General features: G+C 43.6%; 6 protein-coding genes and 1 long non-coding RNA gene across 38 annotated transcripts in view; 4 read left to right on the forward strand and 3 right to left on the reverse strand.

The window, feature by feature from the left end:
• The window catches only part of LOC124432547, a 57571-nt gene extending 35845 nt beyond the window's left edge, over positions 1–21726 (reverse strand). Inside the window, exon 1 of the long non-coding RNA XR_006944295.1 lies at positions 21531–21726. This is a non-coding gene — a long non-coding RNA (uncharacterized LOC124432547). The remainder of the gene's footprint in view (positions 1–21530) is intronic.
• A 55009-nt stretch (positions 21727–76735) lies between these two features.
• LOC124432490 (dual specificity protein phosphatase 8-like) lies at positions 76736–166704 on the forward strand. Its single transcript, XM_046981473.1, has 3 exons — positions 76736–76830; positions 81960–82202; positions 164189–166704. Exons 1-3 carry the CDS (start codon positions 76736–76738, stop codon positions 164394–164396), a joined length of 546 nt encoding a protein of 181 aa, XP_046837429.1. The 3' UTR covers positions 164397–166704.
• LOC124432542 (ubiquitin carboxyl-terminal hydrolase 10) lies at positions 145206–184802 on the forward strand. Of its 2 annotated transcripts, XM_046981590.1 has the most exons (11): positions 145206–145414; positions 150289–150525; positions 150620–150743; positions 181079–181265; positions 181356–182885; positions 182981–183185; positions 183270–183519; positions 183601–183687; positions 183759–183923; positions 184068–184296; positions 184381–184802. In XM_046981590.1, the coding sequence occupies exons 4-11, from the start codon at positions 181136–181138 to the stop codon at positions 184665–184667; spliced, it is 2883 nt and encodes a 960-aa protein (XP_046837546.1). In that variant the 5' UTR covers positions 145206–145414; positions 150289–150525; positions 150620–150743; positions 181079–181135; the 3' UTR covers positions 184668–184802. The 2 variants fall into 2 exon arrangements, with proteins under 2 accessions (XP_046837546.1, XP_046837545.1); XM_046981589.1 differs by lacking the exons at positions 145206–145414; positions 150289–150525; positions 150620–150743 and adding an exon at positions 180130–180451.
• Positions 184803–185634: 832 nt separating this feature from the next.
• LOC124432546 (uncharacterized protein C16orf52 homolog A) lies at positions 185635–188972 on the reverse strand. 3 transcript variants are annotated; one of them, XM_046981617.1, is made up of 4 exons: positions 188171–188972; positions 187923–188051; positions 187579–187791; positions 185635–187364 (listed from the first exon to the last, which is right to left on the reverse strand). In XM_046981617.1, exons 2-4 carry the CDS (start codon positions 188023–188025, stop codon positions 187177–187179), a joined length of 504 nt encoding a protein of 167 aa, XP_046837573.1. In that variant the 5' UTR covers positions 188026–188051; positions 188171–188972; the 3' UTR covers positions 185635–187176. The 3 variants fall into 3 exon arrangements, with proteins under 3 accessions (XP_046837573.1, XP_046837572.1, XP_046837574.1); XM_046981616.1 differs by having other exon boundaries at positions 187923–188088; positions 188171–188594; XM_046981618.1 differs by lacking the exon at positions 187923–188051 and having other exon boundaries at positions 188171–188595.
• Positions 188973–190233: 1261 nt separating this feature from the next.
• LOC124432545 (myosin heavy chain, muscle) lies at positions 190234–208517 on the forward strand. 21 transcript variants are annotated; one of them, XM_046981599.1, is made up of 9 exons: positions 190234–190694; positions 190778–191881; positions 191985–192077; positions 192225–192519; positions 199199–199329; positions 204722–204935; positions 205053–205363; positions 205945–206281; positions 206410–208517. In XM_046981599.1, the coding sequence occupies exons 5-9, from the start codon at positions 199226–199228 to the stop codon at positions 206584–206586; spliced, it is 1143 nt and encodes a 380-aa protein (XP_046837555.1). In that variant the 5' UTR covers positions 190234–190694; positions 190778–191881; positions 191985–192077; positions 192225–192519; positions 199199–199225; the 3' UTR covers positions 206587–208517. The 21 variants fall into 21 exon arrangements, with proteins under 21 accessions (XP_046837555.1, XP_046837552.1, XP_046837551.1 ...); XM_046981596.1 differs by having other exon boundaries at positions 190778–192077; XM_046981595.1 differs by having other exon boundaries at positions 191985–192519.
• A 145-nt stretch (positions 208518–208662) lies between these two features.
• Positions 208663–212579, forward strand: LOC124432541 (dentin sialophosphoprotein). 2 transcript variants are annotated; one of them, XM_046981588.1, is made up of 6 exons: positions 208663–209107; positions 209276–209523; positions 209608–209790; positions 209859–211009; positions 211079–212113; positions 212184–212579. In XM_046981588.1, the coding sequence occupies exons 1-6, from the start codon at positions 208853–208855 to the stop codon at positions 212348–212350; spliced, it is 3039 nt and encodes a 1012-aa protein (XP_046837544.1). In that variant the 5' UTR covers positions 208663–208852; the 3' UTR covers positions 212351–212579. The 2 variants fall into 2 exon arrangements, with proteins under 2 accessions (XP_046837544.1, XP_046837543.1); XM_046981587.1 differs by having other exon boundaries at positions 209859–212113.
• A 132-nt stretch (positions 212580–212711) lies between these two features.
• Positions 212712–224041, reverse strand: LOC124432540 (rab GTPase-activating protein 1-like). 8 transcript variants are annotated; one of them, XM_046981581.1, is made up of 18 exons: positions 223849–224041; positions 222947–223125; positions 222697–222862; positions 222399–222612; positions 222055–222238; positions 221612–221977; positions 221196–221468; positions 220937–221105; positions 220596–220837; positions 220185–220373; positions 219932–220057; positions 219661–219846; positions 219386–219560; positions 217410–217600; positions 217287–217346; positions 217018–217209; positions 216670–216910; positions 212712–212839 (listed from the first exon to the last, which is right to left on the reverse strand). In XM_046981581.1, the coding sequence occupies exons 1-17, from the start codon at positions 223874–223876 to the stop codon at positions 216674–216676; spliced, it is 3177 nt and encodes a 1058-aa protein (XP_046837537.1). In that variant the 5' UTR covers positions 223877–224041; the 3' UTR covers positions 212712–212839; positions 216670–216673. The 8 variants fall into 8 exon arrangements, with proteins under 8 accessions (XP_046837537.1, XP_046837536.1, XP_046837538.1 ...); XM_046981580.1 differs by lacking the exon at positions 212712–212839 and adding an exon at positions 213644–216564; XM_046981582.1 differs by lacking the exon at positions 212712–212839 and having other exon boundaries at positions 213644–216910; positions 222399–222597.
• Between the last annotated feature and the right edge of the window lie 29469 nt (positions 224042–253510).

Below are 253510 nucleotides of genomic sequence, written 5' to 3' on the forward strand. Positions count from 1 at the left end.
GTTTCTCTTACGAAGTTTGTTGCAAGAGCGAGCAGAAAGGCTCGCCAAGCCGACTACCGGAATGTCCTTTCCACTCTCGTTATCTGCTGAACGTTTCACGCCCTGTCGACTACGAGAACGACGACGTCCTCGCGTCCTTCTGTCAACGTGCGAGAATATCGAGAAAGAAAGAGAGAGAGAGAGAGAGCTCGTAGAATGGATAGAAAGAGAGAGAGAGAGAGAGAGAGAGAGAGTGAGAGAGGGGAGAGTACGGATTAATTCCTTCGTGATTTCTTCGGCACAGAGGAGGATAAGTACTTACGTCGACGGTGCACTTAGGAACGACAGATTCAACGTTAGCCGTGTATAATGTATCTGCTTTAATACGTACGTACGTAAGTAAGAATTTATGTATGTATGTATACATATGTGTGTAAGGTAGATAGGTAGATATATATTCAACGAGGAAGAGGATCGACGAAGAGAACGAGGATAAGGATGATGATGACGATGATGATGACGATGACGAGAACGATGATGATGATGATGATGCTGGTTCACGATGGACTTCGAATTAGACGCGCGAGAGTCTTAGTTTACGACGCAAATACGACGGGTACAAAGTTTCGGGCCACGTCGACGACAAGCTTCGACGTTCTTTGCTTGTCTTTCGACGAGCGAGAGAATTCTTCCGACCGGTTCTATCTCTCTCTCTCTCTCTTTCGAAGCAACGGAGAGATAGAATGAAGAGAAAGAGAAAGAGAGAGAAAGAGAGGTAGTTTCTAAACGAGAAATCACATAGAAAACTCTGGCCTTCGCTTCCATCCATCCATCCATCCATCCATCCATCCATCTATCCGTCCGTCCGTCCGTCTGTCCATCCATCCATCCATCCGTCCATCCATCCATCCGTCCATCCGTTCGTTTGTTCGTTCGTTTCTACTCGAGCGAATGAAATTTCGCTGAACCGATACAATCGCATATTCGGTTTTCAATAACCGAGTGGTCCTTAAATAATCCATCGGAGGCAGTCGCGCGTACACGCTTGCGGTATATGATATTAAAATTGCAAGAGTACCGGCGGCTTTCGATTAAAATTTCGGATACGCAGATCGCGACGAATAAAATGGATATCCCTGGTATAAAGTGGAGTCACGCGTATGCATAGCTACATAGTTAGGTATACACCTTTTCGGTGAGGTGACTCTCTTCTATATGTTAAACTTGCTCCGTTCTTTTTTTACCTCTTTTTTGTTTTGCTTTTTCTATTTTTTTTCTTTGTTTCTTTTTTTTTTATTGTCTTCGTTTTTTCTTTTTTTCTTTTTTCTTTTTTTGCTTCCCTTCCATTTTTATTTTATTTCCGAACTCGGCCCAGGAGTATCGATTCCTACAATCGTGTACGAGAATTCGTTTCGAACTCGCCGAGGACACGTTAGAGCGCCAAGAATTATCCGCGAATCGCGTAAACACGCTCTCGGTGAATGAGCAAGAAAAAAAAACAGATATATATATATATATATGTATGTAGAGGAGAGATAGAAAATGAGAGAGAAAAAGAGAGAGCAAGACGAGGCGTATCCCCCAAGACAGCATCGGCATCGTGGTAGGCCTTGTCTGCTTTCCTCTTGGCGAGTGTATCTTTCTCTCTCTCTCTTTCTCTCTCTTTCTCTCTTTTTCTCTCTTTCTTTTTTTCTCTGGAACCAAAGAGAACGAGGAGGAGAGAAAAAGAGATGCGCGTTTTGGGCCCCGGGCTACAGACGATCCTCGTACACGCACTCACTCACGCACGTTATATACTGAGAAAGAGAGAGAGAGAGAGAGAGAGAGAGAATGGTTTGCGCCCACGCGACGCACTCGCGCTGAGACGACTGGTTTTGGCGGATATAACGGATCGCGTGCGAGCCATCTTCTTGCGTTTTCCCAACTTCATCCTACTCGGAGATCTTCTATCTTTTAGACTTAGACTAGAGAGAGCGAGAGAGACTTCAAAGCAATTTTAGAGACGTACTATCTTTCCCTTTGAATTTGACTACCGTTCGAGGTAAATCTTTTCTATTCGTAAAGTTAATTCGCATTTAAACATTATACGTAGGTATTTTGACCGATCTGTTTAGGGAATAACAGTAGTGAACGACAAGAGAACATCGACGTCGTCATCGTCGTCCTAACCATTAATCCTTCACCACACGCGGCATCATTAATCACGACGCTTTTATCGTTTCCATATCGTTTTTAATACAATATTTTCTCTCCTCATGACCTCGCGAGTCACCCGTTATTCACTCACTCTCTCTCTCTCTCTCTCTCTCTCTTTCTCTTGACTCGATCTATAGACTATCGCTTAATATTACGCTGCATCTGATTAATAAATAAAAAAGAAGAAATCTTGGAGGAAAAAAGAAGAAGAAATATTTGGCCTGAGTGGTGGACGGTAGACGTTATTATCGTCGTGCCGTTGCTATTAATAACACGATCACTATCGCATTCATTTACCAAGTGAGCGGTTTCTTACCCAAGTAAGAAAGAAAGAGAGAGAGAGAGAGAGAGGAGTACTGGCACTAGCTCGCTTTCACGATCAAGGATCCTCCTATAGAATGGTTTTTTTCTTTAAAGAAAAAAGAAAGGGACAGAGAGAAAGAGAGAGGTGATTCGATGTGGGTCATCGAGCTAAAAGGCACCTTGTCCGAAACGTCTTCTCTCGTTCGTTCGTTCGTTCATTTGATCGAGTTTACGGAAAGGTGGAAAAAGTGTCGGGGTCCGTTCATTCGGTCTTTTGCGAAGGAATGCACCGCACGTGCATATGCACACACGAACGGTGCATACGCGGCATACATTAGCATAGCTTTTGCTCGGCACGGGCTGTTTCATAGGTGGTTAGTTGGCACGCGACCGTCAGAGGTCGACGGGATTGCTGCCGAGGCCGAAAGAGGACCCTCTCCGTGACCGTTGAGAAAAAAACAAGGAAGACAAAGAGGAGAGAGAGACAGAGATAGTAGGGAGATAGATTTGGAGCACGCAACGTTTTTTTCTCAACGAAACCAGCTTGTACGTCGAACGGGTGCTCGTTACACGGCCCTGGCCGAGGAAAACGGAAGAGAAGAGAAGAGAAGAGAAGAATCGTCTCTAATGTTATGCGAACTTCTCTCCCCACGTTGTTGAAGGGAGAAAGGGCTGAAGGTTGTTTCACTTTCTCTCTCTCTCTCTCTCTCTCTCTCTCTCTCTCTCGTAGGAAGCCGTTAGCCCACTTGTTCCTTCGTGTATTAATGAGGATGAAAATGAGATGACTACGTTCATTTTAATTTCATCAGGTGCAAGGACGTAGCCCTGTTTACACCTGTCATGTACGCTACAGACACACTTATATTCTCTTCCCTTTTTCTCTCTCTCTCTCTCTCTCTCTCTCTCTCTCTCTCTCTGTCTATCTGTCTATCGAATTTTATTTTCCCATTAGATAAGAAACTCGTAAAGTTTCATAGGAATTCTAAGACGTTCTATTGGAACATTCTAATCGCAGGAAAAAAAAAAATGGAGAAAATTTTCTATGAACCGTTGACATCGTTAAATCAACGAAAAAGAAACGGCTAAAGGAAGGTAGAAGAAACAGTTGCTAGGAGTAACACAGCAGTTGGTTTCTTTGGTTAACAATGTGAGATCTTTCGATCTTTTCTATCGGTCTTTTCATTACGTTTGTTCGAGACATGAGAACGTTCGAGATAGACGAAGAGGAATAAAACTCTTTACGTATGCACGATCATCTCGTGTCTGCGGAAAGAAAATTGAAAGGAAAGGGAAGGAAGGAAGGAAGGAAGGAAGGATAAGGGTGGGGGATGGATGCAGGAAAAAGGGTTAGCCCTAAGGATTGGATCTCGCGAAGCAAAGACGAAGCATCCATCTCTCAGGGGTGTGATCTTTTCTCTCCCTTCTCTTGGACTTTGGGCGAGGGGAGGGGAGGGGGTCACAATGGCTTGCATATATTTTCCCATAGGGATGACACCATACGGATCTATACCTGGTCCTTTAAACGCGCCAAAAAAAAAGAAGAAGATATATATATATATATATAACATATGGAGATGTATGCAAAATCGCACTTACCTGAGGAAGGATATATCCGTCCGAAGCTACCGGAGAGCTACAGGGAGGTTAGCTCTCACCCTTCCTTCTCTTACATAGTGGAGGCATTTATTGTTCCAGATAGGAAGAGAGAAGAAGGGTTGCGTGCACGCTAGCCCACTCTCTCCCACCCCAGTCACCCTTGAATTTGAAATTATGCAACGACCAGGCCAGAAAGAGAGAGAGAGAGAGAGATGAGAGACACGCTCGTACCAGGTATATTCAAATGGGCATATTACCTGAGCTCTTCCTATTCAAACAGCAAAAGTTACCCCTACGAAGGCCCCCTTCCTATCTCCTCCCTGCTGTCTCTCCTCCTTCTTAGTCCTCTCGCTCGCTGATCATTCGAGATTTATAATAAAGCCGCGTTAACCTCTCCTCTCCTCTCTCTCTTTCTTTCTAGTCTCTGGTTGCCACCAGCGAAGAAGAAGAACACTTTGAGAAAGATTCTCACGGTATATCTATCTAGCCTTCTAGTCTCGTAGCTTCCCCTTATTTTACCAACCTGGCTGTTTTGCCTATCGAACGAGTGCCCTTATAGTGCCCGATACGCTCGATGTTAGCGATCATCCTTCGCGATGCTCCCGAAGAGGGTTCAATCGCATCTTCCTCCTAGTCATCATCGAGTATCCCACGATAGAAACCGTTGCTACTAACGGATTTTTCATTCTCGCGAGGACGACCTCGTATCGGACCATTTAAAATCGACGTGTCGCGTTCCTTCCTTCCTTCTTCCGTACATTCGTTAAAATAAGTCAGACTCGTGTTTACCGATCGCACCTGAATTAAACAGAGAGAGAGAGAGAGAAAACTTCCGATCCTACGGTTGGGTCCTACGGTGGGTTAAGGTCATCGTCGTGGAATCAGGAATTAATGCGAAGCGTCGCGGGGATCGGCTACCTAAAGTCACCAGCCGTAATATGCAAATGCTTCAGCAGAAAGAGAGAGAGAGAGAGAGAGAGAGAGCGAGAGAGAGAGAGGGAAAGGAAAGCGAAGGAGGAAGGATCTTTACAACCTTTCTTCTTCTTCTTCTCCTCTTCTGGTTTTTTGCACTCTCTCTCTCTCTCTCTCTCTTTCTCTCTCTTCCTCATTCTCCTTACTAGCCCCGCTTCTTCTTCCGACAGATAAATAATTCATCGAGGCCTGCATGCTTTATGACGATTATGCTAATTCACATGAACCTGTTAGCACTCCCGAATGGATGGGATACGTCGACGGACTAGCAGACGATGATCTGACCACGTCCACCCCCGAGAAATGACCAAGGGCGGACAGGTGCCTTAGATGAATCGGATCGTGCGACCTCCCGAAAAATATGAGAAACCAATGGGACATAATATTTAAATTACCGGACCCACCTTTCGATGGACCTGTACTCGACCTTGGCATAATAACCTTAACAGGTTGTTGCGTTATACTCGTAAAAAGAAGAAGAAGAAAAAAAAAAGGAAAAAAGAAGAAATAAAATGTCATGCTAATACGAAGGGTCCTTTTCGTTTCTTAATTTTTAAAGATGCTTGAATTCCAAATGATGCGTGTCATTGGACGGACAGGAAGTTAGGTTAGGTAAGGTAGGAATATAAGAGAAGAAACATTTCGTTTGGTTCGATTAGAATCGTCATCGTAAACCAGGATCAAGAGATTCGATATTTTTCTACTTCAAACTACCAACCGTTCCGCGTAGGAGGATTCCTCTAAACTCCAGGAATACCAAGAGATATCCCGGAAATGTTCGGTGTGACGTTCGTGCCTCCGACCGCGCGCAGTCTCTTATCGCTTCTTCTTCTTCTTCTTCTTTTACTTTTCTTCCTCCTCCCTCAACCGGACTCTGCGTTATTAGCATTGCCAGTTATCCGGGACTATCTAATAAATTGTTTACGAAAGGGCGTGAGTGCGTACCACTGTGCACGCGTCTTTCTCTGTGTGCATGTGTGTGCGCTCGCATGTGTATAAGCATTTACTGTTAGAGACACCTCGTCTATTCGAACGAGAAAGTATTCGCGCGTGGCAGCTTCCGTACAAGTTTGTACATTTCGAAATTTGCATCCAAAGATCTTTTCTTAGGATAAAGAAATCCATGGTGGCATTTAATCGATTAAAACACAAAGGTTAGGACACCCTAGTTTCTGATCTCTTTCAATTTTCTTGAACATTTACTAACAATTGTAAAATAGAATCGATCTATACGACGTGGATACACACGCTCTTACGTAGGTAAAAACTATGTATGTACATACAGAAAGAAAGAGAGAGAGAGAGAGAGAGAGGAATAAAAGGACATGGATGAAGAGGACAACGATGTCGCGTCAATGGCACTTCCTCCAGGTGCGGGTGACAGGCTTGGTGCAGACCTGTTCCTACCAGGAGGTGTCTCCTTCCAACTATTACCAAGTATTTTACAATACCTCGATACTCGAGTCCTGAAAGCGTGCTACCCGATCGCGTTCCTACACACACACACACACACACACGTATATATATACAGTATATTTTCACCTCTCGAAATCTGTCCCTCCCGTCTTACTCAATCGAGTAACCCCCAAAGCAAGGAAAATCTCCGCGCATTGCTCTTGGGAGAGTGAGGCGCGAAATCGATATAACAGGTAGAGCAGGTAGTTGCCTTGGGAGGGAGGGTGCCTCAACGTGCAACTAGACGGTTCGCACCGTGCATTTCCTGTCGCCTCGGCTTTTTCCTAAGAGACCCTAAGGAAGACTTAGCAGCACATCAGCACGTGGTTAGAGCGAGCCACCGACACTCCCGAAAAAGATCTTACGAGAAGCATCCAGCGAATGCGGACCGAGTTAATGTGTTTCTTTTATTATGCGAGGCAATTCGAGCCGAGTTTTGAACGCTGCTACCATGCTACATCCCTCTCCCTCTCTCTCCCTCTCTCTCTCTCTCTTTCGCGTACGCACATATACACATACATTCACTCACTCTTTCTCTGCCGGCCCGGAACCGTTTAGGGAAATTTTCTTCCACTGTTATTCAAACGAGGCACCAACCGAAAAACCGTGCCCTGTCTCTCTCTCTCTTTTTCTCTTTTACGCTTAACCGTATGCATATCGATCATTCTTCGATCGAATGAATGCTAGAACAACCCCCTGCTCTTTTTCTTCGACGACCATCGCTCGACCTGCGTCAACGGTTTTTTTCCTTATCCTCAACGGCTCCTGCAAGTAACGGAGGTATTGAGAGAGAGAGAGAGAGAGAGAGAGAAAGAGTCCATTCTTTCCTAAAAATATTAACTCGAAAATTTCGTTCTCTTTGTTCTTATACAAAAGTCAAGGGAACTTCATTAAAGATAGTGAGTTTTGCCGATGGCGTCAAACGAACGATATTCATCGGCGTTCGTTTCTGTTCGCGTGCAAACACAAGGAGTTTATCGTCTATGAGCGCGTGGGCGAGGAGAGTTCACCGCCAGACTTTCCTACTATTTGTGTTTGCCAAGTAAATTACAATAATCGAATAAACCGCTAATTCACCCTCTCTCGTTTCACCCTCGGCAACCTTAACCTTTAACCTCCTTTCCTTTCTCTCTCTCTCTCTCTCTCTCTCTCTCTGCTTCGTTGCAAAACTTTCCCGCAGAAATTCGTGTAGTCACGTTGCCTGGAAAATAATGTTGCGTAAGGAAGAGGAATAAGGAAAGAAGAAGAAGAAGAAGAAGAAGAAAAAACCAAAGAAAAGAGGAAAAAGTAGAGAAAAGCATGTCACCTCTGCCCAAGAGTCAGTCGGATAGATCGTGCTCATTAGTGGTTCGTAACTTATGAAGAACTGGTATGAGATTATGAGGCCGCGAGTCCATGTAATATTGCGCGATATCCATGTGCGTTTAATCGCGCGTTCCGTCCGCGTAATCCGATATTAGATATACGATCGAACGGCTTAAGTAGCTATCCGGAAAGAAAAAAAAGCTTCGTTCTAGTGGAATGTCACCTGTTTCAACGTATTAACGCGTTGGCATTATATATCCCGGCCGCTTTCGTTGCCAAGAATCGAGGATAAAATTTTAACTATCAGGCTCTGTGTGTCAGGCTCGAATAGGGATATAAGGTGCAAAAGAGAAAGAAAAAAGACATAGTAATGAAGAAAGATTCGTCGTGGAAAAGTCGATTATCTGGATTCACTTAAGATGGATAACTATACGGTGCTAATAATTTCTTTCGATTACGAAAGCCGATCGATAGAAGAGAGAAAAATATCGGTAGTGTCGGTAGGCCTACGACATTCTTCCTCGCGATCCATGTCCCGCAGCATCCGCGAGCGGATCGTCGTTGGCGATCGCAAAGAAAACATTCTTCGGCTGCCTCTTACGCGGCTCGTTCTTCGATTCGAAAGGAGTGGGACTCAGACAGGGAGACTGGTTTTCTACTGTCGAGTTACAAAACCCAGTCTACGGATATCTAAAAGTCTAGCTACGAGACAACCGTTTCGATCTTCTTGGTAAGCGTTAAATCGATCGAGTCTATCTCTTGCTGGCAAGAAAGAAAGAGAGAGAGAGAGAGAGAGACCCGTAATATTTCAAGGATCAGTTTTTCGAGGACCGACTCTTATTTTGCCTCTTCGAGGTTTTAAAGAAAAGAAGACATGTTTGTAGAACGTAGAAGAAACTTAGAAGAACTCTTACGTTTAGGCAAGACGAATAGAGGAGGTGAAAGAAGAGAGGAGAAAGCCTGGAAGGAAGAAGGTCGGGGACCAGACGAAGATCGGAGTCGGCAACGAGGATACTCGAGGCACAAAAGCCCGACGAACAGCCGCCATTACCTCAGAGATTCGTTTCAACTTCCAAGTATTCCTTATTTGTTTGCCCTTTCCCGCGGACTAACGCTTACGTCGATCGTCTATTTTCTTTCACGTTCTTCTCGCGTGCATTCCTTTTTAACATGGACGTAGAAATTTCGAAGAGAGGGAGAGAGAGGGAAGGATGAGGGGAGTGAGGCCGGACAGCCAAGTACCAGGAACCTCGAACGTTATTATCTAGCTAACGGACACGAGTCAAGGATGTTTGCTAACGAGACTACATAAAAGGGATGGACTTTTGCATTAGACTTTTGGAAAGTGGATCGTGGTAAACCTTTATGATATTTTTCTCCCTTCTTGGGATCTAACGTCGTGTAAGAGATAGAGACAGATTGAGGATGAGTTTTCGAGGAGCTGCTGCGAAATAGCGTCGTGGAATGCCCGCGGCTAGAGGCGAGAGAGTCGGGTCCCGGTCCCGGTTCCCGGAGTACTGGCGACTGGCGATTATAAAGAGGAGTAAAAAAAGGAAGAAGAAGGTACGAAGGGAACGAGAAGGACGGAGTTATCGGCTGGGACAGGAGAAGACGTAGAAAGCGCACGCGAGAGAGAGAAAGAGAGATAGAGAGAGAGAGAGAGAGAGAGAGCTACGGGTATAGGCATCGTCGTTGGCTGCGTTTAAAAAACCAGTTGTACGAGAGAGCCGACAGCGACGGCGCGTTCGGACCGAAGAACACACCAGCTCCAACTAAGAAGAAGTAAGAAGGAGTGTATATGTGTGTGTGTGTGTGTGTGTGTGAGAGAGAGGGAGAGAGAGAGAGAGAGATGCGCGTGGGCCGCACGAGTCCTCTCGCGGGGCCTCTTTCGGAGCCCTTTCTCGAGCCTCCAGCTCGATTCCACGAATTTTTTCGAAGCAACGCGACGCTGACGGAAGATCCAATGCCGTGTAAATTTTCAAACGTCGCGTCTATTCCAGAGAGAGAGAGAGAGAGAGAGAGAGAGAGAGAGATCCGGTGGAACGTCCGAAATACTACGACAAAGAGAGAAAAAGAATAAGAAGAAAGACGCAGTGATGGTGGTGGTAGTGGTGCTGTGGTGACGGTGTTGCAAAGATGCAACCAAAATTATGCAAATACGATGCAAATCTCAGAGTGCCGTGACGCTAATCCGCGTCACAATATTGGAGGTAATTGGCCGAGAGAGGTGGTAGCGGCTTTCTTTCTTTCGACCTCTATGAAATAGGTCCCTCAACCTCCATCTCGAACCCGATTGAAGTAGATACGCCGAACCCCGGAAGTCACTAACCTCTTTTTGTTTTCTTTCCTTCTCGCGGAATAGATTTCACGGTGTTAAGAACCGAACGTAGAGGTTTTACGTACCTCCTTATTTCCGTTTTTCTTCCATAAAAGAGAGAGAGAGAGAGAAAAAAATTAGCTATTTGAATAATCGTTATAGGAATTGATGGGGACACTCTTAGTTTTGAACGCGACGAATTATTTCCTTGCATATTATCTTCGTCTTATTCCAACAAGTGGATGATACAAGTCGACGATTAACAAGTCGGTCTATATCTCATAAGGATCGTCGCGTTCTTATCGATCCTTGCACGTTCGGTAGAAGCCAGCCACCCGTACTCCCGTGTTCGCTCGGCAAGGGCACAAAGAAAGGGCGAAAGCGAAGGCGAGCAAGAGAGCGGGTTCATTCATGCGACTTCTCGCAACGTGCCCGAGGAAGAATTATCTTGGCCCGTTCGTTATCTGTTCTTACTCTCTATCGTACATACATACATATACGTGCGCGTGCGTATCCAAGGTTTAAGGTAGTCACGAAGCCGAAAGAGAGCTTTTTCCGCGCGTGTCCGCCCTAAGGAGAATTTCGAGCGAGTTGTCCGAGGAAGGGTTGGTTGATGAATGACGCTAGCTCGTACACGGCCACGGGTAAAGTTATCTGGGTAATCTAAGGAGGCGAGCTCCCACTGTCTTACGGCGGCTTTTATTATGGTGTGTTCCTCTCTACTTGGCAAGGGCGAGGTCAGCGCGCCAGCGTGTTGCGCCGTGGCATGGAAACGAGACTGGGTCAGACCCGGTTGCATCAGAGATAGAGAGGAGATCCTCCGAGAGGGCCTCCTCCACCTCGTCCTCATCCTCCTGCTTCTACTCCTACTCCCGACTAACTCCTCCTTCGGCTCTGACGTGTCCGCGAGAGGGGGATACCTTTACTGCCCAACATTCCGAGTCCTTGACCCACTACTAGGCGCGTGTATTAGCGTATGTCTCTCCTCCGAACACCTGCCGGCAACTCTGACTCGATAATCACACTTTACTTTTACGACCTTTACGTCTCTATACTCGACTCGATTTAATTTTTTCCTCTATGATTCGATCTATCAGCGACATCTCCTCGTAACAAACCGAAAGATCCTTCCAGGTGGTGACAGAATAGGTATTCGCACGCGCGATCCACGAACCTGGATCATCCATCCTCATCCTCTTTTTATCCCCCTTTCGAAACTCTGCCGGTAAGTTCTAGAAGGAACCTCGCGAAAAAAGGGGCCCCCTTCTTCGACCCTTTCTTCTTTCTCTTACCTTCTCTCCTCTTCACGTACCTGCTTACCGACGGTGAATTTTTACTCGATTAGTATCCCCGACAAGAATCTTCTTTGCATGTGATTCCGCTTGTCAAACGACTTTTCGAAAGGTCAGACGGCTTTTTCGCCACCCGTTAATCCATCGCTACGACGACGACGGCGACGGCGACGACGACGACGACGACGACGACGACGACGATCAAAAAGTATGATACTCGAATCGAGATTTTAAGACGATTATACGAGCTCGATGTTTCGACCTACTCGACCGGTTCATTAGAGACGCTTTTCGAAGGACTAGAGAGAGAGAGAGAGAGAAAGGGAATAAAGGGACATGAAAGAAACAAAAATAATAATTGAGAAGGAGGATTCGCAATTTCGAATCCTTTTGTAGGACGGAAGGAAAATGGGCAAGGGGAAAATGAAAAGAAGAGGGATTTGTCCTCTTCGGGCACGTGCCCGGACGCTAGATAAAGATCTTACTTTTTCCTTGGAAATTTTCCTCCTTTTCAAGTATCTACGATTTTAGAGAATCTTTCTGCGGAGTATTCTGTCACCACCTTTATTCCTGTTACATAAGAGAAAGACAGAGAGAGAGAGAGAGAGAGAGAGAGAGAGAGAGAGAGAAAGGGAAAGAGTGGTTTGTTGGGACAAAATGTTCTGGGTCGAAGAACGACGACTAGTAGAGAGATATAAAATTTCCATAACTGCAGTTAGACGAAAAAAGAATGTGGGAGAAAAGGAATGATAGTGGGAGAGAAGTTGGAGTGGTGGGAGAGAGCAAGAGAATCATCGATGAAGTAGACCGGTCGAGCGATTTGGTTTTGGGTCCTTTTGGAACGGCCTTGTTGACGATGACATCATACGCAAAGGGAAAGAGGGGGAACGTAAAGAGGCAGATAGATAGATAGAAAGGAAAGAAAAAGAGAGAACGATATCGAGCTCTTTCGGTTATTCGCATGGTTCTCGTTTTCTCGAGGAGTTCTCGAGGATGCGAAGGCGGACAAAAAAGGTGCTGCGTAACGGGTGGAGTTACACGGATACGTGCGCTTACATACAAGGAGCTCTCTCGCTCGACGAGGAAAAAAGAAAAAAAAAAGAAAAGGAAAAGAAAAAAAAAAGAAAAAGGTAACTTGAAGAAAAAGAAGACGAGGAAAATCCCTCGAGGACTTCTCCCTCTCTCTCTCTCTCTCTCTCTCGTTGAATCGCTCGAGTCAGCGGAATCATCTGGAAAAAGGGTTATTATAATTTCGACTTGTAAGCGTTCGTGCGTGAAAACGAAGAGGAATAATAAGAATGAGTATCTCGCTCGATAACTCTCTCAACAGAGAAAGAGAGATAAACGATGTACACTCTCTCTCTCTCTCTCTCTCTTTCTTTCGTGTATAGTATACGTTTACTATACGGTGTTCTCGACGCGCCATTCACCGGACCACTATGAATGAACAACCACGGACGAACGCACGATGGCAACTTTATACGCGGCCCGGAGAACGGCCCGACTCTCCTCCGACGGCGGTGAGAAGAAAGAGACGAAGGAGGAGGAGGAGGTGGAGGAGGAGGTGGAGAAGAAGAAGGAGAAGAAGAAGAAGGAGGAGGAGAAGGAGAGAAAGGCGAGACGGTGCCACGAGAGTACCTACGCCTAAACGTATGCACGTCGAGCGGTTTCGCATTGTATTATTATTATTCAATAGCGATAGAGTAATTGATCTTGGAACACACACGCGCATTTTATAAGAGGGTTGCTCAAACGCGTTAGTTCTCTCTCTCTCTCTCTCTCTCTCTTTCTCTCACGCTCTTTCGATCTTCTCTTTCTCATGGGATATCTTACGAGAATCTGGAAAGAAAGGTAGAGAGAAAAGAAAAAAAAAAAAAAGAAAGAATATATATATTTGTGTGTGCGCGGATTCATTTTTCTTTTTTTTTTAAAGCGTTGAACGATTGTAAATCGAAGATGTCGCGATAAGGAACGGAAAGACTTTGTCGTCCCTTGCGGAATCGCGAATACTCTCTATGAAATAGAAGAAAAAGAGAGAGAGAGGGGGGTTGTGGTAGGATATAGTAAAAAACTCGTTCCCGCAGAGAAATCGCAAAATCGCGACAAATATTTCCGGCGCGTGAAACAAAGTCTTTGCGATAGAATTTCGAAGGGAGGAAAGAGGAGGGATCGAAGTCGCGTATATTATGGCGCATTTGTCAGGGCGCGCCAGCCAACTCTTCCTCCTCCTCCTCCTCCTCCACGTTTCTACTCCTTCTCCTCTCTCTTTCTCGTGCATCCTTCCCCGTAAGTATAATTCTCGACGCCCTGTTTGTATGCACATGTAAATGCAGGGGTATTGTGTTTGCCGATGCCACGGTGGCTCTCTCTCTCTCTCTCTCTCTTTCTCTCTTAACCCCTTTCGCGCCTCTCTACCTCTTTCTATTCCTCCATTCGAAGACAACTCGAATCGGCAACTAGCCGAGGAGTGGTTACCGTCTTACGGCATTACTACTCCCTTACAAGCAGTCTCTCGTCCTCGCGAATTAACGTCGTTATATCGGTTGGAATAGAGATTTCCATCGTGTCGGACTAGGGAAAGGAAATCGAAGAGAAAATTTCAAGAGAGAGAGAGAGAGAGAAACTTCTCGAAATTTTGCCGAGCACCGAAGGTGATCGCGTTTCCCTCGAGGCGTAAACCATTACGATCACGAAAGCGATTCCTCTCATGGAATGAGTTTTCGAATGTGGTACGTTTACCGTAGCACACTATTACTACTACTATTACTACTACGTAAGACATATGTTAAGTATGTAACTATATGACGATGTCTCTTTAAAGTAAAACTCGTTCGATTCTCTTTTATCGATTGACGTATCGAAATGGATTAGCATTTACGTAAAAGATTATGCATTACCTTAGGAAAGTTTTACCGAACGATCGATTGTAAATCACACTCATATCTTTCTAGCGGGAGGAGTTACGACGATAAGGATATATATATATATATATATATATATATATATTATCGTCAGTTCGCCGGTTTTCTACGAGAAAGATAAGCGAATCGATGGAAACAACAACAGAAAAACAAAGTAAAATAAAATAATAAATAAAATAAGGAAAAAAAAGAGGCACCCAAGACGTAAGGGGGGAAAAGAAGAAAAATCGTATCGCTGAGATAAAGATTGAAACGTGCGGAGAGGATATATACCTACTTGAAGGAGGAGGCAAGTATTTGGTAGCGCGTGTAAATATCAAGATGGATCGAATTCTTCGTAACGACATTGCCGTGCCGGCACGAAGGAGTATTTCTCTCTTTCTCTCTCTCTCTCAATCTTTCTCTTCTCTTGCTCCTCGCGAAGCAAAGTTAACGCCGGTCGGCGAACGATCTCGTCGGGGGCCCCCGACGCAGGAAGAATGCCGTGCGTTAAAATGCCTACGCGCTCGTGTGCTTCGAATCGTGTGTGCCAGGGCCCTTTCTCTCTCTCTCTCTCTCTCTCTCTCTCTCTTGCTCTTCTCTGAACGCTCGTGTGCCTCGGGCCCTCCTCGGGCATCACCTGTCTTCCCTCCCTTTCCTCTCGCATCCCCTAGCCCTCTCCTATCCTTCCCAAATTCTTCCTCCTCTACACCCCTTTCACCCGTCGAGAGTCTTTCTCAAAAAAGACAGTCAAGTAGCCGTTGTACCAGCCACGGTCTCTCTCTTCTCTTCTAGCGGATCGTACAACTCCGATTGACGATTCGACTTTCATCCTCGACGAATTCTCTCTCTCTCTCTCTCTCTTTACTTTGACATTTTATGTTCGTTTAAACGTCGAAACAGATCGTTAACCGTGCCAAGAAATATCGAAACTTACGGGAGTAAAAAATTTTTACGGAGAAATATTTATAAACGAGCGGTTACGCGTTGCTCGATATTCAATGATCTAAGTAAATTACTTAGGTAAGTATATTTTAGTAACCGGTATACATCTATCCTTAAGTATCTATTCGTTTAATGGATTTACCGAAACGACGACGTTCGGTAGATACGCGAAAAGGAAAATTAACCGTTGCGGATTGATTTCGATTGGAGGAATACGCGCGGGTGGCCCTTCGAGCGTTCTACCGTTAAATCTCTTCGCGCACGCCGTCATCATCGTTTTTCCTCGGTAAGATTCACTCGAGGCGGCCTCGCGGAAACGCTCGGCGATTTTGAGTTCGCGGAAAAGGCGTGTTCTCCTCGCGTGAGGACGGCAAATGGCAACCCGACGAAATTGCAACGTTAAACTTGCCTCTACTCTTTATCCCTCTCTCTCTCTCGATCATTTTCTCGCTCTTCGTCTCCATTGGCCCTTTGCATGCTCTTGACAATTGTCGGCAGACGCAACTCAGACGCAGTCAGTCGAGTGAAAGAGAGAAAGAGAGATATATACATACATATATATATATATATATACATATATATATATGTATATATATATACGTATCTCTTGGAATTTCTTTGAAATTTCTATGATTTCGTGTTTAAACGTGCTAAAAGGGAGAGAAAGGGATGGATAAATGGATTCTCTATTTCGTCGTCTCAAACTATCGCGTGCCTACCGTGTTGTACGTAAAAGGTCGGACGACCGCGGGACGGGAGCGGACGCGTGCTTGCGTTTACGGGCGGTTGCGGTTTCGTGGTTTCTGTGGGCAGCTCGATCGTTTCCACGGCTCGTTCTTAAGAAAGACAGAGAGAGAGAGGGAGAGAGAAACGATCCAAAACGCTTATTGCTTTATGCGAAAGGATGCGTGTACGTTCGGCGACGCGTACGAGCATGATTAGCGGTTCATCGTTGTCGCCGTGAAAAGAGAAGCCACGGAAATCATTTCGCACGGGGAACGATATTTGCGGTTTGCCAAACTCTTTGCTAGGCTCTCCTGCTTTTTTATGTGTCTTACTCACGTTTAAAGGGGCGGGGGGAGGGGAAGAGAGAGAGAGAGAGAGAGAGAGAGAGAGAGAGAGAGCATCGACGCATTCGCGTTTTCGAGAGCGTGCTCGTCGTTGTCAAAAGAGAGCTCACTTAATTTGTTTCCTTCGACTATGCACGCGATCCTAATATCCTTCCACTTTCCGCATCTCCTTCTGAAACTGCAGTTAGTTCACTTAAAAAGGTAAACGTGGCCCACAGGGCACTCTTTCCCTTCGTCTCCCTGTCTAGCCGAAACTAGTTGATTGGCTATCCGCAAATTCCCAAATGTTTTTTCTTTCTTTTCTTTTCTTTTTTTCGTTTCTCTCTTCGAGGCAATATGATTTACAAAAAGCCAAAGGAAGAAAGAAGAAAAGAGTAAAGATTTTATTTTCTTGTTCTTTTTTCTTTTTTTTTTATGTTTTTTCTTTTCCTTTTTATTTATATGCAAGAGGAAAGACACTGGGAAAACTTTAGAAGGACGTATTTCGAGAAGAGTATCGCGAAAGAGGTAAAAGAGAAGAAGCAAAGAGACTCCCCATCGCGAACAGTGGCGCGAGTTATCCCTCTAGGACGTAATTCACGTCCGATCGTTCGCATTGTCCTCCGCGAGAGGACTCCTTCCTCTTCTTTCGGAGGAGAACTAAGGAGCCTGCCCAGCGAGAGAGAAGTCTCCTATCTCTCTCTTTCTCTCTTTCTCTTCCTCTCTTTCTCGGCGAACCTTTGAGCTCCCGCATTCTGCGTAGCGTCACTTTATAATATTTACAGCCCTCCACCAAATTCCTTCCGCCGCCGTTTTATCTTGGCTGGCCCGTTGAGGGGCCGGCTTTTGCTCTCTCTCTCTCTCTCTCTCTCCCTCTCTCTCCTTTTCTTCTGGCAGAGTTAGAGGGCTCGAGAGTGGAGCAAAAAATAAAGGGAAAAAGAAGGGAAAAGGGCAAGAAAAGGAAAAGAAAGGAGAAGAGAGAAGACTATAGAAGAGGGCCAGTCCGATGGTGTGCACGCGTGTCTTCTATTTGTTAGGAAGATGCCCTCCTCTGGCATCCTTTGCCTCCTAGCCGCGATCCTCTCTCCTCTCTTATAAGTCCTCGATGGGGGCCCCCCAATCGGACACATGAAAGGCAAAAAACCGAAAGTTGTCGTTGATCTAGTGCTCGGTCGGCCATTTAACTAGGGCCCGATACCTTCGGATAAGGGCTCCTGCAAGCCCATCGACGTTTTCGACTCGACGAAACCGCCGTCATCTATTATATCCAGTGTGTAGCAGAGTCCAAGACCACTAAAACCCGTTCTCTTTATTCCTTCTCCGCCTTTCCACGATTCCTACATTTTTTTCGTTAGACTTTCTTTCTCCTCGCACATCTTTTTCTCTTTATCCCATCCCCGTGGGGTGTGGGTAGCAACGAAAGTGGTGAGCCTCCCCCTCTCTCTTTGTGGCCCAAGAATCGAATTCTTTTTCGGCTATGAGAGAACGAACGATCGACATAGAGAGAGAGAGAGAGAGAGAGAGAGAGGAGAGAAAAAGAAAAAGTAATCTTTTTCGCAAAATCTTTCTTTCAGTGGAAAAACGTGCGTGTACGGTAGTAGATGCGCCTACATCGTATTCTCCGGTGAAGTCTTTGAAATGGGTTGGCAGTCAGCCGAGATTCAAAAGGCTCGTGTTGCAACGTTCTTCCGTCCAAGGTTTTTCGCGGTCCGCAAAGAGCAGTGTGTTCTCGACGACAACGGCATATAGGAGGCGTCCCGTAGGCGTCGAGCGTTAAACGCATTCCACCTTAGAGGTTACACGTTGTGAAATCATTTAGCGAGAAACTCATGCCGCGTCTCGTTAGCCGCGATTTTATCGTCCTTGCGTCAAGTTCACTAGCGAATAAGTAATAACTCGTCGTTGATGCATCTATCACCGTTTTATTTCATACAAATTGAGGAAATCGTGGACATTTCCGGAAAACTTTACCAAAACTAAAGAGCAAAAGACGATTCTCGAGAAGAATGAAACGTCGTACACGTGCACCAAGGCTGATTCTATACTTGGAATGTCAGTCAAATGAAAGAGAGAGAGAGAGAGAGAGAGAGAAAAGTGATGTCTCGCAAATATTTTTGCAAGACAGCGACGAAGAAGACTAAAAGACTCAGACGAGGAGGCACGTCGGACCGAACGAGGTCGACCGTACGAGAGCTCCGGGGGAAAGTTCAATTTATGGCTCGGTTTAGGAAGAACGACCTGTTTCTAAATTCAAGCGAGTCGCGATAATCGCTATTAACATGGACGAAAGGTCGCTTGAGCGCTGGCGAGAATTTTAGGCCTACTTGCATCGGTGGTATCGTTCTCCTTTATTCTCTTGGAAATCTTTTACAATTTTTCTCTCCCTCTTTCTTTCTATCTGTCTCTACATTGTCTTTTCTTCTTCTTTTTTTTTTTTTCTTTATTTGCCATTCAGTTAAAAGAAAGAGACTTTTCGCGACAACTCGTATAAACAGCAGTACGCCGGATTCGAGCCGATTCCTGTCCCACTAAGCCATTTTCTTTTCCACTTTCGAGACCGATCGCGAGCAGCGTACAATCTATACGTTACGGTGTCGTTTCTATCCGCTCGTTTAACAGGCTCCGTGGAAACGTCTAAGGAGCAACGTCGAAGCCAACCAAACGACTTCTACTTATTGCGTAATTTTCTTGCGACGAAGGCGAGCAAGATCGCCAGCTAGACCATTTATATATATATATATTTATATATATATAAATATATATATATATATATATATATATATATATGTTTTGTACATGCGTCCAACGTAAAACGTACGCACGCAGTTACGTACGCAACTATTTTTTTTCTTTTCGCTTGCGAGTCTACATTTTTTTCTCTTATTTTTTTTCCTTTTTTTTTTTTTCCTTTTGCAAGCTTTCGCGAGAATATCGCAGATTTCGCTGATGTATGGAATTTTCCTACGATTCCTCCTACAATTTCCCCTCCATCTTCTTCTTCTTTACTTCTTCCTCTTATACTTCAGTCTCGTCGAAGAGAGAAAAAGAGACTCCCATGTTTGCGACTACGCCGAAAGCGGCGTTATTTGCGGCTTATTTACGGACACGCTCGACCCGGCAAACACGTTCGACCGCGAGAACGAGGAATAGTTGTCTGACATTTAGAGAAACGCCAGGGCCGAGATATGATCTCTCTCTCTCTCTCTCTCTCATTCGTTTTCCCTCTTTCTCCTATTCTCAACGAGGCTGCCAAGTCGACAGGATGAATTCTTAGGAGTCTCTTCTTCTTCTTCATCATCGTCTTCATCTTCTTCTCGAGAACGTACGCGTTGAACTCGCTGAAACGCATCGGACGAAGAAGCAGCAACAACGTTTCATGTTAAAAGCGCTCGTATATGTATGCAGGCATGCTCTCTCTCTCTCTCTCTCTCTCTCTCTTTCTCGCGTGCGTTCTCTCGTCGTAAAACTTACTACCGATAGACAAGGTTAAGTCTAAGGCTACGACATGCGCATACGAGCGCGAGCACTAACATGCTGCAATTTATATTACCTCCATCGTTTTTCCCGACTTTCTGGCGTATCATTCTAACAACGCCGAACCGACCGGCGTAAATTATCGCACGAGGTGAACGAGAGTAGGCAGCGGCTACTCGGTTGCCGATCGAGATAACGGGATTACTCGACAATCCTTTCCTTCTTACTACTCAAAAGGCCACGCCAAAGTGGTCCTCAAGGACGAATCATCTATTCGCGTTCATTCAACGGGGGTTGAAGAAAGCGCATTACAACACCCTCGACGCTTTACATTTTATCTCTTCTTTCTTTCCCTTTATCTCTCTCTCTCTCTCTCTCTCGCTCTGTTTAACGTTCAGCTCGCATTATCGTCATAGATTAAAACAAACGATCATTAAAATTCGTGTTCGACCTTTTCGATCGTCCGATCGAAATCGCAAACCTTTTAACAACTTGGGAGCGGCTCTGTAACCAAGAAAACTGGTCTCCGGAGATAGAGTTCATCCTTAACGAGATACATCGTTCAGTTTCATATTCGGATGCTACCGAAACTCAAAATCGAATTACGTGTGAATACATGTGTGTGTATATATATATATATATACATATGTATGTATATATACACGTGTATCTTTAGAACGGTTCGCTTAGCGAAACTGGAGAAACAGTTAGCGGACCTTTAAACGCGATCGCCTCGTTAACGCTCGCCTCATATTATCTCCGATGGCCATCGACGATCGTTTTAATTATAGCGTGATCGAACGTTCCTTTAACGGAGACCGTATCTAGCGAGATACTTTCAAAATTCCTAGAGACATGCCTACAGAAAGAAAGAGAGAAAGAGAACAAATTCTATTATGTATATATATATATATGTATATATATAGAAAGAGAGAGAGAGCTAGTCGGCATGATGTCAGCTCGCATTAATAAAACAAACATAATGTTAGCGTTAATATTCGATTCTTTTCCTTACCTGTACACACATATATATATATATATATATATATATATATATATATATATATATACATATGTATGTATGTATGTATGCATTTATGAAATAATTTAAAGACTTGTCTCATGTTTTATATATCGTTTGCAATACTCTACGATCTTTTTGAAAGAGAGAGAAAGAGAGAGAAAACGGTGGCCGTTCGAATACGATTTTCCCCAGGTGTTGTAGATATCTAAGTCGATCTGGTTCTATCGATGATGTAACGACGACAGCTACAAAATGTCGTCGGCCTTCCCGGCATTCGTTCCCTCTAATCTCTCGTGGAATCCGAGGATCGAGTCTCTCTCCTCCTTTCCCTCTTTCGTCCTCTCTCCGCGATCCACGTTTCCTCCTTGTTTCGTAAACTCTCTCTCTCTCTATCTATCTTTTTCTTTTTCTTTCTTTACCATCGGCCCAGCGAAATTTTACAATTCTTCGATGTTTCGTAAATGAAAGGAATGCTAATGTAACGGTAGTGTCGCGCGATAAGATTAAACTGATCGAAACGGATGCTAGACTTCTTAATGGGTTCGAGAGCTCGAACGAACGAACGATCGAACGAACGAACGAACGAACGAACGAACGAACGAACGAACGAACGAACGAACGAACGAACGAACGAACGAACGAACGTGGGTTACGAGCTGCGTTAAGATGACGTCGTTTCTTTCTCTCATTTCTTTTCTTTTATTTAGCTTTGTTTCAACTTACGAGAGAACGAAGAAGCTCCCTCGTAGACGTGTGTTCCGTACGGCTTCTCGAAACGTTCTAACGTAGTATATCATTGACGAGCGGTGTCAACACTGTGACTGAATCATTCCTTGCAAAACAAACACACCTTTCGTTCGACCTTTCTCGTCGAACGTTGATGAAAATAAATCAAGGAGAAAGAAAAGAAAAACAATGAATGAATACGCGTCAAATTCGCAAATCTTAAAGCGACCTTGATCCTGGCTTGATCGTTCAATGAAAAATACGAGAGCGTATTTGGACGATTTAAAGGGGGGAAAAATAAATAAATAAATATATAAGAGTACGCGGAGATGAGTCAGGATTACGAAGGACAATTCTTGGTAATTCGTCGATGACGTTTTCTAGGTAGCACGAGCCTTCTTCTTCCTTCTACTCCTCCGATGAGTAGAGGGCCCTGAACGTCGCGTGCTCGTCGTTTAAAGGTATTCTCGCGTGCATATCTACTTTCCTACTTAACTCGCTACACACGACGATGAATCTCTCCTCTTCTCTCGAGGAGAGAGAAAGAGAGAGGTATTCCTGAGCGTGGACGAGACCGGCGATTAGGCGCGCTTAAACGGGTACAATGTCATTGGTCGAGCCGCGGACTGCTTGCCTGTCGATGGATCGGCGTTTGTAACTCTGTTATTACGATAATTCTCCCTCCAGCTGACTGACTTTCTTTCGTGTAAACTCGCTTAACGTGACTGTTATCCGTCATGGAATTACGTATCCCTTATATGTATTTATCTTCTCAACTCGAAACTATGAAATCCGTCTCTATCGTGCTTATTTACCTTCGAAATAAACAAACCATTTCTTAGACGATCTTGTTGTACGTCGTTGTTCTGTTTAATACACGTGCGACAAAAGTCAAGGACAAGGATAATTGAAAAGAAAAATGAACGAACAAGGAGAGAAAAATACGTATGGATTGTAAAATTTGTTTTTCTTTTCTTAATTGTTTCTTTTTTTATTTTCACTACGTCGTACGATATTACACGTTCGATGTTTAGATCTATCTTTTATCTTTTATGTTTATTTTTCTTCCTCCTTTAAGAGGAAAGCCATCTATCAATGATTATCATGGCATCGAGTTTACGCGTTATTGCACTTCGTGTCTGCTTTAAGACTTTTATCATAAGAATATACTTAATGGATACGAGAGAGAGAGAGAGAGAGAGAGAGAGAAAGACGCCCAGAAGTCACGCCTTAATAGACGAACGAATGAAAGACGCGAGAGTGGAAGCTGGCGAAATACGAGAAGGTATATCGAGTGTATATCTCTGCTCTCTATCTCTCTCTCTCTCCAAGTATCGATCGCTTGTATTTAGAAAGAAATACGCGAGCCTGGATTGGATAAAATTCGAGCGAGAGTGACAGAGAGAGAGAGAGAGAGAAAGAGAGAAAAGAAATAAACAAGAGTGTTACGATTTCGATCGGTATAAACGCAAAGGTTCGCAGACGATTTTCTCGCGCGTTTGTTGCGAGTCGAAGTAACCGAGGCCTCGGTGACAAAGTGAGCGTTGGGTGCGCCGCGTACGCAATCGGTGTTCATGCACATGCATACCCACACATTAACGTCAACTACCATGTGGATACACCTGTGTTTCTTGCGCGTAATTCGCATATCGCTCACGCACGTAAGTAAGTAAGTAAGTAAGTAAGTAAGTAAGTAAGCACGCACACGGCTCTACCTTCTACGTTAGAGACAGACAGAGAGAGAGAGAGAGAGAGGGATAGAAAAACGATGACGAAATCGATGTCCGTCCAAGATAGAGCCCGTCGTCGTCGTCGTCGTCGTCGTCGTCGTCGTCGTCGTCGTCGTCGTCGTTCTCTTAAGAATCGCTTCTCCAAACGACTTATTGCGTCTCGCTTTTCTCCTTGCTTCTACGCATAAAATATTAGTCGATCAAAAGTAGTTACAAGCGTTAAACTTTGCTCGTATTATTTTATCCCCCCACCCCACCCTCCTCCTCCCCCTCTAGAAATGTATTTATTTACGTCGACAAGGTTAATTCGATATGCATAAATATCCTTATGGTATATGACGAATGGAATATATTTCGTTAATAAAAACTGATTTCGATTTCGTTTGAAACTTTTCATTTGGTTAATAAAACTATGAGCGACCATGTGTTCGTGAACCCTTTAGCCTCACGCGCGAGTAAATCGAAGGACTCGAACGTGTTGTACACTTTCATATTGTGTCACATCGATGATTTGGCCTTGGCGCGCGTAGGAAAATGTTAGGAAATAACATTCGCCAACTCCGTAAAGTCTTTATGCTGCTATTTTTACTACCCACATTACCTAAGTACGTATGGATGGACGGATCTTCGTCGCGTTCGACGTGTTAAAAGAGAGATATTAAAACTGACGATAAAATAAAATCGACGGAAAAGTAAAAAGGAGAAGAGATGAAAGTGAAAAATAAAAGGAAAAGAAAAGCTTTGAATTTTTTGGTTCTTCTTTCTGGGTTTTCTTTTTTTTTTTGTTTTTTTTCTTTCAAATTATCCCATTCCATCTCTCCGATTATCCCCAAACAATAATTTTAATAATCGACTCGGAAATGGGCATTTATAATCGTCGAACTAAACGCGTTTTTCTCTCTCGCGTTCGGGCGACTACGTCCAGGAAAGATATAATACCTACCATATGCAGATGTTATGGTAATTCTCGCGAAGGAGAGATAGGCGCGACTCGCGTCGTCTCATTCGCGAGACTACAAGAGGAGGGATGGGGAAAGGAGGGAGGGACAGAGGGAAAAGGAGATCGAAAGGAACGATCGCGAATCGACGACGGAAACTTTCGAGAGACCGAGAATGGACTCTCGTATGTTTGTACCTTACGTACGTGAGTACATACCTACATACATACATGCATACGTACATACATACATATATATATATATATTTATATATACTAACACGTATAAGAGCCGTCCGACATAGTGACAATGAAGGATGGAGCGAGCAAGCATAGGTGGCTACCGCTGCTGTTCTTTCACGCGGAGAGACCAACTTCGACGGGAAAGACGCATTTGTCGTCGGTGCTTCGCTCTCTGTCTCTCTTTCTACCTCTTCTTATATGTGTGTATATATATATATATATATTTTTTACCTTCTTCCGAATTACGTACTCGCTCGTCTTAATCCTTTCTTCGTGGAAGAGAAGGCAACGAGCCGCGTACTCGTCTCGTGTCTCGACGTTTACGTCGCGTCGTCAAACTGGTTTATTTTACGTTGCTTGTGCGTACGTGCGAGAGCCGTAGGAGAAGAACCCCAAAAAAAAGGCATTTTGCGAAGGAAACAACGGCTTGCTCGCCGTCCACGTAATTTCTACGGAGAGAAACAAAGAGAGAGAGAGAGAGGATAGAGATAGAGATAAAGATAGAGAAGTGTAATCGGTATAGCGCATGGTCGTTCTCAATGGTCAGGGCTTAATCGACGGATTAATTATTTATAAGGCGTGTTTCATTCATTCATTAAAACTCTACGCTTCTCTAAGATCATTATGACGTGATAATGTCTTAATTAATGGCGGTTAACGAATCCCTATCGGCGAGATCATTTTGTTTTATAATGCGAGAGAACGGGCGAATTAAGTCGCGGTTAATAAACTAAACGGAGGAAGCGCCGCGCACGTGCTGCCGCTGATGCTCCTATAGCTGCTGTAGCTGATGTTGTTGTTGTTGCTGCTGCTGCTGCTGCTGCATCGAAGAAGAAGGAGGAGAAGAAGAAATAGCAGCAAGTAACGTTCGCGTTAACGTTCGGAGTAAAGGACGAGGAGATCCGCGTTCCGACCTTCGATCGTGGCACGTAAACGATAGCCAAGTGTGTACACTCTAAGGACCGCGACTCGTTAACCATTTCTTCCTATTACGTCTCCCGTATTAATTATGTTGACGCGATGAATACGCGCGTACACATTGTAACTTCCTTCCTTGGGATAATTAATAGCGCCGGCTAAACGCGAATGGAATCATCGTAATGCGCCGTGACGGATCTTTAGCTCTCTGAATCGTAAAACAGGTATTAATAATGCTCGAAGAAGTACGAATGCTCTCGATCTTGACACCTTTCTAATAAGGAGTCTCTTTCTCTCTCTCTCTCTCTCTCTCTCTCTCTCTCTCTGTCCCTTACTTTCTTACTCTTTACCTTACCTATATAATCTCTCGCGATCGTAGATCTCCGTCAAGATCATTAAGATCTTTTCTCGCCGATTTACCACTTGGGATTGCACCTTAAACAGATCAACAAAGTGGGTACAGATCATTCAGGAGTAAGCTCGTGAAATCGACCGATGAAGTTTCAGTCTTCCTTTCTGTATCTACCTGGGCTGCTTCCCTCTCTCTCTCTCTCTCTTTCTCCCTATTGGCCGATAATTCTATTATGTACGGTTTAATGTACAATTAACCGATCACTTAGGTCCTGACGTTGCGCCGAGTCACGATGTCTTATTAAGTCTCTACCGAGCGGCAGCCGAGAATCTCTCTCTCTCTCTCTCTCTCTCTCTCTGTCTCTCTTTCTTCGTTGGCCACGATTCGCCGGTACGGTGGCTGCTTGGACCAACAACTCGGGAGGCTAGCGTGCTTCTCTCGAGATCGCCACTACCGACCTCGCCTTAGCTCTGATTTGCGATTATTTAGCCGCGCACGAACGTTGGCCCTTAATGTAAATTACATAATCGACGATATCTTCGAGAAAGAAGACGCTCTCTCTCTCGAGAGAGAGAGAAAGAGTTGCGATCGAGAGCGATCTTGCTTGTTCTCCAGAGAGAAATAGGGAGACTAAAAGAACCAAAGGGGGAGAGAGAGAGAGGGAAGGAGGAGAGAATCTTTGGCGCGAATCAAGGATCGGCCAATTTAGAAGTCCATAAAGTTGGCCGGTCCTTTGGTCCCTTGTCTCACGATCCGATCCCACTCCTCTAGTAGGAGAACAAGGAAAGCTCCGCAGCTGAGAGAGGCGCTACGTGTGTGCCGGTCTCTACCCTAACGGACCCACACCGATGATATTTCAGTGTTAATTGCGCTCGGTATCTACCGTTCGAACCAGGGACGACTTCTAATCTTGGGTTCATTAGGGAGTTGGACGAGCACCGAACTATTTTCAGATCGAGAGGTGCGAGAGCTCAGAGCCGCTCAAGAGCAACCCTACTTGATCCTTCGTAAAGGAGGAAAACACAGACGGTCCAGAAAGGCAGGAGAAAGAAAAAGGGGGAGGGGAGAGTCTGGGTTACATCTATACTCGCGAATTCTGCGAGTAGGAGGAAGAGAGACTAATCGAGACCGTCGACGAGCAAAAGTGAGAGAGAGAGAGAGAGAGAGAGAAAGAGACAGAAAAAGAGATAGAGAGAGAGAGAGAGAGAGAGAGAGAAAGTCATCCCCGATTTCCATTTTAATTGAACTCAACGCAACATCATACTTAATGCCAGAAACGCGTCAGAAAGTCCAATTAAACGGCGACGCCATTTCACTTTATCTCCCGGTACATTCGTCCTGATTGCTGGGTCCGATCGTCCTCGGGCATCCATCGATTACCTTCCTTCGATCCTCCTCTCGAAGGATCTTTCTTCTTCTTCTTCTTCTTCTTCTTCTTCTTCTCTCTGCGCTATCTCTGTCTCTCTCTCTCTCTGTGGTCAGAAGAAGGCGCCTCGTCGCGATCGCGTGCGTGCTTACCTCTTTCTTCCTTTCTCTCCAAGAGCGATTTACCAAAGTGCAAAGTCTCGCGAGAAAGATACTCACGCAGGTGTCAAATTATTGCCTCGAGAGGAACAACTTGAAATTCCAGAAGGAGGAAAGATAAGAGAAACATCGGTCCATTTTGCTATTTAGGAGTCAAGGTTTCTCGTTAATTCCCTTCAACTTTTCCCAATGCGTAGGAAAGAGATGAGAAGGGAAGGGAAGAGGAGGGAGAGATAGGAGAGGAGGGGAGTTTACTCGTTTCTCACGCGGACGTTTTTCTCAAAGTCGGATGCGACGACCGTCGTCGACTAGCATGAATAAGGAATCGGCAAGAAGGAGAACGATAGACGAGTGGCCGGTAGCAAACCAAGAGGAGAAGACGAGTATGTCGTCGGCGATGTCGTCGAGACGATGCTAGAAATACCGAAGCCGACCCGCGTGGACCAACTTGATTTATTGACAGGAAAATCTAGTCGTCGTCGTCGTCGTCGTCGTCGTCGTCGTTGTTGTCGTCGACGTTGTTGTCGTCGTCTTGCTCGTTTTATCTGGCGTCACTACTACCACCATCTACTACTACTATCTCATCTCAGGAGATTTTTACAAAAATTCGATTGAAATCGACCTTTCGCTTCTTCTTAAAATGAAGCTCTTTATTAACGGATCAAAGTTCAGGGACGCGTTCGTGTAGAACGGCGCGTGTCGAGGGTCAAAGGTGGCGGAAAGTCATCAGACCGGTGTCATCTCGCGTTTAAAGTAAGGAACGAGAGAGATAGATGGATAGATAGGTAGATAGATAGAGAGAGAGGGGGAGAGGGAGAGGGAGGGAGGGGGCGGGGAAAGGAGTAGGGACACGACGAGAAGGAGAGAGTCGATCGAAGCGATCGTGCTCATTAGCCGGACTTGTCGCTGCTTCGGATGTATCGTCCTGAAGTAAGAGAACGAAACCAAAGCGAGATAGCTTCGTAGTAGAAATTGACCGAGTAAAGGACGATCTCTTATCTTATAGAAGGCAGTCGAGAAAATAAGATGAAGTAAAAAAAAAAAAAAAAAAAAAAAAAAAGATAAAAGAAAGAAAAAAAAAAGGAAAAATGAAAGAAATCGAAAAGGAGTAAGAAAAGATGAGAGAAAGAAAGATAACGAAAGCGTTTCGAGAAAGCAAGGGTTTTCCTATGGGCGGACGACTCGATGTTCGCGGGAAACGAGCTGGGACTACGTCGAAATAAATATAAGTTCCTTAATTTAATTCCTCATAATCCGATTAAGCCGACCATTAGCGGCGTCCGCATATAGCCGCGACACCGTAGAGGCGCTATCGTTTCCCTCCCTTTGGTTAACCACCGCGTGCCACCGCTCCTCCATGGCTACCGGTGGACTAATGGATTTTTCAGATTGAGACACACTCGGTCGCATGCCGTGCTTCGATAATGCCCGCCTCCTTTGAAACAAAAAAAAAGAAAAAAGAAAAAAAAAAAGAAAAAAAAAGAAAAAGGAAGAAAAAGCAGAGAAAAAAATAAAAACTAAACTAAACTAAAACAGGGAGGGAAAAAAAAAAGAGAGAGAAAAGAAATAAAACGAAACAAGTCTCCTCCCGCGTGGCACCGCTAGAAACGAATTATAAGCTCGCACCGCTTCGATATTTCGTCTTAATTAGGATGCTTCCTGAGTAACACAACCTCTCGGTGTGCACTCTTCTTTCTTCCTAAAAGAGATAGACAGAGCCATTGAGCAAGAGAGAGAGAAAGAGAGAGAGAGAACGATGGCGAGAGATAAAAATTTGCTCCTCGCGAGAGGTCTTTCCGCCGGTCGTCGTAGACGTATCTTGGGCGATTAATCGCGATTCGCGTCCTCGGAGTTCTCTCTTAGGAGAGCCGAAAATCGGGCTTGGTCGATCGGTCGTGTCGGCTAGGAACGAGAAGCAGCATTGAGATGCAGAGAGCGTCGGTGCTACCGTGCGATGCTCCCGATACCGCCTAATGGACCGTCCCCGCCTCCTTGCCTCCTTGCCCCTTTGCCATCCTTCCCTTCTCCTTTTCTCTGCCAACCTCCTCCGCCTCCAACGGCATCGACTCCGACGAAGAAGCCCTTCTTCTTCCTCTTCCTCTTTTTTCTTTTCTTTTTCTTCTTCTCTCTCTCTCTCTCTCTCTCTCTCTCTCTCTCTCTCTCTCTCTCTCTCTCTCTCTCTCTTTGGAGTAGCAGCGATAAGAACGACGAACCGAGACTCGCGACTTCCATCACCGGCAACCACCCACGAGATATCCTCTCACGCTGCTTTTACGTCTACCCCGTGCGTTTTCTATCGTATTTTTCTTCAGCCTTTCCATTGTCGCGAGAATGTTTTTAGACGCGCAAGAAAACCTATCGAGAGAGAGAGAGGGAAAGAGAGACTCTCGATGATCTTACGTAGACGTACGTTGAATGAGAAACAGAGAGAGAGAGAGAGAGAGAGAGAGAGAGAGAGAGAGAGAATCCGCACACGGTAGCGCGACTATAACCGCGTCGCGGCATCATTTATATTTACGAGACACCGCGTAGCCAAGCCCAGGCCGCATTGTTACTGCCCAAGGGCCTTATAGCCGCCGTCTGGCCCTTATAGGGCCGCTTCACGATCTCTTCTCTTCCTTCCTCCTTTTTCTCTTTCTTCTTCTTCTTCTTCTTCGTCTTCTTTATCTTGTTTCTTTTCTCTCTCGGTAGCCGCAAGGCGGCACCGGACGGAGAGAGATCGTGCCCATCCGACCGCCTCGATCTCGATCGATCGAATTTACCGTGCCGAGATCGGCCCTGCCCTTTTCTCTCTCTCTCTCTCTCTCTCTCTCTCTCTCTCTCTCTGAACGCGCCACATAATTGGGTCGAAACGTTCGTTGATCGTCGGCGTGCCTTTCGAACGAGTAGTCTTCATGCTCTTTCATTACGTTTCTTCTTTATTCTACTTGAGCTTTTAGTTTGTTAATAAATGGTAGAAAAAGAAATGCGTGAAATAGGAGAAAAGAAAGAATCGGGAGGTAGACGAGGATATTTCACGGTTATGGCCCGGATAAACCACGACCTTAGCGCCGGATGTAGCATCGTTCGGGGAATAGACCGCATCAATGATGCAACGTTCGACCGTGTGTGCCGTCGAACTCGGGCGTTTGTCTTCCTTACGGAAGTTTATAGTCGCGCCTATCGCCTACAAGATCCTCTGTAAATTATATTCTTCTCTTCGTCTCTCTCTCTCTCCCTCTCTTTCTCTTTCACCTCTGTTTTTCCCGACGGATTTCCCATGTTGAGAATGAAAGTGCAAAATATCGATATACTAAGAAAGAATTAGTACCCAATACCGATTGATTATATACCAAATACCGATCGAACTTGTTCGTTATGCAAGTTTCGAAGAACTAAGAGAAGTAAGAAAGAAATCGAAGGAAATTTCCTATCGAAACGTTTCCATTTCTTCGTGGAAACGAAAGATCATGGTATAAAAGGGCAAAGTGCAATCTAGAAGGACCGAATGATCAAACCCTCAGGTACATTTGCTCGGACGAGTGTGCAAGCAAAGCTATCGATATATAGCTGCACACTTTTCTGCTGATCAGCTTGCTGAATCCCCGAGTTTCCCTGATGAGGGTTCGTTGCCAAGCTGTTTCCTCGACGAAGGGAGGAAGAATATACTTACTCGTCGTCGTCGTCGTCGTCGTCGTCGTCGTCGTCGTCGTAGCGAATCGAAAACTGACGACGAGAACGACGACGTGTTTTAAACCACAATTCGATATTTCCGTGGTTCTGGACCGTAAGAAAGCCCCTTTTTTACTTATCGTCCTTCTTTAACTCGAGTCTACTTATCCCACCATCCCCACCCCAAGGGATTTCGTTCGTGGAAACGATAGGGGTGGCGCACCCAGGGATGATGCGTGCCGTTCCCTGGTAGAAAAATTGGAAAAGCAAAGTGGCTTGCTTGCGTAGACGTTTTCCTAAGTCGTTGTACGCCGATACTTGAAGGGTGTCGATCGAGTTTACTAGATTTTTTTACGCATTTACGAAGCTATCTCTACCGTCGCTATCGATAACATTGCGAAACAAGAAACCACATAGCCATTTCATCGTAAACGCGGTGATCCAAGTTCGAAGCCGGTAAAATCTAAACCGTGTCGATGTTTCGTATCATAAATCGATCGGGGTTTTCTCCGGATGCGAGCACGAACGTGACAGTCCGTGGAAACGGGGATAAGAAATCACGCTAGAAAAATCTAAAATTCCATCAATTCGCGCGGTGGATCGTGCTACCGAACTCGGTGATACATATATATATATATATATTTTTTTTTCTCATCGATGTTTTCGTGCGGGAAAAAGAGAAAAAGAAAGTTATACTTCGGCTTACGTATTTGGGGTTTCAGACCTTATTAATGATTGATCGGGGGGATATCGACGTCTCCCCTCTGACTCGACCAATGCTTCTGTGTAGATTCGTCTATATATATATATATATATATATATATATATATATATTATATGCTATATGGGGTGGCCTACTATGCCTTTGCACGTGACACAATAAAGCGAGTACCGTCGCGTTCCGTATCGATGGCTTATTGCGAGACTTTTTATCGATCTCGATAACACCATTCTTTTCCTCTCTCTCCCACCCTCTCTTTCTTTCTTTCAGCAGCCTAGGGCTACGCCCGATCGATCGGAACTTTGTATAAATCGCACGTGTTTCTTTTATCGGCGAGCCGAACTTTGTTTTGCCAACAGATTAGCCCGAGAAAGGAAAGCGGGGCCTCGTCCCCCACCCCCTCCCGTCCGAGAGGATTTCCGTAGCCAAATCGAGTGCGTATCACTTCGAGATTGATTTATTTATCTCAAAGAAAAGAAGAGAAGTGATCGATAACGAAACTCGCCGTCATAAAAGAAAGAAAGAGAGAAAGAGCGTTCGATCAACGCGACATTATCGTCAATCCAGATCCGATTTTCGTATACTCTCTTTGAACGGACGCGACGTTACTCCATCTTTTATCTATTCCGAAGCATTTGCAAGAGCGAGAGCGAGAGAGAGAGAGAGAGAGTGGGAGGATACATATATCTTGGAGATATTTCTTCGGAAACGTAGCTACTTTCCGAAATTCCGAGATAATTTCCGAGGAAACGTCTGTAGACGTTCTCTCTATTTCTCTCTCTCTCTCTCTCTCTCTCTCTCTTTCTCTCGATAGAGGGGATGTAAAAGAAAGACGATAGGTAAGTCGAGAAGAGCAAAGGTAGAAGGGAAAGGAAGCACGTGGATCCCCGAGGGTGGCATTAATCCCAAGTTCTACCTTCTTCTCCAAGCAGAACACCTTGGTGTGGTATGCTCGGCCAACTAGACAGCGAAGACGAAGCAATCATATTTTCTGCCCCAGAGGCACGATACGCGTCAATGCGAATCAGTCTCAACCGATCTAACGCGGATTCCTTCGCTCTGCTTTCCGATTTACTTCTTCTCCTTCTTCTTCCTCATCTTGGCCTTCCTCTTTTTCTTCCTCTTCTTAAAATATCGACAATCTTGCTTCGCGTCTTTTCGAGATTTACCAAAGCCCGCAGCGTCGACGTTACGTTTATTTTCCAAGTACTATTTACCATCATTTAATACATGTATATATATATATATATATATATATATATATACATGTTAGGTACGTACGTACCTACGTATTCGCGCATGCAACGTGCGGTATCCGAATTGAATATTAAAAGGTACAATGATTTATAAAAGATCTTCCGCGAAATAATCTTCGAAAGAGGGACGGAAAAAAATACGATACCTTTACGACAGATGTTACTTCGTCGAGAAACAATGAATTTTTACGGAATATATAGTAGAATGCGACGACAAAGGAAAAACAAAAGAAAGCTAGAAAGAACAAAAGTAAAAGAGAAGAAGAAAACAAAAGAAAGGAAAGAACAAAAAGAGGATCGTAAAAATCGTTTGGAGGCAAGGCCATCGAGCAACGTCGTCCGTTGTTAGAGGCTGTCCGGAAATTCGCGACAGTCTTTTCTCCTCGATTTTCTCTTTCTTTCTCTCTCTCTCACATACGCACACACACACACACACCCACAGAGAGTGTCTGTCTCTCCTATTTCCCTCTTCTATCGCGCCCTGCCTATTCCTTTCTCCTCTTCTTTCCATGCTCGTCACGTCTGTAGCGAGAAAAATTGCAGTCGAGCGCTTTAGCCGGTTCGCGTTCTGCACGCTCGACCCTCCCTCTCCTCTTTCCAACCTCCCTTCTCCATCTTCCTTCCACTTTCTTTCTCTAGCAGATCGCGCTTTCGTTTCCGATCCATCCTCGCGATGGATCGAACCAACGATCCAACGATTTTTCATCAAAAATCTTTCTATTATTTTACTCTAGTCTAGTAATAGTAATCGCTTTCGACGTTAACGGAGAAGGTGGTCCCGACAAATCGTGCGTAACTTTCGATCTGTATTACCTCTTTCATAATAAGAGAGAGAGAGAGAGAGAGAGATAGAATGATGATCTAACGAGTCCGTGGTCAGGAATGGATTACGAGTGATTATGTGAAAACGCGTTTTAGCAGAGATACGTACTCGTATCGATAACTATACGAGTGTTTTCTTTTGGTTTATGTTTTTTTCCCCTTTTCTCTCTCTCTCTCTTCTTTGTCTTTTTTTTTCCTTTATGTTACATCGAAGGACGCAAGAAGATGCATGCCGCCTCACGTCGCCATCTTCTCGCGATCTCTTGACGATAATGCAATTACCGCCTCCATTCCCGCTCTAATTAAGCCCAACCGGGGTACTCGACCCGCTGACACGCTCCCCTCTCCTTTTTCTTTCTTTCTCTCGCTCGGCAAGGCTCAGAATTTCCCGACAGAAAGAGAGAGGAGAGAGAGAGAGAGAGAGAGAGAGAGAGAGAGGCAAAAGGAAACGATTCTTTATCGAGCGATCTCTTCCACGATCCTCACGATCCTCCTCCTCTAGCTCGCTAAGCGGAAGCGGCCGCGCAGGTCGCACCAACTTTTATGTAACCGACGCTACGTGTTCCTTTCTTGAACGCTCTCTCGAGCGAAGAGAGAAAAAAAAAGAGAGAGAGAGAGAGAGAACTAAGCCGCTAAGGGAAGACACGCGCATCCTGCGTTAGCCGTGACGACTCGCGCGTCCGCTTCCCCCTGCCCCTCCGAACAACTTTTTATGGGATCGCTAACTCTATCGCGTTTCCAAGTAAAAAAGAATATCCTTCCTTCGAAATCTTTTTCCTTCTTCCTCGGGCTTATTTCTCTCTCTCTCTCTCTCTCTCTCTCTCTCTCTCTCACACTCCAGTTGTTTCAGAGAGCGCGTGCAACGTCGAGTATGCAAATGGCCATTGCCTCTCGTCCATCAGTCGAAGACGAGCCGTGTGCCTTCGCTCATGTGCCTGTTTATTCGCGCCACGTGACACGTCTTAAGGATAACAGTAGCAGGTTCCAATATCGCGAAGAGAGGAAATAACGAGAGAAAAGAGAGGGGTACGGGGAGGAAGTTTGAATATCGTTGTCGAAAACGGCGCGACAAAAGGGTCGACGACGAGGGAAGAATTGAAATGCGTAGGAGCGTGGTACGTTAAGCACTTGCACTCTCACTTTGGCTTAGATACCTACCAAGCTACTAGAGTCCACAGACACCAGCTTGATTAGCATCGGCTAGTAGAGCGAGTAAGCGAGTACAAGGTCGGCATACCTAGCTAGGCAACGAGTAGAACGCGGATGGGGTTGCTTCGCGGTGCTACCGTTGTCGAGGGAGGAGGAGGAGGGTTTGTGCCATTGCTGGTGGCGGTGGAAGCAGCGGGTGTTGCGCGTAGAACGCGGCATAAATATGTAAGAGCTACCCCCTTTTCAGGCCGTTGGCCCCCTCCTTGTATGCCCAGACCTTGCTCAACCCCCGCACGCCAGCAACAGAGAGAGAGAGAGAGAGAGAGAGAGAGAAAGAGAGAGAGAGATGCTACGTCACTGCGAATGCAACGTCCAGTGATCGAAGCCAGCTGTCCGATTCCAAAGCGATTTGCATCTTCGTCGGTCGTTACGACGTCGGTCAACGATAGTGCGTGCGAAGAGAGAAGAAGACGATCCTTTCGTGCCATCCGCTTGAATACCGGTAGGAGAAGAGAAAGGAGGAGGAGGAGAAGGAGGTGGATAGGAGGTGCTCATTGTGATGAAGCATGAGTCTGACCTAGTGGGGTAGTGGAGCAGGTCGCAGCGGATGATACATACATATTTATGTCGCGCACCGCGTACCACCCTCTCTCTTTCTCTCTCTCTCTCTCGCTCGCTCACAGGAGTCAACCCCCTCTCGGTTGTGTGTGCGCGCGCGTGAGCGCGCCTTCTCTCTACCTACTACCAACTCTACTACTACTTCTACTACTACTACTACGACCACTACCATTACTACTACTACCCCTCGTGATTCGCGCGAAAGAGCGCCTAGGCAGGAAAACGAGGAAGCAGGCAAGCAAGCAGACAGTCGGTCGAGAGCTCCAACTAGCTTGCCTGCTTCTACTACCTCTGTCAGGCCTCTACCGCCTGCCATTGGCCTTCGCTCGCTCCGGATTGCTAATCAGGCCGCGAAGGTGCGCATCCTGAGCACGCGCCGTTTCCACGTTGCCGTTGAAAAGCGCCACGAGGATGCCACGTGAGACGAAAGCGTGAGGATCCGACGTGAAAGTGGAACGCTTCCGGGACGCACACATCCCAACCGACCCCAAAACTTTTCTTACGCGACCGAGAGAATTCCTAAATTCTACACACACAATTCTCTCTCTCTCTCTCTACCTCTCTCTATGTGTGTATATATATATATATATATATATATATATATTATATATATTTCTTTCTCTTTCTCTGTTTTATTTATTTCAAGTAGAACCAATCCGAGTAAACCCAAAGCATTTATTATTTATAAAAGATATGATTTGGCAAAGTTTCGTCGTACGGCAACCTGGCGATCGATGATATACGAACTGGACGGCGATTATTAATCGATCGACGATAGTCGCACGCTCTTATTAATCGTCCTTGCCTAATGGCGAACGGAATCTCTTGGGTTCTTGAAGGGGCTACCGTCATACGGGTCTTCCTTTCGATGGTCACGCGATCCCGATCGCCTTTCAAGCATCACGACGTGCAATTATAACGAGAATGCGCCGCGAGCACGCACTTTCAGAGCGCGGACTTTGCTCGTGTCTCGTGCTTCATAATCCCCATCCTCCTGTCCCACCCCGACTATCTTTCGATTTCGCTGGACCATTTCATTCGACATAGGTATGCGAAGATCGGTTCTCGATCGATCTTACCACGCGAAGGGAATCCCATCAACGAGTACCACCTATAACTACCTGTTTTATATCCAAGCAATCCAACCAATATCTATATTATTATTCATTATTTTCATTCTTTAAGGTAATCTAATGTTTCTTCAAAAGATCCTTTTAAGGATCCTTTTGAAATTCCTTCCTTTTTTTTTCTTCTTTTTTTTTTGCTAAATCGAAGAAAATGCGAGAAGAAGATAGGGTACGGAAGAAGAAGAAGAAGAAGAAGAAAGAGAAGGCACGGAGGCGGTGTTGATCGAGTACGCTTATATACTCGAGACGCTAGTGTGATGATCGACGATACGCCGGTGGAAGATAACATGGGATAGGAGAGGACAGGGAGTGTAGGTTCCGATTTATCGATCGATTATATCCTTACGTAAAGTGTTTATGCCGCGGACGGACCATTAATAAAACCGTTTACCGTATCTTTTCGGAAGGTACAGCCCTCCTCCTTCTTTGATAACCGCGCCACGAGTCATTCTCCATTTTCCATCCCTGTTTCTCGGTTTAACGTTCATTGCCTTTTTATTTAAAGAAGTACGACCACTTGTTTCCCGTTGCATTCGATCTTAGATGGATAGGAAACCAACTTTTTGTATCTCTTTTTTTTCCTTTTCTTTTTTTTTTGTTCTTTTTTTTTTTTTTTAAATAAAACCTGCCATAAAAATAATTTTCGAATAAACGACGATTTGAAACAGACAGGAATGCCGTACAATATCTATCTCGAAATGTATCTCGAGAGATCTTTAGGGTGGTTGGAATGGATAGAGGGTAGAAGGGAGAGAGAGAGAGAGTGTTCGTTCGATTGGCGGCCGATGCAAATGAGTTTCCGTTTGCTTTCGCGTGGGAGTAAAGGCGCACGCTCGCGTGCAAAATCTTTCGAGGAGGATAACGATGTTCCGTAATCCTTGGGTTAGCGCCTTGACAGAGCTAGCGCTATCGTGTTCCCACAGGAAGTTATTGCCGATAGGAAGACATCATCACGGTGGCTTTGGCCTTTGGCAAATTCGCTAACAGAAGTTTCTGTTCTACCTGAAATTGTCTTTTTTACATGGTCTATCGCGAGAAGGCACGATCGATAATACGAGACGATTAAATTGGTAATCTTTACATTTTCGCATATCTTTCAGTCGATAGTTACGTCAATACGTATCTTTATTTCGTAACACGTGCAAATATTCCGGAGAATCCTCTTTACGATCTTAGTAAAAAAATATCACGGTTAGTAGCGTTTATAAGCTACGAATAGCTAAGAGAAAAACGGTAATACGTTTATTCCTCGCTCTTTATAATAGCAATTAACGAGATTATGTCGATCGATCTTTAATCATTAATAACTTTGATCGTGGGTAATTACGGGCGACGATTTATTGCTAGTAATGGCGCGTAATGAGCGCACGGTGGCTCGCACGCTCTCGTACTCCTTCTCTATCTAGTTATCTCTCTCTCTCTCTCTCTCTCTCTCTCTCTTTCCACCTCTTTATCCCTCGTCTCTTCATCTAGAAGTCGAGACTCGATTACGTCGACGAGGACACATCTTGGCACTTTGCGAGCGGACTGCAAAGGCAGGACTCGACTAGATGTCCTTGCGCTTTAAATAAATGCGAAAACAGTGCCGCCTCGGCGCTCCTCCGTCTTAACTACGTTCACGTATGTGCGTTAGTACGTGCGTGCCTGCGTGTGTGTGTCTGTGTATGAGAGAGAGAGAGAGAGAGAGAGAATCAAGTTTTCTACGCCTACGCGATTACACGCCTATGCGCCTTCTCTTCTTCTTATTCCTGCTTTTCGTCCTTTTACCAACACGTCCTATATTCGTAATCCACACTAGAAATGCAATGAATTTGCAAGAAAGATATCGGAGTTTGTGTCGAGAAACGAAACGGAAAGCGAGAATGGATGAGGGGAAAAGAAAAGAAAAGAAAAAAAAAAGAAAAAAGGAGAGAGAGATAGAAAAAGTCTCCCGAAGGAGAAGGGATAAAAACGATCGGTTCATCCCTTCCACCACACCCCAATTTTAATCAGGAGTCGAAGTATGCAAGCAGGATGAATGCCTCGAAGCTCTCCCAACTCGTCCTACTATCTACTACCAAGCGTTACGATGCATGTAATTTATTTTTATTGCCGCCAATTTTTTTTTCAGCCCCCTCGATCGACTCCTACTAATTTCAAAGCGGCGCCGGTCGTTTGCTTCCTTTCCGTTTTGCTTGCGAAAGAGGAAGCGACGGAGTGAATGGAAAAAAAGCAAAAAAAAAAGAAAAAAGAAAAGAAGAAGAGAAAAGAAAAGAAAAGAAAAGAAAAGCAAGGGAAAGAAAAAATAAATAAACTAAAGTAAAAAAATGATTTTCTCGAAAAGCCCCCAGTTGTTTCCTTGATCCTCTCTCTTTCTTTCTTCGCTCGAATAAGCGCTGAGCTTTCTCTTACCGCAAGAAAATGTCTAAAGCGATCCTCCCCCAATCCGTTCTCTCGCTTTTCGTCAAGTATCGACTTTATACCGTGAGGCAGGGAGGAAAGGTAAGAGGAAGAGAGATGGAAAAAAAATATAGAGAGTGTCGAGAAAAAAATTTCTCACGACACTTTTTTCGGATTCAAAAGGAGGATACGCGCGTGCCTCGGCTCGTTCCCGTTTTAAAGGTGGGTAAGATTTATAGCGAGCCTGGGACGTGTAGGAGTTTGAGTTCGCGAGGAAGAAGAGAGGAGGAGGGTGGTGAAGAGTGGTGGGGAGAGGGAGTACGAGAGGGAGACTTGCGAGGAGATACATAGAGTGAACGCTCGGTTTTGAGTTTGAGCCGCGGGGGTTATTGCAGTAAGCCTTCTCTTGGGGGTTCAAGAATATTACTATCCCCGTGAAGCCTACCCTACGCTTTCTCCTTCTCTTTCTCTCCTACATTTAACCGCGTTCCGTTTTCCTTTCCTCCCGCGACCCTCGAGAAGAGCGAGAGAAACGACTCCCTCTCGGAAACCGAGCGATCATACGTGCCTAGGCGATCTTTTTAAAGGCGCCCCACTTAAAAGAACACGGTTTACGTTTATGGCCACTCATTCGCCCGGAGAGAAAGACGAGAGAGAGAGAGAGAGAGAGAGAGAGAGAGAGAAAACGAACAATTCCACGCAATTCCGGACGAAGGGCGAAAAAGGTCCCTATCGGTGGGGACTCCTCTCCTTCTCTCTGATAAGCAATAACGAGCAAACGTGGGGAAACTAGACCGTATGTTTTTTTCACTCTTTTGCGATGAAAAAAAGAGAGAGAGAGAGGTATCTGCGTTAATCGGATGATAACTCGATGGGATCAAAGATTTCTTTGGAAAAAAAATTTACAGAAGATAGTTTCACTTTGCTCGAAAACAATTCGATCGGTAGGGGAACGCGGTCGAATCGTTCCAAATCAAGGGAAAAAAAAAAAAAAAAAAGAAAAAGGAAAATAGAAAAGAAAAAAAATTGAATGAAAAGTGTAATCCGCTCGCTGATTGAGTGGGACCACGTGCCGTATAACGGAGGATATTTTCCAAGATGGAGAGTAGCTCGGTCTCGGCTCGTGATTCTTTTCGCTCTCTTGGGGATGTCCTCGGAAAAAAGAAGCTGTCTAATTAAACGCAGGGTCGATCTGGCACGAACGAGCCACTTTCTGACAGAAAAAGAATTCTTTCCTCTGTGCGGAGAAAAAGTTCATTTCCTCGTCGTCGTCGGCGCCGGTGCGAGATGCCTTATTAGCGAAAGAAAAGAAAGGAAAAGGAAAAAAGAAAAAAAAAAAAAAGAAAAGAAAAATGGATAAGAGACAGAACGAGTAATGAACGCTCTTGGCCAATAATTTTTCCCGATACATAATCCGTTTTTCTTCTCTCTCGTTTAAGGATCGCAACGAAGATAATTCGTAGAACTTATCTACGATTTAAGAGGTAAGATTGTAAGGTGTCCCTTTCGTTTTCTTTCGATGGTACGAGGAGCATTACGTCTTCGACGAAATCCCTTTGGAACTGGGGGAAAAAGGGAAGCGGGGGAATCCTCCTCCTTCTCTTTCTTAGATCCTCTTCGGTCCACGGTAGGCTTCGCCGCTTTTAAGGACATTTACGTTTCTAAACCGCAGCTCGATATTAGGGTCGGCTTAGTCTCGTTTTATTTAACGCGTGTTTAAAACTAATAAAACCGAGCGTAGAGGGGCAAAAGGGAGATCGTAGGGAGGACAGGGATTCGCTCGGTCGTTTCGAAAGATCCGCAATCAAAGCTGAAACTCCATGGCGGACAAGAGTATTAGCTGCTCTCCTCTCTTTCTACTCTAATTGTAAGACGAGGAAGAAAACTAGGAGGATGAGAAGGAAGCTGACGAGAAAGGATAATTCCTGATTAGCCTCCAAGTTTCGCTCGGGAAAACTTCAGCTATACAAGCTAAAAACAATTATCGCTTAATCTTTTGGTAGAAAGTTCAGTGGGTGTAGTGTAGGTATCGCTGCAATAATCAGTAAGCAGGGTCAGAGAGAACATCGGTTACGTTTCACTTAAAGCCAAGATTATTTCGTCGATCTGTCTGTCTGTGAGAGAATTGCAAAGAATAAGAACGTTCGCGTTTCTTGATTTATACGAGCCAAGAAGAAAGGAACGAACAAACGAACGAACGCGAGAGAGACAGAGAGAGAGAGAGAGAGAGAGAGGGAGAGACAAAGAGAGAAATCGCTAGTCAGTGAACGAGCAATGAGCGGAGTTGTGCAGGCAAGTTAGGGAATTGCCTGCCGTTTCGACTGGTGGCCGTATTTACACGGGTGACGGGGATCGGCGGGTGGTCGAGACCCGTTTACATGGTAACCATTTACAAGCGACGCTCCGTACGTGTCTCGAGGCTCGCGTCGGCACTCTCCTCTCTTTGCTGACGAGGTCGCTGACGACGCGACTCCTCCTAAGCCGTTATGGACGTTAACGTTACTCGCTTTTACTCGTCCGTACCTGTAAAATCGTCTAGACTCGTTTTTTTTTTTTTTCTAGTTATTCTCTCTCTCTCTCTCTCTCTCTCTCTCTTGCGCGCGCGCGCGCGCGGTTTCCTTGAACCTATTAAAAATCCATCGTTACCTGTCAAAACTTTGTACCTTGCGGTCCAGCTATTTCCTCGCGATTCTCGCTTCTTTTCTTTAACCATCTACGGAGAAAAGTTTGCCGTCTCCGGAGAATAGAATCGTCTCTCAGAGGTACGACAAAGATAGAGCTTGTCTATGGAATCTTGACTTCGGTCTTCGAAGGAACCTGACGATGTCAATAAAACGTTTTAAGCCAGATGCGAGTATGGATCTTCACTTAGACTTTCCCACGTTCCGTTCGAGAAGCTGGTTTAATGGTGCGTCGCAGGGAACATTGGTGGTCGATAATACGAAACACGTGTTTTTGAAACACCTGAGAGATCTCGGAAGAGGAACGAAAGATGCCGGGGGGTACTAGTTCATAGGAATGCAATACCGACGATTACGTTTAAATGAATGGAAAAGGAAAATTTCTCGGCAATGGACCAAAAGAAAAATTCACGTGTCAAACAGATGTGAAGTTTTCGTCTTGGAAGGTGCCATAAAACGACAGGTACTTTACCTGCTCCGTTATACCTACGAGAGATCTTACTTTTTAGTTTATTGCTTCTCTGTTTTTTGTTTTTTCCTTTTTCTTCTTCTTGCTTTCTGCGCTTACCACCAAACGTTTCTCATGACTCACCAAAACGTTTATCTTGCGACGTAACTCGTCGTACCTTACACGTCTTTTAAAGATCGCGATAATCTGAACGCAACAACAAAAAATAAAAAGAAAAAGAAGAAGCAGAAAAAGCGAGAACGTCAGCTCGGTTCGATAAACGTGTGCTCGTATCTTATACCTTTTTATTCTGTTTTTTCTTTCTCTTTTCTTTTCTTTCCTTTCTTTTTTTTTTTTTCTTTTCTATAAAAGAACGCAGGCGTGAGTATGATTTGGAAGGAGTAAAATAATTTTTGGCGCTTTTAAAGAAGCGCGAGTCTAATGGTGCTGCTCGTTCGAGGTTCCGTGACCAGCTAATTTCCTCTTGGCCGGCACCGTTCAAATACGGATCGGACCTGTCCACGCCTCGGAATCATTAAAACCAAGTTAAACGCCCCCGAAGGACGGCTTTACGAGTTGGCCACATTCACGTGGCTAAATTATTACGTTATAACGCGGGCCAAGATCTGAGATTGGAGTGGTCTCGCTAGTGAGAAAAGACTCCTGGCTGTTTTTCTCCTCGACGGCACGTGAAAGAAACAGTCTCGTACCTGAGCATTCTTTCGCCCGTCTTCAACCTGAGAAAAATTCAAAGAGCGGAGACAATTTTTTCTTCTTCTCCTTTATACCATCGAAAAGAAGAATACGAGAGAGCGAGAGAGACGCTTAATAAAAATCTTGGCCGGAGAGAAAAGCTTTCTCTAGCTTGTAGAAAATTACGAGTTAAACGGAGTTTCATCGTGCGATCATAATTGTGAAACACGTTCGCGGCTAATTATAACGAAACCAAGGGAAGCCAAGTCGCACGCCGCAGGCTAATCCTCTTTTCGCGAGAAGTTTCTCGTACGAAAAGGAGTGAGAAGGAAGAAGCGCGAGGAAAAGAGGAACGACTTGCTCTCGTCCGTAGAAAAAGAGAAAAGGCGCAAAGAAAATAAAGAAAAAAAAAAGAGAAAACATAAAAAGAAAAAGAGAAAAAAAAGCAAGAGGAGAGAACGAAGGAGAACGAGAAAGAGGCCACAAAAAGAAGGATAAGAGTATTTGCGTGCGTGCGTGCGTGCGTGCGTGCGTGCCTGCCTGCGTACGTGCGCGCCTGTGTCTATGTTTTTCCTTAAAAGCAATCGGCTGTACGACTGTTTTGAACATTTCGTCGCGGTTCAGCCCTGAGATATAACCACCTGCGATGAAATTATAGCCAGCTAGGCGAAGCCAAGGTAAGGAAGAGAGGGTCTTCTCTCTAACTTATGCGACGAGCGAGCCGCTAAATTATGTAACGCTCCGCGTAAATACTCGTCTCTCGTCTTCTCTTTCGTTCTAACTTTAAAACGTTCGAACTCTCGTCGTCGTCGTCGTCGTCGTCGTCGTCGTCCTCTATTTTACGTCGACGTTAAAATCGCCGCTCGTTCGTTTATCTCCACCTCCACCTTCCTCTGCTCTTTGACCCCTTTGAAAATTTTCAGATTCGATCCCGCGCACAAAGGGCACGCACGCACGTACGTAACCTACGCAGCTACGACGCGTCTGACCGATTCGTTTTCCAGATAGCGATGAAGAATTCTTTTTATTCTTTTTGTTTTTTTTTCTTTTTTTTTTTTTTTTGTCGAGAATACAATCGCTTTTTAAAGAGATAGTCTCTATCTCTCGTTCTCTCTCTTGTCTGGAGATAGAGATAGAGAATCAAAGAGAAAGACAGAGAGAGAGAGAGAGAGAGAGAGAGAGATACGGGTACTCGTCCCTTTCTGTGTCACATCCGCCGTGTTTCTTTTTCTCTTTCTATACGTATGTAAGTGTATAACATTTCTCTCTCTCTCTTTTTCTTCTTCTTCTGTGCGACAAGAAAAATGAAAAGAGCCGGGCCAAGAAACGAAAGAAAGGATTGAGTAGTTCGGGCCTCGAATGTAAGTGACAAAAAGGGTGTCGAGCGGGGCAACGATTCTTCTACAATGCTGTCCTGATAAACGAGGCGACATTGTCCGCCCGTCCATCCCCGTCTTTCTTTTCTACTCTTTTTACAAATTGAAAATATCCGAACGAATCGCGCTTCTGTCGTCCACGAAATAATCCATCCATCTCTCTCTCTCTCTCTGATTCTTTTCTTTTATTCGCCTTGGAATAGAGAGCGAATGGATTTAAGGCGAGAAAGCGAGTCTGAGTGCATCGCGAGCGATCAGAATACGCCATAAGATTGCTACAAAGAGAAAAAGAGAGAGTGTGTGTGTGTGTGTGAGAGAGAGAGAGAGAGAGAGTCGGTTCAAAGCTGCAATTTATGTTTAACTGCCCTGGCAGTTCGTTAACGAGGCCCCGCTACGGTCTTTATAAGCGCGACGTGTATCTACGATCGCCCGGCTCGAATTGGGTGGACACACCGTTCTCTCTCGCGGCTTTCCTCTTCCATTTTTTTCTTCTTCTTCTTCTCTCTTTCTCTTTTTTCATCTTTTTTTTTTGCCTTCATATTTTCACTCGTTTAATATGCCCGGCAGCGCATAAATAAATTCCTAATTGGGCCGAGGCCTATTTGTTTCTTCGCCGTTTCGTCCGTCGACGCTCTCCGCTCGGCTCTTTCTCTTACACCCTCCCCCACCATTCCGACGAGATTTGCCTCATCCTTTGCCCTCAGCGCAAGTAACGTTATCTTAGATAACGGCCCAATTTCCTTGATTAATGCGCTCCCCTTTTAATTCGCCCCTCCTTTCGAGATCGCATTTATAGTCGGTTTTTTTTTTAACCACCTGGATAACTCGAAAATATATGAGGATGAAAAGAGTACGTACGTAGACATAAGTGCCTACGCAAATAATATTTAATATTAATATCTTTGGAGCTCGTAAGAGAAGGTCGACCTCGAATCGGTCCGATCACGATTTAGATTTCGACCGGGTGAGAGAGAGAGAGAGAGAGAGAGAGAGAAAGAGGTCAATGCATTATTCATGGGCGTCGAATATACAAAGTTTCGCCATAAAAATTCGCGACGAAGGAACGTATTAGCCTTGAAAGATCGATCGCTCGATTCGAGATAAGACGATACTTCTCGAGCTGAGAGATAACCGCGAGTCCTTCGCGAAAAGTAATTAGAGTGCGTGCGAAGGGTCGCCTCGAGAGGAAGAGAGAAAGAAAAAGAGAGAGAGAGAGTTAACGATTTTCTGCATCGTCTAGAAGACGAACTCGAAGTCGTAATCTCTAGGGCTCGCGAACGAAGCCGGTAGACAGGGTGTTACCGCTTGTTTTTGCCACCGAGCATTGTCGTCGGAATTCTCGTAAAATAATTAAGAGAGCCCGGTAGCTACCGCGACGATGGTATTTTAAAGGGTCGTAAAAGGGACGTTAAAACCTCGCAGTCTCGCTCCTTTCCATCCTCCCGAAGACGTCCGCCATCTGGAGGATCGCGGGACTTTGACTCTCCTCTCTCTCTCTCTCTCTCTCTCTTCTTCTTTTTCTTCCTCCTCTTCTTCTTCTTCTTCTTCTTCTTCTTCTTCTTCTTCTTCTTCTTATTCTCTTTCGCGCCATGCACAAACTCTTAATGCGCGGTTTACGTAAGTGCGTCCGGATAAAAGTCAACCTACTTAAAGGGCTTTGAAAAAAGAGCCATTTCAAACACTTGGTATGTTTATATACGGGTAGACAAATGACTCCTGTTTTCCTACTTACTCTCTCGATCGATAAGAAGAACTTTTGTAGAAATATCGAGCGTGGAAAAATATGAGGAAAGGCGAGCACGAGGTCGATTACACGGTTGATTAACATAAATTAAATCTGTTGGTGTTACGCTCAATGTCCTACTTTTTCAATGCAATTAAGATTAAGGGAATTTGATATCTAACGAAAAAAATCGTTCAACCACCTTGAATATACTTTTAAACACGGGACATCGTCCGTAGCCTTGCCATCGATTATATGATAATTTAATATTTCTCTTTTAAAAACTGCGAGGGGTCTTATGATAATGTACCAATTAAGTAATAAGATGCGATTAACGAGAATTACGAACGATGAAAATAACGATTTCATATAAGACTTACACACGTCGATCTTATCTTAATTCTTTAATTATTACGCGATCATCGTCACGTTTAAAACGAGCTATCTTGTAAATTCTATATACAAATCATCGATCGATAATCATAATGTTCATATCAGGTATAATGCGAGAAAAGGATATAGTTTAGGAGGAAGGAAGGAAGAAAGGGGAGGGGGGAGGGAAACGAAGAGGAAGAAAAAAAGAAGTAAGAAGGACAAGTACGAAGGTAGAAAAGGTCGAAGACGTAAGAACCTTTTCCAAAAATGGTGTCGAACGTCGTTCGCTCTTGGTACTCTTGCAGCTTACAAGGGCAACACGGGACGGTTAATCGAAACGTTCGATTCTAAGGAGATAGGGAAGGTGGCAAAGGTGGAAGAAAAAAATCAGTCGGGGGAGAAGGAGGAGGGCAAACGAGCGCGGCGTAGAGGGTCCCCTTGCTCGACATAGCGACTCGAACGTAGAGAGGTAAGTGAGAACGTATGTAAATATCCCGGGCGGAAGGGAGGACGAGAGCGAGAGCGCCGCAATTAATTATGTATACGCGCGCGGTTTAAAGGAAGGCTCGCGCTTTCGAGTCCATAAAAATCGAAAGGGTGCTCTCTCTCTCTCTCTCTCTCTCTCATATGTGAATGTGGAAGAAGAGAATCGCAGAGATTGCTCCTTCCTTATTACGTGACACTTTTGCGAACCTAATTACAATTATATGTATTTCCAAATCACTATACGTTCAAAAACTTTTTATTCCGTTTTGCTCTATGCGATAGTTTATTCGTTAAATAAATTTAAACCGGTCGTTAATGCCCGTTAAAACTTCGACGAGAAAAGGAAATAAGAACCGTGCCGCGTGATATTATTAGAAGAACCGTTTCTTCGTTGAAATTCGTCGAAGTAAAACGAAAAGTGGGCCGACCGGGCACGATCCGGACGGAGGAGAACGAGTTTGGTGACACCGGTGGTGGGCCGCGTCGGGGCCAGCTCTCCGTTCGCTTTTCGACTCGTTCTCCTATCCGTTTCGGCTTCGATTTTGACTTCGGAGAAGAGAGAGAGAGGGAGAGAGAGAGAGAGAGAGAGACGGGGCTCGGCCTAGACCCTAGAGAAAGCGCGTGCACGTTTCTACCTAAGCGCCTACTTCTTCGTTCGAAAAATCCGAGGCCTTTGCCCGGCTCGCTTATAAGATAGTTTACATACGTGTAGGTATACTCACTTACGTACACGTATATCTACGATTTTCTCTCGGTTGGTTGGTTGTTGGTAGTTTAGTTGGTTGGTTCGTTGAATCTTTCAGCATAAACCTTTTTCGGACAAAACGATATTTGTTGAATGTTAGACGTTGAAAATAAAAGTGACTAAGAGACAACACGTGGAGCGTATCCCAAGAAAGTAGATCTCTTGGATCTCTTTGCCGAGTGTACGCGACGTAGAAAACCATGGTAGAGGCTATGTAGGTACGGGTAACTCGAGGTGGTACGTATCTCGAAGCCCTCGTCCCTTAAGGTTTCGCTTTATCTCGCATCGGGTATTGTCGCTCGCGCCGGCTGACAGTGCCGTTGCTGCTGTTGCTGCTGGTGCTTGCCGCGAGGCCCTATCGGAGACAGAGAGAGAGAGAGAGAGAGAGAGAGAGAGAGAGAGAGAGACAGAGAGAGACAGAGAGAGGGGGGAAGAGAGAAGAGAAAGAAAGCACGGAGGCTAGCATGTAAGAGCGTAGAGTGCCAGCACGGCACTCTCCGCGAGGAGAGGAGATCCCTGAGAGATCGAGAGATGCGAGAGGACCGCCGGCCCCCGAGAAACCAACGGACTCGTCGAGATCGAACGTCGAGACTTCTCTCTTTCTTTCTCTCTCTCTCTCTCTCTCTCTCTCTCTCTCTCTCTCTCTCTGTATCTCCGTCTCTCTTTCTCTCGTGCTATATTCACTACTCGAAGGAAGGAGACTGTGATCGGTCCAAGATCGAACCACGACGAACGCGACACTCGCCTGTCACTCGTCCCTCTTACTCTTTCACTCTTTCCTTTCTCTCTCTCTCTCTCTCTCTTTCTTCTTCTTCTTCTTGAAGACAAGTTGCGTCTTGCGAGATTCTACAATTACTCGAGCTACCTCTGCTAACTTACTTTTCGTACAAAGTTAACGTCCGAAACGAAGGAAAGCTTCGTTGCGTAAACTTCCGTCGTTTTATCTTACGCAACCACATCCTCCGTGTGTACGACGAGTGGTTAGGTATAGAACGAATAGAGAGAAAAGCGGGGGTTAGTAGTGGTGCCTTACCGTCGATAACAGCGTAAATGAATGCTCGATGCAGTGTGTACGTGTATATATACCTTATGTATAAATGTATATATACCTATATATCTATAGAAAGAGAGAGAAAAAGAGAGAGAGGCTAGGAGGTAAGAGAGGAGAGGAAAGAGGTTCGAGACTGAGACGAGGGATCTAGGCTCGGGGACATCCAATCCATGATTTCCGGTTTACCCGTCGTCACATAAATTCTCCGAGTGAATGGGAATCGGTTGCTTCGGATGCCACACGGCCGTTCGCGATACGACCGTGCGGGCGTTCGGCTCGTCGCGTCCCTTCTTCTTCTTCTTCTTCTACCTCCTCTCCTCCTCTTTCTCCTTCTCTACCATTTGCCGGTGGTTCTCTTTCGAGAAGAGGATCGTGCGCGTATCCTCGACGAAAGGTGCTGGACGCATCCTCGAAATTTAAATAACTTACCCGATGAATCCTTCTTGGCGAACTCGAAGACTTTCTCGAAGGCTTGCCTTCTCTTGCTTCCCCTCCCACCCCCTCTCTTTCTCTCTTCTCACGTTCGAACTACCTCGAGCAATCAAAATCTCGTTTTCGAAGTCGAACGTTGCGCGTATCGGCGGCAGCATCTCGATTCCTTTAAAACGTGTAGGTACCTCTACCTTCCTCCCTCCCCTTCTCTCTCTCTCTCTCTCTCTCTCTCTCTCTCTCTCTCTCTCTCTCTCCGGTTTCCTTTCTCTTTCCGTCGTTGGTTTTTGTTGCCCTTCGGACTTGAGACTCGATCGTATCGTTACGGAAGGTACCTCCCCGCGACGTCTTCGCGAAAGCCGCTTCGTTTTGCTTTTCCCGGGGATCGTATATTGCGAATTTAGTGGGAAGCAGAGACCCTCGGAACGATCGGTTCGATCGTAGCTGGATCGCTGCCCGATGCCTCCTCCTTCTATTCTTTTTTTTTTTTTCTTTTTCCTTTTTTCCCCACCCGTATTTCTTTAGACGAACGCACACGTACGTATTCCCCGGAGCTTGTTTTTATCGGCAAGAATGGGACTTTATGACGTCCCGTCACACTTTTGCCCGATTCTGCGTTTTCCTCTTTCTTTTCTCTCCCTTTCGAAAATACCTGCCTTGTATCCCCCTCTCTCTCTCTCTCTCTCTCTCTCTCTCTTTATCTCTTTCTCGGCGACTTTATACGCGCGAGCGATCGCAAGGATCGATCTGAAATCTCTTGTCTCTCTCTCTCTATCTATCGGGTTTCGGTTTCCTTCGGCTCTCGGAAACGCGTGTTCTACCCGTGTTTCGCTTCTATGCCCTCGTACACCCACGCGCTTAGGAATGCGCACCTTTATCCGCGAGTCGATACCCACTCTCCAGCGAAATCGACAAAGATCTTGTATCCTTTTCCGTTAAACTCGTAAAATTTTTCCGGGAAAAGTATAGATATATCGGTGAGACATCGAGTTTACCGATAGAAAAGAAAGAATTGTACGATCTATAATTGTCAGATTCTTGGACATGTACAAGACGTGTTCTCGCTTCCAGTATTAAACGATACCTGACTGATCCAAATACCAGATAGATAGATCTACGGTGACAGTGGACAGATAGATCTACGGTGATTTTTCGAGCGGTTGTATAAGACGAAAAGAGTTTCGGAAGCCGATCGGTTCGACGGGGAACAACAATGTCGTGACTCGGCGAATCGAACTTTGAGAATTCGAGGCGCGTCCTTTCAGCGGTCGGGCTAATCGGGAGCCCCGATCGGAATTTTCTGACCGCGAGAGCTCCTCGTGCAGACCACGATGAAGTAATATCGACGGTATGTCGTTCGTTAAGGAGCTTCGAGAGATCAGCTCGCAAGACTTCGAATCGGCACCGATTCCTTCCTCGCTGTCGCTTCCGCTCAGCGGGTGGCACATCTGCCACCTGACGTTCATTGAGATTTATGTCTTTTCAGCTCGACAACGTAAGCCCTCCTCGCGAGAAAGGGGATTCGTCTTAATTGGCCGAAGCGAGCGGATCGTGCGATCCTTGACGCGCCACGATCGTAGGATGTACTCGATAGCTTCGAGCTTTCCCGAACGTAGGACGATGAAAAAGATTACAACTTGCTCTTCGACTAATGACTGTGATGAAGATATAGATTTTTTTCCTCTCGATCCTCTGCCGACACGTAATTCGTCTATAAACTGATCTGTACGTTATATTTTAAATTGTCCATATAATTATGTTTTTTCTCTCGAAATTGACCAACAAATAAACGAATAAATCTATGAGAAACATTAAGAATGATAATTCATTCGAGTTATGATACGCGCTCGTTAAAAGGCGACAAAAGGTTAATCGGTTCTATTAAAACGATTTCTCGTAGAGTTAAATATCCAATGCTCATTCTGATCGCCGGTGTAAATTGCATTGCAATTATGATCGATTATTTTGTCTCTCTCTCTCTCTCTCTCTCTCTTGGTATATCTTCTTTCGTTCGATTGATGCGCGATCTTGCCGGAGCGAGACGATTACGCGAGTTTCTGCGAATTTTCGCAGTTGGTTCGTAGAGAAAAGATTCTTTGAGATCGAAGGAATCTCTCGGTGCCCGCCCGAAGGCGCGCATCCTCGCAATAAAAATAGACGCAAGCAACAGGTTCTCTCTCTCTCTCTCTCTCTCTCGTATCTCTCTCGTCGCTGTTCGTGGTCGTAATTGGCGCTAATTGCCGATAGACGATGATTCTCAGAAAACGATAAGTCATAGATGTGTAATGCCTTTCAATCGTGACGACGTAATTAGTCGAGATTATGCGGCTAGGATGAATACGTTCCGTGATTTCGATTGGATCGACGGCCTTTTCAAAATTTATCAGAGAAAGTCTTGAATCGATACATCGATCGATGCGATTTGCTCGTGACATCCGCAACGCAAGCAGGTAAGTAGCTTGGAAGCGATGCCGCTGACGACGACGGCGACGGCGACGACGGTACGTCTTTTTCTGGTCTCGTCGGCGCTGTGTCGCGTCTCGTAGCTTCTCAGTCTCGTCACGCGAGATCGTGCCGGCTCGAGATTTTCTTTTTTACGGCGCACCTTCTCCCTCTCTCTCTCTCTCTCTCTCTCTCTCTCTCTGTCTCTCTTTGACAGTCGGTAACGAAGGACGCCTGGGAATTTTCCGCGCGAGACGGTCGCACCTTCGAGGAAAAGCCGCGCGTCAAGCGTAGACCGCCGAGCAAAGTATATTTTTCTCGTGTGCGGAGCGTCGCGCCGATCGCGACGTCCGCGATCGCACGTCCGCAATAACAAAATGCCTTCGGGGTGATCTATCGGTCCGTGAGCAAGCAAGCGCGCAGCATCTCTCGAGAGCTAGTCTGGAATTATCGCGATGTCCCTTGATCGATGTGATTCTCGTTAGACGCGCTATCTTGGTAGAGAGGGAACCGGTATTTCGCACGATTACTACCGACTCCTCTCTCTCTCTCTCTCTCTCTCTCTCTCTCTCTATCTATCTGAGATCGAGCACGATACCGACCAGCGACATTCTTAAGTTTCATTTTATATTCCTTTTATCTCGAATCGCTTTTCTTAAACTCTGATCTGGAGCTTCGATTTATCGTTAGAATTTTCCTTCCTTCCATCCTTCCTTCGAAAATCGACGATGTATCGTCGCCAACTTGGCGAGTTCGAACTGGATAACACGAGTTTTCTGCGAGCGACTCGATCGAGAGCGGACTTTGAGCGGTCGCGCTGTCGCTCGTGTCCTTCGCTGCTTATAATACCGGTCGCCTCGATTGCGTAAGCGATCGATCGCCCGGTAAACGGGTACAGCTACGCGTTTATACTCGCGGACTTACGCTCTAACAACGATGACGACGACGACGACGACGGCGACGACGGCGACGAGCATTCCACCTTCCAATCGATCTATCCCGGAAACTGTTGGAAAAATCAAGCGATTTAAACGATCGAATTGACGAAGAAATAAAGAAAGAAAAATAAAACTGGCTATTGGATCTACTAGGATCGATCGGAGTCTCGTCGTAGACGATTACTTTTCACGGCACGATCTGACCTAAAACCGAGTAACGTTAGGTTTGCTCTTGTCTAGCTTGCGAGCTATCGGTTGCCCTCTTTTAACGACTACCAAAGGATCGTCGACTCCTCGCAATGCCGGTTTTCTTCTGGTTGCGTTTAGAAAAACGTTGATTTCACTCCGTTGGAATGGTGACACCAAGCGCCAACTGCTCTCTTCTCGAGTACTATCTGATCTTTTTCTTTTTCTTTCCTTTTCGATATCGAGCATTAGGAGAATATAATCGATTAGATAGAAACGATATCGATATCGATAAGAAAGAGGAGAATAAATTGAAGAGAGCCAATGCATATATACATGTGTATATATATATATATATATGCACACACACATGTATATAGCGAAAGGTATATCGTCTGGCGACGCGCGACCGGCAGATGTTGTCACTCGGTCCCACCTGCGCGTACAGCATTCCGTTGTCGCGAGGAACACGATGCACCGTCTAGCTGCACACCTCCGCGAGAAAGCGAATTCTCGCCCACGAATATAAGCCTCGATGAAAGAGAGAGAACCAACTTCTCGCGTTTCTTCGATCCATCCTTTTGAAATAATACTACCAACGTACGATCTCTCTCTCTCTCTCTCTCTCTCTCTCTCTATCTCCTATGTACGTCTTGATCTCGGTTACTCAAAGTTCAAAGAAGGAGAGGTAAGTAGAAAAGCTCGGGAAAGACGGAGGAATATATCTTTGAGAGTAAAGACGATCGATAAAACAAAAGTAAAGAAATATCGTCTTACGATGTAAGGACTCGAAGAAGATACGCGAGTGTGTAAGTATACCTATACATATATAATATATATGTATATATATATATATATATACTGGTTACTTGTCCCAGCATCCCGATGCCCTTACGATCTCGCACACGAGAATGCGGTTATGATAATGCACTGACCACCGTGCTACGCGTGGAAAGAGAATCAACGTGCGAGAGAGAGAGATGCTTCTGTATTCTTGCGCATCGCACGATCGTGGCCTCTTCCGCGCGCGACCATTTATCCATACGCCGATAACCGATTTTGGCAAGCCCCTAGTCATCCTCCTTACGTCCTTCCCTCCGAGATCCTCTTAGTTTCTTTGCAGGCCCATTGTTCCGAACGTTCCTTGCGCCATCCTTCGACGAGATTTCTTTTCTCTCTCTCTCTCTCTCTTTCTCTGTTTTTCTTTCTTTTTTCCGTCCATCATTTTACGACTTGGAAGGTGTCGCCAGAATATTTCAGAAAAAGTAAAAGAAAAGAAGATACTAAAGGATGAAAATCTTTCTTGCACCGTTTCGATGATACGAAAATGTCTACGTCTTTCGTCGTCCGCGAAAAGACGAAGAGACTTTGGTAGGGCGAGCTAAACGGATAAATTGTTTCCAGTCCATTAACCGTTAACCGTGCCGGGGATTTGGATTCGAGGTTTTCTCCTGTATCACGAGGATTCGAGACGAGGAAAACGACTCGAAGGGACTGGCGTTAAGATGTAAAAAGAACCGTAGCCGAAACGGCTAGACGAGGAAGGCTAGAAAGAGAGAGAGAGAGAGAGAGAGAGAGTGGTCCACGGGCATACTCTCGCGCTTCTTGGGTGGTACTACCGGTAAGGGTGGTTTTTAAATAATTCCACTATTTCCATGCATATTGCAGGAAACAATTACAACTGTAATTGCTAATAGAAGATTCCAGACGAGGCCAGGTTTATCTCGAGGACCAAACCCTGTACCCCTTTGCCTCCTCCTTATTCTACCTTTTACGAACCTTTCTTGTTCTCTTACGCTTGTAGTCGTTCTTATCCCTTACGAGGAAGAATCTTCTTCGTACTTATCGATTCCTTCTTTTCATACGCGTTACGGATATTAAGATCGTTGAATTCTAAGCCACCTTTACCTAACGCTATTTCACGATTTCGAATCAAGATTTTTCACAACATCGATGGAACGTAAAATACAAGTACAAAGTTGCTTCGCCTTCTGATCGAAAAGAAACGAAGATGATATACTAAGAAGCTTGTAAGGAGAGAGTAAGAGAGAGAGAGAGAGAGAGAGAGAAAGAAAAATAAGAAGAAAAGAAAAAGGAAAGATGCAAGACTGGAAGGGAAAAAATCAAGCAAATTGGTATGCAGCACAACAAGCGTCGGGGTGGTAGGAAGGAAAGGGGGGAGGGAGTTAGGCCAGCTAGGGGTTGCTAGAGGGTGAGATCAATACTCTCTCTTTCTCTCGTCTTCTCTTCACGAAGCTGAACGCGTATACAAAGGCAGCCACATAGAAACGAAGGCACCTTTCTTATTTTCCTTCGTTTCTTCGCGTGCCCTCTTCCCCATTCCCCATTTTATTCCTTTTCCCTTTCAACCTTCCTTCTGCTTCGAGAGATCTCCCCACCAACGTTCGTTCCTCCATGGATTGGCAAATCCCAAAACAGTCGAAAGATATCGTAACTCTTTGCGACGTGCCGATGGATCATCCAAACTGGTATTCTCTCTTTTCTGTGAGATCTGAAATTAGCGCGTGGTATAGAAATAATTAGATTCTATTCCTAGCTACTTTTCATTTTCTTCTTTTCTTTTTTTTCCGATTTTTTTTTTTTCTTTTTATCGGCAGAAAGAGAGAGAGAGAGAACCGCGAAAGTGCGATCTTCAAAGCGAATCTCGTTGGTTTCGCGCTCGAAAGCACCGAGACTGGGCGAGGACGAGTTTGAAATGAAAGAGAAGTGGAAAGAGACTTTGCACGGAATTTCGCGGGAAAATTTCAACGGAACCGTGCGCTAATATAATTACGATATTCCGAAAGAGAGAGAGAGATAGAAAGAGCGAATACACCGAAGGATTAACGAAGCGTATCCGAGCGGAATAGCACTAGCCGAGAAGAAACTCGCCCTAACCAGAAACGTGCCTTTTCTCTCTCTCTTTCTCTCTCTCTCTCTCTCTCTCTCTCTTTCTTTCTCTTTCTCCCTTTCACCCTCGACGAAAGGGGTGAAAAATTCATGGAGTTCCTCGCCCAAGTCGTGCCGTTAACGAGGTCACTCTCTTTTCATACAATTAAGTTCTCCCCGCGTAAGATGCCGAGGATCGAGTAAATAGAGCAGGAAAACGATCGACCGACCGGGATGTGGTTGAGGATCTTCTTAGTCAATGAATTATCGAAAACTAAAGTTAGACGTTTCTCAGGGACTCTTTGAAGAATTAGAAGGAACGCGCACGTACGCTAATTATTCGCCGAGTGCTACGGACTCGTGCGAAACTTTTAATAAGATCTGCATTTCAAAAGACGAGTATATATATGTATGTATATATATATATATGTATCTCTCTCTCTCTCGTTCGCTCTCTATGAAGAGGCCTCTCTCCAAAAGAATTTTGCGGATCGAGTTTGGCTCGAATTTCTTCTCTCTCTCTCTCTCTCTCTCTCTCTGTCAGTCCTTCTCCCTCTCCCGAAGATGGGAAGTTCGAAAGGAAGAAAGAAGAAAAAGGAAGAAAGAGAGAAAATCGTGGAACGGATAAGAAGGAGACAAACGGGCGCGCGGTCACGTCCTGGGTTAATGCCGCATGGAGCAAAGTCACCGGCTTTATTTAACAACCGAGAAGAAGGAAGAACGACGAGGAGCTATCGGGCAAGTTTGAAGCCGCATACCGAATTAATGACCCTACTGAAAAGGAAAGTATCTCCATCTTCTCATTCTCCTTTCGTCTTCTTCTTCTTCCTCTTTTCCTTCTTATTTTTCTTCTCTTTCTTTTTCTTCTACTAGTCGTCTACTAGTCTTTTCTCCATTTGGAAAGAAAATGATTGTAGAAATAGGTCAATCGAGTGAAAGAGGAGTTCACGAATAGCCCGTTCGTGACATCGACGTTCCAAGTCGATATTCACGATCGTACCTAGCTCGATATCGTTGTTTTTTATTTTTCCTCGAAATAAAAGGAAAAGGAAAGGAAGAGGTAAAAAAGAAAAAAAGAGTCCAGCGTCGTAGAAAAGAATAAAATAAAATGCTGATGTTAGGGCAACGTCATCGGTCGATCGCTTGTAAAATTCCACGTCTACTTCGATTAGCATAGGAAACAATCACTGGGAAACAACATTCGGGTGGCGATTTCCTGTTGGCTGACCTCCTCAACGGAAGTCGCCTCATGGAAAGGCGATGACATCGAATAAATACGCCTCGAGAAACAATGCTAAAGTCTTCGCGCTTGGTATCGTGTGGCCAAAAGTTCATGGTTGTCATTGGGGTTAAAGGTCGAAATTTCCGACTCGCTATTTTTTGCGTGCCAAGGTCGACCACCTCGCATCGTTTCTACGTTTCATCGTTCGATTAATTTCTATTTCGATCGATCGATCAAAAAACACCATATTATTTTATTACTATTTTAATAAACAGAATCATCAATGGAGAACACGCTTTTAAGAGATAGATATCAATCTACCTTCCTTCCTTTTACCTCTAACGCTGACGACATAAATTTTCTTTCCAAGGATAAATCGTTATTTATTAACGGAGCAGCTTTATCGGCTATAACGGCTTCGCGTTAGCGACTCCGAGCGACAGTTGGTCGACGATGGGGATGGGTGCCATTGGTGAAAAAGAGAAAAATAGGAAAAGGGAGAAAGAGGAGAGCGAAAAGAAGGAGAAAAGTCGGTGGTTGTGGTCGAAACGCGTAATAAATAATAATAATTGCCGCTACGTGTTTGCACAATACAGGCCGCCGCTTAAGCCTCCGCTACGGAGGAAGACGCGATTCGTGCAAAGCGAAACGACGTGCTTGCGTCCGAAAGAGAGACCAGAAACGTCTCTCTCTCTCTCTCTCTCTTTTTTCTATGGAGAGATTAAAAAGCCCGTGTGCGAGCCCGCTGCCGGAAGTCACGACATATCTCCGACGAGGAGACATCTCCGACATCGATATTTTTCTTTTCTTCTTTTCTCTTCCTCTTCTTTTTGTTTTTTCATCGGAGAACAATCTTTGCAAAAAAACAAAAAAGAAGAGAGAGAGAGAGAGAGAGAGAGATAAAAGAAGGAAACGACTGGTTAACATAAATTACGATTATCATGTAAATCTCCGCTGTAAGAAAACATTTAACCGGTCCTGTAATCTATGCTCCTTTCTAGTTTAATTAAAATCCTTGCGGTGCGATTCCGATGCGAGAGCGAGATTACGTGGCTCAATCAAAATTCTTCGTCGTCTCTTCATCAACGCTCAGAGTCCACGTTACAGAAGCACCAGCAGCATCGTGTCGTCGTCGTCGTCGTCGTCGTCGTCGTCGTCGTCGTCGATTCGACCGGATATGCCATAACCTAGAGAAAAAGATCTAAACGGCGCCGTTTATAAAATATTTCAGCGGGTTTCCACGTTCCGCGGAGGCCAGCTAAAATCTCTCGACGCATGGCTGTAGCGAGAGAGGGGAGAATCCCCTGTGGTCACAATGGGCTCCGCGGATATGAATTCTTATTTCACCGATGAGCTAAAATATTAAAGGACCGACCCAACAACCGCTATCGCCCCCATAAATAAGATTTCATCGCTGTAATACGTAATATCGCGTGGTCTCCATCCTTGGTCGCGCACACGGCCTGTATTTTTATTATCCCTCCTCGTCGTTTTACATAGTTTTTACGAGCAACGTCCACCCTCTCTATATCGTCGTCCAACTTATTCTTACTCATTTTCAAACTCTTAGACGATCGTCTACATTTATTATATTTTCTCCTCACCTGGTGTCCTACTACTCCATTTCTATTTCTCTATTCTTATTTATTTTGTCGATGCACGTGCGTGCCGGCGCATAACTTTCAGGTGTCGCCTAGGCTCTCTATCGTCCGAACACCTGTCCCACTTAGCTCGCTCGTTATTATCGCGGCTCTCCTTATCTCTCGGGCTTTCGCGAAGCTCCTTAAAGCGCGATATTAGGTCACGGTATTATCTCCGAGAGAAAAGAAAAAGAAAATGAAAGGGGACGATAAAGGAACGCCGGGAGTTGGCGCGCGTACAACGGCTCATTATTTCGAGGGCCTCGTATTTGGCGCGTTTCGCGGTTGTAAAATAAATAAAGGAAAGCCGAATGGGAGTAAGAGAAAATATGGAATTAAAATCATGGAACGTTTGTTCTTCGATCGTTCCTTCGATCGTTGAGGGCGAAAGAGAGACAGAGAGACAGAGAGAGAGAGAGAGACGAGCGCATACGCGTACATATAAAGCAGCATTTAGTTAGGGCCAGTTATAGGATCTCGCGAGATTAGGGGTTATTAGGTGTCGGTGTCCCTGTGTTTCGAGTTCGGCCCCTCATAGACCGCTCTTTAGCTCGAACGTGCGCGCAGTTTTGGTTTCGACGTTTTTGGGCCCGAGGTCCCTGGTAACGTATCATTACGTGTCTGGCCGTCGAGTAAAGCGAAAGATAGAGAGGGAACCGAGAGGAAGATTAAAAGGACGACCGAGAGAGGAATAGCGAGAGCATCAACCCTCTGGACTGTGGACCCATCTCGACAGTGTCTCTCAATAACTCCTCCTCGCGATACGTCCTTTCCATCGATAACGACACCTTCTTAGTCTCATTGCTCCCCGTTCTTCGATGTCCAAGTCTTAAGAAGAAAAAGGAAGAAAAAGAAAAAAAAGAAAAGAAGATATGACGAATCTAAGACGTCCCTCTGGGCTAATCTTTGTTATGCGGGAACGGGGTTGTGCCGGTCGTTATATATTATTCAATAGTTAGCCCCTAAAGAGAGGAAGATCTTTTCTGAGAAAAAGCCGACGTAGTTTCGGATAATGGACCGACGAATTGGAATATAACGTGTCTTAAATTGTCTAATGAGCGAGCGAAGGATAGGAAAGTTCCGACTATCGCTTAACTTTCATCTTTTTTTTTCTCTCAACAAAAAAGAAAAAAAAAAGAAAATCTCATCCGAAAGTTTGCCTCGGAGGTGTACGCAACTCAGACGCACATCTACGAACATTTCTTCTTTCTTCGTCAATGTTTTTACGCTGGGGATTTTTCCGGAAGAAAAAAGCAGAGAGAGAGAGAGAGAGAGAGAGAGAGAAAAGAACGGCAGGGAGTGTACGAAGCAAAGGGACCGATCGATTTTTAAAGCAACCGCAATATTTGACAGGAACAGAGAGAAAGAAGAGAGATGGATAGACAGAGATAGAGATAGAGAGTGAGAGAAAGAGAGAGGAACGTGGTTTTGGCGCCACCTGTTTCCCGACCCTCCGGCCTCCACCCACGTTATCCTACGCACTAACACGGGAGCACGCAGGCACGCAGGAGAAAGAGGGAAGTAGAATCCGTCGGTGTTCGGGTCCACAGAGTTGCTCCGCAGAGCCCGTAACTGCACCATGCCGGCAGACACGCCGCCAATAAGTGAACATCGGTTGCGTTCAACACCCTCACTTTGTTTCACCCTCCCTTCTGTTATCCGTAAAACGTCCCGAAATCCATCGGCGAACGACAAGCCGCAACGATCCCGATTTCATCGCTCTTCAATTCCATCCTCTCCGCGTCCTGTCGATTCCAACAAAAGCTAACGTCCCGTTTTGCCTGTTTGCGTCAGAATGCAAACGGTACTTTTGCGTTCGCGTGTCTATCGAACAGAACAAACTTTTACATTAGATATATGTCTATATATATACATATATATATATATATATATATATATATATATATGTATGTATGTATGAATGTATGTATGTATGTATGTATGTATAAATGTACAAATCGATCCTGATCTCGTGCACCTTCTCAGTTGGAAAGTAAATTGCGATCGTCACGGTCGAGCGACGACCGAGTCCACCTGACTTCTCTTCTCGCGAGAAGAAAAAAAACAAACGAAAAAAAAGAAAAGAAAGGAAAAAGAGAGCAAAAAACGAGAGAAAAAGTAGAATGTAGTGCGTGAGAAGGAGGACCGGCGATATAGGCAAGACAGTGCGGTGATGTATGTCCGCGTACGACCCTCTTCGCGAATATATCGAGGCCTTTGGACGACATTACGGTTCTATATGCGTGCCTCGTCACGAGGAGACGTTGATTTATAAGCGAGCGTCAAGAGTCAACGCTTTCCACCAACAGTTTCTTCGATCTTGACCCTCGTAATCCACTCTACGATTAAACAAAAGGAAAAAAAAAGAACCGCACGCGTTTTGTAATTTTTATCTAACGCGAGGCTCGTATCAAAGAAAATTATTGACGATTAAAAAACATTTTTAATCTTCCGATGGAAACTGAAGATGAGAGAAAACGAATTGAGTTTCAAAGTCAAACAAGGAAGAGAACGGACGAGCATTGATCGATCGTAGCGAAGAAGAAGAAGAAGAAGAAGAAGAAGAAGAAAAAGTATAAATAACTGTGCGCTGTGAAGGGTGGCTTCCTCTTCCTTGGCGTAGGAATTCGCGTGTCTACTCGATTTTGACGGAGCATGGACATTATTTATTTTAACCCCGGCCGATCGGTGCGGACTGTAACGGGGTTGAGATGGTAGGACCAGACTTCTTGGTCCACGATGCATTCTTACGAGACGTCACGTATCGCGAAGGTAGCCGAAGGGTGTCGATGGAAGGCGATATATTGGCATACCTAAACCAAAAAGAATTTCCAACGGTGTCGTACCTTCCTCCCTTTTCTTCGCTAGCTGGTCAGATCGCGTGTCATCGGAGTGTATACGTGTGTGCGTGTGCGTGTGTGTGTGTGTGTGTTTGTGAGAGAGAGAAAGAGATAGAGAGAGGAGCTTGTGATGGATGTCCTTCTAACGCTGGAATGCGAAGGACTCCTTCGCATACGACTCGGTTGTTCCAGAACCGATTACTTCTTCGATGATTACTTTGTAACCGCAAAACGAATAGCAAATTATCGATTAGAATGCATACGTATGATATTACTAAACTCGTATTTTAAGGTACGGTAGCTTTGGGCGAACGTAGGCCTCGTTCTATAGGGTAACACATAAAACGGCGTTCATCACGCACAATAGACAACCATGAAAGCAAAACGCCGCGGCCGTAAACTGGAAATATGTCAAAGATAATAAAACAATTAGCCATAAAACATAACGACTCCCCTATGTACCGTATACTCGGAACGGTACCGCGGTCAGACACAAACGTCGGAAGAAGAGGAAAGACATAGGAGAGAGGGAGAGAGAGAAGAGAAAGGGGAGGACGAGCACGGTCGATCGTAAGCGAATGAAAAGAAAAGAAAAGAAAAAAGAAATGAAAAAAGAAAATATATAAATGAAAGTTTAATCGCAATTGTTTCTTTCCGTCAGCAAGGGACTAGCTTTAGTTATCTCTTTGTTAAATCGTTGAACGTAAGGCGTAGACGCAGGTCACTCTTCCAAAGAAAAGAAATGAATTTCTGGACCGTTTGTCTCGTCGCTCCCCTGGCTCAAAGTGGATTCCTTAGGAAAAGAAAGCGCGATGCTCAGGAGGCATCCAACGAAAGGGAGAGCGGATTCGTTTCTTCGAGCTTGTATTTATGTATTACGCTCGTAGACCCATTGCACGCACACACAAATTTAGGCATTCCGTTAACGCTAGATGTAGCGTAACGCAGGGCGAGATGTGTCTCATCGGCTAGGCGGTAATGAATTCGGAGATAAATGGATGTAGATATCGTTCAATATGTAGAACCTCGGTCGTACCTCCTTTTCCGCTTCTCCAAATCTTCATCATCGAAAGAAATGGATCGTATAGAATATAAGGGATGACGAATTCGTTCGAAGAATTTTTAGTCGCGCAAAATGTTATACCTGTTTTAAATAATACATCAATTTATCGATTCCCATGTTAATAAAAATATATACAGATCGTATTAATATCTTTCTAGATTTCTATATTAGAAATTTTTTGCTTTTTTTCTTTTTTCAAATTGAAAAAGTGCGAACGACAGCTATGACGACGACGACAATGACGACGATGTAAAGGTGGAGCGAAGAATATAACTAAATATAAGTCCGGGGTTAAGTGCATTTGCTTTTGCGGCCGGAACACGCAATGGAGGAATCTTCTTTTATATACTCGACGGCATCGACAACAAAGCTACGTAATAATAGCGCGGAACACAATGCACGATGCGTGGAGCGAGCGCTTTCGCAAAGAGGAAAGAAATGGAAGGCGGAGAAGGAGGAAGGAGGATGGAAGGAGTACCTTTTGCCACTTGCTTCGTTTCCGGGGTCGTGCCTCGAAATAGAAGTTGCAAACCACGACGCATCATTCTCCTTTTAGCTCAGTTTTACGGCCTGCCTACGAGCTATCGGTTCGTTTGACGGCTATGAATCTTGTCGACGCCATCGACGTGGCTTTGACCGGTATCGGTGGCGAGGTGACGGGAACCTTGCAAACGAAAGATATTATCCGCATAGTATATACATCCTAATATTGTTACCTCGTATAATAATTAAAAAAGGGATAACTCATATGAAAATCAATACTAGATATCTCTTACCTTTAATTTTATAATAATATAAGAAAGACCGTACGTAACATTCATTACGTTCTTCTCTACAGTTTCGCTCTGCCCGATTCATTAAGTTTTTCTTACTTTATCGATCGTTAAAGTTCACGAGAAAGGGGTGTACTAAAAATTCGACGGAAAAAGTTTCATTCTTCTTGTTACATATATATATATATATATACATATACGAAATGGTTCAAACGCAAACATACTCACGTACGCACGAAGAAAGTTAAAGCAACATCTTCGGTTTCTTCTTTCTTATCGGGATTCTCGCGGCTGTGAGCTTTTCAGGGTAAAATAGCTCGTGACAAATCTTAGTCGGGGCCATTCGAGCGACATAAAGTTCTCTCTTATCCCGAAAGGCAAGGACAGTAGTAGTAAGCTAGCGCGTGCCATCCACCCGCCGAAGGGAAGGGGTCTAAGGGAGCTATATTTTCCATTCTTCTTTCGCCCATATCCAACCGCGGTGGCACCCCTTTGCCCTTTTAGATCTCTTCGTGACTCGAGTGAACTCCCCGGCTCGTAATATCGCTACGTGGCTTTCTCGAAAGGAAGAACGAAAAGAAATAAGAGAGAGAGAGAGAGAGAGAGAGAGAGAGAGAGAGAGAGAGATTCGACAAAATGATTCTATTAATTTTTCCATTGGGAACGGCACTCGTGCATGCCGCCCTACGATTTTGAGCTCCCGAATTGCTCTTCGTCATTCGTCTTACGAAGAGGAGGGGGAGAGAGAGAGACAGATAAAGAGATGGCGTGCTAGAGACCAAACACGATTTTGCATCTTGTAATTTCTAAATTCTCGAAATATCACGAGAAGCTCGCGGCGACGAGTTCGGATCTTCGAGAGAAAAGAAGGGGTCCGTCCAGGTAAAACTAGCGATCTCGTGTTTGCGTTTCCCTTACGAACGAAATACAAACTTAAGATCGAGGAGAGCTCGTGAGGAAAAAGAGAAAAAGGTATAGAGGTATGAGAAGACTGAACCGGAGGTAAACCAAGAGTTAGGAGGGATCGGAGAGGCGCCACCGTGACCTCCTCCGACCTCGAACCATCCGTCACTCCGTGGAATCAATGTGCCAGTTACGAAAAGGGCCGGGTCACGAGTCCGATCTCTCTTGCGGTCGGTAAAGAACTTCTTGTCCCTCCTCCAAGCCCTTCCCCTTTTGTTCGAAAGAGAATTGTGCTACGTCTCCGAACACCATTAAGTCACTCGACTGAATTACGGTTAACAAGAATCCATCTCAATCTCTGTATATTGGAATGCATTTTGTTTAAAGGACGTTTGAAAAATTCTCAAGGATCGTAAGGAGCAAGGCGTCTGGGCTACCTGGGATGTATGCAACGTATGTACGTACACATATACCTGCGTTTTCGTCGTAAATTATTTAAGTCCCACCACCATGCCCGGAACTTTCCCATTGTTTAACGACAAAGCACGATGAGAACAAAAGCAGACTTTTTCTTTCTTCCTTTTTTTCTTTCTGTTCTTTTTTTTTTTTCTTTTTTTTTTTTAAGCGTAGGCACGGATCGAGAGAGAGAAAGATATAAACGTAACGTCGCACCTAACGTCGTACGCATGACTTCTCCCGCGATGCTGTTGTCACTCTACTCGAGAATTTAACGGCGAGAAAATTCCGGAAGAAGGAAAAATGAAAGGGATTCTTTTATCCTCCTTCTAGTGGGATTACAACGCTCTTCACTGGGATCATTCTTGTACGGAGGCGTGGCGATACCGTAGAACGAAGGGTACCAATGTGCGTAATTGTACGTCAGTATCGATAGGGATAAAGCAATGGTGACGCGTCCTACACGCTTTTGCTCGAACGTTGTGTATTGCCCAGAACCGGCTTGATCTGACCCTTGCACGATCGTAGTCATCGTCTTCTCCTCCTCCTGCCCATCCTCTCTCTCTCTCTCTCTCTCTCTCTCTCTCTCTCTGTCTCTCTCCCCCTCCTCCGCCCTTTACTTATAATCACAATCTCGATTCCACGACGTCATCGTAGCACGGACAACGCGAACGAAAGACTACATGAATGGAAAGACTGAATGGATGCGCCGGGGTGAATGCATTCGAATTACAAGACGAGTTTCTCCGTGCAGGACAGAGAAGAGGTGCGGCAAGAAGGGAGAACGAGGCGGGGAAAGACAAGTTCAGAGACGGGTCAACGATGGTATTGTGCTGGTACACCCACGAACGCCTTGCTTACAAATCGTCTAATCTCCTCGACAAAATCGTCCTCGTAGTCGTAGTCCTCGGTCCTATTTCGGTGAAGACATCGAGAGAGTGAGATGTGATGCATCCGTGAATGATCTCGGAGGAGTACGTCTTAGGCAAGAGAGCAGAGATACTTGCCTATCTATCCTCTCTTTTCTCCTCGGATATGAACGGACGAACGCGACGAAACCGCAAATTAAATTAGCGAGTCGCAGAACGAGCGGAGGTTGGCAAGAAAGCGTTGGCTGCCCGCTGTTTAACCCGGCTTAATTACCAATTAGCCAATAAAAAGCCACTGTACCCGGTCGCGCATTATGGCCGTCCTTAAGAACCCGCGGCGCGTAACCGAACGCTGTGCCCACACGATCGTCCTGAGAAAAACGAGCTTGTATAATTATAACTGGCAAAACAGCGGCTACGCCGCTAAGAGAGCGCTTCTCCTCCCAGGGCCTATCTCTTCTTACGGCCAGTCGATACTCTGACCGAGGGGGAGAGACAGAAAGAGAGAGAGAGAGAGAGAGAGAGAGAGAGAGAAAGAAGGATCGAAAAGAAAGAAATAAAGAAGGAAAGATCGGGAGAAGACGAGTTCGTTCGAAGCCCCGTCCTACGCGGTTGCCCCTTACCTTTCGTTATTCGGACTAGCAACGGCTACCTATTCATTTGCGGATGCATCAATGGACGAGCACTGAAAGATAGCCAATAACGATTTTCTTCGAACGAACGAAGACAGAGACGGAGAAAGAGTGAAATCTCTAGCTTTCGAAAAGTTAAGATCGAGTTAAGGCACCCACCCACATCGTTTTCCCGCCACGACGATCATTCGGTACACGTTAGGAAAAGGTATCTTGCGTGGAGGAGTAGGTGAAGGAGGAGACAAAAGAAGAGAAAGAGAGAGAGAGAGAGAAAAAGAACGTATCGCTCCTCAGGGGTCCTGATAATTGCCATGCTTTCCGACTGTTATTATTAAGCCGATATTTTACCGAGGGGACACACGTCCGCGCATATAATTTGCGAAAGCCTCTAATTATGGGTTAGTGGGTAGACTCGCGTTTGCTCGCGCGTTCTCGAACCTCTTATACGACGAGGACTAAGGCCGCGGAAAGGGCGAGGCCCATCGGGCCCTCGATTCGCCTACGCGTCATCCAGAGAGAAAGAGAGAGAGAGAGAGAGAGAGAGAGAGAGAGAGAGAGAGAGAGAGAGAGAGACAGAGAGAGACGACTTTCCCTTTCGCACCTTATCATTAGTCAACTCTATATATCGCACGCTCTGGAATACGATACCTATATATCCTTGGCGAATTTTGTTTCGCCTCGTGGGTTTTTAATACACTTAACCGAGAATAAACGTGCTCGGTCTTATTCGAAGAATCGAGGGAAAGTTTAGGTGAAGGATGATCGACGAGGAACGAACGAATCGATCTAGGAGGGCCGTCTTAAAGATTACGCTCAGAAAGAAAACGAGATAAGAAAGACGTCACCGGAAGAGGCTCCTTTGAGATTGGGCCCCCGTTTATAAAGGAGACCCGAAATGTTGCCCTTGAACGTTATCCATTCTCATATTATTATAATCGCTCTCGTCTACGAGAGTGTCTCCTTGCTCTATCTGTCGGCTCTATCGAAACTCGCGCTTTTTGTCCTCGGACACGTTGCACGAATTATCGCGCCTGGGTTATAAATGATGCTTCGAAGTCTGAAGTTTGTCGGGGGGAGGGTCGGGAGGCCAGGGGAATGGAGAGACCGGTGGTTAGCTCGCGGCTTGCGTTTCTCATAACTTTGGACGCGACGGTAGGGTAGGCGAGGAGGAGGAGGAGGAGGAGAAGGAGGAGAGAAAAAGAGCTTTTGAGTGACGTGAGCATAATGACGCGCCGCGCTGCACCGAGCGCGCCGTATATATGGCCGAGCGTGGAATCCGTGTTGCGTCTTTCTCGGTGCACGCCTTCGGGGCTCTTCCCGCCCAGGGAGTAGGGTAAACCGTGAGCCGAGATAAGGAATCTGCGATTTAATCGCTCCTTTACCGATCCCACCATTAGGCAACGCTTCGAAGCTCGAACGATCGCTAACAATCCTCCTCCGATCGTTCAGGATACCACACGAGAGCATACGGCTTGAGATCGATCGAATCGCTCGGTCCTGCCGAGCCGGTCATCGATCTGTTGTCGTTCTCCTCTTCCAAGTAAGAGGAAAACGCAAGAGACTCGAGACGTCGAGAACGTATAGGATAGGAGAGAGCTACCACGCTTGTTTCTCTTTCGATTCAGGAGTGTTTATCCGGAGGGACAAAGAGGAGGAGGAGGAGGATGAACGAGGATCCTACGGAGTTAAACCGTAGGAAGATGCCAGCCAAAAATTGCCGGCGCACGACCGCCATCGACGACATCATCGGGAAACGCTTTTGCCTCGACTTTGCTTGGTGGTTGGCTCCGACTACGATATTTGTTTTCTCGTGGGCGGACCCGGGGCCCAATCCCGGGGCCCCGGTCTCTCTTGGATAAGACCCGAGTTGCAAGTCACGAGCCAACAATAGTACAAATAATAACAGACCAGAACCAGCAGAGGTCCTCCTCGAAGAGGCATCCTCTCGGCCGACTCGCACGGCTACTACTACGTTACCCCCCTAAAGTCTTCCTCACAACGCGAATTCTCCTTTCGATCTCGATCGAAGAGCGTTTTATCGATATCTACGTTTATATTCGATCGACGTACGACTTTGAGAACGGTAATGTTCGAGTTTCTCGATCGAATCGACGGACTATACGCGTAAGCCTAAAGACTCCAGGGAAAAAGTTCACGGAGATCGGCCGGTGTGCGTGCGTCTTTATTTGGCGTATTGCATTCCCATAGAGGGCAACGCGCAGCCCGCTAGCCATAGCTCCGTGAAAGCGAAGCGTTCATGCCGCGGCTACTACTATCTTTTCTCTCTTCGAGTTCTTTCTCGAGGCCCACCCACAATGCACGATCTCCGTCGAGCCTCTCTCGCTACCGGTATTGAATCCGGTGCATTGTTTTTCTCCGGTCATGAGAGGAAGAAGATTATTTGCATCGGGAGGTAAGCGAGCGGCCATGAAGAAGAAGAAGAAGAAGAAGAAAAAAGAGAGAGAAAGGAAAAATAAATAATAAGAAGTAGAAGGAAAAGGACGTTGTAGATGGTACGTCGGGTCTGTGATTCGTTGTACCACCCCTTGCGCTACCGTATATCGCTTTTTTCTTTTTCTTTTTTCTCTCTTTTTTATTTCTTTCCACCGAAAGGCCGGAAGAGACTAGAGAGAAGAAACGAAAAGTGGAAGAGAAGTAAGAGGAGGCGGTCTCCCGCGCTGCCGCGTAATAGCACCTAATACGGGCACGTATGTAGGTATGGGGAAAGGCCCCTGCAAGAAGAAGGTATAGTTTATAGTGATTACATGGGGTCAGGTCCTGGCAATAAACCATCTCATGGTGGCCATGGCTATAAGGCCGGAGCTATGTCTGTGACCGTTCTCTTCGCTTCCTCTTACTCCTCCTCCTCCTCCTCCTCCTCCTCCTCCTCCCTCTCTCTCTCTCTCTCTCTCTCCCTCTCTCTCTCTCTCTCTCTCTCTCTCTCTCTCTCTAGTCCCGGGGGACGCGGAGAATCGCGCCTACGCGCGACCGGAGCAAAGCGAATTCAAAAAGCAAAAGGATCGGGACGAGGGGCGACTGGTATACGAGAGCAAAAAGCGCACGACTGCGCGTCCATACGAGAAGGGGATATATCTGGAGTGAGCAAAAGAGAGAGAGAGAGAGGGTGAAGAGGAGAGCCTCAACACCGGGAGCCATCCTACTGGAATTTAAATAATAATTATAGTGTTTAATATCATACGCGCGTTGGGCCCAGCAGTCTCGAGAGAAGCAGCCCTCTTTCCTCGTCTCGTCTCGTCTCGTTTCGTCCCGTCTCGTCTCTTCTTCTTCCTCCTCCTCCCTCACCAGCAACCGTTCTTACAGCGCGACGACCAGAAGCTCGCCGGCGGCTGCCGTTGCTACTCGCGCTGCTACGTGGATGTACCCGGTAAGGTTCTTCTTCTTCTTCTTCTTCTTCTTCTTCTTCTTCTTCTCCTCCTTTCCTTCCATGCGCACAGACACGTGCATCCGCATGGTGTACGAGCTGACCAAGCCAGTCTGTAATAAGCCGTCCGCCAGATTGGAAAGCGATCATGGATCCTCGGTGGAACGCTATGGACGACCGGGGGCCCGAACTTGATATTTAAATGGTCCCTCGTTAGACAAAGATTATCGGCCCTGCCCTTCGCTCTCTCTTCCCAGAAAGATAAAAGGAATAAAAATCTTGGCCCGTCTCTCTCTCTCTCTCTCTCAGAAACAAAAAAAAAGGAAAGAGAGAGACAGATCAAAGTCGGTTTGGTTGGATCGACCAAGCGATATATAACCTGGAGGAAAGATTTTCGATGACAAATCGGAAATCCGCGTTCCTACTTTAGGTAGGGTCGGATCCCGGAAGAGGGATCGACCGAGCGCAGTCCCTGGTAGCCGCAAAACCAATGCATTATCGCTACAACACCGTAGAGAAGAGTTTACAACACGGGTCGAGACGTTCGAGTAAGCGCGTTCAAGCGCGCACAATACCTCTGCCCGTCGTTATATTGCCCTGCCACGAATGTATTAATAAAATTTATTGACCGACGTAAGTGCGCTTCGCGAAACGTTAATGGATTTCGAGCCACCGCTGGCCTCACCGTCGGTAGCAAACGACAGCAACGACAGCAAATGAGCCACTCGAGACGAGTCTCGGTCCGAGACGGTAACTCCTTACACGCTTTAACGCGCTAAAACTTGACTGGAATGATATTGCCGGACGATCCGCGGGAGAACCACCGACCACCAACGTCCTCGTTCCATGCCGAACGTACGAACGAACGAACGAACGAACGAACGAACGAACGAACGAACGAACGAACAACCAAAGGAAAACGATATCCGACTCATGCTGGATACTCGAAGAATCATTGTAATTTCTAATTGGACAATAACCTTAGCTGGCTTAGAAACGACATTTACGGTACCTATCTAATCTCCCCGAGTGTCATTAAACTCACCGATAAATCGATCAAAGACTCGATTTTAATAGTTCATTATACGTCCAATGTACGAGAAACTCTTGCTTCGACTCTTAACTTCTTGATGACCCTTCGTAGAATTCGACTCTAACGGTCGAAGAATTTTCGTACGACGAGAGAGAGTCGATCGATCGATAAATTTCCAATGGAAGTGAGAGCGACGTAATCGCAAGATCGATCGTTCGTAGGAACGAGCTAGTTAGACGTTCGCTTCTGGTACAAATAACTTACACGACGCGAGTTATTCGAGCAAAGTAGAAAGAGGAGTTCCTCGTGTTACTCGCGAACTAGTCGCAAGATGGAAGAGAAAAAGAGGAGGCCCGACGACGTTGCGCGTCAGTCTATACGCTGGCATACGTCGACTATTAATCAACGAACCCTCCTAATCGCTCGACGAACCGATCGATAAATCAATAACTTTCATCCTCGGGTAGGTCGCAAGGATAAACCGATGCCATAGGAAAGTAAAAAAGTTGTTCTACCGACTTAAAGATATTCACCAATGAGATAAAGAGAAATAAACGAGCAGTCAGTCGTTCTGTCCTAGGGATGACAAATTTGCAAAAGAACGTGCGATATCAAATTAACTCGATCGTATCCGAAAGTACCAACTTGTCTATGAGAGATAGAGAGAGAGAGAGAGGTGGCTATAAAGACGTGGAAAGATCGCCGTGCACTCGTTATCCTTATTGGGAAAAGGTTCGGACGAAGGGAGAAGTAAGGTCGAAGGTGGAAGGAGGAAGAAACACAGGAGGAGAGATAATCCGGCTATTAGAGGTGTCCCCAGGAGACTCTCCCGGAGGTCATGGAAGCCGATAGATCGGTTCTCGGGGTCGTCGATGGACCAACGTTAGACATCGTATAGGTGAGGTCGCTCGAGAATATCTCTCGGCTTTTGCCACGAGCAGGATGGTCCACCAGCCAATTTGTCCTAACGGCCGAGCAACACGCTTTTTTTCCAACTCCTTATCCTTCTTCGACCGAGTACCATAGTATCGCACGATTCGGTTCTCCCTAACTGGACAAACTGAATCACATTGATTGACCCCGTCTGTTGTTAGGCAAAAAAAAAAGAAGAAAAAACGAAGCCACGCGGAAGATCGTTTTCGCTGAGACGGATGAGAATTTCTAAAAAAGATATACACACGTGTATATATATATACATATATATAAATATAGCTTGCAAAAGATATCAATTCCTCGGATACGTGCAAGTTGCGCAAGGAGAATTGAGTAACTGCCGAAGGACAGACGTCATCGGTGTGGATGATCAAATTTTGCGAGTGGCTTTGCCGAATTATCGACCCGCGAGATCTCGAATAAATTAATTACCCAACAGGTTAATCGAGTTAGTCCACCACGGCGATCATAACTCTGCTTTATTACGCCAGACTATGCCATTCGCGGAGTCCGATCGGATTAAGGTCTGAGGAGCAATAAAAAGATTGGATAAAGCGCCAAACTTTCTCATTTTGTTGATCTTTGGTTCAGGATATTTTCTATCGAGAAACGAGGAAAATACTCGGCGGAAAAGCGAGAGCGAGAGGGGGAGTGAGAGAGAGAAACAGCAGCACGTACACCCCGGTGAGTTCGATTCCACAAGTTTAGTTGCAGGACGGGACAGGGCTGCCGCGCGGTCACCAGTGATTAATGATCCAGCCAATCAGATATAGTCGCTCGGCGTGGAGAGACGAAGACGGAGAAAACGAGACGAGAGGAGGAGAAAGTTGGGAGAGGAAGAGAGAGGGAACAAAACGGCACGATCCGGGAGGCAAAAAAAGAGAAGGATAGAGAGAAAAAGCGAGTCGAACGGAAGAGCGAGAGAGCAACGAGCTTGATATGTTGCGCTGTCACTGCGTTGTACCTGCGCTCGGTGGGACCTTGCTGTTGCCTGGATTGTAATATTGTATTGTACTGTTTGTTGGCCGGTGTTCCATGATCGTCCGAACGCTCGACAGCCTGTCCAAATACCGCCACTGTTTCGACTTAAATGCGCGTATGGACCTGCGATACGCCCGCATTCCAGGTTTTCACGCGGACTAAATAGACCACCGTGAACAGCATCCTTTATAGAAGAACAAATGACATTCCATAGAAATGAGCGAATAGTCGCGCTCGGTTGGAAATTGCCGAACGATATTAAAGAATGGTCTGGCTCGCTCGAGGCGCGTTTATCTTTCTTTCGAACGTAGCACGTTGTTTCGGACGGTGCACCGGCAGTCCGGCAGCGTATAATCTCGGTGGTTATTAATGGCGACGGTTTGGGAAACTGCTACCGGGCAGCCCTCCGCTTTGCCTCCCTACCTCGATCGGCCTCTTCGTCTTTCTCTCCGTTGGCGCTTCAATTTCTCCTCCTACCTACTTCTCCGTTCTTCTCTCGGGGCGAAAACTGCATTCCACGCATTATTATACCTCCCCACGCACCCGCCGAAACTTTGCGGTACGCGGCCTCTTTTAATTACCTGTCTATGTTCGAGCACGGTGATGCGGCCCGGAGGAAAGTGAACGGGGTTGGGGGCCGGAGAGGGGGAACTGCCGCTGGAAGACGACGTACCTAATGGAAATGACGGAAGCGAGAAAAGTTTGTTCGTTCGTCGTTCGTTGAGCACGCTTGGAGGATGAGAGCGCAAAGATGGAAATCGCCTTTCCCACGACGAAATCCGTGGGCCCGCTCGTAAATCGACTTTGCCACCGAGATATATACTCTCTCGGATGGCCTACCTCGACGATATAAAAGAGTGCTAGAAGTTCATTTAACGGGCCATAAAGGGAAAGGAAAGAGGAGGAGAGGAGGAGGGCTGTGGTATTAGAAGTTGGCGTTTGTCGCTCGCTTGCCTTTACCATTCCTAAGCGAAGGGGACATTCAGAGAGAGAGAGAGAGAGAGAGAGAAAGAGAGAGAGTGTCGAGCGAGTAAGTTAGGACAACGGGGCTATCGGTGATCAACCTCAGGGGTCGAATCCAAAGGCTTATCTCGACGAGAGAAAAGCTTACCAGGGTGAACGCCGAGAGGATCGCCGATAGGCTCCTACCTCTTTGCTTCTTCTTCTTCTTCTTCTTCTTCTTCTTACCTTCTTTCGCGGCATCGATCGCGATATCGGCCTATCTTAATCCACTCCTCTACCTACTTCCTTCTCAAACACGATCATTAACCGTTACGAACTAACCTCCGACTTTTTGTCGTTGGCTCAACGACAGTAAAAAAAGAAGAGAAAAAGAAAAAAATCTTGCCGAGAGATTTCTTCTATCCAAAGGTGAAAGATATTTTTCGAAACGTTTATCCGCCAACGCGATACTTTTTTTTTTTTTGACGCAGTAGCTGTTGTGGTTATCGAAGGCATTCCTTATTAGTTTCTATTTCTCGAAAGGAAGAAGATAAAGAAGAAGAAGAAGAAGAAGAATAAGGAGAGAGATGCTCTTTGAAATAGTCTTAGTCGCGTTCTGCGTAATTTAAGAAGAACTCGGGCTCGGCGATGGTTTCTCGAAGAGTCCTTGCTAGGCAGGGATGAAAACGAGCTCCCACCGAAGTAGTAGCGAAGCTAATGGGGTACTTTGTTACCTCCGGGGATGTAGCCCAAGGGATCGCTCGGGATTAATACTTCCGTATTCGAATATTCTCACCGCTCTAGGAGAATGCTCTCCTACAAAGTCGTAAAGTTCCGACCCGATGAAAGCGCTCACCTTTGAAAACGGCGCATTCCGCGTTACGCTCGCGGGCCACGAGGCATTTGAACGTTTACAGTTTCGTCTTTCACTTCCTCTTCTTCGCGTTCGATTTGAGCCCTCTCCAGTAAATAGATACAAGTCTTAAAATTCTAAAGAGATCATCCTCCTTTCGAGTCTCGGAGTAAAAGAACCAAACCATTTTCCGCTCGCTACGCTCACTGATAGAACGGCGCGTCGATTTTCCGGACTGGCAGCTTTCTTCTCAAAGTGAGAACTTCCTTTTTTCCGTCACTCTTCGGTGCTCCGCAAATTTTGCGAGGAACGTTTACCGAGCGGTCTAACCGAAGATACGGTTAGGCAGTACACTCTTCGATCTTTGCTTTCCAAGGAGGGGAGAGAGAGACGCGGTAAAAAATATCCTCCCCCCTCTCCCCTCAGAAAACAACGTGGCGCGATCCAGGTGCGACGGTATTTGCGTTAGCAAGCCGTTTCCCGAACGGACAGGCTTCGTTGTGGCCGGCCGACACTGATTGCCAATCAATATGCCCATCTCGCAGGAGTCTAATTCGGCAACAATGTTGATCAATCAGTACGCACACAGGCTGACTGGGAAGCTGCCGTTCCATTTCGCGTTCTATCGTGTTCCGCCAGCAATCGCGCATCCACAACGAACCACCGAACGAACGAACGAACGAACGAACGAACGAACGAACGAACGAACGAACAGAGACGACGATGAACCGATGAACGCGCTAGAGCGAGAGAACGAGTATATCTCCCTCTTCCTCTTTCTCTCTCTCTCTCTCTCTCTCTCTCTCTCTCTCTCTCTCTCTCTCTCCCTCTCGTGATCACTTTCGTATCCATTTGTACAGCACGAATAATTTCATCTTAAGAAGAAAAGATAAAAATATATAGGAGAGATATTTGCATTTCTAATTCGTCAATCAGAGGGATGATAATTCGTCGCGAAATCTCTCTGACTTAACATCGATCGAAAGTTAGAGAGAATCCCAAGCGTGGACGGACGCAGACAAATGTCTTTCTTCCGGCATTGGTGGTAGCAAAAGCAAGGGGTCACTACCTTACTCGATATACATATACTAAGCGCATATCCGCGAATAACCCGTGGAAGATGTATGCTGACCGGAAGGCACCGTACCCGGAAACCATTACTGCCCCTCTAATTTCTTTACGATCGCGTTGCCATTGGTCACGCTCCCGCTACGCCATGGTTTACGGCTTCGACCTCTTCGCGCCAGTTTCGATGCTTTTTCCAACCCTAAAAGAAATAGACTTTTCCTTTGATCGAAATACGAATATCCCCGAGAATGAGAACATAAGTCGAATATAAAAACTCGTCGTTAAAGGTCGATAGAAAAATTGGGAGGGCGGATAAAACCGAAAGGAGATAAGCCGTCGTGCGTGGAGGGAACTCGAGCAAAGAGAACGAACCATGCGGAGGACAAAAGGAGGTAGAGAGGAAGGTAGAGAAGGAAGAGGAGGGAAAAGAAGAGAGAGAGAGAGAGAGCGAAAAGGAAGGTAACTGGTGAGATTCGTCGGTGGTAGTGGCAGATAGAAGCGAGTGGCTCGAGGCACAATGAGCCTATCAGATTATATTTCTATTTTCGACACGCCGCCTATCGTGCAATCCCATCTCCCTGGTTACCGCGCAGCTACCGCGACGTTCAGCCAACACACAGTGGCCACGTCGATACACACCTACAAACTCATATCCCGAAGTCAAAACCAGACTAAAGACTATAAGAGAGAGAGAGAGAGAGAGAGAGAGAGAGAGAGAGAGAGAATACGAACGTGCACGTACGCCACAGTGTAACCGCAGATACCGCTCTACCGGGAGGACCGTCTTACAGACTCCAATACGAAACAATGCATACATCCAAAGACACTCCATAGTAGCTCCGATTTCTCGTTCAGACTTGCTTCTAATTTGTTTTCTCGTAGTAGGTGCTGCTGCTTCTCCTGCTGCTATTCCTGATGATGGTGGTAAAAGAAAAAAAGACAAAAAGAAAATTAAAGAAAAAAGAAATGATCATCGAAAATGACAAGCCCAATGGTTTATCCAAAGAGCGAAGGATCGAAAGAAAGAGAGAAGAAGAAGAAGCCAAGCAGGAGATACTTTGGTCCGGTATGCAGTCTCCGAAGGCTCCTTGGTAGCTCCCGGCTACTAGTTCGCGTTCTCTCTTCTCTCTCTCGACGGCAGTCCTCCGTCGCGTTTGCCGTCGCGAGTTGCCCGCCAAGTGTAGTGGCAGATCCAGCTCCATCGCTCCCTTCGTTTCCTCTTCGTTCTCCCTACGCGTTCTCTCCCTGCAAAAGACGTCCCGGGATCGCGAGGATGATGGCCGTGAGCCCGTGTGCGCCCACACGTACATACCTTAGACGGCAACCTGCGTATACGAGCAAGAAGGAGAGATAGAGAGATGGAACTCGAACTGCTTTCCTTCCTTCGGGCGGTGCAGCTTCTCCCTCTTCCCTCTCTAACCGCTGCTACATCTTCTTTTTCTTATCCGTTCTCCTCTCTCTCTCTCTCTCTCTCTCTCTCTTACTCACTCTCTTCCATCTTTCTCTTTCGTTTTCGCAGATACGCAGACTAACTCTGACCACCCCGAAGTCCAAGGGGAAGAGAATGTGCCATTCCGCGGCACTTGCTTCGATTTATCCTTAATTAATGTTACGATTTTGCGATAGACAAGACAAGTTTACGAGGAAATAACGACAAAGTAAAATTTTCCCCTTTGGCGAGGCTCGAGAATTATCACGAGAAAGTGGAAGACACGCGAAAGACATGGAAGAGGAGAGGAAAGGAGAGATAGACCTCGGGGTGTTCCTGGTCGACGCGATGGAAAGGACGTGCGACTTGGCAGATGGCTCCCGAGCATGGTGAGGCTGTCGTTCTCTTTCCTCTCATGGAAACGACGGCGAAAAAAGATTAAGTAGAAGAAATGCGTTGCCTCCTGACTGCTCGCTCAGAAAAGCAAAAGAGAAAGAAAGAGAAAGAAAAGCATGGCAGTTATCACGACACTTCGGCCACGATGTGCTACGCGGTCACAGGACGGACGTGTACGTGCACGCACGACACTGTAAAATTACCGCGTCAAAAACAATTACGTTACAGGCCAACAGTTCGCACGACCCGTCCTCGAGACAATGAAAGTAACCGGACTATACTACCGCCGACATCGTTGCTCCTCTGATCCTATCCTCGAGCGTTTCACCATCTTTCTTTACAAAATTCTATGAAAAAAATGTTACGTTTCCACTGATATAGAGGGAAGGGAAAGTCGATATAGGGGAAACGAGTCGATCGTCTCCAAGCGTATTACTATGCTTATTAAACCGGATCTCAAGCTATCCAAACGCAATAATGCAAACGTAAACTAGGTGCAAATTTAGATCGATCGAACGACGAGCCTCCCTCACTCCCTCCCCCCCTCTCTCTCTCTCTCTCTCTCTCTGACATGAGCGAGGACTGGAGCATAGTGCAATTATCAATCTCTTGTGAGCGACGATGGAACACGCCGAAATTCGCGAGTACCGTGATGCCAGCAGAGTGCTTGATAATATCAACGATGTTGGCTCACTCGTGGGGCGGAATTGAGAGAGAGAGAGAGAGAGAGAGAGGGTGGCTAGAGCAGGAGAGCAGAGAGAGAGAGAGAGAGAGATCGGTATAGGCAGCGGGGATGGTGCACCGTTGTCGAGTGGAAAGGGGTCCAATCAATCAGCCGCAAATCAGTATGCACGGCACGTTCGCCTAATGCCGCCACTCTTTCATTATATTCATTTGATCGCGACCCCCTCAGCCTGTGCACGCAATCGTTAATGGCGCTGTTTAAAGATCGCTACCGATCGATGTCGAAGCGCGCTTCTCGATAGATGGAAGAGAAGAAAAAGTAAGGGAAAGAGATAGATGAATATCTCTCAACGAAGAAAATAATTTCGCGGCTACGATCTAATCGGTTGAACACCGAGATCCAAAGCAAAGAGAGATCTCCCGAATACTTTTTCTTCTTCTTCTTCGTCGTAGTCGTCGTCGTCGTCTTCTTCTTCTGCTTCTGCTTCTTCGAAGCGACCGTCTGTTACTTGTAAAGTGTTAAACAGATTACGGACAGCAGACGGTACGTTGCCAGGAGGCAAATACGTCTTTGGCTCCGACTGGCACGAGATCGAGATGGCAGGAGGCAGAGAACCGGGCAAATACGTAATCCGGATTATCGTGGATCCGCTTAGCTTACCGGACACTTGCGCCATGGAACGATACGGCGCCGATACCGGTGTCCCGTTTTACTTCCCCTCCCCCCCCCCCAACCTACCCTCTACCCGCCCACTTGCTTCTCCCCCCCCCCCACTGGCCTCCTCTTCTCGACCCTGCCCTCGAGCACTTTTTAAGAGGATTCGTCTTTAAGCCTTCATATTTTTAACGAGCCATTTTCCTTGGCCGCGTGCGTTCGCGTTAAAATATTGCCGTGAACCACCGTGAGATCCGTTATCTATTTATCGAAAAGGGGATATCGAAGAATCGAGTAACCGATCGGCGTAGCACCCGACGTTTTCTCTTTCGACGAAATCATCGAAGCATAAGTCCCAGGAAGCAAATAGAAGAGATCGAGAAGAAGAGTAAAGGGAGAGGGTGGAGAGACAGGCGAGAGGAGGCGAAAGGGAAGGAGGAAGATCCAATTTAAGCCGAGCCCACAGCGCAAAAATGCTACGGAAGGTTCCGGCTCGGTTCATTAAATGAAACCCAATAGCGGTTGTTTGCGTTGCCAGACAGCGAATCTTCCGCAAATTGAATGCCATATTGCATACGTTCTGTCTACGTTTTCTATACTCGCAGGAGAGCCGCTCTCTTAACGAACACGACGCTCTCGTACTGGAATACCTGTTATTTTCGACGATTCTTTCTTTCTTTCTTCTTTATTCCTCCTCTCTTCTCCTTTTTTACCCTGTTTTTTTTCGCCCCATTTTTCATTTCAAAGAAAACGTCCAAGCATTGTTAAAACGCTTACTATTAGACGGGAACTCTACCCTATTCCGCGAAAGAACCCCCCAACGACAGACCGCGAGCGTACCACCGCCGCCGTCGTCGTTGTCGTCGTCGTCGCGTTGGCAGCGTTACGTGCCGTCGAAATAGATAACGTTTGGGATAAGTCACCCCGAGTGGTTAAAATTCATCCCTGCGTCGAACGGCATATAAGGTCCATTCGTTTTGAGTTAACGTCGACAAAAGGGGCGACCAGAAGGAGCGACCAGAAGGGCTGCACGACTGTACGATCACGGGCTTGATAATAGCGCTACTACTGGATCTGAGGAAGGCTCTCCCAATGACGTCAGCAACGATTAACATAAACGATTCGAGGCAATTCCATCGAGTAAATTTCATTTTTCTCGAGAGCTTCTCCTTCGAAGACGAAGCGAGAAGAAATATGGATTTTGTTTTTTAATCGTTCGGCGACGGCGTTCAATCCTCTTTCGATTGCACGAGTTTCGGGCAAAGGGTGGCCTTTATGCTCGAAGGGAGTACACTCGCATGCGTCAACCCTTTTATTATGGAACCGGATGACTGTAACTATCTGACGTGACGACATTAGCGGAACCTATTTGGCTCTGGTATTATTGTTATATAAACGAATGCGCGAGCGGAAGGGAAGACGCGGATTACGAGACACGAGTTGCATACGTATTACGTTCGCTTTCGCGAGAAACTCACAACGTCCGTTTACTGCGACGACTTTTTACGATACGTAATGAAAACTAAATGTTAACGCTCTATTGAAAAAAGGAAGGGAAAAATAGAGTGCGAAGGAGTCGTCTGTTTACAGATATTTGCAATAACTGAAGCGAAGGTAAGCGGTAACGACGACTATTAAAGCGATGCCATCGTTACACCAACGTTATTCTCACCATTATTACAAACAATGAAGTTTTATTACTACTACCTTACAAGATCTTAACGATACTTTGGAGAAACAGATGAACTATACAGGTTTGCTTTATTACCTGGGCGTCTAGAGCTTGCTCGATCTCAATTTACAAGGCATACCACGGACTATTCAAAGTGGGAAGCCAGGCCGCTCATAATCTTTCCTCGCTCACGACAACAAACGTTGCCCCGAGAGTCTGCGGGTTGCGTCGGGCACGAGCCGGTAAAGGATACGCGTTCGGCAAATAAGTTCCCACGTGCCGTACAAGGAGAGGATCGCCATTAAATGGAACGACGCGAGATCGCGATATATCTCGAAGCACGTCGTAAACTTTGCTCCTCGCTAACGTTTGACGCGATCAAGAACGAAGGTACGAAAATGAAGGGACGCGTCGTAGTCTTGTTCGACTAACGAATGGGAACGAGGACGAACTTGAGTTTTTCACGGACGAAAGTGGAAGAGGAAAGCGAGAGGAGCTAACGGCGCAAATCTCGCTTCGAGATGTTCTCCTAGAATCGGGAATCGTGTTAGGAGGAACACGCGTTCCTTATCGAGACATCGCGAGGATCCCATGCATTCCGCGATCTTGCATTACAATTGCTAATAAACGATCCTCCCTCCCTCTCTCTCTCTCTCTCTCTCTCTCTCTCTCTCTCGGTCTCTGTAGTCCTTCTCGTCCTACCGGTTCCTCGAGCAAGCAAGTCTCTCACCGGGACTTGGAACGTTTCGTCGTCCCTTATCGCCGTGTTTCTCTCGTTCCTATTTTCCGCCACCCTCTTGCCAACCAACGTCTTCACCCTTGCACCCCTCTAACCTATGTAATCCTATTCCTCTGTGGGACTAAAACAAAATACCAAGAGTAAGCGTTACTGTCCAAATTACCGAGAGAAAAGGAGAGAGAAAGTTGCGTGCGCGTGTCTCTGTGTGTGAAAGAGAATCTGATGGAAAAAGAGGACGACGATCAACGAGGAAACTTTATCTCATTCATACTTTTGCATTTGAAAGCAGTAATTTATGCACGCGCCGAAGCGAGACGGAATGCACCGAAGGAACCTCTCTCTCTTTCTCTCTCGCGCGCGCGCGAAGGAGAAAGACGAAGAGAAACAAACGTCAACATTATAATAGATATGTTAGCATGCAAACGTTGTCTTTTATGCGTTTGCTGGTGCTCGGCAAGTCAGTGCCGGACTTCTATCTCGGAAACGTGGATCTTTCGACGTAGAAACGGACGCATCTACGGTCTATTTCCTTTTCCTGATCGACGATTCATCTCGCTTATGACTCGAAACGATCGTAAATCATAATTCGTATCGACTTTAATACATTCTTGAAACGTTTCGTTTCTCTTAACCGATACGATACTCGGCTCGATCTCCCACGATTAATACGCTCCTGGCTAGCCACGAGCGTAGCGAGTCGGAGGCGGCGGTGAGAGATGGAGGAGGGGAAGAGCAACGGCGAGAAGAGAGGTCGGGGGTGGAGGCATACTAGTGGTACCGGTGGTGGTGGCGGCGGTGCTTCGCTTTGCGTCGCGATACTTTGGAGGGGAAGAGAGGAGAAATACGAGGAGCTTCGCCGTGGGAGAGGAGGAGAGCCGGGGAGGGGGCGGTGGTAGCAGGGGTGTACCTACTTACCATACTCCCAGTATACCAAAGTCCCGCAACGCGGTCGCCGCTCTCCGTCCGTGCAACTGCTTCAATGGTAGTCGCTTGCCGCGCTCCCGTGCCTTCCACGTTTTCTTCAACGAGAGAGAGAGAGAGAGAGAGAGAGAGGAGAACGACTGAGAAAAAGAGACAAAGAGGGAAAGAGGGAGGGGGGAGAGGAAACACGCGCTACTTTCTTGAGAAAAGACAAAAAGCCGTTGTCAAAGGCTCGTAAGAATTGCGATAGAGCAAAGAAAATCTCGTCAAATTCGAGCAAGATGCTCTAAGAAAAATTGAGAGAACGGAAAAGTGCGTAAAAGAGCGCGTGAGTGTATCCACACGTTTCCGTATTTCCTGTGTTTCCGGTCACGTGGATCACGTGGTCGAACGAAACCCCTCCTCCTCTTTTGTGGCGATGCTCTCGAGAGGAGGGAGCACCGGCTTGAAGGCAGGGGTGGCAGTTGGTCGTAGTGGTGGTGGTGGTGGGTGCTACTGCTGCTGCTGCTGCTGCTGCTGCTGCTGCTGATGTTGGTGGTGGTGGTGGCGGTGGTGGTGGTGGTGGTGGTGGTGGTGGTGGTGGTGGTGGTGGTGGTGGTAGTAGTGCTGATGCTGGAGGTTCAAGAGCGAAAAGAAAGATAACGAAGAGGAGACGAAAGAGGATGCTGTGCCCTCGGGATCTGGAACCACGTGGGTACGTGCGTTCGTTCTGCTTCTTCTTTTAACGCGAATTTGTCTTGGACAAAAAATTTCAATTTTTTTTTCGCTCCTTTTTATCGCGAGTATAGTAATATAATTTTGTTTCTTAAATAAAATCTACAGGATCGATCGGACACAATTGTTAACATCAATATGCTAACTTAATTCGAAATAAAAGATCTTTTCTTTCTTTCTTTCTTTCTTTCTGTTTTTTGGGTGCCAATCTCCAACGTAGATAATTCACGATCTTTCTCGGTGGCACGCGGGGGATAACTTTATCCTCGCTTAATCGCCTTTTCGATAGGTACTAGCCGATCCCTTTGTTCAGACAATATCTCCACACTGTTCCCGCTAATGTATGCACCGAGCCTCTTTCTCTTTCTCCGTCCCCTCTCTTTTGCGCTCTCTTCGGGACGACTACGGCACTCCTAACTCGCAGTAGTAGACAACGCACCCCATACGAAAAGCTATGGAGGCGAGGGAGACCTTGTACTCGTTGGCCTTTATTGAATTTTGGAACGTTCCATTCGGAAGTGAGAGAGAGAGAGAGAGAGAGAGAGAGAAAGAGAGAAAAGTCGAACACGGAGGAAGATTCGTTCTGTGTGTACTCGCTGAAAGAACAGAGAGAACTACAAAGAGAAAGAGAGAGAGAGAGAGAGGTTGAGAGAGAGATGAAAGGTGGAGGTGGAAGCACGGCGCAAGCCAGAATTAATTCACATCCCGCCGCTGCATTGCTTTTTACGATATAACTGCGGTTTGTTAGTCGTTATTCACGGTACGAATTGAATTTCGTGTCCGGCGCGAGCGAGAGGAAACTCGTATTCGCTGGTACGTCCCTTTCTCTCCCTTTCTCTTTCCCTCTCACTCTCTCTCTCTCTCTCTCTCTCTCTCTCTCTCTCTCTCTCTCTCTCTCTCGCTTCTTTCTCTTCGAACGATCGGCAAAGTATTTTTCGTTTACGCGTTGCGAACGAAGCAACGAGAAAGAGAGAGAGAGAAAGAGTTCAATGGCCTTTCGAATCGTCCATTTTCTTTTCCCGAGAGTTTACGAATTTTTCTTATTTATCGGATTATCGTTCCTCTCATCGACAGGTGGTCGATTCTCTGCGTCGAATGCGCGCGCGTGTTCACGTGCTTTTTCCACGTGTCAAAGGTAGAAAAGAGAAAAATCCTGAAAGATACGAAGAGAGAGAGAGAGAGAGAGACGATGTCAAGAGGTTAGAGAGCAAGAAGCAGAGCTAGAATCGGAGCGAGAAAAGGTTGTTCATAAGGTTTGCCTAGAAGAAGAGAAACGCGAAAGTCCTCTTTCCGACTCGTTACGGATGGAGCGATAAAGCACGTCGACTAACGCGAGATACGACCAATTAGTTGCTGTGCCAAGTATACGATTTAAGGCGAGATCTACAGACGCTATTGCCAAACGACGATTTAAAGGGACATCTTGCGGGTACACGGGAGAGAAGGCTAAGCGACAAGATCTCTCTCTTTCTCTCTTTATTTCGTATCGCGCACCATTTCCTCGTGATCTATGCGGGATACTTTTGATAATAGATTTGCATGATGCTCTGCCAAAACAAATCGACTTTCTTTCTCTTACACGTGTATGCAAATGCATTCGTGCATCGCGGATAGTAGCCATATCAGTTTCGTGACAACGGATTAAAGCGATGTGTCGAGTTTATACAATCCGGCAAACTCTCTATAACCAGAACGAGGGAGATGAAAGAAGAGATGAGAAAAACGATAGAAAAAGATTGTAAGAGGGAGGACGAGGCAGAGCTTGACAGGACACAATATTGCAATAACTTCAATTACGAGGACACGACGGAGCGCCGTGCGGTGCTTTCGACTCACCCCGAAACCATCGTCATAGCCACGAGCCATTTCCCTCTCTCTCTCTCTCTCTCTCTCTTTCTCTCTTTCATTTACCTCCCACCCACCCTCGACGACAGCTCACTGTCCCGATCTTCTCTCCGTTCCATCCATTTATACATCCGAATGACACAGACACGTCGCGGTCGAATTGGCTGTCGGCTTTCGAGAGGAAGGGACTGCCTTTAAACAAGTGCTTCTTAATAAAGCATTGACGCGCGAAACCACCCTCGAAAATGTACCCCTCGGCGCCAGTGTCGCCACCCTTCGCTATGCCGTCCATACAACCGAGAAACGAAGCTGGGACGTCATCGTCCTCTTGTCGTCGAGGGACTCCTCATTCTCGTTACTTCGTTAAACTGTAAAAAAGGCGCGAGCGCTTCTTTGGCCGAGTAAAGGAACACCGACGTAACGAAGCTCGCGCTCTTTTTTTTTCCCTTTTTCTTAGCGAATAATATCCAAAGGGTTGTCTACGGTTAAAGCGTAATTTCTTTTCTTTTTGTCGCAACGTCCTGGCTATGAGAATGAGAGAAAAAAGAAGAAAGCAAATGGAAAAAAAAGAAAGAAGAACGGACGCGTTGTGCTTTGTCGTCGTAGTAACGCTGTAAATTCGACGATGACTTATCGACCGCACTTCGCCCCGGCTTTCGAACTGTGGAAAAATCGCGCGGAGACTTTTGCCCCGGGCGGGCTAAGGGTATTCTTCATGGGGGTAGACACGCACACCCTTCTCTTCCTCGCTCACGTCCCACTCGAAATTTTGCTCGGCTAGCGATTTCTTTAACATTTATTTGACAGCTGTCGGCCGCAATGCGTGCGAGTTTAAGCTAGAAACACGGCTATTTAAACTTCTTTTCTTTACGAACTAATCCTTCGAGAAATAATAATATCTAAATAATTAATTTACTTTTCGTTTTACGATCGTATAAACTTACGTTTATAATCATCTTAGATGCTAAATTCGACGCGTATTTACGACGGACCAAAGGAATTCCCTTTATTCTCTTAGATATTGAAACGTTACGATGTTTGATGTCGTCCCGAAAATCGCGTGATCGCGATATCTCGAAATTTCCGATTTCATTCCAGTCGCGATTACTAGATTTCATCGCGTCGTTAGTACGACGCCAAACTACAAAAGCTTCCAGATACTTTAACGTACGAGCACGTTAATTATACAGCGCCGTAGGTGCGATAACGCGAAATACGAATACTGATCGTTGATTTCGTTTGGAGGGGGAAAGAGAGAAAGAGGAAAAAAGGGCTTCGCGAACAAATAACTATCGCGTAACGAGTCACGCGAGGATATCACGCGAGGCTGCGAACGAATCGACGATATTGTTGGGTCGCTTTAATTACTTAACCTCTCTTTTTCCCTCTGCCTCTCTCTCTCTCTCGACGTTCATCGTTTGGAGTTTTCCGGAAGTAAATAGTCTTAGTTGAAATAATACTTTTCTACTAACGTAGGCGATAGGTAGGAAACGAAATAATTACGAAATGGAATATTTACGCATTCTCTACGAGAAATTCCTAAGAGATCTACGTCGTTTACTTACGATCTCGTGAAAGTTTCTCCTTCTATTTTCTTTCTCTTTCCTTTTTCTTTCATTTTGTACGATAAGTCGACGAAGAAGAGTTAATCGCGGTACGTCGATAAATCCAACGGGATTTTGCGCGAGAGAGGACCTTTCCCGATCCCTTTCTCGTCGTCGATCTGCTGGCAGGGAGAGACGAAGGGAATGGGAAGAGGAGGTTAGGAGACAAGCTCTTCGTACTGACCGGTAAAATCCCGATAACGAAGCCATGGCTCCATGCTTCTTTTCCAAGCGCGGTACGAAGAATAAAAAGGAGAAAACGAGAGAAACTATTTCTCGTTGGTCTCGTAGTGTGCGATTGAGAGAGGGAGAGAGAGAGAGAGAGAGAGAGAGGAATCGCAGGGAATGCGTCGAGAGTCCAAGCCTGAGAACTTTGTCAATTAGAGGCAACAATTAGTCGTAGTGCAGTGATCTCGTTCGACCACGTGGTACTACCCATGTACATAACATACGTAGCTACGCCAAACGTAATACGTAAGATGTAATAACAATAATCATAGATCATCGACCGCTAACTCTCGTTAAAAGTAAATAAGTAAGTAGTTATTAAGTATATCTCCATGGAACGAAAGAAAATAAGGCAATGAGATAGTTCGCACTGATCTAAAATACGTTCGTAATCTATGCCGACGTTCTTTCGTCGACGAAGAAACGTACGATTTGACCAAAGTAAGGCAGAGGAGGGAGGGAGAGAGTGAGAGAGAGAGAGAGAAGGGGAGAGAGAAAAATCACATAGAATGTCGTTGTCCAGAGGAGATCGTCGCACCAACAGCATGCGTTCTTCGAGGATTCCTACGATCAGTCAGCGCCGGACACCGGACTGCCAGCCGAAGAAAAAGCTGGCTGCCAGGCTCGTTCTCTCGTGTACGTGAGTTACGTGACGCCCGATCGACTGTCGATTTATCGTGATCGTACGATGTATGCGCCGCGAGACGAGCCGAGCCAACCGGATGTGGGCTTCTCGTTCCTGCCGACCCCTTTCCCCTTTTACCTTCCAACGTTTCATCATTTTTATCCTCGATCGTATCTTCCTTTCACAATCAGATTCGAAGCTATTAACTAATCGAATCGATTGTCCCATAACATTTATTATCGCGAACGGGGATCTCTTCCTTTTTATTTCTCTTTTCTTATGAAGGAAAAGAGAAACAAAAGAGAAACAAAAGAGAAACAAAAGAAAATGAATAAACAAATCTTTTCTTTCAAATCGAAAGGAGCCGAAGAATAAAGAAAAGGATAGTTGTATACACGCACCGTTATTAAAGCGGCTCGTTGTCCGTTTGGCAAACGAGCAATAAAAGTGACGCTTTCAAGGAGAGCCTCGGGGTGTGGATGAGAGTGCGCAGGAGGGTTGCGTCTTTTAAAAATCGAATCGTGAAAAGAAGAGAGAGAGAGAGAGAGGCACGTCGGTAATTTTCGGGACGGTCGCGAAATAATGATGATCTTTATCCCTAATGAAATTAGTCCTGCTCCTCCGAAGCGCGGGAATAGACATCGTACCGTGAAATTACTATAATAGGTGCCGAGCCAGTAGATCTCTCTCCAATACATGCGTGAGTCTCGTCATCTTCGAGAGTGCGTACAAGAGTAAGCGTTCGATCTCTCTCTCTCTCTCTCTCTCTCTCTCTCTCTCTCTTTTTCTCCCTCTCTTTCTGTTGTTCTATTTAAAGAGAACGCCAAAATATAGTTACCTTTTTTTCGTAGGAATTTAAAATTACGGTCGTAAAGAAGCCCCGGGCAAATTAGTCCGTAGAATTCGATCCCCCGATCTTTCTCTCTCTCTCTCTCTCTCTCATTCTTTCTGTCCAGAGGCAACTACTTCTCTCTCACTCTCTCTTTTTTTTCTCTTCTCTCTTCGTGAAAAAGAAGATAGATAGAGAGAGAGAGAGAGAGAGAGAGAGAGAGAGAAAGAACGTGTTCGAGGTGGTCGGAAGGTAGAAGCAACGCGAAGCATATCCGAGCAGGCTTGGCAAGGGTCCACTTCTTCTTTTTTTTTTATTTTTTTTTTTTTTTCAGGCGGATAGGCACACGCCGAGGTCGGAAGAAAAACGGCAATGTCTGAGAAAAAGTCGACGGATATCTGGCAAGCGTATGTACCGCGTACATAGGTACACGTTCGATAGGCTTGCGCGTGATCGGCTTTGAAGCGGGGTCGCGAAGCACCATTTTTTACTTTTTTCTTACGATGGGAAACGAGAAATAGGTTGGAATTCGATCGGTTCTAGCAGATATTATATCTTTCTTTTTCTTCCTTTTTTTTTTTCTTTTGCGATTTAATCGAGCGCTCACTCAGCTGAGAGTAGGAAAGCGCGCGAACCTAAGCCGCCCCTACTACTCTCTTTCTTTTTTTTTCTTCCTTTCTTCTCTCTCTCTCTCCCTCTCTCTCTCTTTTCACCTGCTTCGATACAGTGGACGTAACTCTATTAGGTAGCCACCTAGCCTATGGCATATATGGTACTCCTTGGCACTCTGATCGCGACGGTGTCGAGACCCGCAGCCCTATGGGTTCGTTCTGCTGGAAACAATTGCTGCCGCGGGGCATCATTTACATCATAAGCAATCATAATGATCGAATTTTCGGCGAACGACGATGATCCAACGAGTGGAACGAGGGGAGCCAATTCAGAAGTGGGTACCCACTTACCGGCTGTACGAACCACGCTGTTCCCTCTGACCCTCCTCCACCTCTTTCGACCCCATAGCTTCGGGCTACCTGCGCGCGTTTATATGAACCGACACCCATTTCTCTTCTTCCTCGTCCTCTCTCCCATCTCTTCGTTTCGTCGTTCTCCCAAAAAAGGTCCTTTCTAAAAAGGTAATCGCCGAAAGAATACGTTTAACCGCTTCAGTCCAAATTTTGCGTTAGAATTGCGTTCTAACGAGTTCATCGGATCGATCTAATCGAATTCATTTTCATAGAAAGATCCAAAGAATCAGCTTTCTTTCGTTTTCTCTCGTTTCTTCAAATTTCCTAAGTTTCGTTCTCTCGAATCGCGGAGGCTACAGGGTTGCCAGTATTTTCCAAGCGAGGGTTTACCAAAGACGGCGAGAGCTCTGTTTTGGGCTTTGCCAGAGCGTTCTCTCCCTCCCTCTCTCTCTCTCTCTCTCTCTCTCTCTCTCTCACGCCGTATATACGACTGGACGTATCAGTATGCGGACCACGAAACGTGGTCGGACCCTCCCGGCTGTCGTCCTCTCTCGCTCCCTCTACCCTCTCCCTCTGGTGCACGAATCCGAGGCGAAACGTAGGCTGTTTCGGAGAGAGTGTTTCCACCGTAATGCCGAAACAGTATTGATTGCAGGCTGCCTAGCTTAGCTCTACCACCTACTGCAATACAGACACCTAAATTCGTCTATTCTCGCGTCGTTCTAGTTAGAGAATCCTCGGAGAAAACTAAGCCCGAATGAATGCGGTAAAATCGAAAGTTTATCTACGATAAGAAAAGAAAATTTGTTCGAGTTTCCCGTCGAGGTCGAATCGCGGTCGGGTCATTGATCGAACGGGCAAATCTGTTTTCCGTCCGTTGTCAGAGCTACGAGAAGGAAATCGTCGTCGTTTGGCCAGGACCGAAATTGGTTCGAGGACCGTACTAAAGGGTAGTAACGACGTAACAATGACCTCGGTAAAGAGAGAGAGAGAGAGGGGTAGTTGGCATCGCTGACTCGAAGGACCAAGGGAATGGCAATTCCATCTCTCGAGAGAAGATGGGGTTGCCCTATCGTACTTTGGCCAGATAATTAGACGGGTAATCGAGACGGTCGGAGCCTCCAAGTATTACGGTGCTTCGTAGTTTAATATAGGCTGACAAGCCGCTTAGATTCTAGTTCGTAACCGTGTAGACGGTTTACTAAAGCCTCCCGAGATCTTATCTCAAATCAAGCGCGTTCTCGTGTCCTACGTGTTCGTCTCTTCGACGAACGCGCTCTACGCGTATTCTCGCGTAATAAATCCGCCGAAGCTATCCTCGCGAGTTTCCCATGAAACCGATGATGGACGCTTATTCGTCTACTGCTACACTATCCTGCAAGAGAGAACTTTTTCGGAGGGTTTGGTGACATAATGAGGCGGATCGATTGCCTTGCGCATTACCATTACAATGGTAGACACCCCCCTGCCACGACTATGTCTAACACAATTGATAGTCGGTAGGAATTTCGGAAGAAAACGGGAAAAAGTGGGAACTGCCGCCCGTCGCGAGAACAGGATGGGAAAAAGAAACAGCAGAGAGAGAGAGAGAGAGAGAGAGAGGGAGCACGAAGGGCGACGGGTCCTAGCGAAAGAGACAAAAAGGGAGCAGGATCACATCGACGGGCTTATTAGTCAGCAATGTGATCTATTTGCCCTGTACTTGTACAAAGAACCTACGTTATTGTGCCACTATGTTACGAAGAAGGGCGTTATTGTCCAACAGGGACCTCGAGTTAGTCCATACCACCAACCCATGGCTACGTATATCGGTTATCGTTCTTTTTCTCTCTCTCTCCTCCTTCCTCTCTTCTCTCGTCGTTCCACGAAACCCCGCAGGCACGCGCTAATATACCGGTAATTTTTCCTCCATTCCGGATATCGCTTTATTATTTCCTCCTACTTCGTCGTGGTTATCGTCGATGAATTCCATACGGAAAAGCCGAGGGAATTTCGTTTAGTTATTCATAGAGGACTTTCCGCGCGAGACCATATCTCCAATGGTTTTTGTTAACGAGCGGAATTTAATAGAAATCAAAGGAATTCAATGTCGATACCTTTTCTTCAATTGCTTTTAAAGATAAAATATTGTCCTACGTAGATATACTTTCTCTATTTCTTTTTGTTTTCTACTTTTCTCTTTTTTTTTCTTTGTTTGTTTTTTTCTTTTTTTTTTTTTTTTTCACATTCAGATCGCAAGGACGATAAAGCATCGATCGCATCGTTGACTCTCTCCCGTGACGATTTGTAGCCATTGTTTAGCATCCCGCGAATTCGTTCGCGTATGACTCACGCGATTGGCTTCCGTTCGTAGGTTCGATCGAATCGCACGCGCTTCTACACTCGCTCGGTTTGGCTCGCAATACTGACGTCAGCGTGAACGCGTCAACGAAAATGCAGGTGCTCGACGATGATTGACGATCGATCGTGTACGCTCGTAGCGTTCTCGATCTCTCTTCGATCGCTACGTCGCGTTGGCGAGAAAACAAAACACGAATTCAAAGAGGCGTCTTAGCTTACGTGTTTTTTTCTTTTTTTCTTTTCTCTCTCTCTCTCTCTCTCTCTTTTTATTTCTTAGACGCGTTGACGTGCGCAGAGGAAAGAAGGGCGAGGCTCGGTATGGTCGCGAAGCAGCGAAACGCTTTCGGAAAATCCATAGCGTCGAGGAATATACAGGGTTCCACCATAGACGAACACAATGGCGCGTTCTAGAGAAAGGTAGGTAGGGCTATAAGAGCGAGCGAGTAAAAAAGACTGAGAGAGAGAGAGAGAGAGGGGGGGAGGGAGGGAGGGCCAGAGAAAGCGAGCGAAAGGAAAGCAAGCGATGGAAAGAGAGAAAGGGAGAATAAGAAAGAGCAAGACAGGGAGAGAGAGAGAGAGAGAGAGAGAGAGAGAGAGAAAGAAGAGCTTGCGGCGTCGGTCCTTGCCCCGAGTACGTGCTCCGAGTGACAAAGTTTCGAGCATGAGACCAACCAACCGACCGACCGACCGTACGAGCGACGAAACGATGCGACGCATCAAGGTCCTGTACGATCGATACTCACGTTCCACTAAAATCTACGTCCTCCTTAGCCTCGGCAAATCATTCCAAAGATCTCAACGATCGTAGACATCTTTTCTCGATCCGTCGATAGTTCGTAAAGAGGAATCCGTTTAGTCGTTCGCAAGGATTTTTCCTATTTGGCAAGGACTAGCGGGGAGTGGGGTTGGATTAGAGGTCCGTTTTTTAGGGTGGCAACGTAGGTGTCGGTAGATCCATATCTGGCCCTATCGGGCTATTCCCGTAGCCGTTCTCGGAAGCGTGAAATGAAATTTGACAGATCAGAACGACGAGACGCAGACGTATCCCCTATCCCTCTCTCTTTTTTTCTTGCAAAATGGCGTTGGCATTCGCCTCGGCTTCTTCTTGCACCTCCAGGATGCCCGTAGGGCAATGAAAAGAGACGGGAGGCAAGGGGTACCCCACGCTCACACCGTGGGGTCCGTGCACCCCATTTTATACAATTCTCTTTTATCTCTTCCCTCGGGGCGTCTGTTCGAGCGGGCCTCCTTAGTTCCAAGCCGACACCTTTTTACAAATACATCACACGGCCGTCTGACCTTTCTCTCTACCGTATTCCACACGTAGTGGGTGTCGCATTTGCCTAAGCACATCAAATGCTTGCTTCGGGTCACTCGGCTCGCTTAGCAGGTACTTACCGTGAGTGCGTGAACGCGAATCCTAGATGGTCTGATCGAGTAAAGTGTCCTCGTAAGGTAGGAGCCTCCTTCTCGACGTTCCTTCTTTTTTATTCATTATCCTTATTATCATTGTTATTATTGCTGTTGTTGTTGTTGTTGTTGTTGTTGTTATTCAACAGAAAGCGTTCGTTAAAGTTCGATAACGTCGATCCTCGTCATAGGATCCTACCCTGATGCGATTTCGTTGGCGCCTAACGAGTTTTGCTTTTTTTCTTTCTCTCTCTCTCTCTCTCTCTCTCTGTCTCGTCTTCACGCCCCTGATGTGACAAACGTAATCTACGATCAAAGTACGGGTACGTCGCGCGTCACGCTTCCGACGAATTTTTCGGTCCCCTTGTACCATCCTTGTACCGTCCTACGAATCGCGCCTCCGCGTACTACACGTTCGAATTCGAGCGACAGCTGTCCCCGCATCGGAAACCAAATTATATGCTCAAAGGATCGCTGATCTCTATTTAGATTCTTATCTTGTACTCGTGATGCGGTACGCCAGATGACGTCGTCAACGCCACGTCGTACCTTGACCGTGATCATCTTTGGCACTTTGAACCTTCCGAAGGAAAAAAAAGGTCTTAATAATGGTATCCGGGCGATCGATCGCACATGCTATATATATATATATATTTTCTTTTTTTTTTTTTGCTTCTTTTTTCTCTCTCCGACGACAACGATGACGAGGACGACAACGATGACGGTCCAGAGATCAGCGCGAGAACGAAGGGAAGAACGGAACGTCGAGACATAAAATTGAAAAGTTCGACGTACGTAGCGCTGTTTATGGGACTTTTAGGACGTAGTAAAGTCGCGCGTTATTCCTCCTTCCGCGGGTCGTTATATTTTTCTTAGCCGCGATTCACGGTCTCCGCGCTCGCGCAGAATTCCTGTTTCCCCGTTCGTTCGCGTTAGTGTTTGTCGCTCGAGCGAACGATCAAACCAACCCCGCCTGTTTCCCTTCTACCATGTCCAAAACTTTTCTCTCCGACTTTACGAGGATCGTTTTCTCATGTCCATCGTTTTTCTTACGACCTTCCCCTTCGTTAGTTCCTTACGAGATCGTTATCTCGGTCTTAATGCATGTCGATCAAATAACAAAAGATTCATCGATCTCTTTGGATATCGATTGGCCGACTTTCGGATAAGACGGCGCTCGGTAGACACGGTAAACGGTAATTAGCGTGAAGCAAGGAATCGTTAGCCGTCGATAGAGATCGCATCGAAGCATTCCAGGGTCTTTGTAGCGCTCGCATTCCAGGGATCCCCGTGGAACGGTTAATTATCCGAGGATTTTTCGTTCGAGTCGTGATAACCCTTCGTCGAACGCGCGCGCGCGCCAAAGAGAGAGAGAGAGAGAGAGAGAGAGCTTAAGGGGCTAGCAATGAACTTCGACTCGGTAATGAAGCGAGCGCGCCCCCTCCTCGGCTAAACGAGTCGTCGCCTCTGCTTCGGATATATTTTATTGCGTGGCCGCTCTGCTTTATTATCACCGTCGTATCTTCTCCCTCTTTCTCTTCTCTACACCCCCTTTTGCTTCGGCTCCTCCCCAGGCAAGAGAAAGCGTTAGGCGTTTCTGCCTAGATCAACCCTTCCGCGCACTCGGTAACGCCGATTCCAACCCTCGGAAAAACAGTGGCGCTCAACGAGCCGTGCTATCGCGCACGAGTTCGCGCGAGATAAAAGGGTTGCCTACATGTATACGACCTATCGTGTCCCCCCTTTTACCATAACCAACACTCGAGGAAACTCACGCCTTCGTACAGACCAGAGTCATGGCGACGATTTCCTCCGACGAACTTGGACTTTGACGTTAACGCGAAATATTCTCTCTGTCTTTGGTTCTCTTTTTTTTTTTTTTCGTTTCACCTATCGTCGCGAATCGATCGTCTTTACTTAAGAATTTTCCGAATGACGAATTATCCTCGGTACATGAGAACCGGCGGCCCTTAATGGCACAAGCTTAAAACTATAATGCGCCCTAATCCAGCAATATCTCATGCTGTCTTGCGGGATTCGTCGTTCGGCGCGCAGCCGTCCGCCTATTTAGTAGATCATATATATTATACCATTCTCATCAACGGATCAACCCCTTGGCGAATCGAGCCATCCCGCCTTTCGTATCCATTTCCAAGCCAATCGTCCAGGAGTAGTAGGTAATCGAAAGACTAAGGTTCTTCGATCGCTCTAACTACGATGACGTAGAAGGAAGGAGAAAGGAGGAGGAAGAAGAAGAGGATGAGGAGGAGGAGGAGGAGGAGGAGGAAAGCTTGTCGGATCGGCATCTGTTCACGAAGGAATTACGACGTAACTTTGTCTTGGAAGATAGCGCGACGGTTACTCTGGAGCTGAGTGCTACTCGGAGAGGATGGAAGGAGTGTGAAGCTTCGGAGACGAAGGAGAGAGCGAAGAAAGGGGTATATATACCTATGCAAGGAGGAAAAGAGAGAGAGAGAGAGAGAGAGAGAGAGAGAGAGAGAGAGAGAGAGAGGGAGAGAGAGAGAGGGAGAAAGAACGTGAGAGGATGAGAAGCGAAGGAGGTGGGTTTGCGAGCGGCGAGCAAGAGAGTGTGCATGATGGGTGAGGCTCCTCCGAGGCTCGAGTTTCCATTGGGGTTGGTTCTTGCGATATAAGCTCTCAGAGCCACAGCACCGACACCCCCCTGCGTCTCCTACGACTCCTCCACCTTCACCCCAGCACCACCTTCGTCTCTCCACCTCCGCCTCTCGTCTCCAGCACGCAGCTCGGCCGCAGACCCCTACGAGACATACAGCATAGCCACTATCACCCGCAGATAGTGGTGGTTCGGGTCGTCTCTCGGTGTGCTACGGGGTGTCGCGAGCCTCATACATATTCAGCGAATGCATCACCCTCCCCGTCGCAAACCTCCGCTACCCCTGCACCAGAGTCCTCCTTCTCTTCCAACCTGACGACCTCTGCCTACCACCGGTCATCTATTGACCCGATATCCCTGAGGACCAAGACCTATCTCGGGTCGGACCAAAGTTTTCCCGGGTTCTCGCTAAACTCGAATTACAGAGCAGTTTTCGAGACCGATTGATGTTTAGGCGTTTTATCAAAACCGAAAAGCGCCGCAGGAGCCACATCGTTCGTCTGTCTTTTCCCAACCTCTCGTCGTCGTGCTCTCTCTCTCTCTCTCTCTCTGTCTCCATATCTATCTATCTATCTATCTATCTATCTATATATCGTTTGGACGCATGCACAAAGACGTTTGGTCGCATTTTAAAGGACACGAGATCGGTCCACTGATGATCTACGTGCCTACATACAGGTCTAGCTACGTGTATCGACGTAATAATTAGAACCGCAAGAACGGTACGTAATTGATATAAATGCAGCAAAGCGATGACGCGGCGCGGACAGACGTACCACAGACCGTGGCCGATGGGCAACCGTCATTGTATATCCATGGGCTGCTCGCGCATAACTTAGCATAAATAATAAATAATATTGTGAACACGTGCCGGCATGAATGCGCGTGCGTCATTAATAGCCCGACGGTACGATTCCTTCGTATATACTTATGCTTATGCCGAACCTGCCGGCAGGTTCGCCGGCAACTTGGCCGGCAACTTTGCCGACAACTTCGGCGGCAGGTTCAGCGCCAGCGAGATCAGGTTCGGCCTCTCCTCGGCGAGTTCGCGACGGCATACCGGCTGCTTATCGTCCTTGATTCATGCAACGCTCTTTAAATCGCTCGAGGCCAAGGCACGTCCGAGCCTGACGAATCGCGTCTCGTAATCGCCGAGAAGACGAGATCGATCTCTTCGAGAAGGATCGTTCGATCGAAACGTCGCAATAAATCCTACCAAGGCAAAATGCCAAGAGGAGAGAGGAGAAGGAGGAAGAGGAGAGGGAGATGGAAAAAGGGAGGGGGAGGATGATACGGTGTGTGGCTGTGGCGGTGGCGAAGAACGTTCGTCTTTTCGAGGTGATAATGACGAGAGGAACAACACGGCGAAACGCACGGTAGCCATCGAGCCGGGTGTCTCTTTCCCGTGTAACCGAATAGCGATGCTAATCTTGCCTCGGTCCGTGGATACGTGGAACGAGAGAGGCCCTGCGTGTCCGAGAGCCATCCAGGCCGAGTTCCAGTTCCAGGACCGGCGCCGTCGCTAGCCCGGTGTCCGCTTCCAGTCCTAATACCCTTTATCGCGAATTAAGATGTTGTCGGGGTGTGGTGCCCATTTCCTCTTTCTTCGAATTGGCACCGAGTGAATTACGAAGTAGCTTTAGCCCGTTACCGAGAAGAAACGATCGACATCTCGGATCGGAAAGATAAAAGTAATTACGCGAGACCGCGTGCGTTTACCCATCGAGAGAGGAAGCACCGGTTCGGAATACGAACGGGTGCTATCTTTCATCGTGGCCGCTTTGTTTGTCGATAAAACTCAATGAGAACTTTGGATCATCGAGAACCTATAATCATCGACAAATTCATTAACTTTTCAAGAGTTCTCGATGGTTGCGTGCATCTATTCTCTCTAATATTCTACGTCTACTCTCTCCTATCCGATGCTTTTTCCAAATAATTTGTCAGCACCGTCGACAAACAAAAAAAAGCGTTCTTGTACGGGCAAAAAAGAGACTCTCCCTGAAATATGTCGCGCGTTGCGAGTTAGTTTAATATGCAAATGGTCGCTGAAGATAACGGGTCGATCCGTGAAGAGTGAAGAAGGCCAAGTCGTGATTCCGGTAGCCGTGTCTTCCCAGCCCTGCGTCTCTTACCTTCTCCTCCTCCTCCTCCTCCTCCTCCTCCTCCTCCTTCTTCTTCTTCTTCTTCTTCTTCTTCTCCGGAGCTTTCGACGGTCTTACAGAGAGGCGCTCGAGTTCACGGGCACAGGAGAGAAGGAAGGAGAGAAGATGAGAGAGAGGGAAACAGGGAGCAGCCAGCTTGCTCGCTCCTGGTGAGTGAATTGAGAGATAAGGGGCCCACGCTTAGCCCCCCATGGACGGCCAGGGACGCATCCTGCACCTTCCCGACTTGACCGAGAGATCGAATCGAGAGAGAGAGAGAGAGAGAGATCCGAGTTAACAGAAAGAGCCTTTCTTCTTCCTTTGGTCCTAGAATGAAAAAAGAAAAGAAACAAAAAAAAAAATACTCGAAACGATCGATCTTTCAGGGAATAAGAAGTAAGGATAATGTAAAGGATCCCCTAGCAGCGGCTGCAACTGCTGATTTAAATCCTATCGAAAGGGATAACCTCGAACCGATATGGACGTAGAAGGAAGAATCGGATGGATAACGTCGAATCAAAATCTTCCATCGGACAGCGCGCGATAATCTCAAAAGGATTCACCGATTGGACGCTCTCGTACATCCCTGCACGCTTAATCCTGTAATGGCCCGGCAAAGATGCGAGCGTGTCGTGCGGAGGTGTATCTACTCTCCTCCATCCTGTAGCGGCGTCGGCGGCGGCTAGTCCTCCTCTTCCTCGCGTCTCTCGATCCCTAACTCGACCGGTGAAGCGTGATCGCCGCTTCGACGGTGGTGAGAAGAAGTCGAGGAAGGAGAGAAACAGCATCGTCTCTGTCTCTCGTAGAGAAAGGACCAAGACGACGGACTACGACGACTAGTAAGACGAAGACGACGACTTAGATGAGAAAGAGAGAGAGGAGACTTACCGCCTTGGCCTTACCGGTATTCGTCGCTGTCGTTGAAGGCTCCGGAGGGAGTCGAACGGGCGGGGAGAGTCGAGGGGGTTGGTAGCTAAGGTAGGTAAGCGCTTCATTAGGCCGCGAGAGCTCCCTAATTACACACGGCCTCATTAGCGGCTTCCATTCTCCCTCTCTATCTCTCTCTCTCTCTCTCTCTCTCTCTCTCTCCCTCACCATCTTACTCTACCATTCCCTCTTCCACGCCTTCGAGCCGCGGCCCTACTCGTAGGTATATCCTCTGAAAGTACCTCGCCCTCCGCGCGCTATCTCTCACTCTTCTCCGCAGATATACGAGCGGTGGCAGCGGCGGTGGCAGCGAGGGAGCAAGAGGCGTGTATACACGCTAGAAAGAGGGAGATTGAGAGGAGGTGGAGGACGAACTCGGGGGAGCCACAACGCCGTGTTCGTCGCCGCAATGAGCTTCCCAACAACCGACTGCAGCTATGTGTCTGCCTAAACGAACCAGCAAACCGCCAAATGGCACCTGATCGTTATACCGAACATTCGTGAATTATTTCACGCGTACAAAGAGAAAGAGGGAATGTTCGGGTAGAAGGATCGCGTGAAAGGTAATGGCATGGTTCTTACGAGCTAGCAATAGGTACGAACGTGGAAGCGTGTAAAAGTCGCGCAATGAAATTAAACCGTGACGCGATCAAAGAACCGGCACGGCAAAAGAAACGAGGAAAATCACGGATAGAGCCGTCTCGCGTGACTCGGAGAAACCTACGGACCTTCGAGCATTGTTCGCGCTACCGCAATTCTTATTAATTAACTCTCTCTCTCTCTGTCTCCCTCCCTCCCTCCCTCCCTCCCTTTCTCTCTCTCTCTCTCTCTCTTGACACTTGAGAAGGTTCCTCGAAAAATGAAGAGCCTCGTATACATCCTGACCCTAACGCCGTCGAATACCAACGCACGTTCTGCTAATAGACCGCTCATTATTTATGCATTTAAAAGGCACAGACAGACAGAGAGAGAGAGAGAGAGAGAGAGAGAGTGAGAGAAAGGGTCTCCCTCTTGGCAACCCTTTCGCGTCGTCCCTTTCGATCGAAAATGGCAACGATGTCATTTCGAACCCCTTTTAACTACCAGCCGAAAAGGGGCTCAAAGTCCAGGACACCCCCGTTACTATTCGAAATGTCGCTTAACAGAAGGAATGCATTCCTCGGAAACGATAAAGAATTCTGTTCTGGCGAATACACCTGGTCGAATGGTTTCGTTCGCGATCGATGTTCATCGTCCGTCCATCCGTCCGTCCACCCGTCCGTCCGTCCATCCGTCCGTTCGTCCGTTCATCCGTCCAGTCTATCCATCCGGCGTTCCTTTTCGTCGGGGTTGAATGCGTTGGCGCGCGGACGAGAGGGGGGTGGTGGCTGCGGTGGTCCGCGGGGCTCCGCCGGAAACGGTCCATCACGTGACCACGTGACCACGTGACGGTCTGGCCTTTGTTCCGCGCGATCATTAGTCTGTCAATATGCCCAAACGACGCTCCGGCCTCTACGCTCGTCCACGGTCTCTAACGTTCGCCGACGAACGTACGCCGAGAGCGGGTCTATCTATAGGTATACGTAGGTGTATCTACCTGCACAATGCGTCCATTGTCTTCCGTGCTCTCGCGTATTATATTCTCCCATTATGCACGTGGACGCGTGCGTGGACGCGTGCGTGCACGCTCGAATCGCGCGAAAGATCGTGATTTCACGACGTTGGATAGAATAGAATAGAGCAGAGAGAGAGAGAGAGAGAGAGAGAGGTAGACGAATCGTATCGCGGGAGATCCGTAAATCACGTTCGAGTCGATTGGATAATCCGACGGTGTTAACGCTCTCGCCACCTCCGCTTCCTCGGGATCTTCCGATGATCCCAAAGGCGTCCCTGCGCGTCTTCGTCGCTCTTCGTGTCGCCGGAGAGACGGAGAAAGGAGAGAGAGAGAGAGAGAGAGAGAGAGAGAGAGAGAGCGATAGAGAGAGGGAAAGAGGGAAAGAGAAAAGACTACGCTCCCTCTGGCACGTTAAATCCAGATATATGATGCGCGACCGTGACATGCAAATCTGGTCAAAGCCCGGCGCCATTACGTTTTCAAATCTTTAAAGTGTGTTTAGACAGCCGTCGCGGGGGCAACGACGATGCACCCTCCTTCCTACACGTGTCCTTCTCCAAACGATATCGGTATATTGAAGATAGATAAGCGCACCCTAAGCAATAGACGGACGAGAAATACGTAGTTGGATTCGATCGCGATCGAGCACCGCTGCGCTTTCGATCAACGAGTCTTCGACGTGGACGATCGATGCGCACGACTACGACGACGAGGACGACAGCGATCGGTTCTCTCGCGGAGACGAGTTTTTGTCCTTCGCCGAGGCCGTTCATCGGAGTTTATTTCGTTCGATTCGTGCGGCCACGCAACAGGGCGGTCCACGTATAGGACCCTGCTAAGGATATACCATGGCGCGCGCGCGCTATATCGTGTGCGCCTCGTTTTACGTTTTATAGCGAGCCCAATTAATGTCCGACAAAAAGTAGCCAGATTCGAGGGTGGTCGACACCCACCGTTGAGAGGGTCCGTCGAGGAGCGGCCATCGATCGCGTTCGAGGACATCACCAAAGACAACGACGTGAATGATCCAGAGTCGAGATCGAGAGGAGTCCGGGGTCAAGCTCGTCGTCGATCTTTCGGACGACGAATTCACGGACATTGTCCGTGAGCTGATAAGAAGGGCTTCTTGCGATTCGACCGTTGTTCTCCCTTTGTTTTTTGTCCTCTTCAAGCCCATGAATCCTTCTATCCCTTCTCGCGATTGAAAGACAAAGAGACGAAACGAACGTTTCGTGGTATTTCGCTTCTCGATTGCGCTCTGACTTTTGCTCTTTGTGTTTTACCCTCTCTCTCTCGCTCTCTCTCTCTCTCTCTCTTTCTCTGACTGATTGGCTGGCTGACTGGACACGCCCGAATAATCGACGAGTTACGTCGTCGATGTCAAAGCTCGTCGCGAGGAGACAAACTTTTTCCTCTCTCGATACGCTAGCGAGTTCGAAAGCAGTAGCCCGAAGGATCGAAAGCGGTACTACACCGAGCATGTAATAATAATAAATACCGGAGCGGATTCGCGCGCGATTCGTAAGCGTGGAAGCCGTAGAACAATGGACGAACTCGAGTCCGAGCGAGCGGAGGAACCCTCGACACAATGGGAACCAAGTTGCCGGTCTGACCTCCGACCTCGAGTTCTTCGCCGGCGCGCCACCGCTTTCGGATTCGTCCGTTCGATTGTGTGCTAATGCCTTCTCTCCGTCGTCCGCACCCTCCGAGAGCCATCCTCCGCGCTTTCCCTCCGCTTTCCCTCCGATCGATCGGAATCGATGTATTCGCGAGCGAGAATTGTGAATAGAGAACGAAGAGAGAGAGAGAGAGAGGGAGAGAGAGAAACAGAGAAACAGGGATAAAGAGGAAGAGAGAGAGAGAGAGAGGAAGGAAGAAAGAGAAACGAGTCCTTCTCTCTACTTTTCCAGCAACGTTGCGTTTGGATCCGCGAAGGGTGAGTACGCTTTCCGGTGGCCTTGCACCCGAATTCGAAACTTTCCCCGTTAGCTCGCGGCGCGCTAGAGGAGAGGCAAAGAGAAGAGAGGAGAAGCGAGCGAGAAGAGAGCGTGAGACAGAGAGATAGAGAGTGAGAGGGAGAGAGAAAGAGGGTCGGGACACGAAGGTCAGTGTCTGCATAAAAGCACGCGAGCTGCCGCTGGAGGCTACAGACTGTCGGTTCGAGACTGCCGAGGCGTTTGCTATGCGGGCTGCGCAGGCCGCGGCTACGTGCCCTGCCTGACGAGCCACGACTCAAATTCAACTCAAACTCTGCTTTCTGCATCTGCTATTCCGCTTTCCCTCCTTGCCGACCTACGTATGTGTACGTTAGACGGCTAGAGCCGCGCTCTAGATTTCGATCGGCCGATCCAGGAACTTTCTTTCCGTCGCATGCTTTTCTTTTTTTCTCTCGCTTAAGGGAAACGAGTATTTTTTTCTTTCTTTTTTTTTCTACGTTTTAATGGTACCGACAAGCGAGGGACACGAGCAAGGGGTTCGAAAAATATGTAGGGACGATTATCCGACGTTACAGTAATTAAACCGAAATAAAAATCCATCCGCTCGGTCGTTCATCGATCCTCGCTCCGACCATTTTTCGTTGTCACACCTCCTACTGTCCTCTCGACCGCCCTCCCTGTTCAACGCTTTCCGATTCTCTCCCGCGGGTCTCCCCCTAACTGCCATGTTTTTCTCCTTCATCGTCGACACCTCGCTCGTGTCCGGCCTGCTAATAACCCACCGTCAACGAAATTATTGCCTTTCGTTTTCCCATTCGTTTCTCGGTAACAATTTTGAAGGTGAAAAAGAAAGAGAGAGAGAGAGAGAGAGAGAGAGAGAGAGAGAGAGAGAAAAGAGAAAGAAAGAACGAACGCGCATGCCACGATCGACGAAAACACGACTCTTCTAATCTCGCTCGTAGCGTGTACGCGCTACCGGCGGATCAGCTGACTAGCAAAGCTGACCTAATTATTATGCATTTATTCGCGCGTATTCAAATGCGCCGTGCGGCGTTGGCTGTTCTCTCCCTCTCTCTTTCTCTTTCTCTCTCTTTCTCTCTCTCTCTCTCTCTCTCTCTCTCTCTCTCTCTCTCTGCTTCTCATCCTCTCGTCCTCTCCTTCTTCCTCTTTCGCGCACGCATCCGTAACATCTATCGGTCTCCTTCGCGCCAAACTACTATATTCGTGTTTTCGTGCACGCACGAAGGCTAACAGAGACCGATCGGGCTCAAAGACGGAAACTCTTTAGCATCGTTCGCCGGACTCGCGAAGCGCTACCTAATGCGGCTCTCTTCCGACGTGGCTTGACTTTATCGATCCACCTTCCGTCTCTCTTACCTATCAACAACGACTTGGGAACGAACCGTCCAAGGAATCCTTTACTGCTACGAGCTAAATCAGTTCGATACGAAACGATTTCGAGCTAATTGGATAGCGGGTAGAAAGTATGCGATCGGCAATTACGGAATCGATCGCGAGCACGGTAGCGAGTAACAGCTAGTGCCAGACACCGATGTTGTCTGTTTCAAGGACGGAATCTGCAAGACGCGAGGACAAAAAATTGCCGATCGATCGGGGAAAAGAGACAGAGAGAGGGAGATGATGAGAGAGAGAGAGAGAGAAAGAGATTTTGCACAGTGGTTGTGGAAATCGGAAAGGTGATGGCGTCGCGGGATCGATAAGCCGGTATCTCGTCGAGGGAACAGGTGTAGGCCGAATTCCCACGTCCTATTGCTTCTACGATCTGACGAATCTACTCGCAAGAGCTAATCAGCGTACCGATGACTTCGGGGAAGGCATTCCAAAACACGACGAGGCGGCTCTCCTCGATAACAGGCCTTGCCGGAATAGCTATCTCGTGTCGGTCGTCCAGCCTCCTCATCCTCCTCTACCATTCCTCTTGCTCTTCCCTCGTGTCGGTCTGTCGGTCGGTCGGTCGGTCGATGCTTCGGTCTCGTCCGCGGTGAAGCAGCCAACAGCAACGAACAACTCAGAGAGAGAGAGAGAGAGAGAGAGAGAGAGAGAGAGAGCTCGCACGCACAGGCGTCCTCTCTCTCTCTCGACGCACAGGCGCGTGTTCGTACGTACAGTGAGTAGGAGCAGTGCGGGAGGGCGTCTCGGCGCCATGCTGATTTGCATGCGCCGCCATGACGGCCAGCACCGCTCAAGCGGAGTTCGAGAGGGGTTGCGCGAGCCGACGAAGGGTTCGGAGGGTGAGCATCGATCGCTTTCTCCTTTTCCCGCCTTCCCTCCTCTCCTATCCTTCCTCTCATTCTCTCTCTCTCTGTCCTTCTCTCTATCTATCTCTCTCTGTTCGAGGATATTCACCCTCCTCGGAGTGGTCACGGTCTCCACCGCGAAATTCGCCTTCCTTTATTGAATGTCGACCGAGAAGATCCGAGTACCGTGAACCTGTCGCCAGTTACTCGTCACCGTTCGTTGACGTTGATTCCACTTTTACGAGCATACGATATACGAGCCAACATTATCCTCTTACGCCTTATAATCGAATCATAAAGAGAGAGAAAGAACAAAAGTTGAAGTTTTGAAATCGATCAGAGACGTCGATAATATCTCTATAGATTTTTCTTTAGTAATTTTCTGGCAGAGATAAAGAGAGTTGTGTGTGAAAGAGAGAGAGAGAGAGAGAGAGCGAGAGAGAATAACGCGGCAAATAGAAGGACGGACGAACGAACGGAAGGAAGGAAGGAAGGAAGGAAGAAACGAAAAAGGGGTGAAGGAGAGCAGCAACGACCTGGCGAACAGCGGCCGTAGTCGTCTATTTACTTATGCAGCCGGCGATAGGGACGAAGGGGTGTAAGGGGTTGGAGCCTCAGGCTCTGTTTGTTTTCGTTGGACCACATAGCGTGATACGTTTGCGTAATGCGCTACGTCCGTCGTCCTTTCCTCCTTCTCTCTGGCAACCCCACTGGCATTGCCTCCATCGCGTACACCCCTCTTTCTCTCACAGCACCCCCTCCTTGCCGCTATCCTCCTCCGGGGGTAGCAACGGCTGCGGTGGAATCTGCCAGGCGGTAACTCATCCGCACGCCCGTATTCTCGGATATGTTTTTGCTCATTCTATCTCTCTCTCTCTCTCTCACACACACACATACACACACACACACACACACACACACACACACACACACACACACAGCCCACAATCACACGCGCGCGCGTGCGAGCACATACACACAATTGCTCCTTCCTCCGTCTCTATATTTTCCTCTTCTCTACCAGAGCCACCCATGCCTCGTCGTCTATCCTATCGTCCTTCATTTTCATTTTCGGCAAAGAGTAGGAACGCGTCGAGACAAAGACCGCGCCCGGAAAAAGAATAACAGATAATAAAAACGTTCGGTCGCATTAAATGCACCATAAATCACTGTCGGATAAAGCGCTGCGTTCTCCGATCCGGCGGTAGCGTAGCGTTCGAACGGTATTCCGCGCTAAATCGACGTTCTCTCTTTCCCTCGCGATGACCACAGGATGCCACGAAACGAACAGCGGAGCTAGAGATCCTATCTGATCGGCTAATTTAACTCGGTAAGGTAATTATACGCGAATACCGATCTCCTCGTCGAGATCCAGTCCTGATTTTTTTTTCCGCGTTCCACGCTCTATGATCCGAGCATACGGTTGAATTGATAAAACGGATATTAAAGTTGCGAGAGCGTACCGTTACAAACGTACCGTAAATACTTAGGTACGCACGCGCTTCACGTCCCTTTTTGTTCTGTCGAGAAGAACGATAACATCGTAAACCATTCCTTTGCCCTTTCTCCTAGCGTTCATCGGTGACTCATTGACTCTATCGAGATTCGGTCGTCAAAGTCGTAGGGAGTTTTTCTTTTCCTTCTTCTCTCTTCTTCCTTTCTTTTTCTTTTTCTTTTTAATTATAAAGAAGTATAGCAGAACGATAGCCGGGTAGGACAATAATAAGGGGACAGTGACCTCGATAACGGGAAAATCGAAAAACGGATAAAGAGAGAGAAAGAGAGGTCGATCCGAAGTAAGGTTTTACGGGATGCCTTCCGATGGAAGAACCGTCGATGTGTAGAAAGTCAGCAAATATCTAAAAAGACTATCCGTACGTAGGTATAGTTGTATAGCCGGGAGTGTATGAGTCTTGTCCGCGTAAAGCTAGGTGTACTCGCGTACTTTTCTCAGATATCTATGTAGTACGAGGTGGATGGGAAAAGAGACTGAAAGATGGGAGAAGGAGAAAGATAGAGGGAGAGAAAGTAGAGGGAGTAGAGCGGGGTGAGTAGAGATGGTGTGGACCCCTTGGATGGTTGCCTCATGAAAGATGCATAAGACGACTCACCGGGGGCGCGATAAAGAGTCGACAACAGACAGACCGACAGTCACCCCTGTTCACCCCCTTCCTAATACCCGTTGCAATACAGTGCCACCCTGCGCGTATAGGAATACCGAGATGCGGCTACCACCCACCACCGCAGGAGGGTGGGTCCCGCTATCAATTAATTATAATCTAGATTGATGGATCCGATCCATAGCCGTATCGGAGATTAGTCTCGCTGCTGTCGTTGCCAAGCCTCCATCCGAAAAACTACCAAAAAGAGAGAGAGAGAGAAAGAGAGAGCGAGAGAGAGAGAGAGAGAGAGAGAGAGAGAAAATGACTTTGGACGTCGAGGTTGGAGCTAGAGGTCCGTTCGTTCGACGTTTTTTCGACGACGACTCTTGGAGGAAGAGAACGGCATTGGCAGGAAGAAAACGGAAGCGTCGACGTTACGTCGAGTTACGTTCGCGGGGTCTCTAGGCTAATGGCATGCAAGCGAGCGCCGGTGCGATGGCGGCAAGCTACCGGCTTGCCCGGTCGATAGGAATTAGCATTTTTATGGGTCTATCTCGCTTACGTGCTACGATGCCCCGTGGCACCAAGATTCTTTCGCATTGTTCACGCACGCCTTCTCCTCTCTTTCTCTCCCTCCCTCCCTTCCACCCTCCCTCGCCTCGTCCCTCTCCTTCTCTCTCCCTCTCTCCTCAACCTCCTGGCGTATTTCGCGTCGATGTAAAAGGAGATCGTCCTCGGGAACTTTCTTCGAAAGTCATCCACCTCGAAACTCTCGGCGAACGAACCGGAAGATCCGAACGGAAGAACGTATTTTCACCGATAAGCGACTACTCGATATTTTCTTCTCTCCCACGCTCGATCGCCTTCTTTCTTCTCCTCCTGAACCTCTTGATGCGCCAAGCTTCCGCTCTACGATCCGCTAACTTCTCAACGATGGGAAGATTCGCTTCGCGGTTGCTTCTCGTCGACGTGTCAGAAGGTCCTCCGCCGATCTGTGTGCGGTCTCGCTCTTGCTGCACGCTCGAAATAAAAAGGATCGATAATAAATCGGTTGCCGCTACCAGTGAAACGTAGAGCGTTCTCTTGTCTTCCTCGGAGGCGCCGCGAAAAAACTTGCGCCGCGTAGAAAGATCAACTTCTTTGGCAAATCGACCGCGGCCATCGGCTAATTGCCGATGCTGCCGCGCGAGCGACTTTCGAGAAGCGCTCTTACTACTCCCTCCTCCTCCTCCTTGCTTCCAAGGAGGAGGAGGAGGAGGAGGAGGAGGAGTATCGTTCTACGTTACTCTCGAAAAACTCGAATATCGATTCTTGCCATATGCGGACAAGCCTCGCCATATTACATGTACACACCAGCCTACTTGTCATCGCGAGGTAAAACAGCCGACTACTTGCCAAGTATTCAAATCGTTTAAAGATTCGATTAAGATATCGGCGTATCGTTATGGCGTATACAGCTGGTATCGATCTCGAAAATCTCGCGAATTTACCGCGACAAGATCGAGATCGAGATCGAGATCGAGAGAAGAAGAGGAGATGCACGACGGTCGAAGGTTAAACACACGTGTGCCGAGCAAAATACTAGCGTAGAAGCTATGAGGTGTTTAGTGCGTATTACGGGGGTAAGGGCCGCCATCGAGGGATGGCACGTAGAGCGTCGCGAAGAGTCGAAGCGAGACCGAGGACGAGAGAGGGTGGAAGAGGAGCGAGCGAGAGAGAGTGAGAGAGGGGGGGAGGGAGGAGGGGACGCATCGAAGGGCCGGAGGGTATTCGGTGAAAGGCGCTTGCGCGTTTCCATGGGCACCGTGTCTCTATACGCCCCTTCTTCCGCGAAAGAGAGTTAGGTATACATCCCATTCCAGCGCATTCGTCCCCCCTTTAGTCACTCCATCTCGTTCTGTCACTGCTCGTTCTACGCGCCCCGCTGCCCACTCCAAAATCCTTTGCTCTCTGTCTCTCTCTCTGCCCCTCTCGCCGCTCACTTCCTCCTCTTCTTCCTCTTCTTCTTCTTCTTCTTCATCCTCCTCCTCCTCCTCCTCCTCTTATTCTTACTCTTTGGATTCTTCCTTTCCGATTTTCTCATCTCATTCCATGTTTCCGTATTCGAATGGGTGATAGTTGACTTTGCCGAAATTTTTCCTTTCCTTTTTTTTCTTCTTCTTTCCTTTTCGTTTTTTTCTTTTTTTATCACTTGGAATAAAACGAGATCAAAGAGTTTTACGTGGTGCTTAAATCGCGACTTGGTAATGCAACGGTAAGCGAGAGACATTCAACCTGTTTTCGCTTCTGTCAACTTTATTTCCAACGATATCGTTACATAAGAGTCGGTGCAATTTCAAGATATACCGGTATATCCTATCTTAATGAATTCTAAAGCGGTTTTCCTTTCGAACCGTCCCCATTCTTGCGGGGTCAGCGTGTTAAGCGTAGGTGCGTTTCAGTCGCTTTCCTTTAAACGACATAAAAAACCGATCGACCGCTTTTCGGTGTTTACTTCGGGAAATACAAATTCCGTGCAAAACTTTGGTCAGTTTTCTCTCTCTCTCTCTCTCGAGTTAAAATAAGAAGATGGGATGTTTTTTAGGAAGAGTGGAGAGTTTTATAGGTCGACAACAACCTAGGCCGTTCGATGATGATCGAATAGGAAGATGCAAAAACTTCTTCAATTTCGAATATAAAGCGCATATAATTTGGATCGAACGACGATGCGAGAACACCGAGCGAATACTTAGAATTTCACTTACGCAACAACCTGTTTTACAAGATACATTATCCCACGCGATTCGTGTCGCGCGTGGGTTATGGCATTGACTGCTGGTCGCGTTTATGACGGAGTTTAACTAACAACTTTTTGGAGAGACGTCTCCGTTCTAAAACGGAGTAGAGGAAGCAAACGGATCAGACACGCTGATTGGTCAATTCGGAATGAGGAAATGAAATAAAAAAAAAAAAAAAAAAAAAAAGAGAGAAAAAAAAGGAAGAAAAAGAACGCGAAGAGAGAAAAGAATGCGAAAACGAAAAGGGCTGTTTATGATTTTTCTATTGAAGCGTAACTAGGTGGCACGCGATGTGGTACGTGTAATAAAGTCCTTTACGCGGCAACTAACCGCTCGAGGGTTCGAACGGAGCACCGCGTGCGTTTACCGTTTACTATCGACGTTACAGCCGGTCGTACACATAAATCGCTTTACGATCTGTCGCTAAAAACGGATTTCATGCGAAAGTAGGTAGCTGCTAGAGGTAAGCTCGGCCTACCTCTCCCTCCGCGTCGGTCTTTCCCTCCGAAAGGGCTTGTCGTTTTCTCCTGAGGAGAAGGAACAAAAATTAATACCGTCGATGATCGCTCGTCGTCGGAGTTTGCGAGAACAGAGCGTAGTAGAGGATAGGATAGGGTAGGGTAGGTAGATACGTAGCGCGCGCACGAGATGGAGTAGGGCGAGAGGACAAGATGATGGATGGTTCCTCTCTTTTCTCTCTCTCTCTCTTTCTCTCTCTCCCACCTTGCTCTTAGCAGCGAGAAGTGAGGGCGTCTCGACGCTGACGACGATGCTGACGCTAATGAGCAAAATATGAGGCGCCACTCCTTCCTCTCTTTCGTTTCTCAGGCCCCCCTCTCTCTCTCTCTCTCTCTCTCTCTCTCTCTCTGCCTATCACCCTCCGCTCTTTCTGCTTCTCTCCACTCCACTCTCCGTTCCTCCCTTTCTTCCTCCGTCGTACGTGCCCTCCTCCTCCGCGGCTGCTATCGATTGCGTTCTCCGAAAGCGCGAGAGAAGACGAAAGCTACGAGTCCAAAAGAAAGAGCCCTCCTTCCTCATCTTTCATCTCTTTCCCTTCCTTTTTCTTAGGATGGATGGCCATTAAAAGGGCTCTGCCGTTGCTCGGTCGCACCTCCGCGCTCTCGAGGACGCTCGTTCGCGCGGAAACGCGAAGCATTAACGAGTGGAACTCGTCGCCGCATATCCCTTTTTCTTTCTTTCGTTCGTTCGTTCGTTCGTTTGTTCGTTCTTTCTTTCTTCCTTTCTTTCTTTCTTTCTTTCTTTCCTCGACCCCGCCCTCTCGCTTCGACTCTTCGCTAGTGCCGGATGTCCACACTCGTTTTTACCGAGTGGACGGGACCAGAACCCGACGAAAAAGGGACCCGTTTAATTTCATTTCGTCGGCACTGCCCGCCCTCCCTTCCTCCCTCTCTCTCTCTCCTCTCCTCTCCTCTCCGCAAACCCTCCTTTCTATTTCTTTTTCGATCCTTCTCCGTTCGACGCCCGAAGCGACGAGACACAAGATCCAGACGCAACGCGAAAAAGAAAGCCCTCGCTTTTACGTTTTACGAGCCTTCGCCAACTTCCACTTCCTCCTCCCTCGTTCCTCCTCCTTCGGAGGTTCCTTTAAAGAAGCTCGATAGTTACTTAGGAACTAAGTTTATCGGGTAACGCTTTCTTATCTCCTCGTCTTTCTCTCTTACGAATCAACGATGCGTGCTGGAAGGTCTCGTTAGAAATGAGCCGAGCCAGTCGTTTTCCCTGGCGAGTCGTTAACGAAAAACTACTCTCGCTTCCTCTCTTCGTGGCTAAAATTATTCGCGCTTTTTGCCTTACGAAGGACGCAAGTAACCCGAAGTTGGAGAGTAAGCTCCAGAGAAAGATCGGCAAAGTCACGAGAGGAGTAAGGGAAAGAGGAAGGAGGAGGAGGAGGAGAAAGACGCGGAGGTAGGGCAAATTAATTAATTTGGCAAATCATCGCATCCCAGTGTAAACAGGGTGCTTCGATCTGTCTTCCGAGTACAAAGGGAAGGGTGGAGGTGTCGAGAGGGGGGTTAACAAGGGCGCGCGGACCGGTATATAGGTAGTCTTTGCCATCGAGGGCTGAAGAAGGAAGAGGAGGATAGGAGAAGGAAGAGGAGGAGGAACCGTGGAGCTTTTCTAGTACGCCGCCGGTGGATATCAAAGGGGAAGACGAGGGATATCAATCCCTGGAGAAGCCATCTTTCGTCTCTCTCTCTCTCTCTCTATCTCTCTTCCCAGTCGATGCTTCCGCAGTTCTCAACCGCGAAATTCTCCGCGCGGAATTTATCGTCGCTGTATTCGAGCATCTCTTCCCACTCCGGTTTTTCGTTCCTCGTCGAGCGATCGGAATTTTTCAAAGCAAGAGAACCCGTGTCGTTCCTATACTCTCCCGGTCTAAGGAACTCTTTCGAGAGTAAATTTTTCATTCAGAGGAAGAGAAGAATCGATCGGCGTAGCGACTTCGCGTGCAAGACCTGATTTTCAGAGGACAGCCGTGAAACAAAGTACGCGGACCTTTTCTTTCTCCGTCGTCGTCGTCGTCGTCGTCGTCGTCGTCGTCGTAGTCGTACTCGGCGGTGGTGGCCTATCTTATCGGTTTCGTAGAATCGAGGCCCACGTGAGGTCAAGGCGGACCTGCACGAATCATCGGCCCTTTCTACGGGGTCACCCCTTTCGTACGATTCTCGAGAAGTTTAGGCGTATTGACTGGTCTACTATGTCGTTCTATCTCTCGGTCGTTCGCGTCGCGATGAAAGGCAAATTTGGAATATGAAGGAAACTGTGAGCACCCCTACAGAATCCCTCGCTCTTCCGTCATCGCGTTCTTCTCCCTCCTCTCATCTTCTCGCTCTGTCCGCCTGTCTGTCTCTCAACCTACCCATCCTCCCCTCCCCCAGGCCCGTCGCAACCACCCTGCGAGCGCCTATCTATCTATCCGAGCGCGGCCGTCGCTCTGTCTCTATCTCTTTCTCTCTGTCGCGAGATATAGGGGTCGAGGGGTACGCCAGGAGGAGCGCGCGAGGGTGGTTCTTTCCCTCCTGTGACGGAGGAGTTGAGAGTGCCGTTGAATATGCATGAGAGCTCTCCGTCTCCTATCTACCGTCCCAAAAACATCGAGTCGCGCGAGGCGACCGTTCTCTCTATCTTTCTCTCTCCCTCTCCCTCTCTCCCCCCCCCTTTTCTCTCTCTCTCTCTCTCTCTCTCTCCCGTACGCTGTCTATAGCGCGCGGTCGCACGCGGTGGTCCCTCTCTATGTTCACCCTTCTCGCCTCCCTCTGCCACCTCACCTTCTCTCAACGCTCGCCAATCAATGTCTACGCCAGCTCTCGCCAAATTTTCCAGTCGCTGACGAAAAACGTCTTCGACGAGCGGAGAAATTCAAAGAATAGTACCTCCATTTAATGCCCCGATAGCTCTTTGAGCTAACTTTCTCTTTTTCACCACCATCGGAGATAGCGTTGCTTCGTTATTTTCATCGTGCTGGTGAAACTTCTAGGGGAGGAGTGGGAGGGAGTGGGGGGTGGCTTGGTTGACGACAAACGTCCATGTAAAACGTCGATAAAAAATATTTACGCGAATAATGCGATCGAATGATCCTGTCGACGAATTAGGCTCTTGCTTTCGAAGAGAGAGAGAGAGAGAGAGAGAGAGAGAGAGAAAGAGGGAGATATAGAAATCAAAAGACCGATACGATATTTATAAAAATCCTTATCGAAGATTCGCGATAGTTGGTCGCGCTATTTTGATCCCTGGAAAGTTTGTTGATACAAATAATCGGATTAACGCGCGGTAGAACGTAGGTATAGTACGTTTTTGCCCTTGAATCGTCGAGGAAAGAGGTGGAGGGAGGGTAGAGGAAACGAGAAAAGAATTTTAAAAAGCTGGCCTCGCGCGAGGACGCGATTCTGGAATATCCATCGACGATGACGACGACGAGGACGAAGCAGGTACGTCTCGCGCATTATCCAGCTCTCTCTCTCCCTCTCTCTCTATATATATGTATATCCATCTATCTCTCTCTTCTCGAGTGGAGGTGGCTTTGTCGCCATCTCTTGGGGATACCGAGAAATAGGGTAGCCATTTTGTTTCTGGAGGTGGCCAGAAGGTCGCCGTGGTGTCGCGGCACACCCGCGCATGACCATTGGTCCCTCCTACGTTGCGAACGAGTCTCTCTCTCTCTCTCTCTCTCTCTCTCTCTCTCTCTTTATATCCATCTTTGCTCTTCTCTACGCTACTCGACAAGGAACGAAGTTAGGACAACGACGACGACGACGGCGACGACGACGACGACGAGCAAGTGCGACGGCTTCTTTCTCCATCCCCACCTTCTTCTCCACCGCTTCCCTTCACCTTCCCGTCTACTTCCCACCTCTTGACTTCCCCACCTTCGAGGCCACCTTCCCTTTTTCCACCCACCGTCGTACACCTTCTGATGCCACCACCATCGGCATCTCCGAATCCTTCTCCTCCTTCTCTTCTTCTTCCGCTTCTTCTTCTTCTTCTTCTTCCTCCTCCTCCTCCTCCTCTCCACCACGAAAGTAAACGTCGAGAGAGCTGATTCCCCCTTTCTCCTTCGACGAACGAGCAGATATTAACGTTTCGTTTTACTTGCGATTTATCGGGCTTTATCAAGTAGATTGTCGCGTCGCGCCACTGGGCTGATAAATCAAGACTCGGACCTATAAGCCATCGGACGCGAGGATTAAGGTTATTTCCGAGCTGAAAGTTTCGCCGGCGGCCTTTCCGTTCGAGTACGCGCTTTCTCACGATTATAACTCGTAGAGGAAAAGGAAAACGAAGAAGAGAGCACCGTGTCCATTCGACGGAGCGCTCCTCATAGTCCGCAGGTTTACATCCTGTTTCTCGCACGTGCGTGCGCGCGCACTGGACGATCGTGTGCGTGCTCGGAAGCAACGATGCACGCTAGAGCGCTTACGAACCGAGTAGCGCAGAGACTCACGATGTGCGCTTCATGGTCCGATGATTAGCGCCGCCCCCTGGGGACGGTAACCGCCAATCGGTGAACGGCGTCGCGACGGCCGTCGCGTCGAGTCCGCAAAATCGCGCGGATACACGGTATAGATCACGATAGAACGGATAGCGCCGGCCAAAACCACGACAAAAATCAATCACCCGGTGCTTCCTCCCTACGCCACCGCTGCCCTCCTACCCCGATTCCGTTAGGACGACGCGCGAGCGTGCGGTCGACGGCGATTATTATCCCGCAACGGGCATCGAAATCGTAAAAGAGATCATCATAAGATATCGTAACGTGAAAGAAGAGGGACGTTTCTTCCGCGAACAGACTTTCCCGCGGGATCTTCCCACGGCGCGTGGTTCATTCTACTATTCTCTAACGTCGATTCACGTCCTCCTTGTTATCCGTCCTACAAGAACGACTCGCCGAAGAACTATCCCAGCGTGTTCCGACGTAGAGTCCCGTCTTGAATTTCATTCACACGCGACGAGGTCGCCTCGACGCGCGACTCGCGCCGAATATCAAAAAGCCGTTCTCATGGATCACGATCCACATTCTGTGCCGCTGAAAGCCGATAAAACGCCGAGGAAAAGCCCTATGAAAGATAGAAATTCATCGACCTCGGAAGGCCCTTTTTCTTGCACCAATTATCTTTGACAATTGGGACAAGAATCCGCGACAAGAAGGAATGGGCTTCGGCAAGGGCCAGAGAAGGGGAGGGCCGGCGCCGATAAAGAAGGGATCGCTCGCTAGGTTTCGAGAAAGCTTTCGACCCGGACGACCTACTCGAAAGTCACGAGGCGCTGCGTACCGCCGTGGAGGTATTCGAAAGCTCGGAAAAGCTTCTGCTCTGCAGAGATCTACTTGGCCCTCTGTACTCTCGTATATCCCTCTCGTTCGGAATATCGAGGTAAAACAGAAATCTCGCTCGTTATCCTCCTCCTCCGAGCATAAAAGCTCGTCTTTCTCTTGCCGGAAAGGAAGGAAGGAAGGAAGAAGCGCACGAGTTCGAACAGTTTAATATATTATACTGGCCGGTTTAATAAATCGCGTCGTATTAATTGATTCCCACGTTCAAGAGCCAGCATACGGCAGGGCCATTGATCATTGTCTGATCGACGACGTTGGTCATTCCGCGCGTATATACATGGTCGCGTACAAAGAGAAGGCGGTAAGGAGGAATCGCGTGCCTCGTGTCCTGGCGAACGCGATAAAACGCAGCTGCGTTTAAACGCAGCCGTACGTTTCCTCGGGATCCTTCGCGATCGACGCTCCGCTGCTCCCTCGGTCCCTCGTTCCGGAGGTCAACGTCGAAGATCGTTGGTCCACCTGCTCTCATCGCGAGTCTTCACCTGCGCGTTCTGCCCGTCGTCCGAGACTTGCCCTGCCCGTCTCATATCCTCGCTGTCTTTTTCCACTTGGGAATATATCATCGACGTTGCGGATATATAACGCAAGACACGAATATAAAAGAAAATAAATATTTTCTCTTACCCTATAATTATTCCTACATTTTCCAGCTTGACCTAATCTAGGTAAAATAATATGAATGGTAAAAGAGGTAAGACGGTAGTCGGCGAAGGAACGATAGAACGAGAAGAAGCAAAGAAGAGAAACACCTTGCGGGACAGGTGTCTCATCCAGAGTATATACGCATGCCTGCACCTTCGTTCTTCTTCTCTTCGTGTTTACCGTTCTCGGTATCGTATCGGTCAGCCGCTGGCCTTCTCTCTCTCTCTCTCTCTCTCTCTTTCTCTGACACACGCACGCACGCACGCACACGGACAAACGGGGGTACGTAGGTTCTCTCATTTTCTCTACAATCTACAACACAATCCACACCACGATCGGATCGCCGGCGGAGACGCTATCTCGTCGCTACTTAAAAATATGTTAGCGGCAGGCGCATAAGCACCGTGACCTCCCCGATACGATCTAAGTAAAAAAAAAAAAAAAAAAAAAAAAAAGAAACAGAAAAAAAAGAAAAGGAGGCTTTGCTCGTCGCGAGCGATGCTCGTGTCCAACGAGGCACTTTGAGGAACCGAGGGGAGAGACCGTGACTGTAACCGTCACGCCGACCCTCGGAGACAGCTATAGGTGGAAAAACGCCGAAACGAAGCGACGAAGCCCTCGAGGCTGCTACCGATATATAATATCTGTACACGGCGAATACTGCGACGACTACGAGCGAAACGAAGCACCGGGCCTGCCAAGAAATTATCTACACGCATCGTCGTTCCTTTTCGTCTTTCGACTTTAATCGAGAATAGGGCGAGGGAAGGAAAAGACGAAAAATCGATGCCGAGACGATGAGGAAAGAAGAAGGACGCGCTTGGAAAAGAGGTCGCGTCATTGCTGGCCATGCTCGTGATCGATGGCGTTGCCCGTTATCTACGCCACCCCCCTTCTTGTTGCCGCGGTAATTCATCATCTTGGTCTGTTTTTCACTTACTTTATATGCAACATATTCCATAATTTTTATTCAGTCAAGCAGCCGCCGCTGCCGCCGCCGTCACCTCCACCTCCGCCGCACCGTCTTTTCTTCGGCGCTCTCCTCTCCTCTCCTCCCTAACCAAGTTGGCCCTTCTAGCTACCTCGTAAAACAACCGAGCCCGTCTCTCGCGGTCCATCTAGAAGGCAAGGGTGGATGAGAAAAGGGCGCCGTTGGCTCGCGCTTCTCTCCTTCTTCTTCCACTTTGAGAACTAACTCCCGCGATGTCCGAGGGGTTGCGCAAGCCGTACTCTATATGCTAAAGAATCTCGATATGGAGATCCGTGGCTCCGTCTACGGTACCCTCTAACGCTCTACCGTCCAACTGGTCAGTTTGATTTATTGGCTCGAATCGGCGACGCTAAATTTTCCGAAAAATATGCTGTCTCGTCCCGTACCTTCTTACTTCCTCTCTCTCTCTCTCTGTAGCCCTACTCTCATTTCCATAAAATGAATTATTAGAGTTTACGGGGAGCGAAGCGTAAGAAAACTCGTAGCGTCGGATTTTCTATCCTCTCTCTCTCTCCCTCTCTATGTATATATATATATATATATATATATATATATATATATATATATGCCTGTTGAGGGAGGAGGAGGAGCGCGTAGGTAGGATAATATCGTCCTCGCGATTTCGTCGTTCTCGCGCGGCTTGCCTCGTGGAAAGTGTAAAGTGAGTCTAAGCGCTAAGTAAATCCGAGGTTCGGATGGAGGCGTGAGAGAACGAGTCGGAAGGGTGAGAGAAGAGAGGTTCGAGAAGGACCGCGCAGATACGATGGAGAAAGGGCGCGAGGAAGGTGGTATAGGAGGCGTGAGAGCGGGAGCAAGCAAGGAGAGGTAGGTAAGCAGGGCCAGAGAGGCGCTTTCGATGCTCGAGAGTCGCGCCAAATCTGCATTTCAGGCTTCCATCCTTCCGTTCCTTCCATTCCCCGCACGGCTGCTTCGTGGAGCCCGAGAGCTTTCGAACGGCTCGCAAACACTCCGCACCGCGGGAAAGCTTCTACAGCTACCTACGACGGTGTACCTACACGCATCTATCTACTACACTTGTCCGTGTATACGTCTATCTCCACGTACATACGTATAACCGTCTCTGTATAACGGCCCTCTCCGCCACCGCCTCTGTCATACTACTTTTGCTTTCGCTCCGGTATTTGCCTTGCAAGAGTGCACTGCGAGCCTTTTATTCCCTCGCAGAGATCAGCATTTTCTGAGGGCAACGTTGCGTCTACACACTACTACTTGCTTGGAAAGAACGAGGAAAGAAGAAATCGCTTCAGGAATCGCTCTTTTCTGTTTCAACCGGTTTTTTTCGAGTGCTCGTGCGAGCCCTCCCTCTCTCTCCTCTTTCTTCGGAGTAGATTACTAAACCGCCAGATTCTACGGGACATTGATATAGCCGAGTGCTAATTCTGCCAAACTTTTCTTCCGATAAGAAATTCTTTGGTAAGAAGATTCTAGGGAGAGCGGGCCAGAGTGAAAAATTGTTTTCCGTGGTTAGCCACGGAATCCGCATCCGGAGGAATGGGTAGGAAGGCGACGGGTAATTAATCCGCGGTTTTTCCTCGTCTAATTAGTTGGATTTATTCCGTTGGTCCCCTTATCCACACCACCCTTCGTCCCTTCTTCCTTCCTTCCTTCCTTCCTTCCTCTGGCAGTCTCTTCGAGGCGGTGATGGTGGTGGTGGTGTGGCAGCGGCGGCGGTTGCCTTGGACGGGCACACTTTCGTTCGCGTTCGCGCCCGCACTCCAACGACCAAAGTCGGCTTGATGTATGGAAATATATGCGGAGAGACGGAGGCTCGCATTTTTCCAGGCACGGTGCCTTCATTTCCACCGTGGTACAACACCCACCATCTTCCCCGGGCAGGCTTACCACCAGTCAGCTAGACACCCGCTCGTCCCATCCCTTAATGACGCGTCTAGTCGTTAAATCCTTGTCGGCTCGCTCTTCTCGATCTTGTCGAAATCTTGAATAAATCTTTTATATATATATATATATATATATATATTTTTTTTATCCTCGATAAAATAAGGCAACTTTAAGCGAACCAAATAAGAGCGTAAGTGTTGCACTCGGCCGATGCGAAACGGAAAAGAAACTGAAAGAAAAAGAGCGAAGAGGAGGCAAAAGTACCCTGATCACCAGAGCGGCAACACAAAAGAATCGTGCGGCCATGTCGTAGGGTCGCGTACGCTGGCTCCACACAAGATGGCTGCGACGAACTTCCGGTGTCAACCAGTTCTCCATCCAGCAAAGAACGTCGCCATTTCGTTCGCCACCGTGTGAATCTTTTCGCGTATGACAGGACATGAGTCGTCGTCGCTAAGCTCTATGATCTTGAGCGTATATAAGTATTGAGCAAAAAACGAGTTAAGAGAAAGCGAATGACGATCGATACGATATTAAAAATAATAGATACGGGTCGATCGACTTGACACCTATTTCAGCCGTTATCGCGGTTAACCGCTAACGTAGTTTATAATAGAAATATATTCCCGATAGAGTCCGGTTATACGACAATCATCGATATTATGGCAAAAGTAGTAAGCAACCTCAAGGTCGTATCGTTCCGAGCGAGCGCACCTCGACCATTTAACCATTTCACGAGCCCGTAAAATTAGTTTTTCGCGCTCGTAAAAATACTTTTTAAAGTAAGTAAATAAGTCCGTACGTGAGCTATTATCGGGGCTAACTAAATTCTCGTCCCTAACTCGTCATTATCGAGAATCGTCGTAGATCGTCGAGCGATCTAATTCGGAGACAATAACGGGCGGATAGAGGAGGAGAACAAACGAGCTTGGTGCGAGGAAGAGACGGTAAAATGGAGAAGAAAGAGATATAGGCGTACAACGGCAATGGCCAGGCGCGTAGCTAGTAAGTAGCGGGTACGTAATGGGTAGCAGGCAGTAGGTGGCAAGTCTGCGTGACGAGGCGATTGCGGACCGTGACTAAAATATTTAAAAATATGTATCTTTCTGGCCGGACTGCCGTCCAGTTCCAGTTCCACTCCCGGACTTTGTCCGGTCTCTCTACCCGCGTGTGCACGCTCTCTCTCTCTCTCTCCCTCTCGCTCTCTCGCTCGCTATATTTATTTCGCGTTTCCTTCCTGCCAGGACTCACGTCCTGCTCGCCGCAAACTCGGCTCGTTTTCCTCGCTGGGCTGCTCGGACCTTTTCCGACATCCTAGATCCTACCGAGGTTGCTCACGCAAGATGAATTTCGATATTTTCTCTCCTCTGGCGTTCCAATCTTTTTTTCAAAGTCCGCTTCGCAATTGGAGAAACGGTAGGTATCCCCTTGCTCGATCCCTTCGAGCCGGGTGCGAAGGGCCCGACAAACGGTCGTCGTAGCTGGCTCCGCGCGATGCATATTCATGATCCTGTTTTTTCTGATCGGCCATCGCGGGAAAGAGGAAGTGAGCTCTGGCCGGCGCGCAACGCGTCGTCGCACGTTAAGGACACACAACCCGCAGGGCTCACCGCGACGTCGCAAGGTGCATACTAATCGACGTACGCGCTTTTCGACTTCCTCGTCGAACGAAAAAGATCGAAGGATCCTCTCGCGCTATTCCTTCGCGCGAAACCACCAGAGAAAATATCTTTGATTGCTACACGTTATACTCCAGATACCAGCGAATTTTATGTCTAATATTAATCCTTTTTCTTCTTCTTCTTCTTCTTCTCTCCTTTTTTGCGCTCGTTACATCCGCCGCTTTTTGTTATTTATATTTATAATTTATACTCTCTACTTTTTATGCTCTGCAACGCAAAGAAGGCGCATTTAACAAAGCTCTCGCGGTGAACGGGTGGAATGCAGTTTGTTATCGGAACCAGCCAACGCGACTGTCTACTTATTCTCGTCGATATCAATCTTATCTTCGAAGCGGACATAATTTTTTTATTTCGCCTCAAATCCGCAACTTTCAGATCCGTTCGTTGCTTGTATTTTCGGTAAATCTGCCGATCGACGCAATTTCTTCGACAAAATTAATCGCCCTAAGAAGTTAATAACTCTTATGTTCTCACGATCAAGTAAATCCCAGGGATTTTTCTGTACTCGTTTGCACGAGACCATTTCCCGCGACGCGTCAGCATGATACTCGGCTCGGCGATAATTCCCATCGAGCTACGGGGCGGGACGAGCTAAAATAAACGTCTCTGGTAAAACAGAGAGAGAGAGCAGAGAGAGAGAGAGAGAGAGAGAGAGAGAGAGAGAGAGAGAGAGCCTGCTCTAATGGGGCATTAAATAAAAATATTCATTGGCCTGCGGGAGGCCGTCGCGCGGCTTACCGTTTTATAGGCCTTAATTGTCAGCGAAACGCGAACTTGACATTTATTTTATTCGCACGGATCTCACCGTTTATAGAGATCGCCGTTCGCGAGTAAATCCACTTGAACGCATTTGTCTTTCTCTCTGTTTCGCCGTAATGTATACTTCGAATCGAAAAAGAAAAGGAAAAGTTACAGTGCCAGTTTTGGTCGTGTTACAGAGACTAGCGGTAGCAGTTAGCGCCAAAATAAAATAAGGATGGGGCACACAATGAAAGGCAGGAAAAATAAGTCGGCCCTTATCTCGTCCTCGTCCCGTTTCGTTTCGCCCATGCATATTCAGAAGCCACGTACTCTGTCTCTCTCTCTCTCTCTCTCTCTCTCTCTCTCTCTCTCTTTCGCTCCAGGTGTTCCGTTTCTCTCTTTATCTCCCTCGACTCCTACCAACCATTCCCTGATTCTCGTGGTTACTACAACGGGCTCGTTCGTACCTCAACGAACTCTATACTTACGTATGTTCGCCAGCCGCTAATTTCTAGGCTTCCTTCTTTAATTGCAACGCCACGATAATAAGACCGTGCTCTAGGGTCTCCTCCCTGATGGCTCATAGACGAATGCGAATATATGCCTCGAATTTGTGCACGGATACTCGTAAACCTTCGAAACGTCTAACTATCGCTTCCATCTTTCGAAGAAATAATATACGAATATATATAGAGAAAGAGAAGGATAGGCACATGTCGGAGACAGAAAAGTAGCAGAGTACCTTGACCCGATCGGCCAAAGTCGTGTTCCACGCGAAGAATCGGTTGGACGATTGGGCATGCGAGTCGCGTGTATTTTAGTGGAATAAGGTCACGCACCGGGCGACGTTCTTTCGTTCTCGAAGGAGCTCGAGTATGGTATCGGCCGAGTCGACATCACCTCCGCCCCGACACAATGGCGTGGCAACCGACGTCTCTCGGAATGGAACGAAACGGAACGACTTTGCATTGTTCGTACGGGGCCAGTGTTGGCGTGACACGCGTCTTATCGCATTCTTATAACGCGCGTGACACGCACGGCGTACCTACTTACGCGTCAGCTATATATTCTCAAAGACTTCTTGATATATATATATATATATATATATATATATACATATATATATGTATATACATATATATACATATACACTTTATTCTACCGATTAATACTCGGTCCATCGCGGAGGGAAAAAGAAAAGGGAGCATCGATCGTGACAAAGCACACGAGCAATAAGTGGAATAGAAGGAGCTCGTACCACCATGTTGTTCGAGAAATTGTTTTTTTCCATCGAACCCTACCAAAATTCCAAATCTTTGGAACTCTTTGATCCCGTTAAGCCGGATCTCGATCGAGAAAGAGAAAGACGATGCGAAGCCATCGAAGATATCCATCATCTGCCTTGTCTCCGTCGCTCGCGAATACTTTAGCAATCCCGTTAGGTGTCGCAGATTTTTACGACTTTTCGAAGGCGCGACATTGTCCATGACCGAATACGCGACCGTTCCCCCTCTTCCATATTCTTACTACCTTTCCATCTTCGCTAGGTCTTCTTGATCATATTCCTCGTCGGCTTCGATCGAAGTTACGAAAAATGTGTCGAACGAGAGACAGAGGGAGAGAGAGAGAGAGAGAGGTCAGGCGCGTGGAATCTTTCGGATCCCGTTAAACGAGCGATTGGTTTCGCGCGCGCGCGCGAGCGCGAACGGTAATTTCGACGACGAAGAGAGGTCGTCCGTTCGACTCGCGAAAGGCCCTTCGCGGGGCTCTCTCCGTTCGCGGATCGAGAAAAGATGGGCGCGGCATACGACATTCCTCCTCGAAGAGCTCCGATGGCATTGTTCCATCGCGTCGCACCTCGATCACGCCTCTGTCACGTGGCCCACAATTCACGGGACGTGACTTCTCGGCCCTGTTAAGGTGTCTACCAAACGACCGTCGTCGCGCGCACTACGCATCCACTCCGCGAACGCTTCAAGGTTCCATTGTTCTTTTCTATTCTTTTCTTCTTCTCTCCTTCGTCGACGTGTCTACTCGTCTTCTTCGTCTTCTTTCTCTTTTTTCTTCTTTTTTCTTTTTTTTTCTTTTTTTTTTTTTCTTTCTTTCTTTCTTTCTTTCCAACGTCACGAAACACCACAAGCGACTCTGTACCTTTCCTTTCTCTCCTAGTCCTTTCGACGTAAAGTATTAGAAAATTCAACGTACGTGCTATCGTTAAGTTAGCACCTGTCTTAAATATTAGCCCCTTTCGAATGTTACGACATAGAAACTTTGTTCGCTAATAATACCGATAAAAAGGAAACACTCGTACAATATTCCCGTATCGCTCGGTTTAGCCGGCTAACTCGAACGATCTCACGACCGGGTAGAATGCAAAGGTCTTACTTCTCTTATCGAGTAATTGAAATAGAGGGAAAGAAGTATGAAGAGAAAGAAAGTAATCGAGTACGTGCGTTGGCTCGAGCGTTTCTTCGCTCTTACCTTCCTTCATTCGCTCGTTCACCTGCCGCTCATTAGAAGCCTTATCGCTAATTAATCCCTACAGCAACAGCGTCACGGCTCTCGTGTCGTTCGTTGGCTCGCTTTCCCTCCTCGCCCTTTCCCTCCTCCGCCAGGGGAAATGGCTGCTGCCATTACGGGTATACTTCCTGAACTCGTCACCCTTACTCTACACCATCGTGCTATCCGCGATGCGTGCGAGAATCGCTAGAAAACGAGGCTCTTTCTCCTTCGAGCCGTACTCGCGATTACATCGCGTATCGTCCTATCTCCGATCGAGAAATCGAACCTGCAAGCGGACTGAGCCGGTTGCTTCGTTCGCGACAATGCCATCTCCTTCAGGCTCCTTCCTTCAGGTTCTTGCTGTCTTCCTTTAACGTCGTCGATAGCAACCTACGCCGACATTTACAATAATGTATTCGGACAATGTGTCAAGAGACTCGATCGTTGTTTCAGTTATCTTGCCGCTCGGCGCACGCTGTTAAGCCATTTAAGCGGCGGCGGCGGCGGCGGCGGTGGCTCGCGCGCTCGCGACAGCTGGCATAGGTCAGTATCATTATCTCGCTGGGAACGAGAGTGAAACGACGAATCGATAGACGGACGTACGGGACATTAATAAACATGAAGCTCCTACTAGCGAAGGGACACCCCTTCCCCGTTCCTTCTGCCCGATACCACCAACAACTTCCTCGCGAACTCGTCCTTATCGTCCTTTCTATGTATTTTCCTTCTTCGGGCCTCGATCGTTTTTTACCCGCGTGGGAATATAGCTCGGTATTAAAATACGACAAACTCAAGGACGCATCATCCCCCTTTCTCTTTTCCCTTAACTCGATTCAAAAGTTTCACAATGAGTTTCGGCCAATGCTCCCCGACGACTTATCGGCTACATTATACGTAATCTCTCTTCTTCCTCGGATCACGTTTCGCGCGATATCGCAAACAGCTGTTTTAACATGAGCATCGTCGATCCTAAGATTTAATCGAGCGGTACGTATGCTCGTTCCAGCGGAACGAGGAAGACCGAGCTAAGAAAAGAGAAAGGATATCTCTCGAGATAGAGAGAGCGAGAGAGAGAGACAAAGAGTAAACTTGCCCACCTACTGGTATACGCGCGAGGAGCCGGCAACTTGTTAATTATTAATCAGCATGTTTAATTCATATTGCGCGCGCCTGCTGTTTGTTTCCTTGATGCGCGCTAAGGTCTTGTACTTACGGCAGTGCTTAAACATTACCACAGGTAAGCAACGCGCTCCGGGTGCTTAGGAATTCCCTCTCCCTCTCCCCCCCTCTCTCTCTCTCTCTCTTCATTTCTTTCTCGTTTCCTTCTTTCTCCGAGCACAGTCCCACGACCGTCGTCGTTGTCGCGTCTACGTGCAGCGTGCGCCTCGGACGTATAAACGTACTCTCCTCGACTACTTATTCACCTCGTGCATTACCATCCTTCGAGCACAAGGTCGTTTCGTCCAACGCGCATACGTACGTCTTATTAGGCTTTCGAGCACGACGCCTTATGGTCGTCCGCAACGACAAAACGATCTGACATCAAACGTCCTATCCTCGTTTACGATTCTTACGTTGCTACAAATGATTGCGATTAAATTGAAATTATTTTAGTTGCTTTTGCGATCTGTAGATACAAATGAGCCTAATCCGCCATTGTTTCGTCTAACTTTTCCTAACTGAGAATGGTTTCTCTTTGGGAATAAATGGGACTGCGTCGTGCATCAATTTCCTTGCTCCTTCTCTCTCTCGCACCCTCTTTCTGTTTCGCAGTCGAATGATGTTTCGTCGAACAAACACGAGTAGGACTTTTGCACGAGACGCTAAATACGAGTGCGCGTGTACTATTTGTCAAGATGCGAAATCTCGATAGGCTCGTAGACGTACGCGAAGGAACGCAAGGGAGAAGAGAGGAGAGAGAGAGAGAGAGAGAGAGAGAGAGAGAGAAAGAGGGAGAGAGTTCATCGATGCGTCCTCTTGGCCGCGGTATCGCGGAGGGACGCGTCGTCCAACGGCGAGCGTGCGGAGGGCGTTTTATGTATTACGTAGACCTCGACCGTTTCGAGGCTGCATGGGGTGGACGTTCGGCTTTCCCACTCCGTTTCTCTTGTATCGCTAGGGGTGTTTATGGGTTTATTATACGAACGGTCTCGTCGAGGCAGCCGCTTACTACATACGTGCGCGTGACTGAGCGTCCTCTTCTACAGCGAGCGTTACGGATCGGACGCGTGCGAGAAGAGAAGTCTATAACACGTGCGGGACCATAAAAAAATACCCATAGAGTGAAAATAAATCTAACCTCTAGAATCCTACCACCCCCTCCCCCTCCCCCCTTTCTCTCTTTCTATCCCTTAACGTGAGATAATAGAAACGAACGACTGGAAAAAAAGAGGAAGACCGTAACGACCACTATTTTTACGACTTTTTTCTGATCTCTTCTACCGTACTACCGTTTAATCGTTATTGTTTTTCAAAGACGATTCCCGCGCAAGTTTACTTTTCGAGAAAGATAGAAAGGTAAATCGTATTCCTCGTACTTGAACAAACTCTCGTTCGTTCCTTTCCGGTAAGGATTCTCTTTACCCCCTCTAAATGACGTCCTTCGGTCGATGGATCTTCGGTATGGCCCGACGGCATCTAATCGTCGAGCTCGTACGTATCAGAGGAAACTTCTCCGACGGAATGAGACCAGCATATATATACAAGTAGATAAGATAAACTCCGCTTTCGCCGTTTTCAAGAAGGAACGAAGCTTCGGCAGGGAGGAGAGCAGAAGGGAAAATGTTATTGAAGGATCGCTCTCGAGCAGAGAACGGAGAAAAAGAGAGCGCGTGGAAACGATGGAAGAGAGAAGTAGCGGCCTGGGGAAAGACAGAGATATATAGATATAGATATACACATACATAGAGTGAAAGAGAAAGAGAGAGAAAGGGGGGTGGAAAACAAGAGAAGGGAAGAGCGCATTGGGTTTACCGCAGCGTTACCACCCTTAGCGCGGTCTGAGTTCATTGCGCGAGTCATCAGTATCCATAAGCGATGAGTTACCCCTCTCTCGCTCTCTTCTTTCCATCTCCCTTCAAGGTGGTTCTCCGCCTCGGTGTATCTACGTCGATGTCGAAGGAACGAAGCTTGTGTTGGGGCACCTGCTTCGGTTGTTCGCTGCACTCTTCTTCCCTCCAGCCCCTTTCTCTCTCTCTCTCTCTCTCTGAACTCGATGGACCGCCGCCTTCGTTCTCTCCGCCATCGGCGGTGGTGGTGGCGCAGAGGCGGGTGCTTGATTTTCTTAGGTCAACGTATAATGAAGCCACCGAGGAAGAGAAGAGAAGAGAAGAGAAGAGCAAAGAGAGAGAGAGAGAGAGAGAGAGAGAGAGAGAGAGAGAGAGCGAGAGAACACGGACATCCACCGTCCTAGACCAATCCCCGAGCTCGCTCAGCGTACACCCCGACGCGGGGGCGAGCCAACCAAGCGACGACTCCGATCGAGCGAGCATCCTCTACCTTCTGGACCAACGTCCGACCTTCCTAAAGCTCATGCTTTCGCGCACACATATCGAGTACCAGGAGATATACTCGCGCAAAGAGAGATTTCGACTTAATAACGGATAGTTGCAACCATTGGTCTCTTAGGGAAGAAAATCAGAAAAAAAGAAAAAAAGAAGAAAAAACGAAACTTGGATAAATTCGATTCTTTTCTCTTCTTCATTCTTCTCTCCATCTAAATTGTCTCATCCATCTCGTTATTATCACCAAACAAACACCGCGAATCCTTCGATCTCTTCGACGTTCGCGGCATGATTCTCACGGGATCAGAAACTCGTTAAGGAGCTTAGGCAAGCAATCTGGCGTCGCTTACGTTCTCGAGATCCCTTCGAGAAAGAGACGCTAGAGCGACCCTCGAATTTCGAGTCGCGTACGCGACGAACGACGTCTAGGAGTGTCCAGTCGAATCACCAAAGCGGAAAAGAGAGAGAGAAAGAGAGGGAGAGAGAGAGAGAGAGAGAGAGAGAAAAAGATAGTGCCTGAAACGTGGAAGATCCGTGTTCTTGGAGGTAACGGGGCGAGATGGAAAAATTGCCTCGATGTAAAAACATGAGAATCGCTTCTCCGCCGTCCACACTCAATAAAAGGAGCCCGGACCCGAAGAGATACGCGATCCAACATCCCGCATAGAGATCGTACGCACACGAGCACGCTCGAATACTCAGAGACTCTCTTTTCTCGTCCTCTATCTCTTTAGCTCTCTCTCTCTCTCTCTCTCTGGGTCTCTCGCTCTCGCTCTGGGCATCCAAGGACGAGCTGGAGGGAATCCGCATCGAGTCGAGTGGTCAGCTATCGAAACCTCCTTCCACCCTTCTTCCAAGCCTCCTTCCACCCCGGGGAACCGACTCGAGCGGCCAATAATAAAAAATATACGATCTGTTGGCTCACACGGACGAGAGAGCGGCTGGCATACTGGAGCAACGTAGAGACGGCGAATTATACTTCGAGTCCGGTTCTAAGTGATCGCATTTCCACATAGACGAGCTAGCCCGATACGATATGAAAGACTGCCCCTCCGTGCCGTTATTGCCGCGTGTGCCCGAGAAAACGGTGGGTGGAGTGAACTGAAAAAGACCACTACCGATCGAAAAAGACCACCCGCTGTGCTGCTCGAGGGCGAGACGTTTCCAACCGAAACGTCGCTTCTTCATTGGCATTACCACCGCGTGGATATTTTTCGGATTCTTTACGATCTCGAAAAAAGACAGAGAGAAAGAGAGGGAGATAGAGAGAGGGAGGGAGAGAAAATATTCGACGTCGATGGACCGAATACGGGTATCGAAACGCCCGAACGCCCCATCCACCCTCTTTCTATCTTCAGAAAATTATCGAATGTTACCGAGATAGGTATCCTCCTCCTCCTCTTCTTCATCTTCTTCTTCTTCTTCTACTTTTACTTCTTCTCCTTTGCGAGACTATTCCGATGATTTAATGGGGTTACGTCCTTTATAAGGCAGTCTTATAAAATGAAAAAGAAAAGGTAGTCAGGATCCGTTCGTCCCTGATGAATATGATGCAGCTACGAACAATTACGCGAAATCTATCAGCAGCGTTGCTCCCCTACGTAGGCGCTGTGGCAGCCCTAAAGGAGGGCAAACTTAACGGAAGAAAGATGATCCATTCGTCATAATATAAAAATGGCCGTGACAGCGTTATCTGTGGCCATTTCCTGCAGCCGTAACGCCACTTCCCCGAGCTCACTTGTCACTATACCGGAGGTAATGATCATTACGGAGGGTCTCTCGCTTCGGTACATAGGTATATACGAAAGAGAAAAAGAGCAGCATTCGGGGGAGAGGATTTTGGGAAAGAAGAAGAAGAAGAAGAAGAAGAAGAACGACGGTCCAAAGTACGATGATATAGACCTTGTGCCAGCCCCCCTTTTTTCCACCCCAAAGGCCCCCGCCGATGGGTGGGACAAGATGGCCGCTCCTAGGACTTTCCGACCTGCTTGGGTTTATGTGTCGTAATAAATGGTAATTTAAAACAGCGAGAACTAACAATTTCTTTCTTTATTTCTCTCTTCGTCGCATCCCGCGCTCTCTCGAGGCAAAGTACACGTACGAGACACACGTATATGTACCCACGTGGGCACTACGCTACGCTACGGCGAAAGTAGGAGGGAAAAAGAGAGCGGAAGGTGAACTCTTCTCTCTTGAAGGTGCTAAAAGAGGGAAAGAAGAAGACAGGAACGGTTTTCCGAAAGAGGGATTGGAGCGAGCGAGGGAGGGTCGAGTCGGTGGTGTAGAGCTTTCTTCGAGATATACCAACCAAGAAGCAGTGGAAGCAGCCAGTCAGACAACCAGCCCACGTAATATAAAGAGATATGTGCCGCGGAATAGCATTACCATTAGGAGATATAGTTTAGCTGAGGTACCAGATGAAATGAGATACTGCGACTGAATCATGCATGAAGCCGAAGGTGCGATTCGCCACCTTCGTGAGTGCTGCGCCCGCGCGCTACCAACCAAGCTTCGTGTCTACGTACACAGCTCACAGATATCTCTTTGCCCTACCCAGCTCTCTTCCTCCTTCTCCTTCTCCTCTTCCTTCTCCTTCTTTCCGCCATTCCTCTTACTCTCTTACTCTCTCGTTCGCTCGCTCGCTCGCTCGCTCGCTAGCTAGCTCGTTTCTTCTTCACGGCCGCAATGAGAAAAGTGAATATGCTACAATATTCAAATGGCAGCCGTGCGACACTTTATTAAACGCGCTATTTGCATCGGCGCCTCTACCGCTCGGCCGCTCGACTCTCTTTTGTAGAAGCCCTCGAACTGGCCTTTGTCGATCAGACGCGAACGAGTTCCTTTGCGCCGGTTCAATTAAAAACTCCAGACACCAAATGCCTGGGATCGAATCGATCGAGCAGACTTTTATCAATCGGAACTCGTTCAAAGTTGCGTCTGGCTCTCTCGACTTTGAGAACTTTTCCCCGAGCAAAAAGGTGGACGATATATAGAGAGCGTATATATATATATATTAAAGAGCGTACACATTACGCTTTGGACGGCACGTGCTGCGCGTACACGCATTATGCTAATTTCACTTTTAATCTCGTGCGACGACATCGTAACACTCTCGTCGTTCTCTCGCTAAATTTCTTACCCCTCTGGGTCGTTCGAGAAGAGCCAGTTTGGCTGAAAACCCGGGGAAGAACATATTGCCGTCCTCGACGGAGTCCTCCACCTATACATATCGGAGGAAGGTTGCATATTCTCTTCAAATTGGGTACTATTTAAGAGGGGAATGGGTTTTAGGATAGGATCCTAAGTTCGGAGCGAAAAGAACGAAATCGTTTTCGCCGAAAAGAAATCCTAAGGTAAGAATACAAAGAGGTAAGTAGGCGGGAGAACCGAGCGACGGTGGTGGAGCTATGGAGATGGTGTGCGTACCGGTGATGGTTGGTGGTGGCGACGACGCCAAGCGGTGGGAGCACTTATGCATTTATGCATTCGTATTTCCGCGCTCTCGAAGACGAACGAAGCCGTAAGAAGTCGTCGGAACGTCAGAGGCACTACGACCAAAGTCGTCGTAGCGGTCCATTGAGGAGGAGAGTGGAAGAAGGAAATAGAGGAAAAGGAAGAAGAAGAAGAAGAAAAGAAGGGGAACGATGGGGGGAATGAAGGTGGGCGTAAAGTTGAACCGGAATAATAACATGCACCGTCGTTCGCGCCCACCCAGAGCAAAAATCTGAATATATGAAACGTAATGACGGAGCGTGGAAGAAGCGTACGCGCGCGCGAGGGCTTTTGCTCGCTCCAGGTGGTCGCGCCGTCGCGCTTTCCCGTCTCCTCCAAAATCGTGTCTTTGGTTCCGTCCTTTACGATCCTCCTTCGATCCGGTACCTCCTCGCACCGAAGGGACCAAGTATAGAGATCTAGACGGTCCAGATTGTGGATAGACCTGATGAGAAGTGTCCTGTAAAGGCGCGATAGAAAGGAATGAACGAAGAAAGGAACTCTAAGGAAGGAAGGAAGGAAGGAAGGAAGGAAGGAACGAACGAAGGAAGGATGAGAGCAAGGAAGGAAGGAAGGCAGGAAGGAAGGGCGCCGTCGTAGCCCGGGGACCCGTGGCTCCGCCTATCGGTGCGCCGCCTCGCGGTGGTGAATACATTTAGCCTGGTTAGTTTACAAATGAATACAGCGATTGAAGCAACTTATAATATCAATGTACCTCGGGCCGTCTCGCTCGCACGGCGCGCGCCACCCCTTGCGGGTATCTCACTTCCACCCACTCCCTTTCTCCCTCGCTCTCGCGCGAGGTTCCATACAGAATGGCCATATTAACTTGATAATTAGCTCGGTTATACGACTTGCAGATGAGGAAAGACTCGGGACGGACGTCGGCTACCCCTACCCGGAGTGGTGCCAGTGTTCCTTGCTCTGCTCCCTATGCTATGCTCGACTCGGCCTGGCTCCTCGTCGCTCGCCGGATGGATATAGAACCCTTAGTTCGTATTCCTCTCCCTGTCTGCCAGGAACCCCGTCGCGATTCGTCGTCTTGCCTCTGCCTGCCTGCTGCCTGTCTGCCTGCCTGCCTGCCTGCCTGCCTGCCTATCGGCCGGCCTTGCCGTCCGCATTCTCGCGAGTGTCCTTTCATCCACGACCGAGGTGTTTCTCGCCAGTGTTACTCGCCAGTGTGCTTATCCCACAGTGTGCCTTCTTGCTCTTTGTGCGCTTCCTTTATCGTCGTGCCCTAGCAGACCGTGCCCGTCCCGGAGGTAGGTCGCGGAGTTATCGCGAACGAGGAACTTCTAGGTGGCGCCTTGGGGTCCCAAAATGGCCGCTCTGGTAGCGCCGCCGTACGCTCCTTCAAAGAGATCGCGCAAACCTCCTCTGCTCGGTCTCTCTCGTGCTCGACCGAAGAAACGCGACACCGAGAATACAAAGTATAGAAGCGCATTCCGAGAGATGACTGGCATTGAAAGCTGTCTTTGGAGCCGCACCCGGTTGGTCTCCTCGGCTACGACCGGAATACAGAGGATGGCGGCCATATTAGGCCTCGCTCCTCCTCTTCCTCCTCTTCGCTCTTCTTCTTCCATCGCAACAACACCCCCCCTCCCCGCGCATACACACACACACACACCCTCCCCACCCACCTCCCTCCCTCCCCTCCCCTCTCTCTCTCTCTCTCTCTCTCCTCTACGAGAGTCTTTTCTCCTGATCGAGTTTACGTTCCTTAGAGAACGCGACGAATGCTTTGTCACGCGCACCTGGTCGCATTTCAAGATTTGTTTTCGCCAAGACTCGCGCCGCTGAAAGATATGACGCGATTACGAATAGGCGGACAGGGAGGGCAAGGGGGGAAGCTCCATGCCGGATGACGTCGATGGCGAAGAGAAGAGAGGCGGATCTTGCGTGCCTTCGCGTACACGAGAAACTTTTTATTGAAATCAAAAATCTAAATAAAGCGGCTACTTCGTAAAGAATACTTCGTGGAGGATGCTTCGCTATTACTTACGCGTATCTTTACCAGCCGTGAGAGAGCCACGTCGTTTATCGTTTATGCTCGTCGCTTCGACGACGATCGCAATCGCCGTCGCAGCGTTTATCTTAGGAAAAATTCTTTTCCTGGTCGTGGATCAAATAAACTATCGCGCAACGCGCATGCTAATAACCAGCGTCTTGATAGAAATTGGACGAAGGAACGAAATATTGCGCCCGTGGTAACATAAATTCGATGATAAAAGTTACGCCCGTATAGAGGAATCGAGGAGACCGTTCGCAGTTGGAATGTTCGAAAGAGGGTTAAAGAAACCGATGGGTCGGACAATAATTTTCTTCAAGATTACTTGAAAAGTAAATTGTAGTACAGTTTGCGTCGGCAATCGCGGAGAAACGCGCGCGCGCGATATATGGTCACGGGATGGTTATACGTAGTACGTCGTCGTCGTCGCACCTGGCCGCATCGCGGTGTGGGTGCCATGAGGAGGAAGGCAAGAGGGCCGTCGAAAGTAATGTATGCACCCCTGTACGCACAATAGAGTCCGCGAGCCGAGGAGAGACACCTGAGCCTGCAGCCGCGGCGGAGCGTTATTCGAGCCGGCTGCTCGTTCGATAATCGCGCCTTGCACCGATCGTCGTTCTAACTGTCGCCAAAGAAGAAGAAATAAAAAGCTAAGGAAAAAGCAAAGGAGATGAGAGAGAGAGAGAGAGAGAGAGAGAGAGAGAGAGAGAGAGAGCGATGGGAAGAGGAGTGCAATTTCGAGTTTATCGCAACGACAATAATCGACGACGATAACGAATCGAACGAGTCGGAATAAAAGACGCTTGTCGTTAGCGTACCGACGTGATTATTTTCATTATAGTAGATACTGCATACACGTAGTACTTGCGTTCGTTGGAACGATCGTTATCTCGACTTTGTGCCTTCCCACTGTGCTCGGGCGAGCGCGAGCGAGTACGCGCGCGTTCGCGAGAAGCCCTGGCTTAGATTTCATGTTTTTTCTTAATGATTCGAGCAATTAGCCACGCTGAGTGCCCTGACTTCTCGTCGTTCCGGCAAACTCCCTCGTCTCCTCCCTCTTCCTTTCCATCTAAGATCCCCGCGCGTATCGTCATTTTTCCTGCTCCTCTCGAAGATAAACGACGAAGCCGACGGATTCCGACTGGAAAAAAATGATTGCGACTCGTTACCACGATCGAGTCTACGACGCGTTGCTCGTTAGATTCTCCTACTCGATTTCTACTAAATAAAGATAGAAAGGCCACATTTTTCGAGCGAGCGAATAAACCATAATGGAACGAGCGTGCTTTGCCCGCTCCAAGGTTTTCTCCTTCTTCTTCTCCTTCTCCTCGTCCTTATCTTGCGAGGCTTTTTCCGAAGATGAAAAATTGTTTTAACGAGAGGGAAGAAAAATACGGGGCGAAACTCTCGCGAAAGGAAGAGAGGGACGTGCCGTGTTTGCGCATTGTTATGTTAACGCCTCGGCAAAGTAACAATCGGCTCGAGGACAATGGCGAAATCCCTTTGGACGGAAGAAGGAGGGAGAAGGAGAGAGAGAGAGAGAGAGAGAGAGAGAGAGAGAGAGAGAGAGAGAAGGAAACGGCGTTATCGCATTATCGTATTGCGGCACGGCACTGCCTTTACGTAAATTCACGCAAAAGTGCATCTCGTCGTCCCTTTCGTTCTTTCCCGCGACTTTCCCATCTACGTAAAATCTCCTTACTGGCGACGACGAAGCGTCCTTTGCCCTCCCACCCTTCCGTCTTGTCTTTCTCCTTCTCTCCTCCCTTCTTTAATATTCCCCGTTAGCATAAAAATACGAGAGATTTCGCACGTTTGTTATATACACACCGATAACTCGCAAGATATTATAAGTTTGCCCCGATTCAGGCGATAATCTACTCGCGATTCGTTTGATTCCTGATCATTATCTTTTACAAAGTACAAATGTAAAGGAAGAATATTCTTGTATCGAAAGTGAAAATCGTTAAGGAAAAAAACAGATTGCACTTTTCTCGTCTTATCGGCCATTCGTAGGCCTTCCGAGTTTTTCGTCGTGCAGGTACTTTTCTAACGGTATAACTAAACTATAGGATGCGTTGGTAAAACTGGCAACCCCTATACTACACGAAGGGATGGTCCCAGAGACAGAGATAAAGAGAGAAAGAGGAAAGGGGCGGCTCGTGGATGGGTGGGCGAATATGCAAATGTAATTGATATTACTTTTTAAATATTCCCCACTCTCCCTGGCAGCGACCACCCGTCTGTTGTTCGTTCGTTCGTTCGTTCGTTCGTTCGTTCGTTCGTTCGTTCGTTCGTTCTCTAACAGCAGAGGGTGCGCCTGCTTTATACACTCTTACTCTAAGTGCCTTTTACCCCCGTACCGTCGCTACCGCTGTCGCCACCGACGGTCTCCTATACTGCCCTTTTCCTCTCTTTCTTTTTCTCTCTCTCTCTCTCTCTCTCTCTCTCTCTCTCTCTCCGCTTTTCTTTACGCGACATCCCCGTAAGCAAAGCTAATTAATAGGCTTTACGAAGAGATAGCTAGGAGATATCTCGGTCCGGATTACCGAAAAGGGTACTCGTGTATCTCCTTGTATCTTACGAATCATTGCGTTTTTCCAAGAGTCGACGACATTTTTATCAGCCGATCGTAATCTTTTCGTTTCGTTCCATACCGAGGGGAAACTGATGCGTCGTCAATGAGAAAAGAAATGAAGATCGGTCCATCGAGTGATAGCGATACGGCAACGTTCATGTAGATTAGCTCGATAAATTCAGTATAGCCGAATATAACTGCGCTCTACGTGATATATCTGTCTCCTTTTTTTTCTTTCGGATGATCCGTCAAATACATATCATCGTCTACCTCGTTGATTGATTCAATTCTAGCTACAGGCGGAATCTAGTGAATTATCATATATTAATTTGCACGCGATACGCAATGAATCTATTAATTGAATGCACCACATCGACGATCCGCTGATTATGATTAATGAGATCATAATAGGGTTGCCTCGCGGCATTAGAAGCACGAGTGACCCGTATTTAATTACCGCTCTTCCCGAAGGCGATGCCTTTTTCTTTTTTTTTGGTTGGACCGATTAAACGTACGAACAAATGTTTTTACCCTCTAAACGTCGTTCGTCCAATCAATTGGTTGATACGACCGAGAACGTACTCACGGATACGTTCACGTCGGTACAAGCCCTGCAAACTGGAAATATTAAATGGATCTCGATAAATACGAGACATTTAAATAATTAAACACTTTGGCCTTTAATATATTTAACTTGAAACAATACGTCTTTCCATCGATTTTAATATTTATCGGTTATTAAAGAGCGATTTCATTTTCATTTAACGTTGTAAATACTGGCCGGAATCGAATCAGAGAAATTCCGATGAAAACGACGCGCGTTTTCATAATTGCGATATTATAAATCTTCGAAATAGATCTATAAAACAGTATCAAGAAAATCTTTAATAAAGCACGCAATCATTTGTTATATTTCCAGATAGAAAGTAAAAGTAATCGGTTAGATTTTCTCCAACGAAGAACCGCTACTACGTAAGCAAACGCTATAAATCCATTCGCTCGGATGTAAAAGTGAGTTTTACGAGTGCGTAGATGATAACGTTCGAACGAGCTAGAAGGGGGGAAAGGAAAAGAAAAGAAGAAGAAGAAGAGAAAAGAATCGAAAAGGCTCTAACATTTTCTTTTGGTTACCAAGAGGCGTCGAACGATCGTGGAAGTCTCTCCGATAAGTCATTGCGATAGCCCGCGCAAGAGAAAATCGCTTGCTTCTATTTTACCTGGCATACCACCGTATAGGTACGAAATACGATAATCTCAAAGGCGTATCGCGGGCCCTAATAGATTGACGCAAGCGGTAAGCAAGCGGCTGTCGGAGTCTTCAGCTTCTTTCTCTTTTTCCTACGTCTAGCCGGGCTCGAGCAGCTGTCTGTACGTTAAACTGAGAGAAAGAGAGAGAGAGAGAGCGCGCGTACACCGGTGCTGGCAATAAGATTTATGATAATGCGTCGTCAGGAATAATTAGGTGTACACATACAACTCTCGTATTATGCATGGCGAGCGCGCATACCATCTATCCGCGTAGCGCACGGCAAAGTTTCCGACCGAGGAGAATGCACGGAGCCGGATCATTGGTAGTCGCTCAATTAAGACCGTCTTCTGGTAAATAATAACAAGAGGTAAACACGACAGCGTGCAATCGTTTGCACCTCGCTTAATGTCATAATCGGGCTTTTCCCGTATCCACGCTCCTTACCTTTTCTTTAATGAGTCGCGGGCACATTTTTATCAAAGGCTAACTTTCCCTCGGGTCTTAACGAAGGGATACTCCTTACGCATCGCGTTCTCGAGCGTGGCAAAGAGGAAAATGGAAGAAAAGAGAAGGGAAGGGAGGGAGGGAGAGAGAGAGAGAGAGAGAGCAATGTCGACGACGACGACGACGACGACGACGACGACGAGGAGGAGTATAAGTGTAGTTGCGTGCCACGAGTAGGTAATTACCAGGTTCCCCAGCAGCGGAGCAGCGATGGCGGATTCTCTAGACTTGCTTGCTCGCTTCGACTGCAAAGGATTCAGGCATTCGGGCGACGCCACGGCACGATGTTCCCGTCACACCAGTGGTTTCAACGCCAATTAAACACCCGCTTGTCAAGGAGACGCCAAGAGAGAGAGAGAGAGAGAGAGAGAGAGAGAGAGAGAGAGAGAGGGGGGTGGGGGAGGAGAAAGGGAAAGGACGAAAAGGGACGCCCACGCACGCATCGAGCACCGATTCGTCGTCACACGCAATACGCATTGGCCTCGCACGAATTCTGTTTATTACTTTACCTCTCATCGCGATGGCCAAGGAGAAACCATGCGACCAATTTCGAGATTAAGAGGTTCTTCTTTAAACGGCAGATACCGCTTGAGGGAATTAAAGAAGGCATCGCTTCACGATCTACATATATATTACTATTAGGTACGCTTTAAGTTGTATATTTAATTCATACATGGAGATATTACCACGTGCCACGTAAACGCGACTTACGCATTGCGGTAATTTCATATATAGTTTATACATTCTACGAATACAAATTTATTAGCAGCATTTAATTACGACAATCGAACGAGTGACGTTTCTTTCGATGTTACCCCGAGATAGTCGCTTCTCGTAAATGCAGCTCGCACGCAGCTTGCAATTAATGATTGTTATTAAAAAATAAAATCCAAATTAATGCGGGCGATAGAGCGTGCGCTAAATGAATAAAATCTGCCTTGGTCGTGCGACTTGACAAATGTCGTCTTTATCGGCATACCTCGTCCGTTTTTAAGTGCGTATCGTCGAATCGTAACGCAGCCGGACTTTCCTTAACCCTCCTCCTTCTTCTTCGCCGTAACAGGAAAGAAGGAAGAAGAAAAATTGCGAATGCATTTAGGTCGGAGCGGTACGACATAAGGCGCGATAACGAAAAAAGGCCGCGTGCGTGCCTCGATAAAAAATATATTACATGACTCGCGACGCACGTTTAAACGTATCGCGCCATAATTCTCTACGGTAAAACATTCCCCAGTTGCGTTCGATGTCTTTTTCCCTACGAGAAAACTAGATCGTCTAATCGTCCGTTTTATACCAAAGAAAAATATATGGATTTTTAAAAGAGCGTGAATTAACTTTCAGAGGAAGAACGGTGCTCGTTTAACACCGACGACGCAGTATTTTCACCCTCGTGCGACTGATTTAAAAGTACGCGATACCGTTACGTACACGAGTTACGTACCAGATAAGCGGATATCAGTGCGCTCTCTCTCTCTCTCTCTCTCCCTCGAGCGTGCGCGCGCGCACCCACACATATTCAGGCTGACCAAGCAACGTTCTTTATCGACGATCGCTCTCCGTTCTTTGTACTTTGTTCCGATCGTCCTTCGTCTTTCGTCGTTTCTCGCTGTTCTCGAGAATAAATCGAGCGTGAACGCGCTGAACCTCTCCTTTCACCTTCTCCAAGAGAAGAGCCTCGACATGAGAAAATTAGCCTAAACACGTGGGAGAAGGAAAAAGCTACGCGCAACCCCCCGACAATCAGCCCCCCGTGGCTTCGGTAGCTACGGTTCAACGTCACTTTTAATCACGTCCCGGTCGTAGGGTGCTGCACGCCACTGGCACCCATGGGGCCATTTAATTGAAACGACCGCTTGTTGGATATTCGACTGCTTTATTAGAATCATTCCTATCCTACGTCTACTTCATCTTCTTCTTCCTCTTCTCCTTCTTCTTCTTCTTCTTCTTCTTCTTCTTCTTCCATCTCCTTCGGGTCTTCTAGTAATGCAAAGGAAATTATCAACTATCATATAATCTCAATATCGACATTAAGAGTACAGTTTGAGCCGCACGGAAATGGAAATTTTTAACGAGCGAGGATAGCGATCATTTTCCAAGTTGGCAAAGTTACTTTGAAAGGGAAAGTCGAAAGAGGAGAGATGGAGAAAAAGGATACTCTGTCGCGAATATGCAAGAACAGATCGCGCATACGCAAGGTCCGCCGTGATAGCTTCTTGCCGACGATGGGGTTTTGCGCAAGAGGAAGGCCGTCGGTTTATTATCTCGGCTCATCGCCGTTTCGCGAGCCAATTAGCCATCTTACTTGGCAAATGACTTCCGCGACTCGCCGAATCGCAGCCGGCCTTCTCGTTCCTCTTTATCGTTCACGAAATCTTACTCGTAAAATCGGGATTCTCGGCGGAGAGCTCGTCGAGAGAACCGATATCGCGCGTATATTTCCCGACACTTTCCCTTTACCTCCTGCGGAGAGGCGAAAAAGGGCGCAAAAAGAAAAAGGAATGAACGAAAAAAAAAGAAAATGGAAAAGAAAGAAAGAAAAACGAGCGACACTGTGCGACATTCTATCGCGAATGCATACACCGGGGCATCTTTTATTAAACTCGACCCTACCTCGGGGGAATGAGGGAACAGCTACCCGGGAGAACATCCTGGATTTATCCCTGAGAGATCTTCCATCATTTTAAAGCCCGCCGTAATAAAATTAGACGGACGATTTCATAGGAGGAAGAAATTATCGGTTGGTTGGAAAGTTTTGAAATCGATCGTTAAGCGATCGACCGTTGTTGAAGTTTCGCGGCGATGAATTGGCAAAGGAGGAAGATGAGATAACATCGATGGAATCTTCCTCGTCGAAAGTAGTCGTTCGACGTCGTCGTCGTCGTCGTCGTCGTCGTCGTCGTCGTCATCGTCGTCGTCGTAAGATCGACGGCTCGCGATCGGCGACGCGTGGAAACGAATGGCATGGTCGTTGAGACCTCGACTTAGCAGCCACACCAAGAGGATCGCGCGCGCGCTCGTATGTACTCGCACACGCGGAATAATGATCAGCTATCGGGTCTTCGTCGATGCACGTTCCTCGCAAATGACGTGTCAGGTGCAGTCGTTGCGCATCGTTCCGCAATGCGGGCCCCTCTTCCTTCGCCTCATTGCTCTCTCTCCTTCTCTCTCTCTCTCTCTCTCTCTCTCTCTCTCTCTCTCTCTCTCTCTCTCTGGTTCTTTCTTTTACGTTCGACTCCAAAAGTGTCGCTTGTCGATCGTCGTTAGTTCCTCGACGATGACGACCAACTTCCTTTCAACTTTAGAATCTCGAAATTACGTCGACGTCCCCGCTTTCTTTCTCTCTTCGTTCGTTTTATCGTTAAATACCTTTGTCATACCTTTGAAAGAACGTGGCAAATCACTATTCAATTGGCACGATCGTTCTCGTTATTACCTCCGGCTCGAGGGGAAAACCGTTCGAATAATACCGGCGAGTTACGAAACTCTATCCGTCGTGATGCGTTTTATCGTCGATTCGCCAAGTCCAACGTAAACGTATGACGAATATTTTGTCAAAGAGGAAGGTAGAAGAATCGAGCTCGATCTAGCGATCTTTTAATTCGCGAGAGATCATTTTATTCCTATTATTTTACTCTGCTCTTGGATAACTATCTCTCACGTAAAACGGTAGAAAATATTAAAAGGAACGGCATTGCGGCATAGGTCGTTGATCACGGCGGCGCGGCGAATAATCGAGAGGAGCCATAATAGAAAGCACGTCGTTTCCCACGACGGCGATTCGCGCTCGTCACGAATCGCATGACGGCGCGTGACGAGAGAAGGACGAGGACGCCCTTACGTTCGCGAACCTTTGTCCGTTGACGGGGGAGGGGAACGTTAGACGTTTCTAGCCTAGATCCTGACCCCTAATCACGACGTAATAATACCCGATCACGAAAGATATTGCACATTTCCGCGGAATCACTGCTATTTCATGCTAGTAAGAAGAAGAAGAAGAAGAAGAAGAAGAAGAAGAAGGAGAGGAATAAGGAGAAGGGAGAAGATGCACCCGTCCTCGGTTATTCGACTTGCTGCCTCTCTTTTACTGTCCGTCGACATGCGATCCGAAATCCGTTCGGCTCTCGCCTATCGAACGACTTTTGGTCGTCTCGTTTTCTAGTATTTGCTAGAATCCTAAGGAATCAAAGGATACAGGCCGAAAAAGAGGATCCTGCGAGAGAGAGAGAGAGAGAGAGAATCCTGCTGCTCGACAGGACGGGTTTAAAGCGAGCGTTTTTACGCGACGGCGAAAGAACAATTGGAAAGAGATCGGTGATGGGCCCAAAGGCGATGATCGAAGAGGAGACGTAGGCCGAGGAGACCGAGACGTAGGCGTCCGTTTTACGGGACCATACGAAAAGCAACAGAGAGAGAGAGAGAGAGAGAGACGAGAAAGGGATGGAGGTGGAAGAAAAGGGTGCCTCGAGCCAGCCGCACCATTAATCATCGGGGTAATTCCATAGATGGCTCTTGGCTGCTCCGAGGAGCGAGCGATGCATGCCAAACTTGCCTCGTGCTTTGCTTGCCGAACGAGCTGCGAAGAGATGCATTCGTTTCTGCTAAAGCGAGAGAGAGAGAGAGAGAGAGAGAGAGAAATAGTATAAGAGCGAGACTCGAAACGAGGCCTTTTGAATGATATGTATCGCTCGATGGTATTCCGGATGAGGGAACGTCTCAATGAGTATCGAAATATTCCCTCTTTCTCTTTTTCTTTTTCTACATGCGTACTGTTTCACCTCGTAATTTGAAACATTATCGATGTAGGAATTGCTTCTCCCTCGTCTTGTTTTACAAGAATATCACAGTACCTTAGCACGTTTCAAATAAGATATGGGTGAGTAATTAGTAATCGATTATAACCGGTCGATCTTCGATGGATATTATCTACCCTCATAATCGGAAAGCCGATTCGTTTGCAAAGGTGGATATTTATCGAAAAAGGAGGAGCTCCGTTATCGTTGGAGGGTTCGATGATATCGGACGTTAACGAGGTAGGACGAGTCGTTAGAACCTTGTCGCGGGCCCGTTCGTACAACGTCGCGTCTACTCTCCGAGCGAGTTTCTTCCCTCGCAAGAAGTCTCGTACATATATACTTTCTTTCTCTTCCTCTCTGTCTCTCTCTCTCTCTCTCTCTCTCTCTCTCTCTTTCTCTTCTTTCGCTCGGCTCGTTGTTAAATCCGTCGGAGAACACGTCGAACGTAAAATAAGGGATTCGAAGAGAGGGAATCGCAAAAAAAGATCGAACTCGTCCGCGGAGACACGGTGGCCACCGGGCCGTCCGAACGATGTCAGGAGTTTAATCAATGCATTTAGCCGAATTCCTGTCTGGCCCAAATAAAAGGCGAGACGAGGGGAGTTTAAGCGCAAAAAACGGGCAGCGCACGTCGCGGCCGCCCACCAGCACCGGCATCGGCACCATCACCGTCAGCAGCACCACCCCCTCTTCTTCCTCCTCTTTGCTTTGTCTCAAGCAGAACTTTTCGGCCGTCTGCCCGGTCTACGAAAGTTGTTAGGTATTCCGCGAGTGTACTCTCCCGACGAACGAAGGGAGGGGACGAGGTCTCTTCTTCGAACGACGTACGTCAAGCACGAAGAACGCTGGACGAGCGACGGCCGGCTCGACGACGAATTTCTAACATCGCCCTTTCCATTCACGGTTTCTCTTGGGCCCGTCGCGCCACCAGAACCCGCTCTCTCTCTCTCTCTCTCTCTCTGTCCCTTCCTATCCTCTTGTTCGTTCCTCTTCTCTCTCTCTCTCTCTGTTTCCTTTCATTTTCTTCGAAAAATATATTCTCTCCTAGCATCTCTCGTCTAAGAGCGAGCAATGGATTTCATTGAAAGTCGACGAAACTGCGGCGTTTCCGGTTCTCTCTCTCTCTCTCTCTCTCTCTCTCTCTCTCTCTCTGTCCCCCGGCTGTCTTGCACGCGCGCCTTATCTGCGTGGACATCTAGGACGGAGGTTGGTTCTTTCGGTTAAAAAGAGAAAGAAAGGGTCCGACGAATAAATTTCGAGTCGCGGCAACGCGCGTGTTTCATCTCCCTTCTTGCGCTCTCCTCTCTCTTTTTCCGTCTGATCTCCGAAATACGCTGTGTCCTGTTTCACCATTTTCATAAGAAAATCCAACAATACGCGACGCGTATAAATCTCTCCCTCTCTCTCTCTCTCTCTGCGCCTTGGTAGGCGACTAAATCGGAACGGAGCAATAAATATCGCGAGAGCGACGGGGCGAACTTTGATTCATGCTCTCCGAGATCCTTTTGGAAAAGTATGTAGAAACCCGTCGAGTAAAAATCTTGCAAGAATTTTTTGCTTCGGTTCCTGGGATATTGATTAGGCTGGGATATAAGAAAACGCGATAGATCTTTCTCTCTCCACCTTTCTCTTGGGAGACTACTATTGGGCATACCGACGAAAGAACAGTTTAGAAGATCGATACAAAAATATTATCTTAGAACCGAGCGTTATTATTGATTCTCTTTTCGCGAGTTCGTTACGCTTGTCGGAAGTATAAATCAAAGGTAAAGTCGTACGTTCGACGTCGCATCATAAAAAGGTAAAAGAATACCCAAAGGGATGGGGGAGGATAACACCACCTCGACATTATTTGCCATGGAAAATGGCTTTTCTTCTTTCCATTCATAAGAGTTACCACATTACTTATCATTACTGATTATTATCGGCGTCGTCATTATCGAACTCGTAGTACCTTTACCTCTGCTTTTCCGAGCGCGAGGCGTTACGCACGAAACTAACTCTTTGATACGACGGCAACGAACGAAACAATGTGGAGAGAAGGCGATCGTAATTTCTTGGGAATCTAATTGTTGGAACTCTCGGCGCGCGAGCAGGTCGCGCGCGTTTTCTCGATAATAAAGGGGGAGAAAAGTCGTAATGAAGTAACGACCCCGAGAGTGTACTGTTACTCGGTAGCGAAGCTTGCTCACGGAAAAATCATTTCTTAATAGAATAATGAGACGAGATAGCGTAATAATAACGAGATAGGAGTAACATTTTAGTCCGCGTAACGTGAAATTACTCCTTCGAAAGGGGGGTGGGGATGGGGGAATCTGATAACCGACCCGGCGATAATTGGATCCGATGCATAAACCATCGTTTTTCGTGTATGGACTCGTTAAGCGACTACTACTTTCCGAGAAACGGAAACGTCTGGACGCTCGTAATATTATAACGTAGTTGTTTTATGTCCACGGCCTTGAACGATCGTACGATCGAGTTAATGGAGAACGCGGCCCGTTTCGATTCGTTCCGATTCGTTCCGTCGGAAAAATTTCCGTCTAGCATCTACGAAAGCCGATTCCTTTTTTCTTCCTCCTCTCATCGAATAATATAAGCCTCCTTCTCGCGACGTTCGGGCGAGCAAGAAAGAAGAAAACTTAGAAAAGTCGAGTCTCCGAGTAAACTCGGAATCGCGGGATAATCCGAGATGATCGCCTAATAGCTTTAGGAAGGAATCGACTGGGAGGGGAGAGGCGACTACTTAAAATTAGCATAAGCTCTGACTCGCCGACTAACGAGCGGAAGAGACGAGACCCCAAAAGTGCCATGACGAGGCAAAAAAAAAAAGTATAACGACAAAAGCTAACACCGCTCGTATCCCGAAGGAACGTCTTCTTCGAGGTGGACAAGAAATTCTTTTCCTCTAGTTCAACTCAACTATTCAACCGCAACCGCACCAAAAATCTTTACCAAGAATATTACCGTAAATAGACGATCCTTCGAGTTCTTTGTTGCTCTCTTAATTAATTAATTTTGCGTGATTAATAGATTCGAGGGAGTAAAAGGAAGATCTTTTTTTGACGCGTAAAGCGGCGACATGTCAAAGAAGAAGAATCCTTTGATCTAGTTTTCTTTTTCGAACTAAAACGCAATGTTAAATCGAACATAAGACATAAGACATGAGATAAGGCGATAAGAGAGAAAGAAAGAAGAGAGACTGAAAGAAAAGATCCGATCTGTCGCGACGAAATGACAAGGAGGAAAAAAAGGAGGAAAAAAAAGAGAAAAAATAAGAGGCATAAAGTTGTGAAAGACGTCAAGCACAGACTTGCTTTTTCCAAGTCCACCGAAAGTCGTAAAACGTCCAGCACCCACGTAGAAACGTGTATCACGTAGCCGGTGGCTCGGTCCTGAGTTTGTGTGCGTATTATCACGTACGTACAGTCCGTGATACCAACGAAGGATGAGTACCTTTTGTAAGGAAACATTTTCCCATCGTTTCTAATCGTCCCAAATGGCGTCCCCTGCGTTTTTTAAAAAGTTTTTTCACTCCTGCGAGAAATATCGCAAAATCCATTAAATGCGTTTTATCGGGAGAAACGATTTCGCCAGCAATCGCGAAAAAAAGGAAAACTGGTGTGCTGCCGGACTGTACCGTGCGCGTAGAAGCTCCGGTGTATACGTGCTCCGTCGTCCGTTCGTCCGTCCGTCCGTCCGTTCGTCCGTTCGTCCGTTCGTCCGTTCGTCCGTTCGTCCGTTCGTCCGTCACGAGTGCGTGCGCGAACGAACGAACGAACGAACGTCCGGACGAGACGAGATAGAGAGAGAGAGAGAGAGAGAGAGAGAGAGAGAGAGAGAAAAAAAGATCCTCGATCATGGGACAAAAGTCCGGGCCTACGTCCCGTGGGAACGCGGAAAGTCACGCTCCTTTAAAAAGTACGATCCGCGGTGCACGTTCCGTCGGAGCAACTCGCGGATTCTCGAGTCGTGCCTGAAAAATACGCGAGGCGAGTACGTGTTCCTTCGAGTTGGTCTCCTTTTGTACTTATTGTTAGACGGATTATAGGAAAGGAATGGAAAGGAATTAAAAGTCTGCTTACTTTCCCCTTGGCTCGGAGCAAAAACTTGACGAATTCAACGGCATTAGGAAGTGCAGCGCGAGTTTTTTTAACTCAATTATCGCGCTGAATACTTAAGCGGCCATACGCGAGCTGTAGAAAATGAAATTCTTCGTATACACGCGAGACGTATTATAATTCGATTAGGCGGCTCATTAACCCCAAGAACGCGTTATAATTATTTAATCTCGACGAAGAGCGATTAATCGTAACGGAGTTTCCACGCTTGGCAAGTATTAAACGGCGATTTTTCTTTAATTGAAGGACGACAAGAGAGAACGAAGAGAACGGAAAGAAGGGACGACCTGCTCGTTAACTCTGCGGGCAGCTTTGAAATCGCGCGGACAGGTCAGGTGTATCTCGCTCGAAGCAACGCACCTGTCCGAGAGAGCAAAGACGACGACGACGACGACGACGACGACGACGACGACGACGCGTAGAAACGCCAGCTTGCCGTTCCTTCATGGGCCAAGGTTCGTCGTTTTATAGGAAGGTGCTTCTATCGGCGATCTATCAAATTACCTTGCCAGATAAGAAATTAGGGGAACCGTATAGGAGCCCGACGAAAAAGCATCCGTGACGGACACAACACGCTCGGCTATTATTATTTCGGCAGCGTCACCCTCGATCTCGTTTCGCTCGAAATATCTCGCTTCCTCCTTCTTCCTCGATCTTACTACCGATTTCGTATAGGGCCTCACCTGCTCGAGAAACGTGAAATAGCTTCTCGCACGGCAAACCGAAACTATCGAGCTCGTAACTCGTCTCACTTTCGTCCTCCTTCGATACGTCCCTCAACGAAAACGCAAACAGAAACGGACCATTGCCCGCGCGACTCTTTATTCAACGCGATATTTATTAACTTATAAATTTACCAATTAGAGCGCGCGATAATAATTCCGTTTGACAGATAATTAAAAGAGGGAGCCGAGTAATTGAGTTAATTGAGAGCAAGATTATACGCGTTGGAACGTTACGCAAAGCTTGGCCTGATATATGGAACCGTTCGACGCGCACAGATGCACACACTCTCGTATACGAGTAAGTATATACGACTCTCTAATCGCCATAATCACGATTATTCCTCGATGGAAATAATACGAGGAGAAGAGGAGGAGGAGGAGGCGGAGGCGAAGGAGGAGGAACTTTGAACGGTCTTGGCGCGTCTCTATCGGCTTACGATCTCGGAAACTCTACCGTACGAATCGATCTGTTAACCTAACCGTTGATTACTTCCGTTCTTTTCTAAGAACTTTGTGTAAACGATATATGCCCGATATTACATGCGACTTCATCTTCCTATCGACCAACGTACAAGATGGATCTTCTTTTTTATAAGGTAATATAAAGATGGCGTAAGCGAGTCAACTCTTACGAATTTAGAAAGATAATTGCACGATTAGAACGTGCACTTGACCGATATGAAAAATCTCTACTACTCGATAAGCTGGCGTCGTTAACGTTTCAAGTTTGACTCAATTACAAAACTAACAAAACGATTCTCCTGTAGAAAAAGATTTGCCTATATATTGTATATGTGCCGACCCATCCTGGACACCTGCTCTCGAAATAATTTCATTCAACGAGGAAAGAGAAATGTTTCTTTTTTATCTTTCGTTACGCCTCTCTTCGATACAGAAACGACGTACAATAAAGGATCTAACCGTTACGATACAGCACGACCGCAATATCTCCCGATATTCGCCATTTTACATAAGATGCCATACACATCGGTTCGTTCGCCTATTAAAGCGATCTCGAATAAAGTCGAGACTAGACGACGACGACGACGACGACGACGACGACGACGACGACGACGACGACGACGACGACGACGACGACGACGCGATCTCACCGATTCGATCTCACGAGCCAGACACGTGGAACTGGTCTAATGCATCCATCCGATACATTTCGCATAACGTAGTGTGTTTACGTAAGGAACGCGCGCGCCTACGTAACGATCTGTCTCTTTCTCTCTGTCCTTTATTGAAAACAGTACATCGTTCTAATTTGTATCGTTACACCGAGATAAGCCAGCTGAGGTAAGACGCAAGGAGCAGAGAGGAGAGGGACGAAGAAGAGAAGCGGGTGATGTTCGAAGGCCAATTAGAGCGATCGTACCAAGAGAAGTTTTCCTTCGCTCAAGTTTGCTCGCTCTCTCTCTCTCTCTCTCTCTCTCTCTCTCTCTCTCTCTCTCTCTCTCTCTCTCCTGTCGAGAACATTTATATACAAGGAAGAGAGGACGGATATGGACGAGAAACTCTAGGCTCTTAACATAACTAGATAACATTATGACTTAATTCCTCCATTAACGGTCTTGGTATCGCGTATACGCAACAGGCCTCGGAATAAAACGCGACGACAAATTTGAGTAAAGAAAGGTGTGCGCGCGCGCGGGCGATTCTCTCGCTTTAACCGGGGAAGTGCTAATTTATCCACATTCCTGATCAATAGCCTTACACTATCTAATCGAACGATCTCGAATACATCTACATGTTATTAAGGAGCACGATGTGGCTCTGTGATAGTAAGTTAAACGGGGTAGAATATATCCCGACGATGTGCATAAACGCAGCTAGGTGAGCAGTGGCTTTATGCCGCCTCTACCGTCGTTACCTTCGGAGACGTATTAATCGCTCTTCTAACAATTAATTATCGCGAATTATAATGTCATTAACGGGCAAACGATCGACACGCGTTGGTGGTGGCTTATTCGCATTTAACGGCTCGGCCTGGCCCGCATTTACTCTACTCTCTCGCTCGCTCACTCTGTTATTATCGATAGAAAACGGCCTGGCTAATAAACAACTTGCAATCGAATTTGCCGATCTTAAAAAGGAACGCTGGGAATTCTTCGACGCGTCGTGGAGAAAAGAAGGAAAGATCGCTGTGGAAATCGGAAGGCGGTAGGCCATTCGCCGCGGCGTAGGCCCCACCGCGGCGGACTATTCCGGCTCGCATTAATTTTGTACCGTTGTCACCGGGAGCAACATGCGTATTCATGAGACACACCGAGGCTTATAAACGTCGGGCTATTAGTGATACGATTAAAATGTGCATTTCTCGGCGTTGTTTTAAACGCAAGCCTGGCCGCGGTCGCGACCGTAGCCGCGAACCAACCGCCGCGACACAGAGGTTACAGCTTTCCCGAGCCGTAACCGCCTTCTACTATTTTACCTAGGAGATATTTTATTCGGCCCATTCCTTTCTACTCCAGTGCGTTCTTTAAACGATAACCGAGTCGAAATAATAAGTTGGAGAGTGGTGGTCTCCTTGCATTTCGGATGCATTCGGGAATGCATTTCGAATGCGAGTTCGTTAGAGCGTCTAACTCGGCGTACGCGGCTCGGCGGGGAAGGTGGCACGAATCCGAATTGTTTATGCGTCGTTCCGGAGCCGAGGCCGGTCTGTCTCTCTCTCTCTCTCTCTCTCTCTCTCTCTCTCTCTCTCTCTCTCTCTCTCTCTCGGTGATGCTGCTGTTGGTTGTTCGGCCGGAGAGAAAGAGTCGCGCACACGTACGCGTATCTCACTCGCAGGAAGCGCGCATACGCGTATCAGGGGGCGATGAATATGCATACCTTAATTCGCGAGGCTAATTGAATAATTTGTAAAACGCGCCGAGGTAGCCCGAACCACCGCGACCTTTTTGCATTCCCCCTTCGTAGGAACCCACGCGTGTGTACGCGCACACCCCCTAAGAATATATATATCTATATATACATAAAGGTAAATATATATAGATCCTTGGAAGAGCGTGGTATGGATAGCTCGCCTAAAATGCGCTTCGACAGCCGCCTCGTGAATCATTCCGGGAATCGACTTTATTCCGTCGGGATTCTCTAAAGTTTCGTGCGATTCTCCGGTCTCGTTAAGAAGATTTTATGAGACGCCGAGTCAGTTCTCTCTTCAACGACTATTACGATTCGACGTTGTCTCGTCGTTGAAGACAACGAACCAGAGTCCCGTCCTCTTCGCCGTCGACCCGGTAGACGAAAGCGGTGCTTCTTCAGGGGTCCTACTCTTCCCCTGTTGCCTGATGAATGGGCACAAGGCCCTCCTTACTTATGCGATGCGTGCCCTCGCCGGCATACATCACTGCCAGCTAACTTTTTTACGGTGCACGATGCGAGCAAGAATATGATTACGCGCGTTAACATTCTTGGAATATCATCCGCATGGCCGTCGAGTCCAAGGATCCCTAGGCCATTCGTCTTTCTACGCGAAACGCGCGAGGCCAATGCGGCGGAGGAGGACGTGCAGGAGGAGGACGTGCAGGAGGAGAACGTTTCGTTCGGTTTTCTTCTCTCGCGTCGATTCGACGCATTACCTTCGACACAAATCCTATCTGATATCCTACGAACGAAGAAATCAGTTGTCGTACCTCGGAATCGTTCCGACGACAAAAGTCGCCGAGTTCGAACAGTCAAAGTTGCCTCCCGTCGTCACGAGGTTTCTCAAAGGCAAACGCGCTCGAAAGCCTTCGAACGAATCTCTCTGCCCTCTCTCTTACTCCTCTCTCTCTCTCTCTCTCTCTTCATCCTCTCGATTCCATCTATCCGTCCACCCGAACGCCTGCCTGCCCGCCCGCCCGTCCGTCCGTCCGTCCGTCCATCCATCCATCCATCCATCCATCCATCCATCCATCCATCCATCCATCCATCCATCTGTCCCTCTTTATCGTTCGTTCGTCGAAGAGCGAAGGGAAGAGAGACGAGAACGCAGAGGTCCTTTGATCCTCGGCACTCGGTGTCGGCAAACAGGAACTCCGCTGGTGAACGCAGCCACCGCGCTTTAATACCTCATGCAAATTTCAGGAAAAGGGCACCCCCGTTCGCCCTTCCACCACCCCCTCCTCCTCCTTCGACTGCTCACACTCCAGCACAGTGGTGATAGTCCGCTATATTGCTTTCCGAACAAATCGCTATCCGCTTTTCGTCCCCTCGCTCCCTCCCCCCACCCTTCTCCTGTCGACTTCTGCAACGAAATTTCGGAATTATTTGCGAACCGTACCGCTCGAGTGCCTTTCTTCCTTCGGGATGCGAACTCTTTGTGAAGTCACATCGATCGAAATCGAATCAAGGATGTTGCGATGTTCATAGAAACAAATCGCTCTCCATTATCTTACGTCACGATATGGGAGAATTCTTATCGAACGCAGTACGATATATACCGGTCCGACCGATATTTTCGAGGGATTTTGGCGAGATAGAGAAGAAGAAACACGTGGACGTGCTAAAGTATCGCGTCGGGTCTTTTCCTCATCAGTCTTTGCGATCTCCGAGCGAAGAAAGATCCCGGACCTCGTTTCTTCTTCCTCCTTTATTCCGTAACATTGTTCTTTCAGGTACCAACTCCCTGGAGCCGCGATTCTACCGAGCTCGATATACATACAATACGGTGCAATGCGGTATACCGGATCAACCGTGTTACTTGAACGCGTAACCGCTTCTCTTTCTCTCGTATCGATCTTTCGTATTCTTTCCTCGGGAGTTCATAATCGAGCAACGAAGCTAACCTTGGACGTTCATTATGGATTCGATCGAGCTGTTTGCGTTCAAAGCTATGTTAAAATTTATCATTCGTAAGTGCCACAAGCGTATAATTATCATCCTTCTTTATCCATTAACTTTATAATATATAATATACATTTTTTTTCTGTTTCGTCCTATCAATAGAAATTTCTGCTGGGCGACATTATTGCTGAGATATTCTGGAAAAGAGCAAGGAGAACTCTTTTGGGAACGAAAAAGGGAGTAGTACCAAGAGGGCACCAGGAGGATACCGGGAGGGCACAACCAGGTGGGTACCGGCCGAGAAAGCATGGAGTCGTCCTTTCCCGGGCAAAGGTACCTTTTTGCCCTGCGAAATGGCCCGGAGAATGTCATCCAATGAGGGTGAAGTAAGGGGAAAACAAGTAAAATAATGATAAAAGGCGGAGCCCACGGCGTGATTTGATTGGTCGAGATATCGCCAGCGTTCGAGTCAACCCGCAAAGAAGAGGGGGATGTCCTCTCTTTCTCTCTCCTTCCTCCCCCCCTCCTCCTCCTCCTCCTCCTCCTCCACGACCGTCTTTCCTCTCCCTCTCTCTCTCTCTTTCCCTCTTCTCCTCTTCCTCCACCGCTTCCCTTTACCACACCTTCCTGGGCTCGTTCTTTCCGTCTCTCATTCTATCTGGCTCCCTCCTCTTTTCCTTCGTACGTACTCACACACGTACACGTACGCTGGAGCTTACTTTATTCTCCTCTCTCCACGGGTCCATGGTCCACGATCGTGTCCTGACTCTGGCAGAAGCATCTTTGCCCCCCACTCTCGGCTTCTTGCCTGTCCTCTGCTGACTTCTTCTTCTCCTTCTTCATTACCTACTCTTTCTGCTGCTGCTGCTGCTGCTGCAGCTTCTTCCTTCGCTCGAAGAGCGTGAATATGTCCAACGTCGTACAAGTATTTACGCCAACCGGTCCTCTATATTTAAGTGAAATATACTCCTCTAACCCTCTACGAAAGAGAAACGTCAAGCGTAGAAAAAGAAAAAAGGGGAAACTGTTTATAGACGACGAAGATGCGCTTTTACAGACTTCTTCTTCTTCTTTTTCTTGGACGAGCGCGTATTCAAGGAGCACAGGGTCAAAGAAATTATTAGTGACCGTAGCTAAACTTTTCCGAACCCGTCACGTGTTCTTCGTACCCGGGGGGTGCTTCGTTGCGGAAAAGTATATTGACTTGTGATACGCCATCTGTGCGAGGAGGAAGCACCCTCCTCGCGGCGTTATTGGCAAAATTAATAAGCCCGGCACCACGATCATCTCTCTCTCTCTCTCTCTCTCTCTCTCTCTCTCTCTCTCTCTCTCTCTCTCTCTCCGCAAATGGGAATCAGTTAATTCTGATGGCTGTACCCCCCGAATCTCGTTGTTGGCGGATTAGAAACGTTTCCAAACGAATGGAAATTGTTTGCTCCCGTCCGACGGTGACGACGAACTCAATGCGCAGGGGAAAAGCTGGAGAGAGGCTGGAGAGAGGCTGGAGAGAGGCAGGAGAGAGGCAGGAGAGATCGTTTGGCTCGCTTCGGCTTTTAAAGAAAGTATCTACTACCGACGATAAATTACGTGAATACGCTAAATTACCGCGACCACGATCGGTCATTATGGCACGTCGAGCGATCGAGCTCTCTTCTCCGTTAAATCACGGTTTTGCTCTCTTACGAGCGCCAAGCTGTAATCTCCCGAGAGTGGATCGATGTAAATTAATGACCAAACGATTATTTCCAAACGTTCCTCGTTAGTGAATTTTTCCAATATAACGAAGCCCCTCGCGAATTTCCGTCGTCAATCGGCCAAACGATATTGGCAACATACATTAGGGACAAGTACATGTTCCTCGTAAGTAATTATCGTCCTTAGAAACATCTCGGCGACTTTCTATACGACCTATAATTTGGTGCTAGCGCGCGGTAACGCACGTTCCTTCTTTCCACGCGAACCGGTTTCTTTCTTTGTACTTTTACGAAAATATCCAGTCGTGGAACGGCCATCTCTCTTTCTCTTATTTTACGTAAGATATATAATAATTTCTAAAGAACACTCTCGCCGAGTTAATATTTTTCGAAACGCATTTAAGCTTGCCTATGTAACAAAGGATAAATTCGTAATACGTGGCACAAGTAATCGCTTTTTTTTTTTACTACAGAGTAACCTCTTTTCCTTATTGTCCAAATTGGAGAGAATTTTTTCATGCGATATAAATGACTGGTTGCTGCTGCTTTCGTACGTCTAGACGGCTCGCGTTCGTGTGTGCGCACGTAAACGGTTCCCAGAGAGACAGAGCGGGGCATCGAAAATTAACGCCACCGCGAATCAAGACGACAATGTGATTCATCAGTTAAATCCGCGTGCATAATCCTTTACACGACGTCCGATCCCTGCCGGGATGGACGGGAACGAGGAAGGAAGGGGAATGAAAGGGAGCTCGCGCTTGCTCCTGTCAACGGGGGCTGCGAATTATAATCACAGTTGTGTGGTCGATGCGGTTTAGGGAGGGAGAGAGAAGAGATATAACCTACGATGGAGGAGAACAACGAGGTCCGGTGCGAGCACTATATAGCATGGGTGGTACGACCGCATCGACGACGACGACGACGACGACGACGACGACGACGACGACGACGACGTCGGCGACGACGACGATGACTGTCGACGAGGAGAATTCGCAGGGGTTGAGAAAGGGTGTATTTACCCAACGGCAGTACACACCGGCGCCACAGAGGACGGACCTAGATGGAAATCTGCGGCATTCAGAGGCACTGGCCAAGAAAATTGCCTGACAACATTTCGCACGGCCACCGAATTGCCGTCCATCCCTTCATCTACCCTACCTACCTACCTTCCTTCTTCCTTCCTTCCTTCCTTCCTTCGCACGCACATTCGCGCGCGTAAATTTCTGTCTACCGTTTGAAGAAAATTAAATCGAAATAATATAATCGTTGAAAATCTTTCGACGACCGTGTAAGTGACGTATCCGCTAGCGAAAAAAGATCGTACAAAGAATAAGGATATAATAGCTCGAATAGGCACGTTCAATTCGGTCAAAAAGGCTTGGAGGCGTTTCCAATGGGAAGGCCCTAATGACCGCGCCTCGTGCCGGCGATCACCGAATCCCGGCCAAATAAATCCAACTTGATTGAATCATTGTTAAGCGAAACCGCGTTAAATACCCGTGAAATTAAGCCGGACGATCCGTGTTCGGCACGCGATCCGATTGGCTCGAGGGTATCGCCTTTAAAGTACCATTAGAGAGGCGCCTCCTTCTCGACCCGCGATTAATGAGTCGTCCACGACAAAGCGTACTGGAAGCCCAGGTATCCTATACGCTATTTAAGAACCTTCCTTCACCTTCTACTCTTCAACTTTTTTACTTTTCATTGGCTAAACGTTTTCCCTCGTGTCCATCCATTGGGAGTTAATGAGATCGACACCCTGGTAAACGAATACCAACACCGAACTAAATCCACGCGATGGTATTTGATCTTAAAAGGGACAACGACCCTTCCTATAAACCTCTTCGGTGTTTCTCTCTCGAGCTCGTCCAATCTCTTTCCGCTACTATTTTTTTTTCTCGCTCTCCTCTATCTATCTATCTATCTATCTATCTATCTGTCTCTATCTCGACCAATTCCATCATCCAGGCAACGTGGAGCCTCGTGGACGGACACGATCGACATTAAGGGTGAGTACACCATCGTCGGACATATGGGAGCACCATGTGGTCACCACCGTATCGTTTCGCCGACGAAAGCAAAGGCCGACCCCTCGATGCCACCGCAAGAGAAACCAACAACGAGATGGGGATAGGAAAAGAAGGCCTCGCAAACTCGAACGGTTCCGACGGCTAAACGCTCGCCGCAATTTGTAGCAATTTGTTAAGTAGCCAGCCAGAACATTACCTATATTGCGTTTACTCTCCCTCAAGCGAACCGGAAGATATACGGGGGTACGTTCAGATTTATCGTCTTTCTCGAAAAGAACGAATCCGAGCACCGCGAGTCTCGCGAATCCGTCCCGGCGCGTGAACCTCTTGCCGCGAAAGTCGTACCGAATTACTCGAGATTCTGTGATATATGAGACTAGCAAGAGAAAAGGTTACATACATTCGATAAAATACAAGATACGATTTTATCTCTAGTTATATCGAAGCCGAAGAAATGGAAAAGGATGCGTCGTCGTGAACTTTACAGAGATTTAACGTTTGCCGAGTTATTTTTAAGTCGATCTTGAACTCTTCGAGAGCAGAGGAACTCCTTTGCGATACTAAGATACTCTTTGGGGGCCGAAGATTCGAGAATAAAGCGGAACGACTTTGGCTTTCCGCGGGATGCTTTTAGTCGATGAGTTTGCTTCCCCATATCCCGTTTCGTTTTCCTCTCGTTTCGTACCACCACCGGCAGCCAGCATCTCGTCGTTCTGGCCTAACCCACCTCTCTCATCCATATGTAACAGTCGCCTGGTATTAATGACAAGGGGAGAGAGAGAGGGAGAAAGCGAGAGGGACACGGTGAATTCTTTATGTTGCGGCATCTTCTTTCTTCCTATTCGTCTTTCGCTTCCTTTCGCAGACTATTGCGGTTTTATCCTTCGTCTTTTCATTATCTGATAAATATAATGGAATTGTTTATCCGCCTTTTGCCCAACGATTACGTCAGAATGTTCCAAACGTCGATTTCCATCGACGTTAGCCTTCCGGCTAACAACGACCATCGCTGCCTCTCTCTCTCTCTCTCTCTCCTCTCGGATTTGTAAGCACGATTAAAGAGATACGAAACATTTTTTTTTATTTTGAAACTCTATCAAGCTCGGCGTAGCCATCCTGGTCGCTGGACAATTGCCAGTATAGCTCGATTCAATGTATACCCATCGTTTAATAGATATACACACACACACATATATATATATATATATATACTCTCTCTGTCGTCCAGCATATCGCTTAATCGATATTAAACGTGCCTTCGACGATCGTATCGTCCATATCGAGATAAGAGCCGCGCGTATAGCCATTGTGAGCAGAGCACAACGGGTTGGTCGTTAAAAAATTACCGACATCCGTTTATTGATTATTTTTCGTAGAACTCGAACTGCCTCTTTCCAGGTCAAGTAACGACTTAACGCACGATTGCAACAATCGATCATGATCGATGTCGTCGATTATGATCGTCGATACGAGAGGACACCGTTCCTATTTTTTAAACTCGACGCTAGTCTCCTTATCTCTCACCCGTGCTAAAAAGCACGTTTCAATTTTGGTAGTGAATTTTTAATCGCGTCGACGCAACACTCTCATTAATCGCACTTTATCTACCACGAAGGATCGCCACGAAGAAAAAAGAGAACGTCGTGATATATTTCGATAAAGATCTAGCGTCCAATTTAGACCGTCGGGATTCGAACGTTCATCCATCGTTTCGAAAGTACTAGTACGGAATGGTACCATTGATGCTTGACGAAAAGCGTGTCGAGAGGATGCGTTTCTCTCTCTCTCTCTCTCTCTCTCTCTCTCAGCTTCCAACGTTTTCTCGTAAAAGATCTAAAACGTATCTTACGCTCGCGGAGACGAGCAACGACGCGAGAAACAGTTGAATACGAGATCGGCACCCTTTTGTTATACACCTTGTCGTAGACATATGTCAGAATTAGTCACAATGAACGACGTACGTATAGAAAGCGAACGAATCTCTCTCTCTCTCTCGCTCGCTCGCTCGCTCGCTCGCTCGCTCAGCAACCCAACCACTTTTTCCGTCGTCCGTAAGTACTTGATAAAGAGCCAGCAATCGGTTAACCTTTTTAAGCACTACACGATGACGGATACTCACCTGCAGCTCAGTGGCACTCCGAGGAGAGCGACAAAGAGATGAAAAGGTCGAGGAAGAGCGGTAGAAGGGATGAAAACGGACGTACGCCCGTTGTCCGTTTCAATGCTACCATCCGTCGACATCAGTTACGGTCTCTCGACTCTCGCGGTCTCCCTTTCAAGGAATTTCTTGTCAGCCTCGGATAATCTTACTACTCCTTTTAGTTATTTCTTTCTCCCTTCCTTTTCTCTTTACATTCTCGTCCCGAAAGAATCGACAGAATTCGAAATATTTTTTACTTTTTGTTTCCTTCTTTCCTTTACGCTTCTAATCAAATGATTTTTAACGCCCGTTTCATCCCGTGAACGCGCATAAGGCGGCATTAACAAGTAAGTAGGAACGATTCGATTCGTGCTCGTTGAAAATGGTCCCAGCGCGGCAGTTAGCCCGATGTAAATTGTCTCCTACTCCTCCCTTCGTCCTCTTCTCCGCGAACATCGGCCGTACGAATTACGCGCCGACGACGGAAGACCCTATATTCCGAGGCACCGAACCGAACGTTTCATGCCCTGCGGCTTGGATGAAGAGTAAGAGAGAGAGAGAGAGAGAGAGAGAGAGAGAGAGAGAGAGAGTCAAGATTCGAACATGTGGCATCATTTGTTACGTGCAAAGTGGGCTTCCCCTTTGAGGCATGGCTTATCCAAGTCCGTTTAAATGCACCCACATACCCGGAAAGCCAAAGGCGTAAAGGAACGAAGAATCGTTGAACCGTGTAAACGCTTCAACGTCTCCTATCGGCGGAAATCGAAAATAAGCGATGAATAAAAGGGAGAAATTTGCAGATGCGCATCTTTCCTAAGGTACGCGCAATCGTTTGCAATAGGGAGACACTTTTCTCCTCGACTTTATCGAAAAAGAACCAAGTAGGATCCTCATGCCGAGGATCTTACTGTTTCCGACGTGTACGAGCTTAACACCTTAGGGTAGGGTCCGACAGAATGATTTACATCCAAAGGCAGCCGGTGACAGGTCGAGAGATAGGGTCGTCCAGGAAATATCTACCTTGAACGGCGAAAAACGTGCGTGGACGTAGGCGAGAGGGTGAGAGCGGGGGTGGTACCCCATAGGGTTCCCACTTTCCGTGGACATATGGTCAGGCCGTGGCTCGGTCTCGTCGTAACAAAAAAGCGCTACAGAAAGTGCGACAGAAGTTGGGAGTGTCGGTGGGCGATATATCAGGGCTTAAACTGTCCCGTCGTACCAACCATGTCCTACCACCGACTCGTGCTCGGTAGCAACGTGCTTCTAGCGGAGCTCGACCGACTGAATGCTCACCGGCTTGCTTCGCTGCCTTGCTGGCTGTCTGGCTGGCTGGCTGGCTGGTGCGCGTATGGCATTGCGTTCGACAGGGGTCCTGGCATTAGTTAATAGGACTACCAATGTATCGAGGACACACGCTTACGTTGCGTTAGAAGGAAGGGATATAATGTCAGGAACGGGACCGATCGACGTCTAACCGAATGCGGTTTCCAATCTGTTACGTTTTTACCGTCTAAGCCTAATACGCTTCGCGCCTGAAATGGTCCGGTTAGATTATATCGAGAATTTGTCATCTTTTCTCGTTCTCTTCTCCTTTTTTCTTCCTCTCTCGTTTTCTTTTTTTCTTTCGTTTCCCGCCCCCCCCCCCTGCCCTTCCCGAAAGAAACGCTCGTAACTACCTGCTGGAATAAATATCGACCGGAGTGGCCTCTCCCTTCTCAAAGTCATTTGCGCGCGAAAGCCGAAACGAGAAGAAGCTTACCGTGGGAGTAACTCGACGGCAAAAGTACGTAAAGGCAAAGCTAATCAGAAGAGAGCGGGTCCACTCCGTCGCCAAGGGGAAAACTCGTTACACATTCAACGTGCCACCGAGATTATCATATCCCGGGTCCTTTGACGTCTGTGTATAGTGTATGTATATAGTTACGTGTACCTAGACTCGATTCTCGACGGAAGACTCACGACGAAATATAAAACTTGAGGAATCTCGGCGCTTACGTCTCTACGACGATCGCTGCTTCGCTTATTGCGACGGCGACGACGACGGCGACGATTCCCGTCGTATCCATGACCGGCCACCATCTCGAGAGTAAAACTTGCCCTCGACGCAGGATGAATAAAAATCGTTTGATGTATCGCTAGGTGCAAATTAATGCATAATCGTCAAACGTAATGAGCTGTCCTGACGATGACGCGAAGAGGCCGAGGTCGGTCCCGTAAAATGCTTGTCTCCGCTACCCGTCGAGTTTCTCCACCTACCTTCTCGAAAGTTTGATTATTTTTATAACGACTTGGTACGTCGAGTGCGTCGACGGGAAAGTAACGTGTCGCGCTCTCCAAATTTCTTCCATCTTTCTTCTTTCGTGCTCTCCCTGTGCTACCTTTCGCGTCTCTTTCGGCCGCGGGAGACGGAGAGGACGCTTTCATCCAGGTATTAACGTAGGTATCGTTTTAACGACATTATGTAAATTCCTTACGTCAAATAATTATTAAGCAAGGTACAAAGTCACGAGCTAGACGAGATATGGGAATAAAAAGAAAGAAAAGAAAACCGGTCCATTGAGAGCTCCTTCGCTTTCTAATATATCCGCCAGTCATTAGTCATAGGAATACACCTGCGTGTGCATACGTCAAAATAATGATCGCGGTACGTACGTGTCCTTCGAATCGAAACGTCGATCAGGATTCATCGAAGCGTGAGAGGAGTAACTAGACGCGACCCGATGGAACTATACTTTGCACTAGATCGTACCTTTTTCCACGGTGCTTACGCAACCCTTCCTACCGATCTCGGTGATGCTGGATCACGCGGTATCAATTAATTCCATCCATATATCTCGTCGCGACGCACGAAGTGTATAGCTCCTTCTCTCTCTCTCTCTCTCTCTCTCCCTCTCACTCTCTCTCTCTCCATTTCTCCTTGTCGCGAGCCGACTCGTTTTCTCGGGGACCGGTCTCGTTCGACAAAACGACGACGGCCACGCTCGTTTTCTATCGCGGCACGTGGCCCGCTAACAACAATAGCGCCAAGTGACTCCCCGCGTCATCATCAATCGCCCTTTCTGGCGCACGCCCACCACCCTAGGTCACCTCTGCCTAACTTCGAAATACCAAAGGCAAACAAGAGAGGAGCAATGCCAAAAAGCGTTCCTTCCCTTTTGCTCTATTTCGATCTCTTTCGCTCGCGAGAAAAACGTGCCTTGGGCGTGTCACTCTCACGCGTTTCTAGTCCAACCGAGCATCCTCTTATTTTATTGCTTCGAAAATGAATGAGATTGCCAAGCGATACGCTCCGTCGCGAAACGATCGGCACACGCGCCGACGTTATCGATACGTTGGAACGTTTCTTTATCTCTCTTAAACGCATCCCTTTTACCGCGTGCATACGTCGAAACGAAACGAAACGAAACGAAACGAAACGAACAGGCGGCGGTTCGACGAAAACTAGTGGTACATCTGGCGTGTTATTATGGTTGCCGCGAAAGTAATCGCCGAGGAATCCGTCGACCAGCGGATAAAAACCACGATACTAGGACTTGATGGATGAAGATCGATGTCGTGTACGCGGCAACGGCTTGCAAAAGCGAGCACACCCACCCACACGACGGCGGCGACTCGCGCGCGCACGATCGACGTCGTTACACACCTCATATCCTTCCCTTCGACTTAATATCCTTCGACGCGCGAGGAAAGCTGCCCGCTCCCCTCTAGGATACGAGAGATGGTAAACGCGTCAGGTGCTTCTCTCGAGGCACCACCAAAGCTCCTTTTACTCGAGTAGTACCTACTATCATTTCATTTCATTTCATTTCATTTCATTTCATTTCATTTCATTTCATTTCACTTTATTTTATTTCATTTTATTTCATTCGACTTATTTATAAAACTCGTCGAGCCGTAAACAGAATGTTTACGAGCTATTCCTATCCATCGAGAAGAATTGGAATCCGAAAAGATCCAGCGGCTTAGGCCACGGCCGGACCTGTCAGAGAGCGATTATTGATGATACGCATTGATGGCCATCGAGAAAGAGCTGACCGCCGACTTTGCTTGGCAACGATCGCTAACGCGAATATAATACCGGCTTCTTCGCCCTATCTTCATAAGGGCGGCCAACAATACAATTTTCATTCTCGGACGAAGGGTAAACGCTTCCGCTCACTCTCTCTCTCTCTCTCTCTCTCTCTCTCCCTTCTTGACGTCGCCATCATTTTCCATACGAGTGGGATATTCATTTTGACGAGACATCGTCGACATTTCCCTCTTCGACGTTATCGTTCTTTCGCGGACACATCGGAGGTAATGGCGTGTGCCCTTTCGAAAACCCTCCGTCACGGACGATTTTGCCTCGCGGCGACATTATTTATCATTTTCCAGTGAAGTTTCTTCCAGCATGTTTTCTCCTTTCGATTCCTCTTCGGTAGAAAGGCTAACGCATTTGCATAGTTCCTTTTCGTACGTTTCATTTCTTCGGCTTCGTTCCTTAGTCGCTGTAATAACTCGTCTCCAGTTAGGATTATCCCATATCGTTAGAAATAAGAATGAATAAGTAGATGGAAGGAAAAAGACGGGCAAACAAAGCTGACGCTAGACACCGCACGTGTGTTTGCCGCTTCCCGCGGTGCCCTGCGAGAGGTCCACCAGAAGCGAGATAGGACTCTTCCGCGAACCTTTTCTGCGGCACGGTATCTCCGACGCACGAAGAGCGTCAGAACGAGGGAGAGAGAGAGAGAGGCCCGACTGACCCGTTGCGCAAATCCGTGAAGGGGAAGTCTTGCGATTCGGTATCCCGTCGAAGGGATCGCCCTTGCCACGTGACGTTAGTGTTTGCTGGGTACACAGGGCTCGGTGTTTGGTACACACCGTTCTGGAAGGCACAATGCTCGATGGGTTACCAAAACAGCGGCGCGATGCCGGCATAAGCGATATTTGTGTCAGCATAAAGGGTACCCTCTATAAAGCCACGTTAAAAGAACAACCTTCTCTCTCTCTCTCTCTCTTCCTCTCTCTCTCTCTCTCTCTTTTCTTTCGCTCGCGCTCGCGTCGATTTTCGCTCAAATGTCGGAGCAGTTGAAAGGCAAGACTAGTTGAAGGAATTCAAATGCATACCGAGCAATCGGATTAATCTTCGAATATACGCGGAGAAACGTCAAGAGTAAGAGCCGCTACCGTGGGATTAATCGGCATAGATAGTCGTGTAGCGGAAGATTATGATGGCTCAACTAGAGTGCGTCAGCTCCCACGGAGATCCGACGGGAGACAACCCTTCGTACACGGTGAGCCCATTTGTATGCAACTTTGAAAACAGGTAACAATTTTTCCTTATCAAAAGACCCTTATTATTCGTGGCAACTTTTAAAGTTTCTTTTCCTCCTCGACTTTGACGCGAGAAAAAGGCAGCTGAAAAAATTGGTCGTTCATCGACCGCTACGCTCTAGCCGAAACCCTGAGCAAAGCAAGGATTTCGAGCTAAACGACCGTTGACTAATGTCGCCAAAGACGAAAACGCTTTGCAGCCGGTTCGTACGCCGACGACAGTCGCATTAGCCACAGGACGAGATTACAATGGACCCCTCTGTTTTTCACGCTCGATCGGGGCAACTCGAAGGGAGAGGTAACGCAGCAACCCCCTTACTTTATCCTTCAGAAGCACCGTATTTGCCGGAGGAGATTTGTGAACTAGTCGCGAGTGCTTTCTACGTGTCAAAAATTTATCGACCACGGATGGAATTTAAACGGACGAAATAGACTCGAGTAATTCGCGATCTAGCTAAAGATTTTTCTTTCTTTTCTCGAAGAAAGTAAATAACCCTTGGTACGGAGAGAGAGAGAGAGAGAGAGAGAGAGAGAGAGAGAGAGAGAATCTACGAGGCTGGTTTTACACCGTCGGTGTCACGCTAAATCTCCGATGCATTGTTCGCGCCCCTTCTTCACCGCCACGATTTTCCATCGGCACCCCTCGGAAGCGCGTCACAGTCAAGCCAACCTCTCTACTCCCCCCGTTGGACTTTTCGAAACTCATTCCCCTCCGCGCGAGAGAGCATCGGGGCTGATCGCCGAACAAACGTATATATCCGTCGAATCGATTCTACGACAGTTATGCACTTGGATTCGCGTTGCGCGCGGAAACATCCTACTCCTTTTTTATATCACTCGAAGGATACACCTTTCTATTCGGATGATTTCTTGGAAATAAAAGAATGTCGAATGTCGGAAGACGAGTCGAGAAAATGCGATCGCAAAAATCCCTAATACTTCCCCTCGGCCCCGTTTATTTCGAACGGAAAGAATAAATACATAAATAATAACGCTCGCAGGCGATTCGCTCGATTAACGAAGGCGATTAATAATTAAGATCTTTGACGCGGGACCCTAAAAAGCCGCGGGCAGTCTCTGCGTTCCACCGTCGAGAACAGCGGGTAATGGCAATTTACGCGTCCCACGGGACCAGATAACTTCATATCTGCTTGCTGATCATTCATTCTCTCAATGGCCATGATATTGCCAAATTGAATTAGATAAGCGAAGGCATGTATCTTCCGCGTACGTGCCTGGACGCAAAAGAAAATACCTCTCTCTTCTCTTCCTCGCTATTATATACATACATATATATATATGTATATATATATATATATATATATATATATATATATATATATATATATATATATATTATCCCCGATACTTTTTCCGACGTTATTAGCAAACGATTTTTCTTTCGCTCTCCAATTAATGATCGTACAAAGTTTAAGAAAGCTGATCACAGAGGTGAACTTTGATAGAGACTAACTTAGAGATCCGATACACTTAACTAAATCGTAAGGGATAATAGTAAAATAATAAAAATTCTAAAGATTAAGTCGAACTGCCTCGAGTGCAGTTACGTGGTGTTTTGTTACCACCGATGGCGGATCGGTGCCACGTGGCCGAGATTAATGTGTTTTGATTTTTGGACTTTGTATTATAAGCCTACCCCGTCATCGTATACGAACGTTCTCGCACAGCATGATGCCTCGGCCAACTCGCCTCGACATATACTCCACGTTATTCTTCTCTGGTGAATCCTTTAGTGTCCTTCTGGAAAATCGCATCGATCTTTCTTTATCGACATGCGACGGATACTTAACGTCGAAATATTCGATAAAAATGATGCGTAAAACGTAACGTTTCGCGAACAGCGAATAGTTTACGAGTGGTAAGATTTGAAGAGAAAGGAGAAAAAGGACGGGTTGTTTGGTATACGCGTCGTTTCAATTTATCTCCCGTTTTTTAACGTTTCAATTTAATTAACGACACTTGAGCGAGCTAACGTCGGTCGCATGGACGACGGGAGTGGGAGACGACCCGATTAATTCCTTTGTCGCCTATCCGCCGTTGAAATAACAAACCTCTTCGACGGACGGGAGTCGAGAGGATACAAGGACGATAAAATCACGAGGGTTCACGGGATAAAAAGGCGGCAGAAGGAGGATGAGTGAACGGGGTGCGGAGGGTGATAACGGGGCAGAGAGGAAACGACGATCGAGAATAGAAGAGTGGAATAGTGGGATGGAGAGAGAACGGACCTGCGACACTCTCTCCCCCGTCTTCATTTTCCAGGTTCGCGAAAGCCGACGGAGGGAGGAATAGCAATTAAAAGTATCTGGTACAATCTTCGTTAAACTTCTTCTTCCTCGGTCCTCGTTGGTGCCGGAGAGACTGGCATTATTAAAACGTGGAGATGGAACGTTCCGTTGAGCGAGAGGTTCGAACTATCGATACTATAGACAAATTTATATTTCTCTAGTTTATTTCTACAGCTCTCCTCTTCGGCCGCCATCGGAGAAATTTCTTTTCATTGTATATTTTTCAAAAACGGTATATTTTTCAGGACAAAACTCAGCAGAAAAGAATCTAATAAACCGAAGAGGAGATCCAGTTTCTCGCCATTATTCCGTCGAAATACGCTGGGAGCCTTGGATGAGGACGAAAAGGAGGATAAGAGGAGAAAGAGGATGAGGGTAGTAGAGAAGGTCTGTAGTCTCCTGTCGGGAGCAAAACGTCACGAAGGAAGAGCCCCGGTTTATCGAGAATTTTGAGAATGGTAATGTAGAGGGTAAGAGAGCCGAATTCGCAGACGGAGGAAAGAGGAAGACGCAGAGTCGTGGTAAGAGGGAAGGGAAGAGGCGGAAAGGTAAGAAAGGGAGAACTTCTCCGGGTCTCTCCAAGTAATCCTGCTGCTGTTAGAGGAGAGGGAAGAAGGTAGGAGAATATAGGATGAAAATACCTGGAGTTAGAGAGGTCTTACTTGACTCACCCTCGCGCTTGCTTTCTTTCTCTCTCTCGCTTGCTCGCTCCTTCGTTCGCTCGCTCTCTCGTCACCATCTCCGAGCAGGCTTTCTCGTACCGCAGCACACGCCAGTTGGTCCTAAATAAGACAAAAGTCATCATATAATTCCATGGCTAATACTCGGCTCGCATTAATTTCTCGCGAGCTTTACCCAACTTCTTTTCCAAATTTCTTTCGAGAAAATGCTATATCAACGGAATACCACCTTCTAACGTTTTCGACTTTAAGTCGTACGTAAAGAAACCACTCGATAAGAGGGAAAACTTTGACTAACTGTGGAAAATTACGAAAGATAGGATTACTCCAACGATTACGCAAGAAATTCATTTGTGTCGCAGTTGTCGAGAACGGCTTTCACATTTACGATTGACAATCGTAAAACGCATGATGCTGCTAGATTATTCTAATTCTAATCTAATTTCTAATGGATCGCATCTTCTTCATCGTTGTTCGTTGTTCGTTGTTCGTTGTTCGTTGTCTAATACAATTCGAAGGGTGTTCTTTGTTACGTAAAAATACACGCGTATATATATATATATATATATATAATACATATACCTATAGACATATCGTGAAATAGATAATTATATAACATCGATAATTATACATATATGTATACTATATATCTGTAAAGAAGGAACATTACGTCTTATCGTACGATTATAATTAATTTTAATACGTAAAAGCGGAAAAGAGAAACTTACATCTTATTAACGTCTGTACACGTCTTACCCATTCCGACGCTCGACTTTGACTAAGGACTTTTCAAAACAGTGCCACGGATGACTTTGTAGAGACGAATCGAGATCGAACGTATTCTAACTTGTTACCACAATCAAGGTCGGCAATCAAAATAGGATCATTACATTCTGCCTACATAACAATATTATCTTGTTTACAAAGAACATAGGCAGCGGGGCGAAAAGAGAGATAGAGAGAGAGAGAGAGAGAGAGAGAAATAGAAAGGCGGCAAGCGAGAGGAAAGAAAGAAATGAAAAAACGAATGTCGATGAAAAGGCGAGGTTTGACTCGACAGTGCTCTCTTCTCGAAGAGGAGGAATGGAAGAAGAAGGAGAAGGATGGAGTAGGAGAGGGTGCTTCGAGAGCACGACGAAGAATTCCGTCACGATCTCGTCCACGTTCGCTTTGTCCTCGGCTTTGATTTCTTCTCTTCTTGTTCCTCCTCTGCCTACGAACAAGAAGAGAGTAAAGAAGAGAATGAGAGCGAGAGAGAGAGAGAGAGAAAGTCCACGGAGAGATGCAGACAAAGAGCGGAGGGAGGAGAAAGAGAGTGAGAGGGTTCGAGAGAGAGAGAGAGAGGGTTCGCTCGGTTCAGTACCGGGAGAGTGAGCGATATTTACATGCGATTTGCATACTAGTTGATCCCTATTGCTTCCATCTCCAACGAGCCAGCAGGGGCGGCAGACCTACGCCCGAACCCTCCGTCACGGTTCGTCCTCTTCCTCTTCCTCTTCCTCTCGTTTCGCGATTCTACGAGTATCTATATCTCGCGTTCTCTCTCTCTCTCTCTCTCTCTCTCTCTCTCTCTCTCTCTGCATCTCTTTCCGAGTAGTCTCCGAGTATACCACGTACATTTCGCGCTCTTCTGGCAGAAACGCGTAAGCGAAACCCTTAACTACTAAAGCGAATCCGAGAGAGCGAGCGAGTTTCGACGTTCTTCGAATCCTCCTGCTCGTTATCGTGACCCTTAACGAAGTGTCCTGTAGATCCCTATGCTTCTCCTACTCTCACGTAACTATAGCCGTGTGTGAGTACACGCGTCGATGGCGCATCGTCGACGCATCGTCGCGATATACTTCGGAGGATTCGAGGGAAAGAAAAAGGAAAAGGAAAAAACATTGGAGAGATAACGCGACGACAATACTGCACTCCATAGATATGCTAGAAAAAGCACGGCTAAAGCTTTCGGATTTCGGTAACAGGCTTCACGGATTTAACAGAGTTGGCAGAGCAACGTAATCGGGTCATACAAATGTAGCCGGCTAATTGCAGATAGGCAGACTGGATTGTCTTACACGTTAAAGACACCGTGAAAAGGTAAGGCGCCAGAGGATATTTTGGTACTTGATGGACGAAAAGAGAGGACAGGACGGAGTTTCCTATCTTGGGGACCAAATGGATGAGGCTAAATTAGTCGGAATAATCACGGTAACGGCGAAGAAAGAGGAGGAAAAAAGAGAAAGAGAGAGTTTCTTTTTCGTGGAGCAAAATCTCGACTACGACTGTTCGTTATGCAAACGAAGAGGTAAAATAGCCGAGCATATAGGTTTATATGAATATCGAAAAGAAGTCGTCGTCGAAACGACAAAAGGAGTGGGTGGGAAAGTTTGAAGGAAACCGCGTGTGTCCTGGTCCATCCATTCTCGGATGGCTACCGAGAGAAGAGCCGATTGATATCTGAGCCTCGTGCCACGGCGTCTAATTAACTCCGTGACTGGCTGACCCCACATGACCCGTGGCTCGTTGCATGCTCGTACGGTGCGCTCGTGTGCACAACCGCACACGTGAACTTTTCTCTCTCTCTCTCTCTCTCTCTCTCTCTCTCTCTCTCTCTCTCTCTCTCTCTGCCTCAACCGTACACACGTGTTGCATTGGCTCGCACACCTAACGGATCGCTCTCTTTCATCGCGAATAGAGACATCATCGTACCGCCGAGCCGTTCTCCGCGCGTTAACCTTAACGCTGCTGCTTCCTTAAGGACGAGCCTTTCTCGTCACCTCGAGCATCACGCTCTTACGATACTCTTTTCATTTTTCACGGGAGCCATCGTTTCATTATTTTTTTCTCCCATTGACAAATCTCAGAACCGTGCTAACTTCCAGCCGCGCGAAAAATAATCGATCCGATTGAATTTGTAATTGGTATGTTCTCTCTCCCTTTTTCTCCTTCTTTCGGTGTATCGTTAATTAAAACGAACGAACGGGTTAATTTTATGCGGGTGGCGAGTCCCGCTCGGTATGCACGGCTTTCCCATTACGGCAATGGCTCCTTCTCCCCTTTAGCCGGCACGCTCGTCGTCCGTTGGTGTCACAAACGATCATGCTCTCCAATCGTGTTATCGCCTTGTCGGCGATTCGTTTTACTTGAAAATCTAAAAATAGAAATTTATCGTAGAAATGTAACAAACGATAAAGGGTAAAGCAATGGGAAGGTAACGAGTTCTTTAAAAATGCGTTCGCGTTCTAACCGCATGTCCGTATAAAAATGTTTCAACGTGGGTGGAAAGAGAGAGAGAGAGAGAGAGAGAGAGAGACGAAGCAATTGGAAAATTTTGAAAGCGCTACGTGACGAGGAGAATGGTGGTAGCTCCAGGGTGAAACCAGCGTGGTACGCAGGGTGTGGCGCGTGAGAGCTAGCTCACCTGAAACAACACAACGTTTTCAGATCGCTGATCCCATAAGCGTCCACGTTTGATCCCTCCGTTCGTTGTTTTGCGAGCGCATTCGCTTGCCTTCCGGTTAATTCGCGAAAAACTACACCGACGTACTTGGACTCGACGAGGATCCTCGCGCTATATCAACCAATACTGACCGCGTTACCGGACGAAACAATACCGAGAGAGAGAGAGAGAGAGAGTAAACATTTTTCTGAAAGTTTCTTCTCCTAAGTCCCGGTAAAGTATCCCTACAGGTACAGGTCAACTTTCGAACCGAAATAGTCGTCCCACGAGCGGTGCGAAAAAAAATCCCTGAGAGAAGGTGCGAGAGAAGGGTGAGAGCGTGAGGTAGGGTGAGAGCTGGCAAGTCGCGTACAATGCCGGAGATATATCGTGGCATAATATGCAAAGCGGATCGCCCGTACCCGGCGGGGGGTGAAAGCAGGAGCCAAGGGGTGATTAGCGGGACAAAAGCCGACGCCGCTACAAGTGGAACCAAATTGGTAGAAAATTGATAATCAACCGCCAATATCAACCTTCATCGGGAAGCATGGCTCGGTATACGTTCGGCGAGAAGCGAGAGACGGTCGAGGGTAAAAAAGCGCGTATATCGGGGAGAAGGGAGAAAAAACATGCGCGCACTGCGTTTGTCCCTTCGCCCTGCGTTTTACAAGAGCAAAAGTATTTATCCCTATCGGTCGGCAGGGATGTAAAAATGAAAAGAGAGAAAGAGATGGAGCAAAAAAAGAGAGAAAAAATGGTAAACGTTATGGTTAAAAGGAGTATCCGAATGGGTAGGTATATCGCGGGGTGTCGCATCTATCCGAAAAGTTCATCGTTCGAAAAGGGCTCCGCTAAAAGAGTTTTCTCTAGAATGCGCGAGCTAAGTTCAGAAACGACGTGGCAAGTGTGTAATCGAAAGAATCGTAGAGCACTTTTCTCATGCAAATACGGGCCGACGCTGCTCCCAGGGAGATACGAGTAACTTTTTCTTTGGTCTGCTTAAAACTTCAAACTTAGGTCCCTTTTAAATTTAAATGCTTTCTCCCCCGCTCCGTACCCTTCCATGGCTGACTCCATGTGTTCCGCTTCTTCGGGGTGACTCGCCGAGGTGAACCGGATCGACGACGAAGAATAGCGGAAAAAATAATAAAGCGACTCCGCTGACAAATTGACGGCTGAACTTTCGAACGGGAGATGCACAATGTATTCTCCTCTCTCTCTCTCTCTCTCTCTCTCTCTCTCTCTCTCTCTCTCCTTCCTCTTTTCTAACGGGAAACGATACGCCTCTACGAACGTCTATACGCGGTACGTACGGTTTTTACGAACGAAGAAAAAGGAGGCGAAAAGTAAAAAATGCGAAACGCATGCGAAGTGTCCGATTACGTGCGAATGCCGTTCGATCGAACGTCACAGTGGGAGAGGAGTTATTAAAATGTAAATATAAATCGACAGACTGTGTGTAACCCAACGTGTCCCGTTAAGCACGATCAACAGCAGCGTTGGATAAAATTCTCTCGAATATGCACAAAAGTGCAACGACGTTCGAAAATATAGTTTATAGATGAAAGTCCAGTCGAATTGTTCTATCGAAATCGCTTAAATATTTCTTACGTAAAAGCGCATTTTCATGATAATAAATTGACATAAAACCGTGAGAAAGAGCCGCGCGACGGTATTTTTCTCGCCTCGTTGAGATCAAGAGTCAAAGGGATCCAACGACGATCGTAATAATCGAAAAGACATTCGAGATCGTCTTCGGCGAAGCTGTTGGAAATAAAAATTCCTCGACATTCTGCTTCTGTTTTTTACGAGGAGCCTCATAAATTTATGCTCAGGGATCGAACTCACCCTGCGAGTACGCCTCACTCTACCCCATACCCACGTACCGCCATGTTCCGCGTCGCAGATTTATGGACTTATAGATTCTTCCTCCTTCCTGCGACTTTCTCCGGATTCAACGAGGAGCTGGAATACATATAATCCTGAACAGCAGACAACTCTCTTCCTCGTACTCTCTCGCGATATTTCTCCTCCGAGTGTCGTCGTTTTTGCTTTCGAATTATTATGCGGAAAACAGAAAGAAGAGGAATCTGCTTGGACCAGATAAATTTTCTAAAAGAAAAGTGCACGAAAAGTCAGTGTGATCGGAAACATTCGCTAAGAGCAACCTCTCCCAGGATATGACAGTAATCGCAAACGGTTCCTTCTTCCACGACTGCGATTTCATTCTTCGACTCTTCCTTCTCAATCTTCCCCCGTCTTGGCTCTTCGGCAAGGGGTCTTTTCCTTCCTCTGCTCTCTCTCTCTCTCTCTCTCTCTCTCTTTTTCTCTCTGTCGTTCACTCTGCGCGCCAGCGGCCGCGATAGCTCATAAATATTCAATGGCCACGCGGCCAAGATAAACTAATTAAAACTTAGATCTCGGTAGTCACTTTAGATTTTTACTTACACAAGAAGCATTTCAGCGACGGCTGCCCGCCACGAAAAAAGAGAGGAAAAAGATGGAGGGAGCGAGAAAAAAAGAGAAAAAAGGAGAAAGAAAAAAACAAGAAAAAAAGAAAAGTCCATACTGCCAAGCGCGAATCCGATTGGACTCTTCCCCTTGCACCAAAAGATTCGCGGTCGGGGTTTCGAAGCAAAAGAAGACGCAAAGAAGAAAGCTTTATTCTGTACTTCTCATTAAGGAAACCACGTTTTCTTTCCTCTCTTCCTTCTTTTGTTCCGTACGTAGGGCCGGCCCTTCCTTCCCCGTCCTACTCACCGACGTCGTTACGAAATCAGTATCCTTTTTCTCCGAGCGCATCCTCGGACCATAAAGGGTGTCCTCGAATCAAACGTATCGAATCTTGTAGCTATGTATGTACTTTAGGAGGAGCGCTCGGTAAGATTCTTCCTCGAAGGAGAAAAAAATCTCCGTCTTCTCGTTGGCAAGATCGTCGAGAGTCACAATTCGTTTTCCCTTTTCCTCGTCCCCCGTATTTTAATTCGTCGTTCGTGTTTTCGCCTACTCTCCTCCTCATCTCTCTCTCTCTCTCTCTCTCTCTCTCTCTCTCTCTCTCTCTCTCTCTCTCTCACGACTTTCGTCTGGCAAGACTTACTTTTTTTCCTCCGTACCCCCTAGGCCAGGTTTACTTAAGATATTAAAGCACCCACCCCAGGTCCTCTCCTCCTTTCTCAGAATCTCGTACTCTTCCTACTTTCTTTCTTCGACTCCTTCCAAGGCAAAACTCTCTGGGGAATTCGGTGCAGCGGCTATGCCTTAATTTGTAAGCGGATTTTTGCACTAATCAGCGAATTTAAGGAAGCAAACGGAGGGGATGAGGGAGCTGCTCAAAGACAAGAGAGGTGTGGCCGGGGAAGAAGAAAGTCATTTGAATTTATTTTAATTATACTAACGAACAAGGCGCTGGAAGGAAGGCCTAACGAATTATTTGCTCGAATATGATTGCGCGGAATTTCTAACGAACGTTCGGCCGATCTCTTACTCGTCGTCGTAAGTTGTCTCTATTCATACCCGTTAAGAAATTTGAGAGTTGATTTTTCGCGTACGGAGCAACCAACAACAAAAGGATTACGCAGAGGATGATGGTCCGATTTTCAGAATCATCCTCTCGTACGTGAAAGCGAAGGAAGAGCCGGTGGAGGAGGAAAGTAGCGATCGACTAGCGTGACCATCGAATTCCCGCCTATGACGTGCCCACGAGGGGTGGTGTATCGTTAGGGTTGCTCCAATCCCGTGAGTCATCAAATCCTAGTCTCTTTCTCCAAACGCAATCCTGCCTTTGAGAAGGAAAGATCTGTGAAACTGCGGCGACGATAGTTTGCGAGAATCGATCAGCAGCACGTTTCGTTTAGGCCGCGTGCAAAGTTGGGTTATCGTCTTTCGCGATCTGGGAGGAGGACGCGGCCCCGTCGTGACCGCAAGCGGCAAAGTGGCAGAGCGACTCTGTGGAGGGAACCGAATGCCGTTCCGTGGCACGCGGAACACGGAACATCCGTTTTAGTAATGAGCTTACTTTAAGGCCGCGCACACAGCCGCCCAGTCACCCCTTACGGCCACCTTTAGCTCGCGCGTGGGATCCGTACGCGCGATGGAGATCGGTAATTAATCATTTAGGAAGCCTCGGAGTGCCAGGGCTAGAGGCCCTCCTTCGCCCTTCACCCTTTACGCAAGCATACGCGAAAGGCGTAGGTGCGCGCTGGCGCACCTCCTTATATAAAAGATATCCATTTGTGTATATACGCACACACACACACACACACACACACACACAGAGAGAGAGCATAGAACGCTAGGCCGAGGAAACGCCAAATGGCCAACCGGGACTGAGATTGGCCCCGGCCACGAACGCGCTGTTCCGGCTTACTTGGAACTGGGGCTTCCTTTACATACGTACCACCTTCCTCGCACCGGCGTAGGATCGAGGGACGCTCTACCGAAGCCTTTGCGATACTCCCAAATAAATTTCTCCTTTGCTCGAGATCAATTTTTTTACAATCTTCCTGATTCCTTTTTTTACAATCTTTCCTTCTAAAAGAGATATTTATTATTCTAAGGATGTACGTTACAAAGAGATACTTACAACCAGATACGAATTGATACGATTGCCTGCGTACGATGGAGGTGCCAAACTGCGCGATTGAAGGAAGAATTGGGATTGGAGAAAAGAATTTGATAAAAAGAAATACGCAAGAAGAAAGAGAAAACTTTACTACTTACGACGTTGAAAGCGGACTGCGTAATACAAAAGTTACGTACGTAAACCGTGTATCCTACGTATGTTCCACTCGTTATCACGATCTCGACCCCGTTTGATATAACAGTCACTGTGACGACTATCGTCTTCCGACACGCAAGGCCGCTGCGGGATTTTACACAACCGCAAGGACCTCTATGAAATTGTTACAATAGGCGAGGTAACTAATGGCGATGGCGATAACGACGATTGGTAAGTGCCAGCCAGCGTCAAGCGTAAAAACGTTAGAGAGTCAGAAAAGGAAAAAATCGATCGGCGACCACGACTACGAGAAAGGAAAAGAAAGGAAAAAAGAGGAAAACATAAGACTCGTTGCAATTCGAGAAATAAAAGCTCGCAAAGCGGCAAAAGGATTTAGGAGGAAGGGGTGCAGGATGATTTTGCGAAAGAGCGGAGAAAAGGGAAGGACACTTGGACTTTGAGGAGAACAGGATCCATAAACGTCGTCGAGCTTCCGATCCAAGAACAGTTAGGAGGTGCTAACGAGTGTTCCCTCGTGCTCGAACGATCCTTCGAATCCGAACGCTGTCCCTGGGGCTGCCATTACCGTTGCTTTCTCCGTCTCCGCCATTATCCTCTACGAGTACACCCTCGCTCTTTCGCGACCCACCCCCGATTCGGGGCCACCCCGGAATCACGACCCTCCTCGTTAACCTCGAAACGATCCTTTCGTGGCTTTCCCGCGCGCTCTCTCTCTCTCTCTCTCTCTCTCTCGCTTCCATTTTTTCTCTTTGCTCCTCCCCCTCCTCGTCTTGTCGACACGTTCGTCGCGCAAATAAAAGATACACAAACGTTTCCTTCTACTGGTTCGTTTTCTCTACAAATTCCTTCTTTGCAAATTCACGCTGTGCACTGAGTAAGATTAAATCTACGACCTTCTTTTCCCGAAGAAAAGAAATCGGAAAAGTTCGGTAGCGGAACGAAACGTAGCGCGGAAACATAATTTTTATAATAACCATAATTAGATTTTCTAATTGGCGCACGGCCGAGACGGCGTAAAAGCGTTTCCCACAGCGTTCATAAAAAATGCGTGCGCGCAAACCTATCGGTAAATATAGAGTAAATTGTATGGCGCAATTCTATGGCGCGTACGCCTCTATTCCTTTGGCTATTCTATTCGAAAGAGCGTGAAATTTGTTCTTTCGTCCGTTCGTCCTTCTCCCAGAAAATGATTCTCTTTTCTCTGAGAGCGCTGCGACGAGGAAAAGCACTTTTTTCGTTTTCAAAGATGACTTTACGCTAAACACACCAACGAGATATATGCCGACGATTTTACAAGGCTCCATCTCTCCATCGAGTTTCCCCACTTGCAAAAACAAACCGGTCTTGTTTTCACGCGGTGATCGGTCCACCGTGAAACGGCGCATCGCCAACCAACCCCCGTTAACGTACCTCGTGTTTTTCTAAGTAGAGAAACAACAGTTTCGTCCTACTCGTACGAGGACGAACATTATTTTACCGTATTGGAGCAAAAATACGCTGTTCCATCCGGGCCGAAAAATACCTTTCGAAAAGTGCATTTTTCCTAACGACATTTAATAACGTTACGAGAAATACGAGAAAAAGGAGAAAAATAAAGCCGATCGTTCGAGAAAAAAGGAAAAATAGAACTACCGGGGATTGCTCGTAAATCAGTGCCGGCGCGAAATAACTGGCAAAACTGGCGATAAATCAGGGATCTCCGCGGGGAAACCGAATTAGGAAATTGGCTGCTTAAAAAGCGCCGTTGACGTTAATCCTAGCCAAAGAGAGACGACAAAACCGTCCGCGTAAATATCTCTAGGGTTTATTTTCCCGGCAGTGTTTATTATCAAAAAAGATTCCATTTCGAGTAGTAATTCGAAGAAGAATTTAGGAATTCAATACTAATGTCTGTTACTTTTAACACAAATCACTCGTCTCTCAACTATTCAACTACGCTCTTTTCCGAAAGCGAAGGCAGGCAGTATAGGATACGCCTCGATGGAAAGAAAATTCCCTCGATTTCGTCTTCGATCGACGAACCTCTCGATCGTGAACGGGCTGGAATAAAAGCGGAATAAAATCAACGTAACTCAATCGGGCTTGTCTTTCGAGATCGACCTTCCTGCCTTCGACGCTGATAAATGTTCGAGTACCTGTGTACGAAGGGCTCGTCCTTTTAATTCCTCCCGTACTCGATCGGAGAGGCAATAAAAACTCGAGGGAGGGAGAGAGATCGAGCTTTGATATTTCGACGCGAAGTCTCGGGACGCGAAGCGAAGCGAAATCGATGGACTCGAACGTACGCGGAATCAAACTATAGGCGGAAAACGCAAGCGGACAAACGAGCCAACAGACGGACGGTCCCTTCCGGAATATGAAATGACGCGTTAATGACTTTTGTCCTGCGGCATTCGATTCTAAACGCACGACGAGCGAACCGTGGAAAGGACGCGAAACAGGAGTGCGTTTCTCCATTGGAATATTGTTCAACGATTGATCGATCGACGGAATCGACGGAGCGAACCTATTCTCAACGAGAGAGAGGGAGAGAGAGAGAGAATCGTTCCGGATCGATGTCCAATTAATTATGTAGTTTCATGCTGATATTGCGCTTGTAACCTGTTTGCAGTCTCGTAAAATATCGCCTGGAGAGACGAAAAAGACGGACGAAACGAAAAAAACTAATCTGTCTTTCTTCCTTTGTCTTTTTTTTTTTTTTTTCTTCTCTCGTCGGATATATCGTCGCAACATTTTTCTGGATTTTTCAAAATCTACTGCTTCGAGCGAGCGAGCACCTGCCGTGCAAGTGGGGCCGCGTGCATCGCGAAGCAAGTGTACGCTAAGAATACTCTCTAAGGGGGTGCGTGCAAAGAGCCGCGCGGCTACGGTTATTACACGCGTCACGCGGAGTACCACGGTCACGCATCCCCTTCCTTTCGAACGAACCCTCCGACCGAACTAACCTGAGAGAGAGAGAGAGAGAGAGAGAGAGAAGGTAAGGAGGCGTAAAAGAGAAAGAGGAGGGAAGTAGCTTATCGGCACCCTTTATCTTGTCAGGCCAGAACGCGGCCTATTATGCCACTTACGGCGTAGCTTACACGCTTCGTGCCGAAGACACAAACCACCTTACTCGACTTTACGCCCGGAACAGCCTGCAGGAGAGAAAGACGTTGCTCGGCACCTGCGATCGACCGATAAAATCCTCCTCATTTTCTTTTTTCTTTTACTTCTTTTTCATCCGAATTTACTTCTCGCTTCCTGGAGCAAAAAGTAGAAGAAAAAAAAAGAAAAAACAAGAAGCGGAGCTTTTCTTTGATAGCTGACTGACATTACCAAGGAAGAAAAATGAAGGCAAAGGACGAGTAAAGAAGGGATGAAGAAGAGGGAGTCGAGGCAGCAGCAGCACCACCACCAGCAGCAGCAGCAGCAGCAGCAGCAGCATCATCAGGGGCGGCAGCATCAGCGGCAGCAACAGCAGCGCTCTTTCAAATTCCGCGAGACAGAGAAGTAGTAGTAGGGAGTAGAGAAGAAGATGGTCGCAAGGGCTATGCGAGAGTAGGAGAGAGAGAGAGGCCCGATATATAGAGCGGACGATATAGAACGGACGATATAGTCTAGCCTTGATATAATGCCGAACGAAGGAGTTTCCTCGTCAACATAGCCAACGCGTAGTCTCGCAGCGTCTTGAGGGGGCGGAACGAAGAGAAGAACCGCCGCCGTTATCAACTCGGCCGACGATTGGCCGAGCCCCGAGGAGCTTTTCACGGAGGGCCAATGGCGTACTGGTCTCCGCTTTTCAAGGAATCTGCCCCCGAAATCCTGGGTGTGAGCGAGAGATATTCTCTTCTCTCGAACGGCGAACGCTTCCTCCGACTTTCCCTCTGTGCACGTACGTGTATCCCTCCGTACAAGTGTGGGAACATACATCAAACCGTCGTCCCCGCTTGGCCACTACTGGTCAGTCCTATTCCAAGACGACTGTCCCTCTCCTTGCTTTTCTTCTTTTTCTCTCTTTTCTTTTCTTTCCCTCCTCCCTTTTCTTCCTCCTAGCGTTTCTCGTCCAGTCAGGAAGAAGGCGCACAATGCCACGCGTATCTACATAGTACTTTGCCGTTTTCTCCGTTTTCTTCTCGACTTTCTGAAGAACGAGACAAGTATTCTCTCTTCTTTCAGACGTTAATCTTCCGACGTCTCTCTCTCTCTCTCTCTCTCTCTCTCTCTCTCTCTCTTCTGCCGAAGAGTTATCTCCGAAGCGAATCCCGATACGCGGAGGGACTTTCCACTTTTCTCCACTCGAAAGAAGAATTTATGACGGAACTGCCGCTGACGCGTTAGACGCGAGACGATGTTAAGGAGAGATCCTTTAAGATCGCCATCTCACCTTCCTTCTTTTCTTTTTTTCCCCAGCCACCGTCCTACCCCTCCAACTCCCCTCCTCCGGTCCTCGTCGACATAGTGTCGACGGTATAGACTTGGACGCCAAGGAGAAGGGTAATAAATTCGTTGCGTTTCCACGATCGCTCAACGAGTAGCAATAAGTTGGATGGCCTTGGTAAGAAGTTGAGCCTAAGTTGAACTTGTAAATAAGACGACATAAACAGGGGAAAGAAAGAAAACGATAGGGAGAAAAGGGATAAGAAAACCGGCTCGAGGTATTGATAAGATTATCATAAAAGTGGCGTTAAATGGTCTCCCAGATTGGTGTACTGGATCGCGATCGCGGGCAAAACGGCCGAATAAATGCGTTTACTTTGTGCTATAAAAGCGGCGTGCTTTGCTTGTCGCGCGCGGCGTGACTGTGCGCCTACTGTACACACACACACACACACGCGCGCGCGCCTGCACATATGTCTCTATCCGTACGTCCCCCCCCCCCTCCCTCCCCAACCCCGGCCCTCTGCACGAGAAAGGAAGGAACGGGAGCACCGGCGCGCTTTACGATAAAAGCCCTCTCTTTGAGGGATCCGTTTATTGGTTGCTAAACATCGATATATTGCTTTGGAGATTGCGCAAAAAGTAGCAACGCGCGTTGTCCTCCGCATATTATATGGCGGAGGACAACGCGCTTTTCTCTCGTTCCTGCGCTAAACTCTCACACAAACGCACCAGACGCGTACGACGTCGTCGACTACTTACCGCGAGATACCGACTAACGCTTTCTGAGCTTTTGAAAGCACCGCCGGGATTCGTGAGCCGAATAAATGCCGTATAAATGCCGTATAAATGCCGAATAAATGGCGAATAAATGGCGAATAAATGCCGAATAAATGCCACTCTTCCGAGGAAACGAACTCTCGCGAGTCTCGAAAATTCTTTTAAAGTATCCCCTTCCTTTCTTTTCTTAGAAGAAGATCTTATAACTCCGATCTCACGACTCCGGCTTACACGCTTTAAGATATTCCATACGTGTAACCGAAGACGATCCTGACTCGATCTCTCCTTGCCGACGTAATAAATGAAACTTTCGATAACGTTCGATATAACATCCTCGTTCTTTCCTCTTGTTCGTAACTAAGGACTTTGCTGCCAAGGAGAACGTTCCTAATGTTGGAAGAACAACGTTCGCGGTGCCGTTAACGTTAACGACCAGTGCGCACCCCTCCCCGCACCCTGCCGAAATTTACATGAAATTGCTTATTAAATTACTAACTTTTTCGCGATGATTTAACGGTAGGTAGGCCATTTGTCTCCTCGCCTTTTATTTCCTCCATCGCGTTAATGAAAGTGCTTTGCGTCCCGCGTTGAACAAGAACTTTTCGCATAATTCTTCGTACCGAAGGATACTCTCCGAGTTTCTATTATATCGACGTTAAATCCGTTTTGTTACGTAGGTACGTAAGTAAGTAAACGGATGTCAATGAAAACGAGAAATGTATCCCAGATTTAGCGTACTCCAACTAGTAGTTAAATAAACGCCCTTGCGTGGGCGACACGTGTTTCGGCAAAGCCAATCTGCTGCCAGTGACGTTTCGAATTAAACTCATCCGGCCAGCGGTCTAACCAGCTGACGCGTACATAAAAGATAGACGTAGAGAAACGATAATACGATCCTTACGGTCTCGAGAAATCGAGTCGATTTATGATAACTGTGGCGGACTTTAAAAGATAAGTCCAATTTTGGTTCCTAAGATAGAGAAAAAGGATAGGAGAAAGGGGCGCGCGCGCGTGCCTGGCGCCCACTTAAATCCCGAAGACTGCAAGTTGCAAAGACCGAAAAAGGGTTCTTACGGGTCTTCGTTTCCAGTTTCTCAGATAAGCCGATATGCATTCATTATAATAAGAAATGAAAGGCGCCAAGTGAAAAGTTTTCAACGCGGTCCCGGCTTATCAACTTGGTCTGAATTTTATATTATTTAAGGGAACTTTGCCACCCTCCGGCTCTCTTTTACCTTCAGTAAACGTACTTTTTCCTTTCTCCTCTCCTCGAGCGATACGCTACTTATAGAAAAGTGCGAAAAAGGTGTGGAAAGTTAGGTGTCACAGACATTATTCCTCTTTCGATCGCAAGATGTACGCAACTTGAAAGATTCACGTCGGTTCGCGCGACTCCACGCGCTTTCTTCCATGGCTCGCTATAAAGTATTTAATATGCTGAGAGAAATTTTGATAGAGTATTAAATGAAATCAAGAGACGAACGCACATGCATCGACGAATACCTCCTTATTATTATTATTATTATTATTATTATTATTGTTATTATTATTATTATTATTATTATTATTATATCGAGATCTGAACTTGACATTGTCTACAGAAATAAATAATTCTCTCTGACCTTTTCACTCTATACACGCTCGCACGAATGTTGCCTATCGTAGGAGTCGCGCCAGTTAGTTCGAACGGCGTCCCGTTAGATGGCGCTGAACCTCGTTAAAGTTCTTTACCGTTAAGGGTTATATCCTAAGGGTTATACCCTTTCGATCATATACCGGGATATCATCGCCTAAGGGAATTTTCTTTTTACCATGCTCATGATATAAAAATAAAAGATTGAAATGATATGAATAATGGATATATAAGAGATATATGAAAGGAGAAGTTTTAAAGATCTATAAAGTAGGGTCGATCGACAAGAACGGTTAATCGACGTATCTTACTTGAAAAATCAATATATACCTCTTTTGTCCGCGGATTGGACAACGATTGTTTCTTCGTCCGATTGCTTTTCTCTCGTCCACCATCGTTTGTCCACATTCGTTTGTCCACATACGTTTGTCCAATCGAGTAAAATACCACTGAGTACGAGCGTGTTGCCCCCTCGACCGTTCGACCAAAGTTACTGGAACGATCCAGTGACTTTGTGCACTGTTTAAAGTCAAGAAATGTTCCTATCGAGAAGTAAAATATATAGAAGCGATCAGTGATACCAACCTGAGATATGTTAAAGTCGCAGATACAATGTGCTTGGCCTATTTCATCCATACAACTGCCGAAATATGAACCTTCGCGTTGTGTAATTGTTGATTGTCCGTTTTATTGCCTGACGAATCATTCGAACATTGCATTTTTATAATCAATACGTTTGTAATATTACTTTTACGTTGATCGAAAACATACGATAACACCGATATTTACTCTTTCCTGCCGATAGAAATCTCACCGGAGAGACTCATGTCTTTTTGTTCACTCGGTTTTTAATGTTTTGTATCGAATATAGACATAAGCATGGATGTCCGGAAAGAGGTACGTTTATAATTGATTGACTAATCTCATTATATTCCTTCAACAACTTTGAATATTATCAGATATTATTTCGATCTCTCGAATATGCTCGCACACCACCGCCTATAAGGTTAGAATTCAAGAATTTTTTTATTTTCGTATGAAAAATGACTACTATCATTCGGTCTACTATCAATTCTTTTCTTTTCTCATAGAAATAATATTTGTCGTACGATCGTTTCGATGAATCTTCCTTGCAAAACCAACGTAGATTCGATACAAATAGTCATCGACGATAGATAGATGCATATAGATACATGCATGCATGCATGCGTGCATGCATACATCAACGAATAAACATTCTTTCGCATTCATAGAGAAGCACGTTCTTTCTGTGACGGAAAAAAGAAAAAAAGAAAAAAGAGCGTTTGATTAATCGTTCAGACATAATATCTGCGATTGGATAATCGTACAATCTCTCTATACATATACATATACATATACATATACACATATATATATATATATATATATATATCAGAGTATTAAAAGTATTATATTAAGGTTTTGTATGTCCCCCCTCCATCTGCATGTACGAATTTATGGAGGAATGCGTAGGATATTTTTCAAGAATTATTTTCTTTTCAGCTTGACTTTCAATTTTTGGATCTACACGATTTGGGTGATAGCGATAAAAATCAGTTGATGGCAATTTTAAAATCTAGTAATGTTACGGACGCATTAAAGCTACCATGGGATACTCTGGAGAATAATCACGAGGGAAATTCGACTGTAACAGAAATGTCGGAATTACAAAATCATTGGTATCAAAACGGTAAATACATTTAAGAAAAGTATATTTAAGAATAGCCCTGTAAACTCTCCCTTCTCCTCATCTAAAAACATTTATTATTGTCCTGTGCAGCAGGAGGAACCGAGGAAGAAGGTTTCTTAAAGTGCGCTAATCCTACAAACGTTGCCGCCTCCTCGATGGTCATGTCGGCAATACCACAAACGCATCATCCCTATAACCAACAAATAATAACAACTATGTGCAGCGATTGGCAACCCATGTATAACGTTCCTACCGACGCCCATATACAATCGTATATACCAGGATTAGCCTATTCTCATCCAATATTTCCAAATACGGGAAATGAAATTCATGACGTTTCGTACGGGAGAGAAAACGGACGACGTAGCCGAGGCAGAGGTATAAGAAGAGACAATTTTAGCCGAGGTATCAATCAGACTACTGAAATCCATTCGGGATATATCGGGGAACAGAGTCAATTTCATCCGCCGATACCCGTTATGTACTTTTTGTCCGATCACGCCGTATCCCCGCAACAGCATCAAGTTGCCGGACCAATTTTTTATCCTCCCATATATTCCTCCCCAACCATGCATCCACATACGAATACGCACCCACATGCTCATCCTACTTATCAATCGCATCATCACTCGTCCAATAACATCAGATATGGGAGACAATCGCAATCGGTTATTACGCAGCAAAGTCAAGAGTGCCTGAAAGCAACAACGACGAGCGCTGCCAAAACCCAAGATAAACGTCCACAAAATGTATATTCGACTGTGAAGCCATCGTCTTCTTATCATCAATTGTCAAACGAGGAAGATAGTAATTCCCCTCAGACGAACATCGTGACGACAGTTATTGTAAATAACAGTAATCGAGAGTCTCGCATCGATAATGACGACGACGAGGGTGGTGGTACTACTGCCGTTAAAAAGAGCGCGAATAACAACGCCAAAGTGTCGCCGGTTAATGTCAAAATAGAACACAATATCGTTTCGACCGTCAACGAAGCTTGCAACGGTACGGAGAAAAGTGATCTGCCATGTGTAAATATTAATAGCAGCATCGAGGTTAAGCAAAATGGCGAAAGCGAGAAGGAATATAAAAATGAAACTGTTTCTAGTATTAAGACAACCGTTGTTAAGACATTGTCGACGTCTACGTCGAAGTCGGGTGAAAGTGAAGTACAAATTGAAGAAAATGACCCATCGAAAGGAGCCTCTCTAACTGATGAGCCTCTTGTAAAACCTAATAATACTGTAATACCTGCTGTTGTCTCTACCGTTGGAAGTTCCTCCTTGGCTTCTATTACGCCGAATATGTCTTGGGCGAATGTTTTAAAGAAAGGCAGTTCAGAATTACAAAGTAATAATAGTTCGGGTTACAAGCCAATGGCACGAATTAATCCATTACCAGTTACGCCGGTTAACGAACAACAGAGCGGCGCAACGACGAAAACGTTGCCATTGCAGCAAACGATCGTACAAAGGGAACAACAACGTATTGCAGGTCCATCGCTCGAAAACGAAACTCTTTCTTCTAGTGCGCACAATATGTCGAGCGATTCTACGAAACACCAAACAGAATTGACGATCCTAAACAAATACGACGATCCTACTGTTTTTAGAATGGGCGGTAAGTAGTGTTTAATCACAATTAATATGCCGTATATTCTTCCAATTGGATTGCACTTATTTTTCTCTCCCTTTCTTTTCTTTCCTTTCTGACAGAATTCTTATTAAACTATCAGATGGACAAGCAAACGGTAAGCTTGTTACCGCGTGGCTTAACGAATCGTAACAATTATTGTTACATCAATAGCATATTACAAGCTTTACTAGCGTGTCCACCCTTTTACAATCTTCTTATGGCCTTGCCAACGACCCATTCCAAAGGCAATTGCAAATATTCATCCACCCCCCTCATAGATAACATGTACGTATATAAAATGACTTTCCCATTCAAATTTCTATCACAAATTTCTACATTTTTTACACTGACTATGTCATCATTTTCTAGGATAAAATTTGTTCACGAATTTACGCCTCTGTCGGACAGCGCAAGATCAGCTAGAAAAGATAGGGTACACAAAAGAGGGGACAATTCTATTGTAGATATACAAAGTGGTATGGCATTTGAACCATCTTACGTGTACACTATGCTGAAAAATACTTCCGCTGCCGGAGTATTTTCCGTAGAAGGCCGACAGGAAGATGCGGAAGAATTTCTCTCGTGCCTTCTAAATGGTATCAACGATGAAATGTTGGAGGTATGCATCGCTACAATCGCTTCTGTGCGCGTGTGTTGCGACAGCAATTATTGCTTTAACGTGGAACACCGTTCGTTTCAGCTTATTAAATTAGTAAATAATGAACCAAACCCAGCTGCTGCAGCGGAGACTAACATTAATTACAATCATGCGGAGGAAGAGTGGAAAGTGAGAAATCATTTTTTAGATTCTCATTAAATCAAAAATATTTTATATAATACGCGGACGCATTATTCCAGGTAATGGGACCAAAGAACAAGGGATCCATCACACGATGTACCGAATTTGGTCGAACACCCTTGTCTGATATTTTTCGCGGCCAATTAAGGTCTAGAGTGTCTCGGATGGGAGAACAGCCGACCGACAATGTGCAGCCTTTCTTCACGTTGCAATTGGATATCGAAGTAAAATAGTTATCTATTGCTGACTACCTATACTTTTCCTCTGTCAAACAACATTTACTTTATCTACACACACACATATATATATTATTATATTATTATATTGTTATATTGTTATATTGTTATATTGTTATATTGTTATATTAGAAGGCGGAGACTGTGACAAGGGCGCTCGAAATATTGGTGGGAAAAGATCAATTGGAAGGGATGACTTGTAGTAAAACGAAGCAACAAATAGAAGCTTGGAAGCAAGTAACTTTGGAAGAATTACCGGTTATCCTTATATTACATTTAAAGTGGTTCGATTACAAGCTTAATGGATGTTCAAAGATATTTAAGAAGGTCGAATTCCCCATAGATTTAAAAGTGGATGCCAGTAAGTTTATCGACCCTTATTAAATAATAAATATTATATAATACGTACGTTAAAATCGTTAAATCTATCGTTTGTACATTTCAGAATTTTTGTCACCAAATATATGGAAAAAATTGAATTCCAAACAAAAACAGTACAAATTATTTGCTGTTACTTACCACGTTGGGAAAGAAACAACAAAAGGCCATTACGTTACCGATGCCTTTCACGTAGGCTACGGAGGTTGGGTAAGATACGATGACAATTCGTTACAAGGTATTTCAGAGAATGACGTATTAAATCCAGCTCCTCCTAGCGTACCCTATTTACTATATTATAGAAGATGCGATACCATCGGGAATAATCAATCAAACGCAGGTAGAACCCGTTGAAATATCACTATCCATTTGTATAGATAAAAGTCCTAAACAAATATAGTGTGTATCACTTTTTACGATTTCACGTTTATTGTTGATATTTATATCCGAGTAAGCAGAACGTTTGTTATAAAGTATGGTAAAATTGAATTACTATTTCCTTTTATCTTACTACACACTCATCAAATATTTATACTAAAAACTGTTACTAGTTTTACGCGTAGTTTTTTCTTGATACATAACTTGAAAGTAGCTAAGGTAAAACCAAGTGTTCATATTAGCACATTTTATTGGCGTTGGGTATTAGATGCTTATAGTTTATAAAAGAAAACATTAGATGTAAGTTTCTTGTATATATGTTTCTTCTAAGATATCGTATATCGTATTATGTCAGCGCGCGTTTACACGGAAGAGTAATTTGTAACGTGAATTTTTATGATCACGTTACGTTTCCTTCTCCCTCCCTCCCTCCCTCTATTACTTCCCATGGAACGAAATTACGATTTAATTGCTTTTTTTATGACGTTTACTCGTTTAAGAAGCACAGATATCTTTCTTCAGTTAGATTATGTTTTTTAAAATATTAACATAACGTCAAATATCTCACATTTTCAATCATTCTGGTCATCTCTTTATTAAAAGGCTTATTATATATAAGTTTTGTTTTACGTATTACGTATATGCACGTTAATTAGTTATGTACAAATAATTTCTCTAAGTCTCCTGAATTTCCAATTTACTGTCCAACTTTTGATATTCGTTACTCGTGTTTAAGATTTCTTAAGGTTTCTTAGGAAGATAAGACTAAACATTACGATAAGTAAGAAATACATTTTTTTATCAGGCAAGCGTGAACATATTTTCCAATTTTGCCTTAAAATCTTTGGCACCGACTGCCTGTCATAATGAGAGAGAGAGAGAAAAAAAGAAAAGGGAAAAAAAAGAAAAAAAAAAAAAATTAATGTAACATTCATCGATCCCATTAATGTTAATAAGCTCATGTATTTCGTTAGAAACAAATGTCCATAAATGTGTCATTTTTGCATATAAATACGTCACTTTTACACATTTGTAATAAGACCAGTCTGTTATTCAAGAATCATTATTTTAATGAACTCTTTCTTGAACGGTAAAGTTGTAGTATTTGCATTTTTACATTTTTCTCAACAAAGAAATATTTTTTGTCAATTTATATATCGAATTTAACAATTTAGTCATTATTGAAGTAAGGATTATTATGCGGTAATATTGTACTAATATTGTACTATTGTATGGCGGTAGTATCATACTGACATACTCCATTATGAGATATATCTACCATAATATTGTAAATTAATCATATCGTTGAAAAATTTCTTTCAAACCGAGATCACATCTATTATATCATTTATATTTACTGACATATTTTACATTTTTGCACCGACAAAAGTCTGCAAATCTATGTTTGTTAACGATGGTAATATTATCAAACAAACAAATTAGCAAAAAAGATATATATATATAAAAACGTACATACACCCACACACACGCACATATATATATATATATGTATATATATATATATATATATATACACCCACACACACAAACTTTTATGAAAACCTGTGTACAATATAGTGTAAACTTTTATCTCTTGTAGAAATACAAGAAATTTGAGTAACATACAAATAAGAATATTATAGCTATGCAAAGTGGTAAAACTAGAAAATCTAATTATAAAATATCATATTTACATACATACATACATACATACATACATACATACATTATCTATAAAGTAAAATGTTTATAATGTAGATAAAATCTTGATATAAGTGAAATTTTGCAAGTGTATGTAACTTAAGCAGTAAAATACAATATATTTCTTTTCATCTTAGTATATATCTATTATAAATTGTAAATAAATATTTAGAGTTTATAAAAAAAGAAAAATTAAAAAAAAAGGAAAAAAAAAGGAAAAAAAATAAATCTATGTACATACATTATCTATAAGCTGTCACATGTGTATTAAGATACAATATATGCAAAATATAGGAATATTTTACTTCGTCATATATTTCTATAGAAAATGGAAGATTCTGTTTAACGAGTAGCAACTATTTGAAAGTTAAAAGTGGACCTCTGTTTTGAATTCAATATCAATCAGCATTGGACAGCTATTTTCAAATTGTTATAAGCACAGGTCACTCTAATGATTTGGACAATACACAATGGACTTGACAAATAATCCTTTAGCGTAACTTGGATATTTTTTAACTTACTTTTACTCACTTACTTATTTACTTACTTACTTACTTACTTACTTTTTACATTACTATTATTTCTGCTTACTAATCGTTATTCGCAAGTAAAGCAAATTAATAGGTTATGATAATGAGTTAACAAAGATGTTATTTCTTTAAGATATTTAAAGAAATAAAATCCTGCCGAACTTTGAAATGTAATCCCTTACAAGATACATGATACTGAACATTAAAAAGAGAATAATACGAAGGCCATAATCATAAAATATCACGGAGTAACGCTAAAAATGTGGTAAACATACTTTTCCTGCAAAAAGTTCAGAAATAACTGTGATCCATAGTGCCAGAACAAAGAGAATATAAGAGATCCCAACTTGATGCGAATTTGGTAATTGGTATGGTTGTCCACCAATTTCGTCAATGTAAAAACCCATTGGAAATAGAACTGCCGCTAAGCAAAATAGTACCACTGAAATATTATTAGCGTAACATTATTTTATGATGTAATAATACCTATTATATGCACTTTGAAAGGATTTCAAATAAATTATTAGTAAATATCTGATAAAAAATCATTCATTCCAGACGAATGGACAAGGGACTTGTCCAGATTATTCCTGATAAGGGGGATATATATGATCGTCCCTATCGTTTATACGTTTTATTTATTTAAAACTACTCACTCGCCGTAAATCCGACCCATCGAGCGTAAGGAATTACATTGCGATCCCAATGCGAACTGATCAGCAATATTACAGTTGTCGTTATTAAAATACATCCGACTAATATAAATACAAGGGCCAGTAACCATTCTGGCTCCAAGTCGGGCGTATAACAAACTTGCGGTCTGTTGTATAAAGTCATACAAGACAGCATAAGGCCTAATCGTGTATCTCCTACAACGATTCCATAAAGGAATTGAGCTATATATATATATCTCAATCAAACGTATTCACTATTAAATCGTTGCAATTGTTGCACACACACACACACACACATATATATATATATATATATATATATTTACCGCCAACGTCGGTTATAATCCAGTCAGGCATTCCCAGACTAACGATTGCAAACATATCGGCTGCCAAAAATAGAGCTCCCGAAATGATGGTTAGTTTATCCATTATTAATTTAAAAAACAATTGATCTTCTGGTTAATATGCGACGACATACAATCATTAAAAAAGCTTTGCATATTTGATGAAAAGAAATACGATCATTGTATTATTAATTATCTAACGAGTCGAGTTTCTAAGGAATTTTACTAACCTCAAATTATCATTCGATATGTTATATAAGAAATTTATCTCATGATATTAACAGTTTTAAGTTTTTTTGACATTTTACTAAAATCGATATACATTATTGCCATATGCTTCCTTTCTCGTCCTTTTCAGAGCACATTTGTACTATGCAAAATAACAACAAAATGCAATATCTGCGATGCACTGGTGACAGGCGGGCGGGGATATTTTGAAAACGTAGGAACACGGTCAGACATATTAGAATTTTACTTTATCGACGAACCTTGGTATAAGCCTCTCGCGCCATCTGCCGTTACCTTGATTTATTACGATTAATCTCGTTCAATCTTCAAGTCAAAAATCGTTCTTTATAGATTGATCGATCTCTTACAGTTTTCAAATAATTAGAGCATTATTTAATTTATTCATATATTCATCAACATTTTACGATTGCCTGCGTGATATTTATGATAGAAAGTAAAAAATCTTGGATCAAATTAATCATTTTTTATAACTATCTCAGGGAGACACGAGGGAAGAATCTAAGTGAAAAATATAAATACAAAATAACATGGCCGTATTATAAAAACACGTTATTAATTCAGAGAACTAGATAAGGAAAGAATTTCGTATCGAAAGAAAAGGAGAGCTCGATGTGGCGGAAGATAATTCAGTATCGAAAGTACGATCCCGATGTTGTTGATCGGCTCAATGAATCGTATAATTCTCTTCTATTTAACATCCTCGATGCAATAAAATTCCGTGGTACGAGCCATTTCATGGACAGGCGAAAAACTAGTTTAAGAAAGTGAAATCTTTCGAATGGAGGGACGAATGAAACCACGATGAAAAGGTATTATCACTTTTTTCCTCGAAAATCATGGCGCGTGTCTAAACGATACAACATATCTCTACGATAAATTCGTCTAAGACCGAGTTTTCATGAATTTTCGAAAGGTTCAAGAGAAAGTCGACGAGTGGGTGGAAAAAAAAATAGAATTAGCTCGAGTCGGCTGATGGAGAAAATCGCTGATTCTAATGATTTCAATGTTTGCGAAAATCGTAAGATTCGATCTAGATCTCGAATTTCTAGGCATTTGACGAATGAAGAAAAGGTTAAGTGGTACGCGCGAACGTAGGGTTTTAATGAGGCGAATTAATGTGTGTGTACGCGCATATATATATATATATATATATATATATATATATATATATATATACACATATGTATATATAGACTAGCTTTCCCAGATGTCGAACGACTACAATGGGGTCGTACAATTTTACGAACCATCGCGAGTGTGTATTTCGGGAAAAAAATTGGTGAAACCGGTTACACCCGCTCGACCGAGTGCTCGAACATATGCGGAGGACTTGCACACAGGCGCGCACTAATACGAAAAACGCAGTGCACACGCCAGTACCGTGCGTCCGTTTCTAGCCGCATACAAAGCGCGTGCTACAACCACATCGACCGTATACATACATATGTATATTCGAATGCAGGGTTGCCGGTTTAGGATTTTCTTTCAGCCTTTTAAAGGCTGTTTTCTATATTAAAGATAAAGTTAATGGTCCCTCGAAAAAAGATTCTTGTGTTACGTTTAATATGTAATGCGTTATCGAGGAAACGCGCCATTTACAGTGATATTCGTTAGGACAAAATTGTCCGAAATCATTTTTGTTTAATGAATAGGACCAATTTAACGAAGGATAATAAGGAATATGTCAGAGGTATCGTCATTTCAATGACGAGATATCTCGCGAAAGAAGGAAAATGTCATCGGCGAAGTGCATACCGTTACGAAAGTAAACAGGCCCGAGTGTCTCCTCGTATCTTGCTCCGATTTCCAACGTTCGCGCGCACCTCCTTTCGCGCCGAATAAAGGAATCGAACGTTGGACCAAACTTACGAATTATTTGTCTAAATCTAGTCCTCGATGTGAAAATCTTTCGAACTCGTTGAGAACGGTATTATCTTCGAGAAGGAAAAGAAAATAAAAGTAAACGCGTTAAAAAAAAGTTCAGATCGATCAGAGTAGGGGGTAAGAGAATCATTCGTACGTACCTGAGCGCGTCGCGGAACCGGCGCGGAGGCGGTTCGCCGGTCAGTCGTGCCGCGACCACGGAGCGGTGATATTGCGTGGTGTTTCATTTTTTACGCGATTCTTCACGGAGAAAAGATATTTACAGAGAGAGTTTTTCATCCTGTAGCAAGCCACCGCAGGAAGACGTATGCGTTTGTTTTGACGTTTTGCGTAAAAGAGAGTGTGAGTGCGTGCGGGCGTGCGGGCGGGTGTGCGTGCGTGCGTGCGTGCGTGAGTGTGTGCTTGTGTGCGTGTGTGCGTGTGCGGGAGGGAGAGGGAGAGACGAATGTAAAAAAGAAGATCCGGGAAATTCATTCGCGTGGAATTGTACACCTCTCTCACGTACGTTACGTACGTACGTACGTACGTGCGTACGTACGTCCGGCCATTCGGTAGTACATATAAGCGGCAAATGAAAAGTGCGACGATCGTAAACAAAAGCATTGACTCCTATATAATACGGTAAAAGGCAGGAAAGAGAGAGAGAGAGAGAGAGAGAGAGAGAGAGAGAGAGAGAATACTCATGACACATATAAATACGTTAGATATAGTGTTGTATGAACGGATTTGGAATAAAGAGGAAGGAAAAGGCAAGTCGATCGACAGCGAGTGAGCGAAAAGAAAGTAGAAGAGGCTGTACGACGCGTTTCGTCGCTGGACGAAACGGTCAGATCTGGATCTGGCGCGTTTTGCCGGTGCGCCACGCCGCGGGCTCTCTCTCTCTCGCTCTCGCTCTCTCTCCCTCTCCCCCTTTCTCTCTGCAAGTAACAGTACTTCCTCGCGCTCCATGGAGTAAGCCTCTCTCCGAAGAACGGGACCCAACGCTGCCGTGTCCGCTCACCATACACACTCCTCTCGTCGTGCCTCCCTCTCGGCTCCGTCTCGTCTCTCTCTCACGAGTCCCTTGTGTGGTGCCTCCCTCGCGCCTCCCTCGCGGTCGCAACGAAGCAGTCCGGCTGGTCGGGTCGAGAGGTTTCACGTAAAACCAGTCCTCTACCCTTTCCTTCCCCCCCCCCCCCCCCCTCCCGCCGCCACCACCACTACCCTGTTTCTCCTTCGAACGGATCGCGAGTTACTCCCTCCTTTACCGACACGAGGAGGACCTTTCGTCAACTGGCACCTGCCGACCGACTCCTCGAACCTTGTCTTCCTTTCGATCGTCTTACAATAAGACCTTTTCTATTTCTTATCGATTTCTTCTCCGTTTAGAATTATACGAGATTCATGCGAGTATCGAACGACTTGTCAACGACTATCGAAACGTTCCTCGTTTATCCATAATCGTAAAGAAAAATACGTATATTTGTCGAGTATCACGGATATAGATAGATTTTATTAGATCGAGAAAAGAGAGTGCTCTCTTTGTTTTCAAGAGCAGCGTCATGAATGTAACGCGACTTTGTCACACGGCTTTACGCATTTCCAAACGAGAGTGAGAAAAAGGATCGAAGGGATTGAGACTAAAGGGCTGGGGGACGGTGTGGGGGGAGGAAAGCGCTTGGGACGTGTAGAAAATGAGCGAGAGACGAGTTTAGTAGAGCCGTTGTTAACAACAACGAGAACGGCACGAGTAGAGTGTAAAAAGGGGCAGGAGGGGGGGTGCCCTGTGTATGCTCGTCCGTCGGCCGAGCGGAGAAGGCGGCATAAGCGTAAGCGAGTTTGCCAAGGAGAGAAAGGAGGGAAGTTTACGCGGCCACTTTTGCGGCCATAACTAACCTCCTCGAGTGGCTCACGAAGCTTTCTCATTGTCAGTCGGGGCTAGCGCAAAGTTCGAAGGAACGTGCGCGCGTTTCCCACCCACTTTTCAAATGACCGCGAAGAGAGATATGGATGTCCATTGCATCGGTGCGTGAAACTGATATTGTTTTCATCCTTTCTCGAAAGGCAATCGATATTTGTGCGCTTCATCGAATATATACCGGACGCGACTGCTGCTCGTAGGCAACAAGGGGCACGATCCTTTGTCATCGTTTGTTTTCATTCGTTCGTTAGAAAACTGTGCACGCGCCGATCCAGCCCCGTTAGATCGAGGAAAGTGATACTGCTCGCGAGTGAAACAGGAGTAGAGACGCCTTTCCGGCCTTTCTTTTTCTCTCTCCGTCTTTCTCAAAAAGTGATCGATCAGTGGCGGGAAGCGGCGAGAAGACGTGAAGAAGAACCTTTTCAAGGACTACAGAAACTCCTATTTATCAGGGAGAGAGAGGGAGAGAGAGGGGGAGAGAGAGAGAGAGAGAGAGAGAGGAATAGTTTGACGAGCCATGAAGACCATAAGGGCAAGTAATTTCAGGTAAATATGCCTTTCTCCGACTTTCTGCTATTTCTTTCATCAGAATCATCAGAATCTTTCTTACAGAAACGTTTTCTTAAAGAAACTTACTCTGTCGGACGGTTTGCGTCTAGATGTAAATTAGATCGAGAGATTACAAATCGTGAAAGCAAACACGACGGCAGTACACTCGCAGAGCCGAGAGAATCGATAGGATATAAATTAACGAGGTCTCGGACATGGTAGAAGTTCCCTCTCTCGTTCTTTCTCTCGTCTATCGTCTGGAGCTAGTAGCATTTATTTATTTACCGCGTGGCGTGTCTAGACCCCAGGGAGACCGGAATGCGCGCGAATAAAGAAACAAAAAGGATCGAATAGAAAATTAACGATTTCGTATTTAATTTTTGGAGAATAAAGGCTAAGGAAGAAAATGAAAAACGCGTCACATTCTTGTTCAAGTATCGATGAAAAATGTGAGAAATTCTTTCCGCGGGGAGACTGTTTAACCATCGACATTTGTCCGCGCCTACATTTTACTTCTTTTTCTTTTTCTCTCCTTTGCCGCAATAACAATCGACATTTATGCGAAAACAATAAATACCCGGGTCTGACTGACGGTGGCCGCTCATTTATGCAAACATTTCGTGCTCCCGTTCGCAGTCCGCCGTCGCCAATGTCGACGAAACTTAATTAAGATCGTAAAACCCGACGATGGTCGGCTGATCCAATTTCCTGAAATTCCATTAAACGATAAAGTCCCTTTAGATTTGATCGATGATCGGAAAAGACTACAACGTTTTTCTCCGTTGTTCTAACGGTGCTCATCATTTCTTCTTTATCTCTTTTTATTATAAAGAAATAACTACGCACGACTTATCTGCCCCTTGTTTTTTTTTTTTTTTTTTTTTTTTTTTTTTTTTTTAAAGAAGAGCAATAGTACGAGAGCAATCGCAATGACGTACGGACGGTGCGCAGGTGGATAAGATAAGGTCGCGATGTCGGTCCCGCATGTAAATAAATGCCTACGTATTTGAGCTTCCTCTCGGCCCCAACCCCCTGCCCCTCGAAAATGACAACCCGCTGGCGAGAGAACGTGCCGGTGGAACGGTGTTGTGCCCGATGTCGCGCATACTCGCACGCGGAACACCTGCGGGACAAATTGAAATGCTAATTCGCCTGGCCCTTCCTTTTTCTTTGCCCTCGCATTCACCCCTTACTTCTTCTCTCCTTTTTCTTCTATTCCTTTTTTTTTTCCTTTTTTCTTTTTCTTCTTTCTTTTTTTTGTTTCTTTTTTTTCTTCCTACCTCTCCGTTAGATCTCTAAAGGCAAAGCACCGTGTGGCGCCGCCTTAAATAACGCCGCCTTGAAGTATCGCGTGCGATATTGGGTTCCACCAAAAGACAGAGAGCAAGAGAGAGAGAGAGAGAGAGAGAGAGAGAGAGAGAGATCACCTTTTAGAAACGTTTAATGACTGCGCGCGTTACGGTTTGCGACTTTGCATACGAAAGAGGGTCGTTATCCGAGCCTCCTTGAAAGTGTGCCTCTGCCAATAAAGGGAATAGAAAGTTACAAAAACTGCTATGGGGAGTCGAATAAAAATAACGTACTCGAAGTGGGTGTAAGAAAGGCGCGAATGCAAAGGAACCACGTTATAAATTTGAGGAAGGACGTAGATATTCCTGGAAAATATTTAGCTAAATAATAAAAAGGAGAATGCCTTAATTAAGACGTAAAAACAAATGAGCAATAATGCAACGGCACGACATTGTTCGAAAGTAAAGTGAGATTGCTCCTATATAAAAGTGGAGGAAGACCCGAGAAAGCAGTAGATTAAGAATCTTCTGAGAATCGTAGACTTTCTTAGTCTCTTCGTTAAAGCAAACTATCGAGCATATCGTTTTATTAATCATTTTATTTTCTATGATATCGAGTACCGAGTCAAAAGAGTCGACCTCTTTCACGCGATTATGCGTTTCCCACGTAAGGCGGAGGAAATTGCGGAATAGAGTTTTCTCTGAGCCGGCAGTACTATCTCTCTCTCTCTCTCTCTCTCTCTCTCTCTCTCTCTCTCTTTCTCTCTCTCGCTCTCATTTATGGCGCCTTTCTATCTCCTCTTTTTACACTAACGAAGCGACCGAAACGCTCAATTAAGCGGTCGGCCCTAATTAACGCGCGGATCACTCGCTCATTGTAGAATCTGCTCCCCTGCCAACTTACGAAAGATCTGAGAAAGAGGAACTTTCTTTTTTTGCCTCCGCGAGAAAATTTCAAAAAGTGATGTGACGAGAGAAGGAGGACATTACGATCTCGTACGATGTTGCACGTGTTTTGCCAACCGAGTTTGCAACACGATCGAGATGCGAATGAAGGAAAAAAGAACGATGTTAGCGAACGTAACATCGATAAACGTAAAGATTAACACATTGTCGTGCATGAGCGAACATGATTTTCTTTCTTTCTTCCTTTTCGTTTCTTTTACTCATAATTATTTTGGACAAAATAATGGTCTATAGGTATAATATGTATATATGTAAAGGTAGAATCGAAATCGATATAATAGCTATTTCCATATGTGCCAAAGGATTCCTCTTGATGTCGATCATTCGAGGCGCGTACTCTACGTGATTTTCTTTCTTATTAACGGCTTCTCTTACAAAGGTGAGAGTGACTCATTGACCGTCGTTTGCGATCTGGACATGGCCGTAAACACAATCGTAGTACGTATCTGTACATTCACGTATCCAACTATAGAGCCCTAGCGCGAACAATTTTATCGCATAGACGCGGACGTACGTAGGTACATAGGTAATTACTTCCTCCTTCTCTTATCTCGCTAATACCGCTCGCGGAAAACAATAAATATCGCAAAAGGAGGATAAACGATTCGAGGCTCGTTTATAACTGCCAACTGAATGATCGTTAAACTTGCTCCTTTCGTTCGACAGAAAAGAAATGTCAAAAATAATGCACGAGGTGGATCTAGAATAGTCGATTAGAATATACAGAGACTGGATCGCGTTCGATCTTAATTGTCAGAATACGGAACGATATTGGAAACGTTGGTGAACGTTAAGGCATAAGTGATTTATTTAAACGCAGAAAAAGTCACGGCCTCGTTACCAATAAAATAGACGATTTTGACCGTATTCTCGGAGATTAGCTCGAGTTTGCCTTTGTTAGAGAGTTTTCCGATGAGACGAAGGGCGAGGCGGGGCGGGGCGGGGCGGGACGGGCAGAGGAAGAGGAAGAGGAAGAGGCGGGTGGTATGGCTTTAGACAGGTGAAATGTCGGTGCATCGATCGATCGCCGACTCGAAAGCCGAGCCGAGAGTGACTGCCAAGCGCGCTCCCGTAGTTTTCAGGCTTCGTTTACCGAACAATGCTCTTCGTTCTAACGGCTCCTTGGAATCCCCATTGTAAATACGTGTGTGTATAGATAAAAAAAAAAAAAAAAGAAGAAAAAAAGAGAAAAAAAAAAAATCAACTCTTTATGCCGATAAATGCCACTCCAGAGTCACGTCGTACCTACGAACGAGCTGTTCCCACTAACTTGAAATTCGTTTCTTTATTCGTCCGTTTTACTTTTCCTTTTCTCTTCTCGTTTCTTGAATTTTTTTTTCTTCTCATTTTTTACCTGGCAACGTTAACGACTCGTCCAACTCCTAGGACGCCACTAAAACGATTGCCACCGAGTATGACGATATTCGACAAATGTCGAACGAAAGAATTGTATCAGATGTTAATTGTGTGCGGCAATTTTTACATCTGACGTTTTCACGAACAAAGGATAACGTTGTTACGTCGAATGAGTTTGTGAATTTAATCTGGGTCGAGCGTACTACCGGTGCTACCTCCGATCCCACCATCGGCTGTTCTCTCCCCCACTTGACGTCGCGTTCCTAACTGTAACTCAAGCTGATATCTAGCTTGAGGAATATTTATTTTTGAAAGAATTCCCTTTAGAAATTGATTATATCTTGAGGGATAATAGAAAGTAAAAGGCTAAAAAGAGCGCTGGATAAAAGACACCCCTCTACGTCTGAAGGCGGACGACGTGTGCCCTTTGCTTCTATCCTGATCGCGAAAAAAGATTTTTGCGAAAGGATATTCATCTACAATTTAAATCGACGGATTCTCCCATATATAGGCGAATGTGTGTGTGTGTGTGTGTGTGTGTGTGTGTGCACGCCTTGGCGCAACTTCTTCCACTATACTACTATTACTTCCTCTCCTCCATCCTGATCCTTCCTTCGTTCCTCCGCTCGTTGGCGTACTCTCGCGTTTCCCCGCCGATTTATGTTTATTCGTCACACGGGTTACGATCCTATGAAATCACGATCCCCTTGTAAATTTATATATGTATTCAAATGAGAAAGACTAAGGTAGCCTAACGCGTCCTTGTTGGATTCTTCAGGTATGCGATGTTCGCATACTTTTCCCCACCCCCTTCCCCTCCCCTTTTAAAGAGGTATAGAAAAGGGAAGAAATAATTATTATATAGGTATTTTCGTGTGGGAGTAAACCTATTACTTATTTACTCGACGAGAATCGTCGAGACAAAAATATGTGTCAAATCATTCCTGCACCACTTTCTATTTTCTTTATCTGTATAGTTTCGAACGACGTCTCCCTTTGACTCTCAATATCACATACCTATTGTGCATAAGTTAAAATTCTTCTCAAATTAATATATAAAATAAGTATTCCTCGAGGAGAGAGGGGTGGATGGATGGGGTGGGGTGTAGAGCTATAGTATTTAACTTGATTTATTCATTTTTGACTGCAAAGATGACCTTGCCATCGAGTGCTCTTGAACCAGATTCCGTGAAAGTAAAAGCATTGAAAAAGACGGAAATAGAATAAAGAAGAATGAATGAAACGAAAAAGAGGAAAGAAAAGTAGAAGAAAAGGAAGCTATGCAAGTCAGAAAGTTCGAGCATCGAAGGACGAGCCAGGAGCAGCAAGAAGGAAAGATAGTGAGCGGTAAGTTACGGTAATGGCGAACCATCGGTGAGTTATGTCAGGACGACGAGAGATGGAAGAAAGGACACTGCATACGTACCGAGTACTTACGTATATGTGCCTACGTATGTGCGCCTATGTACAAACACGACATATACGTATAGATATTGTACATGTACGTAGAGTACCGGATGAAGAAAGCGAGTTCTGCAAATAGCACCGCGATCGAACACCAGGATGAGGTGGTCAGGTGAGACGAAGAGCGGAGAAAAGAGAAGAGAGAGGAAGATGACGTACGGCGAGTCGCGATTGGCAGCTGCTATGAAAAAGAACACGGTGCTACGCCTCATAACGATCGTTCCATCATCGTACATACGTATAATACACATATCTATGTATAATGTTATTTGTATGCGCGCATTTCTACGCGTTTATCTACCTATATGTATATCAACTACTAAAACGTCAAACGCGCGAAATGTCTTGAATTTACGCGCTTTGTCCAAATAATTATTGTGCATCTACGTACATAAGTGTGCACAGACATCGTGTGCATATATAGTATTTCGTGCAAGCGGCTGTTCAGAAAGAACGCGCGGCACCGCCATACGTTCACCTTTTCCTCGGCAAATGCCAACTCTCCGAGAACGTGTTCTGCCTCTAATGCCGATGTAGCACTATCCAAGAAGAAGAAGAAGAAGAAAAAGGAGGAGGAGGAGGAGGAGGAGGAGGAGCAGAAACAGGAGAAGGAGGAAGAGGAGAAGAAGCAGAAGAAGGAGGAGATAAGGAAAAGGATGAAGAAGAGTTTGAAAAAGGGAAGGAGGAGGACTCCTCCATCGAGTTTTTCAGAGTTGCTATTAATTATGCAAGAAATCCGATTCAATCTTCTACTTTTCGTCGTCTTCATACTTTATGAATCTATGCGCCTTTCCTCCTTTTCCTTCTTAATCTTCTAAAGTGTAAATTACACGGTAAAATGTAATTTTTTCTTTTTTCGAAAATGAAATAATTTGTTGGCATATTTCATATGAAATTTTACTTTCGTATTTTAAAGAATAGATAAAAGCTTCTTTGCAAACGTCATATAAGGAACGAGGCTCACGATCCTCTTCTTATTATTATAGATATAGTTGACGCACATCAAAGTCCTTAACGAGGCAGTCGAGGTGGAGGAGGAAAAGACCTTTTGCTCGTTTCGACAAAATATTCTCTCTTTAACGAAGATCGCTTTTCACGATGGCGCGCCAGTAATGCAAGCTTGTATCCGGTGTCCTCGAGGTACGAGCAAAAGGGGATTACCTTCTTGTCCCCGGTGGAGAAACCTTCTTGTTCGTAGCGTGGCGGCCGCGATATATCCTTTCGATCGATCGCCAGACTCTAACTACAACGACGAGTCGCCCCTCTCTCCCTCTCTCTCTTTTTCCCTTCCCCTTTCCTTTTCTTTCTTTCTTTCTTTCCTTCCTTCTTTCTTTCCTTCTTTCTTTCTTTCTTTCTTTCTTCACTCGTCGTGCCTATGCCGCATCGAATTCACCCTAACGAGCGCTCCTTTGGAAAGGAGAGATAGATAGAGATAGATAAAGGGAATGAGAGGAGAGAAAGAGAAACCTCGTTTGCGAATGGAAACAACGAATCGCTTAAATGTTCAGCAATTAGGGCTTGAAATTTATTTGCAAATAATTATTGGAAAAACGTCGAATGTTGTATTTTGATGGTGAAGCCATTTTTTTCCTCTGTTGCAGGTACGTATCGCAGCCAAGATCAAGAAGATGGAAACACTCAATAGTTTTATAACGGAAAGTCTATTCCACAAAAAGCGATCCATTGCTAGTCTACGCAAAGATTCATATCTTCGAATCGCCTTGGGAAGTAGGTACATATCTACTCTAATTAGCATGGTACGTGTTTTCTCAAAGGAAGGAAAGTCAAAGGAGAAGTCTTGCGACTTACAAATTTCTCCTCAATGCTTTTACCGAGATATCGTAAAGAAAACTAACAACACTTCCGACGAAGAAATATACTTATTGCATAGAAACAAGAATATGTACGCAGAACGTAAAACTCTCGTTATGTTATTTGAAAATTGATTTTTCTATCATCCACCAAGTCGATATTCTATCATAATTCGAAATAAATGTAGATTTAAAGGCCGTCGCTGCCTGGAAGCGTTTCTTCTCAATCGACGTATACCACGTTGCAAAAAAGAAATAAAAAAGAAAATTAGGAACAAGCGTTACCTAACGTAGAGGTGAATCTCGATCGCTTAGATAGAGAACGTTCGTGCTGCGAAAAATTCTGCGTTCTCGAAACTAACGAAAAGTCGTGGATTACGATTACCGTAAAACATCCATTCGAAAGAAGCGTTTGGAAACTTAATCTTAAAATTGTGCAGTATTTTTGGAAATATTAAACTTTACGATCTTTTTTATTTTTTTTTTTTTGTTAATACGAGTACGTACACACACACACACACACAAACGTAATACGAGTATTGTTATATTTGCTTACGCTTACGTCATTAAGCGACGTAATTACTCTCGATTTCTTGGATCTAAATATCTATTCGATTTAACGTTGAACTTAAAAGTATTTCCTTCGTTCGTTAATTAATCAACACTTTGTTCTCGATGCAACTCGCGCATACACGGCGCCAAAGCGTAATTAACATCAAAAGTAAGCATCTGGAAAGTCGTTTGGTCGATGTTATGCGGGGCAATAGCAGCTAACCCGTGCTAATTTCAAGCGCACTTGAAAATTCTATCGCGGAAAGCGGGTCACTGCAGGCTATTAAAAAAGAAAAAAGATAGATTAAGAGTAGAAGGATACGGAAAAGAGATGAGAGGGAAAAAAAGCACAAAATACTAGCAAATGCTAATCCTGAGAAAGAATCATTTCGCGTTGAAAACGAAAAAAACTCATTTCTCATTTCGACGTATGCTTTTACGTCACGAATTAAAGCCGATGAAAGGTAGTATATTATCTCGTCGATGATTTCTATGATAATCGGATCTATCCTGCTCCTCGTTAACTCAACGTAGATAGTAGTGACGTATGTGCCTACACACACACATTGAATGCATTCGCGGCACGCGTGACAATTTAATGCCTAAATATTAAGATGAGTGCGATGATGCGCGACCATAGCACGAATTTACCAGTGAAATGAAAGCTTTCAAGAAAAGATACTAAAAAAGAAAGCCTTTTTTCTCATTTCTCTTGGTTCTCGACCGAAAATGAATCGATCGGTAAATAATATTTTTCAAGAATTCTATATAGGCTCAATATAGATTGCAAATTGAATGGATTTTTAATCGGGAAGGGGTAAAATGTACTTTATCTTACCGAGGAGATAAAGTTAGATTAAGATCGAGAAATAGCCACGATATCGTGCTGCTCGAGCGATAATGAACTTGCCGACGATAAGTTCTTTTCCACGATGGATTTGGAAAAATTAGTAAGATCGTGTATAATTCTAGAACGTCAGAGAGAAAGAGAGAAAGAAAGCGATGCTATTTCTTTCGGCCTCAGATAAACAAAGAGAATTAGAGAAAACGAAGAAAAGTAGAGGAAAAAGAAAAGAAAGAGAACGGATCCGCTTGTATACGATTAGAGGTACATTTTGACTCTTTCTTAAGCGAAGGGCTAGTTCTTTAGTTCGGTTAAAAAAAAACAACGATGAGACAACGATCCTGTAAAAGTAGCAAAGTCGAAGAAGGAAAAGCAAGAAGAAGTTTCGATAACCGCATGCATGTTCAATGTTCATCCATGGCCACTGCGTCGATTCGACATTCAGATAAAGCTTAAGGCAACTAATACAGGCTTATCTATCGTGATAGATTACGTATTTGCCGTGTTGAGGATAAATCGCAAGGAGGAGAAGAGGGGAAGAGAGAGAGAGAGAGAGAGAGAGAGAGAGAGAGAGAGAGAGAGAGAGAGAGAGAGAGATCAGAGTTTTCGAGTTGATGGCCAGAGGCGGAAAATACAAGTAATTAACTAAAGATGCGAATCTACGATGTTCTAAAGGTCTGTCTCTCGCTCTCTCTTTTTCCTTTTACTTTGTCTCTTCCTTTGCATTTTGTTCGTTTCATGGTGGCACTTAAAGCGTTACGCTTCCAAACTTCAGTAAAAGATGCATAAACCAACTGCGATCGTCTAATAAAAGGAAAGTAGTTGGTCTTTTTGCTGCCAGTCACGTGGAAAATGAATGTCGTGCCATCATTCATGCTGCTAATATGCTAACGACACTTCTACTTTCTTCTAAAGACGAGCATTGAGTCAAAGTGAAAAAAATGGCAATCGACTTTGTGAGAGCTTTAAGAAGACACGGGATATACGCTCTTTCTGTTTAATACACATACTGTGCATCTCAGGGGAAAGTAATTGATTGCACGATGCCCAGGATACATCATCTCGCGCCTTTTTGCCGGAATATTGCACCTTCGCTGTTGTATATCGCGTATCGGTTTCGTAGTAAATAAAGGGAATACAGGTTCGTGCGCACGCGTGCTCACCATAGAACGAAAATTTATCGCCTACTTCGTTTCTTCTACGCGACGATGTATTATAGAAATGCTTGAGGGCAAGAGAGAGAGAGAGAGAGAGAGAATTCACATGCCGTTTTTGGAGTTTTATTTAAATTTAAAGTCAGTTTAAATTTAATTACTTCCAATTAGTATCCAATAGTTTTATTAGTTAATAATTTCATGATTTTATTAATATTTTCACTCACACAACAGTTTCAGTATGTTTCTAGAATAAATTCTTCTTTATTGATTTTATTTGTTGTGTCCCCTTTTTACAATTTTCACCAATTATGCTCATACATGATGAAAATGAAAAAAAAGATATAAAAGAAGGAAAAGAAACATAAGAAGAAAGTTGTGTTCAGGGCTATACCAATAATGAAGGTAACAATGTTGACCTCGTGGGTCGGTAGACACACCTCTGTAATATTCTTTCTCTCTTTCTCGCAAGCATCTCTTCGCTCGACCATAGAAACATTGCTTTTTCGTTCCTTTCAAGCCTGTTCACTCACTCTCTCTCTCTCTCTCTCTCCATCTATCTATCCATCTATCGATCTATCTATCTCTTTCGCTTAGGCTAGCTCGAAGGAGAAAGAAAGAATGGCCGATACCTTCTTCTTAAACGCAAGGTGGAACCCCGTGGGTTCTATAATAAGACGTATCCTACGGTGTACACCGTCTGGTACTGCACGTGTACCTGATTTCATGATTGGCCAGCACCCCGCAATCTACCTCATACGTGCGTGATCTATACACCGTCCTTCTCTTTTTTACACCTCCCAGCATCCAAGAAGCTCTGCGAGAAATAGAGAGAGAGAGAGAGAGAGAGAGAGAGAGAGAGAGAGAGAGAGAGAGAGAGAGAGAGAGTGAGAGAGAGAGAGAGAGGGAGAAAGGGGGGAGGGAGGGAGGTAAATCGAGGAAAAGGATGGTAAGAAGATACTACTCGCCGTGTTCTTCTCTAATGCCAACTACAAATTTCATTGGCCAAAAGTAATTCTTTTTTGTTGAGCCGCGAAGAGAAATATCTATGTTTATTTCAGGAGATTTGCGAATTAATCAATAGACATCGCGAATAAAATCATTGTTGTTTATAATTGAAAATTTAACAAATGTCATTACGGGGAAATGTTATTTATCTTATCGTGTCTGCTTTTTAGATACGTACATTGATAGGATTGTTTATCGCACTTTTAACATAAGTTCAATCAACATTCTTGGACCCATTTTTTACTTCAAGTCCTTGCGTCCTTGTCCTTGTTTGTTTTTACCTGTGCACTTTCTATTAACATTTATACTCATCGAAAAACTTTCTTTCGAAATTATAACTATTCTATTTCTAAGACTAGATAGCAACTCGGAATGAAATAATCAAACGATCAAGCGAAATACATAAGTATCAAAACTGAGCAATGTAGCAAGGTAAGTATACAGGATAATATGTATAAGGTATATAATAAAATAAGTCAAATCGTACACTTGTCATAAATATTAACTAATACTCGAGTGAGAAAATTCTAATCGCGATAGAATCGACAAGTAATCAATTTTCACTTTTTCTAGGTAACGAAGAAAGACTGATCTTTTAAGCAGTCTTCTTCCCGTTGAAACTGTTACGACAATCTGACAACATCATTCGTCCCTGGATGGATCTTTTCGATTCTACTAAGAGCCCAATAGAGCGGTGGTAAGTTGTCCCGTTTTTAATAGCACAAATGTGCCTACTATTTTTAAATTCTATATATTTTATTAAGTTCGTCCCGATGGATGTTTATTTGAAAGGCTTCCATCGTATCGCGCGTATTTTTAGTATTACTCTTACATTACATAATATCGTTAAAATATAATAGATATTATACACTTTTAAAACTTTTACTCTGTATCCTAATGAATGACTATAAATGATGTTTTGTATCATATAATAAATTTCTATATATTCTCTATTAATTGCAACATTGCACCTCAGTATTTCCTTTCAATACATCGCATGGTATCAGTTGTCGATGTATTCAAAAGTTTATTTCCAGAAGCTAAAAATATTTACGTCGTTTACTGAAAAAGGATTATTTTCTGTTTTTAGGAAGGGAAAGACTTTTCTATATTTCGTCTTATTTATTTCCCTAAAAAGAAGGAAAAAAAAGAAAAAAGAAAGAATAAACGATTCCAATTTAACATATATTAAAAAGAATAATATCATAATAATAAATTCTAATATATATATATATATATATATATATATATATATATATATTTGTCTGTTCCTTAGAATCGATGTACACAGATGAGTATTCTATTTATACCTGTGTGTTCTCAAAAAACATATGACGATCGTTTACTTATACGTATAGTAAAATTATATTTCATTCGTAACTTAATATTCTCTTTGACGGTATTTCTGCCACGTTTTTCGCCGGAAAAAGTGATTAAAATTATTTTGATATTAAATATATCTTCCGTTTACTTACTTAATTTGAGAAAGCGAAGCGTTTTGATCGACGGACAGAAGTCTGCGGGCAATCGGCTCGGATTCGAAAAAGTTGGAAAATATCGATCGATCCTACCCAATACCCCATCGCATTCGTATTAAATAATATCATCCTATTTCTTGCTATGGACGTCTCTATTGCATTTTAAATAAGACGTGTTTAAATGATTACGATCAAAATATGATATCGCTTGATAGAGGTAAACATTCTTAACTTGCAACGTAAACGAGGATGATAGAACTTACGCTTTCCCTTGCAGCAGCAGTTTCGACGAAACATCGATGGACAGCTACCCGTTGGTGACGGTAACGGAAGATAGGGTAAACGATTTTTCAGAGGAAGTGGTAAAAGAAGGAAATGATGTGGAAGTGACATCATTGGAGGAAGCGAAATCAGTGATAGCAGCGCTTAGGGCGAAACAGAGGGCACAGGCACATCAAATGCTAGCTTGGCGGAGGACGCTTAAATTGCAGGTAAGGTTCCCTACGGATGCAACGCTTTTGATAAGATTCCAAAAAAAATAAAAGCGGATTATGAAAGGTTCGCGTGTGATAAATAATAAATAAATGGGTTACTTGAACGTTTTCCAGGAGGAGCTTGTGGCACGACTAACGAGAGAGAAGGCCGAACAATTATGCACATTGTCTTCGCAACTATTTCTCTTCGAATCGCGACTTTGTCGGAAGCAGAAAGAAATCGAGGCGAGCCTGGTGCAACGGGAATCGATTATTCTCAGGCAACAAAGAGTGATACGGCAATTGCAAAGTAGACTGGCGGAAAGGAGTGGTACAGGTACGAGAGACTCTCCTCCATGCGATGCTCTCGACAGACTGGACAGTCTCGGAGACAGCGACAGCGCCGTCGTACTCGAGGAGGCCGCGGACGACCCGGCACCACCGAGGTAAACATTATAACATAAACACGCGTATGCACCTACATTTCTTAATAATATAGACTTTCATTTAGAAGGGCTCTTTTATAACAAACCGTTGAAAACATTAAGATATCTAACGAGATACGAAAGATCTCCTTGCATGCGTTAGTTCTCTTCGCAACCTAGACGCAACCCAGAGACAGTCCGACCGTCTCCGGCATCTGATCCAGCGAAGAGGCTGGCTCCGCCTCCTGACAAAAAAACAAAAAAAAAAAAAAAAAAAAAGAAAGAAAAAAAAAAGAAAAAGAAAAGAGAAAAAAATCCTTGATGGCCGCTATTTGTAGGCAAGACCTCGCGGGAAGCTTCTTATACTCTCACATTGTACCGAAAAATGTCTTTATAAAGTTAGTAAAGACGAGAATCATTTGAGATTGCGTATATATTGAGATACGACGAAATTCTTCCAAGTTCTAATCCAAATGAAATTCTTCTTCCTAGTGGGGGGGGGGGGGGGGGGGGGAAAGAAAAAAACCAAGTTAACATTAGCGAATGTTTGCCTTAAGAAAAAATTAAAAATCTACAAATCTCTTTTGTTTTCTTCCGTCAAGATTTCGTTCGAACATCACGGACGTAACAGTTATACGATCGGTATCGGATGCGGTCGAGCCGTCGAGCAAGTATTCATCGATGCGAAGATGCAATGGTTTTCTACGTAGACCGGAAATCTTGGAAACCGTGTATTCGGTAGAAGAGGATGGCGATAGTGAAAGCAACCAGGAACCATCCGAATCTACGGAAAATTACGAGTGCGATGAGAGGCGGACGAAGAACTTTGGAAATGGGAAGGGCAGACTGCAAGAGCTTTACGGTAGCTTCGAGAGACTGGCACAGGAAGCTGATTCTCTGGAAAGTGAAAGACCGAGAGACGAGAGCCAACAAGCTCAGGTGAACGACGATCGAGAATGACGATCTTTCCAATATTTTTCGATAAGTGGACACATGTGCATTTCTTTACTAGCCATTCGAATTTCGTTTTCGATACTATAGAATCCTTTTTATCCTTTTTGTTTCAGGTGACGTACAATAGAGTAATGAGTAATCACAGGTCGGTGACAAAGCCAAAAGACGTAAAATATAAGAGGATAAATAAGGCAAAATCAAAGAGTTTGGAGGAGCTCAGAGGAAGACTAAGAAATTGGGTAGAGAAAGGAAATAAAATAGCTATATCATTAGATCAATCCTACGCTTGAACTTGTTCCATGAAAGTATTTAAATTATTTTTCCGAAGATTTATAAATTATTATCACCGTCGCGAATGAGAAATACCGTCGATAGTTCGCGTTCGGTTCTACAAAATCTGTGGTAATTCTTTCCTACTTAGGCGGTGTGCTAATGCTACACATTCTATCGAAATTTCATCCTTCCATGTGATATTTACTCTAGTATGATGATATCGTGCATGGTTTATGCCGATAAAATTGACGGGTGTGATGAGAGAGAGAGAGAGAGAGAGAGAGAGAGAGAGAGAGAGAGAGAGAGAGAGAGAGAGAAAAGGACCGCTTTAAAGATATATGTGATATGAATAGACATGTGACCGATGCGTCGGTAGTGTCTTATATTATTATATGCGAAACTCTATTATTTAACTAATGAAAGTTCGACTCTCGACAAAAGAACGATCGTTCTGGTATACACAAATTTCTAACAACTAAATTCTCCCTTTCCTGCCTTCCTAATCAATTTTTGTAATAAGTTCAGGCGCATTTAACGCGCGTGTCATTGCATATTTTTCATCGCCGATTTTATATCTTGTCATAATAATCAATTAATTCGAGCTTATTTATCTAGGATATTTATTCAACTATTTTCAAGTTGAAAATATTTATTTCGAAATGTTAAACAACTTTTTTTTCTCTTTACTACTTTGCTACTAATGAGTCGCATTTAAATACGATTCATTGCAAAGCATCAAGCAATGCAATATAATATTGCAATGCGTTATGTATCATCGTAAATCGAACATCTTTGTCAATTAAAAATATTACTGTGCGTTCAATTAAACGAAAGAACGTTTAATCGAAGGGCCTTTAATTGTTTAAAAGAGGCTTACCTTTAAGATGAGCGATATGCGTCTTTATTATTATCTCATCCTATAAAATTATTACTGGTAACTATAACTTTAACTTTATATATACATACATACATACATACATACATACATACATACATATATATATATATATATATATATATATATATATATATATATATATTATAAAAATGAACGAGTGTACTATAGATATCTTAATTCGTATCGACTCCAAGATTTCGCAATTTTTCACTAAATATCGCTATAAACTAATCATACATAACGGATACATAACCTCACGTCTTTCCACTTACGTTTCTAAATATCAAATTGAAAATATATCCTGTGTGATGAATTTTATTCTCTACATTAATAAGTAGCCTTACCGATCTTTGTAAAATTCACGATTACTGCGTTTTATAGATTTACAAAACTATTTATGCTTAATTCGAACGATTATATACTCAGTAATTTTATCACTTCTGTGACATGTATGTATTCAATGCAATTATTTAAACGCATTATACAACTCTGCATTTTCTTGGCTTCTCCAATATCTTGGAGAATCTTTATAAAAATACCATGCCATTTTTATCCGAATGACGTGCGGCTATTAAAGTTGCTTTAAAATCTTTTCTATTTTCTCATAATACGACTGAAAATGATTAATAAAAGATCTTACGTCATTTTATTGAAAATTATATATCACGCTTCAAACTTATGGTTATCATAGGTTATATATGTATTTCACAAAATAAGGGTACAAAACTTCCGACAATCTACACTTTAACGAAAATACATTGTTATATCTCACACGTTTGTCTGTACATAATTGCGAAGCTATTATTAATTTAACATATTAATATAACTCTCGATGCTATGTATATAAGCATATTGTTTTTTTTTTAATAGTATAAATTTGCGCTTTATGTTCCTCTTGGCTAACCGCTAGCCCTATTCTCAAAAATACAATCGCACTCACATACCTGTACCGTCATTATTGATATTTTATGTTGATGTTATTAAAGATAGATGTAAAGAAATTTAATAATAATAATAATAATAATAATAACAATGAAGAATTAAACAGAATTTGGAAAATTAGACCAATTTAATAGGTTACCTCAGCTTCGTCATTGAACTGCGTCTGCAATGGAGGTATTAACAATAAGCATTAAACATATTGACATTGATTGGGTATCGAATAATCGAGCTCGATTGGAGTATACGTTCGGCCAATCAGTGACGATCGTGTGCGATCGATTGTCGCGCTACCTATGTAGATATGTGTTTCGCGCGCATCAGGTAGATGACGCTTGCGAGCCCGCCACTAAAGTAACATTATAAAATGGCTGTCGTTCGTTCAAATAATACGATTAAATTTCTCCGTTGATACTCGTGAACATCCTAACTGTGTATCTTTAACTATGTTTTTAGTTTTATTTCATGTATTTTATCTTTTTGGAAAGTATGTATATGATAGTTATTGTAGGAAAGAAAAGAAAAATATGAAAACATTGCGTACTGTATCGGATGAAATCTATAACATGATAGATCCCGATACACTTCGGGATTACGACGAAAACGAGAAAATAAAGTTTTCTCCGCCAGCTTACATCCAAAGATATAATACAGTGATCGATATACTTTGCAGTGATAAATACAATGGCAAGATACGAAAGGTCCACATTAATATCCCTTTTTCATAGTTGTGCATTTTATTTATTTATGTAGATCTTGAAATTTATCGTCATCCCTTTTGATAGATATTTTTTTTTTTATTAATTTAATCAAATCTATTATATTTATCCATTTCTTTCTAAATACCTATTTTCATATTGTTTCTATAGATTGTAGATTTTGGCTGTGCAAATCTTAACTTTTTGGTTCACCTAAAACATATCTCCGATGTCGAAGAAATATTATGCGTAGACATTGATAGAAGTGTTCTTGAAAATAACAAAGGCAAAGCCAAACCATTAATTTGTGATTATATACATTTTCGAAAAGGTCCACTTCAGATACATGTTTACGAAGGTAGCGTTACAAGCAATGACAAAAAACTGGAGAAAGCCGATGCAGTGATCTGCATAGAATTGTGCGTTATGTGACGTTAAAATGATAATTGTCTCTTGTTTAGTCGAAGTTGTTTAATCGAACATTAGTAATTGAAATTTTCTAGGATTGAACACTTGTATCCGGACGCATTAACGGATTTTCCGTTTAACATCTTTGGTTATATCAAACCAAAAGTAGCTATTGTAACAACGCCAAATGCAGACTTTAATGAATTATTTCCTTATTTCTCCGGACTCAGGCATCCAGATCACAAGTTTGAATGGACTAGAGAACAATTTCAAGACTGGTAAACTTTTTACACCTTCTAATTGCTCGTACATACGTATACGTATATACGTGTATATTTATTTCTAGGGGACAAAATATTATTATAAGATATCCAGATTATCATGTAACATTCCATGGCATTTGTAATGGGCCAAAAGGTACGGAGCATTTAGGTGCTTGCACTCAAATGGCCGTTTTTCATCGTAATAGCGAAGAGAACGGTTCAGAATCGTTAGGTATTGATAATTTATTTAAGCTCGTAACTTCGCATAATTTTCCATTTAAAATTGACAATCGTTCGGACGAACAGAAGATTTTGGACGAAGTTATCTATCATCTTAACGAATCTGTATCTTTTGATAATATGCGAGGAGAAATGTCGCTTAAATCTTTAGTATCGTTATTGAGTAAATTTAATGTTACAATTGAATCATTGAGAACAATTTTGGAAGAAGCAGGATGGACCATAATTGATTACAAAGAAGGTCCTGCTACATTTATTTCAAAGCAAACAAGTACCGTAGAAGGTAGCTGTTTAGATGGCCTTGTAATATTTGAGGATTCAGATGTATCTTTGGATTATTACGATGGATATACAAATACGGTGGAATCGATTGAAGCTTGGCATTCTGATAACTGGGACGAAGAACCGAGTGTTATTATACCTGAAAATAATTCTATCGTACAATATAACAATAGTTATTTGTTTGATGGTGAACATGAGTCACCAAATATTAATGATCTTTCTGACAATATGAACGTTCATGAATCTTCCGTTGATTTAATTCCAAGTAATCCCATTTTACAAGATGCTGACGCTGATGCCGATGCCGATACTGATGATGCTGATGATGCTGATGATGCTGATGATGCTGATGATGATGATGATGATGATGATGATGATGATGATGATGATGATAATGTATCATCACTTGGAATTAATTTTTATATGTTATCCGATGGTGATACAGCCAGTAATTCAAACGTAAACAATGACAATAATAGATTTATAGGGCCTAACGAAAGGTTAAATAGAACATTAGATTTTTACCATTCTACAACAGTATTATCCTCTTCGATGTCGCCTCAACCGCTATTGGTTCATTTGGATCAATTGAACAGTTCCTATAGCGATGATACAGTTATAGATAAAGACGTGCCATATTCATCGTTTTTGAATAACACTTTTCATTCGTCAGACACATTGAGAGATGAATTTGTTAATTTGGAAGAAGCAAGTAATGGAAAACTTGAGCAAGTAAATACAGAGGAAAAACAGATTTATTATGAAGATCATTTTGTTCTAGAGGATTGCCCATCTGCATCAACGACAAATCAACCGCAATACACAAGTTCACCAAGAGTTCTTGGAAAAACTAAAGAACCAAATTCTAATCGGAAATCATTAAGGCCTGAAAATATAAGCAACGGCGATATATCAAAAACTTTACGATTGGCCGATAAAAAACCTTTGTCGCCTTCTAATGGCGTAGTAAGTATTAGTCAAATTTCTCTAAAGGATTTTAATGATACTAACGTATCGGCTACATCGAGTCTATCCAGAACTGACAGTTATAATGCAATAACAAAAAGTGATACAATCGAAAAGAACCACATAGTTGAAAAAGAAGTTGCAATATTGCCAAGAGAGGATCATGTGGAAAATATGTCTTTGGATAAAATCAAATGTCTTTACCTCCCGTGTGCCAAAGAAAATAGTGATATTATATTACAATCTAAGGGAACAGAAAATTTAAATGATATTCAGTCTGAAACATGTTTAATAAAGGCCGTTGCCGGATCTAAGGATTATTCAAAAAATTTCAATCAAATTTGTATAATATCTCCAGGTAACATTGTAGAAATAAAGCCTCATAATTCTCCGGAGCCCTTAGAGACTCCTCCAAATAGTTGGTCACCAGAAATTATAGATTCTGGCTATCCAAATTCTGTATCAGCACCCGATATGACACCGGAATATGATCTACCTAGTATAGCGCATGATAGGATCGCACCCGATTTAGAATCTCCAAGTGTAGCGGAAGCGCCACGGTTTGAAAATTTAGAACCAGTGGTAATAGAAAATGGTGATCTTGCAAATAATAATAGGGATGACGAAGGTAATAATATGATAGCTGTTGCCGATAACGATATCGAAAATCTTCAACCGTTGATTAATGTTTTGGAAAACGATCTTGAAAATGAAAATGACATTTATGTCGTTGAAAATGGTTTTCCTATATGGCTATTGAGAATATTAGAAATGGCTAATCCAATAGATGTTGTTGATGGACATATTTTAAGAGATCGCAGAGAATTGATCCCCTTTGATCTTATAGAAGGTAAATTCATATATCACATGTATTCTTGAATGATTAATATTTTTATATTAAACATGCTTTATATATACAGACGACCAAGAATATTTGGGCATAGATCACGATGAAGGCTTTGATAGCAATTCCTCCGTAGAAGATAGCGAGCAAAATAATGACGAAATATCAAGTAATTTAACGGAAGCAAATCATATTGATAATAATAACGAAGTAATGCACGACACAGACAGCGAACAATTTTGAAGATATCGTTTCTGTACGTTATTCTTTTAATAGTTTCGGATATGACAATGACGAATGGGTAATAAGAAATACGTGATACTATCGAGGAAAACAATCCTGACATATCATCATTCATTGCTGCTTATACAATTTATCGAATTTGAGATATAAAATTAAGGGTATTAATAATTTTCTTACATTTTTACATTTCATTGATTTTTTTTTTTTTTTTTTTTTTTTTTTTCTTTTTCCAATACAAATATTATCATATTTGTATAACATTTTATATAACATATCCAATGAAATATACTTTTTGATTTTATACGCGGTGATCCGGTTTTGAAGCGATCCATATAAATATCATTGAAATTATAAATGATATAACTAAATGTTTCATATAAAAGTTTAACGACGCGTGCGGAGTATAATTTGTAACACACACTTAATCATCTCTATCGTTATGGTGGTGTAGATTGCATGCTATCTTCCTTGACACTTTTCAACTATTATCTGAAACATTTTGAATTGTATCTCTTATATAATAATTTCAATAATACTTTGATAAAGTGATCCTTAAATTGGATATCCTATAATATTTTTTTTTTTTTTTTTTATTGTTAAGATTTAATGTTAATACATATTATTCTGTGTTATTATCAGTTATTAGTTCATCACTAATAATCTGTGTAGATTAATACTTTTTACTTTTGTATTTCTGAACAAAAATTATGATTCATCTGTATGAAGAGAGGAGCTATCATCATTGAGCCATGAATAATAATCTGGCTTTTTTTTCTTTTTTATATTTTTTTTTTTTTCCTATCAAGCAAAAGTATTAAAAAATACCAAAGTTTGCACAAATATATTTTTTTATGATATACGCTTTTTCTTTCATTATTTTAAAATTTATTATATATAATGCTGATTAAGCAAGTTTATTTTCAAGAATAATTATTATTTCTTTTTTTTTTTCCCCCAGTATTAATATGATAAGAGTAGTTTAGGAAAGTGTTCATTAGTATATTTTTAAAAGAACTATTATTATATTTGTTTTATACTTACACATATGCTAAATAAAATTAATTAGTTTAATGGAAAAATACTCTGTATGAGACTGAGACTACATATCTTTTTAATTTCATTATTCTGTGTATCATTTAATTTCATTATTATCTTTGACAAATAAACAATGTAACAATTCTGTATAAATATTATAGATATTTATGTCATTATATTTACCAAAATCCTTTCATATGTTCCATACATTACACAATTTATGGTCTGTTAAGAGAATGTTTAATTAAAAAGAGCATCTTACAAATAGTACAGAGATGTGATATTTATTTCAGTAATTTTGCTATAATGTTACAGGGTTTACAGTGATAAAATAAACGCTTATATACGTGAGTGTACATACGTATGTCGTATATATACGTGCACGTATATACCTACAAATACACATGTGTGTGTATGCGTGTGTGTATATATATATATATATATATATACATATGTATGTATGTATACACACAAACACACACACATACACGCGCGCGCGTACACACGCATATATATATATATATATATATATATATATGTATGTATATATCTATTTATTTATTTATTTATTTAGTCATTTATATATACATAGGGGGGTAGAGCTTTCCATCCAAACTACGAAAGTATTCTATAAATTGGAATAACCCTTATATTATACTTTTCTATTTATTTTTCCTGCTTGCTTCCATAGTTTGTTGTTAAAGCTCCGAGATATTTTATATTTCTACGATTTTATGGTACTTCATCTCTCTTTTTTAATATTATATATTTCATATTTACAGAACAAATATCCACAATTTTATATTGAGATTCGGGATTAATAACGATAATCGATAACTGAAAGTTCCATCAAACTAAGTTTAAAGATAACAACAGAGTTAGAATTAAAAAGGAAAAAAAATAAATTAAAGAAAATCCAATACTTATATATTACAAAATAATGGCACAAAAGAATTTAAATAGTTACAGAATCATACAAACATTTTTTTACTATTTGACGAAACTTTTAGAAATCAAACTAACTTTTTTAATTATTGGTAAAATCCATTATTACAATATGTTGTCAATTTATAGAGAAGTTAACATTCTAATTGTATATAACCCTCGACGCGAGCTCAAATTGAGAATTCTTGTGAAATCACTTTAAATATGTTCAATTATTTTATATAGATAATGTCGGAAGCTACGTATGTTATTTTACTGATTCTTCTATTGCATATTTTGTCATTAATATCAGTGCGTTGTGGCAAGATTCTTTGATCCTTTAAATATCTAGCATTTTTCCTAAATTAACTAAATCTGGGTAAGACAAACTTATCTAGATAATATACCTTGACTTTTCCAGATTATATTTAATAATATTATATGAATATTTGCAAAATTGAGAGAATGATTTATAGTAAAATCACGTTTGTAAGACTGTAAGGCTGATCTTATTAAAAAAACTCGTCATTAAAATTTATATTACGATCAGATTACATGTATACAGATATATTTATAAAACTTAATGACACACAGAGTGGTCTTTATTATATTTAATTCACGCGATATGAAATGATATTAATTAATTTATATTTCGAAATGCTTATAAGATATATGGAAATTTGTTTCATTCTGAAATAAAAGGAAATAACGATTGCCATAATTTTTAGAAAAATATATTAATGTACGATATTTATATCAATATTTTAACATATAAATGGCCCTTTTACTTAAAACTAATTGACAGGCAATAAATATGGTATTGCTTTCATAAAGCTTTGGAATGTGAATTTAACACGTATAAAATCAATCGGTACAAAAAGTAAATTAAGTGATTAATCTCTTTTCATTAGTATTTATATGTTAAATATCAATTTGTATAAATGTGAAATTTTGTCTATTCAATCAGTGAGTATGTATATATACATATATGTCCATGTTGCATATACACAATTATTTTTTAAACTATTAAAGAGAACGAAAAGAAAAGAAAATATGCGAAGTTGATATATGACTTAAGAAATATAAGAGTTGTACTGTTTACGAGATAAATAATATATAAATAAAGATTTTAAAAGTCATCTTATTAGATTCAAATGGTACTTGTGCTTATGTAATTACAATTAGTGCTTACTTATATTACTGCTTATTTGTTTCTTTTTCTTTACTTTTCTTTTTTTTTTTTTTTTATCCTTTTCCTTTTCTTCTTTTTATTACTCAAAACACATTAAAAGGGATATAGTACATTAACTTTTGATGTATGGCTGTGAGTAGTTAGTTATCTTCAGTACTTTTTATCTTAAAGTACTTATATGAGCTGTATGTATTAGTTAAAATGTAAATGAAAAGAATATGTTGTGCATAAATGCAGCTTTTTTATCTTGTTTTCTATTTTTCCTTTTTGTTTTTAAATATCCTTAACAGCCCAAGAAATAATTGTGTGTATATATACTTTAGTTTAAACATGTTGTATACGCATACATATGAACGAACATTTCTCGCAACATTTCTATTTTCCATTTTTCAAATTTTAAATAAATACCATAGAAAACATGGGATAAATATTTTCATTTTTATAATTTATTATAGCGAATAGTTTCTCTTATCTGCATGGACAATGTCATTCTTCATGTACTTTTATAATGAAAGTTTTTAATGCTCTCATATGCAAACTTGACTAAAGTTTTAATTATTTGCTTATTTAGGTTTCCTCTCATTGGATTTTGCTCACTTCTATCAATCGAAGGACAAAAGCATTAATTTTGATTAGACTAACTTAGGACTATTTGAAAATTTGCACCATGCTCTTTTTTTTATGTAATTTCGTGAAAGAATAATAAAAAGAATTTTATTATTTTTAGCGTTTAACATATCAAGGACTTATAAAAATAAATGAGCATATTAAAAAACAATTTCTTAAAAAAAAAAAAAAAAAAAGAAAATTAATACAATATTAGTGTAAGAGATAATACAGCTGCATTAATTGTAGGTACGTTATGCATGCGTCATGTAACATAACGAATACATAAATGTCTCATTTAGTGTGTGCGCGAGTGCGCGCGCGCGTGTACACACACACACACACACACACACACACACGCACGCGCGCGCGCACAGACACACGGGCGCGCGCGCGCGCGCGCGCACGCACACACGCACACACTCATATACATATTTACTCTTCTATTACTCTTGGCCTACTTAAAAAAAATATTGTTATTGTGATGTTTTCATTGAAATAATCATAACTTTCAAATGCAATATTCAAGGATAATTGCACACGTCGTGAGAAAATCACTTACCTTACTACACTACTTCCTTAAGACTATCACGACTATCACGGCTACGTGAATTTATTATATGATGATGTACGTCATCTCCTGGAGTACTTTCGCGTCTTAAATCTCTTAATGACGAAGGGCCTATAACTTCTCGCTTGTTTGTTGCCTCTTTTATAGTAGACAAAGTTTTACTGAGCCATGGCCAACTATTTCGTGCAGCTTGAAGTTCAGAAGCAGTTGCATGTAACTGGTGTGTCAAATCCTATATTATGTTCACTATATATTAGATTATATTTTTATAATAATTTTACAATATTATTTAATTATATATCTTTTGCGCGCGCACACACACACATCCTTTAAATTTACCTGATTTCTACATTCTGCTTCCACATGTGCTAATTTTGTCTGTGCCAATTCTAATTCTAATTCTCTTACTCTTTCTTGTACTCTATGCAGCATGGGGTCAATTCGATTTTCTAAAGGATGTGCTATATCTGCTAATATACTAGATGAATCCATTATGCATGTTCTACATTTGTCACACCTTGACACCTTAGACTGTAAAAAATGTTTTATTCTTTATCATGATTTCTACATATACCAAATTCAATAGTATTTGAAAAAAAATTGTTTACCCGTAATTCACATAAAGTTGCTTTTGCAGCATTATAGTCATCTTCCAAACGTTGACAAATCTACAAACAAAAGATTCATCATGATACAGATGCACTTAAACATTTTGCAAAATGATTAAGTACCTGTTTATATTCAGCAATAATAATATTACTTCGACGACTCTCTACATCGGCTCTTGTTACCTCACGCTGTAGCATTTCTTTAACTTGAGCTAGCTCTGCTTCCAATCTCTGCTTTTCTTCCTCATTTCTTGCAACTGTACCCCTTAATTGTTCCACCTCATTACTGTATTCATCCGCATTTTCTTGAGCCTCTGGATGAAAATAATTTATATGAATAAATTATGAATGCTTATATTTATGTGGTTATAATCTGTAATACTTTATATAATGTTGATTTTTCTTTTCTTTCTATGTAATGTCTATGATTTGCCTTTATATATAATATTTTATGATAATACTCTTTAAACGGAGATTAACACTTTGTCAACATTATCCATTAGATGGTATTTATTATAAATAGTTTAGAATTTATTTTTAAAAGCCTATTTTCATTACTGTTATTCAAGTAATTACAATAAAGCATCTTAACGATGTTCTAATAACATTAATCTACATTATAAGCACATTACTGATTTTTAAGTTCATTAAGGCCCATGCAAAGAATTGTTAGATAAGATAATCTAACGTTACTCATATTTTCTCACTTCTCCCCTTCTATCTCTATATTTCTATATTTTAAATTAATATTATTCAGATAATTATATTTTTTTGAAGGATTTCAATAAAAGTGATATTACTGATATAACTTAAAATAAATTTCGTAAAAAGTTCGTTAGTAAAGTGTTTATGCTTTTATATATATATATCTTTCATGCAGCTCTTTGTGTAGTAAGTGAAAGCTCTGTTATATTAATTATGGGATAACTAGGATAAAAAAAGGTAATTGATACAAGTAAACAATATTCTAAAAGGATAATTTATTTTTTCAGTGAGCTATGATAAATAATTTATAAATAAAAAGCAGTACAAATCATTACTGCATCAAAACAGTAAAAAAGATAAGCACAAGGAATATGTAGATACACGCAAAATGTTATATTATAAAATAAACAAATATTCAACATACAAGAAAGATGTTTTTGCCAAAACAAAACTTGCCATGGAACTATGTGCATTAATCAGAAATTTCTATTTATAAATATAGAATATGGACAAAATAATTCTAAAATATTTATTAAAGAGCACAACGATATACAATGATAATGGCAAATCATTTTATCTTGCAAAATAATGATAAAAAAGCATTACCACCACCTGTTTTTTTTTCTTTTTTTTTTTTTTTTTTTTAGAAATTATATGAAGAGTATACTTTTTATACTTGTCATAATTTGATGTTGAAAGTAAAATTTTTGTCTTCACAAATAACTACATAAAGAATAAATAAAATAAGTCTAAGTAAAAAAAGCAATTTTGATCTTTTGTTTGTGGGTTTTTATCCCATATAAAAAATACATTATTACGTGACTAGAACCATATTTTTTACTTTGGTACATAACATAAAGCTTGTGCCATATGCGATTACGCGCACCCACATACATACATGTACGGCCAAACTCTCGCGCAAGCACGCACGCACGCACACACACATACACACACACACACACACACACACACACACAACATATGAATAGAATCAGTAGAATTTCGATAACATCGATTATGACACGTTTAAGTGCTATGCGTTACGTGTTATATTTAAAAAATACAGGTATAACATTAAATTTATATTCTAATTCTATGCGTTGTTAAAGAACCTCGATTAATATTTATCATGTGACAAATTAAATCTGACTAGTCTCTTGAAAAATTGTCATCATTAATTTTAAGTACTACGTTTTAGAAACTACCTGTAGATGTCAAACCTTTTCAATAAACGTATTTGTTATACCTTATAGAAAAGACATATACACTGGCAAGTAATATTACTTTGAAGTAACACATAAAACACGTATGTTTGTTCGAAAAAAGAATTATAGAAATTTTCGTATATACCTATATACATATTTAATTCGTTCAAACATAAAATATAAAATTACCTTTTAATGTCATGAATTCTGCTTCATATTTCTTCAATTTCTTCAATGTAACGGAACAGGCCAGTTTCATTACATAACGTGATATTTCCTCGTTTCTGCAACGTTTAGGTAAGTGCACTCTAAAGTACTTTAAAATGCTTTCAAAATCCAGTTGTAATAACTCCTTTTTGCATAACTGTAAATAGATTAAGAAAGAAAATAATTGATTTATTCGTTATTTGTAATAATCAGATGATTATTTGATATAGACGTTTATTCTTATTAAGACAACTTACCATTAACAATGCAAGAGCTACTTGGAAGAGAGTGTCGAGTCCTTGTAAGAGGAAAACATCTAAAATGTGGAATACAAGATACAATGGAAATCTAGCTGTAAATAGAGTCAAAAACCATTGTGCTGCAAACATATGTGTTTCAACACCACGATCGCAGAAATGTTTATAAAGTTCGGGAAGTTGATCCTAAAGAGAGAATAGTATTGACAAATTATAATTATAGAAAATATAATCATGTCACGGTCTTTGTTATAAAAATGATTTGACTAACCTCTATTAAACGATTCAATTGATAAAATCTCATGTGAAGATTATCAAATCTGTCTTTGTATAAATCTCGTAAACCATAATCGTACATTAATCTTACAAGTACACAAAAGGCTTGTTCTTCGGGCATCTACAAAAGGGCAAATTTTGTCAATTAATGTCAATAAATAACAAGCATATTAAAATGAATCGGGAATATAATGATACATGGATGATGCATACATAAACTGTTTAGGCGGCATCTATTGATTACTTACATGTAACAATAAACTAGCAACTAAAAAACTTAAACCTTGACAATATCCAACTTCTTCGTCATATACTGCATAAGCTTTACTTATTCTGTACAAAGAATCCTGGCCTAAACCACCGGTTTCTTTGAAGAAATCATGTGCTGGAAATGTTCTGTTGATGTCCCTTAATATAACACTTTCACAGCTACTTTCCTGTAATATATTTTATATAGGTTACTTATATACATGCATACATACATACATACATTATATATATATATATATATATATATATATATATATATATATATATATATATACACACACACACACACACACACACACACACACACACACACACACACACACACATGTATATGTGACATTATAACAAGGAGAAAGCGGGGATGGGGGAAATTAATCAAATGTATTAACCTTAGTAATCAGTGTTCTATACTTGTCCATCATTTCCTGGGAATTGTCACAATTACTTAAACGTTGCCATACCTCACCGCGTAATGCTTCAGGAATTCCTTGTTTCGTCAGTTTTATTAGAAGCTTCGGACGTTGATCATTAATTTGCCAACTGTCCAAAACTTCTCCCCAGCTTGCCAATTCATCTGCGGAACAATCTTTTGATACTTCACCTGTCCCGCTTAACATTGGCTCATCTCCATCTGTATATGGATGTAAATGAAAATATATATTATTGTCATTATAGAAATTATATTATATTATAATAAAATCTGAATATTATATTATAATATAATAAAAACCTGAATCTATTTCCTCCTTGGGAGTTAAAGTGTCAATGCTAGTTAAAGAGGGCGACCTGATTAAGGAAGCTAAATTAAGAGCAAGATTTAATCTATTTCTATCTAATTCTCCTGATGTTTCTATACTTTGCACCTCGTAATGAACTTCACTCCCATCGCCAGATATTATCTGCAGTAAAAAAGTCAATCTTATGAAACTTTGTAACGTTAGTAATTCGTGTAATAATAAGAATATTCTTGCATTTGAAAAGCATTTTACCTCTTTAGAGTTAAGATAAAATTGTTGGACTAAATTTCTCTTATTAAAGTACCAAAATCTCTCATTTTGTGGAAATACTTTAACAGGAGTTTCGATTACGAATCTCACTGGTTCCCTAATACCTCGTATAACTAAATCAACTGCTACTGTCATGAATATTTTGCCCTCTCTAGGTGTCTCTATATTAAGAGTTTCCAAAGCTGGATCAGCTGGATCCCATTGGCCACATATATTGTAACATCGATCCTGGACTATTGGACCAGTACTGACTTGCTGTAACAGTAATAATTTTTATAAATACATAATGTACATGTGTATGATGATATGCACGCACAGACAGAAATAATGATTTAATTATAATATAATTATTTTATATGAATTTTATATGAATGTAATGTCAAATTGATATTGCATACCATTTCAAGTAATCGCATATCACTATGTTTCACATTACGTCCTGGGCTAACAAGAACACCAAAACATCTCTCAACTTCAAGAGTAATACCTCCTTCCTTACTGGAAACTTGTTGTATACTCAAACAAACTTGCTTTGCTATATTGCTCCGAAATTTGAAACAATTCCTGTCCTTAGGAACAGTACTAAAACCACCTTTACCATCTTCCTCCTTAACTTCCATGGTAACTTCAAAAATAAATACACGAGAATTAATTTTTTCACCGCCCGAGTTATAATTATTAAAGTCACTCCCTGTTAAAGAATTTGTCATTGAACGTGGTATTCTGTGGAAGGCTTTAGAGAAACAAGCTGACACTTGTCCAACCTACGCAAAAACGAATTAATTAATGATGCATATTATATGGGAATCGAAAAGGAGAAAAGAAATTATAGAAGACCTACTGCTTCTGGTATATTACATCGAAAGACATGACATTGATAAATAGCAGATTCCAAGGTATCACCATGAGACCATGTGAAAGCGAAGCATGCGGCACACAGTCCAGAACTTTCTCCACGTGCATAAAATAAAATTCGTTGTACTTCATAATGGGCAATTGGTTGCTGAGTGGCAGCATCGTATAAACTATAAGAAGAAGATAAAGATGGCATTTAATCAATATGATTTAATTAAAGTTTCATCCCTAGGACGTTTTATTATATTATAATAAAAAAAAAAAAAAAAAAAAAAAGAATTTTTCAATTTACCTTTTATCTTTGGCATATTGAATTTTTATATTACTTACACGACAGAACCTTGGGAACTACTCGGTACAGAGACTGAAATTTTAATACCCAGGTTAAGAGATTGTTCGGCATTTAAAATATTCATATTACGTTGTATTTCACATTCTGATTTTGGTGCATTTATTGCTGCAGCTCCCAGATACGTAACACCATTGAAAATTGTGCATTCTTGTTGTACATGCGATAATGTGTTTAATTCTAAAACATACAAACCTTCCTTTTGCAATTTTTAAATTTTCTTTTATGACAAATCCATTGAATATGCTTAGTCGTAGAATAAATACAAATGCTACCTACCCTCCTCTATGAAATCATCAGGTTTCATTACGTCTTGCTTTTCTGTACCATTTATACAGGAACTAACGTCATAAAATTTGCTGTGTCCTACTTTCTTGGTCTTTTGTTGGACAGGATTTGTTACTTTGTAATCTCTACCCTCCATTTTTGAATCTTCCGTTAATACCTTAAGGGATTTGAACGAGTAAATAAACAATTATGTCATTGCTCTTGATCTTTCTTTTCCTTCCATTAATTTCTTCCTTCGTACCTCACGAAGATTATTTTGCAGATCCTCTAAATTTCCGTTATTGGCAATTTTTAACATCGGCGCCTCAAGTAACGTTTGTTGTTGCTTGGTAGTACCCTTGTCACTCACAAATTCATATTCATCGCTGGTTGCCACTGATTCCATAGACTTGACACTCATACTATCCTCCATAACTATATCTGTAATGCACTTGTAATATATATTATATTCACATTGTAAAGGCAGGTGAAAAGAAGCATTGTGCTCGATTGGCTAGAATGAAATGAGATATTGTATGAAAAAGTGAAAAAGAAGAAGAAAAAAAAAAAAAGAAAAACCAAAAAGAAGAGAAGAAAGCAAAGAACATCTTTATTTATTAGTTTATTAGCCGCACACAATATTGCACTAATATTGCTCTTTTATAAATTCTACAATTAGAACGAAAATATAATATTTTAGGAATAAAAGTACATAAAAAAAAAAAAAAAACCTCATGAAATATTATGGTGTTTGCTTCGACATTCATTCGGCATAAGTAAGTAAGACGAGAAGACACAGAGTATTTCTATCACAGTCACATAGAGAATTAATACATGGGATGTTAATACTTTGGAAAATACATAATTAATATCTCTATGCGAATCCAAGGAAAGGAAAATTGTATAATAAAGGAGGATCGCGTGTACGAAGTTCGGTACGTCATAATGACACGAATTTGGAACTAACTCAAATCTGCGATATTTCCCTTTTTCGCAAAGCCCTTCGAATCATCTGATTCGCATAGTTTACACAGGCCCTTCCGTATTTTCCTATTATCCCCCTGAAATATATTTCAAGTTCCTCTCGCCTTTTGTGCCTCCCGCTAGAAATCTTGATTATTATCTTTTGTGTGTGTGTGACAGAACGAAAACTTGCGGGTATACCGGCGCTAACGATCGTTTTAACGATCATTAAAGTAGTCACCGAGTAGATGTAAAATATTTCGATTTTTCGCGCGACCCCGTTTTTTTCCACTCTAATAAATCAGACACGGCAATATTACATGAGTTTTCAGAATCAAAACTATTGTACTTGACAGAAACGACAACCACGGTGTCCGCCATTCGAGCAATGCGATTCCGGAAGTCTACCTTGCGAAAGATTCGTCGGTTAACGCGGAAGAATTTTGAATCTCTCATCGTACTAATACGATTATAGATTACTACATATTAGTTTCGTTTCAAGACGAATTCGATTAATAACCTTTTCGCCTTATTGTTCCTTTTTTTTTCTCTTTAACAGTGAAACTTGGACATATTAAATTGTCAAAGGTAATACGTTTCTTTTAGTAAAAAACAAAAAGATATGCATTCACATTACTAGTATTAAATATTAAATGGATGAACAACTACAGGAGAATATCGATGCAATTAATAGGATTAATAAAAGCAACAATATGAGGCATTTCTGAGTTGCAAGGCAAAATCCGCCGGCACAGCTTTCTCCAAGTAACAATACTGTGAGCTCTAGTTCGAATTGAACGACCAATCAACTGACAGAGCTACGCTTCCACAATTTCCTTTCGTGACAGCCAATCGAATTCCGGAAGAGCTAGCCCAACTTTTTAATCGTCCATTAATGGTGTGTATATATATATATATATATATATATATATATATATATACATATATTGTATATTTTAAACAAACGGACGATGCACCAGCTAAAAGTAATCCTGTAGAAAATTTCTTCCAGACAATACACAAGAATTGAATATTAATGCGATTCCTCGTAGTAGAGGCATTTTTCTATTGGTGCATCGTTCTACGGCAGGATGCTCATTGGACAAGAATAAATGTAGGCTTGAGAACGCCTTCTTCTTACGAATTGTAATGTTGGCTATCTTGAAATAAGACTAACAATATATAAATGATCGTCTCTTCATCAAGATGAATTAATCAGACGATTACGTTTAGTCTTGAGATAGCGAATATACGCTTGCATCGTTCTCGGTCGCCCTTGATACTTTTCTACCACACTCGATACCAACAGTGTTCAGCTTAATCATTTATATTTTATTAATCGTATTCTCTGCTTTTATTTTCGAATTTATTTATTATACATTTCGAATTTAATTAATTATATCGAGATACTTTGTTCTATACTTTTTCTTTTCTACGGGATTTTAATTAATAACTGTCCATTAATATTAGCCTTCATATATTCTATTTCAGGTTATATCGGATTTTCATCATACATTCAAATATAGGCGCGAAATTTATTCTGGATTACGCATGCGCGGCGCGACGCCATACCACCTCGACATACGTTCGTATCGTCCTCCTTGATTTTAATGATTTTTGATTTTTTCCAACTTACACCTTCTTAATATATACCAATTGATAATTAAACATGCGACCTTTAAAAGGCCACGATCGCAAATTTAGACATTGTCGCGTATAACAGATATTCTGGAGAATGAAATCGATTTGCAGAACAGATTTCCAGTTGAGAAAAAAATCACTATCGTAGATCTGAAAATAATGTATGTATTACACGTTTTATTATTGTTTCATGCAAACAATATCGAAGATACTAGGAAAAGAATTAAAGCAAAACGTTGCTACACGCTTGCCTTGTGTTCCGCGCTTACATTACACTCTGCAAAGCGTCGTATTACATTTGGACTTTGAATAATTTTCTTTCAGCATGCGTCCAATCGTTTAATGTCAACAAGATTCGAAGGACTATGTGAGTTATCACTATGTCAGTCTCTCCTTCTTAGGAGAGTCAGTACTCAGAAGGCTAAACATCGAAATAGAATTTATCCCTACCTCTAGATTTAATCATCTTACAGATAAAACAATTTTGTAATTGTTTAAACAATCTACAATGCTCTCGGACTACGATCAGGTATTAGTTAAACAATATTACATTTCGTGATATCTCTTAAGACGCCTCAGATAGAATAGTTTCCTTTTTCAACCTTCGTCGTTCGATAATGTCAATAAGAAGGACCATTGGATGGACGATACGAGATATCACGCCAGTCATATTTACTTAATTTTTAATTTTATTAAAAAATTTTTATATCGTAATTGGCCTTGCGTAATATAAACATGAACGGTATTTTGATTAACTCCAACGATTACGCAGATATTTTTCTTTTGTACTTCGACGAATGCACATCACACTATCTTTTTCTTAACGTGAAAACTTGTAAATTAATACTTTCGATAATTTTTTTATTATGCTGTGTAAATTAAAATAATATTTAAACAATACTATATTTGTATAAACATTATAAAGGTCGTAAAGCGTGCACAACTTAAAATAATTTTAATATAAAACATACTTAAAAATTTAATCTCGAGATTGTTGGTCTTGTGCGATATAAACGCAAACGGTCCATCGATTAAATTTGGATATTACCGAGTTAGTTTACTTTTGCACTCCGAACAGTACACATCGGCTCCTTCTCTTCATACATGCGGAAACATATAAATATATAATTCCGGGAATTATATAATTAATTAAACAATCTTTAAGGTACGCGCGATAGAATAGAGTAGTACTTAAACAATAGTACATTTATCTAAACATTAAAAAGTCGGAAACACATGCAGGATATAGAAGAATTTTAATATAAAGCTGTTTTACCTAAAAATTTTAATTTCGGAGTAGTTGCCACGTGTAACATAAACATAAACGCGTATTCCTTCACTTTGACAGTTCGCCAGATAGTTATCCTTTGTCCTCCGACGTGTGCACATCGCGATACTCTTTTCTAAGCGCTAAAGTTTATAAATTTATATCCTCGTACGATTAACAATTACTTAAACGATTTTTGTTGCACGCGGGATAGAAAAGAGTAATATATAAACAATAGTACATTTATTTAAACATTAAAAAGTATGAATCGCGTGCGGGACTTAAAATAATTTTAATATATACTTCTAGTACTTAAAAATTTTAATTTCGGAGCGGTTTTCTCTGGTAATATAAACATAAACGCACTTTTTCATGACTTTGACAGTTCCCGACTTAGTCTTCTCTTGCACTCCGACGTGTGCACTTCGTGATTCTCTTTTCTAAACGCTAAAACTTATAAATTAATATTTTCGGTAATTTTATAATTATCTAAACGATTTTTATAGCACGCGGGATAGATCAGAGTAATGTTTAAACAATAGTTCATTTATTTAAACAATAAAAAGACTGAATCGCGCGCGGGACTTAAAATAATTTTAATACAAGCTTCTAGTACTTAAAAATTTTAATTTCGGAGCGGTTTTCTCTGGTAATATAAACATAAACGCACTTTTTCATGACTTTGACAGTTCGCGACTTAGTCTTCTCTTGCACTCCGACGTGTGCACTTCGTGATTCTCTTTTCTAAACGCTAAACATTATAAATTAATATTTTCGGTAATTTTATAGTTATCTATACGATTTTTATAGCACGCAGGATAGAATAGAATAATATTTAAACAATAGTTCATTTATTTAAACAATAAAAAGTCTGAATCGCGCGCGGGACTTAAAATAATTCTAATATAAACTTCTAGTACTTAAAAATTTTAATTTCGGAGCGGTTTTCTCTGGTAATATAAACATAAACGCACTTTTTCACGACTTTGACAGTTCACGACATAGTCTTCTTTGGCACTCCGACGTGTGCACTTCGTGATTCCCTTTTCTAAACGCTAAACATTATAAATTAATATTTTCGGTAATTTTATAATTATCTATACGATTTTTATAGCACGCAGGATAGAATAGAATAATATTTAAACAATAGTTCATTTATTTAAACAATAAAAAGTCTGAACCGAGTGCGGGACTTAAAATAATTTTAATACAAACTTCTAGTACTTAAAAATTTTAATTTCGGAGCGGTTTTCTCTTGTGACATAAACATAAACGCACTTTTTCATGACTTTGACAGTTCGCGACTTAGTGTTCTCTTGCACTCCGACGTGTGCACTTCGTGATTCTCTTTTCTAAACGCTAAAACTTATAAATTAATATTTTCGGTAATTTTATAATTATCTAAACGATTTTTATAGCACGCGGGATAGATCAGAGTAATGTTTAAACAATAGTTCATTTATTTAAACAATAAAGAGTCTGAATCGCGCGCGGGACTTAAAATAATTTTAATACAAGCTTCTAGTACTTAAAAATTTTAATTTCGGAGCGGTTTTCTCTGGTAATATAAACATAAACGTACTTTTTCATGACTTTGACAGTTCGCGACTTAGTCTTCTCTTGCACTCCGACGTGTGCACTTCGTGATTCCCTTTTCTAAACGCTAAACATTATAAATTAGTATTTTCGGTAATTTTATAATTATCTATACGATTTTTATAGCACGCAGGATAGAATAGAGTAATATTTAAACAATAGTTCATTTATTTAAACAATAAAAAGTCTGAATCGCGCGCGAGACTTAAAATAATTCTATTATATACTTCTAGTACTTAAAAATTTTAATTTCGGAGCGGTTTTCTCTTGTGACATAAACATAAACGCACTTTTTCACGACTTTGACAGTCCGCGACTTAGTTTGCTCTTGCACTCCGACGTGTGCACTTCGTGATTCTCTTTTCTAAACGCTAAACATTATAAATTAATATTTTCGGTAATTTTATAGTTATCTATACGATTTTTATAGCACGCAGGATAGAATAGAATAATATTTAAACAATAGTTCATTTATTTAAACAATAAAAAGTCTGAACCGCGTGCGGGACTTAAAATAATTTTAATACAAGCTTCTAGTACTTAAAAATTTTAATTTCGGAGCGGATTTCTCTGGTAATATAAACATAAACGCACTTTTTCACGACTTTGACAGTTCGCGACATAGTCTTCTTTGGCACTCCGACGTGTGCACTTCGTGATTCCCTTTTCTAAACGCTAAACATTATAAATTAATATTTTCGGTAATTTTATAATTATCTATACGATTTTTATAGCACGCAGGATAGAATAGAATAATATTTAAACAATAGTTCATTTATTTAAACAATAAAAAGTCTGAACCGCGTGCGGGACTTAAAATAATTTTAATACAAACTTCTAGTACTTAAAAATTTTAATTTCGGAGCGGTTTTCTCTTGTGACATAAACATAAACGCACTTTTTCATGACTTTGACAGTTCGCGACTTAGTGTTCTCTTGCACTCCGACGTGTGCACTTCGTGATTCTCTTTTCTAAACGCTAAAACTTATAAATTAATATTTTCGGTAATTTTATAATTATCTAAACGATTTTTATAGCACGCGGGATAGATCAGAGTAATGTTTAAACAATAGTTCATTTATTTAAACAATAAAGAGTCTGAATCGCGCGCGGGACTTAAAATAATTTTAATACAAGCTTCTAGTACTTAAAAATTTTAATTTCGGAGCGGTTTTCTCTGGTAATATAAACATAAACGCACTTTTTCATGACTTTGACAGTTCGCGACTTAGTCTTCTCTTGCACTCCGACGTGTGCACTTCGTGATTCTCTTTTCTAAACGCTAAACATTATAAATTAATATTTTCGGTAATTTTATAATTATCTATACGATTTTTATAGCACGCAGGATAGAATAGAATAATATTTAAACAATAGTTCATTTATTTAAACAATAAAAAGTCTGAACCGCGTGCGGGACTTAAAATAATTTTAATACAAGCTTCTAGTACTTAAAAATTTTAATTTCGGAGCGGTTTTCTCTGGTAATATAAACATAAACGCACTTTTTCATGACTTTGACAGTTCGCGACTTAGTCTTCTCTTGCACTCCGACGTGTGCACTTCGTGATTCTCTTTTCTAAACGCTAAACATTATAAATTAATATTTTCGGTAATTTTATAATTATCTATACGATTTTTATAGCACGCAGGATAGAATAGAATAATATTTAAACAATAGTTCATTTATTTAAACAATAAAAAGTCTGAACCGCGTGCGGGACTTAAAATAATTTTAATACAAGCTTCTAGTACTTAAAAATTTTAATTTCGGAGCGGTTTTCTCTGGTAATATAAACATAAACGCACTTTTTCATGACTTTGACAGTTCGCGACTTAGTCTTCTCTTGCACTCCGACGTGTGCACTTCGTGATTCTCTTTTCTAAACGCTAAAACTTATAAATTAATATTTTCGGTAATTTTATAATTATCTAAACGATTTTTATAGCACGCGGGATAGATCAGAGTAATGTTTAAACAATAGTTCATTTATTTAAACAATAAAGAGTCTGAATCGCGCGCGGGACTTAAAATAATTTTAATACAAGCTTCTAGTACTTAAAAATTTTAATTTCGGAGCGGTTTTCTCTGGTAATATAAACATAAACGCACTTTTTCATGACTTTGACAGTTCGCGACTTAGTCTTCTCTTGCACTCCGACGTGTGCACTTCGTGATTCCCTTTTCTAAACGCTAAACATTATAAATTAATATTTTCGGTAATTTTATAATTATCTAAACGATTTTTATAGCACGCGGGATAGAATAGAGTAATATTTAAACAATAGTTCATTTATTTAAACAATAAAAAGTCTGAATCGCGCGCGAGACTTAAAATAATTCTAATATAAACTTCTAGTACTTAAAAATTTTAATTTCGGAGCGGTTTTCTCTGGTAATATAAACATAAACGCACTTTTTCACGACTTTGACAGTTCGCGACATAGTCTTCTTTGGCACTCCGACGTGTGCACTTCGTGATTCCCTTTTCTAAACGCTAAACATTATAAATTAATATTTTCGGTAATTTTATAATTATCTATACGATTTTTATAGCACGCAGGATAGAATAGAATAATATTTAAACAATAGTTCATTTATTTAAACAATAAAAAGTCTGAACCGAGTGCGGGACTTAAAATAATTTTAATACAAACTTCTAGTACTTAAAAATTTTAATTTCGGAGCGGTTTTCTCTTGTGACATAAACATAAACGCACTTTTTCATGACTTTGACAGTTCGCGACTTAGTGTTCTCTTGCACTCCGACGTGTGCACTTCGTGATTCTCTTTTCTAAACGCTAAAACTTATAAATTAATATTTTCGGTAATTTTATAATTATCTAAACGATTTTTATAGCACGCGGGATAGATCAGAGTAATGTTTAAACAATAGTTCATTTATTTAAACAATAAAGAGTCTGAATCGCGCGCGGGACTTAAAATAATTTTAATACAAGCTTCTAGTACTTAAAAATTTTAATTTCGGAGCGGTTTTCTCTGGTAATATAAACATAAACGTACTTTTTCATGACTTTGACAGTTCGCGACTTAGTCTTCTCTTGCACTCCGACGTGTGCACTTCGTGATTCCCTTTTCTAAACGCTAAACATTATAAATTAGTATTTTCGGTAATTTTATAATTATCTATACGATTTTTATAGCACGCAGGATAGAATAGAGTAATATTTAAACAATAGTTCATTTATTTAAACAATAAAAAGTCTGAATCGCGCGCGAGACTTAAAATAATTCTATTATATACTTCTAGTACTTAAAAATTTTAATTTCGGAGCGGTTTTCTCTTGTGACATAAACATAAACGCACTTTTTCACGACTTTGACAGTCCGCGACTTAGTTTGCTCTTGCACTCCGACGTGTGCACTTCGTGATTCTCTTTTCTAAACGCTAAACATTATAAATTAATATTTTCGGTAATTTTATAGTTATCTATACGATTTTTATAGCACGCAGGATAGAATAGAATAATATTTAAACAATAGTTCATTTATTTAAACAATATAAAGTCTGAACCGCGTGCGGGACTTAAAATAATTTTAATACAAGCTTCTAGTACTTAAAAATTTTAATTTCGGAGCGGATTTCTCTGGTAATATAAACATAAACGCACTTTTTCACGACTTTGACAGTTCGCGACATAGTCTTCTTTGGCACTCCGACGTGTGCACTTCGTGATTCCCTTTTCTAAACGCTAAACATTATAAATTAATATTTTCGGTAATTTTATAATTATCTATACGATTTTTATAGCACGCAGGATAGAATAGAATAATATTTAAACAATAGTTCATTTATTTAAACAATAAAAAGTCTGAACCGCGTGCGGGACTTAAAATAATTTTAATACAAACTTCTAGTACTTAAAAATTTTAATTTCGGAGCGGTTTTCTCTGGTAATATAAACATAAACGCACTTTTTCATGACTTTGACAGTTCGCGACTTAGTCTTCTCTTGCACTCCGACGTGTGCACTTCGTGATTCCCTTTTCTAAACGCTAAACATTATAAATTAATATTTTCGGTAATTTTATAATTATCTATACGATTTTTATAGCACGCAGGATAGAATAGAGTAATATTTAAACAATAGTTCATTTATTTAAACAATAAAAAGTCTGAATCGCGCGCGAGACTTAAAATAATTCTATTATATACTTCTAGTACTTAAAAATTTTAATTTCGGAGCGGTTTTCTCTTGTGACATAAACATAAACGCACTTTTTCACGACTTTGACAGTCCGCGACTTAGTTTGCTCTTGCACTCCGACGTGTGCACTTCGTGATTCTCTTTTCTAAACGCTAAACATTATAAATTAATATTTTCGGTAATTTTATAGTTATCTATACGATTTTTATAGCACGCAGGATAGAATAGAATAATATTTAAACAATAGTTCATTTATTTAAACAATAAAAAGTCTGAATCGCGCGCGAGACTTAAAATAATTCTAATATAAACTTCTAGTACTTAAAAATTTTAATTTCGGAGCGGTTTTCTCTGGTAATATAAACATAAACGCACTTTTTCACGACTTTGACAGTTCGCGACATAGTCTTCTTTGGCACTCCGACGTGTGCACTTCGTGATTCCCTTTTCTAAACGCTAAACATTATAAATTAATATTTTCGGTAATTTTATAATTATCTATACGATTTTTATAGCACGCAGGATAGAATAGAATAATATTTAAACAATAGTTCATTTATTTAAAACATTAAAAAGACTGAATCGCGCGCGGAACTTAAAATAATTTTAATACAAACTTCTAGTACTTAAAAATTTTAATTTCGGAGCGGTTTTCTCTGGTAATATAAACATAAACGCACTTTTTCATGACTTTGACAGTTCGCGACTTAGTCTTCTCTTGCACTCCGACGTGTGCACTTCGTGATTCTCTTTTCTAAACGCTAAACATTATAAATTAATATTTTCGGTAATTTTATAATTATCTATACGATTTTTATAGCACGCAGGATAGAATAGAATAATATTTAAACAATAGTTCATTTATTTAAACAATAAAAAGTCTGAACCGCGTGCGGGACTTAAAATAATTTTAATACAAGCTTCTAGTACTTAAAAATTTTAATTTCGGAGCGGTTTTCTCTGGTAATATAAACATAAACGCACTTTTTCATGACTTTGACAGTTCGCGACTTAGTCTTCTCTTGCACTCCGACGTGTGCACTTCGTGATTCTCTTTTCTAAACGCTAAACATTATAAATTAATATTTTCGGTAATTTTATAATTATCTATATGATTTTTATAGCACGCAGGATAGAATAGAATAATATTTAAACAATAGTTCATTTATTTAAACAATAAAAAGTCTGAACCGCGTGCGGGACTTAAAATAATTTTAATACAAGCTTCTAGTACTTAAAAATTTTAATTTCGGAGCGGTTTTCTCTGGTAATATAAACATAAACGCACTTTTTCACGACTTTGACAGTTCGCGACTTAGTTTGCTCTTGCACTCCGACGTGTGCACTTCGTGATTCTCTTTTCTAAACGCTAAACATTATAAATTAATATTTTCGGTAATTTTATAATTATCTATACGATTTTTATAGCACGCAGGATAGAATAGAATAATATTTAAACAATAGTTCATTTATTTAAACAATAAAAAGTCTGAACCGCGTGCGGGACTTAAAATAATTTTAATACAAGCTTCTAGTACTTAAAAATTTTAATTTCGGAGCGGTTTTCTCTGGTAATATAAACATAAACGCACTTTTTCATGACTTTGACAGTTCGCGACTTAGTCTTCTCTTGCACTCCGACGTGTGCACTTCGTGATTCTCTTTTCTAAACGCTAAACATTATAAATTAATATTTTCGGTAATTTTATAATTATCTATACGATTTTTATAGCACGCAGGATAGAATAGAATAATATTTAAACAATAGTTCATTTATTTAAACAATAAAAAGTCTGAACCGCGTGCGGGACTTAAAATAATTTTAATACAAGCTTCTAGTACTTAAAAATTTTAATTTCGGAGCGGTTTTCTCTGGTAATATAAACATAAACGCACTTTTTCATGACTTTGACAGTTCGCGACTTAGTCTTCTCTTGCACTCCGACGTGTGCACTTCGTGATTCTCTTTTCTAAACGCTAAACATTATAAATTAATATTTTCGGTAATTTTATAATTATCTAAACGATTATTATAGTACGCGGTATAGAATAGAGTAATATTTAAACAATAGTTCATTTATTTAAACAATAAAAAGTCTGAACCGCGTGCGGGACTTAAAATAATTTTAATACAAGCTTCTAGTACTTAAAAATTTTAATTTCGGAGCGGTTTTCTCTGGTAATATAAACATAAACGCACTTTTTCACGACTTTGACAGTTCGCGACATAGTCTTCTTTGGCACTCCGACGTGTGCACTTCGTGATTCCCTTTTCTAAACGCTAAACATTATAAATTAATATTTTCGGTAATTTTATAATTATCTATACGATTTTTATAGCACGCAGGATAGAATAGAATAATATTTAAACAATAGTTCATTTATTTAAACAATAAAAAGTCTGAATCGCGCGCGGGACTTAAAATAATTTTAATACAAGCTTCTAGTACTTAAAAATTTTAATTTCGGAGCGGTTTTCTCTGGTAATATAAACATAAACGCACTTTTTCATGACTTTGACAGTTCGCGACTTAGTCTTCTCTTGCACTCCGACGTGTGCACTTCGTGATTCTCTTTTCTAAACGCTAAACATTATAAATTAATATTTTCGGTAATTTTATAATTATCTAAACGATTATTATAGTACGCGGTATAGAATAGAGTAATATTTAAACAATAGTTTATTTATTTAAACAATAAAAAGTCTGAATCGCGCGCGAGACTTAAAATAATTTTAATACAAACTTCTAGTACTAAAAATTTTAATTTCGGAGCGGTTTTCTCTGGTAATATAAACATAAACGCACTTTTTCACGGCTTTGACAGTTCGCGACTTAGTTTGCTCTTGCACTCCGACGTGTGCACTTCGTGATTCTCTTTTCTAAACGCTAAAACTTATAAATTAATATTATCGATAATTTTATAATTATTTAAACGATTTTTATAGCTCGCGGGATAGAAGAGAGTAATATTTAAACAATAGTTCATTTATTTAAACAATAAAAAGTCTGAATCGCGCGCGGGACTTAAAATAATTCTAATATAAACTTCTAGTACTTAAAAATTTTAATTTCGGAGCGGTTTTCTCTGGTAATATAAACATAAACGCACTTTTTCATGACTTTGACAGTTCGCGACTTAGTTTGCCCTTGCACTCCGACGTGTGCACTTCGTGATTCTCTTTTCTAAACGCTAAAGCTTATTAATTAACATTACCGATAATTTTATAATTATCTATACGATTTTTATAGCACGCGGGATAGAATATAGTAATATTTAAACATTAGTTCATTTATTTAAACATTAGATATTCGAAATCCTTATTACCGAATCATTTTTCTTTTGTCTTTTGACGAGTGAGCATCTAAAATATCTCAGGATGTATTCGCTGCAAATATCAACGAATATTAAGGTGAATATATTTTTATATCTTACGTTACTTCAATAATTTATACAGTTTCTTATTTTTACCATGATATTATTAATTTTGTTTTTATTTTGTTGTTTCAGTTCGTCATTGCAATCGCTCGGGAACCAACGATGTTATCTTGTATTGTTTAAATATGAATATAACGAAGTAGAAGCAGTGTTTGTTCGTTCGCGTTTCGCGATTTAAAAAGCAAAAGTTTTTGCAACGTCTGCGTGCAATGCAGTCGTTAGAGTCAGTGTTTGTTCGCAATTAATTAATTTTTTAACAGTCGCATAGGCTGTATTTATAAAGTCAGTAGAGTTTCGCGAATTAAATTCAGTGATCGTTCGTTAAAAAATAACTATCGCGATATAGAGTCAGTGCATCATTGAAGAGATTCTTGATCAACTTCGATGTCGACCTACCTAATTTTCAACCACATACGAATCGTCCTCTCTCAATTACGACCTGAACGAGTGTTTTGGAGCCATCGCAGAACTTCTTAAGTAGTGAGTGAATTTTTAAATCCCTCCAATCACTCAATCATGTCGAGGACGAAAGGTCCGAATCGGCACGGGTGATTGGTTGTAATTAATTAGTAGAAGAGCATTGAGTGACCACGAGTAAATTTCTTCGGAGATTTATTCGTGAATGGTTTCTTATTTTTTCATTTATTTATTAGATCAGGATAGGGTCTTCTTGCTCAAACGCGTTTATAGTTATTTGAGATTTTGAATATTTTAATACATTTTTAAATATTTTACTCGCGCGGAAATATGCAAAGAATCGATATTCATACGTTCTAATAAAGAACGAGTAAGAAGACACTCGCGATGGATAGTCTCTGGATTACAAACGAAACTATGGATGATTTTATTACAATAATTAAAATATTCGTTTGTAAGAAGGAACGTCCAAGGGTTTGCTTTATATTTTTAAATAATTATTAATTAAATATTTAATCGATTTAAATTGATACAAAAAAAGTCTCGATAGAGTCATTTGTTTTGAAAGATAAAAATCGAGTAGAATGATTGCTAAAAAACAAAGAGACGTAGTCCGTAAGCCTAGATGATAAATTAATTAATTTTTAGCTCAGGATTTTCAGCAATTAATATACTATTATCTAATTTTTAATTTTTTTATAATTAATATTTATTTTCTCCCATGCTGCGAAAAAGTATCTTTCGAAAGAATAATAAGTTTTCAGATGCGTTAGGGTTGTATTAGGGTTTTTTTTCATATCTTAGAATTTGGAATCAAATTTTGTCGTTATAGTTTTAGAGTGATAATCGATTAGGTTGAGGCACGAAGCAAAGAAGAGGCTATATGCCGAAGACAACATGAGGACAACTATTAGGCTATTGAGTTATTTTCGAAGGTTCACTAGGAACTTTCGAGAATGGCTCTTAGTTTTACCATGTTATTATTTTAATTTTACCATGTTGTCACTCAAAATGCTCTTATGGTGATGGGTGTAGGGGTGTAAATTTAAAAAACTGAGACGAAGTAACTTTCCGTAAATAATATTCCCACACTGCCACGCGTACGCAAATAAGATTATTTCATATTTTATGCCTTTTTAATATTAAAATTTTTTTAAAATTTAATTGAATTTATGATTCTAGTTTAATAAAATCAAATTTTACGTTAAAGTCGATTGATAAATTTTGCACATTTTTTCTTTTCTAAAGTTCAATTCAATTCATAATTTTATTTTAATAAAATCGAGTTCTATATTGAAATCACATATCTATGAAATGTAAAAGTAATATAATATTTCTTTAGATCAGTTTTTCATTAATATTTTTTTTCTTAGCTATTAAGTTTAATTAAATTAAATTCTGAATTTTATCGTTCGTATAATTAATATACATATATACATATTCTTTCGTTTTCCTTATTTCTTTTCAGCTAGCTCTAAGTTGTGCGAACGCGAACACGGGAAGGAATAATTAATAAATAGGATTATCTTAACATTTAAACAATGTACGATATACGTAAAGTATAATTAATTAATATTTAAACAATAAGATATTCTTAGCAACGTTATAAAAATCATATACATGTATTGTCATTTACTATCGATTAATAGATATAATAATATTTTTTTCAGAGAGAATAATATTTATTTATATTAATCGTTTATTTTTCTTAAGTTTAATCAAATTAAATTTAGCATTTTATCGTTCGTATAATTAATTTACATATATATTAATTCTTTTTTCTTTCCTTATTTCTTTTCAGCTAGGTCTGGGTCGTGGGATCGCGAACACGTGAGGGAATAATTAATTAATATTTAAACAATAGGATATTCTTAGCAACGTTATAGAGAACATGTACATATATTATTATATATTATCGATTAATAAATATAATATTTCTTTCAGAGAGAATAATATTTATTTATATCTGTGTTCAGAATATTTCATTTCTTTTTAATTAATCTTTTACTTTTCTTATGTTTAATCAAATTAAATTCAGCATTTTATCGTTCGTATATAAATACTGTCATTTCTATTTTTTCTTATTTACCGTCATTAATTATCCTCTATATATATCTCGGCTGGAACTCATGGGTGTGTACCTCTGTGTGGGTTGCTGTCTCAGAATCTTATAGAGCTGCTTCTCATTTCTTCTCTTTATGCGGCTCTCTTTTTTATTTCATATTTCTCATTTTTATTTACTATTATTAATTATGATTTATAAGTCTCGGGTGGGACCCATGGGAGGGGCCAATGGGTGTGGGCCTCTGTGCGGGTTGCTCTCTCAGCATCTTATAGAGCTGCTTCTTTTTTCTTCTGTTTTTGAGGCACTCTTTCCTATTTCATATTTTTCATTCTTATTTACTATTATTAATTATGATTTATTAGTCTCGGGTGGGACCCATGGGATGGGGACATGGGTGTGGGCCTCTGTGCGGGTTGTTGTCTCAGCATTGTGTAGAGCAGCTTCTATTTTCTTATTTTTCTGCAGCTAACTTTTCTATCTAATATTTTTCTTATTTAATTATGTTTTTAATTATGTTATTAATATGTTATTTCTTTTCATTATGTCTTTTCAGATTTATATTATGTTATTTCTTTTTAATTATGTTTTTATGGTTTTAATTATGTTTTTAATATATATTTTTTTAATTATAATTTACAGGTTTTAGGTAGGAACCATTAGATGAAGCGGACTGTTGTTTCAGCAGCGTGCAGAGCTACTTCTATTTTCTTATCTTTCAGCAGCTTTCTTTTATTACTCATATTTTTCTTCTTTAATTATGTTTTTAATTATGTTTTTAATTATGTTTTTAATTAGTTTTTAATTATGTTATTAATATGTTATTTCTTTTTATTATGTCTTTTTAGAATTTAATTATGTTATTTCCTTTTAATTATGTTTCTATGTTTTTAGGTTTGTTATTAATATATTCTTATTAATTTTCATTTTTAAGCATTAGGTAGGACCCATGAAATGAAGAGGACTGTTCTTTCAGCATTATTATGTTTTATTTTATATATTCTTTTCTTTTTTTTATTTTCCTCTTAACTTCTTTTTTTCCAGGATAGATCATCGAGATTCACCTGCGGTCGGATGCGTCATCCTAGCATGACATGGATTCATCATCGATTTTTACGCGCGAATACGGGCAGGATAGGAGAACACTCGCACGCTTGTCGGCAAGCACAGGCGTGGGTGTTTGCGGGCGCGACTAAATTTCGTTTGATTGTTCGAATCGAAAACGCGAATTTAGAGTAGAGTCACCGTTTCTCTAACACTCACGTGAATGAACGCGGGCGCGACTTAAAAGTCCTACCGGGGACTTCGTTTAAATTTGCTCGAATATTCGATTAGATTACCTCGCGAACGCGTTTTTTTAGAGTAGAGTCACCGTTTTCCGAACACTTGCGTGGGTGTCCGGGCGCGATTAAAAGTCCTATCATGGACTTCGTTTTAGTGTTGAAATTCGGGGTGCGCGAACGGTTTACCTTGTAGTGCTGTACATAGCTGGCTGATGTTATGATAATCCTCATATTTGGTAGCGGGGCGGAAATCCCGACAAATATCATGGAAAGTCTAAATATCGGTTAGCATATGTCACTTTGGATTTCAACTTAGAGTCACCGTTATTATCTAACACTCACGTGAGTGTTCGCGTGCGCGATTAAAAGTCCTACCGGGGACTTCGTTTTGTTTCCTCGAATATTCGATTAGTTTATTTAGAGTAGAGTCACCGTTTTTCGAACAATTGCGTGGGTGTCCGGGCGCGATTAAAAGTCCTATCATGGACTTCGTTGTAATGTTGAAATTCGGGGTGCGCTTCGGATTTCAACTTAGAGTCACCGTTTTTCTAACACTCACGTGAATGTTCGCTTGCGCGATTCAAAGTCCTACCGGGGACTTTGTTTTATTTCTTCGACATTTCGATTAGATTACTTCGCGAATTTGGATAGGACAGTAGAATCTACGTAATTATAACACACGTGAGTGTCGCGAACGCGATTAATGCGCTTTGATTGTTCGAAATTCGGAAGCACGAATTTAGATGTGCTTAATAATCCGTTATGCCCGAGGCGAGGGTGTTGAACGGTAAAGCTCTCTGTAAGTGGGGTCCCTGTAGCTGAGGCTAGATACCTCCTGTTAGCTAAGTCGCCCTAAATATCCGAAGCGGAAGGCATAAGGGATCGGTATCGCGGAACGCGGATTTTAGAGTAAAGTAGAGTCACCGTTAGCTCGTGGGTCTCCACATGCAGCAACCTCCACGTGGTGAGACCTGGGTCGTTAATACTTGCAAAGTTTAATTATAAATCTTATAATGCAAGTATTATCGAGCGAATGGCTGCATATTGTATTACTTTTCCATAATTTTTTTAATCTAATTCCAACTAAACATTAACATATTTCCATCTTATATAGCTAATAATACTTCGAAAGAAGAAATATCACAGAATTTATTGTACAATAATTTCTTAGACGAACTAAAAGGAAATTTTTCTATCGCACTTTTTTGTCCGCTGTTATTTCTATTTATTCTTATTTACTCTCACTAATTATCCTTTATATATCTCGGGTGGGACCCATGGGAGGGGCCTGTGGGCGAGGGCTTCTGTGCGGGTTGCTGTCACAGCATCATATAAAACTTTTTCTCTTGTCTTATCTTTTTTGGGGTCTCTATTCTTCTCTTTCTGGGGCTATCTTTTCTTACTCCGGCTCTCGTTTCTATCTCATATTTTTCCTTTTGAATTATGTTTTCAATTATGTTATCATTATGTTATTTCCTTTTAATTATGTATTCTTAATATTTATTTATGTTGTTTCTTTCTAATTATGTATTTAATTGTGTGTCTAATTATGTGTTTAATTATGTGTTTATGTTTCTAATTATGTTTTAATTATGTTCTTAATTATGTTTTTAATATATTCTTATTAATTATGATTTATAGGTCTTAGGTAGGATCCATGGAATGGTGCTGAGCTGCACTTTTATTGTTTCTTTCTCTAGCTTTCTTATTTATTTACATATGTTCATTTTCTATATTATTTACTTATTATTATATTTATTTTCTATTTATAATCTATGTGTATATTATGTTCTATTTTATATATTTTTTTGCTTTTTCTTATTTTTCCTTAGCTTCTTTTTTTCAGGATAGATCATCGAGGGATAGGTTCATCAGCGACCGGATCATACATCGTATGGCAGGATTCATCATCGATTTCTACGCGAGAATACGGGAAGGATAGGAAGAACACTGGCGCGCGTGTCGGCGGGCACAGGCGTTGGTGTTCTCGGGCGCGAGTAAACTTCGTTTGATTGTTCGAATCGAAATCGCGAATTCTAGAGTAGAGTCATCGTTCTTCTAACACTCGCGTGGGTGTTCGGGCGCGATTAAAGGTCCTACCGTGGACTTCGTTTTGATTTCTTTAAAATCTCGATGGGGGTACTTCGCGAATTTCGGCTTAACAGTAGAATCTACGTAATTATAACACACACGTGAGTGTCGCGACGCGATTAGTATTTCTAAGGAGTGCGCTTTGTTTGTTCGAAATTCGGAAAGCACGAATTCGGATGTGCTTAATAACCCGTTATGTCTGAAGCGGACGGTGCTAATGGTGGAGCTATCTGTAAGAGGTGTGTAGTAGCTAAAGCTACACATACCCTGTTAGCTAAGAAGCCAATGCATTGAAGCGGAAAGGTATGGCGGATCGGTATCGCGGAACGCGGATTTTAGAGTAGAGTCACCGTTAGCCCGTGGGTCTCCAATTGCAGCAACCTCCACGTGGTGGGACCTGGGTCGTTAATACTTGCAAAGTTTAATTGTAAATTTTTAAATGCAAGTATTACCGAGCGAATGGCTGCATGTCTTTATCCGACTTAAACATTTTTTCATTTCATATCTTACTAAACGTTAATATACTTTTATTTTACTTAGCTATTTATGTTAGAATACCTAAAGATAAGAGTAGATGTTAAAGAATTTTTAAATAATTTCTTAGAAAAATATATTGAAAAGTTTTTAATTGTCTTAATAATTTAATTAAACAATATGACATTTCGTAAAGCGTTTCATAGCTCTTAAAACGCGTTAGATAAAATTGCTGTCTTTCGCTCTTTCTTGTTCGGAACTTCTAAGAAGGAACACTGGAAGTACGATACGAGATACTACAAACATTTCGACGTTTACACCTCGGAGTACGAAAGGAGACTGACGTGGTATCTCGTATCGTCCTTCGAATGGTCCTTTCTTGTTGTCATTATCGATCGACGAAGTTTCACTGAAAACTATTTAATTTAACCCATCTTACGTGCTATGAAACGCTTTACGAAATGTAAAATTATTTAATTATTGTCTCATCTTACTACGAGTATATGTACATTGTTTAAATAATTATAAAATGACTGTGTCTATATGATGAGTGAATGTACCTGTACGGAGAGATATCATTTCGACGTTTACACCACGGAGAACGAAAGGTGACTGACGTGGTATCTCGTATCGTCCTTTGAATGGTCCTTTCTTGTTGTCATTATCGATCGACGAAGGTTCACTGAAAACTATTTAATCTAACGCATCTTACGTGCTATGAAACGCTTTACGAAATGTAAAATTATTTAATTAATGTCTCATCGTACTACGAGTGTATGTACATTGTTTAAATAATTATAAAATGACTGTGTCTATATGACGAGTGAATGTAGCGGTAAGGAAAGATATCATTTCGACGTTTACACCTCGGAGTACGAAAGGAGACTGACGTGGTATCTCGTATCGTCCTTCGAATGGTCCTTTCTTGTTGTCATTATCGATCGACGAAGGTTCACTGAAAACTATTTTATCTAACGCATCTTACGTGCTATGAAACGCTTTACGAAATGTAAAATTATTTAATTAATGTCTCATCGTACTACGAGTGTATGTACATTGTTTAAATAATTATAAAATGACTGTGTCTATATGACGAGTGAATGTATCGGTAAGGAAAGATATCATTTCGACGTTTACACCTCGGAGTACGAAAGGAGACTGACGTGGTATCCCGTATTGTCCTTCAAATGGTTCTTCCTTGTTGTCATTATCGATCGACGAAGATTGACTGAAAACTATTTAATCTAACCCATCTTACGTGCTATGAAACGCTTTACGAAATGTAATATTTTTTTTTCTCTATTATAATATTATAATAATATTATTATAATAATATAATAATTTTATTAGAATCATCGTTATATTAAGAAAGCATTGAAAATATTTTAAATGATTGGTGTAAAAATTTTTATATGTAATGTTCAGAGAAACAGAATATTGCTTATTTAATAAAAGTAAGAAATAAACAGTTCATACGCATCATCTAGTATGGATGTTGACGCAGTAGTCCTCGAAGCCCTAGTTGTTCGCAATTTCTCTCCACCATAGCATTAAACGTGTTAATACATTAAATTATGTCAACACATTAATTAATACAAACATTTACACTACGTACATTTGTTCGCCACTTTTTCTCAAGATATATTCTATTTTTACCTGCTGTAGTTATGTTATTACATTGTAGTGCTTATTCTTATTACTAATATCAAAATAATTATTACTGTGTAAAGATTATTACCAATATCCCTATTCTTACTATTATTATACGTATTATTATGATTATAGTTAACAAAAAAAATTATTTATACTGTTTCTATAATTAAGAAGAAACTTATGAATGCTACTATTATTATTGTATTGTATTGTACGAGTTGCGTCTGTTTCTCTCCCAGAAACGTATTAGTTGTTTCTTAGTTTCCACTTACATATTTCTTAATTACTTCTTAATTACTCTTATTTATTTCTGGTTACGTCCGTAGTAGTTTCAGGTTTACTCCGGAATTGTGACTGGTTACGTCCGTAGTTTCTTTTTCCTGGTACCTTCCGGAATTGTGCCTGGTTACATCCGTAGATTTTTATTTATTTTTTCATTTTTTTTCCCTGGTTCCTTACGGAGTTGTGACTGCCTACGTTCGTAGTTTCTTTTTCCTTTTGTTTTTCCTGGTTCCTTCCGCAATTTTGACTGGATACGTGCGTAGTTTTCATATTCTTTTTTTTCTGGTTCCTTCCGGAGTTCTGCCTGGTTACGTTCATAGTTTTTCTTATATATTTTTCCTTTTTCTTCCTGGTTCCTTCCGGAGCTGTGACTGGCTACGTCCGTCGTTTTTTTTTCCATTTTTTTTTTCGTGGTTTCTGCTGGAGTTGTGCCTGGTTACGTCCATAGTTTTTTTATTTATTTATTTTTTTCCTGGTTCCTTCCGGAGTTGTGACTGGATAAGTCCGTAGTTTTTTTATTTACTTTTTCTTTTTTATTTCCTGGTTCCTTCCGGAGTTGTGATTGGCTACGTCCGTAGTTTTTTGTTCTTTATTTTTCCTGGTTCTTTCCGGATTTGTGTTTGGTTTCGTTCGTGGTTTTTTTTTCTTTTTCTTTCCTGGTTCCTTCCGCAGTTTTGACTGCTTACGTGCGTAGTTTACATTTTCTTTTTTTTCTGGTTCCTTCCGGAGTTGTGCCTGGTTACGTTCATAGTTTTTTTTTATTTATTTTTCCCTTTCTTTCCTGGTTCCTTCCGGAGCTCTGACTGGCTACGTCCGTATGTTTTTTTTTCCATTTTTTTTTCGTGGTTTCTGCTTGAGTTGTGCCTGGTTACGTCCATAGTTCTTTTATTTATTTGTTTTTTTCCTGGTTCCTTCCGAAGTAGTGACTGGCTACGTCCGTAGTTTTTTTTTCCATTTTTTTTTTCGTGGTTTCTGCTGGAGTTGTGCCTGGTTACGTTCATAGTTTTTTTATTTATTTATTTCTTTCCTGGTTCCTTCCGGAGTTGTTACTGGCTACGTCCGCAGTTTTTTTATTTACTTTTTTTTCCTGGTTCCTTTCGGAGTTGTGCCTGGTTACGTCCATAGTTTTTTTATTTATTTATTTTTTTCCTGGTTCCTTCTGGAGTTGTGACTGGATAAGTCCGTAGTTTTTTTATTTACTTTTTCTTTTTTATTTCCTGGTTCCTTCCGGAGTTGTGACTGCCTACGTTCGTAGTTTTTTTTCCTTTTTTTCTCCTGGTTCCTTCAGGAGTTGTGACTGGCTACATCCGTAGTTTTTTTTCCTGGTTGCTTCCAGAGTTGTGCCTGGTTACGTCCGTAGTTTTTTTATTTTTTTCTTTTTTTTTTACTGGTCCCTTCCGGAGTTGTGACTGGCTACGTCCGCAGTTTTTTTATTTATTTTTTTTTCCTGGTTCCTTTCGGAGTTGTGCCTGCTTACGTCCATAGTTTTTTTATTTATTTATTTTTTTCCTGGTTCCTTCTGGAGTTGTGACTGGATAAGTCCGTAGTTTTTTTATTTACTTTTTCTTTTTTATTTCCTGGTTCCTTCCGGAGTTGTGACTGCCTACGTTCGTAGTTTTTTTTCCTTTTTTTCTCCTGGTTCCTTCAGGAGTTGTGACTGGCTACATCCGTAGTTTTTTTTCCTGGTTGCTTCCAGAGTTGTGCCTGGTTAAGTCCGTAGTTTTTTTATTTTTTTCTTTTTTTTTTACTGGTCCCTTCCGGAGTTGTGACTGGCTACGTCCGCAGTTTTTTTATTTATTTTTTTTTCCTGGTTCCTTTCGGAGTTGTGCCTGCTTACGTCCATAGTTTTTTTATTTATTTATTTTTTTCCTGGTTCCTTCCGAAGTTGTGACTGGCTACGTCCGCAGTTTTTTTATTTATTTTTTCTTCTTTTTTCCTGGTTCCTTCCGGAGTTTTGACTGCCAACGTTCGCAGTTTTTTTTCCCTTTTTTTTTCCTGGTTCCTTCCGGAGTTGTGACTGGCTACGTCCGTTGTTTTTTTATTTTCTTTTTCTTTTTTTTACTGGTCCCTTCCGGAGTTGTGACTGGCTATGTCCGTAGTTTTTTGTTCTTCTTTATTCCTGGTTCTTTCCGGATTTGTGTTTGGTTACGTTCGTGGTTTTTATTCATTTTTTTTCCTGGTCCCTTCCAGAGTTTTGACTGGCTACGTGCGTAGTTTTCATTTTCTTTTTTTTCTGGTTCCTTCCGGAGTTGTGCCTGGTTACGTTCATAGTTTTTTTTTATTTATTTTTCCCTTTCTTTCCTGGTTCCTTCCGGAGCTCTGACTGGCTACGTCCGTATGTTTTTTTTTCCACTTTTTTTTCGTGGTTTCTGCTTGAGTTGTGCCTGGTTACGTCCATAGTTCTTTTATTTATTTGTTTTTTTCCTGGTTCCTTCCGAAGTAGTGACTGGCTACGTCCGTAGTTTTTTTTTCCATTTTTTTTTTCGTGGTTTCTGCTGGAGTTGTGCCTGGTTACGTTCATAGTTTTTTTATTTATTTATTTCTTTCCTGGTTCCTTCCGGAGTTGTTACTGGCTACGTCCGCAGTTTTTTTATTTACTTTTTTTTCCTGGTTCCTTTCGGAGTTGTGCCTGGTTACGTCCATAGTTTTTTTATTTATTTATTTTTTTCCTGGTTCCTTCTGGAGTTGTGACTGGATAAGTCCGTAGTTTTTTTATTTACTTTTTCTTTTTTATTTCCTGGTTCCTTCCGGAGTTGTGACTGCCTACGTTCGTAGTTTTTTTTCCTTTTTTTCTCCTGGTTCCTTCAGGAGTTGTGACTGGCTACATCCGTAGTTTTTTTTCCTGGTTGCTTCCAGAGTTGTGCCTGGTTACGTCCGTAGTTTTTTTATTTTTTTCTTTTTTTTTTACTGGTCCCTTCCGGAGTTGTGACTGGCTACGTCCGCAGTTTTTTTATTTATTTTTTTTTCCTGGTTCCTTTCGGAGTTGTGCCTGCTTACGTCCATAGTTTTTTTATTTATTTATTTTTTTCCTGGTTCCTTCTGGAGTTGTGACTGGATAAGTCCGTAGTTTTTTTATTTACTTTTTCTTTTTTATTTCCTGGTTCCTTCCGGAGTTGTGACTGCCTACGTTCGTAGTTTTTTTTCCTTTTTTTCTCCTGGTTCCTTCAGGAGTTGTGACTGGCTACATCCGTAGTTTTTTTTCCTGGTTGCTTCCAGATTTGTGCCTGGTTAAGTCCGTAGTTTTTTTATTTTTTTCTTTTTTTTTTACTGGTCCCTTCCGGAGTTGTGACTGGCTACGTCCGCAGTTTTTTTATTTATTTTTTTTTCCTGGTTCCTTTCGGAGTTGTGCCTGCTTACGTCCATAGTTTTTTTATTTATTTATTTTTTTCCTGGTTCCTTCCGAAGTTGTGACTGGCTACGTCCGCAGTTTTTTTATTTATTTTTTCTTCTTTTTTCCTGGTTCCTTCCGGAGTTTTGACTGCCAACGTTCGCAGTTTTTTTTCCCTTTTTTTTTCCTGGTTCCTTCCGGAGTTGTGACTGGCTACGTCCGTTGTTTTTTTATTTTCTTTTTCTTTTTTTTACTGGTCCCTTCCGGAGTTGTGACTGGCTATGTCCGTAGTTTTTTGTTCTTCTTTATTCCTGGTTCTTTCCGGATTTGTGTTTGGTTACGTTCGTGGTTTTTATTCATTTTTTTTCCTGGTCCCTTCCAGAGTTTTGACTGGCTACGTGCGTAGTTTTCATTTTCTTTTTTTTCTGGTTCCTTCCAGAGTTTTGACTGGCTACGTGCGTAGTTTTCACTTCCTTTTTTTTCTTGTTTCTGCCGTAGTTGTGAATGGTTACGTTCATAGTTTTTTTTTTATTTTTCCATCTTTTCCTGGTTCCTTCCGGTTCTGTGACTGGATACGTCCGTAGTTTCCTTTTCCATTTTTTTTTCGTGGTTTCAGCTGGAGTTGTGCCTGGTTACGTACATAGTTTTTTTATTTATTTATTTTTTCCCTAGTCCCTTCCGGAGTTGTGACTGGCTACGTCCGTTGTTTTTTGTTCTTTATTTTTCGTGGTTCTTTCCGGATTGTTGTTTGATTACGTTCTTGGTTTTTTTTTCTTTTTTTTCCTGGTTTCTTCCGCAGTTTTGACTGGCTACGTGCGTAGTTTTCACTACATTTTTTTCCTGGTTCCTTCCGGAGCTGTGACTGGCTACGTCCGTATTTTTTTTTCCATTTTTTTTCGTGGTTTCTGTTGGAGTTGTGCCTGGTTACGTTCATAGTTTTTTTATTTATTTATTTTTTTTCCTGGTTCCTTCCGAAGTTGTGACTGCCTACGATCGTAGTTTTTTTTCCTTTTTTTTCCTTGTTCCTTCCGGAGTTGTGACTGGCTACGTCCGTAGTTTTTTTTCCTGGTTGCTTACAGAGTTGTGCTTGGTTACGTCCGTAGTTTTTTTATTTTATTCTTCTTTTTTTTTACTGTTCCCTACCGGAGTTGTGACTGGCTACGTCCGTAGTTTTTTGTTCTTTATTTTTCCTGGTTATTTCCGGATTTGTGTTTGGTTTCGTTCGTGGTTTTTTTTTCTTTTTCTTTCCTGGTTCCTTCCGCAGTTTTGACTGGCTACGTGCGTAGTTTTCATTTTCTTTTTTTTCTGGTTCCTTCCAGAGTTGTGCCTGGTTACATTTATAGTTTTTTTTTTATTTATTTTTCTCTTTCTTTCCTGGTTCCTTCCGGAGCTGTGACTGGCTACGTCCTTATATTTTATTTCCATTTTTTTCGTGGATTCTGCTGGAGTTGTGCCTGGTTACGTCCATAGTTTTGTTATCTATTTATTTTTTTCCTGGTTCCTTCCGGAGTTATGACTGGCTACGTCCGCAGTTTTTTTATTCATTTTTTTTTCCTGGTTCCTTTCGGAGTTGTGACTGGCTACGTCCGCAGTTTTCTTATTTTCTTCTTCTTTTTTTTAGTGGTCCCTTCCGGAGTTGTGACTGGCTATGTCCGTAGTTTTTTGTTCTTCTTTTTTCTTGGTTCTTTCCGGATTTCTGTTTGGTTACGTTCGTGGTTTTTATTAATTTTTTTTCCTGGTTCCTTCCAGAGTTTTGACTGGCTACGTGCGTAGTTCTCATTTTCTTTTTTTTCTGGTTCCTTCCGGAGTTGTGCCTGGTTACGTTCATAGTTTTTTTTATTTATTTTTCCTTTTTTTTCCTGGTTCCTTCCGGAGTTGTGACTGGCTACGTCCGTAGTTTTATGTTCTTTATTTTTCCTGGTTCTTTCCGGAATTGTGACAGGTTACGTTCCAGGTTTTTTTTCTTTTTCTTTCCTGGTTCCTTCCGCAGTTGTGACTGGCTACGACCGTAGGTTTTTTATTTATTTTTTCTTTTTTTTTTTTCCTGGTTCCTTCCAGAGTTTTGACTGGCTACGTGCGTAGTTTTCACTTTCTTTTTTTCTTGTTTCTTCCGGAATTGTGAATGGTTACGTTCATAGTTTTTTTTATTTATTTTTCCATTTTTTCCTGGTTCCTTCCGGTTCTGTGACTGGATACGTCCGTAGTTTCCTTTTCCATTTTTTTTTCGTGGCTTCAGCTGGAGTTGTGCCTGGTTACGTACATAGTTTTTTTATTTATTCATTTTTTTCCTAGTCCCTTCCGGAGTTGTGACTGGCTACGTCCGTTGCTTTTTGTTCTTTTTTTTTCTGGTTCTTTCCGGATTGTTGTTTGATTACGTTCTTGGTTTTTTTTTCTTTTTTTTCCTGGTTTCTTCCGCAGTTTTGACTGGCTACGGGCGTAGTTTTCACTACATTTTTTTCCTGGTTCCTTCCGGAGCTGTGACTGGCTACGTCCGTAGTTTTTTTTTTCCATTTTTTTCGTCGTTTCTGCTGGAGTTGTGCCTGGTTACGTTCATAGTCTTTTTATTTATTTATTTTTTTCCTGGTTCCTTCCGAAGTTGTGACTGGCAACGTCTATAGTTTTTTTTATATACTTTTTTATTTTTTCTCCTGGTTCCTTCTGGAGTTGTGACTGCCTACGATCGTAGTTTTTTTCCTTTTTTTTTCCTGGTTCCTTCCGGAGTTGTGACTGGCTACGTCCGTAGTTTTTTGTTCTTTATTTTTCCTGGTTCTTTCCGGATTGGTGTTTGGTTTTGTTCGTGGTTTTTTTTTCTTTTTCTTTCTTGGTTCCTTCCGCAGTATTGACTGGCTACGTGCGTAGTTTTCATTTTCTTTTTTTCTGGTTCCTTCCGGAGTTGTGCCTGGTTACGTTCATAGTTTTTTTTATTTATTTTTCCCATTCTTTCCTGGTTCTTTCCGGAGCTCTGACTGGCTACGTCCTTATTTTTTATTTCCATTTTTTTTCGTGGATTCTGCTGGAGTTGTGCCTGGTTACGTCCATAGTTTTGTTATTTATTTATTTTTTTCCTGGTTCCTTCCGAAGTTGTGACTGGCTACGTCCGCAGTTTTTTTATTTATTTTTTTTTTCTGGATCCTTAAGGGATTGTGCTTGGTTACGTTCATAGTTTATTTATTTATTTATTTTTTTACTGTTCCCTTCCGGAGTTGTGACTGGCTACGTCCGTAGTTTTTTAATTTATTTTTTCTTCTTTTTTCCTGGTTCCTTCCAGAGTTTTGACTGCCTACGTTCGTAGTTTTTTTTTCCTTTTTCTTTCCTGGTTCCTTCCGGAGTTGTGACTGGCTACGTCCGTTGTTTTTTTATTTTCTTCTTCTTTTTTTTACTGGTCCCTTCCGGAGTTGTGACTGGCTATGTCCGTAGTTTTTTGTTCTTCTTTTTTCCTGGTTCTATCCGGATTTGTGTTTGGTTACGTTCGTGGTTTTTATTCATTTTTTTTCCTGGTTCCTTCCAGAGTTTTTACTGGCTACGTGCGTAGTTTTCATTTTCTTTTTTTTCTGGTTCCTTCCGGAGTTGTGCCTGGTTACGTTCATAGTTTTTTTTATTTATTTTTCCTTTTTTTCCTGGTTCTTTCCGGATTTGTGACTTGTTACGTTCCTGGTTTTTTTTCTTTTTCTTTCCTGGTTCCTTCCGCAGTTGTTACTGGCTACGACCGTAGGTTTTTTATTTATTTTTTCTTTTTTTTTTCCTGGTTCCTTCCAGAGTTTTGACTGGCTACGTGCGTAGTTTTCACTTTCTATTTTTTCTTTTTTCTTCGGGAGTTGTGAATGGTTACGTTCATAGTTTTTTTTATTTATTTTTCCATTTTTTCCTGGTTCCTTCCGGTTCTGTGACTGGATACGTCCGTAGTTTCCTTTTCCATTTTTTTTTCGTGGTTTCAGCTGGAGTTGTGCCTGGTTAAGTCCGTTGTTTTTTGTTCTTTTTTTTTCCTTGTTCTTTCCGGATTTTTGTTTGATTACGTTCTTGGTTTTTTTTTCTTTTTTTTCCTGGTTTCTTCCGCAGTTTTGACTGGCTACGTGCGTAGTTTTCACTACATTTTTTTTCTGGTACCTTCCGGAGTTGTGCCTGGTTACTTTCATAGTTTTTTTTATTTAATTTACCTTTTTTTCCTGGTTCCTTCCGGAGCTGTGACTGGCTACGTCCGTAGTTTTTTTTTTCCATTTTCTTTCGTGGTTTCTGCTGGAGTTGTGCCTGGTTACGTACATAGTTTTTTTATTTATTTATTTTTTTCCTAGTCCCTTCCGGAGTTGTGACTGGTTACGTTTGTAGTTTTTTCTGGTTCCTTCCGGAGTTGTGACTGGTTACGTTTGTAGTTTTTTCTGGTTCCTTCCGGAGTTGTGACTGGTTACGTTTGTAGTTTTTTCTGGTTCCTTCCGGAGTTGTGACTGGTTACGTTTGTAGTTTTTTCTGGTTCCTTCCGGAGTTGTGACTGGTTACGTTTGTAGTTTTTTCTGGTTCCTTCCAGAGTTGTGACTGGTTACGTTTGTAGTTTTTTCTGGTTCCTTCCGCAGTTGTGACCGGTTACGTTTGTAGTTATTTCTGGTTCCTTCCGGAGTTGTGACTGGTTACGTTTGTAGTTTTTTCTGGTTCCTTCCGGAGTTGTGACTGGTTACGTTTGTAGTTTTTTCTGGTTCCTTCCGGAGTTGTGACTGGTTACGTTTGTAGTTTTTTCTGGTTCCTTCCGGAGTTGTGACTGGTTACGTTTGTAGTTTTTTCTGGTTCCTTCCGGAGTTGTGACTGGTTACGTTTGTAGTTTTTTCTGGTTCCTTCCGGAGTTGTGACTGGTTACGTTTGTAGTTTTTTCTGGTTCCTTCCGGAGTTGTGACTGGTTACGTTTGTAGTTTTTTCTGGTTCCTTCCGCAGTTGTGACCGGTTACGTTTGTAGTTATTTCTGGTTCCTTCCGGAGTTGTGACTGGTTACGTTTGTAGTTTTTTCTGGTTCCTTCTGGAGTTGTGACTGGTTACGTTTGTAGTTTTTTTCTGGTTCCTTCCGGAGTTGTGACTGGTTACGTTTGTAGTTTTTTTCTGGTTCCTTCCGCAGTTGTGACCGGTTACGTTTGTAGTTATTTCTGGTTCCTTCCGGAGTTGTGACTGGTTACGTTTGTAGTTTTTTCTGGTTCCTTCTGGAGTTGTGACTGGTTACGTTTGTAGTTTTTTCTGGTTCCTTCCGGAGTTGCGTCAGGGTTGCGTCAGGGTTGCGTCAGGGTTGCGTCAGGGTTGCGTCAGGGTTGCGTCAGGGTTGCGTCAGGGTTGCGTCAGGGTTGCGTCAGGGTTGCGGCAGGGTTGCGTCAGGGTTGCGTCAGGGTTGCGTCAGGGTTGCGTCAGGGTTGCGTCAGGGTTGCGTCAGGGTTGCGTCAGGGTTGCGTCAGGGTTGCGTCAGGGTTGCGTCAGGGTTGCGTCAGGGTTGCGTCAGGGTTGCGTCAGGGTTGCGTCAGGGTTGCGTCAGGGTTGCGTCAGGGTTGCGTCAGGGTTGCGTCAGGGTTGCGTCAGGGTTGCGTCAGGGTTGCGTCAGGGTTGCGTCAGGGTTGCGTCAGGGTTGCGTCAGGGTTGCGTCAGGGTTGCGTCAGGGTTGCGTCAGGGTTGCGTCAGGGTTGCGTCAGGGTTGCGTCAGGGTTGCGTCAGGGTTGCGTCAGGGTTGCGTCAGGGTTGCGTCAGGGTTGCGTCAGGGTTGCGTCAGGGTTGCGTCAGGGTTGCGTCAGGGTTGCGTCAGGGTTGCGTCAGGGTTGCGTCAGGGTTGCGTCAGGGTTGCGTCAGGGTTGCGTCAGGGTTGCGTCAGGGTTGCGTCAGGGTTGCGTCAGGGTTGCGTCAGGGTTGCGTCAGGGTTGCGTCAGGGTTGCGTCAGGGTTGCGTCAGGGTTGCGTCAGGGTTGCGTCAGGGTTGCGTCAGGGTTGCGTCAGGGTTGCGTCAGGGTTGCGTCAGGGTTGCGTCAGGGTTGCGTCAGGGTTGCGTCAGGGTTGCGTCAGGGTTGCGTCAGGGTTGCGTCAGGGTGGCGTCAGGGTTGCGTCAGGGTTGCGTCAGGGTTGCGTCAGGGTTGCGTCAGGGTTGCGTCAGGGTTGCGTCAGGGTTGCGTCAGGGTTGCGTCAGGGTTGCGTCAGGGTGCGTCAGG

This window comes from Vespa crabro, chromosome 25, assembly GCF_910589235.1.
Source record: "Vespa crabro chromosome 25, iyVesCrab1.2, whole genome shotgun sequence".
Classification (NCBI taxonomy): domain Eukaryota; kingdom Metazoa; phylum Arthropoda; class Insecta; order Hymenoptera; family Vespidae; genus Vespa; species Vespa crabro.

What these genes read in the sequence shown, in the direction of transcription:
- LOC124432490 (XM_046981473.1), top strand. Translation starts at nt 76,736, where the DNA reads ATGGAAGAGGAGAGGAAAGGAGAGATAGACCTCGGGGTGTTCCTGGTC. An exon ending in GCAGATGGCTCCCGAGCATG is followed by an intron (nt 76,831 to 81,959) that starts GTGAGGCTGTCG and finishes ACCGGCTTGAAG; the next exon opens with GCAGGGGTGGCAGTTGGTCG. An exon ending in CGGGATCTGGAACCACGTGG is followed by an intron (nt 82,203 to 164,188) that starts GTACGTGCGTTC and finishes TATATTTTTCAG; the next exon opens with GACAAAACTCAGCAGAAAAG.
- LOC124432542 (XM_046981589.1), top strand. An exon ending in ATGCGGAGGAAGAGTGGAAA is followed by an intron (nt 183,688 to 183,758) that starts GTGAGAAATCAT and finishes GCATTATTCCAG; the next exon opens with GTAATGGGACCAAAGAACAA. An exon ending in AGATTTAAAAGTGGATGCCA is followed by an intron (nt 184,297 to 184,380) that starts GTAAGTTTATCG and finishes TGTACATTTCAG; the next exon opens with AATTTTTGTCACCAAATATA.
- LOC124432546 (XM_046981617.1), bottom strand. Translation starts at nt 188,025, where the DNA reads ATGGATAAACTAACCATCATTTCGGGAGCTCTATTTTTGGCAGCCGAT. An exon ending in GATTATAACCGACGTTGGCG is followed by an intron (nt 187,792 to 187,922) that starts GTAAATATATAT and finishes GAATCGTTGTAG; the next exon opens with GAGATACACGATTAGGCCTT. An exon ending in ATGGGTCGGATTTACGGCGA is followed by an intron (nt 187,365 to 187,578) that starts GTGAGTAGTTTT and finishes ATAATATTTCAG; the next exon opens with TGGTACTATTTTGCTTAGCG.
- LOC124432545 (XM_046981596.1), top strand. Translation starts at nt 199,226, where the DNA reads ATGGAAACACTCAATAGTTTTATAACGGAAAGTCTATTCCACAAAAAG. An exon ending in CGAATCGCCTTGGGAAGTAG is followed by an intron (nt 199,330 to 204,721) that starts GTACATATCTAC and finishes TTTCCCTTGCAG; the next exon opens with CAGCAGTTTCGACGAAACAT. An exon ending in GGAGGACGCTTAAATTGCAG is followed by an intron (nt 204,936 to 205,052) that starts GTAAGGTTCCCT and finishes AACGTTTTCCAG; the next exon opens with GAGGAGCTTGTGGCACGACT.
- LOC124432541 (XM_046981587.1), top strand. Translation starts at nt 208,853, where the DNA reads ATGTTTTTAGTTTTATTTCATGTATTTTATCTTTTTGGAAAGTATGTA. An exon ending in AGAGAACAATTTCAAGACTG is followed by an intron (nt 209,791 to 209,858) that starts GTAAACTTTTTA and finishes ATTTATTTCTAG; the next exon opens with GGGACAAAATATTATTATAA. An exon ending in CCCCTTTGATCTTATAGAAG is followed by an intron (nt 212,114 to 212,183) that starts GTAAATTCATAT and finishes TTATATATACAG; the next exon opens with ACGACCAAGAATATTTGGGC.
- LOC124432540 (XM_046981581.1), bottom strand. Translation starts at nt 223,876, where the DNA reads ATGATCGTTAAAACGATCGTTAGCGCCG. An exon ending in ATATGCGATTACTTGAAATG is followed by an intron (nt 221,469 to 221,611) that starts GTATGCAATATC and finishes TTACTGTTACAG; the next exon opens with CAAGTCAGTACTGGTCCAAT. An exon ending in AAGCAGAATGTAGAAATCAG is followed by an intron (nt 216,911 to 217,017) that starts GTAAATTTAAAG and finishes AACATAATATAG; the next exon opens with GATTTGACACACCAGTTACA.